The 288358-nt window shown below is 38.9% G+C and overlaps 2 protein-coding genes across 10 annotated transcripts; one reads left to right on the top strand and one right to left on the bottom strand.

The window, feature by feature from the left end:
- The first annotated feature begins 25481 nt into the window (after nucleotides 1-25481).
- ZNF236 (zinc finger protein 236) lies at nucleotides 25482-79537 on the top strand. 7 transcript variants are annotated; one of them, XM_060774961.2, is made up of 33 exons: nucleotides 25482-25536; nucleotides 30688-30823; nucleotides 31435-31599; nucleotides 32328-32506; nucleotides 34341-34465; nucleotides 35346-35518; nucleotides 36599-36736; nucleotides 38482-38553; nucleotides 40411-40575; nucleotides 42612-42843; nucleotides 44331-44603; nucleotides 45357-45560; nucleotides 47319-47463; nucleotides 48281-48541; nucleotides 49493-49743; nucleotides 51015-51116; nucleotides 52087-52238; nucleotides 53317-53417; nucleotides 54506-54657; nucleotides 55358-55570; nucleotides 55901-56171; nucleotides 58156-58259; nucleotides 58674-59039; nucleotides 60157-60302; nucleotides 61860-62103; nucleotides 62344-62523; nucleotides 63290-63448; nucleotides 64328-64506; nucleotides 67596-67727; nucleotides 73164-73337; nucleotides 74512-74641; nucleotides 75665-75841; nucleotides 77771-79536. In XM_060774961.2, the coding sequence occupies exons 2-33, from the start codon at nucleotides 30797-30799 to the stop codon at nucleotides 77893-77895; spliced, it is 5517 nt and encodes a 1838-aa protein (XP_060630944.2). In that variant the 5' UTR covers nucleotides 25482-25536; nucleotides 30688-30796; the 3' UTR covers nucleotides 77896-79536. The 7 variants fall into 7 exon arrangements, with proteins under 7 accessions (XP_060630944.2, XP_060630942.2, XP_060630945.2 ...); XM_060774959.2 differs by having other exon boundaries at nucleotides 25488-25590; XM_060774962.2 differs by having other exon boundaries at nucleotides 25488-25590; nucleotides 42612-42837.
- A 5882-nt stretch (nucleotides 79538-85419) lies between these two features.
- On the bottom strand, nucleotides 85420-229980 carry MBP (myelin basic protein). 3 transcript variants are annotated; one of them, XM_060774956.2, is made up of 10 exons: nucleotides 229528-229977; nucleotides 185473-185542; nucleotides 167694-167787; nucleotides 122528-122958; nucleotides 104349-104480; nucleotides 101292-101402; nucleotides 98126-98161; nucleotides 94810-94842; nucleotides 91382-91489; nucleotides 85420-87190 (listed from the first exon to the last, which is right to left on the bottom strand). In XM_060774956.2, the coding sequence occupies exons 2-10, from the start codon at nucleotides 185518-185520 to the stop codon at nucleotides 87134-87136; spliced, it is 1050 nt and encodes a 349-aa protein (XP_060630939.2). In that variant the 5' UTR covers nucleotides 185521-185542; nucleotides 229528-229977; the 3' UTR covers nucleotides 85420-87133. The 3 variants fall into 3 exon arrangements, with proteins under 3 accessions (XP_060630939.2, XP_060630940.2, XP_060630941.2); XM_060774957.2 differs by lacking the exon at nucleotides 91382-91489 and having other exon boundaries at nucleotides 229528-229980; XM_060774958.2 differs by lacking the exon at nucleotides 104349-104480 and having other exon boundaries at nucleotides 229528-229970.
- Nucleotides 229981-288358: the final 58378 nt, after the last annotated feature.

A 288358-nucleotide genomic window follows, 5' to 3' on the forward strand; every position in this document is an offset into this window, starting at 1 on the left:
TGACATGTAAATCATCTCAATTTCATCTGAGAAGCAAGATAGTTATTTTTTCCAGATGGCAACAAATTACTGGCACCCACCTATAAATCTATCACAAAAAATATCTTTGTGCTATACTTATTTCTTATCATACTGAACAACTTGAAACCTGATGTCTTTAGATGTCTTTAGATGTCAGTGTTGAAGGAAGACATGGCTGTCAGCTATTTGCCTTATGCAAATGAAATAAAGAGAATAGATGCAAATCTTGTTCTTGTGTTGTGTTTTAATTTTTAGTTACTTTCTTTTCTTTGATTTTATGTTTACTAAGGATTATATCCATCAAATCATAATAAAATAAGAAATGCATGTATGCCAACAACAAACTACAACAACAACACTGACAACAGGCAAAACCATAAAAGAGAAGAGAAGAAAGACATGGGAAAAGAAAAACAAAAAAGAAACAAAAAGGAAAAGGAAAGAAGAAAGAAAGGAGACTTCCTATTTTTCTACTAGCAAAGCAATTTTTTTTAAATAAAATATGTAAACTGGCATTTTATACAATTAGTGATGTGCTAAATGGCACGTAATCTGTTCTGTTTTCATTCTGTTTTCATGTGTCTCCTCCTTCTGTTTTTAGGAAGTTTCTTCTTGAAATGCAAATGGAACCCAGGGTTCCAACTTATAAAAATCTGAACATGCCCTCCCCTTAAATATACCCGTATCTTCCCAAAAAGAGAATGTGTGGCACCCGAAATTCAAAACAAAAACAGAATGTATGAGTGACTTTACACATCCTTCAGTTTGTTTTCACTGTGAGGAAGAACTAGTTTTCAAAACCCACAAAAATATTTTATTTCCACTCTTTCTCAAAATATATATGAAGTGACTCACACGCTTCTTTAAAGTTATCTGGTTCTTTTATGAGAAGATTAACTTGATTTTGGTTTCTGTTCCTTTATATGCTAGCTTCCCCATATCATTAGTATATTTATGAGCCAAATGGCATGCTTCAGAAAAGTTTTCTTTCTTGTATATTCTATATCTGTGAAAATATATCAGCAATTAGGCTCTTGTAGGTCCATAGCGGTGAGCAGAAGAGCGATATAGCTCTAGATGTTTGAGTAATGTATTTATTTATTTCATGTCCAAAGCATTGCATAAATAAATATAAAACTGATAAAATAGAGGTAGCACATTCAGCTAAATAATTTTAGACCACAAACGGGCAACATTGACCACATTGTCTGTAGCTTTAAACAATTCTTCCTCTGTGCATGAGGCAGGGCATTGTGGGCAAGCATACAGATGTGGAGTTGTTTGTTCTGCTCCATAATCGCACAATGTGGAGGGTTCTTCTAGATAGTGCCATTTTGTCAGATTGGCTTTTGATCTACCCACTCCACTTCTGAGTCTGTTCAGGAACTTCTGAGTTGCCCATTCTTGATTTGACCTAAGGGGCAGATCTTCATGGGGGCCATCCATTTGGGGTTTTCTGATTTTAGCTGCCCAGAGGGTTAACAGCTGTTACTGGGGGAATATAAAGAGGCGTGATGGTTCTCATGAAGCTTTTCCTTGATTTGAGTCTACTGAGAGGAGTAATTTGTGCTAGCTCACCAAATATTTTTGACAATTGTTTAGCAATTCCTACCCTAAATGACACTGAAATGACAATGGTGGCAAGAAATTGATTTTTCTAAGGAAAAATGCTGAGCCCTATTTAATTTTGGTGTATCTTCATATCAGGTGCTGAATCTCAGGGTTCTATGGAAGGAAGGGAGGAAGATCCCTTTAACTGTGTATTTCTCTATAAATTTAATGTATTGTTCACTATCTTTATGAAAGGCGTGCACACAAGCACACACACATGCCAACAAGACAAAACTTTTGGGCATCTTATAAAGCGAAAACACCATAAATTAGGGACTAATTCTATAAGGGACAAGCTTTCTGGTCCTCAAATAAAGGACATTGCTTAAAATAAGAGACATTAGGCAATTCTAATATAAGGGAACCAGAAATCAAATTTATCTTAGCATCAACTACAAGCTCCTCTGTATTTTGGTCACCTGCATCAATCATTTCCATTCATTCAGAATCTACCATCTTCAGACTTTAAATAACAGAGCCATATTATGAGCATTGTCCTAAACTAATTTTCTACATAAGAATGGAATTCTTTCTCTGTGTGTCAAAAACAGAAGCTGGCAGTTGCATATGAGATCTTGCCACAAAAGTAGCATATATAAAAATACAGTATAATGAAGTTTTAAAACAATTTGTCTGCTTATTTGATTGTTACCACGTTGCTTGAAAACAGTTAGATGATACATTGGGGGATGATACTAAAATATCGGCTAGGTGTTAGAGACAAAATTCACATTGGGGGCATCAATGGCACCCTAATTACTTTTCCATGCATATAGAATACTGTGTTTGGCAGCCCATCTGGAGAAGTATAATCTCCCTAGGGCAATTGAGCCTGATGTGTAGCATGAGGAATGTTTGAGCAAAGAGACATGCATTCACCCTCCAGAGCAGTTAAAACTAAGTGAAGAATCATGAACAACAGTTAAGTATTTCCCTAAGCAATGCTGTGTTCAAAAGTACTTGTTTTAGACCAAGATGCATATATAAAGCTGTTCTCTTCCTGGTAGAATTGCCTTGTGCATTATCTTCTTCTCATTTTCTTTTCACAAAAATGCAATTTCTAATGAAAAGAATATACCCCTTCCTTCCTCCCTTCCTCACATTTTATTTTGAAGGATTGTTGGTTTGCAGGGATTTAAAAAAAAAACTAGTCAAAACAGTGTACATGGGGGGGAAAGCGCTTGAAAACAATGCCTTGGAAAAGAAGAAAGATGTTTAATGGAACATATGTCTGTGCTATTAGTAGCTCAAGTAGGAATTTAGGGCTTGTTGAATCTTAAGTGTGCATAAATATTCTCTGAGTCAGCTCTACAGAGTAAAATTCCTGGCTGGAGAAGTCAGAGCCCGTGCTGTCAAGAGCTTCGCCCATGGTTGCGTGAAACAAATGCTGTTGTTGTATATTTGAGGCCTTTTGAAACTAAAACAGTGGACGTGTTGCATTCATAATGATTTAGCAGAAGGTGGGTTACAGTGAATTTCATAACATTGTTTTTCTAGGCCCTATACATCTTTTTAAAGATAAACTTTCTATAAAAGTCTGTCTACATTGCATAATACAGATCTTCAATTGCAGTGCAAAGATTTATTGTCTTTAACAACTATCTAAAGAAACACAAGCTCTTGCAATCTAACGCCTTGAGTTTTTGCTAGGTTTTGTCAATTGTGTTGCCTTTTCATCCACTTGTTCTATTTCTTTTGTACTGTTTGTATAAATCGAAAGAGGCTGTTTATGGCAACTTTTTGGATTTGTAATAGGTCTCTTGAAGCTTTTTTAAAAGACTGGATTATAATTTTCCGAGGTGTCCTATGGTCTGAACAACATTTTTCCTCACTCTGGATTTTAATTTTATTTTTTTTAATTAAAAAAAACCCGCCCAGGTAGAGTTATAGTACAAAATTACTATTTCATTGATGCACTAGAGCTCAGTAATTCCTAAAACATTAAAAAGAAAGGATATATTGTTTCAGTACATCTGAGAATTAAAAAGAAACTGACTTGAAGGCAGGAATAAAACCGTGTGGATGGCACCAGGAACTGCTAAAAAAATTAACATGGGACAAATGAAATATAATTTGGATATTTTAGAAAATCCTGTCAGTTAAAGCAACAAATAATGCAATCTCCCAATACTTTTACTTCACTTGATGGTGCCCTTAGTAGGATCAAATAAATTCTAGACCCCAAATGAAGAGTGTTTCGAGTTAAGAGCTGTCACTTCACCCAGGTTTTGCTTTGACATAAGAGCAGTGTTTTTAGTTAAGAGCTAGCACCAGAGAGAGTACTAGATCAAGAGGGGGAGAGAGTACTGGTGCTTAGGACTTAAAGGGAGCAGCACCTGTGCCTCATACTTTTGTCCACTTTCAGAGATCGCTGTTTGTTTTGCTCTTGTCTGCTTTGAGGAACAGTTGACTTTGTGTTGTTTTTATTCCTGGTATGTTTGGCATCATGAAGAGAGGGAGAGAGAGGGAGCAAGAGAGGGAAGGAGACTGGAATAAGTACAGTATGAAGAAAATGGTGCTTCTGTCTCTTTACTTTGTACTTTGTACTTTGCCACAACGTTGTGTTTCTACCATTTTAAAGTTGATCTTTCTTTTTGATTGTTCCATGTGAATGTGCATTTATACATTATTTGTTATTTACAAAGTACATTTTCTTATTTTAAAACATGTAAAAAATGGGGGAATGTTTTGGGGGCCTGGAACAAATTAATAACATTTCAATGCACTTCAATTGGAAATTTGCTTTCAGATAAGAGCAGTTTGAGTTAAGAGTTAAACTCTTAAGTCAAGATATCACTGTATATATTCAAAAAATATCTCAATGAATCAATTCAAAATGTAAAGAAATACGAGAGGTCAGTTCAAGGATGTTCAATGTTGGTTTTGAGAAAGGAAAAAAAGGCCTTTTTATAGATTTTTAGAATGAATAGCTGTTCCGTAGATAGTTATTTCATATCCATAGACTTTGATGTAATTTGTTACCTGATGTTTATATTTGTACAGAATATTTTAGAAAACAGTTTAATGGAATCCTGGGGTTTGTATTTTGGTGTGGGTTTAAATACCCGAAGAGCACAAGATCCGGCCTGATTTTTGGTAAATAAGCAAAGTCAGCCCTGGTTAATACTTGGATAGGAGATCACCCATGGATACCAAGAAATAAATGGCAAACCCGTCTATAAGTGTGCCATGAGATTAATGGGGTTGCCATCAGTTGTGACAGGTGATGCTTTAGATAGCTAATGCTACTTATGCTGTCTTTAAAATCCCCATGTTGCAAATTTCCCCTATCCCTTTATTCCATTTTCCTTATTCACTCTACTTCTGGCATCATATGTCATCCTCTCACTTATACCTCAATGTCCTCCTTACATCTCTCTCCAGCCAATTCAGAATGAAAAGACTGACAGGTCAGAGGTTCAAATCTAGGGAGAGTGTAGATGAGCTCCCTCTGTCAGCTCTAGCTCCCCATGTGGGGACATGAGACAAGCCTCTCACAAGGATGGTGAAACATCAAACATCTGGGTGTTCCCTGGGCAACGTCTTTGCCAATGGTCAGTTCTCTCACAGCAGAATTGACTTACCGTTTCTCAAGTCATTCCTGACACGAAAAAAATGGCTAGTTTTATTTTTTCTTTAAAAATCAAAGAAATTAATTGAGGTATTCATATAGTAACTTAAAAATCAAAAAGGTGTGCCCCTGAATAGTTCCCAATGTCTGAATGCAGCCCTCTGGCCCTGCTGCAGTAGCCCAACCATGTTATAATATAGTGTAGTTACGTTCACTACTGGGGAAAGCCATTAACTAGAATTAATTCATTCATAAGAAGCCACTTCTCCCCTTCTCCCTCCCTCTCTTACACACACAAATACACATTCATTGTTTAGCCTAGTTGAAAATCGAATATTACCACACAAAGGGGAAAGCTTTTCTGCTTTTTTTTAAAGTTAAAAATATTACCTGGCCAATAACATTACCCTATGGCTTGATAGCAATATAAAATGATTAAGCATTTTCTAAAAGGATGCATATGAGTTTTCTATCTGACTGGGGGAAAATAGGTTGCAGCTCAGTGTGATGATTAAAGAATGCTGCTGAGTTGTTTAAATGTCAGTATTTATAATGTAAAAGCCCAAAGCACCAGAGATATGGCAGCCCTCCTAACACCGCTGTGCTATAAATTAATGAAATACAGTACATCTCAGGTTCATTTTTAAAGGGGGGGGGGGGGCTCATCCTCTTCCGTTATTTGTCTCATCGATATTTTGCTGTTGAAAACCTTGGCTTTCATGCTGATACAAGCAGTTCATTCCAAAGGCAAGGTTTCTTCAAGGAAACCTTTAACAAATAACCCTAAAGCACCAAAGCGTACCATTTATGTTTACTTGTTAGTCAAGCTGGCATTGCTAAATGCACCTGGTGGTTCGATAGGCTGCTATATTTCAGTCATTTCCACTTTGTGGGAAAACGGATGAACTTGTGAAAGATAGGCAAAAGGAAGCTCAGGAAGTCGACGCTTAGATGCAGTGAATACTGAAGCAATTTGCTTCTGAAAATGATGAGCACGAACGTCTCTAATATTTCCTGGAACAGCTTCAGAAGTCAGAAAATCAGCATTTCCATATGTAAGGAAATGCTCCTTTGAAATGCTGACCTTGTTTGTATACAAGAAATGAAAACAGGAAGGCACGGCTAAGTTTAAGGTAAATGTACATGATTATTCTTGTTTGTGGTGATGATGTAGCCTACATCCTATCGGAAATAATCACAGCTCTAATATGACTTTATGAGCATTAATCCAGTCTTGTGTTTACACAGTCCACTAAATGTGCACATCAGAAAAGACAAATTATGGCAAGATCCATTCTCGACACTTACTGTTATTATCTGGTTTATCTTTACTTTGCATATATTATTCATTGTATTTATTTATGTTGTAAGTCACCCTGAGTCCTTTCGGGGAGATGGGGTGGGGTATAAAGAATTATTATTATTATTATTATTATTATTATTATTAGCTCATTAGATGGGCAAAACCCTCTTATAGTGCTGAGGCTTATTAAATATGGTTTTCTGTGGCTGAGCAGATGGCAAATACTGGAAGGCATATGTTCTCTATCAGAAACTAGAGCTGATGTGGTCTATCCAATGCAATTTTCTGAATCAGCACCCCAAATAACCAAACCAAATCTAAAGTTGAACAAAAACTGATTCGTAACCTGTTGATACTAACGTTGGAGAGTAGTCCCTGGTCAAAGTGGTCCCTGGTCAAAAAAAAGGTTGGGAGCCATTGCTCTAGCAGCATCCACTGCTCTATGCTGTTATATAATCATAACAGATCCTGCTGCGTTGCAGGATCATTGAAAACATGCCCTCTCTCCCCAACCAGAACTATTCCAGTAATAACCACCTTTATGTCTCATAGCTTTTCCTTCTGTGGATGAGCCTCAACAATTCCCAAGGACATTTCTAGCAGAGCAATTCCAGACTACTTCTGATGGCGATGACTTCCTTAATATGTTTAAAACTCTCTTTTGATTTCTGTTTTTTTTCCCTTGTTGTTTGTTGTTATATCATCATAACATTATACAACGTCATACTGTCACATTGTTTTGTCATTATAGCCCTACTACAGTGACCATTTCTTTTTTTAAAAAAAAATACCAAACATGAAGTGAGGCGTCAAGTATGAGAATCAGTAATGGATTTAAAAAAAAGAATAACACAGTATCAAGAGTGGTGTGATAAAGCACAAAGACTAAGTTTTTAGTATGGGTTTTCTATTTTCTTTCTCAGATGCAATGATGGACTCAACAGCAAAGCCACAGCTATATTTGTAATTATATGGTTTAGGTGTAATGGGACTCATTGTGATCCCATTTGTGACTCTGGTCCCAAACTTTCAATGAGTTGGGTAATGTTATTTAGGTCTGTAAAGGAGCTCTATATTGAGGTGATGGAGCAATATATTCTGTTTATTGCAGTTTAGTTCCCTCAAAGTAAAATCCTTTCTTATGAGTTTTCTGTTACATGTATATTGGTGAGGACCCATACATTCATATATGTAGAGTGACAAAGAATCAATACCTTAGCCACAGTGGATGTGGAATCAGTATACAGCAGCATTTCACTCAAAGTCAGACCAGAAGCTATCAAAAATACTACTCTCAATGGAGCTACAGGACATCTCAGAACCAAACCCAATCACATTATAGCTACAATTACTACATTTTAAAGAATACGTTTAAATTAATGCCTGTAGGTACTCACTTAGTACCACAGTATGCAAACATCTTACTGGCTGACTTTGATCAATATTCCCTAGCTCATTCACCAAGAAACATTTCCTTTTCCTGAGGTAGATGATATTGTTATCATTTCAACTCATGGAAAAGAATCACTTAAGATTTTTTTTTTGTCAGAATTTCAGCAAATTCCTGAACCTGAAATAATCTAAAGATGTTTTGAATAGCATTGTAAACTACTCCTCACTCGTTCCAGTTTAAACAGAATTAAGTCCTAGCCTATAGGCTTCTTGGTAGATGCAAAATTTCTGAAGCAGAACATTGTAAGTCATAATTGTGGAACAGGCAGTCTCTCTGCTTCATATAATTCAAACTATAGAAAAATGTGATAACATGTGAGTTGCTTTAATTTTCATTGTTATGGACAAAAGGAAGAAGTTGTCATATGTATGTCACAGAAATGTCATTGAGTTGTTATTCGGCACTTTCTTTAGCAAGAAGAGGGATATTGCTAAGTGAGGACCTTGTCAAGAAGTTGCAAGCAGCAATCTACCATCTAACATCCACTGATGACTTTTTACTATGTAAGTCCATCTCCTTATTTGTGAAGATTGAACTACCGATTTGCAGTGCATCTATACTACAGAGGTATAAGAAATCGATCTGAATTCCTCTGCCATACTTTTTCCTGTGGAATCCTGCATTATTATTATTTGCCTCCTAATAAACAAACTGTACAACATTTGATTCTACTTCCTTTCCCTCCATAGCTCCCCAAAACTGGCCATCAATTAGCCAAATCTGAAACCAGATATGATGCCACATAATTTCCAAATCTGCAAAAAGATGGCAATATGGCTTGTTGAGATATGTGGGGGAAAGCTAATTTTTTTTCCAGAGCATTATTTGTCTTACAATAAAGAAGTTGGACATAGTTGTTACAAGACCAACCCTAACTTTGTGCAGAATGAGGCAGGTGCTTGTGGTAGCAGAAGTCAAGGAGCTATGTAGTAGTGATACTTGTTTGTTGCTGGCCTGGTCTGGATGAACAGGCAAGCTGACTGACTTAGTACCCTTTATTGGGAACAGCATCTGATGAAGCAAGCAGCATGAGAGGTAAGTAATTCAATGAATTTATGTTAGCAAATATCATTTATGTATATTTATTTTGCCCCTTTGCCCACAATTATGGCAGAAGGTGCCATTCAACATCAGTTTTGAAGTAAGATCCATCCACCAGTCTATTTAGCGTCTGTACAAGGAAAAGATAATAAATAATAATAAATAAAAAGCTTTATTTATATTATGCCCCCTCTCCCCTCAAGGATTTTGGCAGCTTAGAACACACCATACTGTTTTGTTTTTGTTTTTTTAATCTCAGACAATAAAATGTTTTGGGTTAACCATAGCCATTGAAATAATATAGTGTCTCTACCAAAAATTAAAAAGAATACAGTTGTGTACTTTGGCCAATATTTTCTCTAGAAACTGACATTTAAAAAATCCCAACTAACTGTTGAGACCCTGAATTACAGACAACCATTGATTATTGTTTGAATAATGCTATTCACAGTTAATAAGGCTGTCAGTGCTCTTAAACATAAATATTTGTCTTGTCAAGTAACATTCATAATCCACACATCATTTTGGGGGGCTAGAGAGATAAATGCCAATGGTTTTGTTGTTGAAGGACTGCAAAGGAAATCTAGCGATCAATAATGTTACCATTCCCTTATTAACTGTTGAAATGCAAAATGCAGAAAACAGTGCATGTGAATTTCTCTTGGCTCACACTGATTTCCTCAGAAAACAAAAGATATATTGCTTAAAAACATGCCTGACAGTTGTTATTACTCCATTCGCAATTACACTATTTCCCTTGGGATCATGTTGTCCAAACATCAAAAGAAAATAATGGATTGCATACAAGTGACATTTTTGATGAGCTAGATATAGCCTACAGAGATTGTAGCTCTCACTTCTAGAATCATAATTACAATCAATCAATGACCACCAGGGCCATTCCCAAACATATTGCTCTCTGAGGTGAACAGCAAGATGGTATTCCATGCTACTTCATGTCAACAGTCCGGTTGGACTGGCAGCTGAATCTTTTTCTTGAACACCACTGATAGGGTGGCATCTGGCCTCCATCCCACAAAAAGACATGCCATCCAGTATACAGCATTCCTCCGTAAAATCACAATGCTCTCTCCCAGCAATTGCTCAACACTCCCTAGTGGTAATACCAGCCATAACAAGTACAATACATATGGTAGGAGACTTAGATTTTTCTACTCTTGATAGGCTTCATGTGCAGTTCAAAGCCCCGTATGCCCCTTCTCCTCTATTCCTCTATGTGACAATTGATGGACTTGAGGCATGTCATGCCTGTTGGTCATTGAGACAAGGAGAATGGGAGAGTATAGTAAGAGTTACCATCTGCCGGGACCCAGCCATGTTTGGCACTGCTGAATGATCGGGACTCCTTCCTGCCTCCACAGCGGCTGGGAACTGGAGGGGTTGGGATGGTGGTTTAAATCATCCTGTCGCTTATCTAGCATTCACTACTCTAGATCAGCCCTGGAATAAGTGGTGAGTGTAGATCCATCCCTAATACCTCATGCAAGGATGTAACAAACCAATACAGGCATATAGAGGAAAGTTGAATTCCAGATGGGTAATTTTCAATCAAGGAAGCCATGGCCCAGATTCTGTAGGGCCTGAGCAGGGCTGTTGATGATAGGGTGACTTGGAGATCTCTCACTCATAGGCTCACCATAAGTTGATGTTGTCTTGGAGGCAGTTAAATACAAACCCCTGTTGTGATTCAGAATATCGGAGGGAAGAGGTCTTGCAAAAGACCTCTTCCTGATATAGATGAAAAGGGCTAGAAATTATTTTAGGTCAGTACAGACACCTGCACTTTTGTACTCTCCTCGTGCATGTCAAATGCAAGGTCCATGGGGCAAATCTAGCTCACTGCATGATTTTATGTGGCCCACGAGGCTTTCAGTGCCAGGGCTACATAGTTACATTTATACAGCCTTGCAACTACAAACAGCCCTTTGAATAAGGCTGATGTGGCCCTTGATGAAAATTTGTTTGACACCCCTGTTCCACATCATGAGATTGTTGCTATTGGGATTGTCCTGCTGATAACTTGCACTTCAAAATTTTCCAGTATACCATTGCTGATGAATTGTAAAAGGCGAATGCTTGAATGCTTGAAATAAACCCAACATGGCCATGGTAAAATCTCTTTTCGACTGCCTCCTTTTGTAGCTAACAAAGTTTAAGGGACATTACAAGCAATTGTGGCTGAATCCTTGTCTTGCTCTAGAGTACACAGACTTGCAGCAGGTATTTGAATGCTAGTGCTTAGAAAAGTCTTTTTAAAAAACCCTTTTTGGAGTACAGCTCCTAGAATTTCAAAGATAAAACAGGGTATTCTGAATGTTGTTATTGAAAAAGATAATTTTCCAAGCTTTGATTAAATTTCATCTTTTTCTTCTCCTATTCAATTACAATGACTTCTTCTCGTTGTATTATTCCACCATCTGATGCACTTCAGGCGCATCTTTCCCAATGAAGAGTAGTCATTTTCAGCTGTCGCTTGGGTGGTGGTAAAGTTTGCTCGTCTTCAGTGGGTCTAGTGAGGCTTCAACACCCTCCTTTACCATTGCCTTCTTCACCTTCATTGTGTTGGACATAATGGGACAAAAGCGGGCTAAGAGTTCAGCCTGGGAAGCATGCTGTCAAGAGGCTCTAGGATTTATTTAGCAGTCTCTTTTGAGTGGGTTGTGTTGCATCTGCCAAGTGGTGGCCTGAAGGCTAAACTTAAATGAACTGTGACTAAGAGCTGGTGACATTGCCCATTCCCTCTATGTGTGTCACTTCTGCACAGGATTTATAGCCAGTCTTTCCCCTAGATCCTCTATTAATTTCCACATTTTATCTAGGATTTGTTGGGGGTAATATTATGCACCTTGTTTAAGTGCATTTGAGATGCGGCTCTGGGATCTCATACTGGTATCTACCACCTGGTGTCTACCTAATGTTCAGGCATCACCTTGTTTTGGCACCATATAGCTTTCCCTCAAAGCCAAGGATCAAAAACCCCTTTGGTGGGTAACTCTATGCATTTTTGTATTTGTGTATGTTTGTGCATGCACAAACTTGTCTGTGGGATTATGGAATTCTAGTTTAAAAGTAAATTTCCAAAGGAATGGTATGCATATGCACACAGACATGCATAATAATAATAATAATAATAATAATAATAATAATAATAATAGAAACAACTGGAAAACATGACACGATATGAGGATTTAAAGATTGAACTGCAAAGACTCTGGCACAAGCCAGTTGAGGTGGTCCCAGTGGTGACCGGCACACTGGGTGCAGTGCCTAAAGACCTTGGCCTGCACTTAAACACAATCAGCGCTGACAAAATTACCATCTGCCAGCTGCAGAAGGCCACCTTACTGGGATCTGCACGCATTATTCGCCGATACATCACACAGTCCTAGACACTTGGGAAGTGTCAGACATGTGATCCAATACAACAGCCAGCAGAGTGTCTGCTATGGACTCATCTTGTTGTGTTTGAAATAATAATGATAATAAACTGTATTTGTATCTAGCTCCCTCTCCCCGAAGGGACTCTGAGTGGCTCTCAACAATATAAAACTAACAAAATACATGATAATACACATATAAACAATTCAAAAATTAAATAAACAATAACACAAAATATATGAAATATAGAACATGGTATGCAATATCATCATCCAACCATGAATAAAATAAAGTTCATAATACTTACGCAATGATATCTTTGCATACAAACATCTGAAGCATGGAATTTCCCGATGGCTTGGGGTGAGGAGAATGCAAGATCCTGAACTCATTAGATAGCCTGAAAAACACAAGACAGGTGCACTGAGTTTCTTCAAGAAACCTGTTCCCAGGCAATTAATGAACAGCTAAAGGGTTATCAAGGGAACTCCAGTGTTATGGGAGGGCTGGAAATCCCTTTGGATGGACATATACTGCAGTTAGTCTGAAGGTCAAAGTAAAAGTGGCTAGCATTTGGAATTTGGATACTAAGGGAACCAAAGGTACTTTTAAGGCTAGAATTAGGTAAATTGAGCGTACAATGTATTTTGTTATTTTAGGGATCCATTCTAGAGGATTCTCTTTGAGTGTAAATAAGCAAATTCTACAAAGGGACCTTATAATGTAAAGACACTATACATTACAACTCTTTTCCATAGGGAAAAGAGGACAATTTAACAATGAGCTTCAATCAGAGTAATTATAACAAAGTTCCTTAGGCTGCATTTAGAACAGTGGTTCTTAACCTGTGGGTCTCCAGATGTTTTGGCCTTCAACTCCCAGAAATCCTAACTGGTAAACTGGCTGGGGTTTCTAGGAGTTGTAGGCCTAAACACCTGGGGACCCACAGGTTGAGAACCACTAATTTAGAAGGAACTCTAGTGGCTGCTTCTGCTTCATAGGCTATGGTTTATTATACTATTTGCTATGCTTGGTTGTTGTTTTTTGTTTAAAAAAAGAATGTTTGTCCCGTGTACGTATGGATGGTAGGGGTAGAAGTAGGTGAGCTTTGTTGCCTTGAAAAGTGGACTATAAATATCTAGATCAGTGTGTCTCAAACTCTGGTCCTCCAAATGTTTTGGACATTCCCAGAAATCCCAGCTAGTTTACCAGCTGTTAGTAATTGTGTGAGCTGAAGTCTTTAAATATACAAACACAAACTTTTAAAAACATAATTTTAATTAATGCCTAGAAATACCAAAGGAAAACAATGACTGAAAAAGAACATTGATACATTTATTTTCAACTATTAGTTCAAACAGCAGATGTTATTTCATTTTTCTTTTGTTTCCTCCTCATCACAATTGTTCATCAACTATTAATGTTATGAAAGTTAAGAACGAGCATCGAGACTGGTGATTTATTTGCGTTTTTCTATTGAATGTTGACTATTGCGGAAGTTACCAGTTGCTTTTAGCAACATTTTCTGCATGAAACTTTTCTAGCAGTTGGATGCCACCTCCTGGGAAACGAAAAAAGTGCATGTACTTCTAATCATGAAAAGGTACTTAAGCAGTGTCTTGATATTTTGAGCTTTTATTCTATGTGAAACTTCTATGAAATGTACGACAGTTAAGTGCCTATTATGAACAGTGCATTTTTGAAAAAGCTACCTGGCATTTAACAACAGCAAACAATCCTTTTTCTTCCAATGTTTCACTAATTTCTTTCTTCCAACATATCCCATGGTAGTAATGATTTGAGGACCATCAAATAATTGCTTTTCTGTCATTCACAATGTAACAGTTTCAGAAGCTTTCTTTAACCATGAAGAGCATAAAGGAATTTTTACACAATTAGCAGTAAGCAGATCTAAGGTTTCTCTCCAGGTTTTTTCTGGGCCTCAGGAAGATAGCAGCTCACCTTCTTTGTGCCCAGAGAAGGGAAAGAAACACACCACCGGCAAGCACACTTGACAACGGCATGTTTCTCTCCCTGGGTCTTTTCTGGGTCTCAGGAAGGCAGTGGGCCACATTCCCCTGGGCCCAGAGGAGGGAGGCAAACACACCTCTGCTAAATGTTTTCCAGGGAGTGCTTGGCAGAGGTGTATCTCAGCCCTCCTCTCAGCCTGAGGATGCAGTGGACCACTGTGTCTACATATTGAAGGGGACACTGAAGCAGCAGGGGGCCAGGACAAAGAGCCCAAAGGGCTGCGTCTGGCCCTCGGGCCAGGGTTTGCTCATGTCTGCTCGAGAGAGGTGCTTCAGTCCAATTGCTTTGCTGCTCGCTCTCAGCTTCAACTTTTGGCTTGGCTTAATCTCTTTCTAGCATTGAATCTTTTTTATTTTCCTTTATTTTTTGGATTCTTTATTTAGTGGGACTGGAAGTGCAGGTGGGTTTATGTGTGGCGCTTGTGGGTGTGCTTTCCTTTTGGGTGGCTCTGGGCTTTGAGTCATCCTTTAGCCTCCACTAAAGCTTTTAGCTTCTTCTCTTATCTCTCCTCCTTCCCTTTTTCAAAAGGTAGTACTTTAAAAGATTATTGTTATTAATAATTATAGGAATTCTAGCAAACAGCAAAGCCTCATTCTCAGAAAAACTACCTACCTCGTACCTACCTAATAATTTCTGGATCATACATAAGTGTTTTTCTAATAAGAGGACATGCTGCTTGCTTACTTGTAAGTGATGGGCTGCTGTCCTCTTCCAGTATGTTGTGAGAACAAGAAATGCAAATTGCAAAAGGTTTTGGAAGAAAATGCTTGGGGTTTTTTTATTAGTAAAGAAAGTGTTATAGAGGGCTGTGTGTGAAAGTCCATCTTTAACATTTGGTAGGAAAGAATGGTGTCCTGCTGCTGCTCCTGGAGAAATTGCAGGATGGGGCCAGTGGGGATACCTTTTTGGGAATTTTTAAAAGATTTTGTTGCAATCCAGGTTAGGAAAAAAGCCCTCTGACTTTAAAACACACCACACGATGAGTGAAGAAACAAATCCTCTTTTATTGAAGCTTAGTAAATAGCCAGTAAAAATAAATGTTTGTAAGTAAATAAGAAGGTTCCAAAAAGTAGTAAGTCAGTAAAATGCAGTAACACAAAGCAATGTCCACACAATATATAAAAGCAGTTCCAAGGCAGAGTTTATCCAGGCAGGAATCAACAGGAAGCAAAGACAATCCAAAAGGCTAAAATTCTCCACACGAACAAGACCCCGTGAACAGGATTTCCATGGCACATGAACTTGATTTCCAAACAATGCCTGACCTAACAGGTTTTCCCTTGAAGCAAACCTTATACCCTAAGACCCAGAAATTGGTTTCACTTTCCCCCACACTTGCTCCTAATCTACAAAGGCTTTTGGACTGACGTAAACACTGAGTTTGCTGTTGATCTTGGCTGATCTCCAGCCACCTATCCTTCAACTCCCTATCTGGCTGGTCATTAAAATTTCCAGGTGTCAAGATTGTTTTCCAAACCTAAATCTTGAGAGCTCACAGAAAGAGGGAATTAAACCATCATCCCTAGGCTCAGCAAGAATATTCTCATGAGAAACTGCCCTTTGCATTGGGGCCTCTCTGTCATTTTCTGTATGAAAATCATTGACCAGACCATCTTGCACCTCAGCCTCAGCACCATCATTACTGTCATCATAAGAATAATGATCCTGGAATACAAACACAGGCTGATTCTCAACAGATTTTATTTCTAGAAAGAAAAAAAATCCTAAAGATGGGTGTGTGTGTGACACAAACATTATGAAACTTGGTGGGTCAGCAATAGTAGATGTGTCCTCCAAGTGTGGCCATTTTCATCCTGGTAGTTCTAAAAATGATGGGAAGGGGAGCCCGTGAAGTCCCCTGCATTGTTGTCAATGGGCCGGATCAAGCCGCATTTTGGGCTGCGGACTCAAAACAGCTATTTGGGCAACCACCCATTTTTGGGAGGGTCACAATAATGGATCCCGGTCCCCCCAAAATCCAGAAAGCAGAAATGGCTCGAGATTGAGCCGAAATGCACAGACCGAGTAAATGTGCTCTTTCTCCTTACAATCTATTGCTTTTAGATGCTATAGGGGAAAATAAGTGCTTTATATTATGCAGGGAAGTATGTATGTGCATTTACAGACATATGCATAAAAAGTCATTGAGCAGATCACAAAAGAGGAATAATTTTGTTTCTGAGGCAAAGAAGGGCTTTTAAATCTCTGAACTGGTTGATTGAATTGAAAATTAGTGCAACCCCCCCCCCTCCCCATGTAATCTGGTTTATACGGGCCAGTTTAAACTGTACGAACACATTGAATGCATTGTCAAAGGCCATGAAAGCCTTCGACAATGTATGAACACAGTTGCTTTAAATATATATTTCTGTCGATAAATTCCATCCTATACCCTAACATTCTAGTCTGAAGTTGTATTTCAGCATCCTTCTTTGAGATTTTTTAAATCTGGAAGATGAGAATAAATATTTTAAATAAATAACATTGCATGCGGAGTGCTGAGTAACAATTTCTAGTTCTATGCAAATAGGATTAAAGGGCAGGACTTTGAGAGATGTTTTAATCTTTGTAAGTATGTTTTGAGAACTGAGTACTGTATGCACTTACAGGAATCGAAGTTTTCCTACAAATAGTCCCGAGCTTTATTATCTGAAATAATTTTTGTAACAAAAACCTACAGAAAAGAAAATTGGGAAAAGCAGCCTTCAGGGGAAGAAATGACAGATATAATGAAACAGCTCTTTATTGACATGGAGGAAAGTAAACAGCTAGCAAGAAAAAACTGTATGTATGAAAATGGGAAGCCCTATTGTTTATTCAGAGGTATGAAAAGAAATAGGTCAGTTAGTTTGTTTCCATGGTGACTATTATTGAAATAAGACAAACTGACATCAAAGCTGATTTATTTTTCTGTTCGCCCCTTCCTCTTAAAATCATTTTCATTTGAGATCTTTACTGGATACAAACACAGTCTTTGCGTGAGCATTCAAATAAAAGGTTTCTTGTTTCTTATTAAAACGAAGAATGTATGGCTCATTAAAACAGTTCAAGTTTTATGAACCAATAATATTCTCAGTTTACTCCAAAATCATTAATACAGACTGCACAAAAGAAAGCTTGAAAGCTTTCCTTTATATGAATACAAATATAAGGCCCAATTTAGGTCTGTGGCTTGTTAAATGCACGTTATTTGTTTGGCTAAATAAAATGAGACTTGCACCCTATGCTTTTGGAGTTGTTCACTCTAGTTGCTAAATACTAGCTCCCATGAGGAGGGGGAAACTTAATCCCAGATTAGACTAATGAGCCAAATATTAGCTCACTCGGCACATACAGCGAACACTTTGAAGCCAGGAAATCCCAGGAATAATTGTTTTTCTTTCCTACTGTTTTTACTTAACAAATCTTAAGGCACCTCACGTCTGATTTTAGACAATCAGCATTTTTATAGACACAGAAAAAAAAATACTATGGCAATGTTTTCAGGGATGATTGGAATTAGCCTAATTTTTAATTTAATTTTCGAAATGACATAGTGTCTTGACCTCTTCCGCGTACACAAAATGAAGGTTATTCCATTGGCATTATGCAATGCAACAGATATATGTCTGTGTGATATGTGATGTCTTTGTATGATGTGTGATGTTGTTTTATGTGATGTGTTTAATAATGTTTAATGTTTTATCAGGGGAGGGTCAATTTTGATGTTTTATACTGTTTTTTATCGATGGCATTGAATTGCCGCCAATACTGTGTACTGCCCTGAGTCCCCTTCAGGGTTGAGATGGACGGTATACAAATACTGCAAATAAATAATAAATAAAATAATAATCATATGAAGATAAATGGTAGAGATTAATGGTCTTGAAATGTATTTAACTCTTTTGAAAGTTAAAGGGTTTTGTGGAGTCACATAGAGTTTTTGGTGTCTTCAAAATCCATAAATAACACCGGCCGTGTTTTCTTTGAGATCTTTTTGCTTTGCTGAGCTTTGGGCACTTTTTCTATTCATCAGTAGTTCAGCCAGTGTACTTGCGGCTGATGACATCAGCACAGCCCCATTAAGTGAATTACAGCCTTGTCTTCTCTCCAGAGCCATCCCTAATCCTGTGCCCTACGTTTCCTGAATAGACTAAAATAGAAAATTACTGGTTGATGCCTACATCCTTTCAATTCATAGGCGATGTGAGGTTGCTGCATGTATTATATTGTTGTTCAACTACTGGATCTTGGATCCTTACACCTTCCCCTTTTCCAAAGAAGATGGAAGAATCCATCATTTAATTAATGATGAGCAAAAGCACAAGAGAAGTATGATAAACATTTAATTCTACTGACATAAAGAGGCCAACATCTTATCTGTATATCCCCCCAGGTTCCCAAAGCTCTCCTTGAAGAAGCTCTTAAGATCTCCACTGATACAACAGCTAGGATAATCTGCATTTCCCACCTCTTTTTGTTATTTGCAGTCCTTCTATCATTAAAATTTTAAAAAAGAAAAAGAAAACTTGGAATAGAGAATGGAACAGCTTAAAGGGAGGAATGTGTAGATCTAAAGAAAGGCTAGAAAGGACAATCTGATCTGGACAGTTCAGTTCCTGGTACAGATTGAGACGTCAGTTTAAAATGTCTCTAGAAAAGGAATGGATAATTGTCAAAAATAAATAATTTTAAGAATGTTAATTTTAGATAAGGAATTCCAAGACTTCCTTCTCTTTGTAGATTCCAGGTTGGGTGCCTACTAGAAGGTCTACTGCCAGGAAGGACAGACGAACTCATCACCAACTAGGATTGTAAATTCCAGTAAAGAAAGGAGATGTTTTTGTTGTATGCCTTCAAGTTATTTGGCAACTCTAATACGAACCTTTCACAGGGCTTGCTTGGAAAGATTACTTCAGAGAATATTTGTCATTGTCTTCCTCTGTGGCTGGAAGAGTGTGAGGCATCCAAGGTCACCCAATGGATTTTGATGGCTGAGCAGGGATTTCAGCCCTAGTCTCCAAGAGTTCTAGTCCAACTGTCCAATGATTAAACAACATTATCTCTTATCATTTCTTAATTATTAATTAATTAACTACATAGTCTGACTCTCAGCATGAGAAATATCTTGGTGACATTGTGTATGTGTAGCATCTGGACAAATTGTAAACTGCAGATTGTATGTGGCTCCTGGAGGTACCTTTGTGTCCCACTCCCCTCAGTAAAAATAGTTTTGCTTTCCTCCAGAATGCTGCCAAATGCATTTAGAGTAGAGGGTAAACAATTTTTGCAAAAAATAAAAAATAAAAAAACATTGCTCTCCAAATGCTTTAAAGTGTACAGTACATTCGAGTCTCACTTATCCAGCCTTCATTCATCCAATGTCCTATATTATCCAAGGCAGTCTGCCTCCCACCCGAATCCACAGCTGTTTCAATACATTCAATGTTTTGGTGCTAAATTTGTAAAAACAGTAATTACTACATAATATTACTGTGTATTGAACTGCTTTTTCTGTCGATTTGTTGTAAAATATTATGTTTTAGTGCTTAATTTGTAAAATCATAATGTAATTTGATGTTTAATACGCTTTTCCTTAATCTCTCCTTATTATCCAACATTTTTGCTTATCCAACGTTCTGCTGGCCTGTCCGCCTGCCTTCCCAAGAGATTTGGAGGATTTTTTTTGAGGCAACGCTAATGGAATTGTTCCAGGAGTTGAGTGTGACATCTGTAGACAGTCCACATTTCACAGGCGTATAGCAGGATTAGGAGGAAAATTGCTTTATAAACAAGCACCTTGGTATCGGAAAACACAAGAATGGCCATCAGACTGGAAAAAATCAACTTATATCCCCATACCAAAAAAGGGAAATGCGAAAGACTGCTCAAACTTCCGTACAGTGGCCCTTATTTCTCATGCCAGTAAGGTAATGCTCAAGATCCTGCAAGGAAGACTCCAGCAATACATGGAGCGAGAGTTGCCAGATGTTCAAGCTGGGTTTAGAAAAGGCAGAGGAACAAGAGACCAGATTGCCAATATCCGCTGGATAATGGAGAAAGGTAGGGAGTTTCAGAAAAACATCTATTTCTGCTTCATTGACTACTCTAAAGCCTTTGACTGTGTGGATCATAATAAATTGTGGCAAGTTCTTAGTGGGATGGGCATACCAAGCCACCTTGTCTCTCTCCTGAGGAATCTGTACAAGGACCAAGTAGCAACAGTAAGAACTGACCACGGAACAACAGACTGGTTCAAGATTGGGAAAGGCGTACGGCAAGGCTGCATCCTCTCACCCAACCTTTTTAACTTGTATGCAGAACACATCATGCGATGTGCGGGGATGGATGAATGCAAAGCTGGGGTGAAAATTGCTGGAAGAAACATTAACAACCTCAGATATGCAGATGACACCACTCTGATGGCCGAAAGCGAGGAGGAGCTGAGGAGCCTTCTAATCAAGGTGAAAGACGAAAGCGCAAAAGCCGGGTTGCAGCTAAACGTCAAAAAAACCAAGATTATGGCAACAAGAATGATTGACAACTGGAAAATAGAGGGAGAAACCGTGGAGGCCGTGACAGACTTTGTATTTCTAGGTGCAAAGATTACTGCAGATGCAGACTGTAGCCAGGAAATCAGAAGATGCTTACTTCTTGGGAGGAGAGCAATGTCCAATCTCGATAAAATAGTAAAGAGTAGAGACATCAGACTGGCAACAAAGATCCGCCTAGTCAAAGCCATGGTATTCCCTGTAGTAACCTACGGATGTGAGAGCTGGACCTTAGGGAAGGCTGAGCGAAGGAAGATCGATGCTTTTGAGCTGTGGTGTTGGAGGAAAGTTCTGAGTGCCTTGGACTGCGAGAAGATCCAACCAGTCCATCCTCCAGGAAATAAAGCCCGACTGCTCACTGGAGGGAAGGATACTAGAGACAAAGTTGAAGTACTTTGGCCACATCATGAGGAGACAGGAAAGCCTAGAGAAGACAATTATGCTGGGGAAAGTGGAAGGCAAAAGGAAGAGGGGCCGACCAAGGGCAAGATGGATGGATGGCATCCTTGAAGTGACTGGACTGACCTTGAGGGAGCTGGGGGTGGTGACGGCCGACAGGGAGCTCTGGCGTGGGCTGGTCCATGAGGTCATGAAGAGTCGGAGACGACTGAACGAATGAACAACAACAAACAACAACACCTTGGTATCTCTCCGGATGTCCCAGTTCTGAAGCACTCTCTGCTTCATTCAGAAAATGCTGCACTTGCAGGGCTCAGGAGGTGTTGTATTTTGGCGTCAATGCTAACCTTTGTCAACATTTTCTAATGTTACACCATTAAGCTGTATTTCTGGAATTACAGAGGGATTGGCCGGTAACTGCTGGAAGAGCACTTTGGTTTTCTCAGTGTTCAGTGACAGGTCGAGCTTCTCGTATGTTTCTGCAAAGGTGTTTCGAGTGGTTTGTAGGTCTTCTTCTGAATTTGTACAGACTACATTGTCATTGACATATGGAGTTCTATAACAGATGTTGTTGTGACCTTGGTTTTGACTTTCAGTCTGCTGAGGTTAAATAGCTTGCCATCTGTCTAATAGATGATTTCCACTCTGGTGGGAAGCTTCCCATCAACAAAATGAAGTATCATAGTGATGAAGATGGAAAATAAGGTTGGGACAATAACACATCCCTGTTTGACATCTGATTCCACCTTTAATGAGTCACTATAGAATCTTTTTAAAAGATTGGGAACTGTTAAATGTCTATTTGGAAAATCTAAAAATACCAACAACTGGCGTCTTAAATTGAATAAAGGACATTGAACTGACAAAGGACTAAAGTTGATGGAAAGTATCTTCCAGCATTATTGAGAACACAAGGTGGAGTTGCCTTACTTACTTGGAAGTAAACACGATTAAACTCATTGAAACTCACTTAGAATAAGCATCGATATGACCTATGCATATGCACTCTCCTAAGAAATATGGTAAGGTGTACTGAATACAGTAACGACTGCAATTGTTTCACCTTTCAAAATTGTATAACAAACTAAAGCATACTGCCCATACCGTTATTATATATACAGTAGGCAGATTTAGTTATGCCAACAACTCGTCACAGTAATGTTTTGATCAGTACCTTTAAGAACTGAATTTTAATGTGTGTTTGTAGAATTTTTATGTGGTATTTGTGTGTTTTTAACTGTGCTGTGACCCGCCTTGAACCATGGGAAGAAGCAGGTAAGAAATAAAATTATTATTATTAATAACCTTTTTTATTTTATGTGTCATGGGGAAAAGAAAAATGCCAGGTTTTTGTTAGGTATGAAAACTTGTCAGCGAGCAAATACCACACATCTTATTATAATATTATGCAACATTAATTGGCTGCATGGATTGATCATTCAATCGAATAGGAAAGCATTCTGGATGAGGACTGCTAAGGGAAGAGATTCCTTTGTGTAACTCAGGGTCCTTCCAGACAGGCCCTATATGCCAGACCTGATCCCAGTTTTCTGTTTATCGCAGATTATCTGGCAGTGCGGACTAACCTGGTTTAAAACAGAAACTTGTGGTCAGATCCTGCTATATAGGGCCTGTCTGGAAGGGCCCCTCAGCAAATCAAAATTGTGTTGGTTGCGCTTTCTTAATCAGGCCATTTCAGAGGGTGCATCTACACTGGAGACTTAATGCAGTTCGACATAATTTTAATAGCGATGGCTCCATGCAATGGAATCCTGGAAGGGGTAGTTCCTTTAGTATTGCCGACTTAGGGCCCTTCCAGACATGCCCAATATTCTAGGATCTGATCCCAGGTTTTCTGTTTTAAACTGGTTTATATGAGTCCTCACTGCCAGATAATCTGGGATAAATAGAAAAACTGGGATCAGATCCTGGGATAAAGGGCCTGTTTTCTGGAAGGGCTCTTTCACGCAGCCCTATATCCCAGAATATCAAGGCAGGAAATCCCACATTATCTGAGTGTGGACTCAGATAATAGTCCAGCTCAAAGCGAATATTGTGGGATTTTCTGCCTTGATATTCTGGGACACAGAATAATAGAATCATAGAGTTAGAAGAGACCTCATGGGCCATCCAGTTCAACCCCCTGCCAAGAAGCAGGAAAATTGCATTCAAAGCACCCCTGACAGATGGCCATCCAGCCTCTGCTTAAAGGCCTCCAAAGAAGGAGTCTCCACCACACTCTGGGGCAGAGAGTTCCACTGCTGAACAGCTCTCAGAGTCAGAAAGTTCTTCCTAATGTTCAGATGGAATCTCCTCTCTTGTAGTTTGAAGCCATTGTTCCGTGTCCTAGTCCCCAGAGCAGCAGAAAACAAGCTTGCTCCCTCCTCCCTATGACTTCCCCTCACATACTTATACATGGCTATCATGTCTCCTCTCAGCCTTCTCTTCTTCATGCTAAATATGCCCAACTCTTTAAGCCACTCTTTATAGGGCTTCTCCAGACTCTTGAGGAGCAGCTTAAAGAGCTGGGAATGTTTAGCTGTTTAGGGCTGTTTGGAAGGGCCCTCAGTCCTGATGCCTAACCAAACTACAAGTCCCAGGATCCTATAGCACTGGGTCATGGAAGTTAAAAGTGATGCCAAACTGCATCCATTATACAGTGTATGCAGCCCATATGGAACCCATGAGGTCTCCATGGGCCCTTCCACACAGCCATATAACCCAGAATATTAAGGCAGAAAATCCCACAATATCTACTTTGAACTGGGTTATCTGAGTCCACACTGCCGTATATTCCACCTTAAATCAGATAATGTGGGGTTTTATTCAGCTGTGTGGAAGGGGTGTCTAAGGGCCCTTCCAGACAGGCCCTATATCCCAGGATTCCTGTTTATCCCATATTATCTCACAGTTTAAAGCAGAAAACCTGGGATAAAGAGCCTGTCTGGAAGGGCCCTGAGGCCCCTTCCACACAACTGGAAAAAAAAAAATCAAAGTTCTGCTTTGACCTGGAATATATGATAAGAGTCGAGAGCAGTATGTGTGAAAAAGATCTTGGGAGTTCTCGTGGACAACAAGTTAAACATGAGCCAGCAACGTGATGTGGCGGCAAAAAAAAGCCAATGGGATTTTGGCCTGCATCAATAGGAACATAGTGTCTAGATCCAGGGAAGTAATGCTACCCCTCTATTCCGCTTTGGTTAGACCACACCTGGAATATTGTGTCCAATTCTGGGCACCACAATTGAAGAGAGATATTGACAAGCTGGAATGTGTCCAGAGGAGGGCAACTAAAATGATCAAGGGTCTGGAAAACAAGCCCTATGAGGAGCGGCTTAAGGAGCTGGGCATGTTTAGCCTGAAAAAGAGAAGGCTGACAGGAGCCATGATAGCCATGTATAAATATGTGAGAGGAAGCCACAGGAAGGAGGGAGCAAGCATGTTTTCTGCTTCCCTGGAGACTAGGAAGCGGAACAATGGCTTCGAACTACAAGAGAGGAGATTCCATCTGAACATGTGGAAGAACTTCCTGACTGTGAGAGCCGTTCAGCAGTGGAACTCTCTGCCCCTGAGTGTGGTGGAGGCTCCTTCTTTGGAAGCTTTTAAACAGAGGCTGGATGGCTGGATTTGAATGCAATATTCCTGCATCTTGCCAGGGGGTTGGACTGGATGGCCCATGAAGTCTCTTCCAACTCTATTATTCTATATGGCCGTGTGGACTCAGATAACCCAATTCAGAGCAGACATTGTGGGATTTTCTGCCTTGATATTCTGGGTTATATGGCTGTGTGGAAGGACCCTTTCAGTGGTTCTTAACCTGTGGCTCCCCATGTGTTTTGACCTACAACTCCCAGAAATCCCAGCCAGTTTACCAGCTGTTAGGATTCCTGGGAGTCTGAAAGCCAAAACATGTGAGGACCCAAAGGTTGAGAACTACTGAGTTTCATGCACATTACGGTCCACTTTCCAAGCTGGCGTCAAAGGGGAACCCACGTTCTCATGTCCTTCTCGCCTCTCCTCGGTGACTGGGCCTCTTTCCGCCTCTTCGCCGCGCCCACAGCCTGGCGGAGGGGCAGAGCCTTCCCGCCCGACGCCGTGTCACGTGGCCGCTCCTGGCCCCTCCCCTCCTCCTCCGAGTCCGTCCCCGTCTTCCGCCCTCCCAGCCGCGCTTCCGGCGGTAGGTACTGTCCGTCCCCTCTTCCTTCCTCCGCCGCCAACCGCGCTTCCGGCGGTAGGTAGAAAAATCTTTATTTGATGGGAAACGTTCCTGGGGGGAGGGCCGGCCGGCGGGTGGCTCGCGAGGGGAGCTGAGGAAGGTGGCGGTTGTGTGGATGCGCCCTCCAAACAGATGGAGTAAACAATAACACGACCCGGGGGAAGGGAAGGAAGGGAGCGCCCCACTCGTCGCGGCTCCCCCCTGAGGCGCTGCTCTTGGGGAACCGCTGAGGAGGCAAGCAGGCAGGCAAGCAGGCTGTCTGTCTGTCTCCCTCCTCGGGTGAGGCGCCTGGCTTCCAAGCCAAGGAGGGGAGGCAGCCTCAGCAGGCCTGCCCTTCCTCGCCAGCAGCCCAGGGATTGGTTGACAGAGTGGACAGCGAAGCTCCTGAAAGCGATGTAAACCTGCCCAAGGTGGGAACCCACAACCCACTGACTCCCCATCCCTTTCAGGATACAGTTGGAACATCCCATATAGGAAATGTTTGGGGTCAGGACTGTTTGAGATTTTGGAATACTTTGCCTATATACACCAGGCATGGGCAAACTTCGGACCTCCAGGTGGACTTCAACTCCTACAATTCCTAACAGCCTACCGGCTGTATTTGAAGTGACATCTTCTGAACAGACAGCAAAACAAAGGGTGCTAACCTTTCCCTATGCTATCAGAACGCACACACACAGGGACGGCTCCACCCATTACGCAAAGTAAGCATTTACAGTATACTTGATTTTGCCCAGGGGCGCTCTTGAGGCGCTCTTGGGGGAAAATAGACTTTGACATATGCGAGTTGTATTTACTGGGATGTATAGTTCACCTACAATCAAAGAGCATTTTGAACTCCACCAATGATGGAACTGAACCAAATATGGCACACAGAATTCCCACGACAAACAGAAAATATATATCAGTGATTGGTTGGGGGGGGGGGGGCAAAATACTGTTTGCTCACCGTTGAAAATTGCCTGGGGCCGCCCGTGCACACACACACATATACTTGGCTGGAGCAAGACTTAAAAAAATATACCTGTTCTGACTTATACACATTCAATTTAAGATTGAACCTACAGAATGTATCTTGTGTGTAACTTGGGGACTGCCTCTGGTGGCGCAGTGGGTTAAAATCCTGTGCTGGCAGGACTGAAGACTGACAGGTCGCAGGTTCAAATCCGGGGAGAGGCTGATGAGCTCCCTCTGTCGACTCCAGCTCCTCATGCGGTGACATGAGAGAAGCCTCCCACAAGGATGATAAAAACATCAAATCATCTGGGCGTCCCCTGGGCAATGTCCTTGCAGACAGCCAATTCTCTCACAGCAGAAGCAACTTGCAGTTTCTCAAATCACTCCTGCCATGACAAAAAACAAACAAACAAAAAACTTGGGGACTGCCTGTAATATAGAATCATAGAATTGGAAGAGACCTCATGGGCCATCCAGTCCAATCCCCTTCCAAGAAGTAGGAAAATTGTCGAAGGCTTTCATGGCTGGAATCACTAAGTTCTTGTGGGTTTTTTCGGGCTATATGGCCATGTTCTAGAGGCATTTCTCCTAGGAAATGCCTCTGTTTATCAAGCCTCTGTTTAAAAGCTCCCAAAGAAGGAGCCTCCACCACACTCTGGGGCAGAGAGTTCCACTGCTGAATGGCTCTCACAGTCAGGAAGTTCTTCCTAATATTTAGATGGAATCTCCTTTCTTGTAGTTTGAAGCCATTGTCCGCATCCTAGTCTCCAGGGCAGCCGAAGACAATATGTTTTCTCTATAAATCTCTAGGTCGTCCAAAACGACTCTTATCAGCCTCATCAGACTTGAGCGGTGGTTCTCACCTTTGGGTCTCCAGATGTTTTGGACTTCAGCTCCCATAGTTCCTAATAGCTGGTAAACTGGCTGGGATTTCTGGGAGTTAAAGTCCAAAACACCTGGAGGCCCAAAGGTTGGGAAGCATTGTGCTAGAGCATGGATCCAGTTTAAATGTGATTTCTGCCTCCTGAAGAAATCTGGGTTTTGTAGTTAAGTGAGACCCAGGACCTGTCTCGCTGAGCAGTTTTAAGGCCCTCCCTTTAAAATACAAACCCCCAGAATTCTGCAGGAGACAAAAACTGGATTTAAAGCGTCCCCATATTCTAGTGTGATGAGGTCCCACGGTCAACTTTTACAGAGGACTAGACATTTCTTGAGAAATGTTTGCTCCAGCCTAAAAAATGAAAAGGAGTTTTCTTTCATCTTTGCTTTTTCCACTTTCACGTGCGTTCTGTACCCCTAATCCTCCCTCCAAATGGAAAGTCTACTGTATTATGTACAGAGTTCCCTTAGTGGAGCATCTCATGCAAATCTGAGTTTGAGAGCATGCCATAGTGTATGAAAGAGATGAAAATGGGCAAAGCAGAAATAATGAGCATGTGTTTCTGAACTTACTACATATATTCATTCTGAAATTCCATGAGCCAGGTTTCTTATTCCATCCTCAGCAAATTGCTAGTGCCTGAATGATCAAGGCAGGTGGGCTCATGCACACACCGAAAACCAGCAGCTTTTCTTGTTCCTCCCAATGCAGGCATGGGCCAGTTGACTGTTAGGAATTGTGGGAGCTGATGTCTAAAACACCCGGAGGGCCAAAGTTTGCACATGCCTGTGATACACAATGAGATATCTTGGAGAGGAGAACCAACCCCAAATACAGAATTTACATTTCATACAGCTTTATACAAGTTGAGGGTCCCATGCCTGTGCCTCTTCGGGTTTTGAAATACCCATATTTGCATAAAGAGTTATCTTGGAGATGCAAACTTGTGTAAACCAAGTGTAAACCTGAAACCCACATATGTTTCGTATACATATCCTCTGGCTTTATACAGATTGAGTATCCCTTACATGAAATGTTTGGGACCAGAGATTTTCCACATTTTGATTTTCCCTCCCAGATTTTGAAAGATTTACATGTACTTAATGAGATTGCTTGGAGATGGGATCCACATCTAAATACAAAAGTCGTGATTCATATATATGGCCTCTAGCTTCATACGAGTGATTATAGCATAGTTTAAATTCAAAAGCCATTTCTTGTTTCATACACATGACCTCTGGCTTTATGCAAGTTGAGTTTTATTCCTTCAATGAAATGGTTGGGACCAGAAATGTTCCGTATTTTGATTTTCTTTCAGGTTTTGGGATATTTGCATATACATGAAATATCTTTGAGATGAGATGCAAGTCTAAATAAAAAAAATTCTGACTGATGGTAGCTTTATGCACACTATTTTTAGCAATTTTGTCCATGAAATAAAGTTTGTGAATATTGAATAGTCAGAAAACAAATGTGTCACTGTGTTAGCCATCCATGTGGACCATTTTGGATTTTCAATACCGAATAAGGGATGCTCAATTTCTATTTGGATGAGAGATCATACAGACCCCACCCACATGGCATCTCTAATCCCAAACAGGGATGAGAAGCAGAAGTGTTCCATATTTTGTTTTTTCACTTCCAGTCTTAAGCATTTCAGATAAGAGATATCTGTAGTTGTCTCTGAACATGTTCTTTTAAGAACTTCCGCTTAAAAGCAGTTCTTTCCCCCCGCTTAGTGTAGTTAGCACAGCACAGTTCTCATTGTTTTTCTCCCCTCATTCCAGCCCCAATGTAATTGCTGGTAAGGTCACATTTTTCAGTTACGTGCTTAGTGGTAGTTCACCTATTCTTCTGTTTCCAAGATGGAGGAACAAAGGTAAGAAAGTAAAACTGGACTGGTACTATTGGATTGGAAGAAACATGCCTCTGACTCTTCCTTCATGCCACTGTAGAAATTGTTGAACTGAAACTTCCATCAACAGCATTGCCAGTCATGGTGGACAATAGGAGCTGCAGTCCAGTAAAGGCAAACCTCCTCTGAACAAATCTTGCCAAATCTTGTGATAGATGGGTTGCCATAAATGAGACATGACTTGAAGGCACACAACAGCAGCAACTTTGTGGGCAGCTAAGAAGGTTTATAGATATACAGTGGCAAGGGCTTGTGTTCAAAATTCCATCACTATCACTATCAGCATCTTTGGTAAATATCCTTCTAAATTATGTTGGATTGCATCTGCCATCATTCCTCAAGTCCACTTTATTACTTATGGTCTAAATCAGTGGTTCTCAACCTGGGGTCCCCAGATGTTTTTGGCCCCCAAGTCCCAGAAATCCTAACAGCTGGTAAACTGGCTAGGATTTCTGGGAGTTGTAGGCCAAAAACATCTGGGGACCCCAGGTTGAGAACCATTGGTCTAAATGAAGGGAAAACAATGTGGCCACTACATGTTCTTGGACTACATGTTCCAGCATTCTTCACTTGAGTATGCTGACTAGGGCTGCTAGACTTACAGTCTGAAAACATTAGAAGAGCCACACAATTCCAAACCTTTGCAGTGAATATAAAATTAATAACTACATCACATTCATTTCAATGTAGTTTAGTTAGAACTAATGTAAGATTATCACAATGTGTTGGGAATTCATAGCTGAGAGTTACTACTTCTCTTGTGAATATTTTAAACTTGAATAGTTGGTATCACGTTATATTTTAAATTTCATCAATGTGCCAGATAATTGAGGATGTGTTCACACTCTAGAATGAATTCAGTTTGACACCGTTTAAGCTGCCATGGCTCAATGCTATGGAATCATGGAAGTTGTAATTTTACAATTTAATTTCTCTGCCAGAGTGCTATAATCTCGGCAAACTACAAATCCCAGGATTCCATTACATCGACATAGTGCTGTTAAACTGAATTAATTCTACAATGTGGATGCACCCTGACTTGCTCTTGAGAAAGCATACTTCTCCAGATGAGCTGCCAAATACAGTGTTTTATATGAATGTAAAAGTGACAAATTAAGCATTTTTAAGTAAGGAAATAAGTATTGTATATACCAGTATTTTACAATATAATTCAATTTTCCATCATGTCAAAACTTTCGGGGAGATCTACATCTCTTGAAATCATGTGTGTGAGAGAACCACATATTTAACGGTAAAGGCATAACAATATGCATATGTATCATCTTGATACTTTGAAATCAACATGTATCATTTGGGACAAATACATCTCAATCAAAAATCTTTGATACTTATTTTGTAGATGGTGCTCTAACACTGAACAGAGAGAACAATAACCCTATCCAACAAGAACTCATACGTGTAGAAGTTGTTTTCTGTTGTCGTTAAAAGACACACACTTTCAACGCCACATGAGGGATCATGAGCAAAATGACAAGGTATGTATCTCAGTAACTTTGTAACAGAATAATTACAGTAGAAGATTTGCCCAAATCTCTTGTTCATTTCCATATGTATCAAATTTCAGAATTTGCTTGGGAAATTATATTTTGAGAAGGCTATAATACATATATTTATCTTCTGTCTCTGGCCTCATGTCTCTGTAAAATAGTGGATAGCTCCTATTTTGTGTGTATATCCATGTTTCCAACCCAATATTCATTAGTTATACCTTGCATGATTCACTGCATATATACATGTATTGATGAGACTATGGAACACTACTGTGGAAGCTAAAACATTGTTCAGAAAATGTTGTCGACTTTGGAAATAAATTCATTGTTTATAGAACAGTATTGTAGTCCTACAAATGTAATAAGTAAGTAAAATCTGTATTGTAATTAAAAATCTGGAATTATTGGAAGAGAACAATATTTTAGAAGGAAACATTCCAGGTTTGCCATTCTGTCTTAAAGCCAAAATGTGTCAATCACAGTTCCAATTCCAGAAATACCCAAGGACAGTGCATTGGCAGAAAAGCTTCATATGATAGAGCAAAGAATTTCCCTTCTCATTGGAAGTGTTAAACCAGTCACCTGTTTTGTTTTAGCCTCATCGATGTGACCAGTGTCCAATGTCATTTAATGTTGAATTCAACCTCACACTGCATAAATGCACCCACAATGGAGAAGATCCTACTTGTCCTGTATGCAACAAAAAATTTTCCAGAGTGGCAAGTCTTAAAGCCCATATTATGCTTCATGAAAAGGAAGAGGTAATTGTATTTAATTTTAAATAACCTATAGGTCATATAGGTTTGAAGAGATTGTTTTTCCAGTGTTTTCAGATTCTTTCTTCAGTTCTGTGAAAATACTGTTTGCATGAAAATGAAAGTTTGACAGTTGGGATGGGGTGGGGGCTGCTCCTCCTTGTGAAGACACATGTAATTCTCTCTTGTTATTCTCTCCCCCCCCCCCCCCATTTTAAAGAGTGGTAGAATAAATATGTTACTCATTAGAATACATGTTATGCATGTTTGAAATTTGCATCAGAATAGGAAGCGACCCCAAGTGTTTGCTCTGGCCCTAGAAACAGATGAGCTCTGGAGATTCAGAGAAGCATCCATAACTTTTTAAAACAGTATAAGATCATATTAAGGCATCATGTGGACATTATGAATTTCATTCACAAATGAACCAATTTATTTGGCCTATCTAAATGAACCCTAATTAAGCCAATAATTGTATTTTTGTAGAAAACAAAGCAAGTCATAATTTAGTATTCTGAAGTAGCACCAGATTATGAAATACTACATTCACTATATCCAATACAGAGAGCTATTTGGATTCAGACAGGTTTAAGATATGCCCATAAGTATGGCTTTTATATTGGTATTCCTTGTTATATTTAAAAAGGCATATATCCATGCCTTTATACATAAAAATTAAATACATTTACTGCAGTGGCAGTAAAGAATCAAACAACTTTCTGTTCTGTTCACAGAATCTTATCTGTTCAGAATGTGGTGATGAATTTACTTTGCATAGCCAGTTGGTGCTGCATATGGAAGAACACCGTCAAGAGTTGTCTGGAAGCAAAACCCATACCTGTAAAACCTGTAAGAAAGAGGTTGAAACTTCGTCTCAGCTAAGAGAGCATATGAAAACACATTACAAAATAAGGTGAGGATTTCGGTAGATTTAAATATTCACACAAGTGGGTTGAGAGCTCTGAAAAATGCTTGCCATTTTCAAAAACATATTGGGATAATTTTAAACAGGTATGAGCAAATTTAGATTTCACACTTAAATTGGGTAGTGTTATTATGTGACATAGTCTTCTGCCTTGGCAGAGTTCTTGGCAATCATCACAATTAAGATTAAAGTTGGCATGATTATATGAAGATTCTTCTCCATTTACTCATGTGACTTTCTGTAATGTTGGTTGAATTATATCTGTCTCAAGCAATTTGCTTTTCAAATAGTTGGTTTGGGGTTTCCACTGAAGTTAGTTTAACGGTAAACTCAAGAAAGAAAGTTTCCAACACAAGTCTATTTTATTTCAGATATGGTACGTAAAACACATGTTGAGACAGCATTCCAGTTTGTGTGATTGAGGTTCAGCATAAGTCCCTTTTCTTGATTCACTTTGCATGTCTGCCTGAGGTTCAGCATAAGTCCCTTCTCTAGTAGTAATACCCTTGAAACAGATAATAGCAATGCTGAATCCATATACCCAATATCTTGTTTCATGTACTCTATCTTCAACTTATAGTTTCTTCTTCTGTGTGTATGAAAATTGGCTCCGAGTCCATTTTATACTTCCATGAAGTTTTTCTGTGTCAGCATTTCTGTCTTGAGCTGAATCACACCCCATGCATTTCAGCAGAAGCTCCATCTTTATTAAAGACATAGTTTTGATTCATCATATGAATTTTAATTTTCTAATCTTCTGATCTCTTGATTCACTTTGCATATTTTTTTTCATACACATCTGTAGCAAGTGTTGATGTAATTCTCTAGTGAGAAAGAAGGGAGAATGTTTCTTTTAAGTTGATGTCTACCATCTGGAATTTACATCGACATTTGATTAAATTTGTGCATTTAAAAGTCTACTCCTTGATTAGTTAGGGATCCTTTCTAATTGATGAGAATTTTGGTTTTTTACTGCTCATATTTCAATCCACATAATCCCCAGTGTCGCAGTGGGTTAAACCCTTGTGCCAGTAGGACTGCTGACAAAAAGGTCGGCAGTTCAAATCCAGGGAGTGGGGTGAGCTCCCACCTGTCAGCTCCAACTTTGCATGGGGGAACATGAAAAAACCTCCCACAGGATGGTAAAACATCTGAGCATCCCCTGGGCAACAGATAGCCAATTCTCTTACACCAGAAGCGACTTGCAGTTTCTCAAGTCACTCCTGCTTTCTGCCTTTCTGGTGTGCTATGTCTGCACTGTTGAGTGCATTATGTTTGAGGACAAATCCATTTTTTAATGTGTATCATGAAGCCCCCAGTGGCACAGTGGGTTAAAGCAGTAAGCTGCTGAACTTGCTGACCAAAAGGTTGCAGGTTCGAATCTGGGGAGTGGCGTGAGCTCCTGCTGTTAGCCCCAGTCTCTGCCAACCTAGCAGTTTGAAAAAATGCAAATGTGAGTAGATCAATAGGTACCACTTCGGCAGGAAGGTAATGGCGCTCCATGCAGTCATGCTGGCCACATTACCTTGGAGGTGTCTATGGGCAATGCTGGCTTTTTGGCTTAGAAATGGGGATAAGCACCAAACCCCAGAGTCAGTCATGACTGGACTTAATGTCAGGGGAGAACCTTTTCCTTTTACCTACCTTCAAAATTGAGGTGCACATTACATTTGATGACTCATTATACTCAAGTAAATATGGGTATTTCTATCTGCGGTTCTTGATAAATCCAAAAACTATTTAAGATGATATACATTATATGAGGTGATGACTGAAAACCAAAATTTGTAGTAACATTTCAATGTTTCATATGTATCCACAGGGTATCAAATACAAGGTCATACAACAGAAATATTGACAGAAGTGGGTTTACATATTCTTGTCCACATTGCGGAAAGACTTTTCAGAAACCTAGCCAATTAACACGACACGTACGAATACACACAGGTAAAATGAATAAACCCAAAGACAGTTTGCTGGTGCTATGCCACTCTTAGGAGTTTTATACTGGGATTTCAGGTTGCAATGATATACTACAATGTCATACTAGGAGCTAATACTTTCATTTTGAATATCCGAATATATTGTTTTTGCTAGCTGTGATAGAAGTCATTCAGTAATATCTAGGACAGAGCTTTCCAAATTGTGTTGTGACATACTAGTATGTTGACTGCAGTGTCTAGATGTGTCATGCAAAGAAAAGAAAAACTTCTCAGTTTATGTAATATAAGCAATAAATCATATTTAAAATGCATAAATGAAGCTTTTATTAGATATGCTGTATCCATTATTACATTTCATTATTACAATTTATGCATGTGCCTGTATCCCTTCTAAGGGGTTAGTTTAACCTTGTTTGCTAGTAAAATTGAACTACTGTATTGCCAAATGATGCATGTCTAGAAAGTGTGACAGTGACATGAAATGTTTGGAAAGTTCTGGTCTAGAAAGTAGAAACATTTTCTTTCTATGTGTGTGTCAGTGTGTGTATGAGCTCAATTGTAATCTCTAAATAATATTCCACATAGTCTCTTGTTGATACTCAAAATGTGTTGCATTTACTCTATTGTGATCTTCTAGAAAATGAGTGGCTTAATTGTGACAGCTCTATATAAATTGCTGAAATTTAATGAATCACAAAACACATAGCTTTGTAATATAAAATATATCAGTGAAATTCAAAACCTTAATACTTTAATAACTTTTCTCAATTTTGCACCCCAACACCAATTAAATATATTTTTATAGAGAGAGAAAACGGGGGAGTTCATTGTTTCTATATTGGCTCTTACTATAAAGAACTTTTCTTTGTGTTCAAACTTTTTAGGCGAAAGGCCATTTAAATGTAGTGAATGTGGAAAAGCATTTAATCAGAAGGGAGCTTTACAAACCCATATGATTAAACACACTGGTGAAAAACCCCATGCCTGTGCCTTTTGCCCCGCAGCCTTTTCACAGAAAGGCAATCTTCAGTCACATGTTCAGAGAGTACATTCAGAAGTAAGTAAAGACTTCATTTCTGGGACAACATATTTTCTGTCAATAAGTATTTCCACATCTTGTGAATAATTCATATTATGGTCTAATGACAGATGGGATAAAGGCTATTTTCTTGGGGAAATCAAACAAATCTTATACAGCAATTTCATAGTTGGAATAAAGGGACTTTTTGTCTAAATTAAGTTTTGGTTAGTTTATCTTTATCCATTTTATTACTGTCTATAGTGGGTAATTTAAAACCAGAACAGCCTTCTTGGATTGAAGCAGAAGGGAGAAATAAGACTTGATTGTGAGCAATGTACTGACAGTTTCTCATTTTCTCTTGTATTGTGGTAGTGTGAAATGAGGAAGGACTACTATGGGAAGTCTGAATTGCAAACTATAATCAAGGGTTTGATGAATGGCCCGATTTTATAATTCTATAAGCAGCTTGAAAAATGAGTTATTTCTGATTTGGGAGATGTAGCTTGCCTTATTTTCTGAGCTAGTTTGACATGAACTGGGGTAAAGCACTCACTACTACTACTTAAATATAGAAAGTTTCATAAAGTCCTAGAATTATAGAGCTGAAATAGACAAAGGCCCCTTCTACGCTGTCATATAATCCAGGTTATCAAAGCAGATAATCCACACTATCTGCTTTGAACTGGATTATATGAGTCTACACTGCCATATAATCTAGTTCAAAACAGATAATCTGAATTTTGTATGACAGTGTAGAAGGGGCTGAAAAGGACTGCCCAGTCCAGTATATAGTCAAAAGAGTCCCTACCGATGGTTATGGTCATATTTGCATTTGTGATGTACCTCTTTTTGTATATCATACCATTATGGTCCCTAGGGGCACCAGCTCACTAGCTCAGCATTTTTCTATATGTTTTGTTCTTAATAACAGCATTCTAATTTATTTAGATCCCGTTTTTGAACAAAAAATACCCCTTTGTTAAGACCTTTTTGCCATTGCAATTTTGGCTCTTTGGCTGCAAAATAAAATTGTGTAATTAAGTTGGTTTTGAATGCAATGTTATAGATTTAAAATAAAAAGTATTAAAACTGAACATCTCTCTCTTGTTCTTAAAGGTGAAGAATGGTCCTACATATAACTGTACAGAGTGCAGTTGCATCTTCAAAAGCTTAGGCAGCTTAAATACTCATATCAGCAAGATGCATATGAGTAGCACACAGAACATAGCAAGCTCTGCCACAGAAACATCAACGGTAACGTTTTTCACTCTTATTTTTTTCTTCGAGGAAATTGGTGTATTGTTGTTTTCTTGTATATTGTTTCTCCCCCCACTTTCCCTGTGAGAGAGATTGAAATTGATATTGATATTGAGACCTACAATCTCTACTTTATCTTGTTGTGTACTGTACGCCTTTCTGAATTATGCCGTACCTAAGATGAACTTATCACAGGGTTTCCTGGCAAGATTTATTCAGCTGGGATTTACTTTTGCCTTCCTCTGAGAATGTGATTTTCCCAAGGAGGGTTTACATGTCCAAGAAGAGATTCTAACCTTAGCCTCCAGAGTCACAGTCCAAGGCTCAAATCAGTATGCCATGGTGGCTCAATCTATTTTAACTTGGTAGAGCAAAATTCACTATCCATTTATTTCCTCAGTCCTGTTGATATGATTGACTTGATGAGAACTTTCTTTTCCTTGCCTCTTTTCCTTTTATTTTGATCATACCTTGCGAAATACATCTCTCTCATCAGATTCCATATTTTTAAAAGATGCTCTGGCACCATCAGTGTCTGGTCTGTAGTGAGATGAGGATGGATGGTCAGAAAAATGTCAGAAGCACTCGTCTGAGTGTACACATGGGCATTTTCTTTCTGGTTGCTTCTCTCTATCTCTCGCTTTGTGATTGTTTTACACTTTCACTCTCTTTTCTCCTCCTTTATTTCTTTCCCATTCATTGTTCTGTGTTGACTGGTACATTTTATCCATTCATATACTTGAGGAAGTGAAGGGAAGTTGCATTGCCAAAATATTTCCTTTTTACATTTTTTTGCAATCTGAACAACTCTTGTTGAAGCAAACATCTTAGAAAATGATTCCACATTTGATCAAACATTGTGACATAGCAGCTATTCTGGGATGTCAAGAGAGAGCAAGCCTCATGATGGGTAGAACTTGTAATTGCTAAAACCTAGAAAATGGCACAAATGCCCTTTCTGTTGGTGATACAGTGACAGAAAATCACAACAACAGTGTACTATGGGTAACTGACTATTGTTTTATGAAAAAGAGAGTTAGCTTCCCCACATTCTTTTAGCAGGTGGTATGTAATGTGGCATATTATGGACACTGATGATCTCTATGTTACCAAAAAAGGAAGTTTTCAGTGAAATCATTTTTTAAAAAACTGGCAGATAATGTTGTGCATAAAACAGTTGCCCAGGTGTGTTCTTAATGCATTTGGGAATGCCTTTTAAGATTATGTTGGGATACTTTGAGCCCCCAGATTCTACTGATTGTAAAATTTTCTTCTAGTGGAGGATAAAAATGTTATTTTGTTCTACTATTCTTGTAGTCTATCCTTTTGAAAATCTAGGGGCCGCAGTGATGCAGTGGGTTAAACTGCTAAGCTGCAGAACTTGAAGGTCAGTGGTTTGAATCCGCAGGACCGGGTGAGCTCCTGTTGCTAGTGCCAACTTCTGTCAACCTAGCAGTTCGAAAACATGCAAATGTGAATAGGTACCGCTTCTGCGGGAAGGTAACAGCATGCTGGCCACATGACCTAGGAGGCGTTTATGGACAATGCCAGCTCTTTGGCTTAGAAATGGAAATGAGCATCACCCCTCAGAGTCAGACTCGACTAGACTTAATGTCAAGGGGAAACTTTTACCTTTATAATCTAAAATTATATATCTTCTAATATTGATGCTGGTTTATCTTTATATGAGCCTTCTGTAATTAGCTCTACCACATCTTATACTTCTGTGTTTTTCTCTGTAGGATAGTGTGGCTCAGCCTCTGACATTATCAACAGTTAATTTGCTTCAGCCTGTTGATAATAAATGGAAGAATGTGAGTATTTTAATTCTTAATTTGCTGCAGTCTGCTATTGACATAGTATGAACATATGCAACTTTCCACGTCTTTGTATTGTGTTAAGGAGATATTATTTTAGAGATACCTTAGAAACATTTATGTTGGATTTGCTCGTTTGAGATTCTATTGCAGTCATCCAGTGAAAGCAACTTTTTTCAGCTTCTGGGACCAATGGATAAGAGTTGCCTTATCCAATATTTAGGATACTCAGAGAGTGAGTCTATACATAGGATAATTAAGAGGTGATTAATATGCCCAATTGTGATCATGCTGGTTTACTTGGAATGCAGTGAACACCAGTCCAATATAGCAGCCAGAGCTAGTAAAAGATGAGCTTCATGTAGTTGAGCAAAGGTTATGTGAAATATGTACATGAGTGTGAGAGAATGTTTCTAGTATTTGACACACAAGCATAATGATGCTCAAAGAGAGAGACTGAAAAAGCTTTGGTAATACAGAGCAGTGCACTGTAATTATTATATCTGGCTTTCAGGTTCTAGTAGGTTGGTATATTGATATATGGATAATTCCAGATAATTTATATACCAAAAATGATATTGTTTTTCAGACTAGAAATCTCCATAGCTTGAGAAATTAAGTTTCATTGTTGGGGGTGAAAGATTTGCTTGAATTCTGCTAAAATGCAAATTGAGACTATTCCATCCTTGAAATGAGCTTTTATCAATATAAAGTGAAGGCTTTTAGGGTTTATGAGCTGCAGGTGGAAGCAGAGAAAAGTTACAAAAGTTGCTTTCGCCGGTGCAATGAGTGTTGGATACTGGTATTTATGCCAAATGTTCATTATTTTTGTAAGCTATATTTTATAATAAATAATAATAATAACGTTATTTTTATATCTCGTCACCATCTCCCCAAAGGGACTCGGGGCGGCTTCCATGGGGACCAAGTTCAGCATAAACATGGATTACAAGCTAAAACACAATTAAGACCATAATAACATATAAACAATATAATTGAAACAATTAAAACCAGAAGAGTAAAAACATCATTAAAATTCATCAATCAACATCAAACAACCAGTAACCAGGAAATGATGGGCATGATCAGATTCGAGAGGACAGGGCAAGGACTTATGCAAAATGCAGACTATAGGGCCTGGGCTGGGAGTAAAGTGCTGAAAAACCAAGTCAGTAAATTTGGGCTGGACAGACCTGATCAGGGACTTAAATCATCATTCAAAGGCACACTGGAACATTCAGGTTTTCAAGTCTTTATGGAAGGTTGACAGAGTGGAGGCTAATCTAATCTTCTTGGGGAGGGAGTTCCAGAGCCAGGGGGCCACCACCGAAAAGGTCCTCTCTCTTGCCCTCACCAACCATGTTTGTGATGGTGGGAGTGAGAGAAGGGCTTCCTTGGCAGATCTTAGAGTCTGCACCGGTTCATAGGGGTCGATACGGTCATGAAGATAAGCAGGACCTGAAGCATTTAGGGCTTTGTATGTAATAACCTTCATTTTGAATTGGGTCCGGAAACTTATTCTGATACTTTAAAGAAGGATAACAATTTCAATTTGTATGATGAGCAACTCAGGTTTTTATCATATATATTTGGGGGGTATGTCACATTAAATTCACTAAGCATAATATATGCTGTATGACTTGAGTACTTACGTTTGGAAACAATGTTTGGTTATGAAATAATGAGTCTCTCAGGGAACAAAGTCATCTATTAATTTTGAAATACTGTAAATAAAGGAGTTATTGCCAAAGAAAACCAATTTAATGTAAAAGAAATTAGCAATTACATTCCAAGTATTTCATTCCTTTATAAGTGATACCTGTATATTCATGGCAATGTTTCTTTTATCTATAGACAGAAAATCCAGTAACCTCAATTTCAGGACATCAAGGTCAGCAGTCCGTCACTGATGTTATTCAACAGCTTCTTGAATTGTCAGAGCCAGTGGAAAATAATCAGTCCCAGCCTCCTAGTCAACAACTCAGTATGGCTGTGAGCATCAACAGAGATATTTTACAGGTAAAATAACCTATTTTAGACATATTGCCTTTGAGCATAAAGTGCTCTAAGATTTCAGTGAGGAAAGCCAAACAATACTCTAGGATTTTCAACATTAATGGATGGGCCAGTTAATTATTTTCTCTTTTGTATTTCCCAAATTGCTACTAATTTCAGAGTTTCTTGACTATTTTACCACTTAATGTAGCAGCTTTTCTAATACCTGTGCTCTCTTCAGAAGGGAAAATACTAAATACAAATCAAGGGCAGATTGCCTTTGACTGCTTTCTGCCTTAGCCAAGTCTGTGGTTGCCTTTCAAGGTGCTGTACTTGAGAGATTTGCCTATGTATCTAAAAGCCCTCTAGGGTCAAACATCCTTGTCAAAAAGGTAATAGCAAGTTGTCATTGTGCAGTACTTCCTGTGTTATTATCTTAAAGTTCAATATGAAAAAAATAAGAAAATAGAAATGCACAATAAATGCACAGTTAGCCCTCCACTTTAGCCAGTGTTTGGTGGCACAAAATCCCCAAGAAAGTGAATGGCGATGAACAAAAAAACAAAAACAAAACATTTTTATATCTGAGAGGACATTTGTGTAGGAATTTCTAGATATTTCAGCATATCTCTGTGGTCAACTTCCACTTGTAAAACATGTTACCCATTCAGAATGCTTGCCAATTCCACTTGCACTATATAGCTGCCACGATACATATTAAAGAAACACCGGTGCCAGCCATTTTTAATATAACTGTATTTTAAACTATTTTGAGGATATTTGTTGTTATTTATGTTTTAGTTAATTATGTCTTACCGACTATTCTGTTATATTTTTATCACAATGCTTAATCCTTTATTGTAAACTTACTGTTATTGTGCTCTGTCGTGTATTTTGATATGTTTTGATACGTTTTGTACTCACTTATGCATTGAATGTCTGCCTTTTTATGTGTAAACCACCCTGATTCCCATCAGGGAGAGAGGGCGATATAGAAATAAAGATTATTACTATTACTATTATTATTGTTGTAAAATATTCAGATTAATTTTAAACTGCCTTGATCTATAATTGGGCAATATATTTGTGAGAACCAAATCAAAATGCCATAAAGGTATGCAAAGCTTTTATATTTATCTGCAAAAACATTATTATTATTATTATTATTATTATAACTTTATTTGTACCCCGCTAGCATCTCCCAAGGGATTCGATGCGGCTTACACAGGCCGAAGCCCCAAAACACAATACAACAATACAATACCTAAAGCAAATTAAAAACAGTTAAGCAGGAAAACAATAACAGTAACAATACAACAAGACACTATTAAAACTGGGCCGGCCGCAGTAGGGGTACAGGATTAAAAGTGCTGATGTGGCGGGAGGAATGTAGGATTATAATATAAGTGCTGTGTGCAGTGTGCAGTGATCTTGGTTCTACTAAGGTGCTTCTAGGATTTGGTGCTGGAGGTTCCTAATCTGAAAAGGCACATCGGAACAGCCAGGTTTTCAATTTCTTTCTGAAGACTGCCAATGTAGGGGCTTGTCTGAGATCTTTCGGGAGGGCGTTCCAGAGTCGGGGGGCCACCACAGAAAAGGCCCTGTCTCGCGTCCCCACCAAGCGCGCTTGCGACGTGGCCGGGATCACGAGCAGGGCCTCTCCAGATGACCGGAGTGAGCGTGTGGGTTCGTAGACAGCGATACAGTCACGCAGGTAGGGTGGTCCCAAACCATTCAGGGCTTTGTAGGTAAGCACCTGCACCTTAAATTGGGCTTCTCGGCCTTTTGGCTAAGATCAAGTGTAGTATCAAAAACATGTGTATATTTGTGGCATTTTTCTTGGCCTTGATGAATACACTGCCCAGATGGGTTTTTGGTTTTGTTGTCATTGTTTTTCTTTTCGTTCTTATTCAAGTAGACTCTTGAAGATTAAGTTGATCCAAATAATATTTTCTTGAAAGGTTGTTTTTGTTATATACTTTTGCCTAATTTTTAAAGTAAGGCTAATTGGAAGCATTCATGAATCTTGCTCTTAGTTTAATTCATTATGTTTGTCTTAGCAAGCCTTGGAAAATAGCGGGCTCTCTTCAATCCCCGTTTCAGCGAATGCTGACAGGAGTGAAAGTAAGACTTCTCCAACTCAGGATGAAAATGCAGTTGCTCAGAATCTATCAAACCATCAGATCGTCTCTGGTAACACAGAACGTGTTAAGGAGCAAGAAAATCCAGATAAAGTGGATAAAAAAGAAAAAAGGATTCTGAAGAAAAAGTCTCAATTTTTACCTGGTAATAGTAAAATTATTCACACTATACAGCACTGTTTTTAATTTCTCCTGTAGTTGCTTGTTGCCATTTAGTAATGCAGAGATTAGATGTTCTCTCTGTTCACTAAGAATCGAGTTACTGGTATTTTGAGAAAAAAGACTGGAATTAGCTTAGAATAACATTTTCTACTTCCTCTTTAGATGCCAACTCTTCTGCCTTGGTAATGGTTGTGAAATTTGAAAATATCCAGCTAGCTCTGTAGAAAGTAATCAGTCGCAGAAACTATTGAGAAACTAATCGATTTTTAAAAAAATGACAGATCTAGGAATTGTCAGGGCCTTCATGGAGCCTTGAGGGCTTTAAAATAGGTTCCCATGGGATTTACCTTCCCATTCTGGCATATGTTAAATGCTCTAAAGTAGTGTAGTAGAATCAGTTGTGAAACTTTCCTGACAGGAGAAATTCTGTGATTTATAGGAACTAGAGACGTAGCAGCTGCATTCTTGCTCAGTGTAAGAAATACTTGTTTGTTCAAATAGGGTTTACTCTGGACAGTGAGGAATTGAGTATAGGTTCAATATCATGAAAAGGTTCAATATCATGAAAATTTTAACTTTTAAAACATATCACTGTTATGTAGGTAATTTGTATCTTCTGTGCCACAGCAATCTATTGTTGGGATTACAACTGACTTCATATTCTTTACACATGCGAACAAAAAAAATCTCGGTGTCTTGTTTTTTAGGCCTGTTCTTGGGTTTATTTTGGGGAGCTAATTCATAAAATTGCACTGGATAGATTTTTACTAAGATAAGGTTAAGGATTTTCTATGGGCTGGCAGATGGCAACTTGTAGATGCCATATTTTCTGTGTCACAAAAATACAGCTGGTAAGGAAAACTGTTTCCTTTTTTGGAATCAGCAGGTAAAATATACCCAGAACCAAGTTTAACATTTCAGGCACCAAAATGTATGCTAGCCAATGTTATGTTTAAATCTAAGGTAGGAGGTAACTGAGGTGAAATTGGGTTGCTGTGAGTTTTCCGGGCTGTATGGCCATGTTCCATTCTTTCCTGCTATTTTGCCCACATTATGGCAGGAATCCTCAGAGGTTGAGAGGTCTATTGGAAACTAGGCAAGTGAGGTTTATATATCTGTGGAATAACCAGGGTGGGAGAAATCACTCTTGTCTGCTTGAGGAAAGTGTGAATTTTGCATTTGGCACGCCTTGATTAGCATTTAATGGTCTTGCAACTTCAAAGCCTGGCTGGTTGCTGCCTGGAAGAATCCTTTGTTTGGAGCTGTTAGCTGGCCCTCATTGATTCTTGTCTGGAATTCCCCTGCTTTTTGAATGTTTGAATGTTTATTTACTGTCCTGAATTGGGGTAAAATTGCCAGGTTTCTTCACTGTCTCTTGTTTCAAATTGTGATTTTTCTTGCTTGAGACTGTTGTACTAATAGGATTTTATGCTTACAGAATGTTATTACAGTATCTATTCCAAAATTATATTTCAGGTTCCATACGTGAAGAGAATGGAATACGGTGGCACATTTGCCCATACTGCAATAAAGAATTTAAAAAACCCAGTGATTTGGTCCGGCACATTCGTATTCACACACATGAGAAGCCATTTAAATGTCCGCAGTGTTTCAGGGCTTTTGCTGTGAAGAGCACCCTCACCGCACACATAAAAACACACACCGGTATTAAGGCTTTCAAGTGTCAGTACTGTATGAAGTGCTTTTCTACCTCAGGAAGTTTAAAAGTGCATATTCGGTTACATACAGGTAGGATTTCACAATTATAGTTTCAATATTGCATGCTGATTTAGGAACAAGAAAATGTAAGTTAAAGTTACTGAAATATGTAATGCCTTACTCAGGATGCAAAGTTCTGCGCACTTCCAGGGGCAGATAGTGAGCCAAACTGAAGATAATAGAAGGTCAACAAGAAAGAGAAAGAAACAAAGAAAAGAAAGAAAGAAAGAAAGAAAGAAACCATTGAAAATGTGAATATCAGTAATATTAGAGGCAAAGTGAAGCAGCATAAAACTGAAAAACTAGAGCTGTGCAGAATGGGTATTTGAGGTTTCATAAATTTGAACTATGGGCTGTGTGCAGAGGAAAGAGGATGGGTTTCCTCACCATACATTGGTTTTGCTCCTTTTTTGCTAATGGTTATATACTAAAATACATCTTAAAGAATTGAGAACACAACTCATGTTCCCCAGACTCCCATGATAGAGCTGTGCTTGCTTCTTTTACACTGAGGCCAGGGCAGTGGCAGTTGGGATGGGTGGAGGGCCTTTCATCCACATCTGGGAATAGTCATGATGAAATATGTGAATAAAAGATAAGAACAAGGAAATATGTGAATCCATATGTTTATGTGATTTTAAATTTGTTTAGAATTGCTTAGATCTGGAACTTTTCTCAAGTTATGTGTGGAGATCTTCATAGGACAGAATTTCTAAATGAGTTCCTTTTTGTGTATTTTTTTAATTATGGAGAACTAAATAATGAACATGTTCATATTTTTAGGAATTAGGCCTTTTGCTTGCCCACACTGTGATAAAAAGTTCCGAACTTCAGGTCACAGAAAGACGCACATTGCCTCTCACTTTAAACACACCGAACTAAGAAAAATGAGACATCAGCGTAAACCTGCAAAAATCCGAATAGGGAAGACCAGTGTTCCAGTACCTGATATTCCTTTACAAGAACCTATCCTCATTACTGATTTAGGTAAATCACATACAATATGCAAAGAAATGGTTGAAAAAATATTTTAAATTATATTTGTGGTGTCTTAATAGGTGTGCTTGATTAGGTGTGCTTGCTTTTTCATAGTCATATCGTTTGATCCATCCGTCCAGTAGCAAAGTACTTTGGATAGATATAGATGGTAATGCAAAGTCATGACCTATGAATGTCAGTGATAGCACAAATTCAGTATGTGGTCTTATACACATAATAAAGTTCTCGTTAAGTCTGCCAGAATGCAGTGGATAAATGCATTGAATTTCGTGATGAGATGTATATTTCTATGTATACAGGCAACCCCCAAGTTATGAACAAGATCAGTTTTGCAGGTTTGTTCTTAAGTTTAATTTTTGTGTAAGTCTGAACAGGTACATTTTTAAGTGTAACTCCAGCCAAATATATAGATATAGATGTATAGCTTTGGATACTGGATAGCATAGGGAAGGGTGAACACCTCTGTGGTGTTTGTTTTGCTGTCTGTGCCCCTGTTCAGAAGATTTCACCTCAATCCTGTCTCTGAGATAATTGGATTTTGAAAAAATTGGCTTGTTGTGGAAACATGGATTGGTGATTAAGCTTCACTGGATACACCTTTTCTCTATGATAACTCTTTCAGGAGTGGGTTTTCCTTCTTGGGGGTGGAATTCCCTCACTTCCTGTTGTCTCACCCCTATTTGTAACTATGAGTCATTTGTAAGTTGGATGTTTCTAACTTGTGGGCTGCCTCTGTATTATAAATAGATGAACAATTCTAGGACTTTAGAATTTCATATGAGGTAGTGTATGTGAGGAAAAAAAGACACAAGATGATGCTTAGAACTTGAACCATTAACCATTCAAGAAATTATGATTAACACTTACTGTGCCTAACAGTTATTTGATGTTTTAAGTTACCACAGTTAAGTGTTAATCATGATTTCTCTCATCTTTAACATAGTAAAATAATAGTTTCTGTTGGGCACAATTTAACTCATCCACTGTTCCCAAAGTGTTTTCCTGAAATAGACAAAGAAGGAATTTCTGAGTCTTAGGATTAAGTGGTTAAGATATTACCATCCGGGCATATACTGTGGAGTTAATGGCCTGTTCAGGTTGGATTGGCTATATGGTGGATATCGTGCTGATGCAGTAAAATTTCTTTTCCTTTAATGCAATTAATCTAGATTCTGAAACTCCACTATATGGCTGTGTAGATGGAGCCAAAGAAGATCTCCCAGCCTCCTTGAGCTACTTAATTATGGAGCAGCTAAAAAGCCACAAAAGCTTTGCTCCATGTTTCATCAGTTGGTCATATTGTATGGACTCTTTTCTCCCCTGTTTGTTTCTCTCTCAGCAAATCAGAGTTATGATCTAGAGTTTATTTCTCTTGTTCATGTGGAAGGAGTAAACCAGAAAAGTGAAGCTATCCACTTTAAGACCATATATTTCACCAACAAGAGAGCAAAATTCTTGTTTTCTTTTGCTGCTTTTCCCCAAGCAGAAGCAATCAGATGCTCATTCAAGACAAGTTGGGATTTTCATGTCATGTAATGATACCAGAGGCTTTAAATGTGTGTGTGTGTGTGTGTGTGTGTTTGGTAAGAATTTTCTGTGCATTAAGTAATGGCATGTTTATAAGAGAAATTAATTACGATGTTTGGAGCAGGAATGTGCTACGCATTGTTACGTTTTTAAGAACTGTCTTGGAACTTTCTGAATTGGTAGCTATTGTTCCATCCTTTTCTTTCTCTCTCTCATTAGGTCTTATCCAGCCAATCTCAAGGAATAGCCAGTTCTTCCAAAATTATTTCAATAACAATTTTGTGAATGAAGCAGACAGGCCATACAAATGTTATTACTGTCACAGAGCTTACAAAAAATCATGCCATCTTAAGCAACATATCCGGTAAATTCTAGCAAAAAAAAATGTAAAAACAGTGAATAATTCCTTCTTTGTCTAGTCACACCTTGCTTTAAGTTGTTTTGCTATACCTATTCACTATTTCATTAGTTTTCAAACTCACACAACTTCCAGTGGAAATGGTTCTTCAAGAAATACTGTTGTAATGTTCCGTCTGATTCTGAATCACTTTAAAGATTATGCTGAAGTACTGTGTCGCTTATGGCTGCCCAGCAATATAATAAATACAGAGTTGGGGCTCAGGATGATTTAGATTCTAGTCAAAATTTCAGGCTGTACTGGAGCTCAGTTTACTCATACTGGGATATCACATGCCTTCCCAGGTTAAGATACATATCCAATTTCATTTAGGATCCTTGTGTGTTTGTGATTTACATGTAGAATAATTGTAACACAAATGCCCCCTCCCCCAAATTATTCTTTGCTATTTGCAATGAAACTCCTCTTTTAACTCTGTAACCCTCACTGCAAAAGTGCAGTTTTTTAGGAAGCAATAACTTCCAAGGATGGAGAGGAGTATGTGAAGTGAGTCCAAAGAGTGCTAAATATGCTGACTGGACATGCCTGTAGATGGTTTGAAAAGGAAGCAAGAGAGAAAGACCATGGGTTGAAGTATCGGGAATAGTGAATGTGAAAATGCTGTGTTGCTACAATGTGTTGTGTTCCTACTTGTAAATTTGTATTATTCAGTCAGTTATTAATGGCAAAATTTTTGGACAATATAACAGATTCCCTGGTAGATATTTACTTTTTCTTCTGTCATCCTTTTATTTCCTTTTGTGTTTGTTTCTTTGCTTTGAAGATCACATACTGGTGAGAAACCATTCAAATGTTCCCAGTGTGGAAGAGGCTTTGTGTCTGCTGGAGTACTGAAAGCTCATATTCGAACCCACACTGGATTGAAAGCTTTTAAGTGTCTCATATGCAATGGTGCTTTCACAACTGGTGGGAGTCTGCGGAGGCATATGGGTATCCATAATGACCTTCGACCATATATGTGTCCATATTGTCAAAAAACCTTCAAAACCTCATTAAACTGCAAAAAACACATGAAAACACACAGGTATGTGTTATTTAATATTCCAAACCTTTTCCCCAGGATTCATTACATGAGTGTTTTACTTATGGCAGGCTTTGATTAAAAGAGTCACCACACTCAGTTGGGAACTCTAAACAAATCTGTCAATGAGTTCAAAGTCAGTCTTTGGATATTAGAACATTAATGGCAGCAACCTGATAGTGTTCCAACTGATAAAAACTGCTGAAAAAAGAAAAAGCATTGGACTTGAAAAAAGTTACTAGAGAAATGCTGTAAAGTTTTTGAATTTTACTACTTAAACTCTGGTTTCCCATGGCTGAAATGAATCCCTATCCTCATTTCTGCCAATAGCTCAGGTAGTCATGATGTTACAGAGTGTTCATAAGCATTCAGGTTGATAGAGGGCCTCAGAGATTGACCTAATTGTTGCAAGAAGGGCAAATTCTTCTGTTGCCTTGCATTGTTGTTGTTGTTGTTCGTGGTGTCCATTCTAGTCATTTTTTGACTTATGGAGACAACAACTGGAACTTATGGTGTTTTCTCAGCAAGACCTGTTCAGATGAGATTTTCCATTGCCTTCATCTGAGGCTAAAAGCCTCACCACACTAGAGAATGAATCCACTTTGAATCTGGTTGCTGCCTCCTCCAGAATTCTGGGGTTTGTAGTTTAGGGAGGAGTCTTTAACAGCCTCGTTAAACTACAAACCTCAGAATTCTTCAGGAGGCAAACCCGGATTTAAAATGGATTCATTCTCTAGTGTGATGAAGTGCTAAGAGAATGTGACTTGCCCAAGGTCACCACTTACATTTCGATGGCCAAGTGGGGATTCAGACTATGGACTGGTGAAATCCTAATCCAACACTCAAACCATTATATCCTATATTGCTTGGGTTTTAGATACGTAAAATTAAAGCAGGTCCTGGGTTCATCTCATGTCTTGACAGTGCAAGAGACATCTTTCCCTCCTCTTTCAGGTATGAGCTTGCACAACAGCTGCAGCAGCATCAACAGGCTGCTTCAATTGATGATACAACAGTAGATCAACAGAGCATTCATGTTTCCACTCAGATGCAAGTGGAGATTGAAAGTGAAGACCTACAGCAAGATGAAGGAGCCACAACAGACCAAGAAGCTATTTTAGACTTAGACCAGCAGCAAGTTGTAGACACAGAAGAACCTGAACTGAGGCCACAACTGGCTGAGCAACCATTAGGTCAAGATGAAGGTAAATATTCAAATCATGCACAGTCTATAGGTTTTGGGATTTCCCACCGAGTTCCATTAAAATTAGTAAAGTTTAAGATTGTCAAAGCTATGTTGCCTTCTTGATTTCAGTGTTGTTTAAATGTCAGTAGTCTGTGTGCAGTCAATAGTAAAGAAGTCAGTTTAAAGAGAAATTGGTTCATCAACACAAATTCTATATAAAATGTAAGCTTTATGTTAATGTATGTCCGAAAGCACTCTGCCTTGTTAATCTATTAGCAATTGAGCAGAAGAATCCAGAATTTGTTCTGTACTTCCCCCACACCTCACTCCCAGCTTGTTAAATTGCAAAATACTAGACTTTTGGGTGACTGTAAGCAGGAAGAATAGGAAGAGCTACAGTCTTTACTTGACTCTTGAGTATAAAGGCAGAAAGCTGACTTTTGAGTGTAAAAGCAGAAGGAGTTGGAAATATTCAAGGAACCCGATGTGAAAAAGAGACTGCAACTCAGAATGTATTATGAAAAAAGTTTTATTCTACAAATAAACTTAGTGTGTTTTAGCCTCTGGTAGTGCAATGGGTTAAACCCTTGTGCTGGCAGGACTAAAGACTGACAGGTCGGAGGTTCGAATCCGAGTAGAGTGCAGATGAGCTCCCTCTGTCAGCTCCAGCTCCCCATGCGGAGGCATGAGAGAATCCTCCCACAAGGATGGTAAAGCATCCAGGCGTCCTTGCAGACAATCAATTCTTTCATTCCAGAATATTTCTAGGCTTTTTTTTCGTGTCAGGAGCGACTTGAGGAACTGCAAGTCGCTCCTGAAACGAAAAAAAAGCCTAGAAATATTTGAATGGCCCTCTTTAAGGGCTGTTAGAAAGGAGGAAAGACAGTACATACATATTAATAATTATAAGTGAGGCTTAGACCAAAGTGTTACAAAGGTTAAGTATATACTCATGCTTGGTATTAATTTCCATATAAAATAAACTCAAGAAGAAGTACTATATTTATTTATTTATTTATTTGCTGTGTTTGTATACTGCCTTTTTCAGCCCGCAGGCTACTTAAGGCGGTTTATACTGAATGAGGTAAAATTGCTAAGATATGAAATGATGCTATATACTTACATAGCAATCTGAAGCCCTAGAAAGGTATTTTAAAGTGTTGCATTACCAATCATGTTTTTAAAATTGTTCTTTAAATCCTTTTTTTCAGATTTATTAAATTAATTTTATTTATTGCAATTTATGAACTATTTCATTTGCCTTCTATGCCCTTATATTTCTAATTTCAGACAGATTTGTGACATCCCAGCATACGCTCCAAGAGAATATAAATCAGTTTGAACAGCAAGCAATAGCACAGCAATCATTTGATCAGCAAGTTTTATCGCAAGGTTGGTAAAAATATAAATATACATTTATATTGCTGTGACATTGACATATAGGCGTACAGTGGTTGCCATCCTATAAAGTCACTTGTGTGGTGTGTGTGTTTTGCTGTCTGTACCCCGGTTCAGGAGACTTCACCTCGTTTTCTTTGCCTGTGAGAATTGGATTTTGAAAAAAAATGGCTTGTTGGGGGAAAAAAAACAGAGCTAAAGCTTCAGTTGAGACACCTTTTCCCCATGATAACTCTTTCTGGAGTGAATTTCCCTTTCTAGGGGCAGATGTATCTCCCTTCATGTTGTCTCACGCCCATTCCTAACTATGAGTCGTTTGTCAGTTGAATGTTTGTAACTCGGGGAGTGCCAGTATATGTCTGTGATGCCAATGTAAAGAAAGAGAGTTGGGTCAACTTCTTAGACGCATGCATGCATTAAATAAATTTAGAATTTGAATGGCTTCAGAACTTCAAGTGTGTTCTGGGGAGAACATTCTTAAAAAGGCAGATCAAGGGTAAGTGGTCTTACTCTGGATATTTAATAAATACCTAGAATTTTTATACTTTTGTCACTTTCTTCCAGATGAAGAGGAAAGAGTAACTTCCCTAAGTTACTGATACTTTCTTAGTTATTAGGTGTTGCTGAACCTGCTGAAATGCTACAAGATGACTACAGCAATATCACATTTTATGAATTCCAGAAAACTGTTGTTCTGCTCACATAGTACTAGTGTCAAGACTTCTCCAACTCTGCATTTCACGGAGGAGGGGAATTTTAGAGTGTACTACAGCTGCAAAGGACTGCACAGCTTGTGCCAATCGTAGATATCTGTTAGAGATGTGGGAGACATTTTTTTAGATCCCTGCTACTTGAGAAAAAGTGGTACTCTTAAGTGAAGCTCTTAAATTTTGCAGAAAATATATGGCAAGTCTCAAATCTCATGGATAAAAATATAAAGGCTTCTTGATTTTTCTTGTGACAGGTTTTACAGTTAATGATGGCTACAGCCAGACAAATCAGTTTCCTGCAGTACAGCAGCTCCAGGATTCAAGCACACTTGAATCCCAAGCTCTGTCAACAAGTTACCATCAACCAAATCTTCTTCAGGTTCCTGCACCAGATGCCATTAATGTAGTAAGTATTCACTTACTGTAAAAGTTTTAATACACTGTTTTTTCTTATATGTAAATTATTTTGCTTTGTGAAAGGCATACTTTTTTCTGTTACTACCTGAGAAAGGATTTTGCAACTTCCTCAGTGGAAGTTAGTCTTGCTTGTTGAATAGTTTCTATGTTGCCTTTGGACATATCTTCCTGGCCCTTTAAAAAACAAAACAACAGCATGATAAATTACAAAATTTGCAGCATTTGACTGCACTACACTAAATACTCTGAAGTAAAAACATTGAGGCCAGACAGAAGATGTCTTAGGTTGCCTCCCATCTTATCTCAGATCAGAAGATGTGGGTGGGGAAACTGGAGGAATCTCTCCAAATGTAACTGAGTACATGGAACCATTGGTGAAGTATGTGTTGTTTCCTTAGACATTGGGATCCTAGGCTGTATATGCCTTTATTGGGGAGCAGTAACACTTTGAATTCTGCTTGGAAAGTCATAAATGGCACCATCTACACAGCCATTATAATACATATTGGACTGTATTATGTGATCAGTGTAGATGCATATGATCCAGTTTTACTGCATTGATCTGGATTATATGACTCTATGCTGATCATATAATGCAGTTCAATCTGCATTATAATGGCCACATAGATGGGGCGAGCGTTAACAAAGGATGGCCTAACAGTTGGTTCCAGTCAGCTGACTAGCAACTGTATTTTGGATCAGTTGCAGTTTCCAAGCAGCTTTGAGAAGAACAGCATACACAATTCATTTCAGTAGACCATCCTACATTTTACCAGAACCTTGATGTGAGCAAGCTCTTTTGGTCTGAGAAAAAACTATGCTAATAATACAGAATTAGTATTTGGATAGAAAATTGTGGCTGAACAGCAGTGTTAAAAATTACGTGTCGCTCATTATTGTGACACATCTAATAAGTTAAATGGGTCCCATTTGCTACCTGTGAACAGAACCATGAAATTTAAGCACCATTTTCTATGCAGTCCAGTTTGCTCTATCTTTATAAATATTTAGATAATCTAGTATTTAATGTTGACCTCATAAATATAAGACTATTGGTTGATTCCTAGACTACCCGCCTAATTCACGACCAGTCCAATGACCTTGAGTTGCATACTGAACGCTCCCAGTTTCTGGAAGACAATGAAGATCAAAGCAAGCGTTCTTACAGGTCTGTCGAGCTTCATGGTCAATGTTTATCCACAGGAAACTATCATGGCCTTGAAGATCTCAGTAGGGTTTATTTGCCTTAGAATTAGAAGAAAGGCAAGCTGATGAGGATTTTTGTTTTGATCTAATGCACTGGAAGTTGTAATGCTAACAAGCATTCCTAAGGCCAAAATGAGATGTTACCTTCGTTTTCTAAAAGCAAAATGAGTCTGATAACAAGACACGTATTGACTAGGTGTAGAAATGGCTATTCTTTAGTAAAGGTAAAGGTTTCCCTTGACATTAAGTCTAGTCGTGTCCGACTCTGAGGGGTGATGCTCATCTCCATTTCTAAGCCAAAGAGCCAGCATTGTCCGTAGATGCCTCCAGGTTATGTGGCTGGCATGAGTGCATGGAGTGGCTTTATTCCTTACTCAGTTGACCTGTTTTGAACTTTTGATTTCTAACTTTTTTGGTCTTCTGACTTTCTGCCATTCAAAGACCTAGATCTGCTACTTTTAGCAGTAGATTTAAAAGTAATTCCGTGAAGGAGAAAAGAATAGTCTATTGTCAAAGGCTTTCATGGCCAGAATCACTGGGTTGTTGTGAGTTTTCTGGGCTGTATGGCCACATTCCAGTAGCATTCTCTCTGACGTTTTGCCTGCATCTATGGCGAAATGTCAGGAGAGAGTGCTTTTGGAACATGGCCCTACAGCCCAGAAAACTCACAACAACCCAAGGAATAGTCTGTTTTGAATGGCCAAGTGGCTAATAAAAGCACTGGAAGACATAATGTAGGAAGCTGTTTTTATTTATAGTATTGCACTTATATCATACTGCATGAAGGATTTTCCAGTTAGATGTGAGACATGACTCGTAAAGTCTATATTAGACTTAATATAAAGATATTTTTGTATAAGCAGATGACTATATTGTCAATCCATTTGTAAAATATTTATTTGTCACTGGGAAACGTTTAAAACAAAATGCAGTTTAGTGATACAGTTTTTACTACCCCTATATCAGAAGCAGTAACAAAACCTTGCACTTTTTTGCAAAGTAATCATAAAATCTCTACTGTTTTATTCAGAATTATTTTTCTTTCAATAGGTGTGAGTATTGTAATAAGGGTTTCAAGAAATCCAGCCACTTGAAGCAGCATGTACGATCGCACACTGGGGAGAAGCCTTATAAATGCCAATTGTGTGGCCGAGGATTCGTGTCTTCTGGAGTTCTTAAATCTCACGAGAAGACACATACAGGTGATAAAACATTGGTAATACTTGTTTTTTTTCTGAAATAGAATTTCAGCCTTATAATATTTCTGTATCCTAGACTTTCTTACTTGAATGTAATAGTGCTTTGGTTGCTTTGCTGGATAATACTGTATAGTTCCTAGTATCTGTTTTGAACAATATTCAACGTAAAGTTTTTGAAGACCCTGAAGCAAAAATCAGGAAAAGGAAATATCTGGTCTTTGGGCCCAATTTGATTCATGTAGGGTTGGAATCCCACTTAGCTGTCACGCCTGCCCCCACTTCTGAATCTGCCAATACTGGTGGGGGACCATTTTGTTTTTCTTACCCTCTTAAATGAGTAAATAAACTGTGGGTTCCCACCCCAAGTGGGGTTGCCTTAGCTCCGTGTTAGGGTCACAAAAAATTGGCAGCAGTAAAAGGTTTCTGAACACCACCCATTTATGCAAATCTACTAGCAACAACATGCAGTATTTACAGTGGACTCTGCAGAAAATACTTCAGCTGCACTCCACAAAAAAGGAAAATAAGTCTGTTTAGCAAGCCTTACAAATGCTGAATTATTATCAGTAAATGTTTGCTCTTTATACCTATTTCATATACTTAGGTTATTTAAAAAGGCAGGATTGCATGTTGAAAAGGTTTTAGAAGCCCTCATCTACACCACCAAAAATCTGTATTTTTTCATTCACTTTTCTTCCTTCAGGAGTTAAAGCATTTAGTTGTAGCATTTGCAACACATATTTCACTACAAATGGAAGTCTTACTAGACACATGGCAACACATATGAGCGTCAAACCATACAAGTGCCCATTTTGTGATGAAAGTTTCAGAACGACAGTTCACTGCAAGAAGCACATGAAAAAGCATCAAACTGCGTCTTCATCAGCAACTTCAGCTGGAGAATCGGCAGGAGGAGGTGAGCAATGCTTGCTGGGTAGACTCTAATAATAAATTTTCTTAGATGGGTATTTGTCATCATAATAAGATTATTTATCTTCAGCATTAGCTATGTTGTGAATATGGGAAGTAGATATAAACTATGTTGTCTTTGTGGATGGATGGAACATGTGAAGTGTCTTTGAGAACCTAAATATTTCTCATTTCAACATTGAAATATTTGTGTGCTTTTAAAATCATTTTAAAATAATGACTTCAAAAAATAAATATTGAAGATGTTTGTTTGCTGTGCTCAACAGGCTTCTAGTAGTACTCCATGAAATAAAATGCTATCTTTTTAAATATGCAGAAGAAGAAGATGAAAACTCTGAAAGGTCTGCTTCTAGAAAATCTAGGCCTGGTGTCATCACTTTCACAGAGGAAGAAACAGCTGAACTTGCAAAAATCAGACCTCAAGAAAGTGCAACTGTCTCAGAAAAGGTTCTTGTCCAGTCTGCTGCAGAAAAAGACCGAATTAGTGAAATCAAAGACAAACAAGCAGAAATGGAAGCTGAGCCAAAGTATGCCAATTGTTGTACTTATTGCCCCAAAAGCTTTAAAAAACCTAGTGACTTAGTAAGGTAAGATGTTCTATCCAAATCTGAAGAATTCATGTGAAGTATGTTATTTTTATAGCTCAGTTTAGGTCATAATGGACAGAATCTGAAGAACCATGTAGCTGTATGCTTGTAGCTTATTGTTTGAATATCCTCTAGCCTAAATGATTGGAACCAGAAATGTTTTATATATTGGATATTTTTGGATTTTGGAATACTTGCATATACATAATGAGATCTATGAAGCATGAATTGGTGTTTCATATATACCTCAATTCTAAACACCAAATTAATTTATATCTCATATAAATAGCTTGAAGATAATTTTATACACAGAATTTTAATAATTTTGTGCAGAAACAAAGTTTGTGTATGTTGAACTATCAGAGAGCAAAGGTGTTACTATTTCAGCCATCCATATGGGCAATTTTAGAATATTTAATATTTTGAAATTCTGGAAAAGAGATACTTAACTTTTGAAAGGTATCCAGAGTTCCTTATGAGTACCTAAGGGTCTTGTAGATAGTTCTTCTCCATGGAAATTGATGGCTTGCTTCCACAGGAGGCCTCACATTAATCAAGTATGAGCACAGTCAGCTGAGATTTATTTATTTATTTATTTACCATATTTGTACCCTGCCTTCTCATCCCCGAAGAGGACTCAGAGCAGCCTTACAATAGGCAACAATTTGATGCCTCATCAAACAAAGAATAATAAAATCAACATATATAACAAAACTTAAAAATTAGAAAAGCAGTATAAACATTAAAAGCAACTATTAAAACCACACAGTCCGAAATCATAGTCAAGGTCATTCCAGTCATGATTGCACATATTCCATCTTCTCTTATTGCACTGCGGTTCTACCCAAAGACTTGGTCCCAGAGCCATGTCTTCAGAAGGTCAGGGGGGGGGGGCTAACCTGATTTCACTGGGGAGGGAGTTCCATAGCAGAGGGGCCACAACTGAGAAGGCCCTGTCTCTCATCCCCACTAATTGCACCTGCGAAAGAGGTAGAACTGAGAGCAGGGCCTCCCCAGATGATCTTAATCTGTCTCTCTTTCTTTCTGTCACAATTGCACTCACATCCCTAGTGATTATGAAGTTTGTGACATTACCAAATCTCTAGTTTGACAGTTAAGTTGTTATGTTGTGGATTGGATGTTCCTATTTTTTTTAGTGTCATCTGCAGGAAGCAGAGAACATAAGCATAATAATTTTGCAGTGTCTGAAAATGAATTAGTTTTTTTATTATCAGCATCTTCTATTTTATATCTCTTGCTATGTTAAAGTTTGGGGGTTTTTTTGGTCGTGTCAGGAGCGACTTGAGAAACTGCAAGTCTCTTCTGGTGTGAGAGAATTAGCCGTCTGCAAGGACGTTGCCTAGGGGACCCCCAGATGATTTGATATTTTTATCATCCTTGAGGGAGGCTTCTCTCATGTCCCCGCATGAGGAGATGGAGCTGATAGAGGGAGCTCATCTGCCTCTCCCCGGATTTGAACCTGCGACCTGTCGGTCTTCAGTCCTGCCAGCACAGGGGTTTAAACCTATGTTAAAGTAATATAATAGCGTTAATTCTTTGCATTGCATCTGCTTGTTGCATTGCTGGGAGATCAGAGGCCCCTTTCATGCCTCCCAGATTTGCTGTGGTTGGATGGAGGACCCTCCAGAGCAGAATTGGGGGATAAAGAAAGGAAGAGAAGTCTAGTTTAATGAATAGGAGATAATGGATACAAAGTCTGATGCTGTTTGCAAGAGGCTTATTTATAAAACATAACATACCTTACACTTGAAAGTCTGCCTGGAAAATTGAAAACATTTTCACCGTTGTTGCTTTTTGTTGCTGGTATGGGTGTATGTTTTAGTTTGCACAGGAATGTACACTTTGCTTCTTTACAATTTTAAAGCTTTGCTTTTTTAAAAGTTTGCAAGACACTGTAATTGGGATGTTTGGTTTCTTTAAATTCAGAAAACCTATAGTAACTGAATAACTTTTTTTTTGTTAGGCATGTGCGTATCCACACAGGAGAAAAACCTTTCAAATGTGATGAATGTGGAAAGAGTTTTACTGTAAAATCCACTCTCGATTGTCATGTAAAAACACACACGGGTATGTAAAATTGTCTGCACACCCATCTTTGTCACATAAGGAATAAAAGAAGGAAAAAATAAATCATGTAATAGTACAGTACTTGAATTTTTTTTCTCATCATTTTACAAGACTGTTTAAGATTTAATTATTTAATACAACAGTTTACTTTCAGTTCCCTTTTATAACATTGTGAAACAAAAATCTGTAATGGGTTTTAAAAATATATTTTATTGTCATCTGGTGATTTCTGTAGTAAGAGGGTGGGGAAAAAGCACAGGAGGCAGGTGCCAATTTACTCCTTATTTTCGTCAATCATTTTGAAGAGTGGTCTCTTCCAAGCAAGCTTTCAATCAAGTGCTGTGAGTACTGGGAATCCTCTAGTGATAACTGGAAAAATATAACTCAGTGTTATTCTGTTTGTTTAACCTCCAGGTCAGAAACTCTTCAGTTGCCATGTATGCAGCAATTCATTTTCTACAAAAGGTAGCCTGAAAGTACATATGCGCCTACATACTGGAGCAAAACCATTCAAATGTCCTCACTGTGACTTAAGGTTTCGAACTTCTGGACGCAGGAAGACACATATACAATGCCATTTTAAACCAGAGGCCAAGAAGGTCAGGAAGTCTGTGTCTCGTACACCAACAGAGGGACTGCAGCCAGTAAATCTTCTGAATTCATCCTCAGCTGACCCTAATGTTTTCATCATGAATAACTCTGTTCTGACAGGCCAGTTTGATCAGAATTTGCTTCAGCAAGGTCTTGTTGGTCAGGCTATTCTTCCTGCTTCTATGTCAGGTAAAAAAGGTTGCTTTTTATTTAGGGTTCAGAATATAGAAATATATGTCATCTGAGGAAGACATGGCCTATGTGTCAAAGAAGAGATCCTATGTCAGATAGTCTCTTGCAGCTACTTCTTATGGGAATAGTTTCTTTTAGTGGGAGGAAAGGGAACATTTTCAGCTGAAAATAGCCTAGGAGAAGAATATTTTCTTTTAAAAATTCTTCTAGATTCCTGAAGTATGGAATTCATGATGTGGGTGACATCAAATCTGTTTTGAGCCTTCTAAGAAGGGACTGTGTTATGGGATTTATGGAGTCTTTTGAATATTGATTCTCCTATTACCCAGTTGCAGTTTCTAGGCCAAATTTTAAGATCATAGTTAGTCCTGTTGCTTGTGTTTTGACATGAGAAAGGAGGTTTGCCACTGCTTGCATTGAATTAGAAGATGTTCAGTGTTGCTTCTGTGATTATTAGCATTTTTGTCATACTGTCAAAAAGATAATCAACAAGTTTAGAATAATTAATAATTTCAAATCATCAATTACATAAGAATAGCAATAAATGGAAGTCATAAATACAAATAAATCAATTGCAAAATTATTGAAAACTGTAAGTTCCAACAGATTAATTGAATGAAGTCTGCAGTAACAAGAGGCTAATACAGGCTTTTATGACATACTCATTTGCAGACATGATATCAACGTAAGTGTTCAGATTTTTAATAAAGGCATGAGGTTAGACTTGGAAGATTATAAAGTATTTAATCTGTAGCACACTGGTCTAGAATCATTATTTTATCTGTGGTACCAACTATTGTTTTATTAAAGATATCTACTATCTGTCTATACACAATGTAATCCTATTTTGCATATTTATTTAAAAGTAAGCGCCACTGTTCACTGGAATAAATTGCCAAGTGGATTTTGAATTGCAACACCAATGTGAGTTTGTTAACTGTTTAACCAAGGATCATTACAATAAAGTTTACTGATTTGATGATTAAGAAATAGAACATTGTATGTATGATTATAGGATTTTTTTTTAGCCAAAAATATCTAGATATTGTTAGCATATCTCCTTGAAAAAACAATAAGAAAAATAAGTTTAGAATATCATTTTTCTCTTTAATAGCTGGAGGCGATTTAACTGTATCCTTAACAGATGGTAGTTTGGCAACTCTTGAAGGAATACAGTTGCAGCTTGCTGCCAATTTGGTTGGACCAAATGTTCAAATTTCTGGAATAGATCCTACCACCATTAACAACATTACGTTACAGGTGAGTTTATCCTCTGTTATTTTTTATAAACAATTCATAAATTAGTTCTTAATAGAGAAATGTCCCTATTTCTACAAGATCTTTGTCTTCATTTTAAAATCTGTCACTTAATGAGTAAACAATACATGTATGATATTTTCCCCCTTTTGTCCCCTGCAAGTATTGAGTAGTAGTTATGTGAAAATTTGATGTGTACTTATTCATAATAGTTAGAACCAAACTTTTTTGTAGGTACCAAAGGATTTGCCTTTACACCAGATAAAACTGCATGCTCCTATTGTTTGATTTTATTTTGTTTTCAATTTGGGCAAAGATTGTATTTAAGGGAGATGTTGACAGGCTGGAATGTGTCCAGAGAAGGGCGACTGAAATGACCAATGCTCTGGAGAACAAGCCCTATGAGGGGCAGTTTAAAGAACTGGGCATGTTTAGCCTGCAGAAGAGAAGACATGACAGCCTGTATAAATATATGAGGGGAAGTCAAAGGGAGGAGGGATCAGGCTTGTTTTCTGTTGCCCTGGAGACTAGGATGAGGAGCAGTGGCTTCAAACTACAGGAAAGGAGATTCCACCTGAACATTAGGAAGAACTTCCTGACTGTGAGAGCTGTTCAGCAGTGGAACCCCCTGCCCTGGAGTGTGACAGAGGCTCCTTTGTTAGAGGCTTTTATAAAGAGGCTGGATGGCCATCTGTTGGGTGTGCTTTGAATGTGATTTTCCTGCTTCTTGTCAGGGGGTTGGACTAGATGGCCCACAAGAGCCTTCCAACTTTATGGTTCTATGATTCCCCAACCAATTTTTTTTCCATTTATTATCAATTTGAAAGAAAACTAAAGGGGTCTTAGTATAACCTCTTTATACTCTTCTCATAGTTCCCATTGCAGCATATATTTTCAGTATGTGCACCCTATGGTGACAGGTCAGGAGTAACCCAACATTCATTAAACACCATTCACTTATCAAGAGTAGTCTCCATAGAAGATAGAACTTCAACTAATAGGTCTTGTTATTGCTCTTGCTAAAACAAAACTGAGAGCCAGCAACTCTCCAGCTGAAGCAGCTATTCAGAAGAGTATCCAGCACAATGTACTGGTCTGAGGGTTAAACTAGGACTTTTTTTTTTTTGTCAGGAGCAACCGCTCCTGTTGTGAGAGAATTGGCCGTCTGCAAGGACGTTGCCCAGGGGACGCCTGGATGATTTTTGATGTTTTATCATCCTTGTGGGAGGCTTCTCTCATGTCCCCGCATGAGGAGCTGGAGCTAATAAAGGGAGCTCATCCGCCTCTCCCCGGATTCGAACCTGCGACCTATCGGTCTTCAGTCCTGCCGGCACAGTGCTTTAACCCACTGCGCCACCGGGGGCTCCAAACTAGGACTCTGGGACACCAGGATTCAGATGCCCACTCGGCCATGGAAACCTACTGGGCTTCATTGAGCAAGTAACATTCTTTCAGCCTCAGAGAAAGACAATGGTAAACCCTGTATGAACAAATCTTGGCAATAAAATCCTGCAGCATGTGAATTGTATAATAACGTGTTGTATGGTTCTTTCTTTTCAGATCGATCCCAGTCTTTTACAGCAAACATTGCAACAGGGTAATGTACTTGCCCAGCAGCTAACTGGGGATCCCAGTTTGGCCTCTCAGAACACCTCCCTCCAGACAGTAGACAGTTCTGTGCCTGCAAATGTGGTCATACAACCTTTGTCAGGCCTATCCTTACAGCCTACTGTTACCTCTTCATCTAATATAACAATAGGATCTATGTCTGAGCAGGAATCTGTATTGACTACTAGTGCTGCTGGTAAGTAAAATAAAGAAATGTTCCCTTGCAGTTGGATAACGTTTCATTAACTCAACAGTTTGAAAAGAAATGATTGCTACTTAAATTAAATTATAATTTTAATAATAATTATCATGATGCACTTATACTGGTTTGCATATACTACATATTTCTATTTGCAAAGATTTATAAAACTTTTTTATTTCCTGTCATGTATCAACATAGTACTGACATTTTTTATTTCTCCTTTCCAATGTTTAGGATCACAGGATCTTTCGCAAGTCATGACTTCACAGGGTATGGTATCAACCTCAAATGGTCAGCATGAGATTACACTGACAATAAATAATTCAAGCTTGAGTCAGGTTTTAGCTCATGCCTCTAGTTCAACAACTTCAAATTCATCAGGAACACCCCAAGAAATTACTCTTACCATATCTGGCAAGTATATTGTTTTCCACTTATCGCAAAACTTCTCAGTTTTATCCACATATTCTCTGTCTCAGAAACATAAAAAAACTTCTCTTTCTCCCAGAAATTGACATTTGCAAGAAGAAAACTATTAAGCTTTGAATATAAAATTATGACTTAAAATTTTCTAGATAAGATTTTTGCACCCCTATTTTTCCCATTATTTTTAGCACAGTGTCTGTGCAATGATGCCCATTTGACATTAAGAGCATATAGTAGTGACTGAATTATTTAAACCAGTGACTCTTAAACTGTGGTGCTCAGGCACCAGGAGGCAGTGATGTCCTCATAGGGGATCTGCGAAGACTTGAAGAAATTTCTTGGAGGAAAGGCGGCAAGCAGGGCAATCTGTTGCTGCTGTTACGTGACCCAGTCAGGTCTGGTAGACAGAGATATTGGTGGAAACTGCCTGGTGGTCATTCCACTCACAACTTTGCTGAAAACCTATACATTAAGATTTGAAGCACTTTAGAGTTTTAAAATTGTAGTTAAGTCTGGGTAGCCTGTGGCAGCAAAAATATTTAAATGAGGTGCAGAAATAGTTAAGAACCATTGATTTAAACTTCTATGTCACATGGGTCCATAATAGACAAGTTGCCTATATTCCCACTGAAGACCATTTCCTTAGTATTATGTTTTCATAGTAGTACAGCTATTTTATGCTCTTGAAAGCATAAGAGGAATGCATAAATACACACAGATGAGCATCTGCTTATCAATTCTATTTTCCTTGTAGGGCAAGACCTTATTCAACATAATTCTTCTGGAAGTAATGAACTAAATGGGAATTTGCGATTGGCAGCACCAACTATCAGTACTCGGTCAACAGGTACTACATTAACTATAAGTAATGATCATCTGCTCTCTCAAAGCCCAACACTGAACAGTACTTCAGGTAGGTAACTGGACTCAAATAATATCTTCATGTCTTATATCAATCCTACTCTGCCATTTCAATGTATTCTATTATTTTTGTTTTATTTTTCCATTAAAATTACATTAGTGTGTTTCCCCAGAATATCTCCTCATACTATTTCAAGGACACCGTGTGCTATGTGTTGTATAGTATTTCAGAAGAAGGAACTGGCAAAACCTCATTTGAGTCTTACTTGTTTAAGAAAGCCTATGAAATTCATAGAGTGACCATAAGTCATGCACATGCACACGTTACAATATTATTACAGGCTTTGAGCAAATTACATTAATAGTAATTGGTAAATATGCTAGATAAATGAGCATGATAAATGGGTTACATAGAGGTTTTTCAGGTTAAATATTGCACAACCCTTATCTGAAAATATGTAATATTCAAAAATCTGCAATTGCCCACATAGGCCACTTACTCAGTGACACCTTTGCTTTCTAATGGTTCAGTATCCACCAACTTAGTTTCATTCACAAAATTATTCAAAAATATTTATGAAATTGCATTGAGGCTATATGTATAAGAAACCTAAATGCATTTGTTAAACTTGGGTTCAGTCTCCATGATATATGCAAATACATATATGCAAATACATGTATTCTCAAATTCCAAATAATCATCATCATCATCATAATCATCTGAAATTTTGGTCCCATGCATTTCAGTTAAGGGATATTTAATTTGTATTGAATATTATAAAGACTCTGCTAAAATTGACAACATGGAAACATGCTTGTGTGCAAGCTATCCATAGGCTACAAAATATCTTGAAACAACTTAATAAATGTAGAAATCCACTGCTAGATATGATAATACATTTAGACTTTAATGATACTCTACCATTTACAGAACTTAATACTTCAAGTGGGAACCTTCCTTCAACGCCACCCCTGTCACAGCCTCCTCAGAATTTAGTAATGTCATCACCAGGAGTAGCAGGAGATGGTAGTGTCACATTGACTTTGGCTGAAACTCAGAGTATGTTATCTGCTGGTCTTGATGCCGTAACACTTAACATCACATCACAGGTTTGTATCATTTGCTGGAAAAAATGTTCTGTTCTGTTAATTATATTTCAAAACTTGAGAACATGAGTGTGAATATACCTATGATTAGGAATTATTTTGCCATCAAAGATAAGTATGTCTCTGTCCTGTAAAAGTATTGTATTGAACCTGCTTGCCTTGTGATGTTTCATCGCCTATCTCCCTTAACACTGGCATTTAATGATAAGGTTGTACAATTAACCTTATTGGAGGGCTTCAAACTGTGTCTGAGCAGATCTTTCCCACTGTTCAGTTGCTCAGTTCTGAAATAAAAGCACAGCTTCTTCTCATATCTGATCTCAGAGTTACATCCCTTCTTGGCAGAAAATTAACACAGGCCATCATGTTACTATTATGCACAATGTCATAGCTCCCTCTATCTCTGTAAAGTGTGCTTGACTTAAATCAGTTTATGTCACAAGTAATATAAAGGACTAAGTAAAAGAACTCTGGTTCTATAGAGATTGTTCTTGAATAAAAATGACTTCAGCCTGACCACATTTACGAATTAGTCCAACTGAGTTCAATAGGACTTGTATTTGAATAGTGAATTTGAAATGCATAGTGAAGAGCATGGACACAGATTTTCAAGTTCAACATTACCATGTTCAGAAACCAGCTTGGATGAACTAGTTAATTTTGTATTGGGAATCTTAGAATCATGGAAGAGACCTCATGAGCCATCCAGTATAACCCCCATTGTGAACTGCCCTGAGTCCCCTTCGGGGACAAATAAATAATAAATAAATAAGAAGCAAGAAAATCGCATTCAAAGCATCCCTGACAGTTGGCCATGCATCTGCTTAAAAGCCTCCAAAGAAGGAAACTCCACCACACTTTGGGGCAAAGAGTTCCACTGCTGAACAGTTTCTCACTATCAGGAAGTTCTTTCTCATGTTCAGGTGAAATCTCCTTTCCTGGAGTTTGAAGCCATTGTTCTGCGTCCTAGTCTCCGGGGCAGCAGAAAACAAGATTGCCACCTTCTCCTTATTACTTCCCCTCACATATTTATACATGGCCATCATGTCTCCTCTCAGTCCCTTGTAGATTCTTTGAGATTTTCATTACTCAGTACAAGTAATGGTGAAAATTATGCTCTAGTTTTCAAAACAGTGACTTCGACTCGGACGTCTTCACGTGATTGTTAATGCTATAATTAGCAGGCAGTCTTTCTCCCTGCCTCTTGCAAGAATATTTCATGGCTATTCCTCATCCAGTCCACCCTCACCAATAATATCTTGACCATTCAGATGCACCATAGAGTTTGATACATTACCATCCTTTATGCCATCTTTATACTGAAGATCTTTAAAAAGAAATGGCTATTCTGTTGTAAAAGAAAGCAATCCCTTCATCATATGGATAATGACTTTTTCTTCTGGCATTTCACAGTCCCAGTATGGGATAGTGGACTTAGCCTTATTATCAATCTCACAGTACAAGTCCAAGAAGATCAGAATGGTTCCTTGGGATTGTACTTCATCCGGGGGGGGGGGGGGGGATTTACTCATGTTTATAGACCTCAATGGCATCTACTTCCATTTTGCCATTTGACTAAATCGCCATTCTGTGACAGTCTTAGCAACTTTTTGCAGAAGCTTTGTGCAGGGCGATTTCACTATTAGATCTGTATAGCGATCACGTGCATCTTAACCTCCCATTACCATCTTGAAAACAGAGCCAAAAGCGATGTTTTGTTCTGCTGTACAGTTCTTTGCACTGTTCTGGCTTGATCTCCAGTAAGCTAGTTCACTGGTTGCCTACGTGTGAAGAGTCTAGACACCAAAAAGGAGAATTGCTTGCTTACCCGTAGCTATGATGCCTTGAATGACCATCTCTGAACTCACAGCCTGCCCTCCTCCCCATTTTTCTGTTCCCATTTTAATGTCTTCATTGCATGATAGACAGGGAACTCAGGAAAAGATGCTGAAGCATACATAAATATGTGTTGTGAGAGACAAGAGTAGGCTATTATTATTATTATTATTATTATTATTATTATTATTATCACAACCACTCTGCTTTATCTCTCCCAAAGGAGACTCAAAAGTCTTTCACCAAAACTCTACTCTTTCCAATTCATGCTTTCACTTTTCATAACCATATGTAACATGGTGTGATAAATGTAGTGCTGTTAGCTATTTTGAGTCTCTTTTTAGACCGAAAAAACAGGATATAAATGAGTGAACTAATAGTTCTAGTAGATTGTTGGAGGTCCCCTATTTTCTTGTAATTTTCCAGGGTAATTGAAATTGATATATTGACGCCCATGTATCTCAGTAAATGTTGCGTTTAACTTCGCAAAAATATTATTGCATTTACATTTTTTAAATATGTGTGAGACCCGGAATGTTCGAAAAATTGCATTTTTTGAGAGAAAGTGTTTTGTAAAGCAGAAGAAAGAGCTGTTTGGAATTATATTAAGATACAGGGTTTTTTTGGTTTTTACTTCACATGCTTTTCAATTGCTTCTACAACATTTTAGTTGTAGATAATTGACTGATTTCAGTAATATGGATTCTTTATTATTTTAGAAATGGAGTAGAGGTTGGGGAAGATCAATTATTGAGACTGCTAATGTCAAAATCCCCTTAGCCTAATTCATTCCACTGGAACTACTCTTGAGTAAGTGGTTTGAGTTTTGCAATTTAACCTTTAAATTCTCCCACTCTGAGGGACCAGCAAAAAGCAAGACATATTTTCAAAATACCAGAGAATTAGGATTTGGGTGAAGAATGGATTGGGTGGTGTATAATTTGTTGGATCTGTATCAATGTGGCTCATTTAATTAATAAGCAACACCATGATTTCCTTCTAATGATATGTTAGTGCTGAAATTTGAGCTTACGCCATTCACTATCATTAAAATAAATTTAATTAAGCTCTTTGTTGGCAATTTTTTGATTCAATTCATTTTAATTGATTATTCTTATTTAATTTGTATCACTTGCCTGAACCCAAGTTGTATCATATGTCATGTGTCATAAATCATGTTCAGGTTTATATTCCTTGACTAAATATGGCAGTGACATTTTACTCAAAATGATGTATTTAAAAATATCTTTTGGCAGGGCCAGCAATTCCCTGCTTTACTCACAGACTCTAGTCTTTCTGGACAGAACAGTACCAGCTCACAGCAAGTTATACTAGTGAGTCATACTCCGCATTCAATAACTGGAAATCAGGATGAATTAGCGTATCAGGTAAATGACTTTTATAGACCTATCTTGCATTAAGACACAACACATGCTCAGTGTGTATCCTGTAATTCGTAAGAGGGAGTCATTGATATATCCTCATTGCCTTTATCCTTCCAGGAGAAAATCAAGACAGTGCTGTAAAGGAAAAGCAGCATTTTCTTTTTGACACTATTTCATTATTCTTTTGTATATATTAATGAGATTGACAAACTAAATTTATGCATATCTACTTAAATATGAGTTTTGTTGAACTCAATGGAACTCAACTTGCTGGTAAATATATGCAGGTTGTAGGTTTAGGCTGCAGACATTTTTTTAAAATCTAGAAACAATAAGCATAGAACTCTACTAGACATTACTTTTAAGTAGACTTAGAATAGATCAGCAATAATAGTGATAAAATCATAAGTTTTTTTCTTTCAGCATTCAATAAATATATTCTTGTTGAATCTGAGGTTATCTGGTAGATGTTGATGATCTGTCCACAAATACAGTAAGGAGTGGGAGGAAAGAATTCCTTCAGTTTCTTAGCAACTTCCTTTGTTTCCAATAGTTATTCCATTGTACCTCTTCACATCATAGGGATTTTGTTTTTCTTATGTTTATTGCGTTGTTGCTTATATAAAGTCTTATATATTAGTTTCCATAACTTCTTACCCCTATGATAGACTGACTACATGTTAGCAAACTTGTAGCCATTTCTAGTATCTTTATTTTGCTATTTTCATGAAAACATTCTTATCTATTCCCCCTATCCTACTCATTCTTTACTCTTTTCCTGATTTGGTTTGTAGCCAACTCCATCTGAGCACATCCATTGTTCTTCCTGAATTTCATAAGCTTCTTTAAACTTCTGTCAGTTAAGCCTGTTTTTCAGTTTCACATCTCTTGAAGAACTTCCCCTTTTCTTCTTTGCTTGGCATCCCCATTTTCCTGCATCCACAATGACTAATCAATCATTGTTGCACAAAGAGTCTTACCTGATGATTTTTTTTAAATTTTTGTTTTGGTGGTTAATGTCTCTTTCAATCTGGATTTACTTCAGTCAGGCAACAGATAATATGTAGCATTTCTTCTTTGCTATAGAATAGTGCAATTAATTTATATATAAATGATATATATTATACATATATATTGTATATATAATCATAATTCATTATGATTGAATATATTTGGGAATACTGCTGTAGCAAGAAACTGTTACCAAGTTTAAGGGTTTAAGGCTGGAGCTTTGAGCTACGGTGCTTGAATTGCCTCTGGTCTTTGCTCACAGAGTGGGAGTACTCAGAAAGATGGATTGATGGAGACATAAGTCTTAGGAAAATTATCAGGTAAGAACATTTCTGTATTCAAAGGCTCGCTAACATCTGGAAAGCATTTGTCTTTTTAACCTTCATCTATCCACCCAGTTTCACATTTTTTCATTTGGACAGAGTATGTGAGGGTGATTCTTGGAGAGTGGCAGGAGAATGTTCTGTTCTCCCATGTGAACCAGAAATCAGGCCCAAATGTAGATTAATCTAGAAGGTGGAATATCCAAGTTTCCAGATGGTTTATGCCTTGAGAGCATGTTGGAAGACTGATTCTGGCCTGGGTATTTTTTTTTTTTTTACAAGCAGCCTATAGTTTTGCAATACAGATTGAGCATCCCTTGTCTGGTATTCCAAAACACTACAAAATTCAAAATTGTCCACATTGGTGGTTGAGACAGTAACACCTTTGTTTTCAATGTACACATATTTTGTTTCACGCATAAAATTATTGCAAATATTGTGTATAAAATTACCTTCATAGCATATGTATAAGATAAATATGAAACATAAATGGATTTTGTATTTATATTTTGTTCCCATCTCCAAGGTATCTAAAATAAATATGTAACACTTCTGGTCCCAAGCATTTTAAATGAGGGATACTCACCTGTATAAATACAGCTCTGTTGGAGCGATAGAGTCTTTTCTATAATTTGCTCAGTGAGTGGTTTTTGTCAGCTGGGGCTTACAATAACTTCTCATGTTCCTGTCAAGAGCTACAGCTCTCCAAGGATATGGAATCCTTTGCCAGAAAATAGCAACTTAGCAATTATGGTAATTTTGTCAAGAATGCTATCTAATTTATAAGAGGCTACATTTAGTTATCAATACAAATGTGGAGCTTGTCTCAAAAGATGCCAAGTCCATCTCAACATATTTTACAAGAATTTGAAAAAAAACATAGTGAGGATATGCATCCTTTTGCTATAAAATGCAATTTTCTAAGCCCTGTACTGAAGTGATTGGATACATTTTGATCTGTACATAATATTGTACTTTTTAACCAACAATGTCATGCCACCTTTAACTCATTTTTCATTTTTTTAAAGAAATTGGTACTTTTTGGAAACAAACTCCCCAAATGATCTTGAATGTTTATTCTTGTTCACATAGACCTTCCTTTAAACTCCCCTGCATGTCAATAAGCTTCCATTTCTGTTTTTATTTGAAGACATAAATTGCTGTATTTGAATGCATGAAAACTACAAGTTTGGTGTAAACCAGGGGTCCCCAAACTTTTTGAACAGAGGGCCAGGTCACAGACCCTCAAACTGTTGGAGGGCCAGATTATAATTTGAAAAAAACATTAATGAATTCCTATGCACGCTACATATATCTTATTTGTAGTGCAAAAATACTTAAAAACAATGCAATAATTAAAATGAAAAACAATTTTATCAAATATAAACTTATTAGTATTTCAATGAGAAGTGTGGGCCTGCTTTTGGCTGATGAGATAAGATTGTTGTTGTTGTTGTTGTGTGCTTTCAAGTCGTTTCAGATTTAGGTTGACCCTGAGCGAGGACCGGGTAAATGACCTTGGAGGGCCGTATCCGGCCCCTGGGCCTTAGTTTGAGGACCTCTGGTGTAAACCATAAACAGATACTTAACTCCTTGTCTAATTTTTGGAATAAAGTCGATGGGAGTGTGAAATCTCAAAGTAGGCCATTTTTATACATGCCTGATCATGTGGCAGTTATCTTTGAGTACATTCAGAAATAAATGTGGTTCCCAGTAATCCTTTCATCATCATTAGAAAATAGTTTGGTAGGATTTAAGATGGAAATCAAGGTGTGAGGATGCAAATTGACTGAAGTCCTAAGCATTGATCTAGGTTTAATTTCATTCTTTCACTTTTCTTGTATTCTCTCAAAACTAAATCCAAGGCATTTTGTAATACAGATCAAGTCTCTCTTGTCAGGAAATCCAAAATCCTTTCCCCTTCCTTCCCTGCTACTTTGCTAAAACATCAGAAAGTGTGCTGACAGTCAGGGAAGTATATTAGGATATCTGCTTTTTACAGAGGTTTATATAAACAGAGTCCTTCCTCCCTTCTCCTTCTTCTCTTTTCCCCATTAGTGCTTATTGAATCCTTTGTGGAAGCATAAAACTCTTAGTGGCTGAAATTTCAACCAAATAAGTTGGTTGATACCCAAGTTGGTGGCACTCGATAGATTGCAAGTTTTACATTTATCAGTAGGGGTGTGATGATTACAAAATGGAACATATTTTCCAGTGGAATCTAAAAGCAGTGAAATTCTTCCCAGAATTTCCCATGCTATGAGATCAATGAATGCAATGAGATGAATGCAAGGCTGGGGTAAAAATTGCTGGAAGAAACATTAACAACCTTAGGTATGCAGATGATACCACTTTGATGGCCGAAAGCGAGGAGGGGCTGAAGAGCCTTCACCATCAAGGTGAAAGAAGAAAGCACAAAAGCTGGGTTGCAGCTAAACATAAAAAAAACCAAGATTATGGCAACCGGACTGATTGATAACTGGCAAATAGAGGGAGAAAACGTGGAGGCAGTGACAGACCTTGTATTTCTAGGTGCAAAGATTATTGCAGATTCAGACTGCAGCCAAGAAATCAGGAGATACTTACTTCTTGGGAGGAGAGCAATGACCAATCTCGATAAAATAGTGAAGGATAGAGACATCACACTGACAACAAAGATCCACATAGTTAAAGCAATGATATTTCCCATAGTCACCTACGGATGTGAGAGCTGAACAATAGGGAAGGCTGAGCAAAAGAAGATAGATGCTTTTGAACTGTGGTGTTGGAGGAAAGTTCTGAGAGTGTCTTGGACCGCCAGAAGATCCAACCAGTCCATACTTCAGGAAATAAAGCCTGACTGCTCATTGGAGGGAAGGATATTATAAGCCAAGATGAAGTACTTTAGCCACATCATGAGAAGAAAGGAAAGCTTAGAGAAGACAATTATGCTGGGAAAAATGGAAGGAAAAAGGAAGAGGGGCCGACCAAGGATGGATGGATGGGATCCTTGAAATGACTGGATTGACCTTGAAGGAGCTGGGGGAGGTAACAGCCGACAGGGAGCTCTGGCGTGGGCTGGTCCATGGGGTCACGAAGAGTCGGAAACGACTGAATGAATGAACAACAACATGAGATCAAATCTTTGACTGTGTTTTAGGAAATCTTTTGTCTACTTAAATATAAAAAAGGCCACTAGGAAAGAGGGTGGGTCAATTTATCTCCTTCGAAGATGAATATTGGCAAAAATTGTGAATATTAATAATTCATGATGGTTACAATCTTATATACTACAGACAAGCAGGGCCAAGGTCTCCCACATTTTAGCACATTTTGTAGTCAGATGGCTTCTAAGGCAGTTACTTAATAGGGCCTCAGCTAACAATCTGACGTTGTAGTGTTCTCAAAAGGCATGCTGCTGCTACAGTACATCCTGAAGAACTGAATTCATTCCTGCCATTGACAAAGAAGAAGGAAGTGTCTTACTTTTCCCTTACAGTCAATGTCTAAACATATTCTGATCTTTGCTTACTGTTAACACCAGCACGGTTGTACATGGGTGTTGTGGGACCAAGGGAAACCTACTTTGTGTGTGTTTTGCTTTTTCTTTGTTAGTTGCTCCAGGTTTTTTGCTATTTTTCATAGTTTTTAAACTGACATATCTCCCTGGGTAGGGAGAGGAACATTTCCTAAGATAACTGACAAATTGTCCCTCTCTTGTCCATGTGGGAAGAATATTCTCAAAAGCAGAATAACTTCCTGCCACTCACTGGCACAAAAAAATATAACAGGTACATTTCTTAGCTTTGATTAAAAATGTGTTTCCTTGCTCTCTTACCACTTTTAAAATAAGATGAAGTGGTTTTTAAATTAAAGAAACACATGTTTTAAAAGATTAGACTGCCTCATAATAACAAGTGTTTAAAAGATTAGAGCGTCTTAAAATAAGTCCCTTATATTATTGAAGAGCTTGACTAAATGTTGCATCGCATATCTCAGTACCTATGTCCAGTAATTATACATTTTCCCAAACATGATTACTTCACCTTAAATGGATTAATAGTTTCAAGAATTTCAGGTAGATTTGCTTCTCACCATTGTTTGTATATATTTAATTATTTTGCAGGTGAGTGAGGTTTCTCCAAAAAAAGAGGCCCCCGTGCATCAATGTTTTGAATGTAACCAAACATTTTCTTCAGCTGCAATGCTATTGCAACATAGCAAAGAGGTCCATGGAAAGGAAAGAATCCATGTTTGTCATATTTGTAATAAAGCATTCAAGCGAGCAACACACCTTAAGGTATGTGAGATAGTTAACATACTACTGTTATGAAAAATTGCGCCGTGGATACAACATTATTATTCATCTTAATTATGAAGCTCTGCTCTATCCAAATTAGTATCTTTTCTATAAAATCAATTTTGTGATAACTCTAAATTGTCTGGTGAAGCTAGAAAATTCATAGAGAAACTCATATTTCTTGGGCCCCTTCCACACATCTGCTTTGAACTTGAATATATGGCAGTGTGGACTCAGATAATTCAGTTCAAAGCAGATATAATGGGATTTTCTTCCTTTTCTGGGTTATATGGCAGTGTGGCTGTGTCTCCTTGGTCATGAGCAAGTAAAACCATGGCATGAGTTCTGTGGTTATTGGAACCTTCCTGCAATACTGTACTGGGATTCCGTATAACTGTTCATACCTAGCACATAGATGGGCAGGATTTTTCTTCTGCAGGGAACTCTTCCAAGGGGGCAGGAAGGACTAGTTATCAGGTAGTTTTTAAGCCTTTCAAAACGATCTGGTTATTTCTACCTTTTTGTGTAAGAAGACATCTAGAATTATATTTCTTAGGAATACTTTGACTGTTTAATCTTTTCAGTGTGCTTAGTGTGCTTGTTGCTGTGCTGTTCTTTTACTCAATATTGCAGAAGCCTGCCTGTGTTTTATTGTGAGAATTATCTTAGTATTTAATCCTCAAGTGTAAAACGAGGACTAAAGGTTCTTAATGATTCACATAATTAGTTCAGATGCAAAGAGTATTGAAACCAATCTCCAAGAAGCTTTTCCAACAGCTTCCTGAAATTTTTGATTTTTCCAAATTTCTTAAGTCTAGTACCTGGTCCAGAGTTGATATATCTTGGAATAGTATTTGTTTTTTTATTCCCACCTTTCCTACAGCATAGAATTCAAGGCAAATTGTGAGGTTCTTTCCAAGAAAGTTCTGGAATTTTATGCTCTGATGTTTTTTTCTGAAAAGAGCAAAGTTGTTCAGAAAATAATTATTGATTGTTTTATTCATGCTTTATGATGGTTTTTGTACAAAACGTTTTCTTTCTTAAGGGGGATTTACTGCTAACCTCATGCCATGTTGATTTCACAAAATGATTGACTATTATTTAGTACTCATCTTGAACTACATCTCATATGTAAAGTCAAATGTTTGAACGTCCTCTTCTGTTGTTTTATTAGGAACATATGCTGACGCATCAGGCTGGACCATCAGTAAGTTCCCAAAAGCCAAGAGTATTTAAATGTGATACCTGTGAAAAAGCCTTTGCTAAGCCAAGTCAACTGGAAAGACATAGCCGTATTCACACAGGTAACAAATTAGCAATACAATTGATTAGCTGTGATTGAGATTATAACGTAAATCATAAATGGTAAATGGGAGATAATGCTTTCTTACATGAATAGGACTGTTTAATTTTTAAGGCCATGTAGATCGATCTTAACACCATTTTTGCTCTTTTGATATGATTGAAGAATTACCAGATCATTGTGGTCTGTGCCTATTGCTCAATCTTACATCTTAGAACTGAAATGTACAGTTATAATTGTTTTTGACTACTCAAGTGCAAGTGTCATGTTCCAGTGGAAGGTAGAAATGCTCCTAACGGGTTTGAGTTTTCCTGTAAGTTAGTGATAAGTTTATTTATAAAATAAAACCTAAACAGGTACTATTGAGTGGAAATAATCACCTGCTATCAAGGAGTGGAAAGAATATTTCAGAATATTCCAAAAATAATAAAAAAACATGTTTTCTGAGTGTTAAGAAACCCTGATGAGAAAAATCTTGAACTCTTTGCACAATTGGCAAAATTTGCATATAGTTATTTTGTGTAGTAAACAGGAAATATTTTTTTATTGTGGAAATTATATTTCAACACAAAACTTGCCTTTTTTGCAGAAAATGCTGCAATTGAGAATTTATTCTGTGCAAAATTCACATGTGGCTGATTGACATAGAAGACAGCATTTTCTTTAGAAAAACAATCAGCATTTTCTGCATACAGGTATTATTTTCCATTAAAAAGGTGTTTCTGCACAAATATCCATGTGCAAATTTTGTGCAGAAATGCAATTGGCTTTAGAAATTGTATGGTTTTTGAAATTTCATAAAAATATTATTTTGATAAACTTAGATTACTTCAAGAAGCAACTTAGTAAAGAATTACATCCCTACTTATGTTCCTTCAAACAGTGGTGCGACAAAACTATGCCTTTTGGTCTGTGCTTCATCAGATCCGCAAAGGGGTCTGTGGCCCAGAAAAAGGTTAAACTCAATCGAAATAGCGTTAATCCGCTTGATAAAACCCTCACAGTTATTGTTCATGTGCTACAGGTGAACGACCATTCCAATGTGCACTGTGTGAAAAAGCTTTTAACCAGAAGAGTGCACTGCAAGTTCACATGAAAAAACACACAGGAGAAAGACCATACAAATGTGATTATTGTGCAATGGGATTCACACAGAAAAGCAATATGAAGCTTCATATGAGGCGAGCCCACAGCTATTCGGGTATGTAATATTAGCTATGTGAATTATATTTATTTACCTTTTATTATTTTAAACTAGTATTTAGAACACTTTGGAGTTTAATCCAGCACTTTTGTTTAGAGCACCATGTTCCCAAGGCTCATTATTTCCAATACTCTTGCCTTGAATTGTACTCGTTTTTCTACTTCTTTGAGTTCAATCAAACTCTCAGTATCTGGGGCAGAGTGGGGAGCCTATGGCTATCCAGATATTATTAAACTCCTATTCCAGCTTGGCTAGTGACAAAAAGTAATGGAATTCTGCATGGATTAAATAGTAATTTCTTCTGCTCATCATATTCTACAGCATAGTTTGTGGGCTGTCAGTTAATCGTGTTTTTAACAGGAAAACAGATGTTACAGTTATACTTCTGAGGCTGGGAACAGCAAATATAAATTATATGTTTTTCCATCTTTTGACTGGGGGGGGGCAGATGTGAGGAACACATATAAAAACTAAGTAATTAATAAGCAGATATAGGGTTATCATATGTCATTTTTCTGGACATGTCCTCTTTTTCAGAAGTAAAATTTCTGCTTGTATTTCTATTGTATTATTAAATATCACTAATTGTTATACAGTGAAAGGTAGCAATATTTCTAATAGCAGTTGTCATAGCCTATGTATCATAGATATTTAAAATGACTTGTCGTAGAGAACTAGTAGTTTAAAGTACATATAATCAGTCAGAGAATGTGTCCTCATATGTGTTTCAAAATATGGTAACCTCAAGCAAACATGCAATAAGGCAGGTATGCATTATTTCTAATCCCAGATACATTATATACCACTAATTCAAAGCATATATTTGTGATATTTAGACAGGGAAATACTATTAACCTTATTTGGGATAACATAACATTTGACATTTATGGATTATTATTATTATTATCACCATCTTTATTTATATCCTGCTTTTCTCCCCGTGGGGAGATGGATTCTGATGAAAACATTTTTGCCTTTTAGAAATCTAAATCAGTGTAAAAGCCTTCCTATATCATTAATCAATCATGAGAGAGCATTGTCTGTGACATTTTCTTCTACAGCCATCTCTAATTGTAATGCTGCCTTTCTAGTGGAAAACTTAATTTATATTTTTAGCAGCATGTAGAAACAAGGGTTTGCAAATGGTATTTTTTCCTGACAACAACTTCTACAATCCACTAGCCAGCATTGATAGTAATGATATCAAAGTGAAAAGGAAAAGAAAAAAAATACTTACCCTTTCAGACATATTAAAAAAAATTTATCTTGTCTTGGGAGGTGGGGTGAAGAGTATAGTTGGACAGGCAGTTTCTAAACCAAATATTTATGTATTTTTTTCCTTTATAAATAATTGCATAAATATACTGTTTTTTAACAAAAGTTCCACATGACGCTTCCAACAAAAGTAAAAAAGAGTTGTATACAGGAATAAAACCTAATGTACCATTAACCTAGATTATAGAACCAATATACTAAAACTCCAGGAACAACACTATCCAGCACTTGTTGGACTTCAGAAATATCCAGAAAATTTATATTCTCCTGAATATGGGCTTTTGTCTTTGGAAGGAATGAAAACAACAGAAAGGAGCTTCTTTCCACTACTTCCAATAGCAGAAGCCAATGGCTGGTGTCAAAAGGCATTTCCCTTGCTGATTCCAAAATTCTAAATCTATCTCTTTCTCATACACAACTCCTTTGCTATACATCTTTGTTTTGGGCTTGGGGAAGATGGAGCAGCAACGATTGCCCTTGGCAAGCACCTCCCCAACCCAGAAAGAATAGTCACCTTTGGAGGCGGATCCTGTGAATAATGAAATCTGTCGATGTCAAATACACAAATGTTGTGAGATGATGGCATTTCTGTACTTGCAACAGATCCTGTGCTCTACCTCTTAGCATTATTTCTCTTTCTTATTATGCTAGGCACGGTACAAGATTCCATCAGTCACGAGGGACAGGACAATGAAGACATTAATCGCACACTGAAGTTGGAAGAAGTTGTCCAAGAATCTTCAAATGAATGGCAGAGCATAACCAATATTTTTTGATGATTACTAATGTGAAAGCTTGAAATGCTTTCAGGACTAGATTTTTTTTCTACAAATAGACATCTGTGCATTTTTACAATTAAAACATAACATTGAAAATAATAAGACAATATAGCTTTTTAAATATTACAGAAACACCGAAAGAACAAATATTTTGTAAGCTTGTACAGTATTGTAGAAACACCAGATAACCTTTACTATATTGTCTATGATCAATGATCTCAGGTACATTGAAGTTGTTCATGTTTTGAATCCAGCATAAGTGTATGCAATTAAAAAAAAAAACCAACCCAAATACACCCAGCTATTCATATCAGTGAAGTGTGATTAGATGGTAGGCCACGTGGAAGTTCTGCCAATCATGAGGGATATCTTAGCCTTTTGAAATATCTCAACATTTACTAGATGAAGTGCAGAATTAAGGTTGTAAGGCACACAATAGCCAGCATCCAAAATGTTTACTACATTCATAGAAGCTTCTTCCATAAGTGGAATCAGAGAAAGAAAGTCCTCCCATACTCTTTTGGCCTACACCCAATGCCCTATAAATCTGCTCTGGAAGAAATTTGTTCATTGGGGAGGCCCTTTATTCCCAGAATACAGCTGCTATTGCAAACATCACATTGGATTTAGACTGGTTTTTGGCATTGGTGTTGCTGACATGTCAAACAGATGGAAAAATATTCATTATGTTGAGTGACTGTTACTAGTTATAATGGCTCACTTCATGTTCAGCTTCAAATTCAGCAATAATTATTCAAACAAAAAATGGCTAACAGCAACAGATGTTCCTTTTTCTGAACAGCAGATACATATATCTGTATAGGTCATATAGTTAACACACTTCAACCAGATATCTATAAGAACCATAAGCCATATAGAAAAGTTGTTAGGACTTACAAAACTTTGTGTTGGATTGACCACAAATAGACCAAGCTGCACCACAAATTGTATCAGCTCCCATAGGTTGGTCTCTCTTGCAGAAAGCCCCAAATTAATAAAATCTCATTTTTGATTGTCATTCAACCCAAGAGATTTTAATTTTTTTTAAAAAAAAAACTACCTAGGCTTTTTAGGATTATTCTGAAAAGTCCTTTCTCCTCAGAAGTTATATTCATATCAGAAAGGAAACCTGCACTGGAATAAAGCATATGTTCTGTTTTAGACATTCCAAAGACAGAAGAATCTTGCTTGATTTTACTTTGATTTAAGAAATATTTATATGTTATATATATGTGTGTATGTATATATATACAAATATTTAAGCCTCTGTGTGGCTGACGAGTATATTTTGTAAATAATAATCTGGGTTACAGGAAGCGTTCCAAAAGTTTTCAACTTTAGATGAATGCTTCAAAATCAGTATTGATTCATTTTATTGTAATGTAGACATGTTACAACTTTCTGAAAATAATTGCTTTTTATTTTCCCCCATTTCCCGAAAAAAGCTATATGTACATATAATTTATATTTTGTGTATTATAAAACTAGTAATTTCTATTTCCTGAAGGGGAAAAATCACTGCTTTTGATAGGACATCTCATAATTGTTTTGTTAATTATGGACATATGTATATAAGTAATATAGCTGATGACTTGAAAATGACACTTTTGTTATGTGGAAATATTTAAGTCAGACATATGTTAAATAATATTAATTTTTTTCCAAACTTGGTTTTGTGTCGGATACATTTTTCATTTTTGAAGTGTTAATTGAATTAATAGATGGAGAGAGAAAAATCTTAAGTGATATGGCTGGTGTAGAACAGTGAAAGTGCTTGGTCTTGAGTCTGTAGGTTTTGGTAGCATGGACATCCTAAGTTATGCTGTTTGCACCATTTTTTTCTATATCTGTTGCACCATTAGATATCTGTCCTTGTACCCAACCTTGCCTCCTTACAACAGACTGTAAGGTAAGGTTTCTTAATTGGATCTGATTATAGTTTTCAGTTGTGGTGTGTAGCTCAGAATATTTTTAAATACCTTTTTGCCAAACAGTATCCTGTTGGTTTTCAACAGAACAATATGGATCTTCTTTTTGAATTCAAATAATGTAGAATACAAAAAACATGTCTATATTTGCCATAAACTTCACTTTCTCAGAACTGCAGTAGAATTATTTCTACTTGTATTGGCACAGCATGCTGAATTCATGCATTTGCGGTTTTTATTTGATATGCAATGTTTTGGAATTTGTTCCAACTCATGTTCTCCATAATTTCTCTGCTCAACATGAGCTCTTGAGAACTGACTAGTCTCCCTCCCAAACACACACACTGCAAGCATAAGACATAAAAATATGTTTTCTGTTGGAGTTGAGAAGTGTGTACAAAATTGTATTTCTGCTTTAATCAAACTGAGTAAGAAGGAATTTCCGTCCATGTTTCTTATTTTGAATCACAATTAAGTTCTTCCTCTGTCCCCTTAAAGACCTGATACAAATTATCTCTCTCCACGGTTTCTCTTACAGTTTTTTTTCAAAGTAGCCATTTTCTTTTTTAACCCTACCCATTTACTGGGTCTTCTGCCTCTTTCCTAAGACCTTTTTTGTTTAAAAGAAAAATAGAGTGGTTTCAAAAAGCAAAGGCATCCCAACGTAGGGACAGAAGCTGAAGTTCTAGCAGCATGTGGAGGTGCCACTGCTGTAGTCTTGCCCTCCTTGCTTCTGAATGAAGTGAGTTGGATTATTTGGCAGTCCTCCATAGTACAGCTGTGATAGCCATTCAAGACACCAGAGGACAGTAGAGGGCAGTTAAAGTGCTTCAAAAACTCACCTGTCTCAGCAGAAATGCCTTTCTGCACAATGTTAACCGTGGATATACATTCTTCCTGTTTTAAGAATAGACTGTACAGTGCCCCAACCCCCAATGTAGAGGGGCAGTTTATTCAAAACCTGAATAATATTACAAAATAGCTTCACAAATGGATAGTGCTCCTATAAAAAGTCCCAAGTGCCCATCCTCCTCAACTTCAGTTTCCATTGTTGTTGTTGTTGTTGTTGTTGTTGACCTTATACCCACCTTTCTCCCCATGGGGACTCACGGCAGCCAACAATGCCACACTTTGGTCATAGTTTTAAAAAGCATAATACAATTTAAAAAAATACAATGTAGGCAATAGTTAAAAACATTTCAAAAATACACTTAAAATAGCCTTTAAAACTCACATCCCCCCCATATCACCCACATTTCCGCAGCGGCATTCCCTTTATTTCTGCTGGCATAGATAGGTAGGTAGGTAGGTAGGTAGGTAGATAGATAGATTAAATGAAAGTTGCTGTCATGAGTAGTAATTGCTTTCTCTGTCTGGGTAAGGGAAGGTGTAGTGGGAGAACGCAGCTGCAGAGCATTGGGCTTTCACTGCCAGTTCTGGCCCTAACTGCCTCACTAAGTGTGTGAAGCCATGGCCCCATACCACCAAACATCACAACACATCACTCAGGACAGTGGCTATCTGCTTGCATGGCACCCTATTCTGACATCAACAGAGCTGCCTTCATGACCAGGAGCTTGCATGGAACTGTGTGATTGGAGGGGGTGGCAGCAGCTGCAACACAGGGATTATCCTTCGTTCTTTGTGCTATTGACCACAGCTAAACAATGATGTCACCTATGCCCAGACTAGACAGTGAATGTCCTGATGTAATTATGTTTGAATGTTTTTTTCACCCTTTTTTTTACAAATAAGGTTTTGTTATTATTTTATTATCCGACTAAATCAGATCCGATTTAGCTTTCCAGATTGTTCAAAGCCATGGATTACTCCTTAATTTCCACAAATTTCGACGCTTTCCTTCTCTACTACAGCCTCATGTATATTGAAGTAACCCCATCCCCACCCCATTATGTTGTCCCTTTATGTTGTCTCAACAAGCCAAGCCGTGATGTAGACTTAGGTAGATGGTCCATCAGGAAGGGCTAAGAAGCTCCTCAACTCACTGACTCCATCCCCCCAAATCCATGTCATTTGATTTCAGATTTTGGTGGAAAGAGAAAGCCCATCATGAATACTAGTAATAGACAACTTTGACAGGTCCATGCACCAGTTTTGTTTCTTTCAAACCTGTCAGGAGCTATATCAACATCTCCCCCCAACAAAATCAAGTGACTAGAAGTGTGCTTCTATTTTAATGCTCCCTCCATCAGAAGCCCTCTCCTTGTTGGAATAAAACAAGGGGAAAAGAGGACATATGTTTTGCTTTGATGGTGGATGATGGCTTTCCTGAGCTAGGAGCATAATTCCTTTAGTTACTCATTATTTAAGGGGGGGGGGGTATTGCAAAACAGGCAGCCTATTAGCCAGCCATGCTGAATCCCAGAGTGGCCAAAGTGTAGATCCTCAATGCTATTGCTTTGTTATTTTAGTTTTGCCTGCAAACCAGGCAAACCAAAATTGATCTTCAAAGTGGCATTTTCCCCAACCCTGCAAAAAAACCAACTTGAAACCAAAAATGAAAAAAGGAAAGACAATCTGTCAAAATGATAACCAGAAGTGATATCACGTCTGCCACATTAAAACAATGTGTGGCATTCTAGAGGAAAGCTTCCCACCTCACCCACAGTTCCCCACACTCCTGTATCCACTTAAAACTTAAAAGGTAAGTAACAAGTTTTTGTTTTTTTGCTTCATGTTGTGCCTTGGATTACGGGTGGTTTATTTGTTGCTAAATTTAGCAGCTAGCACAATCCTAAGAAGTAAAAGATTAAAGAACTGAACTATGAGAAGAAACATTTCTGGTCATTCTCTCATTGCCTTCCTCTCAAATTGTGTTTGATTGAGCCTCCTCCTGCAGATGGTAACATTTGAAACATTTTCCTCAAAAAGTGTCTGCTAGTTGTTCTGTTTTACCAAGTGTTTTTCTTTCTTTTTCACAGCCTTTGCTACTGCCATTGGTTTGGCCAGTGTTAAGCTCTGTTGAACAACAGACAGGCAGTATAAGAATCATCATATACTGAAGGGAGTGAAAGTGTTCTACAAAGCTGTGTGTCTAATGCACAACTTAGAATTTGGAAAGCATGTGATAAATTAGATTGGTTGTTAATTTTCTTTTTTTAACTCCTCTTAAATGGGAAATAAGTTTTTTTATTACAGAACATTTTATTTGTTGGCATGACAGATCTGGTACCATAGATCCTGTCATGGGGTTGCTGTGTTCAGAACAGAAAAAATCCCCCCCCCCCCAACACACACTTCTTATTTTACTTCTTATTTTAACAGTCTTATTTTAATCCATTATCTATTAATTCTCCCTTTTCCACATGCTCATTGCACACCCCCTTATCTTTCCCTTTTGACCTGCCACCTCATAGCACATACCATATTCAGCCTGTCCCGGGTCTGCATTATGGTCTATTATATATGTTGGCTCTTTCTGTGGTTCTTCTTCCCACTGGCCTGCCTGCATCTCATAATACCTCTCTTTTTCTTTCTTTCTCCCAAAATATATGTTCTCTTGGTTTCTAAAGATCCAGTGAATTTAGGATTGCAACTTGGAATGTTGTTTGTTTTTAAGGGAACTTGTTACATTAGATCATCCAACAGGCCATTATTTGTTTTTTTATGGTCTTTGTCATTCACACAAATGGGGTTTATTATGCCTGTGGTGCATCATTAGGAACCTCCTGGTGTTTATGTGATAGCTCCTCCTCTCTAGATCCATGTAATCAGGTTGATTCCTGTTCAATCCATCTGCTTCCTAGGCACCATAGCAGCTGTCAAGGAACTAGGAGAACAGGACATGTGTGGAAGAAGAGTAGGCGTTGTATGAGTTCACAGTTGATGGCAGGAGGTAAGCAACCTATCCTTTTCTCTTGTGGTCTCTGTGACTCACACAAATGGGATACAAGCAAGTTACTCCCAAGTTACTATATATTGGTTTGGATGGGGAGATGGGAAAACACATCTCCATTCCTCCTACACTTGAAAAATGCCCTGACTGTGAAGTAATCTATGATATAAGAAGCTTGAGCAAAAAGAACTCACAGGAATGTAGGATTGCTACCTTTTGATGACTGGAATATATTTTCTCTTGGGAAAGAAATTCTTTGGCACTTCCAGCCACTGCAAATAATTTCTCTTTTCTGATCAGTATCTTTCTATATTGATTAAATTCAAAACATTAGTTCTACCTGAAACAAACCCAAAGAAATTGAGACTTTGATTGTGACTAACATGCCTAATTCATTTCATTAGAACACAACTGTACCCTACTGGCTGCTCCTGCCTTTGCTGTTAAATTGTCATGAGTGTTGCTCCAGCACCAGCTTATGTGCCTACAGGGTTGCTGCACAAAAGAGGTGTTGTATACCTTGTTCTGTGATGACCCTGAATGAAACATATGTAGGTATGAACAGAAGTTAGGAAGAATATGGGTATCACATCAGATAGCTTGAGATGCTCTGCTGTACAAAACAGTATTGTGGATTTTTTTCATAAGAATATAGAAATTTCATAAGGTTTTATAGGTAACTGATAGCCTGTCTATAGTGGAATTGGCACTATTATATTAGTTTTCAGTTGTCACTGTGTAACTAAAATGTGTGAGGAGAATAAACCAATAGTGGTAATCCCAACTGGTCAATATATTTCCTAGTATTCAAAGTAACTGATAGCAATGGAAGGTAAAGGGATAAGGAGTGTTAAACATCTCATATAATATTGTTGAATCTAATTTAGTGAAATTTTAACATAACAGAGAGGCCTATCTTTGCAATCTACAATCCAGACTTTGAGTACGTAATAGAACATTTGTGGCAAACGTGAGTGTTGAGATGACAAGAGCTTAAATTATGAGAGTTTAGAGCAGCTACTGAAGACAAAAATCACGTTAAATCCATCAGAAGTCGAGGGGGTGATGGGGAAAACTTGTACTTCATGTCTACTTTTCACACTGACATGAACTCTTGTCTTCAGACTGCAGGTGGGAGTTTAGATCATCAAATGCGTCTTTGTGAAAGCAAGAACAAAAGCCACCCACTAGCACGTCAGGTGACAACACAACCCTTCTCTGTCACATAGGAGATTCTTTGTGAACAGAGCCAGAGAAGAAGAATTGTACGTTCTTTCTCTGTTCTCATTGCTATGGATTATTTCTGTTTTGATGCTATTGGAAAGTGAGTTTTTAGAACCAACTCTTTTACCAGTTCCAAGACTGCCTTGACCAAATGTTCCAGAGGGTTAGTCCCTGGAAAGAGAATATGAGTGACTTGTTCTGATACATGATGTTTGCTTCTCATGGCTTGGAATAACCAAACATGTGGAATGATGCTTACAATTCAATGTGGAATATATTTACAAGCCCTACATTTTGAACCGTTCTGTAAATTTACACAATGTACTTTGACTCTCTCCAGGAATATCAACATTTTCTGTGGCAAGCAAAGAGGGAAAAAAATCTTCAAATGTTCATTTCCTAGTTTCTTGCTATGAATATATGAAATATTCTGAAATGTTCATTATCTAATTTATATATAATAGAGTGATAAAGTAAATCCTTTGTATGAACCCTTTAAAAAAATTCTGCACATTTCATTAAAAGTTGAGTATTTTATTTCAATATTGATTTTTATGAGTTGTTTTCATACATTTTTAAGAACAATACACTTAAATGAAACTCACTATTATGTTGTGGAATACACAACTGGGTGAGGCTACACATAGAAAAATACACATAGCCAATGACATTTGGAAAGAAGTTGTAATAGGTGTGTGCTTCAAAGTTTTGGTATTCTGTTTTGTTTAGTTCCTGGGTTTTTCTACCCTCTCATCTTTCATTGCTGCATATTAAATATGTTGCTCGAAAACTATGGTAGATTAAAGTGATCTATCAGTAACAATAACCACATCCACTACATGTCAGTTGGCATTAACACAGATAACTCCATATATCTAATAGCCCGGCTAAAGGCAGGTGCCAACTTAGTCTTAACTCTACCATCTACAACATGTAAATAAGCTGAAATAAAACATTGCATGAGTAAAGAAAGGTCATTTAGAGACAGAATAGGTTGAATATTATAAAACAGTGCAATTCAGAAGAGCATTCTTCATCATGTAGATGGGTAAACCCATTTCCACATGTGTATACCATAACGTATGTGCGAACCATTAAAATCTACTTCTAGTTCATTAGTTTTAATGTATGTTATCTGCAGTGCAACAGCACCGTTGGCTCTGATGCATTGCATGGTCATCTCTGCTGTGCTAACACAACACATCTAGAAACGTTAACTTCATATGTGCAGTTACTATCTGAAACCTCCTTACCAAAGGGCTTTCTATCATTAAGAAATTAGACTATATTTAATTAAGCTGCAAAAAATTCCTTACTTTGCAGCAAGTGCCTGTATGGAGCTGCAGGGACACCCATGGTTCACCTGGCCAGGACTAGGTTCTCCTTCTTTGGGATTACCCCTCAATTTGTGTTGAGTCTAATTCAAGTTTGATATCCTGCTTCCTCTCTCCCAGCCACTCTTAATTCCTAATCGGATGGGCATGACGAGCAATTAGTTTTGCACAGGAACCTCCCTTAAGAGCACATGTCTCTTTGTTACCATTGCTCGGTCTCATTGAAACTGTAACAGCTGCCTTCTCCCATGTCTCAACATACCTTGTACTCACAATTTAATGTACCTTTCCATGACTGCCTACTCCAGTTAAGAAAAATAAATAAAAAATTGTGAGAGAACGGGGTATGAAAGAAAAATGAAAACTAAATGATAACAAATCAAAACCAAAACAAAACCGTTGGATAAACAGTCCTTGCAACTTCTGCACGTTTTTATTGTTATTACAGTTTACAGCAGAGATCTCAAAGTTCATTAATGGAAACACTAATTTAGACCACGGTATGTCTTTTATGTTGTTATTTAAAGTTTAGTGAAAAAGAAATATGAAAGGGACTTAATATTGGATGAGCTTGAAAATTAAGGCCCTATATTCTTTTGGAACACCTTGAACAAGAGTGAATAATATGGGGAATTCTGTTACTTTCCCTAAAGTAAGGCTGACAGCAAGTAAAAGCATTGTTGCAAATTGAGGGTTGTTTGTTTGTTTGTTTTTTGCTTTTGTTCATCTTTTGCCAATACAATTTTGTGGACGTCAACTGCATGCACAACTCATCTGACTTTAACAAATAGATTGTGTTTCTATCTAGGGAATTCTTCAATTGGATATTAGATCTTTAAGGCAGCCTATGTTATGAAGCAGAGAACGTAGCCCTTCAGTGATCCCTTAGAGCTTCAACGCCTAGCAACGGGAGAGCCAGACCGGGAACCAGGTCGGGAACCAGAGCTTCCCTTTGGAAAGAAAAAGAAAAGAACATGATTACAATGGACATTTTTGTTAGAGGTACAATACTTGTGTGCAATAATAAACACCATTATTCCATTGATTCAGGTAATCATACATAACTGCTGTCCAGTCTTCAATTGCACTTTGCATCTCAATCAAAAAATAAATGCAGAATATATATATATATATATATATATATATATATATATATATATATATACACACACACACACACACACACACACACACACACACACAATAATAATGATGATGATAACTCAGATGGGCCTTTTGCTGGAATCTGAAACAAACTCCATTTAAAGCGAGTGAAGGATACATATTAGCAATATGTACTTGCCTGTGTCCCAGATTTCTTTCATATGTGTTCTACATTGTATATACTTTTCCTTTTGAAAACGTTGTGTGTATGTGTGTGTGTATGTATGTGTATATATATATATATGTGTGTGTGTGTGTGTGTGTATGTATATATGTGTGTGTGTATATATATATAATATGCAAGCCCACTGAGTTTATTTTAATGAAATGTCAAGTAAGTAGGACTTGCTAGTGTGTTCTACAGCAAATCTTTTATTCAATGAACTAGAGTCTAGTTGCTGAAGCATTAATTATTTCTAATTGATTCTTTTCACAGTTGCTGGAGAAGCCAGACAAATGGAGATCATTAAAAACAAAAACAAAACCCCCAAAAAGAATAAATAAATGTGTTAGCTTATTTAAATATGATTAGCACCAGCATCCATCTACAGCATCCGCCATTTTGGGTTCAGCAAATGGTGAATGCTAAATTCTTTAATTAGCGAGACTAATCTAAATTCTGCATTTTCCTAGTTTATACTGTGCCTCCATTAAAAAAAGTAGTCAGCTTGCCAATCCTGCATTTCAAAACTTCAGCTGCACTGATTCTATTCTAGGTGCCTTTGGCAGGGATTGTAGGGAAAGGACAAGGACACAATCAAGGCACAAGTAGATGTGATGTTGCAGTAGTTCTATTGTAAATGGCAAGGATAGGAACTGTTATCGGTAAAAATTTGCAAGACTGCTTCCTTTTCAATTATTTATTTAATGGCTCTTGTTTTCAGATATTTCCCTCCACAGTTCCTGTCTAGAATATAGTTCTCATTAAAAGTAAGAATTCCCTCTAGTCTTCTATAGCGATTCTATAAACAGAAGGCAGGGGACCATACTGTTGCAGATGGTTTTAGACAGGAATGCAGCACACATTTTCAGGAGTTTCGAGGTGTCAGGTTGATGGATTTAAAAATCACCAGACCCATGTATCCTCAGGGGATACTTTTCCAGACTTCACATGAATATGCAGAACTTAGGATAATAGTGAACCTTATTGAAATGAAGGACCTCTGGCCCAAGGTCACAATGGAGGACCCAAAAATGTTTAGAAAGGGCATGTTTTGTCAGATGTGCATAAATGAAACAGCAAATGCGGGGGTTGTCCTGTATCTCTCTGGTGGTTTTTTTTTCTTTTTTGCCTATTTATTTATTATTTAATTATGACATTTCTACCTCGACTTTCTCAACCCCGGAAGGGACTCAAGGCAGCTTTACACTCAGGCAACTATTCAATGCACTTCATGATTTATTCTTTAATACTTTTGGCCCTTTCCATTTTGGGTTGTGTGACGATATTTTGATGATACAGTTGGCAAGCATTGCGTTATCTCCTTTTAATGTTTGCAGTCTGATCTGCTACTGAGCCACAGCATTACTTAGTTTCATCTATCTGGGTAGGCAGAGGATTGTAATTGTATTTAATGGACTATTAATTATGTCTTATGAACCATTGATTTTCTATATTATTGTAGACATTTAAGATTTATGACTTGTCATAGAATTTTTTCTTTAATTAGCTGTTGTTGAAGACTTTTTAAAGAAAATGCTGGGTAATGGAGAAGTAATGGGCAACAGTGATATAAAGTTATTATCCATTCATTATAGAAAATAAACTTGTGTGTTTGCAAATGTTTATCGAAGGGTATTGGGAACAATGGGTGAAAGCACAATAATGTCTGTCAGGGGGGAGTGATGGACTAATATGATGTTGTTCTAATGACTTACAAATTTAATGGTCAGCTCTAATAGCTTACAAATTAAAATTGTGGTTAATTTAATAGCCATTTTCCCAGAAATACCAAAGTTGCATGAAAACAAACTTTTGGAAATAATGCTTAAGTATGGATTTTGATGAGAGCAAGTGATTCAAAAACAAAAGAATGGATAATAATCATTAGGAGTAAGGTGGAACAGTTAAACGTACTTTAAAGTAGCCCTGTTTATGCCACATTATAATTCAAAAAATAAAATTAGTGTATACCATAATTAATTCTGCTCCCCATGTATCAGACAATTATTTACAAAATACCCCATTAAATCTAGATGGCTGGCAAAGCAAGGTACTTTAATTGGCAAAGCTTATTACTGTAGCTTGTTATTCTAATTTTTGGCTGACTTTAAGTTCATGCATACTTAATGACTTGTGTTTGGGGTTAGCCAAACAACAAAACTTAGATTTTGTAAAATTTTGACTTAAGAGCAACTTCTTGTTTCTTCTGAGAATTAGAAAGCTTGTTAATACCACTTTCCTATTTACAAAATTATGCTGTAATTTTTAAAAAAATGAAATGGCAATGGTCATATGAATTTCTGAACTGTGAAAAACCTTCCCATTGCAACATCACAATTTGAAGAATCACACTGGCTTCATGACTAGCTCAAGATGTGGCCTGCTATGTTCAAACAATATACTTTATTTGCCCTGGAGAATGGGATATAATGATGTCCATGCCCATGGACACAGAATGTGCATGCCCATGGAAACAAGACATTTTCTCCCCAATTCATTTTCTCCCCAGCTTTGAAATCAGCAAGGGATAAATTATCACATTTTGTCTATCTAACAATAACAATATACTGCATTTGCCCTGATTAAATGGCATATGGTTAAATGGTGTATATATTTATATTGCTTTTAGAGGGAAAATAGCTTTTAAAACTGTTATTTATTCATGTTCTTATTAGTATGTATTTTAATTGTATGTAGTGATAATTGATTATTGCTGTTTTTTGTCTATTGTCTATATTATTTCCTGTATCTGATGACTGTTGTAAGCCACCCTGAGTTCCTTCGTGGAGAAGGGGCAGAGTATAAAGATAATAATAATAATAATAATAATAATAATAATAATAATAATAATAATAACAACAACAACAACAATAATAATATCTAGATTGTTGATTATATTCTTTCTTTTTTCATTTATAGTACTGGTGTATTTACTCCTGCTCTGTATGAATTTTAATCAAGGGCTATAATTTCCTTTGAGTTAAACCAGTATATATTTTCATAATAATTTCACAAATTTCTAAGAAGACGTAACAATTGCTGGAAATAGTATTTTGGTATGCAATTTCCTACACGGCTTAAAATAAAGTGACAGATCTATCACTGTAAATATGCAGGAAATCAAATCAAATATAACTTTGGTCTAGAGTTGTTGTTTTATAACAAATACACCTGTATTTAATCATTGCTTGGGAGTGAGTTCATCTACACCTCCCATATGACTGGAGTCTTCAAACTAGCAATTGCTTTATAGATAGATAGCTGTTTTATAAACATGAGGACTAAATTTGCAGATGAAAAGAAATATTTCTTCAAATCAGTTATCTTATATTTGAGTCTTCTTATTCATGTGTCACATTGCCCACTTCCCAGGTGAATTTTATTTAATAAAAATAAACTTCTTCAAATTGCTCACTTGTGAGATGCCATCATTGGATTGCAGATACTGGATTGTAGGCATTGGTTATAATATTGGTTATAAACTTTTCTTTAATGTAGATCAGGCAGGGGCAAACTACGGTCCTCCAGGTGTTTTGGACATCAACTGCCACAATTCCTAACAACCGGTGAGAGTTGGAGTCCAAAACACCTGAAGGGCCAAAGTTTGCCCATGCCTGATGTCGATAGTGCAAGGTAAATAGATAGATAGACATTTGGTATATAGTATCGTATGTCCCAACTGTTCTACAGACTTGCTATCCTTTGAACAATTTAAGTCCCTTTTTGATACAATTGTTTGAGGTTTTTTCTCATTTATTTTGCTTTCTCGAATAGTTTGTTGTTGTAATAATTTTTAATTTTCTCCCCACATTACCAGTTTAAAGATTTTAGACAATGTTCCCTGGGCATCATATCCCTTCTGTCCCTTTTGACCGCCAAAGAATTTGCCGCTCCCATAGCCAGGCTTGTGAGTTTCACCACCCTGTAAAAGAGAAATTGCAAATACCTCTGGTGTGTCATTTGAATGCATTACTTTAGAATATGAAAATGGGGGTAAAATTTTCTTAAAACAAGCACATAAAATAACAGGGCTGTGATAATCTACCAACTGATCTAGAAGCAAGACCCAGTCAGTATGACTACGTATGGGACTTTCGTCCAAAGAAGCAATGATAAAATAAAAGGATTGTCATGGTTAACAGTATGATATTTAATAGGAAAGCTGAAAATGTGAACACAAGGTCACTGAGAAGGAACATGTACTTACATATCAGCATTATCCCCTTGTTGGAAAGCATTGTTAAAAATGAGGAAAGGTCGATGAAAGTTATTGCATAACTGTTTGAAAGAAACTGGTAGACTTAGCAGAACTTGGCTGAGCAACTGTGAAAAGGCACTTTAATTTAAATTCAGAACTGACAAATAAAATATGCAGCATCCATGGATGCTTATGAAAACTGATTCAACACATTGCACTACAAGCAGAATGCCCCTTTTAAAAAATTAAACCACTGCATTTTATCTTGGGCACAGCATTAATTTTGAAGGATAAAAGATCACTGTGGAATCCATACCTGCCCAGTTTGCTCAGGTTGCCATGTGCTTACCGCTACCTAATATATGGTGGAAATGAGTTGGAACTGTACTGAGACCACTCAAGCGTTTAACTGAAGCAATAAAGCGATTGGCAATGATCTTTTATGGCCTAGCAAAATGTCTTGCTGATGATGGACACTGCCATTGTGTCCTTGCTGTAAATTTAATCTAACATCACTCTGTGAGCTTTCATTTTGTTTATGACTTCCATGCACTTGTTTTAAATCTGTTATACCCTAGCTATATTTCATAAAGTACCAACAGTTCTACTTGTACTTTGCAAGAGTGACAAACACAGATTCCTTAAGCAGTGGGAAGACTGTTGAAAATATGATTAAGCAACAGGTTTTGCCCAGCTATGGTTTTACATTCATTGGCTTTGCTTCCAAAAGGTTACCAAATTCCAAAACAAAATAAGATTAAAAAATGTGTTATAGGTGTCAGCTCATTGTTGGCTAGGAATAGAATATTATGTATGGATCAAAATTATCAAAATTTGTCAAACCACTTTGATAAAGGGATTATAAAATTGCATTTTATAGCAAAAGAACGCATGTCCTCAGCAGGTTTTTTTCCCAAGTCTAGCAAAATTTGTTCAGGCCGTGCTGGTACCTTTTGGAAAAAAGCTCCACAGTTGTGAATTCTGATGGAAATAACTTTACCAGTAGGCATTTAAAAAATCACATTGGTTCAATATGAACCAAAAAAAACCCACACCCCACCTTACAATTACTATCAATACCCAATATTGGAGTGTTGTGTGGTTTCTTTAAATGTGATTTACCTGCTTCTTTGCAGGAGGTTGGACATGAGGTGTCTTCCAGCTCTATGTTTCTGGGCTATATGGCCGTGTTTTGGCAGCATTTTCTCCTGATGTTTCACTTGCTTCTGTGGCTGGCATCTTTTGAGGATGGCAACCATAGAGGCAGGTGAAACGTCAGGAGAAAATGCTGTTAGAACACGGCCATGCAGCCTAGAAACCACAAAACACTCCAGTGATTCTGGCTGTGAAAGACTTCATAGAATCATAGACTCATTGAGTTGGAAAACACCTCATATGCCATCCAGTCAACCCCCTTGCCAAGAAGCAGGAAAATCGCACAATGTAATACCTAATATTTATCCAAACACTATTATTATGCTTTGATAAGGTAAGTGTCAATATTCTGTTAGAGAACAGCTTTAAAATGTAGGATTGTTCTTTTGTCTCCCAGCCATATCTTGTCCTGTCAACTATTCTTTTGGAGTGACACTGAGCCATCTTGACATGTACTTTGTCCAGAAGATGCCTTTAACCCTTTGTTTATTGACAGTCCTTTCCTCCTCAGATAATCAAGGCCAACTAGTTTCTGGTTGTGAGGTTTTTACATCATTATCTATTAACATTAATTAGTACAAGGGATACAAAAATATGGGTATTTGCATCCTTGATTTAAAAGGGAGGGGAAGAAAAGAAAATCTTTTCACTTTGGAACTTGGTTGGGGAACTTTTGTTTGCACAAAAAGGTATATAGTTTTCCAGCACAGAAACCAACATTCTTTGAGTTCTTTTTCATTGGAGAAAGTTTAGCTCTTCATACAGTAGAGTACAGTAGAGTCTCCCTTATCCAACCTTCATTCATCCAATGTTCTGTATTATCAAATGCAGTCTGCCTCCCGCCCATATCTACAGCTGTTTCAAACCATGGTCTCCAGAGTCATCGTTGGATGTTCAAACCACAACAATGCTGTGGCTCTCTATAAAAATAGTAATACAGTAGAATCTCACTTATCCAACCTTCACTCATCCAACGTTCTGTCTGCCTCCCAACAGGATCCACAGTTGTTTCAATACATAGCGATGTTTTGGTGCTAAATTCGTAAATACAGTAATTACTACATAACGTTACCATGTATTGAACTGCTTTTTCTTCCAATTTGTTGTAAAACATGATGTTTTGGTGCTTAATTTGTAAAATCATAATGTAATTTGATGTTTAATAGGCTTTTCCTTGATTCCTCCTTATTATCCAACATTTTTGCTTATCTATCATTCTGCCGGCTCATTTATGTTGGATAAGCGAGGCTCTACTGTATTTCTTTTAACATTTACACTCTTCAATGTTCTGATGCATTACAGCATTCTAATAGTTAATGAAATCAAATAGCTTTCTGCACAGTGGTTTCATTTATATAATTCAGCCTACCATGAAGAATAAAAAGTTGTCTTTTTCTCCTCCATTTCAACATATGGCCATGCTAAATAGCTAAATGGTCACGTTATACTACAATAAAATGTGAAATATATATACCGTATCGAATAGCGTATATTTTGGCTCTGTACAGGTGGTCTTGTATGTAATGTATTTTTTTTCAAGCAACTCACCCTTTAAAAAAAATATCATCCCAATTTCACAAAACACAAAAAATCAGTAGAACCTCTAAGTAGCCTTAAAGGAACCATGCAGTAAAGTTGCTTGGGTCTGAAGTAAACAGGTTTTTAATGACACTGGAAGTCCAATGAACTTTTGGATTAAAGCAAGCAATGAAACCATGAATGTAAAGACATTGTTTTAGAGCTGGGTATAGATAAAAAAAAGCAAAGAAGCAATAGTCATAAACACAAATGGCAGTATTTGGCTAAAAAGGCAAAACAGCTGGGGAATAAATGCTATTTGGGTCATGGAAAAATAAATGGTTGCAAGTGAAAGCATTTTCGTCACTTACCCAGCTAAACCTGCTGAAGGGCGATCCTCTCCCCTGCACATATAAGAAACAGAAACAGTGACATGGTGACCACCGTGGGACCAAATTGCACTGAAATTGTAGAGGAGAAGAATCCTCAGCAGAAGAGGGTTCCTTTGTTGACTAGGATCCAAGTTTCAAAAATAAAAAGAGAGACAGGTACTACCATTTTGAGGTGGTATAATGCTACAGTGGGCCCTTGAGATCCACTGGGATTGTATTCTAGAAGCCCGTATGGATACCAAACATCCATGGATGCTGAAGACCCCTTATGTACAATGTGGCATATATAAAATAGCAAAATCATAGTTTGCTTTGGAAATTTTAAAATATATATTTTCAAACCGTGAATGGTTGAAAGTAGATGCAGAATCTGTGGATATGGAGAGACAACTCTACTTCAAAATGTAATGCAGCGGTTCAAGTGTTTGAGTGGGATTTGGAAAACTCATATTTCAGTTCCCAAATCATACAACTCATTGGGTGATTTTGGCCCAGTTACTTTCGTTCAACCTTTTCTACTTTTTAGAACAAAAGAGGGGAGGTGACAAACCATGAGCTCAGTGGAGGAAATGAAGAAGACCACAAGACCACCTGTAATTCCATTGTTTTGTGTCTTCAAGACGTTTCTAACCTACAGAGTCCCTACCTATCACAGGGTTTTCTTGGCAAGATTTATTCTGAGTGAGTTTACTATTGCTTTTCTCAGAAGCTGAGAGAGAGGGACATACCAAAGCTCATCCAGTGTGCTTCCATGGTCAAGCAGGAGATTGGAAGCCTGGTCTGCATAGCTGTTCTCCAATGCTTAATCCACTACATCACACTGGATCTATTAATTATTTAAATATAACTAATAAATTGTAATCAAGTCTTGGATGTTCATCTTAAAACACATCTTCTTGTGAGAAGTTGCTTAAAAGTGACTAGGGAACTAAATCCTCAGAGAATTATAGGTTTTTAATTGCTGATTTAGGGTAAAAAATACATGTTCAGTCACTATTAGTTTCATGCAATTTGATTTGGATATTAAGATATGCATCTGTAAAAAAGGAAAATAAATTCAAATAATTATATATTGTAAGTGTTGTAAATTTCATGAATTTTATCTAATTGTTTAGGAAAGAACTGCAGCTGAGAACTAGTTCAAAACCAGTCTTCCCATCAACATTTTAGAGCACTTCTGAAGTACTCATCTGATTGAGACTTTGTACCTGTTTGTATTCTGCCGTTTCCCATAACATGTAACAAATGCAACAAATACAATGAGAAGAACTGACTGATATGTTTGGAGCTTTGGTTCTCTAGATTCAGCAGTGTTCATTAAAGTAAGGCACGACTGGTGAAAACTAATACAAATGAATCATTTGGATCCTAGGAAAAACCATTGCTTTATATCACAAAATGTGGTGATAAAGAAGGCTACCGCTGAAGTTGAGTCCTGATGAGACAAAAATCTGTGGGTCATTGGGACCAAGGTCTGGGAATCGTGTTGCTTACTTCTTCTGGGTGATGTTACACTTTCTTTAAAGAAACAGCTACAACACTGGAAGATGCTTCTGGATCTAGATCTCCATCTATCACTGGGTGACCTCAGTCCATTAACTTCTTTAATTGATATGTTAACTCCATCTATTGACACATACCCTTTCAACTGTGATTCATGCACTGATGACATTATAGACTATCATAATGCATGTTTTGTTGGGCTGACCTTGGTGCCTGATTTGGAAGCTGTAGTTAGTGCAGCAACTGGAATGCTCAGTAGATCATTGGGATGAAATAATTGTACTGTCTTCCTATTAGGCATCAAACTATATCTGTGGTTATCTTGTTGACATACTGATTTATGAATCCCTTATTACATATATACCTTCTTCCATATGTGTGGCCAGTTGAACCTCACTGCTCCATAACAGGAATGTTGTTTCCTAACTTTACAAATTTTTCAGTAGTGCCACTTACCATTTGGAATACTCTGCCCTACTGACTTTCAAGGGGAAGAAAGAGTGTCGGGTTTTTAAATTCCACTTAGAATCATATTTATTTTCACATTCCTTTCTTGCCCAGCAATGATAGTTTCCCTTGCTCCATCTGTATGATGTATAAACATGCAAAATGTGGGTATAATATAAATTTAGGTTCTCAGAGTTGGAGAAATGAGCTATGCCACAATGATCTTTGACTGAAGGAGGAGGGGGAATGTGAAGAAGCAATGCAGGCAGCAACCTGCTGAGAAGTTGTCCTTGGAAGTTGAGCAGAGACTCAAAAGCAGTAAAAGAAAAAGTAGAACAAGTCTCTCTAATCTGGGGATGTCAAAAGCTGTTTATAAATTGGGAACGTAGTTTTTAGCATTTGGTATCAAGCAATTGTGGCCTCTTACAGATGACCTTTGCCATTATTTCTTATTTTTGGAAATAATCCTCAATATGAAAGGATGTCAGATGACAGCATTATGTTTAGGGGTGCCCTCTTTTTGAAGAGCTGTCCTATCTGAGTCTGGTTTAAAGATAACAGTAGGAAGACAGTGTAGTTGGGATCTTGAAATTGCCCATCAATAGCACCTAGGGCCCTTCCCTCCCACACAGCCCTATATCCAAGCATATCAAGGCAGAAATGTGGGGTTGTATTCAGCTGTGTGGAAGGGGCCCTAAAGTGTAGATCAGTGGTTCTAAACTTGTGGGTTGCCAGATGTTTTGGCCTCCAACTCCCAGAAATCCTAACAGCTGTTAAACTGGCTGAGATTTCTGGGAGTTGTAGGCCAAAACACCTGTGGACCTACAGGTTGAGAACCACTAGTGTAGACTAAGGAGGCATACAGGTCACTCTCTCTTAATTGATCAAGATGTTGATCAAGATGTTCTGCACTCCTCTTTAATTGATAGTGATCATATCTCAATAGATAGAATCATATCTCAATAGATAGAATCATAGAAAGAAAGAAAGACAGAAAGAAAGGAAAAAATGTGCATTTTTTATTTCTTGGGGTAATGTATCTCTAGCTACTCTCATAATGTTCAGCAGACCAGATGAAGAAAAACATCAAAGCTTTACCCTCCTTTTAGTTTGAAGCCAGAGGAAATCTCACTGAGAAAATGAACAACCACTCAGCCAGAAGAGAAAGACCTTAATGCTGATCAACATGCAGCTGCTTTGAAACAGCAATATGTATAGAAAAAAGTGTTATATAGCAGTATTCGGGGGGAAAGGAAGTATTGGTAATTCTAAGTAAGGAGGCCATTGCTCAGTACAATTGGGGCCTCTAACATGAATCCATGACAAATGTTTACATGACACTTACCTTTGCCTGCATGGGGGGAGTTGACCTGGGTGACACCTAAAGAGGAAATTAGGAATTAGAATCTCTCTTCAGAATGTATTATTCTAAACAGCATTGCATTCCAGAGAGCCTGTTCCTTTTTTGAGGATATTCTGTTTTCTAGTGCCTCCCACTCAATTTTAGCAGTTAAGCAATATTCTGTCTCCACTGAGCATGTTCAGTCCTTATTGGGGATGATTGGTTCTCCCCCACCGCAAGGCGTTTTGTCCTCTTCTATTTTCTACTGTACATTTTCAGCCCTTATGTAGGTATTACTACCCTATAAAATCCCATGATTATCACTGAATTTATAACCAGATTCTATACATGTGAGTTGAATTGAGCTTATTCTTAAGTAAGAGCAGAAGGGATGTCATTTAATGTAGTGATGTGCTGCAGGGTTCTACAGAATTCAATGTTCACAAAGAAATCAAACACTGGAATCCTTTGAAGGCTTCTAGGGTTGTCCTCCTGTGTGAGTATAATACTATTTTGCTATATATGTGATCATACATGCTGGACACTAGAAATTAAGTGACTGATGGTGATGATGCCCTAAAAATTAGAAAGGTTTTTTAAACTAAACTTTTTTTTGTCTCAGATTTCATTAAGAATGCCTCTTTGTTCTTTAAATATATTCTGAAAGACATTCCAGCACCTTTCTTGAGGAAATGATCTTATTGGATTCTAATGTGATCTGTAAACCCTGTTAAGATTTCTCAGAATGAAAATGATTATCATCTGTATGATTCTCCTTATTCATAGAGCCCTTTTGATATGTCAGCCCAGACTACTGTATATTCTACTTCCCAGAAGAATGTTGTTAAGCAGATTCCTCCCATTTTATTCCAGATCTGATGGGTAAATTTATTACAGAACTTAGTTTTGTAGCCCAGTTTATTAGATCCTCAGAAAAGAACTGGATGCAGGGAGAACTATGTTATCAGCCTTACATCATATTCTCTTTCCTTTGATGGTGTGTAGCAAAACAAAACATATGAGATATTTTCTTTCCACTTGGTTTGGTTTCCTTGGCATATGCAGGTAGAAACCAATTAAGTAGAGCAAGACATGAAAATAGGAAGACAATATATATTTTCGTTCAATGCATGTGACTGAGGAAAGCGGAATCAGAGACATGATGTTGGCTGCTTTCAGCAGTTATGTAATGCCTTTTAAAAGTAGCCTAAGACAGGACATTGTGAGCTTAAAATGTACTGTCTAAGACTACATTTTAAAATGTTCTTTATTAGTTGGATTTTCTGCTCTTCCACTTTTCAGATGCTCAAGAGGTGGCAGGGGAATGATCTGATATGAATAGCAAAATTTTCAGACAACTCCCTGCTTATGTAGCTCTTTACCCTGGCTTATGGGATGAGCCTGAGGGATTTACAACACAGTTCACAAACTAGAAACAGTTTATCAGACGTTTAAAACATTCAGGAGGAAATCTTTTAATAGGGCTGTCAAAAATTGAAGGCAGCTTGACAAACAAGGGAGTCTCTCAGCATTTACAGAGTCTCTGGTAAATTTACATTTTTTACAGCTCAGTATTTCAAACACAGTTTATATCTTTTGACTATGCAATCTTTGTGGACAAAAAGGTCTCTCAACTTTTCCCACATTGTGAGCAACAACTTACCTTCATCCTATATAAATTCTCAGGGAAATTCATATAAATGTTCATGTCGGTAATGTTTACTGTAGAGCTGATGTGAAAAGAGATTTAACCAGAATACATTATCTCAATGTGTATGTTTCTTTTCTTTAGTAATGTTTTATGGAATGGAGCCAAGTGTTTCCCTTTCCAAACATTCCTTGTTTAGTGTCATATTATATTTGCTTTTCAATTTCAGAAATAGGGGGCTGGGGTTGTTGCATTTTCTGCCTATAATTCCAGAATAACTTGGATAGTTTTGGATATCACGAAATTTAGGTCTTTTCTCCCTACATAATTTGAGCACTTTAGGTCCACTTTAATAGCAATGGCAACATCTTATGAAATCCTGGGGGCTGTAGTTTGGCGAGGCCCCAGACAGTCTCTCTGGCCGAGAATTCTCAATCCTTCTCCCTAAATTGCATTTTTTCGCTTGCTTCTGTTAGTATTAAAGCAGGCCAATTTTAAAAACAGGAGACTTTCTTCTACTCCTGAAAAATCAATTCTCAAATGCACAATCATAACTGGTTTCTATTTTTTCCTTCCCACTTTTGCTTGTTTGGGAAATGTCTTTTAAAAAATAATCTTTAAAAGTAAAAGCTATTTTATAAACCTAACACGGGAAACCAAAAGCACAATATTAAATTCAAAGCAGACAAAGGCAACAGATTGGTTTCTTTAAAGGTGGGTTGGAAATAGACGACACTGTAAACCAAACAAGTTTTTAAAGTCCTGTAATTGAAACTGCATGATTTATTGACCAGCCTTATAGACAGGAGTTCAGTACAACTTTCTCCCAAGTTGCCTTAATAACAGTATTGGCTCTGGTCTAGTTCCAACATGTCCTCCAACAGTTCACAGATTAAAATCAGCGCACATCTGAACGAACAAGATCAGAATGTGGTCAAGGAGGCCAAAGGTGTTAAAAAGGAACACAAAAGTTTTAGCGGGGCTATCCCTGGCCAACTAAGAAAACCAAAATCCTTTCCTTCTCCACTCTTTCTGCTCAATACAAATTTGCAGTTTCAACTCAGCTAGCAGCAATCAAAGTAAGCTGAGGACAAAGAGGAAAAGGAATAGAGGAGACAAGCTAGCATTGGGAAAGTACCTGAAAAAATGGGTAGAGAGATAAGTACATTTTTCTAGCCAAACTAGGACAGTTGGTGCCGTGAGACTCTAATATTCATATAAGATCCACCCTCATAAGTCTTGGAGGAGATGGATCCAGATATTCCCTTAAGATAGTAGAAGTAATCCTTCCATTAAAGAGAATACAACAGGTTATGCAAAGTATATTTGTACATCTGTTTATTTGTATAGGGGATTGTGGATTTTTCAAAAAGAAATGGCATACACAATATTTGTTTACCCTGTCAGTATTCTATTCTGCTGTATAACTGACCTTTGGGTGTTATTAGATAAGTATTGTATTTTTTTAAAGGAGGGGATTTCCTTTCAGCCCAAAATGACTAAAGTGGAAGGCAAACTTACAATGCTCTTGAAGAAGTGGACTACTGGGTTGTCATCCACATAATGTCCACGCTGAGACCTTTGGTGAGGCAGAGAACTTACGTGGCTAGCTCTGGCAGCATGGTGATAGTCCTGAAACACAGGATAAGTTATATTTGTAGATCAATATGCAACCTGAAAGAGAGAGAAAAACATGCTCCCCTTTGGAAAGCCAATCCGAATCAATCACATTATTCTTAAATAAAGAGGAGATGAAAGGAAATGGAAAGAGATATTGGATACAGAAGAGCATAGAAACCTAATAGATCAGACCGAAGGGCTCATCCAGTCCAGCATAGTCTCCCAGCAGTGGCCAGCCAAATGCTAGCAGGAAGCCCAGATGCAGGGCACAAAGGCAATCATTTTCTACCTTGTATTCAGAGGTATACTGCTCCTGAATATGGATATTCCATTTTCAGCTGTTGTGGCTAAGGGCCAATAATCAACCTATTCATTGCATGCAATCTTCTGTGTTCTGCTTTTGCCACAAATATAATTTCTTGGCAGTAAAATATTTTATGGTTAATATATCTGATGAAACATTACATTTGCAGAGACCAGTGTTTTCCTTATGCATGAACATCTATCCTATCACCACTTCTCCTTGAAATCCCTAGTCTTTTTGCACAGCACCTTCAAAACATGGGCATGGGCATTCTGTTATTAATTGTTGATCATAAAATATGAAGCTGAGTCAGACCCTAGGTCAGTCCAGTCTGCTCTGACTGACCATGGCCCTTTGAAATCTTGCAACCAAAGATAGATCCTTCTTGGGTGTAGATGTTGAAAACCCAGGTCTATCTGTAAATCATGTAACATTGTTGTTGACCTCAGTATGCACTTATCTTTTGGTAAATAAAAAGGAGATGTTGAACGGAGGTCTTTGTTTTTGACAGTCCCCAGTTGGTCAATAATTTAAATATTTAGGATGTGGAACTATTTGCATGAGATTAGGCTACTCTTTCCTTTGCAACTGGGGGTGGATACAGAAAGCCATTTAGCATGGGATGGCTTCTTTGTAACCTCACCACACTTTATAGCCATATGAAGAACAGCTTACTGATGTTCAACTGTGGATGCAGAAAATTCTTTTTTTTAGAAGACTACAAATTGGACCATATGCTATCAAGAGGAGGTTCCAGTTCTACTATACCTCCCTGAACACACCAATCTTGTCTGATTTTGGAAACTAAGCAGCGCCTGGTTAGTATTTGGATGGAAGACCACCAGGAAATACCAGGGATCTCCAGGTATGGCTAGGAAAGACTCCTGACAAAATACTGGAGAGCCGCTGCCAGTCAGTGTTGACAATACTGGGCTAGATGGACCAATGGTCTGACTCAGTATCAGGCAGCTTTCAATGTTCCTATTTTTGTTAACAAATTGCCAGCTTGTGGTAAATGATAATCTGTATCCACCAAGAGTCTTAGGAGGGATGTTGGAATAAGAGATGAAAATAAAGCAAAAAGCAAACAAAACATTGGACCAAGTCGTACTACAAATCTAGATGCTTTCAAGTTACATAGAAAAAAAATCTTTAGGCATTAATGCTTTAAAGTATGTAATTTTTTAAAATAAAATGAATTATGAAGTTATGCGCTATGGCTGATGTTAACTGAGTGAGGTGGAATGTTCTTTATCCCAAATGTATCTAGATAAAAATTGGCCTACTGGGTTACAAATATTTCCAGACAGGCTTAGCTAATTCCCCCACATAACCAGTTAGCAGAAAGGTCAACAAGACACATAGACAATGTTCAGCTAGGAAAGAATGACATAATGGCCTCCAGTGTCAAAGGACCTTTATACTTCAGAGAAAAGTAGGTGAAACAAAAGAGATTGGCCACTATGACCAGAATTATGTTGCAGCTTTGAACTCTCATAACTGTTGTTACATAAACAGTTTTGGTTTTCAGAGGTTGTGCAAGGGCGATGTTCTATTTAAGGTTGCACAAACCCTGTTACCTCAAATGGTTGCTCTGTCTAGGAGCTACTCTAAATGTGGCCCTTAATGGTGGATGGGGAATTGGGTCAACTGGGCAAGTGGAGAGTAGTACTGCTCATCATGCAGTTGATTGCACAGAGGTTTTATTTGATAACTTCAGTTAACCTATATTGACATAATATTATGCTGTGCAACCCGTGAACAGACTCTTAGCTCAGATTAACAGGAGATAATTAATTGGAAAATATGTTGATTCAAGAGCAGGGCCACTTTGTTGTTCTCAAAGTGCTTTTATGTAGCATACTCCATTATGTTTCACTCTGGTCTGTTTCATCCCTCCTTCCTGGTTTGTCTTTTCCATTTTAAATGCCAGTCAGCATTATATGGTTGTTGAACATGCTCAGTCTTATTGGGCGGTTTCACCTCTATCTATCTATCTATCTATCTATCTATCTTATCTATCTATCTTTGGATTTCAGCAAAATCAGTATTTGAGTCTGTTGATAACTCCCATATATATGTATGTGAAGATGTGCCATTTATCTCGACACAAGTGATGGCGCTCATGTTTGAATTTTGGACATGGGTAGGAGAAATACTATAGTATGGAATGGTCCTGTTGACCGTTTCAGCCAGCCAGTCATGCTTCTTTCCCCCTTTCCAACCATCAGTCATTTTTCATGGCTTCTTGTCTTGTTCTGTCCCCATTGGGCTGTTCTTGTTTGCCCAACATACCAACTAAGGTTCTCCAAAAAGGATTTTTCATTTTCTCCAACTTCTGGGTACATCACAAGCCTGTGGATATCTCCCTCTTTTATATAGATAATACCATTCTATCTACATAGGAGCCATGACTTAAAGGACAGAGGTTACTATTAGTAGGTATGTATGATGATGAATCAGTTCAAATCATATTTGATCCATTACATGGTAGATGAACAATATAGTATGATGCTCTTTTAATGTAAGGTCCCCTTTCTAAAGGTGACTAAGAGCACATTGCAGAACAAGTTAAATGTGTTAAAGTGTGTTGGATATTCTTAGCTCGCATGTTGTAATGTTTGTATTTGTAACTAATTTTGCCCTCTATATACCTGAGACTTAGCTACTTTTCCATTCCACCTGAAGAAGTTTAACTTGCAAGCTGTGTAACTTGAAAGCTCCCAGCGTCCTAGACCAAGGGAAGTCTTGTGACTGCTCTCATGCCTTTCAAAGGTACTGTGAGACTAGGTAAAATAAGGTTTAATGAGCACTATATTTAATATATGTAATTCAATCTCATGCTCTTGTTGTTAGCAGCAAAAACAGACATTTACTTAACATTTGTTCCAAAATAGTCTAAAACAAAAGTTGAGCACAATGTCTGAATTTCTCATGTTTTCTTCCAGCTGCTTGGCATTCAATATACAGAGTGTATCAAAAAATGGACCCAATTTGAAATTACTATTTCTCTCTAACCATAAACCACTAATGAATGAAATTCTTACCACTTGAAAGGGTGGGGCATAGAGTTTCAAATATTACCACTAGATGCCTCTCCCAGCACACAAACAGTCTCTAGCCTCAGTTATTTGCAGGACTGAGACCCAGCAACATAAGGTCTAATGAGATATTCTCAATTTGCATTTATTTTATAGATTTGTTTCTGGCTCAAAATGGTTACTAAAACTTGATAACTCATTAACCCATTTGCAATGTTTCGTGTAACTGTAACATGTTGCTATCATGAAATATACTGCTTTGAAATTGCATCCATCATTTCGAAACACTCTGTATTAACTACAACTGGGGACAGTAATATTTAAATAAAACCGGTGCTTCTCAGGCTATTTCATGTTGGGGACTGACACCCCTTCCCCAATGTGTAATGATACCATATTTAGCTCATCAGATATTACTCATTTTTCTTTTTTCCCCCCCTGGAAACCAGCCAATTTTTCATGGATTGGCACTGGTCCACTTTGAATGGTGCTGCATACAGAGACTATTTGCCAAGAAGTTGGATATGCCATAATATAGTTGTGTATTTTTGTCCATTTTTGTAGAGCTTTATCTGTTCATTTATTAACCTTTAAATTAAATTAAATTTATTAACCTTTAAAGATCAAATTGCCTTGCCACATTTTTCATAATTTGTAAGAAAGATAAATCTGGGAGAGAATGAATCAATACAATTAAAAATAAAGCCTATTGCTAAGTGGTACCCTTTGACTCACACAAAGTTTCAGAACTGCATGAACATAAAAATCTGGCTCCACAACATCTCTACCAATATCTAATATAGACAATTTCCCATTGAATATTTGATTATACATGCATTGTACACATGATCTGTATGTAAATTCCAGTCTCATTTGAGGCCTATATTTTAATTAATGGAGGACCTGAACCATGTGAACTACTCCAGGAATGCTTGCCATCGTATTCCCATTGCTACTTGTTTTGAAAGCAGAGAAATTAATAGACTTAGTTGATGCCATAGCTGTCTGAGATTCCCCCTCAACTAGCACTCCAAGGAGTAACAATTGTTTTACTCATTGTCACAACTTGGAGATAGCTTAAGTTTTAAACCAAAAGTGCTTTACCATCAGGCTCAGAAACATCAAAATAAACCAAATTGGTAATGTGATGTGTGGCTGTGTAAGAAAAACATCATGTATGCTTGTCCACTATGCCCTGCCTCATGTACAGAGGAAGAATTGTTGGAGGCTATAGACAAAGCTATTGCTGTTGCCCGTTTTTGGTCAAAAGATATTTAGCTGCCTGCGCTCCTTCTATTCTTATGAGTTTATACTAATTTATGCAATGCTTTTGATACAAAATGAAAATAAAAACCTGAAGATCAATTTGGTGGCTATTCAAAACCAGGATGCTCAGAGCAGTGTGTGCTAAAACATTTACAGACCTACAGATCACTGAAATAGACCTTTTAGGCACATTGTTATTGTTAGAGGTGAATAAGGAAAGAAAAGGAATTGCCATACACCTGTATGCTTGAGACCTGTCAATGAAAGAAATACAGTCTGGGATGCAGCAAATAATTACAATCTTTCCTAAATCCTGACAGTTGAAGAGGCCTAGAGAGACTAGCTTACTGACAGGCACCTATTGCTGGGTAATGAGTTCCCATGTGAAGTTCCAGATAAAGTAGATCTATTCCAATTTATTTCAGACTTCTAGGATTACTTCTGCAGCTGAAGGTCCAATTAGAGTATTCCTTTCCTATCTTTTTCATATCAAGGATCCTTTCTAAAAGCATCATCCTAAAAGCCTTCTTAAAGGATAACAGAGACCTTGCTGTGATTGTGGCAGGAGTAGGCAATCGAGGGAAGGCGGAATTAGCCCCTATGGGATCTGGTAGACCTCCCCTGCTGCATGCTCCAGGACCATGAATTTTCCTCCATTTTTCTAGAGATCATAGGAGCTATCTTTGGCATATATTTAATAATAATAATAATAATAAGAAGAAGAAGAAGAAGAAGAAGAAGAAGAAGAAGAAGAAGGCAATCCCAGGCGACAGCAGGATTGAAGAGAAACAACTGGAAAAGCTGACACGATATGAGGATTTAAAGATCAAATTGCAAAGACTCTGGCACAAGCCAGTCAAAGTGGTCCCAGTGGTGATCGGCACACTGGGTGTAGTGCCTAAAGACTTTGGCCTGTACTTAAACACAATTGCTGTTGGCAAAATTACCATCTGCCAGCTGCAAAAGGCCACCTTACTGGGATTTGCATGCATTATTTTCCAATACATCACACAGTCCTAGACACTTGGGGAAGTGTCCGACGTGTGATCCAGTTCAACAGCCAGCAGAGTGTCTGCTGTGGATTCATCTTGTGGTGTTTCAAATAATAATAACAACTTTATTCTTATATCCCACCACCATCTCTCTGAAGGGACTTGGGGCAGCTTACAGATGGCACAAAGTGCCTAAAAGGAAACATAAAAGTGAACACAATATAAAATACAATAAAATAAGACACGAGCACATATCAAAACATCAATTCAGACTCAATCAAGCTGCAATCCTCTAACTGTGGTGGTAGATTACTGGCACCTTCCTGTTTGCTCTAAGATGAGTATACACTTAAAAAACAAACAAAAAGTTTTTATCTAGTTGGTTTACCTAGTGAGCACATGCATACTGGCAAGGCCAACCTTGGTGCTTGTGGTCCATACTGTCCCTATCCCTGGATAATAGAATTTCGTGGAAAAGAGTTGTCTTGGGCCATGTAACCTGTGGACTATTGTTTTAAAACCAAGTTTCAGATTTACTGTGGTAGTTGTGCTTATTTTTTTAACCCTAATGGAAATAGAATGCGTTAATCTATTTTTACTTGTATCTTGCCACCCCCAAATCTCCATGAAAACAACTTCTGCCATAATTCAGCGGAAATGGGGCATCCCTAGCTCTGGTAACTAAGCAACAAGAATTACCAAGGCAACCAGTCAGGCTCAGGTGGATGAAAGCTGGGAGGTAAGAGGAAATGAGTGGTGAGGTGAATTCAAATTCAAGAGCTATTGTAAAATGGTATTCATTAAGCTAAATGGAGAGATCCCTAGAGAGAGGAAGAAAATAGGTGCCACAAACCTTTGTTGTTTTTCTTAGTACCTTCTTTCCACCCATGTCGTAGAACAAGAGTCCTACAGCTATCTCTCTCTCTTTGAGAACTGGTAAGTAAGCTTGGGATTTAAAAAAAGATTGTTCTTATTTTGTTGGATGGAGTCCGTAATTTTGTGAAAAATAACCTGTAGCTGTTTTCCAGGGAGGACACATGTCTGAACAGACAAGCAAGCATGCAAAAAAATGATTTGCTTTTGAAACACACAGTTTCTGTGGCTTAGTTCTCTAATATGGCTTGAAATTTTCCACCCTTAATTTATATCGACACTTACCAATAAGGCACAGCCTTCCATTTGAGCAGAAGACCTGAGATTGTGCTTGTACAGAAGAGAGAACCTGCTTTTTAAACAAATAGCCTACCATATAACATGCATCTACCAATTTGAAATTATTATTTCTCTGTAACCATAAACCACTCATGAATGACCCATGCTTTTGTACTGACCTTCCCAAGAGTACGTTTTTCTAACCCCCCCTATTTTGTTATATTTTGTTCCACTTTCCTCCAAAGAGCTCAGAGTGGTGTTTATGGATCTTCCCCTTCCCGTTTTAACTCACTATATTTTAAAAGACCCATTTTCGATCATGCCAAAGACATATCTAGGCTAATATTCTGTTCCCACAGTAGGTAGTCCCATTGGCCTTGGCAGCCCACCAGCAAAAGTTGAGTACAATGACATCTTCCATCTTGTGTTCCTCATCAACTCATAGAGGTGCACTGCCTCTGATACCAAGGTGCCATAAAGCCATTCTACTTAGAAGTTATCTATTATTCCATCTCCATAAATGTATTCAACCAGTCTTTGTTCACACTATCCTAAATCATTAGGTTACCAGTAACTTGTCTACCTCGCTACTTAGCTCCCACCTCCAGATTGCTTATGAATAAGCTAAAACACACTGGATTCAGTAAAGTTCTCTGAAGGACCCCAATAGCTGCACTGTAAGAATGGACAATTTCTCTGTTTTCTGTTCTTTAGCCAGTTTTCAATCCATAAGACATTTTCTCCTCTTATTCCATGATTGCTAAGGTAGCTGGGGAGTTATGGGATCCTTTGGTAAATGTCAGATCCTTTGAAAGGCCAAGATAACTACTAGAGGATCACTTCTGTTTATTGATATTTTCAAAGAAGTCTAAAAGGTTAGTGAGACAAAACTTACCTTTGCAGAAGCCATGTTGACTCTCTTTCAGCAGGGTTTGCCTTTCTGTATGGTTGATAATTTTATCCTTTATAACACTTTCCACCAATTTACCTGTAAGGTCGATCAGGCTGAGAGAGAATGGCGCAAAGTCATCTAATGAACTTCACAGCTCAATGGGGACTGGAACTGGCATATCACCAGTCTAACAGTTTCACCACCACAGCTATCAAAATGAGTTTTTGCAATGGCAAATGAACAATATCCAAATAATAGAAGACAGGATTGCAATTAGTCAGTATTTTCTGTTTGTGTACTTCCAGAGACACCCCAAGTAAACACCTTCTGGTCAAATGAAATTTAGTATAATGCCAAGTTTCTAACTTTGTTTGTGGTTTTTCTATACATTATATCTGTATTCTCAATTTGCTTCTGGCATGATAAATAATAAATAAATTTGTGTACAATAACAAAGATAGACATTTAGAATCTCCCTTTCCATTTTCATAAAGGAACCATGTGGATTAGAAGACTCTACATGATCCAACCTAGCAGAGTCCTGAGGTTAAAAAGCCTGCAATAACCTTGACCATTGGGGCTGATGAGAAAAGAAATCCAGAACATAAGAAGAATACATTTTAGTAAGAGCTTTGAACTTTCCCCTTTCCATCACTTTGATGTTCATGTTTACATTTCACTGCAGATTCTTCAGGAAAGAGGTTAGAACCTTTTGGTATAATTCATCAGTCAAGGACTGAGAACTGGTACACAGTAGGATTTTATAGTAGCTTCCCCAAAATCATCAACACACCCATATTAAATTCAGAAGTAAAGCTTCTGGACTTTTCAGCAAGTAATTATGTTATTGTTCTATCTCTATGCTTCTACACACAAAAGATGGCTTTGTTCAGTCCACCTGTGGAGGATGCCCGAAAACCTTTTCTTCTACCATTAACCAGTGTGTAATTAAGTATTTCTATAATGACATTCTGCAGTACAATGATCTGCATATGGGGAAACCTGAAACAGCAGCATATCCATAATTCAAAATAAATAACCGGGTCTCTTTCACATGACAGCAATACTATTATGATTCCATTGTAACTGTCTTGGCAACATTCTATAGAATTTTGAGATTTGCCCTTTAAGGATGGCTATTTAAAATTCTCAGGCAGAGAGCTATAGTGCTTAAGCTGCAAATCCAAAGATTGCATAGGATACAGCCAGGGAAGTTAAGGTGGAATCATAGTGCCACCTTATCTCATGAATTGGCTAAGAACTATGAGCTTTCGGAAAGTGAAATTCTTCTAAGAGGAAAGAATATGTAACCACCACTTCTTTATACTGTCCTCTAGCAACCAGGAATAATGAAATTGACTTCTGAAATGAGAATGGTCTCCTTTCTCATTTCAGCAGTCAATATAGTATATATAGGTATTGAACAGTACTCTTTTGTAAATACTGCTATTAAAACTATTGCATCCCAAGTGCACAGCTACAGACTGTAAGAGGTTAGCATTTCCATACTTGGAAGTATACATTTTACAGTGGGTCAGAACAGAAATGGTGATTTTGTAAAGAATCTCCATGACTACTTTTCAAGGAAATAACAAGAGTTAGTCTGACTTCTAGAATGGTCTTGTTCTGCTAGAGTACTTAAAATGCATTTATTAATAGGAGAAATTTGATTTTTTTTTGCAGAAATAAACCAACACTGATTTCTGTGGAACATATTTGCAAATGGCATGCACAGGAAGTGCAGGATAGTCTTAATATTTCTTTTAAAATTATGTATTGACTTCTCCTTACACATTTGAATGAAGGCTCTGGTCTGCCACTCTAACCACTATCCCAGGGCCAAGGAACAGGTAGATAGATGTCCACATGATCTTTAATGGTAACATCCATCAGCCATAATCAGCATAACTAATGGCAATGGATGCTGGGAGCTACCATCTGATGAATGATGTTTCCTATCCTTGAACTCTACCATTCTGTTATCAAATCTAGGGATACTATTCCCTCAAATAGATTATTCTTCCTTTACTTTTGACTTTTTTGTCCTTACTGATGTTATGTTCTTTAATTCTTCTGTTATCTCCAGTAGTCATAATTAGCAGTGAGAGCAAATAAAGAAAGAAGCATCTAAAAGTAAGAGAATTAACAGCATTGGAACAAAGCTTACAGGAGATGACAAAGTTTCAGAAAGCCATTAGTATTTTTTTATTGTTGTTTGAAACATATTGAGTTTTCACATCATTGCTACATTATAAAAATATCCATGAATTCCCTTTCTAACACTAACCACATGAAATCAATTCTTAATTATTACTTTATTCTTGATCATTGAACGTGAACCCAGGAAACATGAACTCTCATTGAAGGAAAGATGACTGAAGCTATTATACTTTGGGCATCATGATGTGACTCACTGGAAAAGATTATAGTGCTTGGTATTGTGGAAAGCAGTAACAGAACAAAACTGTGCTAGATGTGGATTGCTTCAGTCATGTCCCTGAGTTTTCAAGATCTCAGCAGGGCAGGTGTTGACCTGAGGCTCTCTCATTCATAAGGCTGCCATAAATCAAAATTGATTGGATGGCAAATAATAACATTTCTTCAGGATGTCTCACTATTTTGGGTTTACATTAAACCTGTGCACTTGTATGTGCATGATACTGCTGCACTTACCTATTACATAGGCATATACCATTGTGGTTATATGCACATTGTTTACTCCAGACTGGAATCTACTGTAAATTTGAGTAACATACATATCAGACAGCATCAACATATCCAAATGTCACTATTGTGCATGGTTTGAGAATTTCTAGTATACAGGCATTGTTTCCTGTTTTCTCAGGTTGGGGGGTAGTTTTTGCTTTTTGGCATTTGTCTTTCAGGTTTTACTTTTTCCAATCTCTGGATATAACCATGTTTGGGATACAGTTAACCTACACCTATCTATAAGGAAACTGCATGCATATCTGTGGTGGGTGTATTTAGTTTTAATGTTTGTAAGATCTCACTTCACTGTTAACTAGTTGGGAATGTTGTCCTGTCCATCTGCTAGGGTTATATACCCTGATCAAAAGTCTCTTTGTTAGTCTGAATACTTTTTATTCTGAAATTCATTGTCATTGTAATGACTGGTTCTTACTTCCGTTTATTGGTTGAGTGAAGATGTTCATAGGTGAATAGAATACATGCAGAGTGTTTCTATATATAGGTCACTGACCTAAATGTATTCTTCTGTCTTTATTAATTACCCCTTTTAATAGTTATCCTGCCATAAACCGAGAGCTCTCAGGGTGAAATCTCAGGCAGTAAAACTATATCACATAATGAAAAAGACAATATGAGACAGTTTTAAATGTCATAAGCAATCTAAAGGAGTCAACAACCCAGTTGGTCAAATCATGGTCACTGGATCCCAAACATTTCAATGAAGAGCCAAGTTTAATTTGACACCAAAATAAAGTAGCAATCAAGCCTCGGAGGAGAAAACATTGTTCAGGTGGTGGTGGTGGTGGTGGGGGGGGGGGTGCAGTGGAGAAGGATCTGAAATTATGATGACATGAATCTTCCCTATCTATTATATTCTTGGACAAATTGCTTCCTGGCTTCATTAAAAATGGGATTGTTAAATAAATCAGCAATATTCTAACTCTGCATTTGTTTTTATAGGCAGATATAATCCTATGTATCATGCCGGCCACATGACTTATGGACAACGCTGGCTCTTCGGCTTAGAAATGGAGATGAGCACCACACCCCAGAGTCGGACATGAATGGATTTAGTGTCAGAGGAAAACCTTTACCTTTACCTTACAAATTAAAATACTCCAAATTCTAAACTTTTGCATATTTTGATATTATCAGAGCATATGTCTTTTTACTCATAATATGGACAGATATTGGAAGGATATTGAAAAATCAGATTTAATATTTCTAGTGACTTTTATTGTGAACTTGAAGAAGCACCTAAAGGTGCTCTGAATAAAATAAATTATACCAAGGTGAAATAATTTCAAATAAAACTAACTATCAAGTAGCCATTTCATAATTATTGAACCAGGCATACAGTTTAGTAAAGTGCTTCATGTGTGCATTAGCACACCACACAATGAGCCAGTTGCAGTGGTTTACAGGGAAGTGACAGCCAAATCATAGCAGCAATCTATAAGTAACGCCAGCTTTTATTACTACTTGTTAGTACTTAAATCACTATTTCAAAACTGACATGACTTATTGGATAGAAATAGGTGATACAGTAAATATACCAGGTCCAGGCCTTTCATTTTCTATTCCACATGAGCAGTAACATTTTATGATGAAATAATCTTCCCTACCATCCCTCTCTGTATGTATATGCAGTTGATCATGTAGGTTATATAACAACAAACCTCCCTTTCCTGCACTTATGCTCTCCTATTCCTGTTATTTCTTTTCTTGCATTGGTTATGGATAAGTATTGTGTTTAAAGATTATTTCTTTAGCACAGCATGCATGCTTCAGATGGGGGAACACCCGTGAGCCCTTTGGGAAAACACACAGCTCAAATCTCACTTATCAGATATTTGTTAGGGAAGAAGTGGGAGACCTAATCATGCTGTGACTTTTTTGAAGCAGAGAGAAAAGGCTACTCATTATTCAGCTAAGAATATGCTAAGTGCTTGCATCAATCATAAGCATTAGTTTGGTCCTTGAAGTGACAATTCAGAAAACAGACTGATTTGGATTATACTGATTTGAAGGGTTTCTAGTTCATTTCCTCCTCCGAATCATCATGCCTCCCATGGATAATTCATGGAAGTCAACAACAAGCTCAGGCATAGGAAATTAATCTAATCTAGCATTCTGCTTTTCACACGGACATCATGTTGCTCCCTAAGGGTGGACATGAAGGCAGTCTCATTACAACAGCTTGCATTGAAGGACATGATGTCTCCTTGAGCCTGAAGTTTCTATAAAACCATAATGTACAGTACCACTGGCTGAACTGCTAACCTGAAGGTCGGTGGTTCAAATCTGTGAGATGGGGTGAGCTCCCGTCTGTCAGCTCCAGGTACCCAGCCAGGGACAAGACAGAAGCCTCTCACGTGATAGTAACATATCTGGGCATCCCCTGGGAATGTCTCTGCAGATGGCCAATTCTTTCACACCAGAAACAACGTACAGTTTCTCAAGGCACTTCAGACATGATTTTAAAAAATCCTAATAACAGTAGTATCTTTAACTGTGGTGCTTTCTGGACTAAAGTTTCATGTCTTCTTTGAAACACTGCAATAAGAATTTGCTTCAATTTTTCTGAGAGAGATTAATATAAATTTAATTTTCATTCCATGTGGGGGCAAGAGAAACACTCTCAGTTCCATATCTTTATTAGCTGGATATGTATCTATGTAACATTAAAGGTAATGAAAGCTCACACAGAGTAAGACCAAATCCAATTAAAGATACCTTAAAATTTAGTAACTTAATCTGCTCTTTTTGGGCTATTAAAGATCTAGATTCAATTACTAGTCACAATTAAAGAAGATCTATTTAAATAAGTGGGATTTATGTAAGCAGCGGCTTACCATTTAGTAACTGATTCACTTGGAATTGGCAAATGAATTAGGTCTGAGTTTAAACAAATTTATGCCCCCTGGCATTGAATTTTTCTCCCCTCAAGCTTCAAAGATACATATTTTCCCCAGAAAGCTGATTAACTCTTGTGCCGCAGCTAAAATAAATCTTTCAGAATCCATCTTGGTTAATTCTTTGGCAGATTGGGGAATAATTTTTATGCTTATCATGTTTTGAAGAATTATCAAGTCAGTTAGCACTGCACTTAGTGGGAAGATTAAGTATGTTCTTAACTCTCCCACTGATATCAACATTTCAGATGGATTACAAAAAAAAAAAAAAATAGAGTAATGGTGGGGAATATATTTTATCATCACGTTCCTGGTGGAGTCCAAGGTTCATGTTGGGCTGACACATCCTGAAAATACACACTTTTGCTTTTTTTAAACTCTTTCTGCCACTTGTTCCCCCTCTTTCATGCTCTTCCTCTTTACCTATAAGCCGATGTGCAGAAAGCTGTCATCCAGTTGAGATCTCTCACTGTCGAAGGAAGCTGGGGTTCAGACATATCCGTCCATGTTCTACATTTTAGGAGTCAAATTTTGTTTGTTTCTAATCAACACTCAGAACTCAGTTTCAACCAGGAAGGAAATTCCATAGTTCCACTTATTTCAGTTAGTCTAACATACATTAAGTATATTTAGGAGCTGGAGTAGTTTTCAATGACATAATACAGTCTGAGGAAAATCTTCTCAGTAGCAATCCCAATACAACAGATGGTTGTATCAGGCATATAGGTTTGAACGTTTCTGTGGTTGTTTCACATCTTTTAATAACCTTCCTTCTTACAATAAAGATATTCTGACAACCATCAATCCACATCTCTATTAATACTCTTCTCAGATTCACATTGAACTTATATGCCTCTCTCTTGAATATGGCCATCATGCTTTTATTAGATGTTCTTAACTATTTTACAGTTTTGTTTCCTCCCATTTGCCATCCCTCCATAGTCCACACTGCACACGCTTGATGAACAATTCAATTGTGTCCTTATCAGCAAAGTACAATGTGAAAACTTATTATATTTAGGTTAAGATGTTAAATAAGTAGTACGCAATGTGCAGTGAGAAAGCTATTTAATAAATTTGTTATTAACGTTCAAGCATAGACAAAGATCAGACACTAAAATGAAGTTATTTTACAGACTCCAGAAATCTAGTACCATCAATTATATATTTTACAGCACTGTGATTTATACACCTGTAGTACAGAAACAGTAGGTAAGATTATCCTAGTCACAATAAAAACTCGAAGAAGAAAATGATCACAGTACATACATTTCCTTCGGACTCACCATAAACACACTGAAAGACACTTTTAAGTGTGAAAAATAGCAGTGATCTCCTCAAATGTTTTGCATGCAAAACATGTCATATTTAACAGTGCAGCCTGCCTTTGGATAATTTAATCTCAGTGTATCAAACTAAGCCTGTGGTGAACACTTTGTGATTAAATCAAGATGTCTCTAATTTCCCATTTCATCCAAACAAGAAAACTATGGCGATAAGCTTGAGAATCTTAAAGCAAATTCAAACCATGGTATGAAGTTGATAATAATCATAGATGTATAAATACTTTCTGGTTTATTCATTTTCCAAAGAAAGGAGAAAAGGGGCGGCCAAAGATTTTTATTTTTATTTTTCTGCTGAATAGGAAGATATGGTCTTTCAAATGTCACCTGCATTATTCAGAAATGTTTAATTCCTATTGAGAGTGATTCAGAACACTTACATAGAAATAACATTGCTGCCTGAACCACTGCGCTACCACTTGATTTGTGATTGTAACAGTACTTTAGAATGTGAAGTTTATGGCTAGTCTTCTGCTGGTGTCTTATGTTAGTTGCTGCACGTTTTCCAGGGTTGCACACTGTGATGGTGATGAAATGACCTAACTTCCCAGCTCTGTGCAATTTATGACTCTGGCATAATACGTCCTCCTTTGTGACTGCTGTACCCATTACGGGTTTCCTTCTCCTGACGCTGCTGCCATAGTGCACCAAGAGGACTGCCCATTAGTTTCCTTTATTAGCTATGTCAATTAACCTTTTCCAAATGTCTTGCTTTGTATGTGTTTGTTTTCTTTGTCCCCTCCATCAATCCTCAGGCAGAGAATATGTAGAAGCAGCAATATCTCTGCTGAAAGACATTGAAAGTTTGAAAAAAGTTTGCTAATTTTATAGTAATGTGTGGCTTGTGAGCTGTAATATTAAAACTGCAATGGGTTCACTTGTTCAAAGTCTGGCATTTCATTGAAGTCTGTCTTTTTCGAGCTCAGCAGAGCCTACAGTGATAAATACAAAATGTACCTTCCATTCCTTCCAGGGAAAAAGTGCTAAAGAAAAGTGCTAAAGAAAATTATTTTTAAAAGCTCTAACTTGAGCACGACTTCTCCGCACTAGTACTTGTAATTCTTTGCTCTCTGTAATTCTCCTACTCCCATTTTTCTTGTGTCTAACTTGAGCACGACTTCTCCACACCAGTACTTGTAATTTTTTACTCTTTGTAATTCTCCTACTCCCATTTTTCTCGTGTCTGACACTTTAAATCCCCATATTAAAACACATCAATCAGTTGAGCTACAGCCTTAGTAACCACAAGGTTGGAAATTGATTTATCAAGTGAAGAAATTCAACAGCTAACCTAAGTATTGGATTCTATAGCCCACATTCTCTTTGAAAGCTTTATAATACTATCCCAGGTACATTTATGCAGAAGTAAGCCCCTCTTTCTTTCATGTACCTTACAAGGAAAGGGTCCACAGGCTATAGACTTATACACAAGGCAAGATCTGTTTAACAGTTTTATTTACAAGTGGAAACAGAACTGAGTAATTGACCTGCTATTACTTTCTGTGTGGAAACAGATTGCATATGAAGCCAAGAATAAATGAACAAATGATTTGGACAGAAAAACAAATGTGTTCTGTCCTATCTTGACAGCACACAGAGGAAGAAAAATGGAGAATAATGTGAAACTGTAGGAACCAGCTTTTGCTGAGGGCAAAACAATAGCGAGTGAGAACTCAGGAATACGATGCAGTCACACCTTGCTTGGGTTGTCAATAGGCATGCATTTTTGGTCCATCACAGGCTCCCAACTGTCTTGAGATGTCTCCTAATACATTTGACTAACCCTATGTGAAATGTATTTCTAAGAAATGAGTCCAGATTGTGTTCATTAATATATAATTTGAAGGGCTATACCAACAGCTGCATCAATGCATTGGACCAAACAATAAACAAGCAAACAAGTTTTGTAGAAGTATCACAGTGATATTTTACCTAGTTATAGTAGTAGAAACGTTTAGGACCATCAGGTAAATTGGGCCAAGGGTTAAATATATAACTTTTTAAAATGATTGATATGGAAATACCAGAAAATAATGATCCTAATGTACACAAATAGCACCCCACTAATAAGCATAAAATATTCTTAGTTGTTTGATGCACACAGGACAAAGCAATGAGGTATTTGACATACTTGTGGAATTTAATTTAATAAGGAAAATACCTGTTGAACTCCAATGTATCTACAGCATGTCATAGGGGTATTGGTGCAGGCCTAATTGTAAATACTCAGTAAAAAAATCAAAATTGTTATTGGCTGAATTTAGCTAAGTGGAGTTGACCCAATGAATAAATGGAATACACAAAAACAGGGGCTAAAATCACATTCGTTTGATGGGATGACTTCAGCTGAGAATAACAACTGAACCGAGCTGTGTTTTGCACTACATTAAATATATACTCTAATTTGCTAACCTTATAATCATGCTTGATTTACATGAGTTTGAAAATATTCAAATTTATAGTAATTGATTTCCATGTATGCTTTCAAGCTTCAAAATGTAAAATTATTAAATATTATATAGTCATCTGAATGAGAGAACAGGTAAGAGTTCGCTTGCTTGTTGCTAATATGGATGGTCAATGCTCCCTTGTTCAGAGCATCCTTCACAAAGGATGCCCTCAAGAGCATCCTTTGTAAAGTGTACATTTTAGCTGAAAGAGATCTTGTAGAGGTAAGCTATCAAATGAAACTGTAAAAACTATACAACACTAGAGAGCTGATGACCAAATATGGGAAAACAGGTAATTTTTTTTGTTGCCACAGAGGAGCGACAATATGCCCATATATTCATATTTGGACAGTTAATTTTTCTTTACCCGTTCTTCATGTATCAGGGCAACTGGGAACCTGCTACTGAAGGAACGAGGAGGAGGAGGCAGGAACAAAATAAGTATTCTTCTCATTTCCCTTCCTCCTCGTTGCTTAAAACAAAGGACAATGTTACTCACACATGTATCTTTCATCCATGGATGTTAGTAAGAAAGGAATATGCCTCCACAAGGAATTCATAAAGCTCTCTGAATGTCAGCACATTCTTTGGACAAAGGGGTATTTGTATCTTCTGCATTCTGACACTTATTCGTGTGGGCAGATCAGATATAAAAACGAGGGTTGCAATACTTGGGGAAAAAGATTGGGACGCGACCCTGCCCATCATCCTAGCTCAAGTTACTTGAACGCTAGAGCTCTGAGAAACCTTAGCAACTAACACTAGCCTAAGGTTCTGCCATGTTACATGACCAAACAAGCCCCTTTCAGAATGAAGTTTGGAGAAGCTACTTATTTGGACAGAACTCCCAGAATCCCCCAGCTAGCATGCTAGCTGTGTGGGTTAAAAATGTGTGTGTGAGTGTTTTTGTTTTTTGTTTTTTAAAAAACCAAGCTAAACAAAGGGAAGACTGTTAGCAGCATATTTTGCTTAATTGTGATTCTGATTTTCAGAAATATTACTCTTTGGCAGAATTAATATTAAATATTAAATATTACACTGCAGAATTAATGCAATTTAATACCACTGTCTGTGATGGCTCAGTGCTACAGAAACATGAGAGCTGTAGTTGTATTAGATCTTTAGCTTTCACTGCCAAAGCACATAGGCACCTCTCTAAGCTACAAACCCCAGTATTTCACAGCATTGAGAAATGGCAGCTGAGGAGTTATCCAACTGCATTAATTCTACAGTGTAGACTGGACCTCTTGAGTGAATAAGGCATTATGTTTTCCACAGGATTTATTTTTCATTTGTTTCTACTTTTTCTGTATGCTTTCAAAGAACATCAATGTTCATTGATGAACATTAAATACAATTACAGCTTTGTCCTTAAATACAGCAAATAAAATGTTCTCTCTATATTTCCAAGTACTTCAACATATTCATAACTAACAGCAATCTTTTTCTGATATCCACAATGTCCAAGACTATAACTTTATGCTAACATTGTTCTGTTTTCTGAAAAACACGCATGCACACTTAGCATTACGAAATGTTCATGGCACTTATTGAATTAATTTCCAGCATTGAATGTCTCCTGGGATTGATTCCTAGGATATATTTTTCTTTCAGTACCAGTGTTTTCATTTCTAAGAACCATATTGGTGTAGTAATACACTGTCAGTTTCTATCCACTATGTCTAAACTATTTCCGAGTCAGCATTTCAAAGCCGAGGTTTTGTTTTATGCCAGCACTTGGAATTGTTCATTATTATTTTTTATTCTTTAGGCACTGGGTTGTAGGTTATAGATTTAAAGGTACCAATAAACGCAGTAAAGATCAACAATACAATAAATCAGCATCACAAAACAATATTTCCTATGAAAGTATGTATCTATACACATATCCACCTCAAAAGGTAAACAGATTTCACAATGATTGCTAAATTCAGACATCCAGTCTGAAACAGATTTAGTTCACAATCATCAAAAGTTTGAAATGAAGGTTTTAGAATCATTGTGTGTTCTAAATATTGCATGACAGCTTATTGTGGGTGTAGATTTTTCTCTATTCGTATATTTTTCTTCCATGTCTATGTGAAATAGCTGCCTTTGTGCTCATTGACCATGCTTGTTAGTTTTGTGAATTTATAATCTTTCAGTCTAACATGAAGCAGGAGCTGAGATGGTCAAATAAGATGGGCAACTCTGTTTTGATACAAGCAGTTTTAGAGTTCCCCAGAAATGGATCCTACAAAGAGAATTTTAGAACTGTACCCGATCCTTTCCATACACCTAGGCCCCACCTACATTGCCATATAATCCAGTTTCTAAATTCAGATTATCTGTTTTGAACTAGATTATATGGCAGTGTAGACTCAAATAATCAACTTCAAAGCAGATAATCTGGATTCAGAAACTGGATTATATGGCAATGTAGACCCAAGTTTAGCTGTTTTTTTAGATGTTTCATTTTCTTTTAAACTGTTGAGTGATAAGACTGGAGACTGCAGCAGATCTACATTTTAATGTTGATGCGGTCAATAGACTATTCAATAAACTTTGCTTACATTACATTCACAAAGTGAGTATTGAATTGTTGACTTCCAGCTCCTTAACTATTGCTATTGCCAGCCAAGAATTACTGTTTAAGATTAGCTGTGCAGTAAGCTTCATATTCTCTGATCACAGGAGTAAACATACAAAATTCAGCTGCACTGGAATGTCTTGAAGGTTTATTAACTACAAAAACAGGAAAAATGAATTGAACCTACAGACAGTTGTGAACTGAGTTCTTGATCATGCAGAAAGACACATTCCAGCTTGGGCAAACAGAATCAAGTGCTAATGCACTGTCCCTCATAGGGTGAACTTTGCCCAATAGTGGAAAAAATGCTATGAAGTCCATCGCCACTTATTACAATAGTTTTTCTTGTGAAAACATAGTATATTGACTGTGTTAGCTACATAACTAGCTATGATTCTCCATGTTTCAGTCAAGTGTCTTTCCTAGAGCTACTGGGGAGTATGCAAAGCATATGCTTTCCCATAGAGTCATGGCACTTCCCTAGAAATACCCCAGCCACTACTATGGCAAAGTTTGCAAAACTTCAACAGTATTTGCCAGATGCAAAAGGTACATATAAAAATATAAAATGTAACAGCCAGTAGCCAAATGGTTTCAAAACACTGGTGATGTACACAAGGGAGCAGGTGAAGGAATTGGTGTCCTCAAATATCAGTATCTTCTCTCTGCTTCATTGTGATCTCATAAGAGAAACTTTACACAATATTGTGTGTGTGTATATATATGCATTACTTTTGCGAGTGACATACCACAAAAAATGCTAAAAGGTAGTTTCTTAGCTTAAAACACAAAATACTTGTCAATTCCAAAGACACTGCAATGCATTTCAAACAGATGCAATTCAACCATGTCACAGCTTCCACCTTCCTCTGTTTTGTTTCTCTTATTAGAAAAGGAAACAAAAATATCAGGACTGACCAGCCATCCCCCAATTTCACCATATTTCATGTTAGTTTCACATCACAGCCTGGCATTACAGAATATCAACAAGAATCAAAACAGATATAAAACTAAAAGACATTCAACTAAATCCAGTGTCTATAAAGCTATCACAGAGCAGATGTAAACAATTGTCTTTCTAAGATTCTCCCCACTTCAGATTTTCAGAAACATTGTATGGGAAACATTCATCACGAGAAAAGGAAAGATTTCCTCACCACATACAAAGCAGTTCATACAACTAATAAACAATAAACCTCCCCAGTAGAGCCATGCCACAGTTACAACCAGTTACAACCTTATAATTATCCCATTGTCCAGATGAAAAAAAAAAGAAGAACAGTTACACATTCTTATTACTGGGTAGAGTTGTCATAATATTGTCTAGTAAGGTATTATTTTTAAATGTCTTAGTAACCAAATCTTAAAAGCAAATATCATCCTGATGGCTAAGTCAACTCTTGCTCTTTGGAGGTTATACAGTTCTCTTGATTTTCTCCCACCCTGCCTTTTACAATTCTTGGCTGTATCGAAGCTATTCTGTTCTCTTTTCCTCTGAGCTCACCTTGCCCCTCCTGGGAACATGTTTGTCACCTCCAAAGAATCTGCCCAGTGAGTCAAGTAGACCTGGTTCCCTGTATCTTCTTGGGGAGCCATGTCTAGCATGGTCTATGATACTTGCACTTGCAAGTTTGGATCCATGCCGAAAAGACGAGCGTTTCTGTGAAGCCATCAAATCCGAATTCTCAGAAGCAGCTGCTGCACTGTCTTCCGGAATGGTCTGCAGCTCATCTGATTCAGAAGGCCGGTCTTTGAAGGTGTTGTCTTCTCTCCCTGGGGCATCTCGGGAAAAGAGGCGGACCAAATGGGGGCGGCCAGTTGTGTCAGCTGGGTTGGCCTCCTTCCAGGCATTCTTTGGGTCTGCTGTGTCCTTGGAGTCTGTCACCGCTGTGCTCTTAGTGGAGGTCCCATTGTTCTGGTTCACATCTGCCTCTCCTGCAAACAACAAGGATGAGATATGAATACAGGCCTGTGAAAAACAGAGTGCTAGAACAATGCTGCTTTCTTCCCCTTGCCTTGAGCTGGGAGCTTCACACAAAGTCCATAGTTTATGTGCTGTCAAAGCAGAACTGCCTTCCACCAGTTCCAATATAGCCATACAAATTTCACCAGAATTAAATATATCTTGAAAGAAGGGTAGTCAGGTTATTTCTGGTGTGTGTTTTTACTAAATGGAATGTGGATAAAGCTGATGAGGTAATAATAAGGTAAAACACCCTTTAGTAGGAGTCTATTATAACAAATTGCCACTGATTTATAATCTAAAATTGAGAAAGAACTGCTTTACATACAAATGTGTTCTCTATATAGCTTTATTCTAGTTCCAAACATGACAAGTTAGCAAAATCTTACAAAGTCTTTTTGCACTCCCTATTCTAATTCACTTTTTCTGTTGATATTGGATGTGATTGGGGGAATAACTACATGGTCAGGGGGCATTTCAGTGGGCCTCCAATTTGCTTAATGATTTTTTTAAAAAAAGTTAAATTAGTTGGATGCTCTGCTTTAAAACAGAAAATGAGCTTTCTGAAAATGAGCTTTGCATTTGATTATAGAACATGAATTTGAGTGGTAAACCATGTTTTGCTATCCTTAAAAATTAATCTTAATACATCTACACAGAATTACATTCCTTTATGAATTTCCAACTGTCATCACCCAACTAGCCCCTACCCTAAAAAAAAAAACCAACAAAAAACTGAATCACTTTGCCATGTAGCAAAACCAGCATGCAAAACTTTAGCCAATTAAGCAAACAACTCTCTCTTGTATGTTCTGATGTGCCCAGTCACCAATACCTGTTCTGTGCATACATCCACATCACCACCTGAGGATTTTTTTACACTGGCCCCAATCTCCATATCCACCATGTATGGGTGACGAGCTATCTCCACAATGATCCGTTCAATGTTGTGAAGACCATAAGATCAGACAAATTTTATGGAAGCCTCTGAATGATCAAATCTTCTACACTCTTCTATTTACTGTGTTTGCTTGCTTCTTTTCTTTGGATGTGTTATGTGATTTCAGCTCTGCAATAACCTCAGGTTCAGGGCCCCAGTGTGCCAAGCTCCAAAGACTGAATACAATATGGATGGGTTGAAGGCAAAAGGAACAGGGGCATTTATTCACCTTGGCCTAAGCAGATGTCAGCAATGTCTGTGCTCCAAAGACTGTCATACAAGCAAATTGCAAATATACAGATTTATTTATAGCACTTTAATAGTGATTTGAAACAAAGGACTTTGCCACTCTAGATGCTGATTGGTCCAGACTGAGGCTGGCTAGAATGTGCTGGCTGGTTGGATGAGAAATGCCATCCACCATTGTTATTGATTGGCTTGCTGGTTTGATAGGAATTTTAATAAACTGTTGTTGCTCAATTGGAAGTCTTGGGGCTGTTTTCTTGGTTCACCCACGGAAGGGTGGGGGAGGAAAAGAATGCAGGCAGGGCCTGTATTAATGGGGCTGACAGCTCCATGCCTGCCTACCTGGGTGACACAATGGGTTTCTGCTGGCCAAACAATGGGTCACAAGGATTCATGACACAGCATTCATGAATTCCTAGGGTGGGGTGAGGGGTCTGATTGGGTGATTGGGATCAGGAAGTGTTTCTTGGGATAAGGTTTGATAATATATTGGGGGAAATCCCATGGCTCTTCTTAAGCCCATAATGAAACTTCCAGGGTAGTGTGAAGGGATTATGTTCCTTCTTGGATTAAATGATTGGATATTCTCTGTAGCGTATATGAGTTCATTTGGAAGTTGCCTGGAACAAGGATAAATATCATTTGTGGTCTCTGCTTCAGAGCCATGGGTTTGGGGATCTATTTGTTTCTAGTGTTTTCATAAAAGATGCATAAACTCTATTTCTAAATGCTCTACTGAAGTTTTAAGTTTTTGCAATGCTAGACATTTGAGGACAAAATGAAAATTTCATTGGGGCAGATTTTTTATTTGGGAGAGCAATTTTTTTTCAGCCCACCCCATATCCTGGAATCAACATAAATGTGTTTGTCACTGTTCCTAGGGATCAAAGTGGGTATAATCTAAATTAAAAATTAAAATGTTCTCCTCACCCTCCCTCCTCCCATCTCCTGGTACATCATTTCCTCACACTAGGAGGGCATGAGGAGGAACATTATGGTGGCCAGGTAAGTTTTACTTACCTTTTACAGGGAAATTTGGGGTTTGGGGGAGGGTGTGAGTGCCTTTTTGGTTTTTGGGGCTCTTGGAGCCTGGAAAAAGCAAGATGGCTCTGGGGATTGGGCTCAGGAATTGAGTGATGCAGTCATCAAATGGTAAGACTGGAATCTTACCCTAAGATCCGGATCTTCCCAGGTGTTTAACTAATTTGGAACCCTGGTTTATTCCCAATTAATTTGTTGTTTGGGTGCTTCCAGTAAAACTGATACAGGTCTCAGTTTTTGGGCCTGTCTGGATGTGTCTTTGGATTCCATGTTGTTGTCCCCAAATAACTTTTAGCGAGGTCTACAATTCTCAGAAGCCTCCAGTCAGCACAACCACAGCTATGTGTTTGAGGCATTTTCCAAGTCCCAAGTTTTGAAGAAGAAAGTTTTGAAGATCATGTTAGGGGCTGCTTTGGTTTTATATGTTTTTATTGATTTAATCTGAATTGTTTTTAATAGTAATTATGTTTAATACTATTTTAATATTTGTATATTTTAAATGTATTGTAATGCTTTTAATGTTAGTTGCTTTGAGTTTTTTATGGAGAGAAAAAGTGAGATATAAATAATAATAATAGTAGTAGTAGTAGTAGTAGTAACATTTTCCTTTTTCTGCACAGATATGTGTATAGTTCTGTATGGAGAGCCCCCTGCAGCCTTGCCATGTTACTGTCATATTGTCTACAACTGACTGAAGTAAGAACCTATAAATTGGTCACTGGAGGTTGAGTTTTCCTTCATTTTAATTTGTGTTGCGGCATTTTATAGCACAAAGTCCATCTGTTCTAGCAGACTGGTTCCAGCTATAACCAATCTAATGCCCCTGAAAGCATAACAGCAGAATTATGAAGATAATGACCTTCTCCTTTTGATTTAATCCATTTAATGAACATGCTATTCTATTTAACTGTCATAGTTATTTTTTTTTGTTAAGTGGCATCAAATGGACTTTGCTATATATCAACTCTATGAACGAAAGACCTCCAGGTTTCCCTATAATCAACACTCTTGCTCAGGTTTTGCAGACTTAGGATTTTATCTTCTTGGAATGAAGACATCTGCAATGAGGTACTCCTATTTTCTTACCAAGTATTGTTGGCTCTTTTGGTGAGTCATGCCTTCCTAGCCTGATAGACACAGTTCCTTTACTTGCTGGCCTCCCCTTTCCACTGAGTCCATCAACACAGCGTTCCATTCCGCTAGTGTGTGACAGGATTCCTATCTTAAGTGTTCAATTACTTCAACATTTCACAGATGAAAATGGGGACACATATGTCCAAAGAACATCAGATTGTGGTAAAGATGGCAAATAATATTATGCAGACTATCATTCAAACTAGGAGAGTCTGTGGCAGTTTACTTTTGCATGAGCTTACTGGAAAGGGCAACATTCTGCTCCAACCTCTACTCTCTCCACTGCTGAGTTAACAGAATAAAAACTGATTTAGCACTTTGTGCTCGGTTTGCAGTAACTGAAGTAAGCGAAGAACAAAGGGGAAAGTAGGAGGAGCAGAGAGAAAATGAAACATTACAAAGGCAGGCGGAGAACTGAGATGAAAGAGGATTAACTGGGTCTGTCCTTGCCAAATTGAGACAGTCAGGGGCTGCCAATACTTACATAACCCCCCTAGATTTTAGTGGTAAACCCATTGAATCAATAACATGTATACATGTGTTAATTCAACATTCAGCTATTGATTCAGTTGGTGTATGCTAATTGGGATTTAACCAACAGAATTCAGCATGCTTGTCATGTCCCCTTAGAACTATTTCTTTTTTAAAATAAATGAACTTTATTTACTTGTAATATTGTGCCATGTCTAAAAAAAAAAGCAGCCTAGGCACTGTAAGGATGTTTTAACAGTGCTGCCATTATTCTGAGGAAAATAACATAACATTTAACGGACAGGTTTTTGACAGGCTGAGTACAGCATCAATTGATTTCAAAATAGGGAAGACCTCTGCATTTTGAATCTTTGGCATTTATTGCATAAAGCTGCCCTCCTGCAGCATTCAGGTGATCCCAGAAATTTAACAGGATATGGTCACCCATCTTACCACACTATCACAGTTGTTTAATTGTGATATTTCAATGTGTCATGGCCAGCAGTTTTTCTGACCTGGCCTGGCTACTGTTGTGGGCTTTGAAGGGGTTAATCTGACCTCCCCCCCCCCCCAAGAAATGTTCATGGGCTTTAGGCATTATCTGTGAGGGCTTGCTGAAATGACCAGCAGCTTAGAATCTCTAGATCAGCATTTCTCAACCTGGGGAGTTGGGACCCCTCGAGGGGTTTAAGGGGTGTCAGAGAGTCACTGAAGACCATCAGAAAACACAGTATTTTCTCTTGGTCATGGGAGTTCGGTGTGGGAAGTTTGGTCCAGTTCTATAATTGGTGGGTTCCAGAATGTTTTTTGATTATAGGTGAACTAAAAATCCCAGCAACTAAAACTCCCATTTTCTCCAAACCTTTCCAGTGTTCACATTTGGGCATACTGAGTATTTATGCCAAGTCTGGTCCATATCCATCATTGTTTGAGTCCACAGTGCTCTCTGGAGGTAGGTGAACTACAACTCCAAAACTCAAGGTCAATGCCCACCAAACCCTTCCAGTATTTTCTGTTGGTCATAGGAGTTCTGTATGCCAAGTTTGGTTTAATTCAATCACTGATGGGGTTCCGAATGCTCTTTGACTGTTGGTGAATTATACATCTCAGAAACTACAACTCCCAAATGACAAAATCAACCCTCCAACCCCACCAGTATTCAAATTTGGGTGTATCGGGTATTTGTGCCAAATTTGGTCTGGAAGAGATAGCTCTTTGGTAGTGGATAATGTCATATTTTGGTACTCTTGTCCTGGGTCTTGGCTCTGGTTTAGGATTTTGCACCCTAACTCCCTGCAATCCTGTTTTGGATTTTGCTATCCCTGTAACCCTGCTTTGGACCCTGTTATATCCTGAAACCTGGAATCTCAATTGTGGACTAACTTCCTGGCTTCGACTATTGGCTTAGACTTCAGTTTGACTCCTGAACATCTGGCTTGACTTTTGAACTCTGATTGTGGTTTGTAGTCTTGAATTCTGGAAGAGCCCAGGAACACAACATACTGCTCCGTGAGACCCACAGCCAGATTTTCTATTGGAAAAGGAACTTCACCCTCCTATATTTTGTTGCTGCATTTTTCCCTCAATTATTTTTGTTAAGAGTAATTTTGCAATTTCTGGGAGATGGAGTGGGGAAGAAGGGGACAGCTGATCTATACCACTCCCTATACCCCCCCCACCCCCCCCCCCCCCCATGGCAGCTATCAGAAGGCTTCAGAAGTCAAAGCCAATGTTTATTGACACCATTTCTGCTATTTTTCTTGACTTCAGCATTTTTTTTTTTTTTGCTGACTGGCTGATAAACTGTAAGATGTCAAGTGTTAATAACTTGAAATCCTGCGAAAATTTTGTTAAGAAGTTTTGAAAGTGCAGCTAGCTCAGATACTAATGCCTACATAGGATTTTGTGAACAACTAACACAATATAAGAGATGTTATTCCTTAACACTGGCTAGATTCTATGCCATAATACACATTCATAAGGGGGGGGGGGGGGGAGAACAATAGATATATTGTATTTAATTAAATGCATTAACAAAACACCAGAGCATCTGCATACTAATATTTTTACAACAGTTGCGCTTTGTGTCCGTGAATGCATTTATTTGTGGGCAACAATGGAAAGCATTTGTGCCACAAAAGTAGCTTCTCCTAATACTAGTTAGAACATCTTATGCCTTTCTTTAGCCAAGAAAATGTGCATTGAGAGTTTTTATTCTCAATGCCTCTGTTTTAAAGGTATGGAAGAATAGATATATTTTGAGTTTGGATTTGTCTTTGGAAGTAAATGTGAAAATAAAATGCAAAACCCTTGCTCAAGTGAAATTCTATTGAATTTCTTAAATTTCCTCTTCTATACAAATTCAATTGTCAACACTGGCCCACCACATTAGAAATCTTGAAAAACACTGGATTAGGGTGCTAGAGCTATACTTAAACTAGGTTCTTATGCTACACACAGCCTCAAATTGACAATGTGCTTTCAAGCATCGCTTTTTATTTTACAAAAAGGAAAATTAGCCATGTCCGTTTTCTAATTTTTTTTTGTCGTGTCAGGAGCAACCTCTAAAATTGAACATAAGGAAAAATCTAACTGCAAATTAACTAGCATGCATGACATTTGGTTTTCAGACTCACTAGAGTTTTTCAACGAGAAAAAATGTTATGGCTTTTATGAATACATAGTCTGCTCTGTGGCCATATATCGATCCTGGAAATTCATAGCCATTATTGTAGGGAAAAGGGACATGGACATTATTTTAGAGCATTCATATGCTAAGTTTGCAAATTTAATTTCCATTAAAATTTTAATTCATACTATTTTCTAAATGTAATTTATAGTTTCCATGTTCCATCCAATACTAGATTCAACCCTAGAATAATTGCAAAACTGAAACCTATCACTAAAATCTACTTAACTATTAATTGTGTTGTCCTTGCTTTATCTTTGTATTACTTATGGAACATGGAACACTCCAAAAAGGTTTGTTCTTGTGGCTTGGAGTGACTCCAGACAGTGCCAAAACATGGAGTTAAAAGGAAGGGTGAAAAAAAAAAGGGACCTGATAGCAAGTTCCCAGACAGACATGCGGATCCTGGGCTTTATTCCCCTACCATCCTCACTGGCCTCCCTTCTGTGTCTCAGAATAAAATGGAGAATGAATGGGGACATACGGCGGAAGATTTTTTTAAAAATATGGTTATGTGCTGATCTGTATATATGTCTACCCCCACCTTGTCAAAAGGGATAGTGACCACAGGGATTGACTGCAGAACCCTGCGCATATCTTAATGTAATAAATACAAGTATATTTCCATGTGCGCATATAAATTTCGATTCATAATAGAATGATTTCTCTCTTCCCTAATTAAAGTTTATTAAAGTTCTGTTTAATATTATACAGTGTAAAATAAAGAGTTACAGAGAGTTCAAATAGCTCTTCATTTGTACTTCCTTTAAATCACCTGTGCGTCCCGTTTGACAGTCCAATCAGCTGATCAGCTGTTTTGGGCTTTTTAAGAGGGACATCAGTTGAAGCAGTCGCCATAAAATGTCATGGATTTTACAACTCCAAGAATATTTAACATACACAAATAATTGTTACAAAGCAGCTCTACCTTTCAGATATTTCTGTGCAATGAACATGTCCCAAGTTATGTCAGACTTCTGCAAGCAAGAAGGAATTTGAGGGAGCAATGGTATTTGTGAGACTTCATTTTTTATACTTTCTATTCACATATGGTGTTAAGATTATGACTGTCTTTTCAAATTTTGATTGGAATTTGGAAGTAGTTATTGTAGAGAGGAGCATGGAGTGCTATTGGGTATGCAAATACTCATATGAATTTGATTGTACATTTCCATGTATGCTCAGTTGCATGATGATGCCATTCAACACAAGAGTGTCACACCATAATTTATGATCTAATCTGCACGTGAGATTTGTACCATGCAACTCCACCGTAGGATCTGGACTGTTGTTGCCTATTACAAAATATATATGCCTATTTCTCTCTCCCCCCCCCTTTTCCCTGCTTTTCTACTTTTCTGATGGGAAAATTACACATACTTAAGTATCAGAGGGTGTATTGATTTTATAAGACATGTTCACTAATTTCCTTACACAAAATTAAGACATTTATATTTATGAATTTCATAACTATGCCATATAATGCTTCTAACTAAACTGGAAATGAAAAAAAAATTGTTGCCAAAGTAGTAAAATAAATTTGAGTTTGATATGAAAATAAGTGCTGCATATATTTCAATTTTCTCCAAGCTTTGCATTTCTAGCTAGCTTGATTTTTTTAAGAAGAAAGGAAAAACATTGCAGAAACCAAGCCAAATCCAGAGTTTTGAAGTATGTGCCATCTATATGAGGATAACACTCATATCTACTACTCTTTCCCACCCCAATCCAAGGCAGCAATTCTGATTCTAAATCAGTTTATCATTAACATTGAGGGAAATTTAGCTGGACATGAAAAATCCATGTAGAAAGGGCTACTTAATGAGTTTGAGAGATCTACATACAAGATGGCATCCACCTATACTCACAATAGTCATTAATTTCTTTAGGCAAATCTACATTGACCTCTTATCCTGGGGCTCATCTGGTATGACTTTGGCTGGATCAGCATCAGGATGGTTTACACAGCCACTCCAGCTTCTGTGGAGGTGGGATGGAGTCCTCACCATCTAGAGGTACTGTAACAAGTTCAGCACAGCTGGATTGCCACCCTTACCATTTCTTCACATTCTTTATGTCATGGCCTCTGGATGCGACATGGGTCCTGCCGATCAGTCAGTGTCTTCAGTGATGTTGGCTGAGGTGATAGGGAGGGAGAGAAATTGCTCCCTCCTCTCCCTCTTCCTTCCCCAAATGCCCCATCGAACATCACTGCAGGCAACAACCAACTGGCAGAACCTAATGGTATGTTGTGTGCAGATACTGCAGTGACATGGAAAATAAGAGTACCGTTCTGTATCACCGGGCTGCCTGAGCCAGCAAACATGAGATGGCTGTGTAAACATTTGTGACCAGTAGAACGTCTTAACTGGCCCAACTGCTTACATGTGCCTAAAGTTTCAGGATACTCTAAAATCTGGGAAATTTGGAGCAATTCGTGTATTTGGTTAATACAGATCAAGGTCACACAAAGGTGGTCTTGCACTGCATTAGCCTGTACCAATTCCATGCATACTTTGGCTGTTTTGAGTGACCTTCGCATTAAGTGGTCAATACAGATATGCCCTTTTATCCAAGTAATGTGGATGATCTACCATCAAAACATATTCTGTTCTATAAAAATGGATATTTAGGTTGAAATATTCCATGCATTAATGTTAGTTCAGGATCTGTTTTAAAAAGGCACCATATTTATTGAAATCTAATAGTCACCTTATTTGGCTAAATTACACAGCTAAAACTGAGGTGCGTATTAGATTTGATGGCATGTTAGAATCATGTGTGTAAACCTATCTGCCCCCATCTATCAGACCAAGGCTGGCAAATTCACCAGCGCAGGCAAATTCATGAATGAGGCCTTAGCTGGAAAGCTGTTGCTCCTCCATTAGGGGCCTGGCTTCCCCTTGCCTATTGGCTGTTCCAAGGGAAGCAGCAGAACAGCTGACAGGCAAGGGGAAGGGGATTGACAGCAAATCTCCTTTTTTTGTAATGTGCACCTTCAAAATCAAGGTGTGCATTATAATCGATGGGGCATTATATTCAGGTAAATATGGGAAATTAATAGCAATGTAGTTATGAGGGTAATTAATTTCATTTCCAGTTGAGTGCAAATCTGATAGCTGCCATAATGTCTACATATAAATATAAAGTCTACATATAAATATAAAAGCCAGTAGGCTTGAATTATTAATGCTTCTTTATGCACCTAGCCAACCAATAAATGCAATCTATATGTGACAGAAGTATAATTGTGCTAAATTTCTACAGCAAGATGAACCACATTCTGCATTTGTTGGTGTTGTCTTCAATTCAAACTATCTGATATAATACCGGTGAAAAATCAGATTCCATTAGGATTAAACTTCAATGTGAATAAACATTCAGGAAAATAAGAAGTTAGGAAAATCAAATAGTATTTGACATGTCTGGTTTGCAGATCTCGCAGGTAATTTTCAATCCTCTAGATTTTCACATTGTGAGGCAGAATATATTGCCAGTGGCTTGCAGAGACAAGGCAGAACAATGGCTCTCAAGTGGAATTCTTCAGTGTAGGCCTGGTCTGCAGCACATCCTCCTTATTTTCTAATGGCTTCTGGCATGGATAGAGATTACTTGGGGTCACAGGGGAGAAGGAGCAGAAAACAAAAGCCTGTGGTTGTTGCTAGTGGGACTTGCTATGGCAGAAATTTGGAATGTATGAAAAGCATGTGGCAACCATCCATACTATCCCACAGAGAACTAAAAAAAAATCCATCAAAGCCTTTGAAACAAATGAATTCTATCAAGACACCCACCTCTTTGAAACAGAAACAATCCTTTGTGTGTTTAGAACATATCGTTTTGAGTTCACATATATAGTTGTTTTTACAACAGCAGGCACTGACAGTCCTATAATAAAGTACATGTGGAGGTGGGGGATGTTTTCTGTAGATGTTTCTCTCTTTTGATATCACAGAAAACTGAAGGAACCAAAAACTTTCATTAGGAAAAGAAGACTTCTTTTGGCAAGAGATTTTAACTACCCCATTGGCACCAGATTTTATCTGATCTTGGAAGCTAAGCAGGAACAATTAGGCTTAGCATTTGTATGGGAGACGAACAGTGAACAACTGGTAACGTAGAAAAGAACTGGTAAAACCACCTATGAGTATTCCTTGCCTAAGAAAACCCTATAAAATTCATGGGGTCATCATAAGTCAACAGACCGCTTAAAAAGTGTATGGAAGGTAAGTAATGGCAATTATGCCCTGCTCTTAATTCAACTTATTCCAGTTTTGTAATGGAAGTTATAATTATGCAGTTACTTTTCAGGTATTCTAATCTCTTTATAGGATGACATGCAACTGGGTCCAAAATGGATTTTCTTCTTTTATTCCCTCCTCTTGTCACACAATCACATCAAACACTGTATTCATAAATCTCTCGTGTAACATACATCCAGGCACATAAAAGAACATCAGAGTTCCTGTACTTACGATATAGTTCATAAGACTAGAAAAATTAGGCTTGTCTACACTGACCCCAAATCCTGTATTGGATGAGAAGGTGAATCTGGATGTCCAGAAAAAGTCTAGGACCTTTTGGTCCATAATGAAGGGTAAAACGGATTACATTACAGTAGAGTCTCACTTTTCCAACATAAACGGGCCGGCAGAACGTTGGATAAATGAAAATGTTGGATAATAAGGAGGGATTAAGGAAAAACCTATTAAACGACAAATTCCATTATGATTTTACAAATTAAGCACCAAAACATCAAAAAGCAGTTAAATGCACGGTAACGTTATGTAGTAATTACTGTATTTATGAATTCAGCACCAAAACATCACAATGCATTGAAACAGCTGTGGATCCGGGCAGGAGGCAGACTGCATTGGATAATACAGAACGTTGGATGAGTGAAGGTTGGATAAACGGAACTCTACGGTACGTGAAATCCTGGAATGCTTTGGAGTTTCAGTGACACTCCAGAGAAGTCCTATACTTTAGAGTGAGTGTGGACAACTGGACCGGCTCTAATCCAAAGTGGTTTGCTCTTCACATGGCCTGCTGCCGCCACCCCTTTTCTTGATGCTTGGCAACTCATGTTGCTCTCCCGTCACATGACAGATGGCCATGAACCTCTGCTGTTATTGTATATATTGCAAAATTGAAAATCCATTTCTGTTATCAAAGTAGTTTCACGTTAAGCTGCCTGTTTGTCTTTCTTACAAACAGGATCAACATACCCAATAACGTTTTTGCCATTAGGGCATTACTTTCATTTTCAGACTCTTTTGCACACTTGAATATGTGAGGAACAAACAAGTGGTGCTTTCTTTAACCCAAATGAAAAGTGAAGATGAAAGAGAGATGTAACATTGGGGCACTCCATGACTGTTATGGAAATATGTTCAGTTTTGGCTGCTGTTGTATTATGTCAAACTAGAGTATCTCTTGGTTTTATTCATAATTGTAAAAAGTAAAATTGGTCTTCAAGCAAGATATTTGATGTAAGAAAGCACATAGCAAAATACAGTCTTTCAGTTTAATACATATTCCTGAAAGCTAATGGGAAGTGTCTTTGGTGGCAATAAAATAGGACTAGTGCATGATTTTTTAAATTAAAAAAAAAAACCAAACCCCTAAACATTAGGGCTACATTTCATAAACAATTCATACTCAATATACCTATATAATTGATAGTATAGGGAATTCTGAGAAATATTTTTCAGAGCCCTTCCACACAGCCATATAACAGAATATCAAGGCAGAAAATCCCACAATATCTGCTTTGACTTGGGTTACCTGAGTCCACACTGCCATATATCCCAGTTCAAAGCAGAAAATGTGGGATTTTATTCAGCTGTGTGGAAAGGGCCCCAATCCTGAGTTACTGGGCAGCAGTAACATCAAAAGACAGGGACTATTCTCCTGTTGATCAAAATGCAGCTGATGGATGTTCTCATGCCATTCCTATAAGTGTAAGGGGAAATTATGACTAAGAATCTGTTTCTGGTTGTTACACCAGGGTTTACTCAATTCTGTGGAATGGGAACATTAGTCAGCTGCATCCTGATCAATAGTGTCCATTTCCCCATAAGTCAGGATTGGAGAGTTGATAGGCTGCAAACATTATTTGGCTACATAATTTAATGTAATTTAACTAAGCTAAGTAGATGATTGAGAATACTAGCCAACATAAACTAGATTATGCTATTTCTAGGCGTCCCTAAAAGTAGAAAAAGAAACATTTTCAGACATCATGTGTTAGATGGGAGGATTTCCTCTTGGCCATACTGGGTGGAACATTTAGAGAGCTGTAGTCTAAAAAGTATATTTCATGAACTTTCCCTACAGTTGTGCACCACTGCTGAGGAAGCTATGAGTGGCAAAACCCTGGAAATGTAACTTTCGTTAGTGTTCTTCTTCAGAAACCCGCTTGGCACAGTTCCCTGGGAAATAGTTTTGTAACTGAAGGGTCCACAGAAAATTGTCCTGCTTGAAAAGGACATGCAAGCATGTTTTCTGCAATAAGGAAAATGGGAAGGGTGGGGGGCTGTTTGTACGGAGCAAGCCTGTACATTTGTGGAACATTTCCTTAACTGTGACTTCAAAGCTGAGTAAATTAGTTTGTGGCAAGGAAAACACTGGCAGAGAGCTGAAATCTCCTCTGGCAGGCCCTTCAGGACTCCTATTATGCCTTCTTACATGTCCCTAAATACCCTCTTGGCAGGACCACAAGAAGCGGAGCACTATAAATGTCCAATCTGTTTGGGGTCCTATTGACTATTGTGTAGGGGAAAGGGCAAGATAATTTGCACTGGGCCTTGGACAGCTTTTCAAAACCTCTTTGTTGGCAAACTCCATAATCAACCAGGTCCACACAGCTTGGGAGCACAGTTTTCTCAAAAACTTAATGTGTATAGAGAAAATTTCACAGCAATGACCACTCCTCCTCACAACAGAGTGCTCTAGAAATACAATTATCCCAGTAATGGGAATTCACATATTCCAAATTAGAGTACATCTGAAAGCATTGCCAACCCCAGAAAGGGAGTGTATGAATTATATTAAATAACACCACCTGTCCAACTAATCCTCTACAGTCAACACTGGCTGGCAACTCCCTCTCCCTGCCCCCCCCCCCAACAAGAAAGTCCTATAAAGATCAACAACAACAACACATTTCCATAATATCTCACTTTATGAATGATAGGAACCTTGAAAACACATCTTAGGCATGGAGAGTTTGGGGTGAATGGAGTTGGAAGCATTCAGGGATTCATTAGCTATTGCTGTTTATTTTTAAACCAAGCAGGCATTTTAGAACCAGTTTCTTCTTTGGGAAATTGTTGTGTCCAAATGACAGTCTCTTTCTTTTGTTTTCCTTTTCTTTTTCAAAGACATAGGTGGAGTACTGTTGTAGCACTAATGTGATATATGATGGCATAGGCAAAAAGAAAATAAAAGATCATGCAATTTCTTGTTGCCATTTTGAAGAGGAAATGGAGCAAAACCTGGTTGGGGTTTCTCCCCCCCCCCCCACACACACATTTGGAGCTCTTTGGATGAAACACTGGAAGATGTTTTCACTGAAAACTATACCACTTTTGAAAATGCTCAGGCATCAGTGGGAAAATTATGGAGGTCTTTAGGGGCTGCAAAAGCAGAGTCCATGCTCTAATAATAATAATAATAATAATAATAATAATAATAATAATACTTTATTTTTGTGCCCTGCCTCCATCTCCCGGAAGGGACTTAGGGCAGCTTACATAGGGCATAATGTGCCTAAACCAACGCAATACAATACAATACAAAATAAAACCAATAGCATATTAAACAATAATTTAAGCTCCAAAACAATGCCTAGTAACCTATGGTGAGAACTGTCATAAAACATGGCCAACTGTAGGCAGGAACAAGGGAATAGGATAGTGCAAGTTGTAGCAAATAAACTAGGGCATGGGAAGAAATTGCAGTGCTGTGTCATTAATTGTGGACCATTGGGACTAGACATTCTCAAAGGCTTGTCCAAATATTCAAGTCTTCAACTCCTTCCAGAAGGAGGACAGTATGGGGGCCTGTCTAATCTCTCTAGGGAGGGTGCTCCAAAACCAGGGGGGCACCACCAAGAAGGCCACTCCAGGCTAAAGTCATTTGTACTTTCTTTGAGGATGATAAAACACAATTTTAGAGTTACAAAGCTACCTCTGTGTCTTCTTTTCCCCAACCTGTTGATATGATTAATATAAAATTCTTCTGATTTATTTTTTTCCACTCCAACTCTCCCTGGGCCCTGCGCAGGGAGGAAGGTGGGATATAAATATGATAAATACGCTAGTTACCTAACTTGCATGAAAATGCACCTTGAGTTTCCAACAGAATTTCACATCTTGCTAGAAGCACTCTTAGTTCCAACCTGATTAAATACAGTAGCAAGTAACTGGCAATAGAAATTTCCAGAGCTTGTCATGGTGTGTAACATTTGCATACATTAATTTTGACGTGTTTGTTTGACTTTAACTGAATCAGTGTATTTCCATGAATTTATATAAGTTCATTTTCATCTTGTTTGTTTTACTTTAATTAACTTTCTATACAAATGAGTTCACATGGGATGCATAGTTGAAATGGTTTACATTTTTTTTAAAAAAAGAAACAAATTATCCCCTAGGTTATACTGGATCACAATTGCTTTTTCCTCCTAACCAGCTGATTTTCAGTTCCTCTTCCTCTCTCAATATGCTGATTCTATCAGAAGCTTTTTAAAGACCCAGTGTATATCATTCATTCATATATATATATATATATATATATATATATATATATATATATCCAAAACGGAAAATTATAACATTGTTCACACACCCCTCTCTCTCTCACACACACTAAAAGGACATTTCTGGAGATTTTCCCCTAGAAAGTCCCAAATCAACCTACACAAATTTTACAGGAATCGAAATAAAAATATGCTGATGATATGCATCTTTTTCTATAAAATGTCATTTCCCAAACCTTGTATGTTTTGATAGTTTTGATCTCTGCATAATATCTTATTCCTAGCTAGCAATAAACTGCCCAATAACTTGTTCTTCATTTGTTTTATTTCGTACTTTTTAAAAACAAACTCCACATTTTGAAACCATCTTTTAGTGAACGCACAATAAAATCAAAGGGAGAAAATAGCCTTGGGAAAGATAAATCCCTGCAATTTCAATGGGTCTATTCCAACAATTATTAAGCTTGGATGTGAATTAAGGTTTAAATTACAAATCAAGCATGCATAATACAGTAAAACTAGAAAAGATAATAATGATTTTTAATGTATTAATTAAAACACCACACACCCACATGTTGGAATTGTTAAATCCACAGCTGGTACCCTGGTAAGACATGCATACGACTGTGGGTGGTTCCAGACAGCCCTTTATCCCAAAAGCATCTGTGTTTAAAAAAGTGGATGTTTTGGGGAGAGCGTCCACACCCACCCCAGAAAGCATGCGCTTTCTGGGGTGGGTATCCAGACGTTCTCTCGGGACTAGCCGGAGGCCCTACCCCCTCTCCCTAAGCCCCCTTAGAAAAGTAATAGAAACTGACGTGATCTTCATTAGGAGCCTCGGCAACCTCTCCTGGATTTTCCTCCCCCACTCTCATTTCTATGCACCAAGAGAGCTTGCCAAGGCTTCAAATGGAGATCACGTATGTTTCTATTACTTTTCTAAGGGATCTGGGAGCTTGGGGTGGGTATTCACAAAGTTTACTGGGCTTATTTAGCCTGGTAAACTGTGGGAATACTGTCTGGATTGCAGTATTCTGAAATCCAGACCCGGAAATAGTGGCTTTATTCCGCGTCTTCCAAGAAGACACAGAATAAATCCACGAACAAATTAATTTGCTACAAACCAGATTTTTCCTGGTTTGTAGCGAATTAATGTGGGACTGTCCAGAATGTTGTCTGGACAGCCCCTCCTTTATTGCGGGGGTTCCCGCAATAAAAGCCCTTTCTGGATGGGCCCTACGGTTTTTTGTGATTGCAGAAGTCAGAAGAACTTGCAACACTATGCATTTTTTCCTGCTGTCCTTTAACTAAACCCTCATTAAACTGTCATTATTGCCAGTCAGGAAGTCCTTGAAAGTGATATTGATGTTGTGCATCTGACTACAAGCACAAAATGAAATGCTTCTCAAGAGCTAGCATTACATGGTCCTGTCATATTGGGGTGGGGGGAGTATGAAAAGGATGGGGAGACAGAAAATGTGTCATAATTCTGCTTGGAGGAAGGCTATACTGCCTTGATGCTGGATCTCAGTTCATATCTATAATTTTAGGTAGAATCATTAAACATTAAATTATTTCATCTTGTCAAAACTCTACTCTCTTGTAGCCTAGCATTTCCAATAATACCATTCAGCCTGAAATACTTTTAAAATATTTTCTTCCCCCCCCCCCCCCCAACAAAACACTTTCTTTGCACTGGAGACTTCGGTGTGACTCAATGCTAGATGAAGAACAATGGTGGCTAATGGTATAGAATGGCAACAGTGATCGATGGAGCTTCACACAATATCAGCTTTTCAGTCTGAGCATTCTGGAGTGAAAAACTGCATGCACAGTACCAAGCTTTGTACCAGTTAGTGGGAGTTACTGCTATTTAAACCCTCCCCCACCCCTTTTAGAAAAAAAATGCAGCGAGCTTTTCAAATATGTATAGTATTCTTCAGTATAGCATTGTACAAACAAGGCAAACAAAAAGAAAGATGTGGGCTTTCCTAGAACAAAACTACAGGAGGGATAATAAAGAAACGGCTTCCAATGTTCCATAGTTTGAAAAATGCCTCCTGAACTCTAATGGGTTTTTCTTCCCCTTGTAGATATTTCAGATGGCTAAATAAATCAACATTCTGCATAATTTTGATATGTTAAAAAACTTTAACATTCTTCTTAGGCAGAACTGGGATAAATTACATTTTGGATTAAAAGCTTCACTTTGGCAGATGAGAGCTGTAGTTCAAAAAGAAACTTTTTCAAGGTTTATCCAGTTGGACCTAGATAGTTTCCACTGAAATAAATGTCACTAAAGAATATTCCCTAGGTCCACCTGCATGATTCTGGAGGGCCTAGAAATGCTACAGATGTAGGCATTTTCAAGTAGGATTTGTTATTATTTATGGTTTCACATTTCAGGAATGTTTTCCTTCCACAGATAAGGGGGTTAAACTGTATTTTAATGGATATCTGAATACATGATTCTGTGTAATTGTTAATTAAGTTATTGGTCATCTTTTCTTTCTGACTTACACTGGTATGGCATGCTAGTTTCACAGTGATGACTGGTAGTTCCTGTTGGAACATGCAAGGAATTAGTGAGTGTGTGTGTGTCAACTGTAAAATAAGATACATGAAGCTCATTGGTTGGGCCAAGCCCAGGGAGATGGCCAAGCTTGGGATTTTTGGATACCTTTACAATTTTGTTCAGGTTTGAGCTATGTGTTGGGGGTTGCAAATGTAAATAAACAGAAGCTTTACCACAGTTTCTGAATCAAGATATACCCTGCAGTATAATAAAGTGTCACCCAGGCTTGTGTAACAAGTAACACTATCTTTACTTCAGTTCAACAGGGCAACAATATATACAGCGGCCTCTCTGAATTCACACAAAGAATAGAGGGAATAAAACAGTCCTTATAAAACAATCTTTAAAATATGCTTCATGTCTTAGAAATAATCAGGCTTCAGAGAGTTGGCAGCCATTTCCTTCCTGGCTGTTTTCAGTCAGCATTCTCTTCCCTTTCCGAAGTGAAGGTGGCAGTTAAAACCGTTTGTCTCAGCAGCAAGCCAGAGACAGCAGCCAATCAGAACTCTGGCTCCTGGCATACTCAGCCAATTGGCTCCTGACACATGTCTTTTCAATCAACTCACCACATCATGGTGTCTCTTTAGAAATCCTCACTCTATGTAGGTGCTCACAGAGAGAAGAAAAAAGACAAAGAGAGACAGAGTTTGACGTGTACTTCTGCTTCATGAGCTGCTGAAGAAGTTAATCCACATGGACTAAGAAAGACAATTTTAAACCTCTCATAAAAGGACATTATGTGAGTTGATGCAACTGATCACAGTGTACATATGATGTTCTGGGTTTATGAAAAGTAAACTACTTATTCTTTATTGTTCACCTTTTAGCATATTTTCTTTCTCTGGCAAGGCAGATCAAATGTGAACTACACGTGGTTTATTTTACATTACGCCACAGTGAATCCATTCTAGGATTCATTTAGCTTTAAAAAGCTAGCAAAAGTGCTAGTCCCCTTTGGAAATATTGCTTAGCACTTTGGACAGTTCTTTAAAGCCCGGTAAAATCTGGGTTCACTGAATCAGTGACATATGATCCACCAGTTTTAAACATTGTGCAGGGAGATATCTCATACCTTTCTTCTTATCCATAATCATTCCCTCAGCATTACAAATACAGCCAGACGACTTGTCTAAAGTGGCATCCATGGTGGAAAACTAAAATCCTTCCATCTCTTGTAAGGATTCTGACTTCACAATTGTTATTTAAGTTTGAAAAAGTAATCTGTGAAGTGCACTTATTTCACATTTCATCTAATCCGGCCTTTAATGGGACGATTTTTCAGTCTTTATTGTAGCGTTTCCCCATTACATTAGCATATATTGCATGGTTTTTTATGCAGTTTTATCTTTAAGGACTCAATGCATAAATTTACCAAATATCATTTTTATGAAAATGAGTATAATGCATAAGATGTATAGTATTCCTCATGCAAAATAGCTTGGAGTATGAATGGTCTACTATTCTCTAGAAGACATTGCTAAAGAAAGCCATTGCTTAAGAGGAAATCCAAGATACTCATAAATGTGGGTGCACTATCTTTTGTCTAAGCTTTCTCACTATTGCAAAACAGTATGGCAGATTTTGTAGTGGAATGAACAGTAACAGATTGCTATTGACAGCCCTGGAAAGATTAGTACTACAAGTTTTATGGACCCAGTACTATGCATTGCAGATGAGGCAGACTGGAATTACTTTGTTATCTCTACACCTGTGTTCAATCACTGAATGACCAGAGGACCTCACTACCTCTGAGGATGCTTGCCATAGATGCAGGCGAAACGTCAGGAGAAATGCCTCTAGAACATGGCTCTATAGCCCAAAAAAACCCACAAGAACCTAGTGATTCCAGCCATGAAAGCCTTTGACAATACAGAGCTACATAATGTTTAAAATTTCTGTATACAAAGATGTGTATGCTAAAAAAGGTTACAATTCTTTCTTATGCAAAATTGCTTATCAAGATGCAAAGTAAAATGTATATATTAAAACAGGGCTGCAGACGCTCTGGAGCTGCTGATACGGCTGTATTTTACAACATTTTGGTCCTCCACAGTTCTGCACAGCAGTGCTGTTTAGTGAACAATAAATAACCATTTTATCACTTTTGTTCTTTTAAAACCAGATTAAGGCTATTTTGACTTGGGAGATGCCTTGAAAAAAAAAAACTAGAGGGGTCCAATTTTTCTCCCTAGTCTTTTTTAACCAACAATCTCAATTTTAATTATATTAGGAGAAATTTACTGAAATTGGAAAATAATGTTCGTGTTTTCTAAAAAGAAATCAAGATAGTAAACATTATTGAATGAAAAATAACTTAAAGAGATTACAGATGTGATCACATTAGGATTATAAAACAGAGACTTTCATCTTCCGATGGCCTGGTTTGCTCCTACAGAATTCTGGGAAATGTAGCTCAGGGTGGGGGCTTTGGAATTCTCAGGGGTCCTCAGCGTCCCTAAACTACATTTCCCAGAATTCTGCAGGAGAAAATCAGGAGATTGCAAAGTGGGGATATCCGCTTTATAATGCTAATGCGATATCAACCGGAAGAAATGGGGGTGAGGACAAAACTGAGGAGCACTAGTTATACTTTATGACAAAATGCACCATATTTCCTTCCCTGAGTTTGGGAAAATTGATTTTTGGACCACATGGCGGTTAAGGAATGAATGGAGCTATATCTAAATTAGTGGTCCTCCAGGTGTTTTGGATTTCAGCTCCCAATATTCCTAACAGTTGGTAAACTGGCTAGGATTTCTGGGAGTTGAAGTTGAAAACAACTCGAAGGCCAAAAGTTGGGAACCATTGGTCTAAAGCAGTAACTTTTGTGAGCTCTAATTCTTCTCCAAAATCTATTAGAGCTATGAGCAATCCAACGGCCATGCAAGGTCCAAGCAATGCATTTCACAAAACCAGCATAAACACCTCCATTGTTCTCAAACTAATCCCACACCATATAACCACTTCAAATGCCCTCATTCTATTAGTCCATATAACCCACAAGCTTTATGTGGTGGACACAGTTGTTTTCAATGGTGCAAGCAGAATTCTACCCCACCCTTGCTACCAGATATCCTGTAAAGACCTTTGCGTTCAACCAGAGATGCTTTGTATGCAAAGCACATGCTTGATTGTTGGCTTGTTTGGGCAGAAAAGGTAGAATATCTGCAATTTAACCGTTCAAATGTTTTAGAAATCTCTGCACAGGAGAAGGAAAAAAAGCAGAATGGCTTTTTCTTTTACATGTTTTCTTTTATGCATATAAACTCATTTGACTTTCATTGGGAACTCAAGTTAAGTAAATAGAGAAGGAGAGCAAGCTGTTATGGCATACTTTGATTTATATTATAAATAAAATGAAATGGAGGAGAGGGTTTGCCTTGCATTTATTCATAGTTGGCAAAGTGCTGAAACCACTGCAATGAATACAAGTTTTATTTCAGTGCTTTTACTCATTTGGAGAGAAAATAGTTATATACTAAAAATGTGAAATAGAAGGCTTGTAATTCGTCCTGCCCAGCTTGATTTAGTTTAATATTACTAACTCATCCTGGAACTAAGATGATTACAACACAAATAGCCTGTCCCGGATTGCTACAGAGCAAAGAGCTTGAATATAGAATGACAACATTTATGGGAAATAGAAAGACAAAAAAGTCAAACAAGATACAGAGGGTCACTGTGAGCACCATACATATGTTTAACTCAATCACAGGCAGAGGAGGAATAGAAGCCTTTCTCTTTAGAGTGTAGAGCTTCTGTCTACAAAGAGAAGTACACACACAACCAAAATCTTCTGCCATATCTCATCAAGCTTTTGTACTTCTAAGCACATTTTTCCCATCGCACGGTGAGCCACCCAGCAGGGAGAAATTCGCTTAAAGCTCTAAAAAGCTGTGAAGTCCATCAGGGAGGGGACAGCTCTTGTCTTCCCACTTCTTTGAATGTGAATAGGGTGAAGAGTTGCTTGCCCTGATCTGTGGGCAGGAGAAGGGTGTAATGAACGATTGCAGCCATGACCCATATTTAAACTTTACATTTAACTCAGAACAGGAATTCACAATGCCATTTTCTATAACTTTCTATAACTACAACATTTTCCCCAATAATAAACCTATTTCCATGCTTATCAACCCCATTTTCGAATCTCCAATTCTATTTGTTTATGAAAACCAAACAGGCTGCACCCAGTTGCTACAGTACTTCCAATTCTAGTAGACCTACTAAATCATTTGCTAAATGGTAAATCAAAATTAAAATTAACCCCACCAATTCAATGACTCTAATCTAGCTGTGGCTAGTATTTATTTGCGACATTTCCACCCCGCCTTTCTCAACCCCGGAGGGGACTCAAGGGCGGCTTAACAACATAGGCAACTCTTCGGTGTCATTAAAAACAATGTAAAATTAAAATAAACATTTAAAATATAAAACATTGAAAATTATTTAAACCAATATCACTACTGTTAAATCATGCTGTTCATAATCATAATCTGGGCCGTTCCAGTAGTCCTTACACATAAGGACTGATTAAGAGAATTAAGAGTAACTGATTAAGAAAATAATCTCAAATCAGGAAATATCCAGATTAAATTTTTTTTTAAGGATGCATCAATTCCCCCTTTTTCTATTCATTTTACTAACTTAAGTAGCAAGTAGAGTAGAAAGAATGTTTGAAAATATTTAGCAAATGGCTGACAAAACATCTTTATTAAGTTTCAAGGAATGTGAACAAGGAGAACCCTGGCTTGAAGAGAAGTTTAACATATTTTGTTTTTTTGTGAGTTTTTTGGAGGGTGAGTTGGGAGGGGGTTTGCATAGAAAACAGAATTTACTGTACTGGAGACAGCATTTTATGCAGATACAATAAATGGGAACATTTTATACAAAAATACTATCTGTGAATAGTTTTGAAAGATCTTCAGTTTTTGAAAACTTTATTGAAATAGAAAGGAATTATGCTAAAATTATTCAGTTTCCTTTGGAAACAAAATTAGTGAAGAATTTTATCCCTAGTACCAAGGAAACGGCATGTACAAATTTTGATCTGGAACTTTTTGGCTGATAGAGCTACCAGAAGTGCCAGTTACTACTGGCTTTGATTCAATAATAATATGCTTGATAAGAGCAGTGATTTCTAAGCACAATCGTTGTTAGGGCTTCACAACCATAACACAAGATAAGTTGATTCACCACAAAATCCTTTAAAATAGTATGTACTACTCTTCATAGAAAAATAAGTTAAGAGGATCTATAGTTCATTTTTAAGCCCTAAGCATCTATATATATAAATTTGTTAGGGGCATCCAACGAGGAAACAAAACTCAAAAATCCCCCAACGAAACTTAACCAAAATTCCCATGCCCATAACACAACCCACAAGGTACAAACATATCTACTCAAAATGAAAAACAACACAACAACACACTCACAAAACGGCAAAACAACAAAACTCAAAAATCCCCCAACGAAACTTAACCAAAATTCCCATGCCCATAACACAACCCATAAGGTACAAACATATCTACTCAAAATGAAAAACAACACAACACACTCACAAAACGGCAAAAGAATAAAACTAAAAAAAAAAAAACCAACGAAACTTAACCAAAATTCCCATGCTCATAACACAACCCACAAGGTACAAACATATCTACTCAAAATGAAAAACAACACAACAACACACTCAAAATGGCAAAAAAACAAAACTCAAAAACCCCCCAACGAAACTTAACCAAAATTCCCATGCCCATAACACAACCCACAACGCACATGCCCTTCCGGCCAACGTTCCCTCTGCGGAAACCATGCCCACTCCAAGCCCTGCCGTGCCGCTTCCCGCACACACACAAACCCCTGCCGCACATACACACACAACCCCACACTCCATCACTCCCCCCGCCGCCGCACACACACACACAACCCCACTCCCCCCGCTGCCGCACACACACACGCAACCCCACACTCCATCACTTCCCCCGCTGCCGCACGCACACACGCAACCCCACTCCCCCCGCCGCCGCACACACACACGAAACCCCACGCTCCATCACTACCCCCCGCCGACGCACACACACACGCAACCCCACGCTCCATCACTCCCCCACCCCAATCTTACCTCCTTTTACTTCACGCCACCTCCAAACCCCACCCCGCCCCTTCCCGCCCTGTCAAAATCTAGGAAAGATAGGAAGGAAGGAAAGAAGGAAGAAAGAGAAAGGGAGGTAAAGAAAAAGGGGGAAGGAAGGAAAGTTAGAGTAAGAAGGAAGAAGAAAAGGAAAGAAAAGGAAAGATGGAAGGAAAGAAAAGAGAGACAGCAGAAAAGAAAGAAAAAGGGGGAAGGAAGGAAAGAGATAGAGAAAGAAGAAGAGAAGGAAAGATGGGAGGGAAGGAAGGAAGGAAGGAGGGAAAGAAGGAGAGAAAGAGGGAAGATTGGCCACAGCAACACGTGGCGGGTAAAGGTTGTTATTTCTATTATTATTATTATTATTATTATTATTATTATTATTATTATTATTATGCTATTGTTCCTATGAGACCCTTTTAGGGGGAATGGGAGAGGTGTCAGGTCCCAGAGGCAATGCATTGCATTATTGTTATTGTTATGATGGTGGTAAAATAAAAGGAAATAAAAAGTGAAAGAAGGAAGCAAACAGGGAGGGAAGAAAGGCAAAGGAAGAAAGGGGGAGGGAATGAAGGAAAGAGAGAAGGATGAAACCAAGTAGTGAAAGAAAGAAAGAGGTAGAGAAGGAAGAAAGGAGAGAAAGGGGGAGGAAAAGGGGGAAGGAATAGGTAGGTACCTCTCTTTCATAATAGTCCAGATATCTACCTCAACTTTGATAAGTTTTACTATAGGCCACAGCAACGCGTGGCAGGGCACAGCTAGTTCTATATACAAACACACTTCATTGATTAGCATGCACTCCAACAGATGCCTTCACTATTACCTTTGTTACATTTGCTGCATCAAATGAAGCAAACTTTAGTCTGCAAGTGCATTTATTAATCTCTATACTGGTACTAATCTCTTCATTATGAAGCTGGGATTACCTTAGTCCAATGAAGTTCAGATTGTAATATATTTGTCTTTAAGGTGATAAAAGTGTCCTACACAAGACTAACAAGACCACTTGTCTAGATAACTTAATTAGAACTGTATGGTTATACCCTTCTATCTGAAACTCAGCTCAGTAAACTTATATTAATTCATGACTACAGAGATTAGCACATGATTGTACAGTATGATTCTCATTGTATTTACTACAGCTGCTTCATCCTGGCATAAATTTTAGCAGTCCATTAGTAATGGTACAGAAAACTGCTTTCTAAGATTTATACAAGTGTAAAATTGAAGGTGTTAATGCTATCATGGCTGGTTCACACATGAATCTCCATAGATTTGTAACTGACATGTGTGACTGATCAATTACAGGTTATTGGCAGATCATGACTATCATGTCAGATGCACTGATTTTCAGCAAACTCAATGCACGTTTTCAGCTGCGAGTCATCAAATGATGAGGAATCAATCAAGTGATGTTCAGGTAGGTGTGAAACAGCCTTTAGCAAAGACCCGACAATTGATTTTTCCTTAAGAATACAGATCAGCTGCTCTTTTCCGAGAACAACTGGGCTCCCCCATACAGAGAAAGTCATATGATATTTACCTGGCACTGACAGAGGGCAATAGGATAACTGGGACAAAGAGTTATGACATTTATTTATTTATTTACTGTATTTCTACCCCGCTCCATCTCGCCCCGGAGGAGACATGATGAAAAACTAGTCCACAGTATGTGGGAGAGTTGATGCAATGCATGATTGATGACATATGGGCCCTTAGTTGACCCCAAACTGACCTTGTAAACTCACTTTGCTAGTGATCCTTAGCTGCGTTTTCTAAGATCTACAGAGACACTCGCTGGAACACCTCAGCAAGCGAGAGTCCAAAAGTGGCAGGCTCAAACCCAGACCCCAACCAATGGCTGATACCCTGGGCACACAGAGCACTGGGCGACTTGGAAGGCGCTGAACAGACTGCGCTCTGGCACCACGAGATGCAGAGCCAACCTTCAGAAATGGGGCTACAAAGTGGAATCTTCGACATGCGAGTGTGGAGAGGAGCAAACCACTGACCACCTGCTGCAATGCAACCTGAGCCCTGCCACATGCACAATGGAGGACCTTCTTGCAGCAATACCAGAAGCACTCCAAGTGGCCAGATACTGGTCAAAGGACATTTAATGAACTACCAAACTCACAAATTTTGTATTTTGTCTGTTTGTTTGCTTTGTTCTGTTAGAAATGTAATATAATTGACTGCTAACAGTTCAGGGACTTACAATGTTTAACAACTTAAAGAACAGATCATTCCACAAATGTTTTGACATCTCATCAGTTGTGCAAGGAAACATCTAAGACCTCCCAGTGCAAATCTTGACAGGTGGCATCAGCCATTCATTGCACTTGGAATCCCAGGTCTCGGTGGTGACCAGGGGTGCATTTGCACAGTTAAAACTTTTTTAACTTAAAAAAAAAACTTTTAAAAATTGTTAAACTTTAAAACTTTTTTAAAACTTTAAAACTTTTTTAAAAAGTTTTTTAATTTGCCAGCCATGCCCATACCTTGGGAAGTCTGACTTGGCCATAGTAGTCCACGCTCTGGTTACATCCTGTATAGACTACTGCAACACACTCTACTGGAGTTGCCTTTGAAGACTGTTGGGAAGCTTCAAATGGTCCAGCAGGCAGCAGCCAGGTTGCTAACGGGAGCAGCACTCAGGGAGGAAACAACTCCTCTGTTGCGCCAGCTCCACTAGCTGCCAGTTTGCTACCAATCACAATTCAAAGTGCTGGCTTTAGCCTATAAAGCTCTAAATGGTTCTGGTCCAGCTTATTTGTCTGAATGTATCTCTCGTTATGAACCATCTAGGACTTTAAGAACATCTGGGGAGGCCCTGCTCTTGGTCCCACCTCCTTTGCAGGTGCGTCTGGTGGGGACAAGAGACAGGGCCTTCTCAGTGGTGGCCCCTTGGCTGTGGAACTACTTCCCTAGGGATATTAAATTGTCCCCCTTCCTCCTGATATTTTGTAAAAAAAAAAGTCAAAATCTGGCTCTTTGAACAAGCTTTCACAAATGCAGCATAATAGGTAAATATGGAGCTGTGGAATGGCTTAGACTATGCAAATGGAAAATGAGTTTAGTAAAAGGAGCTGATGATGTATGTTTTTAATTGTTTTTTGTATGGTTTTATATTATATTATAAATGTTTTTAAAGTGTATTTTATGTCTGCTGGGGCATCAAATTGCTGCCAACTTGTAAGCCGCCTTGAGTCGCTTTCAGGCTGAGAAAGGCGGGATATAAATACTGTAAATAAATAAATAAATGTACCATCTGAGGAGGTGGCAGTCATCTGACATACATTTCCATTCAAAGATCAGTTTTTTTTTTCAAGAGCAGCCTGTTTCTTCTGTTCCTCTTCAGTGCCAATGGAAAAGAGACTTGTGAAATCATTTGTGTCATTCTGGAAGGTGATTGCTCAAATCATCCTTATAATTTGTTTTTATTTTAAAGTTCCCTAAGGGCTAGACATGAAAGGTTAATGCAGCATATGTTAACCTCTAGGTTGAGATGTATGCAGGCATTCCAGTGTAACAAAAATAAAAAGCGCATTCCGCTCCAGAAGCAAATAGGACACAATGACCTTGGTGAGAATTGACAGGAGTGAATGAAAAGGAGAAAGTGGCTTCTTCTTCACACCAATTGCTGAGAAAGCTGCTTTCCTGACAATTCCTGTGGAAGGGCAATGTAGTGGAAGAGTGAACTAGTGGAAGAGTGAGGCTAGGAGAGGGTAAAACCTGTAATCTGCTTTCTACTAAGAACCTTGAGAAGGCAGAAAAAAGTAGATGGAACATCTGCACACAGAGATGTAGTCAACTCAGGAATAGCAATTGCAATAGGGAAATATTTGGGATTGCAGTGGGGCCGAAGAGGCTTTATTCTCTTCTAATCCTTTGCAATCCTTAGGCTACTGAGATTTGTTCTTCTCTACTGTGACTGAGTATAGATACATATTTCCTGTTACATGAGAGACAGATATTTAGCGCATGAGAGGCTGTTCATTTTATGACTCTTTTTAATACAATTCCAATTCCAAATATTGGAAATGTGTAAGTGGGAAAATGATAAAGTTAGGAAATACTTAATTCCTCTTATCCTTTGGGACTTAAACTCTTCTTTGTTAAATTAGCAAGTGTACCCATCTCAGCCCATAATGGAGCTGCTTGCTGTTATTATGTTCTCAGTTATTTCTCTGAATCTCCAATTTCATTCAGGGGGGACAAGGCATGGCACAAAACTGTGCTATTGCCAAAAACAAATTAAGAGGATTGTGCAGCCAGCCATCTGTAAGAAGGATTAAAAAGTCTAGTTTGATTCTTTTTTCAGAAATAATCTGGAAGTTTGATTAACATCTCATGGTGACTCCAATTTATTCTTTACAATGAAGAATTTTTCATTCCAATATGAGCATGTTACAATGGCTCAGATATATTTGAATTGCAGAGCATATAACAATATATGTTACTGAATTCCAATAGTGCTGTGTACAGGTGGGGATGTGCTTTTCCGAAGAAAGCAGAACATATGGAAAACATGATATGAATTTTTAAAGGAGTTTAAGGCCACAGGGAGATGAATGTGCTTCCTCCCCTCTTTTTTGTCTCCTAAAAATGAAATGCCAATTGATTAGGGAAATGTTACACACTGACAGGTTTAAGAGCATAAGAGCTGCCTTACTTTGAATTGTGCCTGTAATCCACTTGGCTCAAAATCATTGAGTCCTGACTGGACCCTTGTATTCCTGGGTGGTCTTAGAATTAAATCTTGGAAAGGTCCAACTCTCCCTAGCCTTTCAAACAAGAGACAATTAGGTATGCTTAGATCATTTGGATGTCTTGTAATTTATTTATTTATTATTTATTTAATTTATATACTGCTTTTCTCTACCCCGGATCTGCATGCCAGATCTGTAGACTCATCCAGGATTAAATCATGGATGATTGATGTTTTTCCATTCATCCTTAATCAACAGCAGCACCCTTAATCTGGAGGGACCCCCATGCTGGTGATCCAGCTTTACCAAACCAAAAGACTGATACTGATACTCTCTTCCATTCCCTAGGCTGAATTGATGGACTCCCTTTCCCGTATCTCCCTCTCCCCATTTTTACACCTATAGGGACCCTTTAGTTAGTGGAACTTCCCCCTCCCTCCAAAATACTCATCCCCCCTCTTGGTTATAGGCCCAGTAGTGGCCGTTGCACAAGAACCTGTTTTTTGATATATCCCTCTCTTCCCGCCCTCAAAAATAACACTTTCTTTCCCCCACCTCCCAGGCCTTGAATATCAAAATACTATTAAGCCCTCCAGTTGTCTTCACCACCATCCCTTCACACTTTGCAATTGTTCTTAAAGTGCACTGTGCAATAAGTGGGGATGCATCTGGATGGTCAAGGCTTAAAATAAAGTCTCTGGGGATAAGGCAGTTCAGATGGCAATTCAGAAAGTGTAGTAGGCTCACAGTCAAAGTGCTCGTAAGTAGTGTTCTTAAGGCCACACACCTCATATTGTTCATAGCAGCATTCTGGATGGAAAATAAAATTTGAATCTGAAGGCCCCCCCCCCCCATTATGATCTTAAGTTGTCCCCCACTGTAATGACTATTCTGCCTTATATTATTGGGTGCTTTATTGTTGGGCTTCCTTTATTCAATAAAGACCAGCAATATAAGACTGGATGAAAAGGGTGACAAGCAATATTCTTTAAATTCATTAAGCCCATACACTTAAGAGATGCTTCTAAGAAGACGAATCACTTGCTTCCAGATGAATAGAAGTAGAAAACAAGGTGACCTTATGAGTGATCATCACATCTCACCCTTCAGGCAGAAAATCGATTTTGTAACTTACAGCAATTTGAAAAAAATCAGAGCAATCTGCTCTTTAAAAAAGTGCTTATGAAAAAAGGACGAGTATAAAGAAAGTTATTTGCAACTTGACTGAAAAAAAAATACAAGATTTTCCATTTAAATACAGGGTGTTTTGAAATGATGGACCCTATTTCAAAGCAGTATATTTCACAATGGCAACATGTTACAATTACACAAAAAGTTACAAATGGTTTAATGAGTTATCAAGTCTTGCAAATGCCAAAACGTTATTGAAACACACATTGCACTGCAATTACAGATTCAGTCTTGCTGAACCATACAACATAAAATGCCTTATGTTGCCGGGTCACCATCTTGCAAATGACTGAGACTAGGGGCTGTCTGTGAGCTGGGAGAGGAATCTGGTGGTAATCATTTGAAACTCTATGGACAATATCACATTATTGCAGGTTATTACCTATAAAGCCTTATACGCTTTGAGTCCAACCTATCTTCGCGACTGCATCTCCTTCTATGAACTGGCACGGGTTCTAAGAACTGCCGGTCCCACTACTGTCCCAAGTATGGTTTGTGAGGACAAGAGGGAGGGCTCAGTGGTAGCTCTGGAATGCTCTCCCTAGAGAGATAAGTTTAGCCTCCACTCTCCAAGCCTTTCGGGCTAGCTTAAAAACATGGCTCTTTAGACAGGTCTTTGACTTTGTGTAAAGTATGGTCAGATTGAGAATTCAGTGATTGTTTCTACTCCAGCACTTTGGTTTGTTAATTGTAGATAGCCAGTTTTATTCACAGATTCTACTGCATTTTAATAATTTTACAATTTTATCAGATGGAGTTTTATGTGTGTTCACGTTTTTGATTTATATTGTTGTTTTATAACCTCATGTATCATTATTTTATGTGCAGCACTTTGAAGTGCTTTTGTGAGCTGCCCTGAGTCCATTCAGGGAGATAGTGGTGGGGCATAAATAAGCTTGCTAGAGTTCTAAAGTACAGGTCTGTGTTTCCGTATTGCCCTGTTTGCTCCTGCAGAGTTCTGGAAAATGTAGTTTAGGGCCTTTGGAATTCTCAGCCACGGAGGTCCTTGGCTTCCCCAAACTACATTTCCCAGAATTCTGCAGGAGCAAAAGAAGTGAGAGAAATCTACTCCTAGGAAGGAAAATTCACTCCTGAAAGAGTTATTATCATGGGGGGAATAGGTGTCTCCTCTGAAGCTTGATCACCAGTCTTTTTTTTTCAAAATCCAAGTCTCACAGGACAGAAAGTGAAGTGAAATAATCTGAAAAGGGCACAGGCAGTAAAACAAACACTACATGGGTGTTAACCCTTCCCTATGCTATCCAAAGCGCGCGCTCTCTCTCTCTCACTCTCTCTTTATTTATACCCCGCCTTTATTTTATACCCCGCCACCATCTCCCCAAGGGGAATTGGGGCGGCTTACATGTGGCCAAGCCCAACAAAATACATCACTAAAAACAACAAAGCAAGCAAGCAAGTAAAACACAATACAAATATCATAAATAACATATAAACAATTACACATAAGAGATTTAAAACACTGGGCAGGGCCGGATGTAGTAGATTAAAATTTTTAAATACTGGGCATGACAACAGTAGGATATCTAAACTGGGGGTTTTAGAGGGTAATGTAGGGAAATCAATGCAACGGGTAGATAAAGTGCTTCAGAGGACATATTGCAGAAAATTGGTCAAATCAGGGTATTATTTCCTTTATTCAGGGAAGGCACACTGGAACAGCCACATTTTCAAGCTCCTCCTAAAGACTGCCAATGTACACACACAAACACACACGCACACACATTTGGATGAAGCTACACTTCAAAAATATACCTGTTCTGACTTACATACAAATTCAACTTAAGAAGAAACCTACAGAATCTTGTTTGTAACTTGGGGACTGCCTGAATAGTAATAAAACACTTGCAGAGAGAAAACTACTCAGCATGTCAGTACCCAAAAGCTGAACCAGTTTGGGAGGGGACTAATTTTCAATCATGGCTACAACAGAAGATCTTTGATAGAGTCTCTGGTGAGCTGTGCATTTAGAAAAGCCCTGATAAAACAAGCATTTCATTGGAGCTATAAAAGGGATGAGAAGAGCATAGGGAAGGCACTAGAGAGCAAGCCTCCAGTGAATGCGAGTGAAATAAAGGAAAGCATTATCAAGGATCCGCTGTGATACTTGCAAGGAACTGCCGTCTTGTCACCACCAGGATGTTTCCACACAAGTACCAGTGTACGAAGACTGAAATAGTAGTCCTTTTCACCTCTTTTCCCCCACTTATAAGTTAACACCCCACTCTTTCATACCCATGATGCTAATTTCTAACATGTATATCTTATATCCAACTTCTCTTTTGGTATATGCTCTCAGCACTGAATGGGCTTCAATGTTCTTTTAAATGATTTCAGGTTTCCTCAAGTGGGTTTGATTTTGAAATATGTTTTCAGTTGTCTGGGAACAAGGAATATAAATTAAAAATTAATACCACAAAAGTGCCAAATGTCATCTGCCGAAACTGATGAATTGCACACAGCCTAAACCAAAGACCCCATCCCTATCCCGGAATAATACAGATTCAAATCTTCTCTTCAAACCCTGTGTTTATCAGCACTTTGAAAAATGTCAGTCCTAACACACAGAATATTCCCTCCAAGAAGCTCTGAGTTTATACATAAATCCTTGACTTTCTCCTTATTATGGCACTAAACCAAACAATCTGGCATGACTCAGTACCATTAAATTCAGAGAAAGGTATAATTCATTGCTCTGCATGGCTTCTATTGGGTTCAGTCCCAATTGCTTGTGTATAAGACTGCACTCTTACACCCAACTAATTTTGGCATTATGCTTTTCCCTGTTAAATTTCCGTTTTTTCTCCCATAGGTTGCAAACATGAAATAAATTCCTGGCAGACAACAGAAAGTGCTGGTAGAATGAATAAGGATAAACAGGAGAGAAATCTGTGTTTATGATTTATTGCACTGGTGGGCAACTGTGGCAATTCCTGGAGCCAATTTTCTTTTGTCTGGGGCCATTTGGGAGCCTCACAGATGGCAAAACAGCAAACAAAAACAAAACACAAATTAGCTGGACTTCTGGCTTTGGAAAATAGGCTTTTTTTGATGGGATCTCTTTCTTTGTGTGAAATGTAGAAAGGAATCTTCTGCAACTCATTAAAAAGATGAATGGTGGCTTCTTGGAGGCTTCCAGGAGAGGTTGTTGTGAGCTGATGAAAAAGTAAGCATGACCTTGTGGCATTTTGGACTCCTGGATGTCTTTCTCAAAGCCTTATCTTTGTGACGGGAAGCTGCATACAGCACAGGTTTGCCCCATAGCTTTCCCACAAGCCTGAAAATAAGCCAAAAACAAAACTGGAGGCCTCACAATCTCTGAGGATGCCTGCCTATTATGATTGTGACTGGTGTACTACTGTTTGTAGTGGCTTTGTGCCAATTCCACCTGCAACTTGGGTTTTTCAGGAGCACTCCTGGTGCCAAACCTGTTTCTAAGATAGGATCCAACTGCTAGATTCCTCTGAACAAAGTGTTGTTTAATCAATTAAAACTTGTTATTACAGTCCAAAGACCCAAGTAGCAACAAGCTTTTGTTGTTGTCAAAGTGTTGTTATGTGCAAATTAGAATCATAGAATCATAAAAGTGGGAAGAGACTACAAATTCTATCCAATCCAACCCCCTGCCATGCAGGAAGACATACTTAAAGTAGTCCAAACAGATTGACATCCAATCTCAGCTTAAAAAGAAACATCAAGAGAAGACCTCGCCATGCTCTTAGGCATCATATTCCACTGCCAAACAGCTCTAACCATCAGGATGTTCTTCCTAATGTCTAGAAATCTCTTTTCATGCAATTTCAATTCATTGCTCCATTTACTAACCTCTAGAGCACCAAAAAACAAGCTTTCCTGCTACTCAATATGATATCTTTTCAAATATTTAAACATGGCTATCATATCCTCTCTCAGTTTTCTTTTCTCCAAGCTAAACATACTCAGCTCTCTAAGACACTTCTCATAGAGCTTGGCTTTCAAACATTTGATTGCTTTGTTCATCCTTCTCTGAACAAATTCTAGCTTGCAATATCCTTCTTGAATTGTGGATTGTTCAACTTTCTTTTTGACAGAGGGAGTTTGCTATTGCTTTCCTCCAAGTTTATGGAAGGATATTTTTCTATCCTTTTGTCTGTCCAGTAATTAAATCCCATTCCTGCAAAATTTAGAATAGTTATTCTAAGGCTACCTGATGTGAAGGCCTGGTAAATGCTGTATTTTCTCTCTCGATGAATCATATTTCTTCTAAGTGGCTACAAGTAACATGAAACTCTACAGGGAATGGAGGGTAATGGTTTGTTGGTCAACGCTGAACTGCACGTCAACCTTAGCCACTCCCAAACCAAGAAAGTGATTGGAAGACCACCTCTGGTTTTGAAATTGGTCTTCTGTTGTTAAACACTGGAAGAAGGACTTTGCAACCTATTTAAAAGGTAAACTGTTACTTGTCTGTGTATGTAATCATTGTGCTATCAGTACTGAATTCTGATGTCCAAAACCACAAAAAGTGGCCATGGTGTCAATCCAACTTATGCCATTGTAATTCACCAACAGGGTGCCAATTTATTATGAATACTTGTATCTAATAATTTGATAACTAGTTGCCTACTGACAATATATAACGTTTTGTATGAATTTATATGAGGTCTGTGCATTTTAGACTTGTGTCATAACAATAATGAAACTGACATTTATTAAGAGACACTGCCTGAGAGCTATACATGAAATGGGGCCTATTACCTAAGTAACTTTGCACAGAACACTTTCCAAAGTGCTCTTTGGATTATGCACACTGCTAACTATGCATTTGGTTAGTGTCAGTAATAGCACCCCTAAGCTTCACACCTTTAAATAAATGAAAACAGAGGAGGATTGTGCTGTGATAATGATACCAATCTCTCGCTGCTCTCTTACCAGAATGAGCTTTGTGCCCGTTTGTCACCATTTGGCATTAATGCTGTGGCTTGTTCTCAAGGAACAATTATGTATACAACTGAGAGGAGAAGCTGCCCAGCAAGTAGATCACTGTGAACTGCTGTAACCTCATAGCTTTCATCTACTGCATGGCAGCTCCCTAGAGCCCACCAATAAGATTTAATCAGGTGAGCTGCTGTATACTCGCTTACTCTCATTTATGCTCATTTTTCTCACCTTGTTGATCATTGCTTCAGAAAGGCAATAATTGTTTCATTGTACACAAATAACTTCAACACTTATTGTAATTTGGCTGAATTGTGTCTATCGGTGGCATTTTTATTATCAGCTGCTATTCTGTTGGTTGTTGCTTTATTATTATTACTATTATATTGACTGCAAGAATAAATCACTGTTTTTTTAAAAATATCTGTCTTGCTAAGCCATTGCTGGTATACTGAAACTAACTGGAATTTCACCAGAACTTCATCTCCCCATTAACCATTCAGCATACATTTTTCATATAATAATAATATTTTTCTACATTTCTCTTCAAAGCTTCCATAGGTGTGATACATATGCTTTATTTGTAATATAATTTGCAAATAACATTGGGTCATTATTTTGATGTCCATTTCTTCTGAATTCAGTCAGTACAACCAAACTTGCCTAAAAATCTTCCTTCACTTTACTTATATTCCTAAACTTCCTTTGTCACCACCCAAATATCAATAAGTTAGAATTATAGAATCATAGAGTTGAAGAGACCAGAAGGGATATCCAGTCCAGTTGGCTTCCATGTGGAAAAAATCCTCCCAACAGATGACCACACAACCTCTGCAGAAAAACCCCCAGAGAAGGGACTCGCTGCACTCTGATGCAGCGTATTCCACTGTTGAACAGCATTTACCCTCAGAAAGTTTTGGTGGTATCTATTTTTCCTGTAGTTTGAACCAGTTGCTCCATGTCCAAGTTTCTGGAGCAGCAGAAGACAAGCTTCATGCCCATTAAACATTTTAAATACAGCTATCACACTATCTTTTAATCTCTTAAGTCATGCTCATGTTCAGAAACCTTGTAAGCAACCTGTTCTAACTTAATGAACTCTGATGAACATGAGCAGCATATTGATACACTGAGGTCAATTGCTCCTGTTTCTGCTACTATGCCTTAATTTCACTAAAAGAAAAAAAATCAGAACCATTTGACTTCCTGTCTTTACTTATTATGAAACATAAGGGCATAGCTTGAGGTCACTAGAAGCTATATGTAGTGGCAAATACATGCTTTGTCAATCTCATCACATGAAAAGCAAAGCAAAGTTGGAACAAAGTGCAAATGTAGGATCAAGAAGTGAACTATTTCCTAAGATTACATTTTTTCTCTATAGGGAGTGGAGCAGGCTATGAAGTATTCTCACCTCTGTCTAGGAAAGGGAAGCTTCAACACAATATTTGTTGTATTATACTAATAGGTGGTGTACAAATTTTGAAATTAGAACATAAGGGGTAGGCAATTTTTCCATATATTTTATACATTTGAAGCCTTCTCAATGTTGACATTTTATTTAATAAAAGAGGTTATTTGTCAAACATTTAAACAAATCCACAAAGCCTCAGGAGAGTGGTTTACTCTCAGGCCTTCAACAAGAACTTGAACAGCAGATGCCAACAGATTGATTTCCCGTGTTAACATGGATTTCCATGATAACATGGAAAATCACTGTTGTCAACTCTCATTGTATACAGAACACGATAAGAACCAAGAACTGTTCCTGCTTAAATACCAGTATTTACTAGTCCCTCTGCTCATATGATGTGTACATAAAATATATGTTTGGTATTTGTTATTACTGAAGAAGAAGTAATGAAAGGGACTAGCTCTTAGTTAAGTCTTCCAATTTTATCTCACAGTTTTATTTTTCTTCTTCTTTTGCCGCCTGTCAAGTTTAGAAAACCACTGGCCTACAAACTGTCATTACAAAAAGTTGGTGTCATGAGGCGTGGATCATGTTTTAACTTGGAGGAGCTGATTCAGTCTTTGTTGCTGATAATGGGTATGACTGGAACAAATGTATTTTACTGTTAGTAGTCAACAAAGATATGTCAAAGTACTAAATAAAAGCATCTACTGATGCGTAAAGGAAAAACAAGATTATTATCCCAATACAATTTTCTTTTCCTTTGCACCATCTTGTTTCAGACATAAATCTTTGGAGACAAATGCCATTTCCCTCTTATTCTGTTTAATGTACAATGTTGGAAGTCACTTTTTAAAATAACCTTTCATGTGGCATGAAGACTCAAGAGTTTTCCACAGTATTTGTGACTTTATAGCTTTGGATTTTTATATACTAGTGTTTGCTCCCTGAAGCGAAACAGAACGAAATTTATATTGTTGAGTCAAGCACATGACAAGGAGACAGAAATATCAGCACAAACAGGTAGGTGTTGCCAGAGTCTAGGCTAAGGCTGGAAGCTGTGCATTGTCAGAAAGGAACAATTTCAGTAGTCTAAACTGCACTGGGTATAAAATAATATTTAGAACCAGCGTTCTATCATCATGTCACAGATAATACTACGATTATGATGATTATATTGATGTTGATGAACATTTATATAGCATCATCAGTGTAAACAGCTCTTTACAAGCAAAAGAACAATCAAACAATTCTTTGCTCTCAGGCTTACAATCTAATTAAGACAGAACACAAAAAGAAAAAGAATGGCAGTGTGAGATAATAAGCCCTTTATAGTGCAATCTTATAAATGTCAAGTTCAATGGGTTAAAAGCCAATGAATTAAATGATATTTACTCTTGGGTAAGAATGCGTAGGATAGTAAACTACCTCCAGATGTGTTTTGTTTTTCCAGGTCCTTTCTACACTGCCATATAATCCAGAATATCAAGACAGGTAATCCACATTATGTGCTTTGAACTGGATTATCTAAATCTACACTGCCATATAATCCAGTTCAAAGCAGCTAATCTGGATTTTATACAACTGTGTGGAAGAGAGCAAGAGGCAGGATGGGAGATGTGATCCACTCTGGGACCCCATCTACACTGGCATATAAAATCCAGATTATCTCTTTTGAAGTAGAGATAATGTGGATTATCTAGATTATCTGCTTTGATAATCCAGATTATATGGCAGTGTAGAAGGGGCCTGGGAGCGGATTTTATGATTTCTTAGTTCAAAACCAAGATTTGTGCATATCAGATTTTGAAACATAGCAGGACAACATCCACTACCCTTCGTGCTCAAATGAAGCTAACTAATTATAGAATAGTTCCTTTTCATTTTGATTTGGATCTAATATAGAAAAGCGAGTGCAATGAAGCTCCTTCATGTAAACAGGATCCTTGACGGCATGATCGACACAGCATGCAGAAATGGCTCTCTTCATTGCATCACTTTGCCTTTATTTATTTATTTACTTTTCTTCATCCCACCGTTCTTCCCATGGGGACTCAAGGCAACTAACAATAACAATTTGCCTTGAACAGTAATGACAACAGCAAAAGCAAAGTGGCCTCAATAGTCTACATCAGGGATCCTCAAACTAAGGTCTGGGGCCCTCCAAGGTTATTTACCCAGCCCTTGCTCAAGGTCAATTTAAGTCTGAAACGACTTGAAAGCACACAACAACAATCCTATCCCATCAGCCAAAAGCAGGACCACATTTCCCATTTAAATACTAATTTTATATTTTAACAATTGTTCTTCATTTTAATTATTGTATTGTTTTAAAGTGTTTTTTGCACTACAAATAAGATATGTGCAGTGTGCATAGGACTTCATTCGTGTTTTTTAAAAAAATTATAATCCGGCCCTCCAACAGTTTGAGGGATTGTGACCTGACCCTCTGTTTAAAAAGTTTGATGACCCCTCGTCTAAATTGTAGGGAAATTAGCTATGTATATTCATAGATAATATACTCATCATCTTGCCAAATTTTCATTCTGAAACCATAACTAGGACCTCGTCTTAGCACAATGCTAGCACAATGATATCAAAATTATAGCTAGTAGTCATGGTCCCAAAATTTGTCCCATTCATTTCATTTGTCCATTTCGTTTCATCCATTTGGATGGCACAAAACGGAAACGAAAAATGCAATCACAAGGTTTTCTTGGCAATAGTTGTTCTGAGAGACTAAAGTCTCTCTCACAACCTTAGTCTCTCAGAATTCTAGTCACATACTCAAAACCATTACACCACTTTGACAATAAAATGAAGCCACACACTAGCAAATTATTATTACTTTATTTATACCCCACCCCCTCTCCCCGATAGGACTCAGGGCGGCTTAAAACAATTATTTTCAACAATCAGATATTGAAAATAATATAGGCAATAGACAAAGAACAATAACCAATTATCAATACATCCAATTAAAAACATACTAATAAAACATTAATAAATAATAGTTTAAAAGCTATAAAGAGGTGAGTGTAATTCTTGATGCATATGAACTGCAAATATATACAAGCTGTCTTATCCTGGCTACCTCAGAGAGAAACTTTGCAACAGCCAAGGTCACATGGGGGAAATTTGTCAGCTTTTTTTTTCTTTTTCATGTCAGGAATGACTTGATAAACTGAATGTTGTTTCTGATGTGAGAGAATTGGCTGTCTGCAAGGACATTGTCCAGGGGACACCCAGATGTTTTTTAAAATGTTTTTACCATCCTTGTGGGAGACTTCTCTCATGTCCCCACATGAAACTGGAACTGATAGAGGGAGCTCATCTGCGCTCTCCCCGGGTTGTATTCGAACTGGCAACCTTCAGGTCAGCAACCCAACCTTCAAGTCATCAGTCCTGCCGAGACAAGGGTTTAACCCACTGCACCATTGGGGGCTCCTATTGTCAGCTAATAAAAACTTTACTTGGAATTGGGCAGCTGTACTGGGTAGGTTGCTCAGTAGTGGGTTAATAATATTTAGCTGAGCTTGCTTGTAAAAACTGCAGGACAATAAGATGTGATATACACATTCAACATCCTGGTTATTACATGGCCAAAGTCTTGCATTGTATTGGTGTTCTCTTGCTGGTCATATAGAATTCTTACTCGTGGTTTAAATCTCCCTTTGGTTTTTCATATCTCACGTTCTACTTTTTTGTTATAATTTTTCGTTTCTTTACATTTGATATTATAGAAACTCTCCTTGTATCTGTGTCCAATTAGGTGAACTTCTGCATTCAGGTTTGCAGTTCTATTTCTATCACTTCGTATTATTGCTTCTCACCTGGCCCTAATTGTTTGAAGAAGTTAATGTGTCATCCAATGAATGTGTTTTTGCATTTTCCCCTGCCAATGTCCCTGGCCTTGGTCCAGAATTCTGGCTTTCATTTAATTAGGCTTAATAGTGCAAATATAGTTTGTACTCAGTGTTTAAATTCTATAGGGATATTCTTCCGGATGTATTTCGGCATGATGATTGATTCAGTGTTAACTTTACTCTATTTTTTGATATTGACAATTCATGGTCTATGTTACAATCTGCTCCTTCTATTGGCAAGCAGAATGGATTTTTTCTATCTTCTGCTTTTAATTCTGTTTGATTTTTATATTGGTCATCAAGTGACTTGCACATATTCAAAGCTCTTATTTGTTGACTGAAGAATATGTTTGCAGTGTAAAAAAATTGCCCTTGACCTAAGGGAAAATTCTCAAATAATGTTTGTTTCTGTTCTGTTATCAACTTTTGGATTCTAATCACCTGTGATTATCAATGTGTCTTGTTTCAGTGTGGGATCAATTTCTGCTTGGACTCCAGATAAGAATCTTTCAATTTCTTCCTCTTCTTCTTCTTAGATGGAGCACAAACCATTCCCTGAAGTTTTATTGGCATTTTTCACTCAAATTTTGCATTGTAACCTCCTACTGCTTTGGCTATATCTTGGCTCACTATTAATGCCACTCCATTTCATCTTAGAATTTCATTTCCTGGGTAAAAAAAACCCTGCAATTATATGCTTGAACATGTTCAATTCCTGATCACTTTGCCTTGCTTACAGTATTGTAATGTTTATATGTGTCTTTTTTTCTATGTCTGCTGCAGTGGTGCAGCAGGTTAAACCACTTAGCTGCAGAACTTGTTGACTGGAAGGTTAGTGGTTTGAATCCATGGGACGTGATGAGCTCCCATAGTTAGCCCCAGCTTCTGCCAACCTAGCAGTTTGAAAACATGCAAATATGAGTGTGCCTTCCCAGAATAAGGAAACTCCCAGCAATATGTCCTCTAAATGCACTTTATTATTGATCTAGGAGTGTCTGCATGCCCATCCCTCTCTGAAAACTCTATCCTAGTCATATTTCACCTGTTCATGCTCAGCATTATTTTTAAATTTTAATTATTACATTTGGCCCAGCCATAGGTTTTTAAACGTCGTTGTGTTACTGTTAATGTTTATTGCTTATTTTCTGTTATGAGTTTTATTTTTATTGTTTTGTATTACTTGTTGTTATTGTTTTATTATTGATGTATTGTGGGCTCGGCCTCATCTAAGCTGCACCAAGTCCCTTGGGGAGATGGTAGCGGGGTACAAATAAATAAATAAATAAATAAATAATAATTATAGATCAATAGGCACCGCTTCAGCAGGAAGATAACAGTGTTCCATGCAGTCATGTTGGCCACATGACCCAGTGCTGGCTCTTCAGTTTAGAAATGGAGATGAACACCACCCCCCATTTTCTGACACAACTAAACTTAATGTCAAAGGAAACCTTTACCTTTACCTTTACCATACCATATTACTCAAGTCTAAAATACACCTCTTTCGGCTAAATTATTTCTCTAAAACCTGGGTGCTTCTTAGTCTCAATGGCACATTAGAATCATGCACGTACTGCTTTACCATGTCTCCAGCTAATGGAATTGGTGGTTGTGGCATCTCCGACCACCAAACATCTGGGATTCCTGGTGCCCAAGCCACCTTCAGAACACATGAGGAGATCCCACTTCCGCCGTCCACCCACCCACATTGCTCCCCTTTATCTGTTACCAACTCGAGTCAGGACCCATACAACCTAAAAAGCACCATCTCTTTGGGTTTGGAAGGCTCTGCTCCAAGAAGGATGCAGCGTTCCTTTCCTTCTTCCTCTCCTTCCCCTTCCTTTAGTGATGTGGAGGGAAGAATGGAGGAGGAGGAGGTGGAAGCTTGCTCGAGGATGGCTACCTCCCTCCCTTGAGCTCAAGTAAGGCAGTGTTGTTTCCCTGGGATCTTCGGCACATCCAAGGCGACCTCCTCCCCTGCCCATGCTGCTGAACTTGCCATCCTTTTGTTGAGCCCTTTGTTGGTAATTGCTGGTAATGCGGTAAAGAAAGACAGTCCAATAATGAGCTCAACAGGAGGATGGCAGGCCCAGTGGTTCCTGCCTTCTCAGCAAAAGCCTGTCTGACCTGAGAGGCCCAACAGTAGCAGATCTACCATCAGCACAGCCTCCTGTCTCACAGGAAATGCTATTTTGCCAACATGGAAAGGTAAGGCTTTGGTGGGGGATTAAAGCATATTACACATTAATTTTAAGATAAATAAACATAAAGTGGTCTGCAGTGTTTTTCAATTTTGGAAAAAATAATTCGAAAGCAAGGTGCATGGAGACTTCACTTGTTTTACCTAAGAAATCATCTTGTGATGGCTTACAGAATTTTACATCTGGAAGCCTTTATAAGACACATTCTTTCATTTGTTTTTCTCTTGTTTTTCCTATAAACCCTTTCTAACTCACTGAGATTCTGGGAAGGAGACTCTGTGGGCTGCAAAATAACCTCAGTGTGGTATGTATGGCCCACCAGTCACAATTCCTACCTCTGGTGAACAGTATCCTCATTGCTGAGCAAGGGATTATTTGTTATGAGGTTTCACATAACTAAAAGGTTACACACGCAAGCGGAAGTTCCTAAGTAGAGGGTACCTGCATGTATGTGTTAATCCACAGGGGAGCATGAAGTGACCTTTATGTTGCATTTGACAATTGTACATTGTAGTCTAAAATATTTTTATGCACTAAAAAGCTGTGAAAATACCTCTAGCTTCTGTAAATATGTAGCAGATTAGCATTGTACACAAATAAACAAATTCCTACATATGTAGCTTTTTACCACTCCCATAGTGTGTGACCCTTTGTAAATTTTAACTTACTTGTGAGTAAATTCAAATAACCAGTGTAGTAGAAAACCTATTTCTGAATAACTGTACGCAGGGTTAGGGTGTAGGTCCTGCTACAGAAAATTTAGACCTATGTTTTCCCCTTTTGTCCAGTTCTATTATACTTAGGAAAGTTATCCATTGCTTCATCAATAGATTTCAATCACATCATTACTGAAAATAAATTAATTAAATTTCCTTAAATGTTATGTTATAAATGCATTTAGGGCCATCCATATAATTCCCATATAGCAAAATATCTAACTACTTTCTATGTGTGAAAGCCTTTTAGTATATGAAAGATATATGAGAAGAATAACAGTTAAATAACAAGAAGCCTCAAACTGAAAGTTTGTGTGAGATTTAAATAAAAAGTTTCAATTAATCTTATACTTTGAAAGCAAATTTAACTTTGAACTAAAAGTTATCCAGTATAGTTGTTACTGCCAAAACCTGTATGTTCCCTTCTCTTCTCGCCCAGTAATACTTGTGGCGCAACATGACAATGCTACAATTTTGTCTGAGACCAGTTCACTTTCACTGGCCTCCATGAGCAAGAGTGGAAAAGCCTGTTTAGCAATGATGTAACAGTATGTATTTTGTAAGTGGTTTAATGGGGGAAATGAAAATGGTAGCTAATAAACAAAAGATTGTAGCTAGATAGAGGTGGGAAAACTCCAGTCCCTCTCTGCTCTATTCAACATTGCCACTGGTAAAGAACTGTACAAGCTCTCAATCAAAACATCAATGAGTCAAGACTCGACCACACTCACACCTATGACATGCATTTTGTACTTGTCTTGTACCTGAGGTGGGAAAAAGTAACTCCAAGGTGGGGGATATACAATTTCATATTATCACGTCTAAATGTAGTATTTAATGGTATATAGTAAGGAAAGCAAAACAAAGCAAAGCAAAAAAGAAAAATAGACATTTGTAGAAAATACTACATTTATGGCAGAAGATGCTAATTTTGTTCATACTTGGAACTGCCCCTAAATCTGACAATAATCTTCACAATTTATGACTTTTTCTATGCAAAATTTGCATATTGTGGATGTTTGACTTTAGAACCAGCATTGTCTATATAGGAAATAGCATTTTCTGTGCAGAAAATGTTGTCTACTGCACAAAAATACTGCTTTCTATACAAATATACCATATGTATGTATGCACACCAATTGTGCAAAGAACAAGTCTCCAGCTACAGTATTTTCCGTACACACAATATTTTTCCACAGGAATATTATTTCATGTGCAGAAAATACTGTTTTTGACATAAAAATATATGCTATGAATTTTGCAAAGTAGAAATCCCAAACTAAATATTCTTGAATGACTACACCTTTTTGACAACTGTTCAATCAAGAAGAAAACTGCTTAAAAGACTCACCACTCCCTTCAAACATACAATTAGCAAAGAATTGCACACCTGCTTCATATGAGGGAAGCATTTTGGTTGAAAAAAAATCAGATCCATACTTATTTTCCATGCAATTAGAATACTCCATGCCTAAATACAAAAAACTACAGCTATTGTGGTCTAATTTCCCCATTCATTTAATGAAGCATTGTTTAAAATATGGAAGCTTAGAATGGCAAGCCTAGTGATTTAGGCATCTTCTACAAAGCAATTATAATTAAGCCTGCAAGAAATATGCGAGTGGGTGTCTAATTCTTAAGAGTTGGAGAGTATGAAGCATGAAATCTCTAATCCTTGGGACACATACCAAAAACTTCATTGTCTTCTGAGGGTTCGTGAGTTAGCTGGGCTTCTTTGGAGGTTGCTTTATTTTCATCTTCCTCCCCTTTTGTGTCAGGATTCTGCAAAGATACAACACACGCCTTAGTTCACAAGGTATCCAAAGGAAACATTTTATCAACCACAAACATAGTGCTTTAGGCAGCCTTTAATTTATATGAAAAAGCTGCTTTGAAGTCTGATCCATAATTCCAGGTATGTGAGATAGGAAAAAATGCTCCTACTCCAAAAATGGATCTATATTACTTCAAAGACATAAGAGAAAAGTTGAATATCCTTTTGTGCAGTAGAAGTGTTGAATCCTGGCTTACGTGTTTCTTTCCTGTGTGTTATTGAAAGAGATGGAATGAACTGTGTGGCATTTCTCCTGCATTGTTATGACAGGCAGAGAGGAAAATATCTTGACATAGGCTGATCAGACATCTTGAAGACTAAACTCCTGGGTGCCAACATTCCTGAAATACAGATGCATAAAGCTTTTTCTTCTAGGTTATGGATGCTGATATTTACTGCAATACACACATGTCCTAGGATAACTCTAACACTGCATGACAGCTAAGGATCCAACTTTACTGAGCATTCAACAAAGAACAAAAGTGTATCCATGTGAAACCTGCTGCCTATAGTATATTTCATGTGCTTCTTATACATCTTGTCATATTTGACAAACATTCTGACATACTTTAAGCACAGCATTCAAATTAAAGTGCACTGCTAGTCTTAAATCCATGGAACTGATATACAATCCAAACAAAGTTGTTGTACTTCATTATCCAGGTCAAGGTGTTCCTCCACTGAAACCACGGATGGGGACCTTTTGCAAATCATTTTTTTTTTGCCAGAAAAAAAATGGTGCATAGGAATTAAGATAGCTAGTGAGCTCAAAATAAACATAGCTCCTTTGCTCACCTCAATTAAAGTTAGCAAACCGTTGTGAATATATTCTATATCTAGATGCAGCATTTGGGCCAGTGGCTGTATTTTCAGCTATGGAACTGACAGTCTCGCTCTGATCCAGCAAATTTTATTTCCCAGTGTCCCAAGATGCCCTACACTCCATTGCTCATATTGTGCTGAGAAAGTACATGCCCCTCATTACAATCTTTTAATGACACAGAGAAATTCTTGGCATGTTGATGCTGCATTTTAATGACAGTCTGTACATTTCATAGTTATGGCTTCCTAATTCCCACTAAAGTTCAAATATTACAGATTTTAATACAAAACGAAACTGTGAATCTCACCACATATAGTTATGTACCTTTTTATAATTAGTTGATAACTACTGGTACTCCTGCCTTCTATTACACTTCCAGACTGAATTTGTGAAATCCTAACTCTGCATTTCAAATAAAATTTAAATACTGAAGCAGCATTTTAAATCATGGGCTTATTATTTACACTGTTTTAAATCTGTTAGATTGCTTTTATTGTGTACCATCCTAAGACCAGTGGGTAAAAGTGTAGCAAATAAATGCATAAATTTAATGCATAGTTTTAAAGATGTGAATGAGCTTAAGGGTCACAATTTTTCGAGGTGTGGGTGAATCTGGAGGTGGTGGTAATTAAAATACTAAAAAACATGTTAGCTTCTTACAAGTAATAGAAGTTAACATATATTCACATTTATTAAAAATCATTCTTCATTACATATTAATTTCATTAACATTTAATTCATTATGTTTTACTCATTATTAACAAAAATCCTCCACTCATACTTGAGTAATAATTATTACATTTATATTTACATTCAAGTGATGATTAAATGCACTTGAACTGAATTTAATTAATATGATCCTGACTGAAATGTTGGCAAAGCATAAATCTCTGCACATATATGCACACGCCCACTTAATGTGCTACACAATTATTTGGTCTAAATACATGATATGCACCAGATCCTGTCTCATATTGGATGCTAAGAAAGGCCAGCTCTGATTTGTATTTGGATGGGATGAATGAAAATCAGGTGCTGTAGGCCACTGCTTTTTAAACTGTGGGTCTCAACCCCAAATGGGATTCTCTTAGGTCAATATTAGGGTTGCAAAAAAGTTTCTGAATATCACCTAGACATTCACATGATTCTTTTAGCAACAATATGCAGTGTTTACAGCGGATTCTGCAGAACATGCTTCAGCTGTACTCCACAAAAAGGAAAATCAACTTGTTTAGGAACCCTTGCAAATGATTATTTATTATCAGTAAATGTTTAATTTTATACCTATTTCAAATACCTATATACATGAAATAGCATACAAATTATAAGGTAAAAAGGGGTCACAAGTGCAAAAAATTCAAGAAGTCTGCTACATGCTATCTTTCAGAGTACACAACAAAGAAAACCCTTCATGAGATTGTCGTAAGTCAACAGGCAACATGAAAGAGCATATATACACATCTTCCATCACAACTTTGCATGCTACAAACCATACCAAAATATGTATTCATATGATCATCTACTCATGTATGAGTTACTAAAGAGATAGATCTCACTGCTATACTGTTCATACTTTTTGTTTTAAAAAGAGCTCCAACAAACTACAAAACAGAAGTCATGCTTCCCTCTATGGTAGCTGAAAACGGTTTCCGTGAAGCAATAGAGTGGGTCTGGCTGCCATGATTAAATGTTTCAGTACAGGTTGAGCTTCCCTTAATTGAAATACTTGGAACCAGAGATTTGAGATTTCTGATTTTTTTCTATTTTCAGAATACCCGTATTTGTATATACATGCATTGTGAGATAACTTGGAAATGAAACCCAATTTGGGATCCAGTTCTAAACATGAAATTCACTGATATTTCACAGACATCTAATACACATAACCTGAAGGTAATTTTATACACAATATTTTGAGTGAATATATTTTTGAGAGTGAAACAAAGTTTGTGTACACTGAACTACCAGGAAGCAGAGGTGCCTCTATTTCATCCAGCTAGGTGGTCAATCTTAGATTTTGGAGTATTTCACACTCTGGAATCACAGGCAAAGTATGTTCAACCTGTAGTAGAAATATAGGTCCTTTTTTAAAAGAATCCACACTCTGCTTTAATGTATTTTAATCTTCTTACAGGCAATTCCACACAAGTCACAAAATCTGTACTGGTCCTGGTGGTGACTACATTGCCTCTGTCCTGGAATTGTGGTGCAATGTTCATCAGTTGGCTCCACTGGAAGGTCATTCTTATGTGGGCTCTCCTTGTTTGCAATGACTGCCAATAGCATGATTGTCATAGAAAATTGCTCCCACATGATCATGGATCCACTTTATTGTGTTAAATCTTAAGATTTGGTTTCATGAGGCAAGACTGGACAAATTGCATTATAAGTACATATGAAAATATGTGCTTGCATGCCACCTGTCTGACTCACACAGAAAACGTGACAAAAGAATTTACCCTAGTTTCGTAAAATGTGGACACAACATATTTACCCATATTTCAATCATACTCAAAAAAGAATGGACTTTCTAATGTGTTACATGTGCAGATGCAGAGGAGGGTGTTGTCTATTGCATTAATTTGTTTTGAAAACTAAATGACAAATTTGATTTAAAAATTTCTGGATGTTAATGCTCAGTAGCAGCCTTACTCATAATCACATGCTTTGGTTCTTCCACATAAAACAAGAATGAAATGCTTTGTCCCTGAAATGAATCAAAGCATCCTTAAGCTATTTTGGTCTCTGTGGTGTTCTGTTTTCCTGAGCCGTGGAAGTCTCTTACAAGAATGTCTTTAGTGCTTCTCAGATGTTGTAGTGCTCTCTTGTGTCTAGTTCAATAGCTGCAGTTTTCAGGATTAAGATATCTGTGAAATGGAATTATTTGTCACCAGAGAGAGGAATAAGAGTTGCTTTTGAATATAAATAATTGAACATAGGATAACTAAACAGCTGAACTTCCTTCTAAGTAGTTTTTAGCATTGAATGATGTTTCCAGGACCTTTTGGAAATCTATGTTTCCCGGGCACAAATGTAGGATGGTATCGACAAGTGAAGAGCAATAGCAACTTCACTAAAATGGTGGATAATAGTGGCATACAATAAATGTGGTGGGCAAACTGTAATAGGATATATACATTAGACAAAGCAAGAGACTCAAACATGGTTTTATTGCTTGGAGCTATCATTAAAATATTAAAAACAAATTTTACTATGACAGTAAGGTTATATCTAGTGACCATGAATAAATGGGCTTTTAAAAAGCCAGAAAAACAGTCTTCATAAAATAATTTGGAAGGAGCCAACACAAGCATGAAAATTCCTGTGCATCCATGTAAATGTATGTTTTGACCTGACACCGAACAGTTAATATTGACAGTGCCAGTAGCATCTCTGTGGAAAGGTCATACTCAATCCGGGTGCCATCACAGAAGATGCTATCTCTTCTTCCAGATACTTAATGAATATACACTTACAAGATATCACTACAAAGCTCACAAGAATCTTGGCTTTGGCAATCTGTCTGGAAAAAATCTGTCTTAAAACCAAATATCCAGACAATCTTCCTGCATTACTGTAGAACAAACACTGAAAGCTTTCTAAAGTTGCTGATATATATTCTTATAAAAAACAGAATTAGCCTTAATGATAGTACAATGGCAGCTGGGGAGGCAAATCTACTCCAAGTTTTAAAGTAGACTTTAAAGGAGCTCTCCAAGGTGCTGAAGTCTAATTCAAAATAGGGTCAGCATGTTGGAGAGCTCACTGAAAGCTAGCCAGAAACTGGAATGGTTTCTCTTAGATCACAATGTAGACTGAAACTTTGGCCTTGTATGGGACACGAAGGCTAGGAGATTCTGGGAACTGTAATCTAAAACAAAACAAAAAAACCCTTTCCAAGCTCTATTAATTAATGAATTGTTCCCTGTGCTTTTCATAAAAAACATTTTCATACACATCTAGCGATCTTTCAAACCTTCTGAGTGTCACACATTGAGCACTTCCAGGTTATTTCCTAAATTCTCAATCTACATTGTGATCTGGGGGGTTTCCCACACTATTCATAAAGCTATTTGTTCTGTCAGCTGATCTATAGCAATAAAAGCATTGGCATTGTTCGTAAAGCTGTTTGTCCTATCAGCCCATCTCTACCCATAAAAGTATCTGCCATCTGAACTCATTTTATACTTGTACAGGATGACTAGCTATTCAGTTTAAAATGCAATAGAGTTTGCTGGCTGGAGGATTCTGGGAATGGTTATCTTAAAAGTAATGTTTCCAAACTCTGGTAATTACCTGGCTTACAGATTTCTATCTTGTGTTATTGCACAAAATCAAGCAAATACAACAATTTTTCCAACACAAGCCACCTGCATTCCATTTGATGACTAAGTCATGCTGCCTTACATTTCTTTATTGCAGCTTTGGGATTTCAAGGCTCACAAATGAAAGCAGATAAAGCTATTCAGTCTGGAGCCATGAAGATGAAGGTTTAAATGTTACATCTCTATCTCAAAGAAGATACATTAAAGGAGGGGATGATTACTTGGGCCTCTGTTGTCTTTCCTCTTCAGTATGTAACTGTTTTCATCTGCCTTTTATAAATGTATAATCACAGTTTGAGTCAATGTGTTATATTTTATTCAATTCATTTGATTTTTAAATAATGTTTTAGTATGTTTTGAAATGACATACCTGCATAAAAGTATTGTACATGTTGAAAACATTGTTCAAGCTGGAATTACAATAGACTTAATATTGTTACAGCTAGTAAGCAATGAGAAAAGTAATCAAATGCGAATGTGTTAAAAATACATTCACAATCTGTATTCTCAAATCATTTCTGACATGATAAATAAATAAAATCCACTAAATAGAGGCTATTTTCCCAAATGCAAGATTGTTTTACTTCAGCATTAGCTTCTGAACCCTGACCAATCCTAGTCCCAAAGCCATAAGCCTGTTTATTCCAGAAACATGAATGTTTGACTTCTGCAAGATGTAAACAACTGCCCTGAGCCTTTAGTCGATTGAAATTTTCTGGGACAGAGCAATGAAACACGAAATCCTTCATCTCAGATTTCTGTAAAGCTGTTGAAAAAGAAACAAACAATATGACATGAAAATTGGAAATGACCACTGTTTTTGCAGTAAGGTTTATGTGTCCTGATTGTTGTTGTTGTGTGATTTATGGTGACACCATCATAGGTTTTACTTGGCAAAGAGTCTCCAGAAATAATTGCCTTAATCTTAAGGTGAAAGAGAGTGACTTGCACATGGAGTTCTGTGGCCAAGGATTCAAAACCTATTCTGTTGGACTGTGATTCAACTTTAATTGACATGGTTCCATTCAACAAAGTCATGGGATTTGTTGTTCAGGGAACGATACTTAGAATTCTCAGCCAGGGGCTTACAGTTTCTCCCCAAACTAGAAATCCCAGGATTTCATAAAATGCAGCTATAGCAGTTAAAGTGGAAAACAGTGCTTTACTGTGTGAAATGAAAAGCCATATACTAGATAAGAGGATATTTCAGAATCTCATTTCATTGCAAAAGCTATATAAGAAGCGAGTAGAATGTGGCTTGCAGAATACATGTATGTGCATGTGCGTGCACGCACGTGTGTGTGTATATATATATATAGATATAGATATAAAATATTTATTTGAAAGTTATTTTACAATTACACAAAATGTTTTCAAATAATAATAATAATATTTGTAACCCATGTTGAGCCACAGGGAGAGGTGGGTAAGAAATAAAATTATTATTATTATTATTATTATTATTATTATTATTATTATTGTCATACTGTATGTCAGTAAAAATAGTAATTTTATATCTTACCCACCTCTCCCTGTGGCTCAAGGCAGGTTACAACGCAATTAAAAAAACACAGACATTGCAAAAATTCTCCAAATATGCATATTTCTATAGAAGATCCACATTAAAACTGCATTTCTATGAAATCAAAATTTCAAGTATATGAAAACAACTAAAAATAACCAACCAACCAACAAAATCCCCACATCCCTACACCCCACGGACACAAACACCCTCAAATGCTGTATCACTCTTAGGTATCTCTTTTCCTTCTACCATTCCCCATCAAAATAGTGACAGGAAATGACAAGTCTTCGTGCTTAATTAACTGTGGGCATAACTGTGGATAATGTTATTTACTTGTCAGCTCCATAATCAAAGCAGACTAGGAGAGGACTGTGGACAATGTTATTTACTTGTGGACAATGTTATTTACTTGTCTGCTCCATAGCCAAAGCAGACTAGGAGATGACTAAGATAGGAAAAATATTCTTTTGCATTTCTGAGCCAAAATGGCAAGTGGGAATTAGTGGGCATGCTACCTGAGGGATTATGGGATTTTAGCCCAAAAGGTAACTTTTCCAACCAATTTTGCACTAAATGCTGCAATGCTTATAACTGGTGACAGGAATACACATACACACATACACACATACACACATACATACATACACACACACACACACACACATATATTATCCCCACAGCTGACTTTCTTTCTGAAGCTGCTCTGTCCCACACTACTTACATATGCAGATGCTTTATATCAGTGTTTCTCAAACTCTGTTTCCTCCAGGTGTTTTGGATTTCAGCTCCCAGAAATCCCAGCCAGTTTACCAGCTGTTAGAAATTGTATGCATTGAAGCCCAAAACATCTGGAGGACAGAGTTTGAGAAACACTTCTTTATGTCATTTATTGGACAGTATGACTGGCAAAGAGCACTGGGCAAAGGGTTGGAGGGTATGAATAGGTTTCTGCTGTCCTCTCAGATTTTCCAGACTGGTGCATGAGAGACCAATGTGAGAAATGCTGTCATGCTGTTATTCCATCATACATGCATATGGAATAACATCTAGCTGACAAAAATGTGTAATGAACCTTATGTTTATAATTCTGCAAAAAGAGTGGATTGAAAGAAACTATTGAGAGGGAAGAAAAAATGTTTACAGTTATAACACTTTTCAAGAGCACTCACAGAAGTCATGAGAGCAAATCAGCAGTACATGAAGTGGAACACTTAAATGATTTTTATACTACTAAAGAACATATCTACACAAAGGTTAGGGGTGTATCTTGGGGAAGGTATAATTAGGGCATTGCTTCCCCAAATAAGAATTCTTCCCCTCACAATGTTTTTTCCTTCAGTTTTCAAATTTCTAGCATTGTAGACAGGGAGGCATTGAAAACTGTTCACACTTAGAACTCTGTTTACTGAGTTTGCATTTCTTTGGTAGCTTTATCTACCTGCTTTCTTTGGCTGCCCAGATTTTAATTCCAAATACTCAACTGAAGTTTTAAGGTACTGCAAAGTTTGAAATTTGGAAACTGAAGAAAAATTGTATTGTGGGGTAAAATTATTGGGGGGGGGGGGTGAGGCCCTCATTTTGCCCCCCTCCCCAACCTTATCTCTGAATCTCCTTGGGGAGATTGGATGGGTTATAAATAAAGTATTACTATCATCATCAGCATCATCATCATCTCCCCTTGCACTTTGGTCAGGCATCAGCACTCTTTCACACAATAGGCTAAAGAATTTGTAAAACTACAACTCTCACAATGTCATAGCATTGTAGCATGGTATTTAAAATGGTGGAAGGCGGTATTAATTCTGCAACATAGATGTATCCTCATTCACATTTTTTTTCACTATTTGTGAAAAGTGTTCCACAATTTCTACCAGGCTTTATGAAAATGTAGCAGTAAAAGCAAGTACAGTGTTCCCTCACTTATCGCATATCTTTAATCAATGTGAAATGTTAACAGAATAAGAAAGCAAAAGAAACCCAATTGCCCTAGCAACATGTAATATGTGCTTTTTAATAGAACACTTCCTAGAAGGGATTCATTGGCCATATTTGATATCCCTTCTGCTCACCATTTGCCCACCATTTGCTCCACTGCATCTGGTGAAGGTGAACTCTGGTGCTACATTAGCATCTTAATGGCTTTTAGGTAAAAGTGTAGTTCCTGAAATTTCCATGCTCACACTATGCTAGCCTGCCAAGTTATCCAATTTGAGGATTGGATAGCTTGGCAGGATAGCAGATGATAACATGAAAGAATAACCAAAAGGAAAGTTGAGAAGCGTGAGGTCTTAAATGTAACCTGACTGGGATTCCTAACAGTCCTAGTCAGCATAAACAATTGTGAAAGACTTTGGGAGTTGCATTCTAACAACATCTGGAGGCCTGCATGTGAATTATTTATATAAATTTGAAAAGCATTAATAAGAAATGAGTTAATAAAAACCAGCACAATGTGACTAGCAAAATATCACATCCGTTGCAACAGTTCATAAACAGAAATTGCAAAGTTTGCATAACATTAAGATGACCTCAGAGAGTACAGTAGGAAGAACAGTCCATATCACATGGCCTCTCTAATGACAGTTTCAGATAAATGTCTATGAATTCAAGTCAAGACATTGATAGAACAAGGAAATGACTCACCCAAATACCATATCAAGGAGTGCCTTCCACTCCCAGGTGACAGTTGATTCATCTGTGGAAACAGACATTCCTGTTCTGTGTAAACAATCCACATGCTTGCACCAAGCTGGGGCATAGATTTGTATCAAATTCATTTGTCTGCCAGTGTTATATGTCTAGCAAGGAATGAAACTGCTCTCATGCCATAATGATTAGAGAGCAATCTGGATAATGTCTAAGAAACGAAGAGGAAGATTTAATAACACCTTATGATTAAAGGGTAGTTGTATCCTTTTCAATTGGGGTTGGGCATTCCAGTTCTTTATAGTTCTATCCACTCTTTTCCTTACAAATCTATCAGAAAGACTAATGATCTATTTTTCACACAATTCCTCTGTCATCTGGGGATAGATCCTTGAAATGTATGATATTCCAGATTCTTATTGTTATGCTATTTCTCATTTTCTGTTATGACACTCAACAACAAAGTTGAGGTGACAACAACCATCATGTCTACAAACATGAGGAACAGAAATAAAAAGGTACAGCTAATTTTCAAGAATGCAAGAAAAGTCATTTTTTAAAACTGTTATTTTTTTCTTTCAATTGAATTTTATGGCATAACAAAAGCGACGGAAAAACGTTTATATTTATACTTCTTCATAGAGGGGGGCTATCTCTCAGTCTCATTAACATCAAGGTACAGCAGCAAGATGTTGGGGATTTCTCAGAGGATGAGGGGGATGATGGGTTTCCCACTGAGGAATCTGTGTATGATCAGAGTGAATTGCAGGCTTTAGAGAAGTGCCAGCAGTTGTAATTGAGACAGAGGATGTTAGGGATTCCAATGTTTGTTTCTTAACAATTGGGAAAAAGTCTGTTTCTCTTGGGAACTGACCTTCAGCAGCAGATGGGGAGTTTTTCCCAGATTAGGTCTCCATATGGAGGGAGTGAACGACAGGGTAATTTGGCATTCAGAAAAATTCCATGAGAAGTTCTTGAGACCCAGGTGTCAAAGGCATAACACCTCATGGCTTCTTGGTCAGGCCTGAGCTTAAATTAAGTGATGTTTACTTTGTCTCTCCAGAGCAGACAACATTGCCATAGATTCAAGTTCCTGTTTCAGTTCTCAAGCTCATGATTCAAATCTCCTGTGTCCTATGTTCCTGTAAGAGTTTTGCCTGGGAAAAGTTTCTGTTTTCATGCTTATGGATTTATGCCTATGATCTTGACTTCCTGGGTTCCATGTACTTTGCTATTTTGGACTACTGAACCTTGTATATATGGAGCACTGCTATTTTATAGCACCTTTTCTACTGCTGTTTGGGAAATGCCCTTTTTATTTTATTTTATTTTATTTACATGCTTTTCTAACTGCTGTAGTTAGAAACTACTGGAATCTGGTGTTGTGATGGGTGAAAGGGTGCCCCAAGGCTGGAGTGCAAAAAAATTCTTTCTTTCTTTTCTTTTCTTTACAAAAAAACATTTTGTGTTCTGAGAAATTCTGATGAGAAGAATTGTGCAATTCAGAACTTACTCTGGGTAACATTTGCATGTGGTTGTTTTGTGCATAGAACACTTTTTTTCAGTGCAGAAAACAGCATTTTCCATGAAGAAAACAGTCTATGTACAGAAATAAATACATTATATTATTTTCTGCACAGATAGAACTGTCTCTTGTCCAGAAAATGATGTAATTGGGGACTTTTTCAGTACTAGATTGTCACATTGTGGATCTGCAATTATTCATTTTTTCTCTTATAAAAATGAATGGTTACATTAACTGAAGGCATGTCGGGGAGAACAGGGTGCATGCTTGCTATATGTTGTTCCAAAGTCTAAGAATTATTCTTTCGAAGGCAGTATGGTTTTTTAAAAACATATTTCCTCAAATATCATTAATCAAGTTACGCTCATTAGGCCTGCTGGGTAACAGCCTGACAAAGAAAATACCTAAAACTGTGAGAAATCTATTTAATATCCAACCCTTCATTTATCATGTAATCTAAATGAAGAATGTATTTCTAACACACTCTTTCATTAGATTTTAACACATTTTAAACCAGGGTTAAGTGATCATATGGAGATTATTTGAACTGCCCCAAACATTAAAAAATGAAGCGAGAAGGAAAGAAATCCATTCCTGGTTTAGAAAAAAAAAATTGGAGGGCAATAAATTATATGAAAAGCAATTCTCCATTTTTAGGAAAGACATGGTCCAGAGTGGTCTTCAAAATAAGCAAGGGGTGCATTTTACCCATTACCACACTCTGCCCCTTGCTTAATTGGTCTCCAGATGAGAACACAGAATTTCTTGCTTGTTTCTTTCTGAACTGAACATCTGGGTAATTTACAATCAAGTAATAATGGGTTCTTGGTATGAGCTGGGGTTTGGATACTAAAATCCACAGATGGTCAAGTCCCATTATATACAATGGTATAGCAAAATGGTATCCCTTATATAAAATGACAAAATCAAAGTTTGCCCTTTGGGGGAAAATGTTGAATATTTTAAACCTATAGATTGGTGAATCTATGGATTCAGAATCCATCAAAACAGAAGACCAATTGTAGTTAGAAAACTAAATTAAGAGACTACTTCATTTGGATGGCAATGGAGGTGAATCTTGCAATTCTGACATCTATATCACATTTTAAAGAAAGATAAGATCTTGTCAAACGGAAAACAATCAGAAGATATATATTTTCCTCTGATAGGCTAGGGAATTTTAATGTTATTGATACACTTTTAGTGGAAGACAGAACTGGTATGGTATAAATGGTTTCATTGTTGGACTAGGACCAGGATGTGAATCCCGTCTCAGACATGAACCCTCTGAGTGCCCTTGAAGAAGTTACATTTTCTCTCAACCTCCACTGGATAAATCTGCTCAGGAAAATCCCATGACATGTCCACCCATAGGGCTGTCTTAAGTAAAACGTGACTTGAAAGTACACAACACAATACTTGATATGCAGCTCTACACTTGCTTTGCAAAACAATTCCCTCATATTTCAATTAGTACATTAATACAAGAATGTTGTGTTCAGTGTTCTCATGTGAAAAAAAAATCAATTACATGAACTACCAATTGCACATTATGTGTAAGTATGTCCTAATATAGTGCCAGATTTTAACCCATATTAAGAAAAACAATGGTTAGGTGTTGAGGTTACTAAGGACCTCAAAAACAATACCCACAATAGAAAAAACACTTAAAATTTTTGACATAATGTATTTAAAAGTTTTGACATAATGTATATTTACTGATTAATGCCATTATCCCCCTCATGCTTAATAATGTTTCAGTTTGAGCATTCGTAAATGACCCATTAATATCCCATGACCAGAAGATAAGAAAAAAATTGGTATGAATTGTTTTGGAAAATGGATTGAGTTGCATAAACTCGATATATAGGCTGTTGAAGATGGGACAGAAGTGAATTTCCTGCATGGGGATGTTTAAAAGTTTTTTTTGTTTTTTTTTTAAAAGCACAGAGTATACACTCTTTCCTGCGGTTAGGTAAACTGCTTTAGATAGTACTGGATTAAACTGTCTACAGGTTTCCCAGGCCACTTGTCTTTGGCTCATATTGTACAAGTAAAAAAAAACAAACCTTAATAAACCTGTTTGATGTGTGAGCTAATGGTGGTTGAAGCACACTTCTCTTCCAACATGTTAAGTGGGTTTTTAAAAATTTGAAGAGTCCTTATCGAAGTGAAAAATATTTAGTGTTTAGCTGGCAAACAGAAGTGGCACTGACAAATCAGTGAACTATTTTCTTTGTTCCCCATAGAGGCACTCTCAGATAATTAGACTTAACTACTGGGCTTTCACTAAGGTTAGCTGTGTGGCATGCTTACTACTATAGTTTATTTCAGCGATCACTTCAAGAAGACCACTCTTAAAAAGCAAATATGAGAGGTCATCACTGTGACTTCCTCAATCTTGATAAAAGTAAAATTCCTTCATGTAATTTTCAGTTAGTGATTGCATCAAGCAGACATACTTCTGGGTTGCTGTGTGCTTTCTGGGCTATATAGCCATGTTCCAGAACCATTCTCTCCTGATGTTTCACTCACATCTATGGCAGGCATCCTCAGAGGCTGTGAGGTCATTGGAAAACTCACCGCAACTCAGTGATTCCAGCCATGAAAATCTGAGGTCTCCGTAGGCATGGATTTCCAGATGCACCAGAAGCAGCCACAAAATATATCAGAATAAGAAATATTGCTGTCAGAAATGGGCCACATAGACACGCTATTGCCTAAATGACTAAGTGTTATCAATTTGGTTTAGAATTGTTTTAAATATTGTTGTCTCAATGTTTGGGAAAGTGAATAGAAACAAGCTGCACGCTCAATAAGTTGCTAGCTGCATTTCTGGACCAAGTCAGAAACTATAAAATGTTTATAAAATGTCTTCAACATTATGTTCCTAAGCTTTTTTACTAGCCTATGCTAAAGTATCACATATCATGAAGGCAACCATTCCTTTCAGACCTCAAACCAGTTCAAAGGAAAAATGGTTAAAATATCTGGCATCTGTGGAAAAGAACCAATTCTGTCACTTTGCTTACCTCTGATGTATATCACTCCTAGACTTTACCATTTTGGAATGAAGATGGAAGACTCTATATCTGAATGATCTCTTACACAAAATGCTCAGATTATGTTTAAATATATAAGCTGTCTGACACGGAGAAGAACAAGATGGAAAACTCTCCTTGTAGTTTTACCTTTCCACATCCATTAACCCAGTGGTTTTTAACCTGTGGGCTGCAGATCACCAGTGGGCTGCGAGGATGAAAATCTGGTCCATGAGCCTCCTTCCTCTTCATTTATTTTATTTTATTTCCGCTCCTTTTGTGCCACCTGCCACTTTTTCCCTGACACTGACCATGGCATATGTTCTGGTTCAGAAACAGAGCTGATGTGGTCTATCTGAAACAACACCCCAAAACAAATCTAAAGTTGACCAAAAACTGATTTGTAACCCTTTTGGCACTAATGTTGGAGAGTGGTCTCTGGACAAAGTGGTCCCTGGTCAAATGGTCCCTGGTTAAAAAAAGGTTGGGAAGCACTGCATTAACCAGACCATTGGTGGGGTGGGGTGGAAGTTCTAATCTGGGGAGTCTTCTCTTTGGCTCATTTCTTAGTAGAATGTCATTATTAATATTTACCTGCTTGAATTTTCCTTGGACTGTATGTCCAGCCAAAAGAGCAAGGCAGATCTTGCTTTAATAGCAATTAAGGAACTAGCAAACCACCTCTGAGCACTTTTTTTTACCTTTTTTATATTTATTATTACTGTAAACAGAAGTAGAATGATACAGTTCTCAATAACAATCCTGCACGGTTAAATAGAAGAAACAGTTAATGATATTCCACTTAAATTTTCTCTTGATTTGATATGTCCTATTTTTTTTTAACCTTACCAGTTCTACACTTATCTCTGATTTGTGTCCTTCAGTTTTTCTCCCCACCCTCTGGGAAAAGTTGTATCCTAAGTTCAAGTGTTGCTTTAACTGAATGCTCTTTACCTAAGAATGGCCTATAAAATTCATAGGGTCACCATACGTCAACACACAACTTGAAGACATACACATATAGGCACACATATACAGCATTTAAGGAGAGACAGAATGGTACAGTGGTTTAAATGCTGGACTAGGAATCTAGGAAACCGGGGGGGGGGGGGTCTCCACTCAACCATGGATGACCTTGGACAAATCAGCCACAGAAGAAAGCTATGACAAATCTCTGCTGAATAAACCTTGCTAAGAAAACTCTATGACAAAGGTGCCATAGGTCAGTCAGCATGACAGTCCGTAGGAATAATAAGCAAGCAAACGAATGGATCATTCTCAATCTATGTTTTTGATCTGGCACCACACTGTTGTTATTTTATAGAAATTATTTCCTGTACTAATTCTTAAGAAGTACAGCACTGAACCAGAAGTAGAAGAACTCTAATGCAGACATATCTTTATACTGGGCTCACTTTATTCAGATCAAAAGGTTGGGCAAATGATATGGCAAGTGAATTTAAAGGAAAAGAGGCCTTACAGGGGAAAGGAAATCAAGTTATCATCAAATTCTGGTATCCCTGCAAGGCAATTTATGCACATAGATTGTGTGAGGCATCACCAAGCTAGTTTGCTGCTTTTGAATGCAGTGGATGTTGTTGACCTATCACCTGTGTGGGACAAGTCAAAATCTGACCAGGAAATAGGAAGATAGCAACTTAATATATTGGGTTGTCTGTCCGTACAATACTGAAAGATGAATGCAGGAAAATATTTCTCCCTCTTATGTTTTCCACTATCTCAGTGTTGTAGCCTTAAACCACAATAGCACTGTTACTTCCTGTTTTGCAATAACATTTCTTTTTGTCTTCTCTAATTTTTTTTCTTTTGGTACAGTTACAAAACTGGCTGAGAGGAAGCTATCAAATGTACAACTGCTGTGAGAAAAACACTTTGTCTTCCTCCACACTTCACAGAGTTGCCTACATAACACATACAGACATCAGAATGGGTACAACACAGGACATTTTTCACATTTTATATAAAGAACCAATACTGCCTTCATACAGTTTTATACCATGAAATTTCATCAATGAGTAATAACATAATGCATATTCATGCACCTGTAATTATTTCTTATGGGGTTTTTTGTGATTTTTAAAATGTTATCCTATATTTTACTTTGTGACATTGTGATTTCAATTATAAACTTCCCTAAGTGATATATGTGTGTTCAGAAAGCATGGTAGAAATTTGACCTATACACAAATATGAGATTTCTGTATGAAAACCAATGCATGCAGTAGGGATGGTCAACTTTTGTTTGTGTTTCTTTAGGGAAAAGGTAGTTTTTATAGAATCAGTTTGCATCTTTCTAATACATGGTTGCTCAATGCGGCATTTAATGCTAATCGCTGTGCCCTTTGTGTGATGTCAATGCCTGAAAAAAATCGAAGGTAATAAATAAAGACAAAGAACACATCCATATTGTAGAATCTAAGTAGTTTGGACCATATTAACTATCATGGCTCAATGTTACGAGATCATGGGAGTTGTAGCTTTATAAGGTAGTTAGCTTTCTCTGTCAAAGAGTGGACAAAGTGGTGTCAAACTGCTTTGTTTCTACAGTAGATGCACCCAGAGATAGCTACTGCAGATCTCTTTGTTACGTTTTAATTATGTTTTTATGATGTTGTTATATGTATTTTTATTGTGTCATATTTTAACTTTGTCTGACTGGGCTTAGTCCCCATTTAAGCTGTGCCGAGTTCCCCCCGGGGTGATGGTGGCGGGATACAAAAATAAAGTTGTTGTTGTTGTTGTTGTTGTTATTATTATTATTATTATTATTGAACCTCTCATTAGGAAACCTCTGTTTGTGGAAATGCTAAGAGAAGAAATATGTTGATTAGCCTATCAAGTATAGGCAGATAAATAAATACTGTATCAAAAATGTACACCCTGAAACCAAATGAAAAGAATGATTCTGAGGAACGTAAATTGCCTTGAATACAGCAGATTAGGAGGACTCATACATTTCTGAATCAAGGCACTGGATCTCTTCAAAGGACTGAATCCAAATTCAGTTAGTCATACCCTATGTCTCAATGTAATCAACAGAACACGTTGGCAGGTTGGATCCAACCTAGTATGTCTAATGCTCATCTGTGAACATTTGTTCCCTTTCCAGTAAAGAATTATTTCGTTCTGAACACTGAGCTCTCAAAAACATCACATGCGAGTGAAGAGGCTGTGTTCTGCAATAGATGGAAATATCTGGGAAAACCAGACAGACAACTTATTCACCTTTGAAGGAGAAAAAAAGTTAAAGAAGTAAAACACTCAAAACTGAAACCTGCCTCAAGCCCCTTTTTTGCTTGTCTTAAATAAAATCAGTGCTATGGTTGGCATCATTCAATTACTATAACAAACCCCTCAAAATGAGCGTTGATAGTGGATATTAAAGTAATCAAACGGACGGTGTATGGGAGAGTTGCCCATACATGAACAACGAGAAGGACATATAATACTGACTTTCCATTGCCCACCATGAGGGGTTTTTTTGGAAATTGAAGTCGATCTGGTGTTTAATTTTAATCAAATCAGGTGGCAAGTCAAATATAATATTTAAAATTGTGCACTGCTTACTCCTGATTCCATTAATCCCCCTACATGTATGATATAGAGGCCTTTGAAATGTGCTGAATCAAAAGGACAAAACTGGCCAACCATGAACTTCAATAGCAACCAAACTCTCAGCAACCTGTTGTTCTTTAAGACTATTTTTAAGCAAAGTCGTTCCACTTACCTTTAATTTCTCAGTACTATGATCTCGTTTTCCAGTCTGGTTCCCCATGGCAATTCAATTTCTTCCAGAACTACAAAAATATAAAACAAATGTAGTCAGCAAAATCACAATGGTTCTAGAGTCAAGCAGTTTGCCACCATCTCCTAAATTCTACTCTATATGAATGAATGAATGAATGAATGAATGACATGGCCTATATGAAATGCCCTGTGAAAGGACAGTTGCTCTGCAGAAGAATACATTCTGCATTGGTTTATCTCTGATGTCTCCCAAGTGAATTGAAAAATCTTCTGGCTTGGAACTCTGGAAAGTTGCCCCTGATCAGTTTGGACAATATTGAATTACATGTTCCAATGATCTCACTTGGTATAAGACAGCTCCTATATTTCCATGTACAACAATATGTATTAATGGTAACCAATGTAAATGGTAGCACTTAAATTCAATTTAAATTAGAGACATATTTATTTATTTATTTACTATATTCGTATACCGCCCTTCTCAGCCCGCAGGCAACTCAAGGCGATTTACAGAGGCAACAATTCAATGCCCACAATACCATAAAATACGATTAAAACATTAACATATAATACAAAACCATAGCAAGATCAATAAAAACATATAACAGTTTGTTACATTTTCCTATGTCTGTTACACTGCATTTGCAAACCCTTGCTCAAAAAGCCAAGTCTTGACTTTTTTCAGAATGTTAAAAGGGAGGGGGCTGATCTGATATTCCTAAGGAGGGCAAGGCCAAGGGGCCACCACTGAGATGACGCTGTATCTCGTCCCTGCCAGACATACTTGTGACAAAGGCAGGATCGAGAGCAGGGCCTCCCTAGATGATCTTAAAGTCCTATTTAATTCTTACTTATTTTGCAAGAATGTAATGCCCTACTTTTTCAAAGACAGAATATTAATAAGCAAGATTTAGACCAGTGGTTCTCAAGCTGTGGGTTCCCAGGTATTTTGGCCTACAAACTCCCAGAAATCCCAGCCAGTTTACCAGCTGTTAGAATTTCTGGAACTTGAAGGCCAAAACATCTGGGGACCCACAGGTTGAGAGCCACTGATCTTGACACATGGGGAACCTCGCTAAAAATGTGGGTTTCTTTCCCAAACATTTAAAAAAAAAAACAGAAGTAACTGGAAATTCATAACCATTTTTGAGAAACAAAGCAGTCAAACCCCCACTCTGGATGAATCGATAATCTAGAATTAATGCCGTTTGACACCACTTCTGCATGGCTCAATGCTATGGAATCATGGGAGATCAGGTTTTCCAAGGTATTAAGCCTTCTTTACCAAAACTACAACTCTTGGGATTCCACAGTTTTGAGCCATGGCAGTTAAAGTGTCAAACTGCAGTAATTCTACAGTGGAGATGCACCTCTTCACATGAAAGCAAAAGTCTGTGCCTTTTTTTCCAGAGAGAACTAGGAAGGATTTCCATTAGTAATAGGTTTCCATATTTGGCTGGCAGTGGTGGAAATGAATGACTAAGAGACTCATGGATATTCTCAAAGTCAAGGTGCCCAAGACCGATCAAGATATTTTAGGCAGACAATTGCATAGGCTTGGCTGTGAAAAATAGAATAATTTTAAATCAAAGAACAAGCAATTTGCAGTTTTTGGCTTTTATGCCCTCCTATTAGCTGCTTAGTATATGGTCATTTAAAATTGTTCATCTTTAAGTTCAATATGTTTCACTATCCTTTAAAAAAAGCTTTAGTTCCAAATCTGTATACGCTCTGGCAAAACAAAACAGCAGCAAGAATGTCAAAATCTGCCAACTTGGCAGCAGCTTGAAGTCACATGTATTTATTGTGGGTAGTGAAACATATGGTGAGCATATTTTGAAGAGCCAAAATTTATTTGGATGTCACAACAACACGGAATAGCGTCAAAAGATTCTATTGAATATTATGGCTTACAAATCTCAAGTGTATAAGGCACATAGATTTCAGTTATTACTGACAATAATTTTGCCCATAGGGGAATAAACAGATCCCTCCCCCCAAAATAAAGAAAATTGGTGTGCCTTGGTGACAAAACCACAATCACCATGTGTACTATCTGATATTTTGGTAGTTTTCAACCTTGAAATGAGAAGGGAAGGGAAGATGGGCTATTGATAGTTTCTGCCACTTTAAAAAGTCTCTCAAAATTTTAAGTTGAAGGAAGATAAGGAATACACAGGCAGTGGTCTATCCAAGAATAGATTGGGTATCCCTTATTTGGAATTCCAAAAACCCAAATACTCTAAAATCCAAAACTGTCCACATGGGTGGCTGAGACAGTGACCCCCTTTGCTTTCTGATGGTTCAGTGTACAGAAACGCATCAGGCACAATATTATTAAAAATATTGCATGTAAAATTACCTTCTGGACTATGTGTGAAGGATGCATATGAAACATAAATGCATCATGTGTTTAGACTTGGGTCTTATCCACAATATATCTCATTATGTACATATATGCTTTAAATGCTGATATAATTTCTCTTGGTGAATGCAAGTTGAGTATCCCTTATCCAAAATGCACTGGACCAGAAGTGTTTCAAATGTTGGAATATCTTCATTGGCATATACATACATACATACATACATACATACATACATACATACAAGCTTTGGATAGCATAGGGAAGGGTTAGCATCCCTGTGGTGTTTGTTTTGTTGTCTGTGTCCCTGTTCAGAAAATTTCACCTCACCTCCTGTCCCTATGATAATTGGATTTTGAAAAATCTGGCTTGTTGTGGAAACAAGGATTGGTGAGAAAGCTTCAGTGGAGATACCTTTTCCCCATGATAATTCTTTCAGGAGTGAATTTCCCTTCCTAGGGGTAGATTTCTCTCAATTCCTATTGTCTCAGCCCCATTCACTCCCCAGAGATATTAGGCAAGCCCCCACGCTGGCAATCTTCAAGAGGAACCTGAAAACCTGGTTATTCCAATGTGCCTTCAATGATTGAATGTAAGACACTCCCTGACCAAACTCTACATAAAATGACCTCAGAAGCACTTTATTTTATGGTTCGTGCAATTGAATCCTTCCTCATCCTCGGATCCCCCTTCCTGACAATTTTTGCACTGCCCTATCTCCCAGTGTTTTAAATTTTAAAATTTTAGATTTTATCCTTGAATTTGGCCCCACCCAGTGAAATTCCCTTGTGTTTCATTGTTTGATTTATATTGCTGTGTCATCGATTATATTGGTTTTGCATTTTATGTATTTTATTTTCTCATTTTGTTATGTTTTTGTGTAATATTGTGTTTGTTGTACTGATGGGCGTGGCCTCATGTAAGCCACCCTGAGTCCCCCTGGGGGGATGGAGCGGGATATAAATAAAGATGATGATGATGATGATGATTATTATTATTATTATCATCATCATTATTATTAACAAGGAGTCATTTGTAAGTCAGATGTTCGCAACTTGGGGACTGCCTGTATTTTGTTTCCTCTTTCTCTGTTCTGATGGCTTTGTAACAATTCCTACAACTGAAGGCCACCCATTAGTCAACATCTATGATTTTGCCCCAGGTACTATGCTAAGAATCACAATATAACGTTTAAATGGCAGTAACAACCAGGTAGATGATCCTCTGAGGCAGCATTGGTGCTTTCTCCTTTATGCGAAATAACCCTTAACCTATCCATTTGTCATATCAAAACCCACCATTTTAGCCTTCAAACCTTTCAAATACAACTTATACAAGCATATACACAGTATCTTGCAAGTGCAGGACTTGGCCAGGACAAATAGAAGGCAATAGCCCAATTCTAATCATATATTTTCGTGTCAGAAGCGACTTGAGAAACTGCAAGTCACTTCTGGATTGAGAGAATTGGCCGTCTGCAAGGATGTTATCCAGGGGACGGCCACATATTTTATCATCCTGTGGGATGCTTCTCTCATGTCCCCACATGGGAAGCAGGAACTGACAGATGAAAGCTCAGCCCGTCTTATGGATTTGAACTGCTGACCTCAGGTCACCAGTTCAGCTGGTACAAGGGTTTAACCCATTGCACCACCGTGGCTCTTCAGGATTAAGTTCCTTTGACTATGACAAAACAGACTACTAAGTCAATATTATAAGGGAAGCAGTCTTAGGCTACAAAACCAATTTGAGTTACATGGTTTACACTTTATACTCCTAAGAATTCTGTTAAAATCAGCCATACTGTTTTATTTTTTTTAATGCTGTAAGGAAGACAACAAACTAGAAATTAAACAGGTAAGCTCCATAAGTTAGATCCTATTCATCTGATAACACTGGTTGTTAACTGGAAAGTAACTGAACAGCATAATTTTGACTACTTTAATGAGAAGTTATGTTTTTTTCCTGAGAAGGAAAATTTAATCAGAAATGAAATCCAGGCTGACTATCCCTTATCCAAAATGCTCGGGACCAGAAGTGTTTTGGATTTCAGATTTAATGACTGATTCATTTTGAAATACCTGTGTGTGTGTGTGTGTAAAATTCTGGATAAGGGATACTCAAACTGTATTAATTTAAATTTCTCTCTCTTTTTAAGATCCATTCATAACCTTTTTTAACAATGTGTACCTAAAATGCAATTTGTGAATTTAAGATCTATATATAAACCAAGGATTCAAGCAAGTAAAGATGGGAGGATCCTTTGGCAAATTGTTTTGCAGCTGTGTTGATGGGAACAAAATGCACTAAAGATTCTTGAAGGTTTCCAGCGATACTTGCATTGGCTTCCTCAAATGACAAATCCCACAAAAGCAGACAGTAGAATTACTTATAATTAATTTTTAATAGTAAATGCCATCATACCGCAAGTTAACTGAGAGCATTAGTGAGTTCTCTGAATTCCATTCATCCTCAGACTGTGACTGCTGAATACTAGTGTGGCTGATTAATATAATTTACCCCACTAATACATGACAAACCCCTTCTGGAAGTTAGCAGACAAGAAATAATAAAGATCAATCAAGAGCAGTTAACTCCCACTCTTTATAGGATACAGGAGTGCTATTAAAACATCAATAATTTGAAAACAACTGGCAGCACATGAAAAACCATGCCATTTTTACTGACATTTAACTACTTCCAGTAATTTTTTTAAAAGGTTATGCTCTCCACAGTGAATGAAAAATGCTGACTCTCTGAAATGCAAGGGAATCCCAAGAGAAAATGGCTGTCACAAGCTAAAGCGTTTTTGAAAGTAACTGAGATGAAATAAAGGGCAGAAAATGATGTCTTTTTAAAATGCTGAAGAAAGACAAACAGATCAAAAACAGTCACAGGCTGCTAGTGTCTTCCATGTCAGAGGAGCTATCCATTTGCTAGAAGTTTTATCTCAAAGTTTAAAGAAACTATTCAAGGTGCTCACCTCTATCCCCACACTCCTTTAAGGTTTGGACTAAAAATCAGAATACTGTATATACTCAAGTATAAGCTTAGTTTTTCAGCCCCTTTTTAGGCTGAAAAACTCCCCCTTGGCTTATACTCGAGTCAATGTTATTTATTATTTACTCTGTTGTTGTTATTGTTATTATATTTACTATTATTATTATTATTACATTTATCATTTTACTCTATTATTATTGGCAGGAAACGTAAGCACATTTACATTGAAGAAGGTTAAAACCACGGTTTAATCAGAGATGGACAGTCTTATATTAAATTATGGTTTTATGTAAATATTCAAAAAATGTAAACTACTGATGCCTCAATTAATGTAATTTTATTGGTATCTATTTTTATTTTGAAATTTACCAGTAGCTGCTGCATTTCCCAGCCTTGGCTTATACTCAAGTCAATCCGTTTCCCCAGTTTTTAGTGGTAAAATTAGTTGCCTTGGCTTATATTTGGGTCGAATATATATGGTACATGGAAACTACCAGCTGACTCTGTGAAAAGAATGCAAAATGGAAACAGAGGGCTCATCTACACAGGCCAAATAACTCAGGGTGGGGATGAATGCACCATGGTATCTATAGACATATGGAGTCGATTCACCACCGCCCCAACCCTATGCCAGGTAAAGCCATTCAATGCACATCAGCCAAAGTTGGTCCACATTTGCCAAAGTTGGGAGATATCACAGAGCTTCCCCAAAGCTCCTGAGCTTCCTTGCACTTTGGGGAAGTTTAAACAGTTGGACCATTTTCTGTTCAGAGTTGGCCATCACTGTTTACACAGCCTTCCTGCTTTGCCTGGGCTTCGTTTCCTGAGAACAAGGTGTGGCAGTTAGCTTCATCGTCTTGTTGCCATTGTTTCACTGGCCACTGAGACCCAAAGTGGCCCTAATTATTACTTTTTGCCTTTGCCAATTCAAAGTACTAATATGACTCAGAAGGGAAGGAAGGAAGTGATCCTTTCTCTCTCTCCACCCCCGCCCCCCCAGGTTGTGTTGGTACTTTGGGAAGCATTGGCAAAGGTGACAAGCAATGACCAGGAAAACTGTGAAGCTATGACAACACTATAACACTATGATGGCAACAAGACAGAAATGGTAAGGATGGCTACTCAGCAGTGCCAAACCAGATTAATCTCCACTGAATGGTGTGGGCTCCTTCTCCCACCACCACCACAGCGAAGCAGAGCAAGCCAGTACAGACATCCTCCCAGTATCACAGAAGCATGGAAGCTGGCAATGTTAATCCAGAGCACTCCAATCTGGATTAGTCTTGGGCCATATGGCTTTTGTTGATTTGCTCTAAATTTGTTTTTCAATATGGCAAAGTCATCTGTTTTTCAATATGGCAAAGTCATCTGTTCCCACCGATTGTTTTTTTTTTTCACTGAAGCAAGTTTTGAGGTGATGATAAACCTTGGAGTTTCATTTGGTGAACCAGGAAAACCCCAATTCAAATCTTGGCTGAAAGAGTTCACTTTCAGCAAGCTCTCCTTCTACTGTATCTACCTCAGTCCCCACATTTCCAATTGCAAGAATACAGTCATCCTTCCACATTTATGGGACAAGCATTCATGGATTGCATTATTCATGGATTGCTATAATTGCTACAGCCTCTTCTGCGGCTTCCCTACTCATGAGCAATAAATAAATAAATATCGCTTTAGGTATTTCTAAGTTCTTTAGCAGGATCCTAGGGTTAACTTTCCTCAGCAGTTAGTCATGGAATGATACCCAGCTCCAACTGTCTCAGCTACAAATTCCTAGAATATTGTTCTCTCAAGTTAAAAAAGACAGTGGACATATATATATATATATATATATATATATATATACTTTTGTAGGGGTTGTGTGTCCCTAACTCCTGTGAATATGGAGGGCTGACTGTGAATATGGAGCCTTTCTTTAACACTGTTAGTTCTAATGAACAGTGAGAATATGTCTGTAAACTACTTTAGCACTTGAAATGCTAAGAAAAATATATCTCAAGATATCTGGATGAATATTACCCATTCATTAAAACAATCTTGGCTCTCCTTATTCACACATATTTTCAAATAAAAATATGTGCAAATAAGGAAAGCCAAGATTATTTCAGATAGAAATATGTGTGAGAAATGAATAGCGAAAGAGAACATTGCAGAATATATTCATGTTTTCATCCAAGAAACCACAGCTGGGTATGAGACAGTCAATCAGAACACTGACTCTTTCCAAAATCATCTTGAAAAGAATAGGCCCATTAGTTATTTCCACGCTAATATGCAAGTCAGCTACAAGTCTATTTATTTCTAAGATAACTAATAAGCCTTTTTTATTTCACACCAGTTACCCTTTTATTCTATTTTATCTGCACAATATACTGTTGGAGGTTTAAATAAATCCTAAAACAAGAAAAGGGAATTTAATTTTTCAATAATACCGTTTCCATTAAACTGAAAATCCATTATTTTATTATTGAGTGGGACACTATTCCAATGAAATTGAATGCCAGATATATAAAGACTTAGGCCCCTTCCACACTGCCATATACTTCAGTTCAAAACAGATAATCTGGATTTTACATGGCAGTGTAGAAGGGGCCTAAATGTTACATTTCTCATTGGGTTGTAAGCAGACAGCCAAACATGAAACAGACATGCACAGAAACATGCATAGGGTGCAGAACAAACATAGCCTAGAGTGAAGAATTGTAGCAAAGCTCTTTATTACCTTTTTTCTTTCCTTGGGCAGCACATACAGAGAGATTTGAACTGACTACTTTGCAAATTACTACTTGGCCATGGTTGCCGATAACCAATGAAACCATTTTGGATTTTAGTCTGAACTTCAAAACGATGAACCTTAAAGTCAAGAAGGGTTTATCTGTTTGAACAGATTTGTCTCTCTATCATAATTGTCACCAGCCAATGCCATCATTGCTACCTGATGTTGGTCATCAAGTAATAAACATACACATGGAAATTAGTCTTAAAAACCGATAAAACTTCAATCATGAATTCATGCCAGTATACCTTTGCAGTTTCCCAGCCTCTTGCAAAAAGCTAATAACATATATAATATGGTCCACTCAACCATGGATCCAAAAATATCTCACCCAGAAGTGCTTGGGAGCCTCTTTAGTCCTCCAGTGTAATAATATGATATGCTTCCAGCCCAAGTATAATTGAAATAATAGGGTTTGCTACTGTCCATGGTTTCAGGTATTCACAATGAGTTTTGGGATGTATCCTGTATGGCAATGACGGTGGACTGCCCAAACTGGTGTGTGTGTGTGTGTGTGTGTGTGTGTGTGTGTGTGTTGGGCACTTGGGGATGGCGAGTGGGGGGGGAGAAGCAGTGGGGAGGCGATGGGTGAACAAGAGGGAAAGTGAGTGGGGTGGAGTAGGTGACGACTCATGTGCGAGGAGAGAGGGAGCTGCATGCCCCTTCTGGCACACATGCCTTTTTTCCCCCACCACTGCCACAACTATGGATACACGTGTTGTGCTGTATTGCTATATTGGTATGGAGCAATAAGCTAGTTAAGGAACATCAATTATCTTTCAATAAAGATAATTGCTAATCAAACAAATATATTCAGATTGATATTTGTTCAGATTTAGCAGATGTTGTAGTCTTTGCTTCAACTAACACTTTCCAAACCACAAATATTTCCTATGATTGCATAATGCATTGTTTTATAAATATATTACTCCTGTTTCTAGATGGTACCTGCAGAACAATTCCTTTCAAAACTGAGAAAGCTATATCTCTGTACTGCAGAATTGCCATTCCTTCCCTCCCCCCACATACTAATTGGAAAGTCACTGTCTTTCAGACTAAGCCACTGCACATGGATACTATATGGTGAAACTGTCACCTTTGAACTTTTAGAGTCTGGGGAGAAGTCAAAGAAAAATATTTGGCAGACAATGTTGACAGAGTACTAGACTTCAGCTGCAGAAGTTTGGTTTTAAATCCCCACTCAGCCACAAGTAAATGAAACAGTTTTTAAGAAAGCCACTCTCTTCATCTTTTGCTCCACCTTGAAGAAAAAAATTGCAAAGACAGATGGGCTAGTATGGAGTAAGACTAGAACATTTGCATAAGTTTGAGAGGAATAGTGACTACAATCTAGTCTGAAAAACAGTGACTTTCCAATTAGTATGTGGGGAATAATAGAGCCAAGCTCACTTCCTCATCCCCATTTGTCAGGATTCCACAGGTTAAAGGTTTCTCAAGAAAACCTCACGTGAAGAGTTGACCATCTCAATGATTTCATAATGAGACAACTACAGTATCCACTTTGGGTAAGTTCCTAGACTGAAATGAGGACTTTTAGTCCAAGAATATCACAGAGTTGAAATGAAAGATCTAGGGCCCTTTCACACAGCCATGCAAGTCAGAATATCAAGGCATATAATCTGCAATATCTATTTTGAACTGGGTTATCTGAGTCCACACTGCCATATAATCCAGTTCAAAGCAGATCATGTGAGATTTTATACATCTGTGTCGAAGAGTCCCTAGAAAATATCTACAGAGGACATACATAGTGGTCAAAAGTTTTACAGGTAAAAGTCAACATGCAGAATCTCCTATGACAAAAAGACAACCAACTCTTTGATGCTATCTATGGGGATTCTACTTACTTCTTTTCTTCCGTATTAACTGAAAGGAGATATTGCCACAACCTCCCAAGACTGCCAGTGAAATAAAACAATTACCTCAGAAATCTGCAAGGTTTGCTATAAAATCCAAACCAAGCAAAAAGCAAGCATCTCAAAGTATTTAAACACACAAGTCTAAAAATGCACATAACTCATTTTAGTGAATGCAGGCAATGCACACAAAACTGCATATATAGAAAAAACATTGTATACAAATTCACAGAGAAAAAAAAATGTAAAAACAAAAACCAAACCATAGGTGAACTTCTGTATACAAGCAACACAATACAGAAATGGTAACAGAGTTAGAACATAGTCAGGGAAACTCGCAAGCCAATGAATGACAATTTTTTATATTCCAGAGACGTATGTTCTAGAGTGGAGTATGTAGTGCATTTGTGTACAAAAACATGCTGTCATTATGATAACTTAAACCTTGGTTTCCCAGGAAATAACCACTTTGCAGTTAACTCTGTTTATTCACTGTGAATTTATCACTAAACAAATATTTTCTTAATTATTTATTCATATATGAGTTGGTAGGCACTTTAAATGTTTCTATTTGTTTTTACATAGTGTTCTTGTGCAATAATTTATCACATTTGTTATGGAATAATAATTACACTAAATGATTTTTAAATGGATTTTTATAAAAATATCAGACTAGCAGAAACCATACCAATTCCTGTTTGCAGCATTGAGTGAGAACATTAATTGCTTGGTATTTATGCAAAGCCACATATCCTTGATGCACTTCCTTTTTTGCAGTGTGATTCAGATAAGCCATTTAGTTCCATCCGGCTTATGCCAAAAACATGAGGAACTGAAGTTTTTGTTTTGACTGAAGCTTTTCAAATGGGTTTTCACTGAATCCCTTAAAATGTAAAATCTGTCAAATTTTAATTTAGCCCTACCAACCGGTAACACATGAAGTGAAGTTGAAAACATTTCTTTCTCACATTTGTGGCATTTTAGACAATGCCATTTAGCAGAAACTGTGTGTTGAAATAATTGGATAATAAAACACAACTTTGGATTGAAATCATTTTACATTTTGACTTACAGAAAGGCCACCAATACCACTGACTTCATTTTAGCTTGCCAAAGATATTCCAAATATACTGGAATTAAAGGTTATCTGACAGGCTTGTATATAAGAGAGGAATTTGACTATTTACAGCCAGGCCCGAAGAACAGCTCTTTAGTAGAATGTATCATTTTGATTTCTGTCAGGTTTACTGTGTCTGAGGATGTTTTGAAAGTTACACTGATGGATTTGACTCAACTCGTAGGAGTTGAGAATTGGAGAAATGGCTCATAGACTGACTGCTACTTCCTCGTTTTGATCAAAACAGCTTAGTAATGCAGTTCAGCACACAAATATTTGCAGAGAAGCAAGAGAAGTGGAACATAATTTGGAAAGAGTATGCAATTTAAACCTGTTCCCTCTTTTAAGTACTGGCTAGGATCCAAGATCTGTTTGGAAGATTTAGTGCTGAAATACTTAGCATAAAGTTTTAAACCTATCAAATATTGGTTAGTACCTGTACACTATACTGGTACGAGTAGAGCTATTGGGTCAGCATGGTGTAGTGGTTTGAATGTTGAATTGTTACTCTAGAAATCAAGCTCTGAATTCCTACTCAGCCATGAAAACCCACTGAGGGATCTTGAGCAAATCACGTTCGCTCAATCTTAGAAAAAGGCAACGGCAAATATCTGAACAAACCTTGCCAATAAAACCTTATGACGTGTTCACCTTAGGATCATCGTGAGTTGAAAATGACTTGAAGGCAAACAACAAGAAAAAAGTACACTACCCTGGGGTATTGATATAGCTAAAACCAAGCATTGAAATCATGTGACTTCCAGTTGTTTGACTAGAAGTACCAGCAATCTTAGCTAGCAACACAAATGGTGATAATGGCTAGGAGCTGCAATCTGGAGGGCCACTATTGTTCACTTCCTGGCAAAATCTGACAGTTTTACTGAAATGCTTTCTTTATATAACATGTTTCTGACATTCGGTCTTTTTTTTCTTCTTTTTTTGTGTGTGCTAATTTTGGTCAAGATTCTGCATTAGGAAATACACAGGTCTTATTTAGCTACATAGCTATGGATCTCATCAAACAGCTGCTAGGTTTTGTTTCCATTTGCTTAGGGATTGGAACCCCGTGGGAATCTCGCAGAGATCATCACATTATCTAAGTGAACTTCAAGTGGAACTCTTGGAACTGGAGCCATGGAACTGGAGCCAAGCAGCCATCTTCAGGAGTAGGGTGTTACCTGACTCCAAGCACCAGAAAGTGGGAAAAAGGCATTGTAAAACAGACTCTAAATCCAACTTGTAGTTCCAACTAGATTAGATTATAAATGCAATACATACTGCAGAATTCTAGCAGTTTGATGCCACTTTAACTACCATAGCACCATCCTGCAGAATCCTTGATTTGTGCTTTGTTGTGGCACCAGTGCTCTCTGACAGGAAAGGACAAATATGTCACAAAACTACAAATCCCAGAATTCCAGTAGCATTGAGCCATAGCAGCTGATGGGGTGTCAAACTGCTAGAATTCTACAGCCAACTGCTGAGTAGGAAATCACCACTTATCCAAACTGTAAATTACAAATGTGTAAATATCACTGTTTTAATGGATCTCATTTAGTAAGAATAAGAGGTTGACATTAGTCAAGAGATACCATCTAAAAAGCTCTCTAAACATGTGGATAAACATCTGTATCTGGGACCTGACTATTGCTCCGAATTGGCAGCAAGGAGAAGGACAATACATTACATAAATTGAAAATAATTGAAATAAATTGAAAATAAAATTAGGAATGAAAATTTTAAAACACAGGAAAACCACCTCAGGCCCATGTTTATTTTCTCAAATGGTTTCTGGAACTGATAAATGTTTTACTCCAAGCAGCAGACATTTTGTTCATCAATGAACTAAATAAATTAAGCTGTAATCAAATTAGGGGTAGGGGAAAATTCATAATTATGATAGTAATGCCCAGAAACATGAACATAACATCTATTGCTCCTGTATCTTGGGACACTAGATCTTTTCCAACTGAAATGGACGTCATGCCCATTTCCATGATACATGCACTAAGTGTGTGACCTTATGCAATCTGTAACTAGAATATGAAGAGCAGCTATCGGAAGATTATGCGATCTTATTTTTTTTCAAGCACAACATGTCATGTCTGACATTAAGCCAGAGCTCTGGAGGATCATGCTTCATATGCCAGCTGGCACGGCTAGTCTGCATTGTTCTCCATCTGGATCTAGCAATTTTCTCCCTCTCCTCCTGACAATTTTCTCTACCTTATGTAATTTGCATAGGCTGGTGCAGAACTCATCAGAAGGCTTACTATCCACCAGCTTATTTCTGGGACTCTGAGTGGGATTTATGGCCCTATACTGACAGATTTGTTTATCTCTTAGAGAAAAGTTCTGTTAACATGATTTTTTAAAAAAATCAAAGCCAGGCAAACAACAAACAAGAAGTGGATTTTTCCCCCATGTGTTTTCCAGAGATGATTTCTCAGAACCTGGGAAATAGACTATGACTTCCATAATCTTTCAGTCAACATGGCCGGGGAATTCTAGCAGATGTAACAAAAAAGGAACCATTTCAAGCTCTGCATAATGTGAACTTAACCTAACTTCAGGAGTTGCTTTGAAAATAAATAGAAAAGAACTGATCTCTTCTACAAAAGAAGATGCACATTTTTTTCCTTGTCTCGGGTCTCAAGGTCACATTCTCCTAATAACAAACACAAGTGCAATTCTCCATAGGCTTGCACATATATTTTTGTTGTTGTGGAGGCTGATATTCCCATTTTTCCTCTGCAAAGATGAACCCACACGAACACACATTCCACTGAGAAGTGTCTTGATTATGTTCCCATAACCAGACATCACCCACAGAGATTTCCAGAGGTTTACGAGGATCTTGACAGAAGATCATCTCAAGGTGCTTCCAGATTGCATGCAAATGTGTGCCGAAGTGGGTTTAAAATACCCACTTTGGTGCACATTTAAGTCTCCAGCCATACCCCCAAAAGGGGCTTCCTGAGTGGGGTGGCTACCCAGGCACCAGAAATCCCCACAAAACTACTGGGATGGCACTCAGGCGCCCCCTCCCAAACCCACAAACTACCCTAAAAACACAGGGCACTTCCAGACAGCACAAATATGTGGGCAAAAATGGGTTAAAGGAACCAATTTCCGCCCAAATTGGACTCCTTACAGCCCACTCCAAATCCCAAAGGAAGGCCAAGGGGCATGTTTAGCATGTTTAGCCTGAAGAAGAGAAGGCTGAGAGGAGATATGATAGCCATGTATAAACATGTTTAGCCTGAAGAAGAGAAGGCTGAGAGGAGATATGATAGCCATGTATAAATATGTGAGAGGAAGCCACAGGGAGGAGGGAGCAAGCTTGTTTTCTGCTTCCTTGGAGACTAGGACGCGGAACAATGGCTTCAAACTACAAGAGAGGAGATTCCATCTGAACATTAGGAAGAACTTCCTGACTGTGAGAGCCGTTCAGCAGTGGAACTCTCTGCCTCGGAGTGTGGTGGAGGCTCCTTCTTTGGAAGCTTTTAAGCAGAGGCTGGATGGCCATTTGTCAGGGGTGATTTGAATGCAATATTCCTGCTTCTTGGCAGGGGGTTGGACTGGATGGCCCTTGAGGTCTCTTCCAACTCTTTGATTCTATGATTCTATGATTCTATGATTCTATGAAAGCGCTCCCCCCCCCCAATCTTCTGACGTATCACTGCTACATGCCAGGAGGACCCTAGGATCATCTTAATGGTTACCCAGAAAGTTTTTACAGGTTTTTAGAATAGCTTTTAGGGATTTGGGGGGGAGGGTAGGACCATCTCATAACTTTGGGCTCCAGGCACCCAAAAATTCAAGATGACAATAGGGACTCAACCCCGGGTGTTCCGCTTGGTCCTGGAAATACCTGAGGGCGAGTCCCAACAAGCCCAATAGCCCATGGGAGGGGAATGGTGCCTGAGGAGATGGGAGGGGAAATGAGGGATTTCTCCTCAGACATCATTTTGGCAAGGAAGTAGAACTTTGCAATCATGCCCCATTCTTGCCAGCCACTTAGAATCATAGGCTCATAGCCACAGATTTTAAAGGTGTGTTGTGTGTTGTGCTATTGTTAATGTTTATGCTATCTGTGTATGTGATTTATTTTAATTGCTTGTATTGTTGTTATTGCTTGTATTGATGTATTGTGGGCTTGGCCTCATGTAAGCCGCACTGAGTCCCTTGGGGAGATGGTAGCGGGGTATAAATAAAGTATTATTGTTGTTGTTGTTGTTGTTGTTGTTGTTGTTATTATTATTATTATTATTATTATTATTATTATTGGGTTGGAAGAGGCCTCATGGGCCATCCAGCCCAACCCCCTGCCAAGAAGCAGGAAAATTGCATTCAAAGCCTCCAAAGGGGGAGCCTCCATCACACTCCAGGGCAGAGAGTTCCACTGCTGAACAGCTCTCACAGTCAGGAAGTTCTTCCTAATGTTCAGATGGAATCGCCTTTCCTGTAGTTTGAAGCCATTGTTCCACATCCTAGTCTCCAGGGCAGCAGAAAACAAGCTTGCTCCCTCCTCCCTGTGACTTCCCCTCACATAGTTATACATGGCCATCGTGTCTCCTCTCAGCCTTCTCTTCTTCAGGCTAAACATGCCCAGCCCTTTAAGCTGCTCCTCATAGGACTTGTTCTCCAGACCTTTCATCCTCTGGGCACATTCCAGCTTGTCAACATCTCCCTTAAATTGTGGTGCCCTACTTTTAAGTAAGTTTTAGGGTGTAAATTTGGGGTTAGGGGATGGAATAGATAGGATAGAAAGGGGCCATGAGCATAAAAAGTTTAAGAAACTCTTGTCTAGACAATTTGCGAGTACCATGAAACCAGGTTTCACCATTTTTCTACTTTTATATTCAAGAAACATCAAGAGCGTTTTTTTCCAACAACAGGAAATAAATGTAATTCTTTTCTGTTGGTTGCCTAGGATATATTTGAAGTAGGTAGAACATAATTATCAGGTTGGAGTGCAGCCAAGTAATCATATTAACACCTTTCTGAGAATAGAAGTGTCATACTTATGTCTACACTATGCTGTATTTCAGGTCGTTTTTAAAAAAAATTAAAGACAGTAGCCTTTTCATCCCTGGTATTTAGCTTTAAACAAGATAGTTATAGTCAGGCATTAGCCTTTTACACTATTAACATATTTGTCTTTTGCATTAAAAGCAGAAGGCCAATCGGAAAGTGTTCCAACTTCACCATTGAAAAAGGACCAGATAATGTACCAGTGACTTGAGTATCTTATATGTACAAATAAATAGTGATAATATTCATGCATACACAGATTAGTATACAGAAACTCATGCAACAATCACAAACAATTCTCTAAAAATGTTTTATCCAGGAGTGTGAAAATCTATTTTTCTGAGATACAACTTTCTAGGAGTTATAGTAGTAGAAGAATTAAATTAAAAGTGTTAGGTGGTATACTTCTCATAACAGATAGCTTAAAAAAGAGAAAAATCATGAAATATTCAGATCAGTATTCTTACCCTTGGGTTTATTGAATGATAAACTACATTCACTATATTCATGGGTTTTCAGAGCCCAACCTGTAATGTAAAAATCTAAATAAAACATAAATTCACCCTTATGCATAAAAAGCTCAGGCACAGCAATCTTGCAAGCAGAATTTACTCTCATGGATTTATTTTACTCACAAGGCCCCCAGGTGAAGTTTAAAAATCCAAACATCATTCAGACTGCCTTTACTTACACAATTTAGTCACTATCCTCTGGACACATTCCAGCTTGTCAACATCTCCAAATACATATAGATCCAAGTACAAAAACAAGTTGCAAAAGTTAAACTGTCATGGGAACAAAAGTGCAGATATTTCTAAGAGTGTTTATAGAAGTATGTAGAAGAAAACCATTTGTAGAAGTCTCATGACCTACAGCAGGGATAGGTAGAATGCAAGAATCTGCATGTTCTTGGCCCGTAGTTCTCAGCATCCTTAGCCAACATGACGATTGCTGGGAGTTCCATCCCAGCAGCATCGTGAAGGCCAACATAAGATATGTATTAACACAGAATGAGAAGAACAAGATGCTGTGGATATGCAGTACGAATTTATAGATACTATCTGTATTTGCCTCCTTACCTTCCAAAAGGAATGATATAATGCTCACTGAGGAACCTAAACCTGCCAAGAGTCTTAAATCTCTAGTAGTCCTACTGCTGTTTCATGTCATTCTTATTAAATATTGCTTGCCTTGTTCAATGAAACTGTCAAGACAGAGAGATGAAAGGGGGGAATTCTGGTAAAAACAATCCTGATGAATATCCGAAGAGAACATCATTCTATCTGCTTTTTCAAGCCATAGTCTTAACTGGTACTGGTTCTGCAACACACTACCTCTCGAAAAACTGGGGAATTAAATACTAGCATTGTGCATATTTATGTGTACTTGTAGAGTCTCATGGGAATTGATAATAATATAAAAATAGTTTCTGGAATCAATCTATGCTGTCTTATATCAAAACCTCTTTGAAACTCAAGGGGAATTTGAAATACGTCTTCTTAGACTAAGGACCTCATCAAATTGAAGTCCAATTTGTGGGCAATAGTGAGGGGATTCAACAATACAGTGTGGCAATTCTGGTGGGCAGTGTGGGAACCCATGGCATCATGCCCCACATTCCCCTTACCCATCCATGGGGGAAGCATTGCCACCCAGCTTCCTCCCCCGCTCCCCCATACACACATTGTCCCATTTTTTCCTATGAGAACATGGGAAGCCTCCCGTGTTCTTTGTGAATCGTCCTAGGAAGTTTGGAGGATGCTGGAAGGACAAAGCTCTGCCAGAAGTAGCTGTGCATTGTCTGATGCCATATGGCAGGCTCCGTCCTCCCAGCGTCCTCCAAGCATCCTAGGATGCTAAAAATCTCTAATGTGATGAGGTCCTAAAACACCTAAAGCTGGCACAGGTAGTTTTTTTAAGCTATTGAAAAGTTCCTAAAAGCAGCAATAGAATGTATAAAACACTGGCTGGCAACTGCTGGCCAGAGCAGAGCGCAAGACCAAAAGGATGTTGTGATGTCTATCACTGGAACATCCACCCCTATCTTGATGTCCACTACTTCACAATCAGCTTTCTTATAAAAGGAAGTTTTGCTACATGCTTCTGCAAATTCTTCTGTGTACCCAAATTTATTTAGTAAGAATCATTCACAAATTTTAAAACTCCATGCCAACCTTAGATCTATTCCATGGAATGGATGGAAATCTGTGGAAATGGGAAGGAATTAGTAATTATATATGTAATTCTCGCCAACTGAAAAATAATAGTTGAGCTAAGCCAAAGGGCTATTGAAGACATCTGAACTGGTAACCTGAATTAGCCACAAGACTGCCATATGTTAATCCCTATTTTAAAGTAAATCCTTTATTTCTCTGGATTGATTTCCACTGCTCTGGTTAACTGAGGGCACTTCCAGACATGGTTTAAAGCCGGAAACTGGTTTTAAAACACCACTTTGATGTGAGTTTAAATTTACCCCCCCCCCCAAAAGCAGGCTTTCCCAGTGGGATGTCCCCATGCCATCCCAGTAACTACTGGGATGGCATGGGGCCACCTGAAAACCCTCCCAAGAAGCCCTTAAAAGAAGAAACAATCTACCCAGCTGCCATTAAGATACTCCCGGATTTCTCCTGGTGCATAGAAATGATGCACCAGGAGGTGGGGGGCAAGAAGGAAAATCACTCCTCCTCCTCCTCCCCCCCACCTCCTGGCACAACATTTCTACACACCAGGAAGACTCCAGGAGTACCATAATGGGAACAGGGTAAGTTATATCTTCTTTTAAGGGCTGTTTGGGCGGGGTTGGGGGGGGGATGACCTTGGTTTTCTAGGCCCATAGAACCTGAAAAACTGAGAGGGCTGTGTGGATTAGGATCATGTAAAGGCAGCAGGAGGGTGAAAAAAGATAATGACAAGAAATCTGCTTGTGTGCACATTCAGATATAATCCACATAATCTGCTTTTAACTGGATTAAGAGTCCACACTGCCAGATAATCCCATTCAAAACAGATAATCTGGATTTTATATGGCACTGTAAAGGGGGGGCCTAGGTACCTGATTCCAATTCCAAACCATTCTTTGTATCACAAAGAATGGTATGACATTGAACATGCAGTTAAACTGCATGATCATCTTTTAAGTTTTTGAAGCAGTAGATCAAGTAGGGAAGACACTCCCTTTCTCCATTTTGGAATGGGAATTCACAGGCCACCACTGAATTTTTGTGTAGATAGGATGGGGAGAAGAAAGCCATCTATAGAACTTTGAGACAATAAAGGAAAGACAGTAAGAAATAAACAAACCACAGATACAGATGGCTCTCTGGACACAGATTCAATCATCCACAACTTGAAAATATTAGGAAAAATCCAAAAAAATGCAAATCTTGTTTTTGCCATTTTATTACACTGAACATAGCGGGTAGGGCAGTTCTAGAACCAAACCCCAATTGATACCTGGGGCCCACCCAGCAGATAACAATGCTCCATTGCACTTTAGTTTATAACTAAACTACGAACCCACAGAATCTCTTCGTTCATCTGGAGAGGCCCTGCTCTCGCTCCCGCCCCCTTCACAGGTGCAATTGGTGGGGACGAGGGAGAGAGCCTTCTCTATGGTGCCCCCCCCCCCCAACTCTGGAACTCTCTACCTAAAGATATCAGACAAGCCCCCACTTTGGCAGTCTTTAAGAGGAGCTTGAAAACGTGGCTGTTCCAGTGTGCCTTCCCTGAATGAAGGAAATAATGCTCGATCTGACAAATGTCCTTCTATATGCCCTCTAAAGCACTTTATCTACCCATATCACTCTTTAAAACCCCAATGCCTAGACATACCCTGCTCTGTACATGCCCAGGGTTTTAAAATTTTAACCTACATCTGGCCCTGCCATAATGTTTTCAAATCTTTTGTGTGTTATTGCTTCTATGTTCAACTGTATTATTTATATTGTTTTATTTGCTTGCTTATTTGTTGATATATTGTTGTATTTGTATTTGATGGGCTTGGCCTCATGTAAGCCGTCCCGAGTCCCTTCGGGGAGGTGGTGGCGAGGTATAAATAAATAAATAAATAAATAAATAAATAATTATAATAACTTCTGATTAGGTTTTGTACAGTATTGTCAATCTTATTTGGAAAAAGGAAGGAGCAAGAAAAATTAGTAGTCACAATATTTTTTGTTGTCCTTTAGGAGACTACAAACTTCCTTGGTAATCTTCTGTTCTCTGTCCCTTTGGTTAAGACTGAGGTCATCTTGCTCAGCACTGCATTTGTCATACTAGTGATTCTGCAAAGGATATAGAACTGAGTAGAGACACATTCACCATCTCTGCATCTGGTACTCAGAAATATACGACTGCTAAACAAAAAAGAAGCCCTTCAACCATTAGGGATTAATAACCATTGATAGACTTCAAAAAAAGAGCATCTAAGAGCTGAGCAATACGTCTGGTGATGAATTTTATGGTAATTATCCACATCACGAAAGAAGTACTTCCTTTATCTTGAAGTAATGACAAGTAGTTTAATTGGCTTTAGTATTGTACTGGAGAAAATAGTTCACTAGTCATAAATTTCAATGTGTGATCTTTTATAAACCTCTGCCACCTCAATAATAATTTGTTCCAGGAACTACTTTTTTGTTCTACAATTCTCAGAATCTTTCAGATTGGGTGTTCACTGACCATGATGCTTGGAAAATTCTGGAAATTGAAGTTCAAAAGATAGTATCTACAAACTCTTGTAGTTTCTCTCCTGAATACAAAGGTTACTGATAGCTGATTAATAATCAAATAATTTGATTTTCTTCTTCTATGACAAGTGATACTTTTTCTATGTTTTTGGCTACCACTTGAAGGCATTACCATGACTTACCATTCAACTGCATTATAATGCAGTCTCAAATTGTGTACTATGGTAATAGAGCTCCAGTATTAGGTTTACCTAACAGACTAAATGGTATGAGATTCAACACAAAAGGAAATAATACTTCAGAATCAAGTTATGGACCTTTTCACACAGGGCATTTTTGTCCCGTTTTGCCACTTTTATGCACGACTTGGAAGGGCCTGCTGTGTGCCATCACATGATGCTCAGTAGGCCCACTTACATTCTTCCTGAAGTGGGGTGGAAGCACCCAAAGGTGCATCCTCCACCACTATGGGGAAGAAAGTGTTGTTTGAGTAGCTCTGATGGAAAGGAGGAGGGAGGCATGTGGGATGCCACAAGCTGCCTTGCATGCCTTTCCTTTAGCAGCACAACAGCATGGCCCAAAAGTGTCATGTGAAGAGGTGGTAAGTCACTTGATTTGGAATATTAATTGAGGACAAAACTCCCTAATACCTAGTAATCAAGTTAGTGAAATGTTAACTCCAATAAGTTCTATCAGATGTAACTCAAGAAACCACCTTCTCAATTACTGGGCAAAGAGGACTGAACGTGCCATTATGTCTTGGTTGTGATCCTCCATTAAAGGTGGAATCAGGTGTCAAACAGGGATGTGTTATTGACCCAACTTTATTTTCCATCTTCATTGTTATAATACCTCATCTTGTTGATGGGAAGCTCCCACCGGAGTGGAAATCATCTATCGGACAGATGGCTAGCTATTTAACCTCAGCAGACTGAAAGCCAAAACCAAGGTCACAACAACATCTGTTATAGAACTCCAATATGCTGATGATAATGTCATCTGTGTGCATTCAGAAGACCTGCAAGCCACTCTAAACACCTTTGCAGAAGCATACGAGAAGCTCAGCTTCTCATTTAACATCGAGAAAACCAAAGTGCTCTTCCAGCAGTCATCAGGCAATCCCTCTCCAATGGCAGAAATACAGCTTTATGGTGTAACATTAGAAAACGTTGACCATTTCTGCAAATTCGGCAGCCACCTCTCCACAAAAGTTAACATTGACACTGAAATACAACGCTGCCTGAGCTCTGTGAGTGCAGCATTTTTCTGAATGAAGGAGAGAGTGTTTGAGGACTGGGACATCCACAGGGAAACCAAGGTGCTTGTTTATAAAGCCACTGTCCTCCTAACCGTGCTATAAGCCCGTTAAACGTGGACTGTCTACAGACGTCATATGCAACTCCTGGAACGATTCCATCAGGACTGCTTCCGAAAAAATCCTGCAAATCTCTTGGGAAGACAGGCGGACAAATGCCAGTGTGCTGGAAGAAGCAAATACCACCAGCATTGAAGCAATGCTCCGCCGCCATCAACCCCACCGGACTGGCCACATTGTCTGAATGCCTGATCACCATCTCCCAAAGCAGCTACTCTACTCTGAACTCAAGAATGGGAAACGTAATGTTGGTGGACAGGAAAAGAGATTTAAAGATGGGCTTAAAGCCAACCTTAAAAATTGTGGCATAGACACCGAGAAGTGGGAAGCCCTGGCCCTTGAGTGCTCTAACTGGAGGTCAGATGTGACCAGCAGTGCTGTGAAATTCGAAGAGGCATGAACAGAGGGCGAAAGAAAGAAATGTTCCAAGAGGAAGGCACATAAAGCCAACCCTGACCAGGACAGCCTTCCACCTGGAAACTGGTATCCTCACTGCGGGAGAAGATGCGGATCAAGAATAGGGCTCCACATACACCTACGGACCCACCGCCAAGTCATCACATCCAGAAGACAATAATCCTCGAGCTACAAGGGATCGCCTAAGTAAGTAAGTAAGTAAAGGTCCTCCATAGAAATCTGATTGCGCATTGAAGGAACTAAATGCAGGATCAGACAAATCCAATGCAGCATGACACTTCGTAAATACTATGGCTGCTTGTTTGTAGTTTTGTAGGTGAAAAGCAGAATCTCAAAAGAAAGAAAATACATTTACAAAGCACACTAGAAGTCTTTGTTAAAAACCAAGCAACAGATTTGGAATTATCTCATCTTAAAGTTGGTACAGACATCTGAATACTTTAGACCTACTACACATGAAGGCTTTTCCTTCTAGTTATAATCTACAGGCTCTTTATTTAACTAAGCAGTCTGCTGTTTGGCATCAGGGTAATTTCATTGTCAATGTGACCAGACATTTTAATTTACATTAATAGAAGACACATGCTAAAAGTAATAAGCAGGCACATGTTACCGTTAAATTTAATTGAAGATGGAATAGATTCACTTATATCTTTTCTTCAGCCCACGCTCAAAAGAAAGATTTTTATTAAGCAGATGGGCTCATAGTATCAGAGTTTGAAAAACCTCAGTGAAGGAGGCTAAACCTGAATTTCCATTAAAATAACAGTTCTATTCTGCGTGACTGTCATGCCTCCATCCTAATGAATAATGTAATTTGTACTTTAGTGAAAGGTTATGGAGTTCAGTGCCAAAGTGCTCTAGTGCATGGCACTAAACAGTTTCCAAAATGCCCCATGGAAAAGGATTGAAATGTACATCAGTGTGCCTTAGGAGCTGTAGTTCAAAGCAGTATACCCAGACTACATCCACACTGCAGACTGATAGCAACTTGACACCACATTAAATGTCACAGATAAGTAAAATGGGATTCTGGAATTTGTAGTTTTGTGCAATATTTGTCCTTCTCTGTCAGAAAGTTTTGGTGACACACCAATCTATACATCCCAGGATTCCATAAACTGGAGCCATGGTGGCTAAAGTATTGTCTAAGTGTTATCTAACTGCTATAAGTGTGAAGTGTATATAGTGTCTCAGGGACTTTATCCCAACCACAACCACCCCATTTTAAAACAGTTATAATCCATAAAGGCGATGGAGCCCATCCCACGATGCAGGGGGGCTTCCTGTCTCTGCCTGTCACATACCGTAATGTAAACAGTCTCACAAAAGGGAGGGGGGAGAAGATGATTTGAGATCATCTCAGGAGCTTATGATCTGTGATATTCAATTTCTAAAGTACCAAAAACATGTGGGATAGGAGCTGTCCGAATCGGCTGCATTGAATCGAATAGTATACGGCAAATGGGCTGTCCTGTGGGTGATTTCCTAATCAGCAGTGAGTCCCCGGTACTCAGCTATAATGCGGTCGTTTGATCATTTTTAGTAAAAAATATCGCAAATTTGTTAGATTGATATTTTTCTTTGCCTTTAATGATGTTGAAGTTCAACACATTTTTTAAAGGATAAGGATGAAAATGTATAGTAACGGATAAACCAGAAAATTCAGACAATATATGATAAGTTATGAATACAGAACATAATTATTTTCAAAGCTACAGGACTAAATGCCACACAAGGGAAAAGGTCCTTAGAACTCCCTAAGGGAGAACTCTAAATACATCATTGAACCACATATGCCAGGATTACTTTAAGAAGGAGCTATGGTATCAAACCGATATTACTCTGTAGTGCAGATACCCCTTTCAAAAATTTCTCTTAAACAATGATTTCATAGAAACAAGGGTTACAGAAAATCTAGAATATATTCTTGAACATAAATGATAAAAAATATGAATGGCGGGTTTTGATTCATGTACCACAAGTGGAAGTCCTGTTCAGTCTTGAGGTGCCTAAGGTTTCTGCTGCTAGACTTAGGCCCCTTCCACACAGCTGTATAAAATCCTACAGTATCTGCTTTGAACTGGATTATATGGCATTTTTGTGTCAGCAGCAACTTGAGAAACTGCTAGTTGCTTCTGATGTGACAGAATTGGCGATGACGTTGCCCAGGGGACGCCTGGATGTTTTGATGCTTTACCACCCTTTGTGGGACCCTTCTCTCCTGTCCCCACATGGGGAGCTGGAGGTGACAGAGGGAGCTCAACCTGCCCTCCCTGGATTCAAACTGCTGACCTGTCAGCCAGCAGTCCTGCTGGCATAAGGGTTTAAACCACTGAGCCACCAGGGGCTCAGATAAACCAGTTCAAAGCAGATATTGTGGATATCGGCTTTGATATTCTGAGTTATATGGCTTTGTGGAAGGGCCCTTGAAAACTCAAGGAGCAGAATCACAAAATGGTGAAAGCTGGTGGTATTTATTTCATAATCTCTGCAAGTGCAGAAGGCCAGGCTCTAATTATATATATGGCCTGTCAATACCAGGTCGAACCACTGAATAGAATGAAGTAATTTGGGATATCACAGGGAAACAAAATTTTAACTGAGTACTAATTGTTGTATTTTTTTTACCAGTGGGAAAAAGAGTATGGGATTTTTCTTACCCAGTTGCCAAATAACCAGACTGGCCTTGGGTACTATGTACTTTGACCTAAGAGACTGCTATTTGCTGCTATGTCTTGGGAAACAGAATATATGGTGTCATTCGAGGTAGCGGCATTTATGTGTCACAGAAAAATAGATGATCCATCCCACCTTTACTCTCATTGGCCTCTTGATTTTTATATTATTCTCCATTCTATTTTTAGTACTAACTGCAACATCCAATTTAGAGAATGAGCAGGGATATGGATTATATCCTGATTGACAGAAAGGTTGTTTGTATTCAAATGAACACATCAAAAATAAATTTATTTATCTTTATTTATACCCCTTCTTTTCTCCCCGTGGGCATTCAAAGCGGCTCACACTCCACACTAGGGAAGTTTAAAAGGTGAAATACAAAAGTTAAAAAAGTAATTTAAAAAGCAACTAAACATTGTGGTAAATGTAGTAAAAACAAAATTAAATACAGTAAATATACTAAAATGGCATTTAAAACTCAAATTGACTCCATTCCCCTGGCCTGGGTTACGAATTTCTTGGTAAACGGTTACATAGTAACCCTTGTACAAGATAACAGGCCAGCGTTCAGTTTATTAACAGCCTCCAGAAAGGACCAACTTCCCATGCCAGAAATGTTTTCTTTTCTGTCAGAAAGTGCTGCTCAGTGAAAACTCAAAGATTGATACCTTTCCAACAAAATGAAAGACAGGAATTGATTCTGAATCTGTTTAGATTTGAGACTCCTTCTCATTAGATATGTTTGTTAAAGTTTGCTGAAGTCTTGGCATGCCTCTGGCCCAAAGCAAATTTATGTTGCTTGGTCGTGAACATGGGAGGCAGAGGCTTCAAGGGGCATATGCAGAATTATCCATTTATGATGCAAGAGAGAGAGAAAAAAAGAAGGATGGGGAAGGAAGATGATTCAGTGTATGGCCAGAGTGCTCACATGCCAAACAAAAGCGAGGAACTGAAGAGAAATCTGTGCCACACAAAGTAGATCTATTTTTGAACACGGGAAACTGCTTTGTTGGTTCATCCAACCCAATATTCTCTGTTCTGATTCGCTGAAGATATCCAGGTTTTCAAAGGGGTTTCTTGCCTTTGCCTAGTTGGAGAGCTCTGGTATTATCTGGTAGACTTAGCTTCTGAAATGTATGTATGTAAGTATGTATGTATTTATTTCAGAAGCTAAGCAGGGTTAGACCTGTTTAATAATGGCAAAATATCATCCTATCTGAAATGAAATGATGGCAAAATATCATAATATCTGATACAAACAAGTTCAGATATGACGGTATTTTGATGCAGGAGCAAATGTTATACAATGGACCCTGATATCCACTGGGTTTTGGCAATGGATACCAAAATCCATGATTGCTTAGGTCCCATTATATACAATGGAATAGTAAAATGACACCCCTTCTATGAAATGGCAAACGCAGTGTTTTCAAAAAATCAAGACATGGATGGATAATCCCTGGATATGGAGAGCAGACTGTGATCCTTTTAGCTCTCTATGTGCACTTCCAGACAGCACAAAAATCCAGGTTTTAAATGGGGGTTTAAAAATCACAGGACCTGACTACAGGTTACCACACAGACCTGTCAATCCTGAGATTGGGTTGCCCGCCATTTTCACAGGCTTCCTAATTCTCATTTGGGATATGCCAGACTATCTTTTTAATTTCTCTCTTATTATCATGAAAATAAGATTGTGATCATATACATACACCATGTTTGTCAGATCACCATTCAGAGCTGATGTGGAGAAGCTAGTATCAAAAGTGTACTTCAGTGATAAAGGCTGAAGGTTGTCTTGTTCTTTCCAAGATAATCCAAAGTGCCTATGGATTAGGTACCCAAAAGGATACAGATCTAGTCTAATAAAAGACTGTCTTTCTTCTTTTTTTTAATGTCAGGAGCAACTGCTTGAGTAACTGCTGTCTGCAAGGACATTGCCCAGGGGATGCCCAGATATTTTACCATCCTATGTTAGGCTTCTCTCATGTCCCCGCATGAGAAGTTGGATGGGAGCTCACCCCACTCCCCGGATTCGAACCGCCGACCTTTCAATCAGCAGTCCTGCCAGTACAAGGATATAACCTGGTTATTTAAAGCATTCATGAAAGGGGGTCTCTGCATGGGACGTCCACAGAAAGTAGTATTCATTATCTTCTTTTATGATAATATGATCACTCAAATTTACTGGTAGATATCTCAGATATTTCAGTGAAATAAAAGCCAGAATACCTTTAAAATCATGCCAGGCAGACGTTTAGTTTTGCATTTCTCCTTTTTCTTCATCCACAAAGAACACACCCAATACAAGCTAGCAAACAGCCATGTTAAGAACACTTTCCCTCAGGCAAATATATTGCAAGCTGTTACATATCCATAGACCTCTATTCAAAAAGCCAAGTGTTTTACTCCCACAAATATGAGAGTATAAGATATGATCTAATCTTTAAAAGCAAACACGGGAGAACAGGTGTGTGTCATTTTGCTTGTATATGGGAAAATGCATGGTAGGACACTCCAAGAGACACATCAGAGACTTTTTTTCTTATTTTGCTTTCCTTTCAATATGCAGTGATTCCTAAGTACAGTTATTATACAAATGTGCACAATGTGGAGAGCATAGCATTCATTAAGCTGCCAAATTAAACAAAGGAGCAGCAGTGGCAACAACAATCAAAATGTCAATTAATCTTGGCAGTGGTGACAACATGTGGAGGGACACAAATGTGCTGTCTATCACTTTGAAAGAAGCAGAAGGTGAAGCATAATTAAAAATGGGCAAGGTGAGTCAGCATGGTGCGGTGGTATTAGTGCTGGACTTTGACTCTGGAGACCAGGGTTCAACCCCAATCCCCGCTCAGCCATGAAAAAAAAACCCACCGGGGCCCCTTCTACACTGTCATAAAATCTAGATTAGAAAAGCAGATAATCCATTTTATCACTTTCAACTGGATTATATGAGTCTACAGAGCCAACAACAAGAAACCGATGTACTCTGATTTCAAGGTAGTTACTTATCAGTTTTCTGCATTTCATAGCTCCATAAAGCTTTTCAAGGACACTGTCTCCCAGGAACAACTTCTCTTATATTATGTCAGGATTCCTAAGAAAACTCACTCAAAAAGACATTTTTCAGTATATAATACATACAATGATATTGCTTTTCATGTGTGACCATTACTCATACTTGTATTTGGGTGTGAGTTCCAGGCTAAGACATTATGAAAAGGTATAGAAATGTAGAAAACTGAATCAACTCCTGACAATGATGTATGATGAATTTTGTCAAGTTTGTTTATGGGAGGAAAATGCTGTAAGGTAAAGGAACCCGTCTAATGGGTATCCAGTTCTCACTCACTTGCTAACTACTTGAGAATACCTTTCTCTATTTTCCCCCCATGAAAATATAATGAAAACTTGTTTCTTCTTTGGGTCTTGTCTCAGTCAAGCCCTCTTCAGTCTTGCATATCTGCACATACACATAACTTTTGTCCACAATAACCTCTTCTCATCTGTTATTCTCCTATTCCCTCTCTCTTTCTGCTTCTCTGGCATGTTTCCTTTCCTTCCTCACATACTTATTAAAATATCCATCCTTGCCTCGCACACCCTAAATCTAAATTTAGACAGCTTCTTGGGTCAGAAGTCTGTTTTCTTGTTATTCAGTTAAGCATAGCAGCTTATCATCATCTTTACCAATAAAGGACTTAGCAGGTCCAGTACTGATCAGATTATAAAGGAATGGGGTCATCCCAGAATGGAGTATTGGGGAGTGTGTGTGTACGGTATAAAAAGGATACTTGATTGCAAAAGGGAAAAGAAAAACATGTTGTTGGCTCCAAATAGCAAAAATAGCCTGTCTAATCTACACATTTCCAGATATCTGCAGCTGTTCGAAATCTCTTGTCTTCCGTATATTGTGGGAAAATGCACAGTAATCTAAGAATCCAGAGGTTGTAAATTAACAACATATGTAACTCTCTGCTTAAGCACCAGTTCAATGCATTTTAGGGTCTATGTAAAAAGGTACATTTAAAAAAAAAGGAGTATGGGGGAGTTAGCTTGTTTGGTCCTCTAACAATTCATATTATCTTTGAGGAAAGCTTATGGTTAGGAAACCAGAATCATTCCTTGCTTGGTGCTAAAGAGAAAGAAGAACACTATTTTCATTTCCCACTCTTATTTCCCACTTTATTTAGCTCTGATCTAAATAAAGTGATCTCAGGACAAGTGTTAATTCATCTTGAGATTTTAATTTCTTCTACAATGCAAGGAGCAACAGAAAACAACGTTGTGCCCATGAAGCAGAGTGTGACTGTTGTATTTTGCTTGTTAGCCCACAAAGCCCCAAAGCTTAAACTGAACCAAACAAAAGGCCAATACATATTTGGCCAAGAAAATCAACAGTTCCATTAGCTAACTCAGCTACTGACCTGAATACAAAAAATATGCAATAGATGCCAAAAATGGAAGGGACTGAAAGATGAAATATTGGACCTCTATGATACAAGCATGAGCAGAAATGTAACTAAAAACCCTTACAATGTTTATATCTGTAGATCAGATGTGTTGTATTTAAACATTGTGAATTAGGCTACAATCCTACATTCACTTCTCTGGCAATGTCTCCTATTGAACTCTATGGGATCATGTCTAATTACTTTTGGATTTCATGATTAACTGTGTACTATTTTATTAAGCACAGTTTAGTCACTAGACATGCCCTATCTGCCTTGTACAAGGCAAAATCTTGCTAAAGGCCTATGCTAAGAACCTTTCTGTCGATAGACATGTTTCATTATCAGCTTCTCTATGAATCTAACAGTCAAAGTCAACAAATGAAAATAACATATCATTGTACATGAAATCATCTGAACTATTTGATCCAAGGAGTGCTCTCTAGAAAAATGATTTCAAGGAAATTCCTACCGCTACAGTTTGTAAACAGGATCACTGAATTTTATTTTGTGAAGAACTTTTACAGGCACAAAAGAATCTAATACTCTGTACCCTTCTGAACCATACAATATCTAATTCAAAGTAGGGTGGAAATAATCAGTGTTGAAATGGCAATATTAATTTTTCAGGAATAACATTTTAATGAGCTCAATTTTTCAATGAGTTTTCTTGCCCAAATAAATATCATTCCAAGTGAGAATTGGTCTTATTGACAACTTGAAAAAACACAACATAAGCTGTCAGTTCCCTGGGAGCAATTGCAGCAAAAAGAAAAATGGGTTCCCCTAAAACTGTGGAGACCAAAATCCACTGATAGTGGTGATTATTTTGATCCTACACTCGCCACAGAATAAAACTCCTTGCAGAGTACACCTCTCAACAAAGAATAGTTGTGAGTATTATATTATCTTTGTTTCACAGATTGTATATTTCTCTATGTATGGTTTATAATTCTTGCTACAATGTACCTTTAGCCACTATCTATGTCCCCTTAGGATCCACCCCACCAGAAGACTGTTGGTGAATTTCTCACCTTAAAAGTTGAGCTTGTTTTTGATAATTTGAGTAAGTAGATTGTCTGTATAAATTCTTACAAACTTGTTATAACAAATTGTCCAATAGTAATTGTGTTATTCATGATATGTGTTATTTGTAGACCCAACCGCCTGACGAAGACTCTTGTGAGTCGAAACCGGTAGCAGGTTGGAGTCAATTCATGTAACTACTGGAGTCTACTCACATGTAATAAAGAAAGGACATTTTCTCAAATGAAGACTTTGCTTTATACTTCAAGAGAAGAAGCAATTGTTTCTACTTATGTGTATGTGGCAGTTTTTGATATGTGTATTTGTAATATATACATTGAGTTAATTTAGTTATTTTCATATCACCACTATCAGTGGATTTTGGTCTCCACAGCAATTGCAGCAAAGCCCTTCTGGCCACTAGCCTCTTACTAAGACTAAATGGGATAAACAGACTATAATTCTTATGCTCCAACAAGCAGCTTCTGTCAACAGAAAATAACATAGATCTGAAAGCCACTAAGTCTGTGAATTAACATCATGACCTTATTTCTATTACATTTTAGGAAACAGCTGGCCCCAGGCGATGGGAGAAGAAATGGATGGTGCAAGGTAGAGAGGGCCTCGATGGCACAATGGATTAAACCCTTGTGCTGCTGAACTGCTGACCTGAAGGTTGGGATTTCAGGACAGGGTGAGCTCCCGCTGTTAGCCCAGCTCCTGCCAACCTAGCAGTTCGAAAACATGAAATGTGAGTAAATCAATAGGTACCACTTTAGTGGGAAAGTCATAAAATGCTCCAAGCAGTCATACCGGTCACATGGTCAGGAGGTGATGGCGCAGGCTCCTCAGCTTGGAAATGGAGAACAGAATCTCTGCAGAACCAGAGATGAGCATCGGTCTCGGAAATGAACTGAAAAGCCTCTGCCTCTGTTTGTGTGTCTCACTGTATTGTAACAAGACATGGAATGTTTGTTGGTATCTGTTTACACTATATTCTGCTCTGAGTCCCCACAAGGAGAATGGTGGAATATAAGTATTGTTGTTGTTACCTTTTGCCTAGGGGTACTAGTTACAACTCAATTTCTCAATACCATCTATTTTAAATAACCTCTTATTGGAATCAAGAAGAACTTTCATTCCTAACAAAAAAAAAAACCATACAAAAATCATTCAAAAAAGCATACACAAAATCCATGATGGCATGGATTTATGGCAAAATGTTTGTTTTTCCCTCCTATGGTTCCCATTTGAAATTGACTCTTCTATATTAGCTATTCATTTCTAAACACACACACCATGTGTACATCTAGTTTGGCTCTGAACGGTAGGAAGGAACAAATACTCAGGGATCAACTGAAAGCACGACTACATGTTTAGCAACATAGTATCAGATGCTGTAAGCTCTATTCAGAGGAAGTTCGTGGAAATCCTGTGAGAAGGTCACAAAAAATCAGAGTAAGCTTGAAAGATAGCAACAACAGAATACAGAAAAGGGAATATCACCCCATTATCCCAAGGTGACAGATCCATTTCAGAACCCTTAGTGTAATATGAGTTTTACTTAATATCTGGACCGTTTGCCCTCACCCCCAGCCAACATGTTGCTCAAAGCCAAAAATTCTATCTGATTGACATTCAGAATATTCCCCAACACTACTGCTGTGACTGCCCTGTGGAGGAAAGAGTAGCTGAAGGGAAGACTCACATGTTGGGGCATAGTCCGCCTGCACTGAGCTGAAAGCAGCTGTCTTTCCAGGTGCCAAATCCAGTAGGAAGACTGGCTGTGCAGTCACGCACCTCAATCTGCTAAAAAAAGGAATCTATCTCCCTTCTCTGCAGAGAAAAGCAACTGAAGCCTGGCTCTATTATGCTCCCCAGATAAAGGGATAACCCCCTTTCTCTGAGTAGAGAAGTGATTGAAATCTGCCTGCATTTATCTTCCCTAAGACAGGAGTCAATCTTCTTTCTCAGTAGACAGAAATATAGCTGGGCTTTGGCAACCTCTTTCTATCAAGATCCCATTTTCAGAAGACAGAAGAACAACTGGACTTTCATCACTTCTTTCAGCAAAGGATGGATACAACCCCCTTTGTGGCAGAGGAAGACAGATAACTTTGCACAGCTGGGCTTCCCATCAGATTTGGTATTCTGGAAAGGAGGATGCTTTCAGGAGTCATCACTGGCAGCCTGATTCCCTGGTGGCCTCACCACTGTCCACAAAGGAGATTTTCACAAAGAACTAAAACCATGTAACATGAATTCATGAGATATGCTGGCATACTGTAATTCTATTTCTCCTACCTTTCTTGGAAAGCTGCTTCAGCTATTAGAGCTTTGAAACCCACAGCAAAAGATGCGGCGCTTTACTTCTGTATGGCAGATCTGTAGCAGCATATTACAGTCTTCACAGCAATGCCTAGAGAAACAATATCTCCTCACGTGTGCTCATCTTCTCCGCTGTAATTTTGGCAAGCCATTGCCATTTTTACTCATACTGGCAGCAGACATCATTAGAGGTGTACTATGTTGGTGTTAGTCATTAATGTTAACTCAAAAGATATGCATGTCATTGGAACACTGTTTCAAAGAGGAGATCCATGTAGTAAACAATCTCCAGCCCAGCAAAAAGGTATCAGTACAGACAAGCTTCAGTGCTAATTTTCTCTTCATGACTTCCCTATCACTCATTCAAGCATTGTTCAAGTACTTGAAAGATAACAATTAAGACTCCTCTTTAACACAGATGTCGTAGGACTCATGACTCCTAAGAGCTGTGATGGGGCATTCATTCATCACTAGTAATCATTATTCACTGCCTTGAGGCTACTTCAGAATTCAAGCTGAAGTGGTCACTTGTGTGTCTGTGTGTGTGTGACTCACACACACACACACACGTGTGTGTGACAGTCACTCATGCAGACTGTGTGTGTGAGACAGTCATTAATGCAGCAATGCCAATCAATATATCATACAGGCAACAAGTATGCTCTGTTACCTCATAGTCCTCTGTGAGTCACAATACTTCTCTAAGACCTGCTGCAGGTATATTATTCAGGTGGCTGGTGATGCCTTAATGTTGCATGGATTACTGTTATTGCATCTTTCCTTTTTTTCAGCGCACATCTAAATGGAAACTTAACCTCAAAGTGTGTGTGTGTGGGGGGGGGGGGGGGGATCAGCACCATGGTGTTTACATGACCTTGAGATTCCCTAGCAAACCTGTCCTTTGGGCCCATGTAAACAGTTGGATTAGTTCAAAGATGAACTGGCTACCACTATTTACATAACCATTGTATATTCCCCAGGCTCAGGCGGGCCATGGACGCAGGACGGCACTTATTGTTCCCCTCCTGTTCTCATTGTAGTGGCAACCAGCAGGTACAAAATGGTTGGTGGCTCTCATTCATCACCTGGAGTGATGGAGGTCAGGGTGCAAAGGTGATCAGAGAAGGGAAATAAGGAAAAAGGGAGGCAATTTCTCCACCACCACCTCTCCACTCCCCTGTGTCACTCTGGCACCTCTGTCAATGTCACTCCAGGTGAAGAGTGATGGCCACCAGCCATTCTGCACCTGGTGGTCGCCACTACAGTGAGAGCAGGAAAGAGAAGGCAAGGGTGGCTGATCAGCCCTGTGACTCTCTGTCTGTGGAGAATTAGGGATTCAAGCAGTTAAAAATACACAGCTTAAAACAACCACACACAAGAAATTAAAAATGCAATTAGGTTACCTCAGAATTAAAACCTGTTAAAAAAACATAAGCCATTAAAAATAAAGAATACACTATGAAATGCCGTACATTACAAAAGCTCATTCTCCCTAAACAGTTACTCTTGCCAAAACCATATCTTCACTAGCTTGCAGGAACACAGTAAGGAGGATGCCAAACCAGTCCCTCTAAAATGGTATCCCAGAGCCTGAGAACAACCTGTCCTGTATTCTCACCAGATGTACCTGTGAGGGCTGTTGTTGTTATGTGCCTTCAGGTCTTTTTTTGGCTTCTGGCAACATTACGGAGGCCATGATGCTAAAAAGGCACTCTAAACCCCATCTGCCTGGCAGCAAAGTCCTAGTCAGGTTTCCTAAATCAATAAAATGTACAATTTCTCCCATTACCATTCTTTATATAGAAGCCTTTTATATTCTAGCTATGAGCAGGAAAGTAGATGTGTATCTGGACCATAAGAGGTCAACTGGAACTGCTTAAAAAGTTGTTAGCCTTGAGACTGTTTCAAATACACCCCCAGCAGCATGGAGGCTGCTTCAAACTCAATGCTCATAGCATCTGCTTATTGGAGTAATTTGCCCTCAGTCACAAACTGTGGAGAAAAAGCTTTCCATCACTACAGTAGCAAGTCTTTGCTGCTTAACAACACTGACTGGTAGAAGAGATGCTGACGATTTCCAGGGATGTTATCACAAGGCTTTGTCCATCTCATGGGTGGGGAGGATAGAGAATTAACCTGGGTTTCATAACACACAACCACAGAGCTATGTTTGAATCCAAGGGTGCTTCCAGACAGCACTAAATCACGGGTTTTAAATGGGCAAAAAATCTCAGGAGTTCAGAAGAGGTCCACATGCAGAGCTGTTGGTCCCAGGATTTCTGCCTCTGTTGTCCAGACTTTATGTTTTGTTGTGAGATTTAGAGGCTCCCAAGATGGTTACCATGGGATTTCTGCTGAAAACTTTGGCAGTTTTTTTAAACCCTCAAGATACGGATATATGGATATGCGGAGATCCGGATATGCAAAACACTGCAAAAGTTCAGTTCTTTGTCCTGGCCAAGGAAATTGTGCCCTTCACATGTTTCATAAGTATCTCCACACAAAGTTTACAGGGTAGGACCACGTCTGCCCAAGTCAGCACTGCACAATCAAACAGGAAAACACACTTTCAAGCCAGGAACAGAACTTTGTTATTATTGACACTTTTTAGAGCCTGGCTGCCTGGCCATCTGTCCAAACAGATTTGGTTTTGTGCTTGTGGCATCAAAGAGGGTGCTGTTCCTGGTTTATATATGATTGTTCCTGATTGCTCATCTTGTGAAAAGATATACAACATTGACTAGGGGGCCACCACTTTGTCCTGGCACAAAACGTTTTTGCCTTCTACCCAAGTGTCACCTTCTTTTTAGGAACTATCCAATCAAGAACAAACATCTAAAACCCGAGAACAAACCCAGATAAAAATCCTGTGATTTCCGATTGCATGGACATGCAGACATGTGAAATCCACATATTTGGCTCAAAACCATGGTATTCCCATACTTGGAAATCTCATGTCTTTTGCCTTTTGCAGTGATTGCTTCTGCATTTACAGGGAAAGGTGTCCAGCCACCCTCCTATTTGCTGCGGAAACTCCTGGGATAAAGATATTGTCTGGACGGGCCCCAAATTGCAGATTAACAATTTGGCTTCAGAACTGTTGTTGCTGTGTGCTTTAAAGTCATTTCTGATTACACTGTTATGTTTCTAGAAGCAAAAGTAGATACATTAAATCTTATAGGTTTACCTTACAACCTTGTGATCTTCCAGAGAGACAAACAGATAACCAATTTTAATGGCTACATGATTAAAATGATCTACAACAGTGCTACTCAAAGTGGTGGTCCCTGAACAGGTCCATGTGACATTGGCTTCTGATCTGTGTAGAGTTTCTAGGACCTCTTCAATACAGTTGAATATAATCCCACGTTATCTGCTTTGAACTGGAATATGTGGCAGTGTGGACTCAGGGCCCTTCCACACAGAAAATCCCACAATATCTGCTTTGAACTTACCTATCTGAGTCCACACTGCCATATATCCCACTTCAAAGCAGATATTGAGGGATTTTCTGCCTTGATAATCTGGATTATATGACTGTGGGCCCTTTCACACAGCCATATATCCTAGAATATCAAGGCGGGAAATCTCACATTATCTGAGTGTGGACTCGGATAACCTAGTTCAAAGCAGATATTGTGGGATTTTCTGACTTGATATTCTGGGATATAGGGCTGTGTGGAAGGGTCGTAGGGAAGAAAAAATTGTATCCCACAAGGACAAATATCATACAGGTGTATCATACGGGGGTGGGGAGGGGCACAACACCAATTCTTCATATTGATAACCTAAGAAGAGCTGATCCACAACTTTTTATAGCTTCCGCAATGGCATTTATTTGTTTGTTTGTTTATTTATTTATTTTCTGTAGTATTTATATGACCACATGGCAGGGTAGTGGAGGTTACAAGAAGTGAAGTCTTATTATTCCAAAATCTGAGTAAGCAGGCAAAGACTATGTGGTTATTTCAGTGACATATGCTTGCCATAATTATGATGTGAATGCTCCACAAACTTTGCTCTCATTCTGTGGTTTTGAAAAGCAATTAAACTATCTGATTTTGAGCAAAGCATTGGGTGAAACCACATATATTTATAACCAAGATTTATTAGACTAGCAGTAATAGATTTCAGAAGTCACCTTAGGCCTGCAAAAGGAAGTCCCACAGGGTCAATCCAGACATGACCTTTATTGCGGTATCTCCTACAATAAAGGAGGGGCTGTCCAGACAACATTCTAGACAGTCCTGAATTAATTCGCTACAAACCAGGAAAACCCTGGTTTGTAGCAAATTAATTAGATAGTGGGTTTATTCCATGCCTTCCTGGAAGTTGCAGGATAAACCCACTATTTCCGGTTCTATACTGGGAATACTATATACTAGTATTCCCAGTATACTGGGCTAAATAAGCCCGGTAAACTGTGGGAATATCCACCCCCCTCCCCACAAGCCACCAGACCCCTTAGAAAAGTAATAAAAATTTACACAGCCTCCATTACAAGCCTTGGTTGGTTCTCCCGGCGCGTAGAAATAACGTGCCAGGAGAGCCCGGGGGGGCGGGGGGGAGGAAAATCGCTTCCCTTCCCCTGGCATGTCATTTCTACATGCCAAGAGAGTCGGCAGAGGCTTGTAATGGAGGCCACGTAAGGTCTGGGGGCTTGAGGGGAGGGGGGTAGGGCCTCTCAGGCCCCCAGGAAAATCCACGTTTTTTAAACGTGGATTCTCCTGAGATAGAGGCCTGTCTGGATCCAGCCACAGAGGCCCCTTCCACACAACTGAATAAAATCCCACAATATCTGCTTTGAACTGGGATAAATGACAGTGTGGACTCAGATTTGAAGCAGATATTGTGGGTTATTCAGCCTTTACATTCTGGGTTATATGGCTGTGTGGAAAGGCCCCAAGTTAAATGAACACTTACTCCCTTGTAAATAGCTATAAAACTGTGGCCTACGTTCCTCACACTGTGGTAAGAATATTTTAATCATCTTGGAGCAAAATGTCAAGCAATATTTTACACTTTGATTTCTATCACTGTCATGAATTGGCCTTTCAGTTTTAGAAGTGCAATGTGCCAAGCAAGTACTGCAGGCTTCCAGCTACAAGATTATTACCATTTCAAAAACATAGTAAAATGGATGGAAAGGTATCATGTTTTCCAAACTGTCTTTTATTTTGTAAACATTTCACAAAACAGCATGGCAACAGCAAGCCAAATATGAAACACTCTTACCACAACTACTTCCCTCTTTAAATTATTTGTATCTCGCCAGAAAGCTTACAAATAGAAACTCAACAACATTCAGATACTCTGAAAAAAATAATTGGTTAAATGGCTCAAATATTCTCAGTGAAGTAGCACTATAGTCTGCCTTGGGATCTAACATAACAGCTGTGTTCATTTTTAATGCCGCTAACATGTGCAGGAGGTAGAAAATGCATGTGTTTTGAAGCATGATGATTTATTTAATTCTATCTCATTCTGTTCCATTTTATTTTAAGTTATATGCAAACATCTGAAATGTACAGGATCCCACCCTATGCTCTGGATATATGGGCCCAAGCTCCTCTGTGCAGAAAACAATTTCCGAAATGAGCTGGCTTGACTACATATTACAATTGTCAGGAAGTAGCTCGGCAAAGGCCAAGCCAAGCAATTAAACAGTCCATGTGGTTCCGTGTTACTCCGTGCAGAGAATAATTTCATAAATGAGTTGGCCTGACTGTTATGCCCTTCAGCGAGGATGACAAACCAGCCTTGGCAACAACCATGGAATTTGTTCCCAAGTGAAGACAGGTAGCCTATAACGTTCAATTGAAACATGAGCAAAATGCTTCATTGTGGCTCAAGCGTCCAAAGTGTTTCCTCTATCTCTTAAAGGAACCTTTGTCCTGTCCTCACATACTACCCTACATACTCAAGTACAAGTTTAGAGATTTGTATCACAAAATCAATCCAAAAATGTGGGTAAACACAGGTTAATGTGAGTATTGTACCTTAATTCTAAATTGCACCCCATTCTTTGGGTGAAGTGATGGAATTGAAGGGTTTAGCCTTTTCCAAAAGAAGCTGAAAGAAGCACCAACTTCTCTACTTTCTCTAACATCATGCTGCTTGTGGCCTGGGCAGGAAAGTGGTGGCACTATCTCTCCATGGAATGATCTCAGCTTATCCATGGGTCACATTAATATCCATAATTTTTGCTCCAAAGTCTGTTCTCTACTTATACATAAGTATATATTATACTACACAGGGGATGATGAAAGGTAAAATCCCACAACATCAGGATGACCACTGCATTGTCCATTCCTAGTTCAAGGGCTTCAGCTATAAAACCATACAATCACCACCATTTCTTTTCAAATATTTTGGTTGAATTATGTCACAAACAGAACAGACATAATTCCACAACTCTCAAGACTGGATTAACTTAGCTTGGTTGAGGTGAAGAGTATATACGCTCTTAATTTTCACAGAATACTTTTGGGGCTAACCTTAAAGGGCTTCCATTGGTTAGTTCCAACGAGAGTAGACCCATTTAATAAACTGTGCAATGATGAATCAATCAAATTTAAGGCTAACATTACAATTTAGGCCAGTATTTTCTATTTTTCAGGACAAAGGTATCAACCTCTAGCTGTTATGTGTCTCTCAAATATGGAGTACCTTCATGCTGCTTCCAACTTATGGTGACCCTAAGGTGAAGCTATCATGGGTGTTCTGGGGCACAGAGTGCATGGTTATCAAAGGCAGTGCACTACCATCTAGAACAGTGGTTTCCAAACTGTGGTCCATGGACCACCAGTGGTCACAAGAACTAAAATATGGTCTGTGGCCTCACCATTACTACACCGTTGCAATGAGAGTGATTGGTCTTGCAAAACCCTCTTATAGTGCCAAGGTTTATTACATATGGTTTTCTGTGTGTGAGCAGATGGCAACTGCTGGATGGCATATGTTCTGTATTAGAAACTAGAGCTGATGTGTTCTATCCAATGTAATTTTCTGAATCAGCACCCAAATAATCAAACCGTATCTAAAGTTGACCAAAAACTGATTCATAACCCTTTTGGTACTAATGTTGAAGAGTGGTCCATGGTCAATGTGGTCCCTGGTCAAGTGGCTCCTGGTTAAAAAAAGTTTTTTTCCTTCCTTCCCTCCCTCCCTCCCTCTTTCTTCTCTTCTCTTTCTCTCTTTATCTTTCTTTCTCTTTTTCTTTCTTCTCTTCACATACCCATTCCCCCTCTAATATTCCCCACAACTTTTCCGTAGTTATTTTTATGTATTATCACTATGAAAACTCAATAAAATTTATACACACACACACACACACACACACACACACACAAAAGAAAGTTTGGGAACCACTGGTCTAGAATATGAATCCTTGCCTTGAAATTAGGGCATTTGTTCAAAGTCACCCAATGGGTTTCCATGAACCCTTGTGTGATAGTTCATGGCTCAAACCACTAAATCACACTAGGAGCATATCTGCGCTGACCAAGCAATGCTGGATGAAAGCAGTAGGAGATGAAGTGAATGTGCAGCTGATCACACATAAAGCACAGAAACTGGGTCAAAGACCGGGCAGAGCTTAAACAGACCAGAGAGCTCAGTTCAGAATGGTTCCAGGATCTGCAGTATATACGATTTCATAGCCATAGAGGATTTATGCTTCCCCTCCAACCAAAACAAAGTTCCCACCTTAACATACGTGTAGAGCAGTGGAATATCCGTGCCTTTATTGGTTTCACCTTGCAATGTGGTTTACAACTACATGTGCTGATACACATTATGGGGCCTATATAAGAGCATCCTGCAATTTTGTTCGTCCTAGTTTAAGACACGTCAGCTGAATGCCTTATTTTTAAAAATGTCTTCAATCCATGTAACGTGGTCAATGCTGAGGTACCCTTGTTCTTAAAAAAGCTCCATGCATGACTTGGCCACGAAAACAGCACCAGATTGGAATCTGGGCCTCTGTCCATCAATCTTCCCTCTCTTCACTTTTCTTCACTGCCACTGAAGTATCTGAAACATATTCTCAGGGCCCTTCTACACAGCCATATAACCCAGAATACCAAGGCAGATGATCCACCATATCTGCTTTGAATTGGGTTATCAGAGTCTACATTCTCAAATATTCCAGTTCAAAGCAGATAATGGGATTTTATTCAGGTGTGTGTTAGGAACCCCAGAGGAGGCAATGCAACACAAACCTCTCAGGGAGGCCTCTGGGAAAGGCCTTCGTTCTGATTCTCAGGTGTGAGAGGAAACACATGACAACCCCTCACCTTGGGTAGGTAGGAGCCTGTGGTGGCACAATGGATTAAAGACTTGTGTCGACAGGACTGCTGAATCCAAGGAGAGCGGGTTGAGCTCCCTATAGTCAGCTCCAGCTCCCCATGTGGGACATGAGAGCAGCCTCCCACAATGATGGTAAAATTTCAAACATCTGGGTCTCCCCGGGCAACATCTCACACCAGAAGCAACATGGAGTTTCTCAAGTTGGTCCTGACACACACACAAAATGGGGATAGGTGGGCATGATTGGCCCTCACAATGGCCATCTATAGGGGGTACTTAGAGTATGTGTTTCAGTGTGGCGGGGATTTGGCTGAATGGTCCTTGTGATTTCTTCGAAATCTAAGGGCCCCTTCAGATTATCAATGCAGATAATCTGCATCATCTGCTTGAAACTGGATTATATGAGTCTACATTGCCATATAATCAATTTCAAAGCAGATAATCTGGATTTTATATGGCAGTGTAGAAGGGGCCCAAGGCTGCTTTGAACTGAATTATATGGCAATGTAGACTCATACAATCCAGTTCACAGCAGTTAATCTGCTTTGATCATCTGGATTATATGGTAGTGTCAATCCAGCCAAAAATTTGATAATTCTATGAACTCTAGTCCAGTGATTCTCTAGGCCCTTCCACACAGCCCTATATCTCAGAATATAAAAGCAGAAAACCACACAGTATCTGTTTTGAACTGGGATATCTGGGTCCACACTGCCATATATTCCAGTTCAATGCGAAAAATGTGGGGTTATATTTAGCTGTCTGGAAGAAGCCTCAGGGCCCTTCCACACAGAAATGTAATGCAGAATATCAAGGCAGAAAATCCTACAATATCTGCTTTGGAAAAGGGCCCCTTCCACACAGCTGAATAAAATCCCACATTATCTGCTTTGAACTGGAATATATGGTAGTGTGGACTCAGATAACCCAGTATAAAACAGATACAGTGGGATTTTCTGCCTTGATATTCTGGGATATAGGGCTGTGTGGAAGGGCCCCGGGTTATCTGAGTCCACACTGACGTATATTCCAGTTCAAAGCAGATAATGTGTGATTTTCTGCCTTGATGTTCTGGGTTATATGGCTGTGTGGAAGGGTCCTAAGCCTTTTCTTCACCATGGACTACCTTTTGTGGCCACGGGCCACCAAGAGCGAACTCAGGATTGGATGCACTAAGCTGCATCAAACAATTACTTCCATGTTCTCATGAAGGTCCCTCACATTTAGAGAGCAGGGGATACACTTCAAGCTTGTGAATGCAGACACAATTACTAGAATATCTGGATTATAATGATTTCACAGCAAAAAAAAAAATCATACCATGTCTTCAATCTTTGGCTGACCCCCTTGAGGATATTGCAGACCTCCAAGGTTGTGGAGCCCAGGTTGAGAACTACTGCCAGGGCCTTTCTACACAGCCCTATATCCCGGGATATCAAAATCCCACAATATCTGCTTTGAACTGGGTTATCTAAGGTCCACACTCAGATAATGTGGGATTTTTTGCCATGATATCCTGGGATATAGGGCTGTGTGGAAGGGCCCGCAGACTATCCATCCAGGGTGGAGGACAACCACCATCAATGGCAGAGGTGGGAAAATAGGGCTGATAAACATTGCCATTAGCCTCCCCCCCCCCCCAGTTTCTTGTTGCATTGTTTTGTTTCTGGTCAATACATAAACATACTACAGAAGAATCAATCAGTCCAATGTGCTCTCCTTCTCTACCTGTGCCCCAACCAGCCATTCCTCTCTTCTCTATCCCTCGCCAGGTTCTCAAGCTTCCTCTCCCTCTTTCTCCCTTTAAAGTCACCAGACCCAGTCTCTCTCTCTCTCTCTCTCTCTCTCTCTCTCTCTCTCTCTCTCTCTCATGGCCCTTCTGCACAGTCCTATATCCCAGAATATCAAGGCAAAAATCCCACATTATCTGAGTGTGAACTCAGGGCCCTTCCACACAGCCCTATATACCAGAATATCAAGACAAAAAAAATTCCACAATATCTGCTTTGAACTGGGTACACACTCAGAGAAATGTGGGATTTTCTGCCTTGATATTCTGGGATATAGGGCTGTGTGGAAGGGCCCTGAATTCACACTCAGATGTGGGATTTTCTGCCTTGATATTCTGGAATATAGGGTTGTGTGGAAGGGCTCTGAGTTCACACTCAGATGTGGGATTTTCTGCCTTGATATTCTGGAATATAAGGCTGTGTGGAAGGGCCCCGAGTCCACACTCAGATAAATGTGGGATTTTCTGCCTTGATATTCTGGGATATAGGGCTGTATGGAAGGGCCCTGAGCTCACACTCAGATATTGTGGGATTTTCTGCCTTGATATTCTGAGATAAAGGGCTGTGTGGAAGGGCCCTGAGTTCACACTCAGATAATGTGGGATTTTCTGCCTTGATATTCTGGGATATAGGGCTGTGTGGGAGGCCCCGCAGATAACCCAGTTCAAAGCAGACCTTGTGGGATTTTCTGCCTTGATAGCCCCCAGTGACAGGGAAAAGGGAGCCCTGGTGGGAGACAAAGCTTTGGAGAAGACCAAGAAGAATCAAGCCCAATAGCCACTCACTCACCTAAGGTGTCCTTCGCCTCTTCTTCTATGGGTTGCGCCGTGGAGGGGAGATCCGAGGCGAAGATAGGGCAAGGCCTGCGGGTGGAGACCGAAGGGACCCCCACCCAGCCGAGGAAGGCGATTGTGAGCGGGGAGGTCCCTCTCTTTGGGGGCTCACCGAGCTATCTCTCGCCAATGACAGGCGCGGGAAGCGCTGCTGGCTCCTGCTGCTCGCCTTTCCCCGCCTTCTTCCTCCACGCAAGGGTCGCCCAAAGCTGGTGTTTAGGGGGAAATCGAGCGCGCCTTGTAGCCAAAGCAAGCCTTCTGGTCCCTTTCCTGCCAGATACGGAGAGCAGGTTGTGGGGAGGGGGAGGCTGTTGCTTGCTCTTCCGCCGACGCCTCGCCCCTCCCGATGCACCTTCGCCCGGGCGCCGCCCGCTCGAGAAGAACCAGGAAGGACGGCGCGAATGGCAACCCGAGGAGGAGGAGGAGGGAGAGCAAGTAGAAAGAGGAGGGAGGCAGGGAGCACAGCCCTCCCCTCCCCGGATCCAGGGACTTCCCCGTCTTCTCATTGCCAGCATTCCTCAACCTGCCAGGTGGAGCCTCTTTCCCTCGCTGCTGCTTTTGCCTTCCGGGCTCTCCAGTCCCGCATCCCCACTTTCGGTTTGGCCCAGCGGGGAGAGCGGGTAAGGGGCTCCAGATGTTGCCGACTTCCATCCCCAGAATCCCCCACTGTTGACCAAACGGCCGAGGCTTCTGGGAGTCGAAGTCCAATCCACCTGGAGAGCCAAAGGGCGAGGTTAGAGGACAGGGTCAGGCACCTCTCTTTACCTCTTTCGCTCAAGGGTCCCGGATGGAGCCCGGACTTAGGACTCGGATGAGCCCCCGCTCCGCCATGGAAAGCCCAGTTTGGGTGAGTCACAGGCAGGAAACTCTGCCATAGGGTCACTTTAGGGTCGCTCTTAGTCAGAGACGCCTGGAAGGCACACGGAAACAAAGAGCTCCTTTCTTTGATAATAACAATAAAAAAAAAATCTTTGGGTTGCTGTGAGCTTTCCAGGCTGTATGGCCATGTTTCAGAAGCATCCCCTCCTGACGTTTCGCCCACATCTATGACAGACATCCTCAGAACGTGTGATGTCTGTTGGAAACTAGGCAAGTGAGATTTATATACTCGTTGTCCGAGTAGGATAGTCTTCCAGGGTCAGTGTCCCAGCAGTGGGGCCATAGGTGACTGTGGAGCCCTATTCTTGATCTGCATCTTCTCCCACAGTGAGGGCATTGGCTTCCAGGTGGAAGGCGGTCTCGATTGGGGTTGGCTTGACGCACCTGCCTCTTGGCACGTTTCTCTCTTTCGCCCTCCATTCCTGCCTCTTCAAATTCTACAGCACTGCTAGTTACAGTTGACCTCCAGCTGGAGCGCTCAAGGGCCAGGGCTTCCAAGTTCTCAGTGTCTATGGCAGAGTTTTTAAGGCTGGCCTTGAGCCAATCTTTAAATTTCTTTTCCTGTCCACCAACATTCAGTATTCCATTCTTGAGTTCAGAGTAGAGCAACTGCTTTGGGAGATGGTGATCAGGCATCCAGACAACATGACCAGTCCAGCAGAGTTGATGGCAGAGGACCATCGTTTCAATGTTGGTGGTCTTTGCTTCTTCCAGCATGGTGACATTTGTCTGCCTGTCTTCCCAAGAGATTTGCATGATTTTTCGGAGGCAACACTGATGGAATCATTCCAGGAGTTGCATGTGACATCTGTAGACAGTCCACCTCTCACAGGCATATAGCAGCATTGGGAGGACAATAGCTTTATAAACAAATACCTTGGTACGCCTGTGGATATCGTGGTCCTTAAGCACTCTCTGCTTCATTCGGAAAAAAGTTGCACTCACAGAGCTCAGGCGGTGTTTTATGTCAGTGTCAATGTTGACTTTGGTGAAGAGAAGTGGCTACCAAGGTAGCGGAAATAGTCAACATTTTTTAATGTTACACCATTTCTGGCATTGGAGAGGGATTGGCTGGTGACTGCTGGAAGAGCACTTTGGTTTTCTCAATGTTCAATGACAGGCCGAGCTTCTCGTATGGTCCTGTGAAGGTGTTTAGAGTGGCTTGAGGTTTATATATCCATGGAATGTCCAGGGCGGGAGAAATATCTCTTGTCTGTTTGAGGCAAGTGTGAATGTTGCAGTTGGCAACCTTGATGAACATTTAACGGTCTTGCAGCTTCAAAGCCTGGCTGGTTGCTGCCTGGGGGATCCTTTGTTGGGAGGTGTTAACTGGCCCTGATTTTTTCCTGTCTGGAATTCTCCTGTTTTTTGAGTGTTGCTCTTTCTTTACCGTTCTGATTTTAGAGGTTTTTTAAATACTGGTAGCCAAATTTTGTTCATTTTCATAGTTTCCTCCTTTTTGTTGAAATTGTAAACATGCTTGTGGATTTCAATGGCTTCTCTGTGTAGTCTGACATGGTAGTTGTTAGAGTGGCCCAGCACTTCTGTGTTCTCACATAATATGTTGTGTCCAGGTTGGTTCATCAAGTGCTCTGCTATGGCTGACTTCTCTGGTTGAGTTAGTCTGCAGTGCCTTTCATGTTCCTTGATTCATGCTTAGTAACCAGGTTTTGAAGCTGCAAGGCCATTCAATGCTAATCAAGGTGACCAATTGCAACTTTTACACTTGCTTCCAACAGAGTTCTTTCTCTCATCCTGGGCATTCCACAGATATATAAACCCCACTTGCCTTGTTTCTAACAGACCTCACAACCTCTGAGGATGTCTGTCATAGATGTGGGTGAAACGTCAGGAGAGAATGCTTCTGGAACATAGCAATACAGTCTGGAAAACTCACAGCAATCCAATTAAAGGACATTTTATGGTCAGATATATCTACAATCCTTATATCTAAATTCAAAGTCCAATCTCCTGACTAAACAGAACAAGCTGCAGCCTTCCAGATGTAACTGTATCACAACTCCCATCAGTTCTAGTTCTTGATGAGGAACATCGAAATTGTAGTCCAGCATCTGGAAGGCCACATAAAATGGCATGGTGGGCTGGATCTGACCCACTGGCCTTGGGTTTGACACATTTTCTCCCATCTCATTTGTGAAGTAAGGAAAGCATTACAGCTTTCCTTGGTGACCCTATGGTGAATCTATCCAGAGGTTTTTTTTTTTAGCAAGAGTTGCTTTTGCCTTCCTCCGAGGTTGAGAGTGTGTGACTTGCTCAAGGTGGCTTTCCATGGCTGACATGAATTTGAATCCTGATCTCCAGAGTTATAGTCCAACACTTAATCACTACACCACACATCTTAAAGGATAGTCTGACCCTTGTGTGTGTGAATGCAGGTTGGCTGTGGTTCTGTGGTGACCCCATAGGTTTTTCTTAGGCAAGGTATACTCAGAGTTGATTTTGCCAGGCCCTTCTCCTCAAATAGAGACTGTAGCACCTGGTTATTCATTGGTGGTCTCCCATTAAACTTCTGCAGTGGGTAAACTGCTGAACTGCTAAACTTGCTGACCGAAAGGTTGCAGGTTCAAATCCAGAGAGTGGCGTGAGCTTTCGCTGTCAGCCCCAGCTTCTGTCAACCTAGCAGTTCGAAAACATGCAAATGTGAGTAGATCAATAGGTATTGCTCCAGTGGGAAGGTATCATCATGCCTTGCAGTCATGTTGGCCACATGACCTTGGAGGTGTCTACAGACAACGTCGGCTCTTCAGCTTAGAAATGTAGATGATAGGCCTGGGCGGTTTCATTCGTTAATTTTGTAATTCGTTAAATATTCGTTAATTTTAGCAATTACAAAACGATTACAAAACTTATTTTTAAACCCGGAAGCGTTTTTAAATATCGAAACGGCATGCGCCAAAAAATTTTGTATTTCCGTCCATTTCGGAAATACGTAAGATGGCTTGGCTAGATGCTTGCTGGGAGCTCTCCTCTCTCTCCTCTCCTTAGCCAGTCAGAGCCTGAAAGAGGAGGAGGAGGAGGAGGAGGAGAGGGCGGGGAAGGCGCCGGCTGAGCAAGCGAGCGAGAGGGCGAGCGACCCTCAGCGGGAAGGCGGCCCGTCCCTCCTTCCTCACCTTTGCGGTGGGTGTGCTTCATTCTCCCGAGAAGGAGAGGGCGGGGAAGGCGCCGGCTGAGCAAGCGAGCGAGAGGGCGAGCGACCCTCAGCGGGAAGGCGGCCCGTCCCTCCTTCCTCACCTTTGCGGTGGGTGTGCTTCGTTCTCCCAATTCCTTAGCGGAGGGCTGTGCTTCGTTCTCCCAATTCCTTAGCGGAGGGCTGTGCTTCGTTCTCCCAATTCCTTAGCGGAGGGCTGGGCTAGATGGCCTTTGGGGAGCCCTTCTCCCAATTTCGCATTGCTTCGGAGGAGCCGGGCCCGACTCGGCGTCAGCGCTTGAGGGCCCGCCAGAGTGAGTGCCTGCCTTCCCTCCTTAATAATAATTTCTCCTCCCTATTCTACTAAATTAATAATTAAATTAAAAAATATTGAAAAAATATTGAAAAAATATTGAAAAAATATTGAAAAAATATTGAAAAAATATTGAAAAAATATTGAAAAAAAAGGGCGCCATCTTTACAAAATGTTTTGTAAATATTAACGAAATTTCGTAAATACCGAACTTTTTTAAGGGAAAATTTTGTAATTATTTTAAATATCGAAACAAAAAAACCCCCCAAATACAAATCGATTTTAGAAACAAATTTTTGCGTTGTTACCCAGGCCTAGTAGATGAGCACCAACCCCCAGATTTGGACATGACTGGACTTAATGTCAGGGGAGAACCTTTTCCTTTACTAGGCTCTCTTGATAAGCAATTTCTCCAATCTGCTCAATATGTAGAATGGAAATGACACTGGCAAAGAGTCCATAGATTTCTTTGGCTTATCGATTCCAGCCCACCAAAGTGATTCCAACCAATTGTTTGCCCAACCTATTTTAAAAGCAGGTCATAATCCAAACTTAGGGGTGGATTGGAATTCTCCTGGGTATTGTTTCTGATCTCATCACTTGTCTACCTGTCAGGAAGAGAGGTTTTGATTGCATAACACTATGTAATACAAATTTTGTTTCTGGGTTATAAATGCCATTCCCTAATTGGTTCTATCTTTAAAAACATGGCAAAAAGTTTATTAAACTGCAAAAACTTTTTTTGCAGGACAATCTGCAGCACATTTTGCTATAGATTTTTGATGAATATCTCATAGTCTCAGTCAATTCAACATAGTTTGTGGAAGCCACAAAAACAAAGTTTCTGGAGTATAATAACTGTTTCAAAGTGAGTACCACAAAGTTAAACAGGAAATAACACTTTCAAACCAGGAACAGATAATTTTTTGAATGTTCTTACATAGTGTAATTTATGCTGAGCCCATAATCCAGTCTGTTGTCTCAAGTGTGTTAGCCCACTTAGTATATATATTGGAAGGAGTGTGATCTTAAAATAACAACAATAATAATACTTTTATTTCTTACCCACCTCTCCTGACACCTCAAGGCGACATATAGCATCATTAAAACACATAGATTAAAGTTGGGCAGAAGAGGAGAAGGTGCTTCAGGACGAGTGACTGGAGAGAGAGGTCCTTCAGGTCCAGGATGCTCAGATGTTTTACCATCCTGTAGGAGGCTTCTCTCATGTCTTTGCATGAGAAGCTGGAGCTGACAGATGGAAGCTCACCCAGCTTCCTGGATTTGAACCGCAGACCTTTCAGTCAGCAGTCCTGTTGGCACAAGGGTTTAACCCATTTACCATCAGGGGCTCCTTGGAACAAAGATAAAAACACATTAAAATCATGCATGGCAGTGACGTCTCCATTTAAAATTCATAGCTTATTTTTTCTCCTATCATCCAAATTCTGTTTATTGCAGAATGTCTGCTGAACAGTCATGAGCAATTCTTCAGAGTCCCCTTGTCTACAAGAAGATGACACACATGCTCAGCAGCTATCACTGTTCAGTACATCTGGCATACCAAGAGTCATTTCCTCCTTTGCTTCCTTCCTGTTACTTGCAGAATTGCATACTGTTGTTTGAATGTCTTGAAAGAAAACCCCATCTGTACCATGTTTTCTTTGGTAGTTAATGCCTTGATCTAAGGGACTGAAAGCCTTCAAAGAAATGCTTGCTTTTACTACCAATTTTCAAAAACTGGAAGGTAGAGATAGTTGTAACACAGCAGCAAAGAGTACTCACTTCTGTCTGAAAAATATCTATTTGCAAAGACCGGGTGCACCAAAATTGCTAATGACGTCCAGATCTTTCTTGCTTTCAGCTGATCCTGGAATGAAGGTGGCTTCTATTAATATGGATCGGGTGGGATGGGTGAAGGTGAATAAAAAGAAGCCCCATCCAGATAAAATAAAGCTGATAATAATGGATGTGATCTAGGTAGGATCACATTCCTTAAACACATATCCTGCAACTTTTCACAGAGGGAAATCAGGACGTGTGTGGAAAGTAACACTGAAGGGTGGTCATGAGGGCAAAAGTTCTCAATGCAGAAGGGGATTTGGTATAGAAAACCTGCAGCATTTTGTTTTTGTCAGGGTCCACAGGGAAGGACAACATCCCACGCTACTCCTATCACCACACTAACTGTTGCAAATTAATTTTGCATCTTAAATTCAGATTGCACCAGTTGAACCAGAGGATTAATCATTATGGTGCCTGTCAAATCAAGGCTTTGGAGAATTTTGCAACTAATGAAAAAGTGGAAGCTGAAAAAAAAAGACTGGAATACAGCCTTTAAAATCTAGCAGCACATAGTTTGCCAGGGATGGATGTTCCTAGATATGATATCACATCTGTATTTTGAAGGTTGCATCCCAGTCTTTCGATATAGTTCCTCAAGTTGTGGTGACCCCCAACCATAAAATTATTTTCGTTGCTACTTCATAACTAAATTTGCTACTGTTATGAATCGTAATGTAAATACCTGATATGCAATATGTATTTTCATTCACTGGACCAAATTTGGCACAAATACCCAATTTGCCCAAATTTGAATACTGGTGGGGTTGGTGGTTGGGGTGTTATTGATTTTGTCATTTGGGAGTTATAGTTGCTGGGATTTATGGTTCACCTACAATCAAAGAGCATTCTGAACTTCACCAACAATGGAATTGAACCAAACTTGGCACACAGAACTTCCATGACCAAAGAAAACTGGAAGGGTCTGGTGGGCATTGATCTTGAGTTTTGAAGTTGTAGTTCACCTACATCCAGAGAACAGTGTGGACTCAAACAATGACAGATCTGGACCAAACTTTGCACGTATACTCAAAATGCCAAATGTGAACACTGATGGAGTTTGGGGGAAATGCATAATGACATCTGGGAGTTGTAGTTGCTGGGATTTATAGTTTACCTACAATCAAGGAGAATTCTGTACCCCACCAATGATAGAATTGGACCAAACATCCCACACAGGACCCCCATGCCTTGAAGGGACTTGCTAGCGTGAACCTCCCTCCAACCTAATACACTCTCCCTCACCTGCACATGCGCACCACACAGCCATGTGCTAAGCACATCTTCCCTCCCTGCATGGAATCTCAGAAACAGCCCTCCCCTTGGCTGAGAGGCTGGCCAATCACAGCGGAGGAGGGCTTTTGGTGGGCGGATTTGCTGTCTGTTTCCAAAAAGGAAAAGAAGGACAGATGGAGAGATATTCTGCCTTCTCTGCCAAAGGGGTTCCTAAGACCATCAGAAATATGTGTTTTCTGATGGTTTCTGGTGACCCCTCCGAAACCCTCTCATGACCCCCCCCTGGGGTCCCGACCCCCAGGTTTTGAAACGCTGGTCTAAATACTCTCTGATAATGGAAGCTGAGCAGAGTTTGGCCTCATTAGTACTTGGAAGACAGATTGCCATAGAATATTAGATGTTCTTATTCAGACAGGCTTTTAAAGCAGAATGTTTTAAAAGAATGAGCCTGTGAGTGCTGTATAGTGTGTTAATTATTTTAACAGTTTTTACTTAATTAATGTGATTTTAGCTGGTTTGTTTAATAATTTATAGAATGGTTTAATTCTATTTTAATATTTGTATTTTCCAGGTTGTAAATTGTATTTTTTTAGTTTTTGAGCTGCTTTGGGTCTCATTCAAGAGAGAAAAGCATGGTTTAAATAAAATTAAAAAAATATTATTGTTAATAATAATAACAACAATGCTCTAAGCTATTTTAAGAGAAAGGCAATGTGAAACTACCTATTAACTACTTGTTGGCGCAATGGGTCAAACCCTTGTGCCAGCAGAACTGCTGACGGAAAGGTTGGCAGTTCAAATCTTGGGTGAGCTTCTGTCTGTCAACTCCAGCTTCTCGCACAGGGACATGAGCGAAGCTTCCCACAGGATGGTAACACATCTGGGCATTCCCTGGGCAACGTCCTTGCAGATGGCCAATTCTCTCACACCAGAAGCAACTTGCAGTTTCTCAAGTCATGCCTGACACATACACACACACACAAACAACTACTCCTTGTCACAAAAAAGGCCTAGGAAATTCAAGGAACTACCTAGATTCAACAGACAACTTGAAGGGTACTATTTACTTCAACAATGCCTAGAGCAGTGGTTCTCAACCTGTGGGTCTCCAGGTGTTTTGGCCTACAACTCCCAGAAATCCCAGCCAGTTTACCAGCTGTTGGGATTTCTGGGAATTGAAGGCCAAAACATCTGGGGACCCACAGGTTGAGACCCACTGGACTAGAGCATAGCGGTCTCTTTCCACCCTCATACATTCATTACCTTCAACAACAAAAAGTGTTTTGCAGTAATGGCTTAAAAAGTATATCAATTTCCCCATAATCCTGAGCCCCGTTTTCAATATCCGGTGAACTATTTTTTTTAATGCATGGCAGTCAGTCCCCTTCTGAGGTAATCTGATCCATCATATCTCTTATAGTCTGAGGCAATAGAAAATAATTCTGCCCAGTTATGCGAATGGTAAACCTTTAAATATTTTGAGATCTTTGTATCAACACTTAATGTTCTTCTCTTTAAAAAAATAATTTGCATCAACAGCAAAGCCTCAGGTAGTGAATTCCATATGTTAATTAGATACACGATGACAGGTATGTGATCTGATCTGATGAATCCATTGCCAATATATTTAACTAGTTAATCCTATATTCAAGTATTATAAGCTTTATCTAGTTTTTGGACAAACTAAGAATGCAGGATGTAAAAAAATGCTTATTTTGCTTTGAGATTAACAACCATGGTGTGTCGACTGTAAAGAGATTAAAGATTTGGGGAAATCAGTGTTTAAGATCATAGTCTTCCTTTTATGCTCCTTTTGATTATTGCCAGAAAATAGGATAGTGCCCCCAAAATGAGACCTCTGTTGATCAAATAAAGCTCTAAGATTTGGAAGATAAAAGCAACTCCTACTTCACAAAGACTTCCTTGCCTCCTGTGACTGTTTGCATACCATATAAGAGGGAGATGTAGGTTTTATTCCTGAACTTTAAGTCTTTGCAACATATGACTTACCCAATCTCTCAACCAAATAAATTGGGAAGCAGCAGTGTTATTGGTTACACACAAAAACAAATTGCTAATAAAACACACAAATGATATCTATGATATCACTGAAAAACATATTTATTTATTTACTTCATTTATACCCCACCTTTCTCCCCTCAGGGGACTCAAGGTGATTTACAACTCCAGTGCAATGCAACACTAGCAAAATCAACAGTAAAACAATAACATACCCCACCCCCCACTAAAACAGCTAATGATTATGCAATAAACCATTAAAACAGTAAACAGATTAAAACATATAAAGTGGATAGTTCCATTCATTCAAGATCCATGTTCATAATCTGTATTCAAACCCTGTCAAAGCCAATAGTCACTTATTCTTCAAACTCTTGTGTGCAAAGACATGACTTTCACTTTTTTCTAAAAGTTAGAAGGGATGAGGCCTGCCTAATGTCACTGGGGAGGGAGTTCCACAGCCGAGGGGCCACCACTGAGAAGGCTCTGTCTCTCATCCTCACTAATTGCACTTGCGAAGAGGGTGGGACCAAGAGCAGGGGTTCCCCAGACAATCTTAAATATTCTAGTAGACTCATGCGAGGAGATATATTTGGACAGGCAAGTTGGACCAGAACCATTTAGGGCATTTTAGGCCAAGATTAGCACTTTAAATTGGGCTCAGTAGCTAATCGGCAGCCAGTGGAGTTGACGCAAGAGGGGAGAGGTATGCTCCCTGTACGCAGCTCCCGTTAGAAATCTGGCTGCCACCCACTGGACTAATTAAAACTTCCTGTCTGTCTTCAAAGGCAACCCCATGTAGAGCACGTTGCAGTAATGCATGTAAGATGTAACAAGAGCATGGTCCACTGTGGCCAAGTCTGTCTTCCCAGGGTATGGGCGCAACTGGCACAAAAGTTTTAATTGTGCAAAAGCTCCCCTGGCCACTGCTGAAACCTGGGGCTCCAGGCTCAGTGCTGAATTCAGGATCACTTCCAAGCTGTTAACCTGCATCTTCAGGGGGAGTGCAATCCTGTCCAAGACAGGTTGTAACCCTATCTCTTGTTTGGCCTTTTGACTGACCGGGAGTACCTCTGACTTGTCTGGATTCAATTTCAATTTGTTCATCCTCATACAGACCATCACTGCTGCCAAGCACCGGTTCAGGACCTGAACAGCCTCCTTAGATGCAGATGAAAAGGAGTAGTACAGTTGGGTGTCATCTGTGTACAGATGGCATCAAACTCCAAAACTCTGGATGATCTCTTCCAGTAGCTTCATGTATATGTTAAACAATATGGGGGGGGGGGGAGTATTGAATCCTGCAGGACTCCACAAGTCAATGGCTGCGGAGCTGAGCAGGTGTTCCCCAGGAAACCATTCTGAGATCGACCCTCTAAGAAGGACTGTAGTCACTGCAAAACAGTGCCCCCAAGGCCCATTCCAATGAGGCATCTCAGAAGGATACCGTGGTCCATAGTATTGAAGGCTGCTGAGAGGTCTAAGAGAAGCAACAAAGATACACTCCCCCTGTCCAGTTCCCTACACAGATCATCCACTCTGTTTCAGTTCTATTTCCTGGCCTAAAGCAGACTGCGATAGATCTCGAAAATCAGACTTGCAAAATTATGACCCTTGCTTAGGAGAAATCTCCATTTTTGTCACATCTTAAATATCCTAAAGGCATCAGATCCTTTCTGATACTGGAAGCTAAGCAGAGTTAGCTTTCATTTGTATGTGGATGGAAGGCCACCAGTAAATAGCAGATGCATTATGTTATATTTCAAAGTTGGTAAAACTAAGTATTCCAACTTTATGAAATTCTTTGCCATAAGTCAATAAGTGATTTGAAAGTGCACACACAAAAACAAAGACATGTAAATGACGGTACTGTTACAGGATGTGGAAAAATAAGTCTGGAATCCACTTTGTTTCTCCAAATTCCACTTTTTATTGTTCCAAACATTGCTTTCATTGTAAGGTTTTCGTCTCACCACAGAACTTGTAAATATATAAATTTCCAAAGCAAGGAAATTTATTTAGGTAGGTGCAAAGTTGGTTCTTTCAGCAAGAATCTCAGTTCTAGTGAATGTTCAGACGCAAGATAAAGTACTGGTGTTGACCTTAAAAACCCTATACAATTTGGATCTCTACTGCCAGAAAGACAGAACGACTTTAATCTAACCTCATCCTTACTTGTGTGTGTGTGTGACTTTGAGACAGCTGCCGACATATGGCAACTAGATGAATTTTGTAGGGTTTTGTTCGGCAAGGAATACTCAGCCTTTTCAATATACTGCCTTATTATTTAATAGGCAAATGTTGGTATACATAAACAACTGCAAGCATATATGACTGAGCCAACAGCTATTGCTAAATGTCAGGGAGGCCAATTCCTTTCTAAAAAGCTTCCCAACCAAGCAAACAGCTTGTATGCATGTGGATACATGTGAGTTCTATTTATAGAAAAGAAAAGGCAAGGGTTACGACATCCTCTGTGCAACATCACATTCTGCATTCATTTTGAACTCCATTTCAGTTTTTAAAAAACAATATTAAGCAAATGGTAATCCCAACATGTCAAGTTTAGTGCTAAGAGATTTGCAATATCTATCTGTTTAGAAGAGCATTGTGCTATTCACAAGATGAGTAAAAGACACTGGCTCTTCAGATGTTTTGGACCCAATAGTCCCATCCAAGATAGCAAATAGCAAGGCATGATTGGAGCTGTAGTTCAAACACTTGACCTTTTTTCTGCATCCACTTATAAGCAACTGGATGCATTGATGGCTTGATTGGCTGAAAAATATGTGGCCATTCTATTTCATTCTGCTATCATTGCACATTAGTGTTTTCTACTGGTGTTAGTTTAAATTAAAAACATACCCAAAATAATGTGCTCTGCATCCCTCCACCATTAATGGTATTCTTATATTTGGCAACACCAATGAGAGAGAAAGAAACTAGGATACAGCTTCTCCCCTATAGGTGCCAATTAGGGCTGTCCAACCACGGAAAAATTTGTTTCTAAACTCGATTCGTTTTTAGGGTTTTTTTTGCGTTTCGTTATTTAAAAGAATTCCGAACTTTTCCTTAAAAAAAGTTCGATATTTACGAAATTTCGTAAATTACAAAACAATTACGAAACAATTATGAAACAATTACGAATCGATTCGTTAATGGTGGACGCTAAAAAACCTCCAAATGGGACAGGGGGAACTTCTGAAGCTTCCTTCTCCCTCTGTTGTTGACTGTTGGTGTGATATTTATAATTTTTTTCACTGATTAAACAAACAACAACTATAAAACTTGCCCCAGACATGCGGAAATAATAACGAAACGATTTCAAAACGATAACAAAACGAATACAAAACGAATTCGAAACAATTATGAAACGAATTTAAAAATTCGTTTCGTTTTTTAGTTGCTCCTGAATGGTTCGTTATCGCTTCGTTATAAAAAAAATAACAAATTTTTAACGAATTACGAAATTACAAAACGAAACCGCCCAGCCGTAGCGCCAATGTATCTAAACACCACTGATCCAAATAATCAAATTGAATACAAAGTTGGGACTCTACCCGGAAGTGGCCTTTTCATGTAAAGGTGAATAGGACTACAGCATCAAATAGCTGTAGTTCCCAAAACCCTTCACTTTAATTTCAATATGAATATCTGTAATATATTGTGATATCTGTAATAGACATGTGCACAAAATTCATTTCTACCATTTCTTTCGTGTCTTCCAATTCTTCGTAAGCAGGAAATGGGAAGACCCCTCATCACATGAAAATCTACATCCAAACTTGCCTTCTTGCCTTGGAAAGAGAGTGTATGTGTAGTGGGATGTGCAGGCAGGCAAGCCCAGAGCTCGGCTGCAGGCGCTCTCTGGGCCTGCCTGCATGCCCTGTATAACGTGATATGGGGATTTATTTAGGAGGGAACCTCTATCAGGCTGAAAGGATCCCCCTTTCTTTGGAGATCTCACTGCTGCCTCACCAAAAATGTAAAGAGAAGGAGGATTTATTCTAACAATCCCTATGCTGAACCACCAAAAGTAAAATGATTATTAAATAAATTCAATGAACTGTTTGGAGGCTGCTGAGACTTTGCCCCCAACACACTGTCTTCTGAAATACAGTTCTGTAATCACTGGCACCCACCACACTTAAAGGAATATTAAGCTTCTGGTTTGGCAAGAGGTTTGAAGTAAGCTGTGTTGTGCTGTATTTGCACTCAGGGCTGCCACCATTTCTAAAAAAAATTCTTCTTTAATCTACTCTGCTTCATTAATCTACTATGGAACGATTTCACATAGAGGCACTCTAGAGACAGTTGTAGTTTAACAAGGAACAAAGTTGTTTATTTGAGAGACTTTGACAAGACAGGCACTTAAGTTTAACGATTGCAATAATGAGTAAAGTGTATGGTTTCTTCAAAGAACAGTTCAAGGCTTAGTTTCAAAAAACTCTCCACTCCCTCACAAGAATCTAGCAGTCTTCCCTCTGACTAGACTTTCTTGAACTCCTTTCCTTTGGATCTGTCTATTCTCTAGGCTAGCTATTCTCCCTAATAGCTATCTATCTACACTAACTGACCAACTCCTGGCTTCACCAACTCTTCTTCTTCTAACACTCCCAAAACCTAACTCTTCAGACACCAGTTCCTGACTGAGCTGTCAGATTTTTAAAACGCGCCTACTTCCAGGCTTTTTTCTCTTTCCTACAGCTAAGCTCCACCCACTCTCTCCCAGCCAATTACACAGCTTCCCACATTCCCTCTAGGCTGCTCCTAAGCTCTGCTGCCTCTAGGAACTGGGTGCTCTAAGATGTCTGCCTCCATTCACCATCTCTTTAAAATGGCTGCTGAATTCCTGGGCCTACTTCCTGGGTTTACCCTGGTCTAGAAAGGTAGGAAATTCATCACACCCTGCCACACACACTCTCTTTCCAAAGAGAGGGCATGTGTGGCAGGGCGTGCAGGCAGGGACAGAAAGCGCCTGTGCCTGCCAGTTCCTACAGCCAAGCACCTCTTACTCTAGAGTTGAAACAGCAGGTACAAGGTAAGAACACACTGCAGGAAGGGGAGCCAGTGGATAGGAAGCCCCCCACCCCAATAATGGCCCAATTTTTGGGCCCTGAATCAAAAGAATTGAAAACAACCCTCCCAATTTTGGGAGGCTTACAAAAAATGGCACACAAAAAGGGACAAGGTTTTCCCTGGATGCACATGTCTAATCTGTAATGCTTGGAGCGTGCTGCTGAGTACAAAGATACTGAAAATCTTAAAATAGAGAACAGATTTGCTTTGAGATGAGATGAGCCAAAGTCTCCATAGGAAGCCAGTACCTAGTCATCAAGTTCTTTAAATAAGATGTCATTTATGTAAAAGCTAGGTTGGAATTGTATGTGTTTTGTTTCCATGCTCAGGGAAAACAGTGTAAGATAAACAAAGCAAAATAAGAGTCTGAAGTCATTATATTTGGGATTATACTTTTAAATCCTTCTTCCCTGGGAGAGCAACACCATATTTGAAATTGGTACTTTTCAAATCCAAGATTCATCATGTTCCTTTTTTCCGATATGAGCAGCAAAACCAAATAAAAAATTATAATTTCCCAAGATACACTGTGATTGGTTCTGATTATGGAATTTTACTTGTCCAAAAAGGAGATTTTGATTAAATATTAAGAAGAACATCCTAACAGTAAGAGCTATTGGATAGATGGATGGATTGCCCATGAGGGTGTTGAGTCCTTTAATCAAGATTTAAAAGCAGTGTGAATGGCCACATCTCAGGTGTAGCTTCAGTTGTTGATTTCCTGCATCATTAGAGATTGGACGAGATGTTCCTTTGATTTCTTTCAAAACTACAATTCTATGATCTTTCCAAATATGAAAGGTACAGCATAGCTGGTCTCAAGTAAACACCCTAAGGCTGAAAAAGATGGAAGCGAGATGAAAAAAGAGTACAAACTACCTCCCATTCAGAATCGTGAGTCATCTGTAATTAATTGACTGCAGTGTGCATTGGGGTCATTATTTTCTGGCATTTTGAAAGCAAAAGCATTTTGGAGTGCAACTAGAAGATAGATAGCTAGGTTAATTACAATACCCCAAACTGAGAAAAATGAAAAATCAAGTACCTTACTTTCAGAGACCAGTACAATCACAGCACAGCAAGTTGCATTGTTGTGCTGAAACTTGACTTTTTTTGATATTTCATTTGTTGAGAGCTACAACTTTCTCCCCTTGGTGGTTTTTTTTCTCTCTATATAAAACTATCTGTGGCTGTGTTCAGAGACAGCTCTAAATTATGGTTTTAACCAGAGCTGGCTAAAACCATCATTGTTCAAGCACCATTAGAGGCAATTGCCTCTGATGGTGCTTGAGCAATGATGGCAATTTTCTGGCTGTTTTCCACAGCCATGAGATGAGGCCGTGTATGCTACTCAGTCTTGTCACCAGCTGCATCTACATTCCTTAATGCAATCTGACCACTTTTAATGGCTATTGTGCAATACTATGGACCCCTGGGGGTTGTAGTTTTACAAGGACTTTAGCCTTTTTTGCCAGAATGCCCATCCAGACAGGTCCATAGCCCTGTCTGGGTTTTTACTGCAGGAGGTCAAATGACACCTTCTGTAAAAATGAATTAATTTGGAATAAACCAAATTATTTTGAATTAATTTGATACCCCATTAGATCTGGGCCCTCTTAAAAAACTTGGGTGTAATGGGGTATTGGGCCTGTGGGGACTCACTTCCAGGTAGACCTGGGACTACAGAGGGGTGAGTCCCCATTGTCATCCTGAACCTTTTGGGCTCCTGGAGCCCAAAGGTCTGGAATGGCATCCACCCCTTCCCCCCAGCCCCTCGTTTACCCCTAAAAATTAAATAAACCTTACCTGGCCACCATAATTTTCCTCCTCACACCCTCCCCTCTCCAGGCCCATCATTTCCTTGTGCCGGAAGGGCATGAGGAGGAAAGTTATGGCAGCCAGGTATGTTTTACTTAATTTTTAAGGGTAAATTTTAGGGGCTTTGGGGAGGCTACATGCCATCTCAATTTTAATCAGGATGACATGTAGTCACTCTCACCCCCACCCCCGGGAAAGCCCATGTTTTTTTGGGGGAGTGGGGATGCAAATCTGTGCCAAAATGTTCATTTTTTTTCAAACTATAGTCTGGTCCCCCAATAGGCTGCGGGGCTATGAACTGGCCCTCGTCTTTAAAAGTTTGGACACTCCTGCCTTAGATAAACTAACAACACTTACAAACTACACTAAAAATCCGCTTCGTTTCATAGTGGAATCATAACCCTGCAAGGTGACTAGATTATTAATTGAATTGTATTTCAGTATTAGTGATTGAGGTGGGGGGGGGGGGGGATGATAGTTTGAAAAAAAATGGAACACATTCCTAGGCACACTGCAAATGTTTTATTTGTAGTGCAAAAAGCCCCCCAAAACAAAACATGAAAGAACAATCTAATATATAAAGGGATGAACAATTTTAACTGCCGGGCTCTCCACTATTCTTCCCAAGGGATGAACTGCAGCAAAGGGCAGCCTTTTTGGAAAATGCAGGATGGTGACACAGGGAAGACGGTCGGGTGGTGAAGGGAAAGGAAGGGAAAATGTTGTGGGGGGGGGACAGACACAAGGGGCCACTGGGATGGGATGTCTGAGGCTGGGGCCACCCAAGGAAAAGGTGATGCTTAATCAGGGTGAAGGGCCTGCCATTTCCAGGGTCCTGATTCCCAAGAAGAATGCAAGGAAGAAATAGAGAAAGGAAGTAAAGGAAGGGAGAGAGGAAGAAAAAAGCAAGAGAGGGATGTCCGAAGAGAGAGGGCTGGTGGAAATTTGAACAGGGGCTGCATTTGGCTCCAGGCCAGACATTGGACATTCCTGGTCTAAGAGGTGATGCTGACTTGAACTAGCTGGTAAAATAAATATAAATATGATAAATAACAGTTATTTGTATCTATGCTCTAACCCAGCCATCTGCTTGATTCCTTTTCACCCAAACACACACAGTTCAACTATAAGTAATATGTTTATTAAGAAAAAAGTATATAATAGAAAATGCAGTTTCAGAAAGGAATAGAAAATAATCCAAAAGTCATTCCAAAATCAGCAGGCTAAGCAATCACAAAGGTACAATCAAAAACCAGACTGTAAAAGCATTTTCAAAGTTATCTCCATAAACTTGATATTATTGAGTGTAACCAATAGCAGTGACAAACTCTGTATATCAATCCAAAATCCCAAAAGAAAAAAAAAACCCTGTAATCCAGGGGTTTCAACACTTAAACCAAAACTATAATCCAAAGTCTTGAAAAGTAGAACCAAGAATTGTAATCCAATCAAGAGGCATTAATCTTAAACAGGAAGGCAAGATACATTACCTGTGTCCAGATCCTCTTAACTCAGAGCTCCCAACACAGGCAGCTTGACCTATGAAAATCCAGCATTGATCTCCCACTGCACATGATCACAAAATGCTTAAGAGTTCTAAATCTTGTATTGTCAAAGGCTTTCATGGCCGGAATCAGTGTTTTGTTGTAGGTTTTTTCGGGCTATATGGCCATGTTCTAGAGGCATTATCTCCTGACGTTTTGCCTGCATCTATGGCAAACATCCTCAGAGGTATAATATTCCTGACTTCCGGTGGATATGGCGACGGGATAGCCTCGTCGAGAGGGAGCTCCCGACGAGGACCAGCGTTGTGGTGGCTAGGTAGAGCTAAAAAGCTCCCCCCTTTGCCGGATTGAGTGCAAAGGTGTCGTGAACCCCAAGGACGCTTGAGACCCCAAAGATTTCTCCTCCCTCAAGGAGGAGAAGTCGAGAGGGCCCGAGCGGGAAGGGGAAGCGAGCCACCCCGCAAGGATCAAGCCACGAGGCTTGTCTAACCGCCGCCAAAACCACTCCAAAATAGAAGAAGAGGAAGACAGAAGAAACCCCGGCTGGGGAAAGGAAAAGAAAGACCCCAACCCCAGGTAACGGGAAGGTGTTCCCAAATTAATAACATTTGAAGGAAGGGAGGAACGGAGGGAAGAGAAAGACAAGGAAGGCTGAAGAAGGAACAAATAATAAGAATAAGAACAAAGAATAAAGAATCAGAGAACAAGGATAATCAAGGAATATAAATTATATATAGGTGATTTGATATTTTGGGCAATTGGATTAAATTGGATAAGTGGAAATTTGGCGAAAATAGATCAAATTAATGGAAAATAAGCTGATCTATGGAAATTAATCTTTATATATACTATAATTTACTATAAAAGAAGCAAGGAGGATAAAGAGCCCCTCACGCAATCCTAGTGGAGACGGAAGAAATAAAGATAAACAATACCGACCTTGACGCCATTATTGTTGAGTCTACTCCAGCCTTCTCTATAAACAATCTGGCTGCATGAAGCAAAGGAAGTGACGGAACAGGAACAGGAAGGCAGGAGACTTTGGAGGACTAAGAAAGAGAGAGGAAGCAAGAGGGGTTGGAAAGGAGTGAAGGAGGAAGTGACGGGGCGGAAGGAGAGCTGGCGCCATTTTGGATCATAGAGAAAAAACGCTATAGACCGGCAGAGAAGGAATTTGTGCATTTGGAAGACAGGGAGAATTGGAGGAGCAAAGAAGTGGCGGCGCAAGTACAAGAGTCATAAATAGAAGTGACGGAGAGGAGATACGAGGACGAGAAGAAGACGACGACGGACAAGGAAGAGAAGAAGACGGCGACGGACCAGGAAGAGAAGAAGACGACATCGGACCAGGAAGAGAAGTAGACGAAAGTTACTATAAAAGTTACTATAATAGGGAGGAGAACTGGATGATAAATAACCATTGAAGGAAGAAACATAAAGAGAAACAGATAAGTAAAGGACTAATTCAAAATTTCGGTGCTCCCAAGTGGAGGAAAAGAGCTTGTGCTTCTTATCAGCAATTTTATATTTGTGGTAAATTGATAATAATAGTCAATATACTATTACATGAAATTGATCTTAGACAATATAGTGTCATATCCTTTTTAAAAGGGCGGAAATTATAAATAAAATAAATAAAATTAATTAAAATTAGGGAAAGTATTAGATTTCAAATTTCAGTGGGCAAATATATAATGAGTGAATGAATTAATTTTATAATTTGTTAATAATTGAATAATTGAAGATTTTTAAGAAGTAAGAAGTAAGAAATTGATTTATATCACTATTGGTTACGAAATTAATTTAAATTGATGGACCTCTGCTTTGAAAATCAATATCATAACTGATAATAGATGTAATTAGAATAAAGATCTTTGGGAAATAAGAGGCAATTGGGAAATGACAACTCCAGGTAAAGCAGAGTCAAGAAGAGGATCATTGGATATAAATCCCAAAATGGATAACCTTCTAAAAGAGATTAAAAAGATATCAGAGAAACAAGATGCGTTGAAAATAGAATTGAAGGAGGAAATGAAGACTAAACATGAGGAGTATTATAAGAAACAAGAAGGAATAATTACTAAAATGACAGAAGAATTTAAAGTAATGAAAACAGAAATTAAAGAGGAATTTGGACAGATAAGGAAAGATATAACACAGCTGGATGGAGAAGTAAAGGAATTGAAAGCCTCTAAAGAGAAAATAGAAGGAACGCAAAAGGAGATGACACAAAAAATAAAAGGATTAGACAGACAAAGGGAAAAAATAGAACTAGAACAAGAAAGATTACTGCAAATGCAAATGGATTTTCAATTGAGACTCAGAAATATAATGGAAGATGACAAAGAAGACATAAGATTATTGATAATCAAAATTCTGGCAGATTGCTTGGAATGTGAGGGGGACGAATTAGAACAGGAAGTGGACCAAGTGTACAGGATATCATCATTTTATTCTAGAAGAAATAAGACAGACAGAGACGTGATAGTGAAATTTACAAGAAAGAAGGTACGAGATGATGTGCTCTATAATAATAATAAAAAACCAATCTTCTACAAAGGAAAGAAAGTTGCGGTTCTGAAGGAATTCCCACAGGCAACCTTAGCAAGAAGAAGAAAATATTTTTTCTTAACAGAAGAACTGAAGAAAAGAATGATAAGGTTCAGGTGGGAAAGAAAAGAAGGGATAATGGTGACATACAAGGAAGAAAGATATTGGTTGACAACGGAACACAAGGCTAAGACTTTTTATGAAAAACTTATGAAAGAGAAGGAAGGAGATGAAGAGCAAGGAGAAGAGAAAGAAGAAGAAGAATCAGGAGAAGAAGAAGAGGAAGAGGAAGTAGAGGTAGAGGAAGGTGAAGAAAGAAGATTATCTACACCAAGGAAAGGAGTAAAGGCAAAAAAGGCAAGATATAAATCACCAAAGGACTATGGCTTTTTAGGAAAAGAACCAAAACCACAGAGAATGACACCACGGAAAAAGGAAGAAAAAGGAGGTCAGAGTTCGGAACAATCGGCAACTGAAACAATGGAATTGGCTTTTGGCGACACAGGATTGGGACTAGATAAGGATAAATAAAATGATGGAGAGACAAATAAAATGTATTACAAATAATATTAACGGTATGAATTCCCCCCAAAAACGGAAGAGAGTATGGAGGAGTCTGAAGAAACAGAATTTTGATGTAATAATGTTACAGGAAACGCACATTTGTGATAAACATGTGGCACACCTTCCGAATAAAAAATTAGGAAAGGAATATTATTCGGCCTATGAAAAAAAGAAAAGAGGAGTGGTTACGTATATAAAGGACTCAATAGATTCAGAATTGGCATTTAGAGATACAGAAGGAAGATGTGTGGCAGTGAAAATAATAATTGGAGATTCTAAAATATTGGTATGTAATATATATGCCCCCAATGGACCGAAGAGAAAATTTGCTGAATTCTTAAATACTAAGTTAAAAGAAACAGATTTTGATGAGCTGATTTTGGCAGGAGATTTTAATGGGGTCGTCGATTGTCAGATAGACAAAAGTTTGAAGAAAAAGAAGCTTAAGGGAGGGAAACTCCCCCAGAAATTCATGGACTTACAAAAAGACTTCGATCTTGAAGATGTATGGAGAATTAGAAATAAAGATAAAAGAGATTTTACCTTCTTCTCGAACAGACATCAATCCTGGTCTAGAATTGATATGGTTTGGATTACTAAGAACCTCTCTACTAAAGTGAAAGAGATCAATATTCTGCCACGAGACCTATCAGATCACTGCCCTCTGGAAATGGTCGTAAATCAAAAAAACTATCATAGAAAATGGAGATTAAACGAGAACTTAATAAAAACGGAAGATGACAAAGAATATTTCAAGAAGTTAATCCAGGACTATCTACAAACAAATAGATTAGACTCAATGGAGCCACGAGTGGTTTGGGATGCCTTTAAGGCAGTTATGAGAGGGCACTTTATTCAACAAGGAGCAAGAAGAAATAGAGAGAGAAATAAAAGAATAAATGAGCTGAGGGCAGAAATAGCAGCAAAAGAAATGGAGTTAAAGAAAAACCCATCTAAACGAATAGAGAAACAATTGGGGACATTGAAACAGGAAAAAAATTATGTGGAGTTGGAATTCCAATCAAGACAGATGAAATTTCTAAAGCAACAGGCTTTTGAAAATGCTAACAAACCGGGTAAATGGTTGGCAAACCAGGTTAGAAAAAAGAGGCAAATCAACCATATTGCTAAAATAAGTATCAAGGACAAGGACTTGAAAACAGACAAAGAAATTTTGGAAGAGTTTCGGACTTTTTATACACAATTATATACAAAGGAGGACATAAAGAAAGAGGATATTATGGAATATATTGGACAAATGAAACTGGATAAAATAACAGATGAAGAGAGAGAAGAATTGAATAAAGAAATAACAGAAGAGGAAATTGAGAAAGCTATAAGTAAAATGAATGCAGACAAAGCTCCGGGACCGGATGGGTTTACGGCAGGATTTTACAAAACGTTTAAACAGCAGTTGATACCCATTTTTAAAGTTATAGCGAATGAAGCCTTAAAACATCGAAAGGTTCCAGACTCCTGGAAGGAGGCAGAAATAACTGTGATACATAAAGAAGGATCATTGGAAAATGATATTAAAAATTATAGGCCGATCTCCTTGTTAAATACGGACTATAAATTGTTCGCAAATATTATGGCCACAAGATTAAAATCTTTTTTAAGTAAGTGGATTGGAGAAGAACAAACAGGTTTTCTTCCAAATAGACATATGAAAGAAAACATACGCAACGTTCTAGACCTTTTGGAATATTATGAGACCAACCATCAGAAAGAATTTGCCCTTTTGTCAATAGACGCTGAGAAAGCATTTGATAATTTGAATTGGGATTTCTTCAAGATTTTGATACAAGAGTTGGACATGGGAGAGAAATTCAATAATGCAATTAATGCTATTTATGAATTTCAAAAAGCTAAGGTAAAAGTGAATGGGCAAGTGACACAAGAATTTGAAATTACGAAAGGTACGAGACAAGGTTGTCCACTCTCCCCATTAATTTTTGTTATGGCGGTGGAGATCCTGATGAAGAAAATTAGAGAAGATGAAAAGATTAAAGGAGCAAAAATCGGCAAATTTGAATATAAAATACGAGCGTTTGCAGATGACTTGATAGGTACAATTGAAAACCCGGAGAAAAACTTACAAAGTTGGATAAACAAAATAGAAGATTTTGGAAAGGTGGCAGGCTTTAAGATGAATATGAAGAAAACTAAACTTTTATTTAAGAATGTGAATAAGGAGAAACAAATAAAGATCCAACAACAGGTTGGAATAGAAGGTGTTAAGAAAATTAGATATCTAGGAGTCTGGATCACAGCTAGAAATGGACAACTTTTAAAGAATAACTATGAATTAGTTTGGAAGAAGGTCCAAAAGGATTTGCAGAACTGGGACCGGCTGAAACTATCTCTTCTGGGTAGAATATCTCTGATAAAAATGAATGTATTACCAAAACTTATGTTCTTGTTCCAGAATATACCGATAATAAGAAGTCAAACTCTGTTCAAACAGTGGAAGAAAGATTTAATGAAATTTGTTTGGAAAGGAAAAAGACCAAGAATTAATTACATGAACTTAATAGATAAGAAAACAAGAGGAGGATTGGGATTTCCCGATCTGAAGACTTATCACGAGGCCTGTGCACTGTCCTGGATTAGGGACTGGATGACTTTAGATAAAGAGAAGTGCTTAAACTTAGAAGGTTATGACTTAAGAGTGGGATGGCACGCATATATATGGTATAATAGAGAGATGAAGGAGAAAAATTTCGGCAACCATTTTGTGCGAGCCTCCCTATTACGGACATGGATTAGGTACAAAACTTTTTTTTATAAAACAACACCACTATGGATTTCAGCAATGGAGGCGCATCAAAGAAGATTACTAGGATGGAGGACATGGCCAAGATATAAGGATATACTGGTGAAAGGGACAACAGAGATGAAATCATTTGAACAATTAAGGACCTTATTTAGCAATATAACTTGGTTAAACTACCTACAAATTAAAGAATATTTTAAACAAGATCAAAAAATAGGTTTTGATTGGAATGAGAATACATGGGACAGAATACTAAAAACACAAAGGAAAACGGTTACAATATTATATAATAAACTGCTCCAGTGGATGACAGAAACAGAACAGGTGAAAACCTCTATGATTAAATGGGCGGAAAATATAAGAAGGCCCATCCACTTTGGGGAATGGGAAAGGATATGGAATAAAAAATTGAAATATACATATGCTATGGACTTAAAAGAAAATTGGTATAAAATGTTTTATAGGTGGTACTTGACCCCGAGTAGATTGAGTCATATGTATCAAAATGTATCAGATAAGTGCTGGAAATGTAGTGAGCAAGTAGGCACTTTTTACCACATGTGGTGGACATGTAAAGAAACAACAAAGTTCTGGTCTATTATACATGAGGAGCTACAAAAAATATTAAAGAAATGCTTTAAGAAGAAACCTGAATATTATCTTTTGGGATTTACAGACGATGACTGTAAATTGGATGAGAATGAAGATAAATTATTTACCTATTGCACAACGGCGGCTAGGATGGTTTTTGCCAAATACTGGAAGAATAGTGAGGTTCCGAGTATTGAAGACTGGTGGAAGAAAATTAAAGAAATAAGAGATATGGACGAATTAACTTTTTTGTTGAGAAGAAATGAAGGAAAAGTTTTGAGGAGGACAGATTGGTCCCTGATATATGATTATGAAAAGAATGTTGAAAAAACAATGGGATGAGAATTGATATTAAGGTGAAGAAATATCTTGAAAAGACCCTGAGGTTGGAGTGGAAGTCATTTTAGAATAGTTTGAGTAGTTGTATTGTATGTATTAGATGTTAGTTAGATATGGTGGGTTTTTGTTTCTTTTTTGTGTGTACCTTTCCCTTTCCTACTGTTCTATCTTCTTGTTTTTTGTTAGCCCTCTTTCCTTGTGTGGATTGTGAAAAACTTAATAAAAATTATTTTAAAAAAAAAAAAGGTATAATATTCCTGAATGAGCACTTTATTAAAAGTAAGATTATGCAAGTGATATTGAATTATCCACATCTTTATCATTTTTACACCCTTTTCATAAAAGTACAGGTTGAGTATATCATATTCGAACTGCTTGGAATCAGAAGTGTTCTGTATTCCATATTTTGTTTTGATTTTAAAATACAGGTAGAATATCTCTTTTCCTAAAGGCTTGGGATCAAAGAATTTCCATCTTTCCCATTCCCCCCCCCCCCCCAGGGTTTTGGAATGCTTAATAAGTTATCTTATTATTTATTTATTTATTTATTAGCTGCACTTATTAACCGCCATTCTCAGCCCAAAAGGGCGACTCTTGGCGGTGTACAGTACACATAAAAGACAATTACAAAAGGCAATTTCAACAACATCTAAACTAACAACACTTACAAACTACACTAAAAATCCGCTTCGTCTCATAGTGGAATCATAACCCATCTCATATTCCTTGTTCCGTTCCGATTCTTCATTACCGTAATGTAAGCACTTAATTAAATGCCCTCTCGAACAGCCATGTCTTAAGGCTTTTCCGAAAGGACATGAGGGAGGGCGCCTGTCTGATGTGTGCAGGGAGGGTGTTCCACAGCCGGGGGGCCACCACCGAGAAGGCCCTCTCCCTCGTCCCCGCCAGCCGTGCCTGTGAGGCAGGCGGGATCGAGAGAAGGGCCTCCCCAGACGATCTCAAGGTCCTCGTGGGCTCGTAGGCCAAGATGCGGTCCGAAAGGTATTTTGGGCCGGAACCGTTTAGGGCTTTGTAGGCCAAAACCAGCACCTTGAATTGGGTCCGGTAGCAAATCGGCAGCCAGTGGAGCTGGGACAACAGGGGCGTTGTGTGCTCCCTGCCACCCGCTCCAGTTAGTAACATGGCTGCCGCGCGCTGAACCAGCTGAAGCTTCCGGGCCGTCTTCAAGGGCAGCCCCACGTAGAGAGCGTTGCAGTAGTCCAAACGGGATGTGACAAGAGCGTGTACCACCGTGGCCAAGTCAGACTTCCCGAGATACGGGCGCAGCTGGCGCACGAGCCTAAGCTGTGCAAATGCTCCCCTGGTCACCGCCGAAACCTGGGGCTCCAGGCTCAGCGACGAATCCAGGGTCACACCCAAGCTGCGAACCTGCGCCTTCAAGGGGAGTGCGACCCCGTCCAGCACAGGCTGTAACCCTATATCCCGTTCGGCCTTGCGACTGACCAGGAGTACCTCTGTCTTGTCTGGATTTAGTTTCAGTTTGTTCGCCCTCATCCAGACCGTTACAGCGGCCAGGCACCGGTTCAGGACCTCGACAGCCTCCTTAGTAGCGGGTGGGAAGGAGTGACAGAGTTGGACATCATCTGCGTACAGATGACACCTCACCCCGAAACTCCGGATGATCTCACCCAGCGGCTTCATGTAGATATTAAACAGCATGGGGGACAGTATGGAACCCTGTGGCACCCCACAAGTCAAAGGTTGTGGTGTGGAACAGGAGTCCCCCAATGACACCTTCTGGGTGCGACCCTCCAGAAATGACTGGAGCCACTGCAAAGCAATGCCCCCAAGACCCATTTCCGCAAGGCGCCCCAGAAGGATACCGTGGTCGACGGTATCGAAGGCCGCTGAGAGGTCCAGGAGCACCAACAGGGACACACTCCCCCTGTCTAGCTCCCGGCGCAGATCATCCACTAAGGCGACCAAGACCGTCTCGGTACCATGCCCCGGTCTGAAACCAGACTGTGCCGGATCCAGATAATCAGTGTCTCTCAAGAATACCTGGAGTTGTGAAGCCACCACGCTTTCCATGACTTTGCCCAAAAAGGGGAGATTGGAAACAGGCCGAAAGTTGTCCAATTTAGTGGGGTCCAGTGATGGCTTCTTCAACAGCGGCTTTATAATAGCCTGTTTTAGGCTCGCTGGAATCTTGCCTTCCCGAAGGGAGGCATTCACCACCACTGTTACCCACTCAGCCAATCCCCCTCTGGCCTCCCTTAGAAGCCAGGATGGGCAGGGGTCTAGGATGGACGTGGTGGGCCTCATTCCTCCAAGTATCTTGTCCACATCCTCGGGTTTCACAAACTGAAAAGAATCCATCAAAATAGGACAAGCAGGTGCTCTTGTTACATTCTCGGAGACTGCATCTAACGCGGCGTCCAGCCCAGAACGGATCAAGGCGACTTTGTCTGCAAAGAACCGAGCAAATGCTTCACAGCGCGCGACCGAATTGTCAGGGCTCCCATCTGCAGTGATGGGAGTTAAAAGACCTCTGACAATCCAGAACAGCTCCGCCGGACGGTTCTTTGCAGACGCAATAGTGGCCGCAAAGAAAGATTTCTTTGCGGCCTTTATTGCCGCGGCATATGCCCTAAGAAAGGACACAAACCGTGTTCGGTTTGACTCGCTCGGATCCGAACGCCACACGCTCTCTAGTTCCCTCTTCCTTCGCTTCATCACTGCCAGCTCCTCAGTAAACCAAGGGGCTGGTTTAGCTCGGCTACTTGAGAGGGGACGTTCCGGAGCAATCATGTCAATAGCCCTGGCCATCTCCCCATTCCAGAGAGCCACCAAGGCTTCGACATGGTCACCTACCGAGGTGGCGGGAAAATCCCCAAGAGCCGTCAAGAATCCATTCGGATCCATCAGCCTCCTGGGGCGGACCATCTTAATAGGTCCTCCACCTTTGCGGAGGTTAGGGGGTGCAGTGAGCCTAAATCTGATCAGGAAGTGGTCGGTCCATGGCAACGGAGAGATGGACAACTCCTCCACACCGCCACCCTGTTCCCATCCCTGGCAGAAAACCAAATCCAATGTGTGTCCAGCACAGTGGGTGGGGCCAGATATTTGTTGGGACAGCCCCATGGTTGCCATGGCAGACATGAAGTCCTGAGCCGCACCTGTGAGGGTCGCCTCGGCATGGACGTTGAAGTCTCCCAGCACAAGGAGCTGTTGAGACTTCAACGCCAGGCCCGAGACCACCCCCACTAGCTCAGGTAGGGAGACTGTAGTGCAGCGAGGTGGACGGTACACTAACAGAATCCCTATTCCGTCCCGGTCACCCACCCTCAGGTAGACGCTTTCAAAATTTGCGGTCTGCGGGATGGGGCACCTGGTCAGATGGATGGAATCTCTATAGACCACTGCGACCCCGCCTCCCCGCCCTTCGGATCTCGGTTGGTGCTGCACGGAGAAACCCGGAGGACAAAGCTGGGTCAGATTTACTCCTCCAGCTTCATCCAACCAGGTCTCCGTGATGTACGCCAGATCTGCCCGCTCGTCCAGGATTAGGTCCTGGATCCAGGTCGTTTTACCGTTGACAGATCTGGAGTTCAACAGCACCACCTTTAGTCCAGAGGGTCCGCTCACCTGGTTACACCAATTTACCTTAGGAGACCGAGTTGGAATTGTTAATGTTTTAGATAAATGGTCCGAATTAGGCCGAATTTGAGGTCTCCTTTTCCCGCATCTCCTCCTTCCCACCACGACCTCTATGGGGGCCCCTCGGCTAGCGGAACACCTCCCTTCCTCCATGCCGCAGTTCATGACCAGGGTCTTATTCTCTATTCCAACAGATGTTTGAGAAGTTGGCGTTTTTTCTTGCCAGTTGTTTTGGTCTCCTTTATCCCCCCTCCCCTCCTCATTGTTCTTCACCGGCTCCAGCCCTCCTCCTCCCCTGCTCCTTCCACCAATCAATAGTGTCAGGGACAGAATACATAGGAGGGTGGGGGACCACATGGATGAAAACAACACACTTCGGTAGCTGGTAGATACAGGTAGTAAACATTCAACCGAGAGCAAGGTGGTCCCTAGAGTGCTGGGGTTTTAAGTGCAGCAGTCATAACAGGTAGCAAATTTCCACGGCTACAAGAGTAGTTCTTAAGGTGCAGGTTTTAAAGTGCATCAGGGTATTAAAGTGCAATAAGCCAAAACTTAGCCCTCAATGTTACTAAAGTGCAGCAGGAGGACACGGGTAAGGTAAAGGGCAAATCAGTCGGCAATGGAGGCAGGCGCCTTTAAAGTGCTATGTAAAGATCTTATTCCCACATTAGCAGCAAGTATGGAGGAACTATAACATGCGATATCCACAATATGTAAACACGCTAATCAAAGATTGACAATTGGCAAAGCGTTATGATTCAGATGTAAACTGGACGATTGGTGTCAGTTAGCGGATGGGTTTCCGGAGGTGTCGACACGGCGGTGGTCAGCACAGTTGGTCTAACAGTTAATCTACACAATAACAATCAGCACAAAGAGGGTCAGCACAGAGATGGTCAGCACAAAGGTCTACACAGTGTTGGTGGGCCCAAATGGTGGAAAGGATTGTGGGCCAGAGTCCAGCTCTACTGGCTCCTACGGGCTCCTACGATGTAATAGCCCGCTCAGCAGGAGCCTGAGGGGGCAGAAGCCCAGCAACCAGGATGGGACCACGATGGAGGGAGTCCTGCGAGTGGGAGCAACAAGCAGTGCTGGCTCAGCAGCAGCGTCCTGTGCGGCTAGATGGAGAGATTACACAGCCGCGGCCTAGCTAGGGCAGCGCTCAATGGCGCTGCCAGCCCCCAGTGAAACCAAACAGCTCACCTCAGAGCCTCCTCGCTCAGAGCCTCGCCGCTTTGCCCCGAAGGGGGGGCGAGCCAGCCGCTCAGATGGTCCCAGCTCTGCAGCAGCGGCAGTCACTCACGGAGCGGCAGTGGCGGCCCTCGAGGTGGTTCGGGCCTCTATGGCGGCGACAGCCCCGGCGACGGCTAGGCCTCTTTAGAGGCGGCGGCGGCTTCAGCGAAGGCCCCTGCAGCGGTGATGGTGGTCTTGTCCCGAGCTGCCCCAGCGGGATCTTGGAAATGAGACCCAAATATAAACACAAAATTAATTTGTTTCATAGGTATCATATCCACATAGACTGAAAATAATTTCATACTCAATATTTTAAATAATTTTATGCATGAAACAATGTTTGTGTACATTGAAACCCTGAGCCATGAGAAAGCCACCCAAATTTGGATTTCAGAGTATTTCAGACTCTGGAATTGTGGATAAGGGATACTCAAGCTTATGCCAGTCTGACTATTAATCCTTTCCATAGACTATGCTATATTGCTTTTTATATAAATTCCACAATACATTATTTATATCAAATAAAAATCATTCAAAGAATGGCTTCCCCAGACTACTGTGAATATGTGCCAGTGTCTATAGCTACAGGGCATACAAGTTGGGAATGGCATACTGCTCAAGTATTCTCTCTCATCCTCCCACTTTACTATTTTGTCCTCAACTTACATCACTTGCAGAAAACTGAGTTCAAAATACAAATGTAGTTTTCAGTCAGTTATATTACCAGGGAGAAGATGAGAGAGGGAAGCAGAATCTAGACTCCAGTTAAAGCAAAGTGTTGCATCTTCTTCTACCTTGTGCATCCTTCCTCATTAATACCTTTGGTTACCTTATACACTTTCTATTGTTCCGTCACGTCTGTGAAACGTTTGAAAATATGGAAAAACATTTTTTTGTCTCTTCTCTCTTTTCCCTTCCCGTTTTTCTTTATCCTATGTGTTTCTATGCTGGAATATTTTGGCCCATAAGACATTAGGGACTTTGTCACATGAAAGTGATATACTAGCACAGTAGCAGGACCATTACCTTTGGAGACGGTATTGCATGATGTTGTATCATATCCACTGCTGGTCTGCCATCTATCTATTTATTTATTTACTTTATCTTCATCCTGCCATTATCACAATGAAAAGACTCAAGGTGGCTAATTGATAGGCAAAGCCTGTTAGTAGCACCTGATTGTGCCATGATCCCATGACTTATCTGGTGCAATAAGTCCAGGCACTTCTGTTATTATTTATTTATTTATTTAAAACTTTTCTATACTGTTCTTCTCTTACCTCCATAGATGGACTCAGGACGGTTCACAGCAAGGATTCAGTGCTAACAAATAAAACCATTTAAACATCATACATAACAATGGATAAAAATACAATAAAATAACAGACATACATATAAAACCAGTTCGCCAAGTTAGAAAACAACGTCCGTCTCAATTCGCACTTTGTGGTCAATACAGTAATCAGTTACTGGTCTCCGTCATCATTCTGGGAATGCCTTGTTCCATAGCCATGATTTCACCTGTTTCCTAAAGGCCAGGAGGGAGGTGGCAGATCTGATTTCATTTGGGAGAGAGTTTCATAGCCGGGGGGGGCACCACAGAGAAGGCCCTGTCTCTCATTTCCACCAGATATGCTTGCGAAGGTGGCGGGTCCAAGAGCAGGGCCTCTCCAGAAGATCTTAACACCCTTGATGGCTTGTAGGGGAGAATACGTCCGGATAGGTAAACTGTTACAGTATTATCTATGCTCCCTTCGATGGGAATGTTTATATTTTTTTCTACTCAGCCCTTTACAATGGTAAAATATTAAAATAAAACAAAACAAAGAAGGGGAAGCAGTCTGCTGAAAGAGCGGAGTTATGCTGCCCACTTGGAAGAGCAGTTTTGCACAGCCAAGTCTTTGCAACTGCATAATGCTAGCAGTTGTGTGATATCTCCTGTCATAATGATGATCCCCATTGTGGGGACACTTCAAGATAACAGCAATGACAGGCTTGCATGCTGTGAGATATATGCATGTTGCCTTTGTTTTAAATTGAGGTTTGTTTGTTGTTGTTGTTTTAAAAAAATTCACATTTTGTATATTGCATCAAGTAAAGTAACCTTTTAAAGCAGACTGATATGTTCAAAACCAAATTAATTACTTATTTTAGGGATTAGCTGCATAAACAGCAACCCATCCAGCACAAGGTTGGACTATTGACTTTCATATGTCCCAGACAGAGTGATAAAAAGGCAAAGGAGCAATAACAACTAAATAATGACAGTATTAATTTATGTTCATCTGTTTTTATCTCGGTTTTTCAAGAAACATATGCAGAGGACTCCTGAATTAAGAAACAGTAGTTTCATTTCCTTTAAAAAAAAGAAAAAAAGATCGCTGTGAGTTTACTACACTCCAGATTACAAGAATGCAATCAGCCAACCTCTTGGAAGTAATTACTTCAAAACAGTAGTTCTGTTTAGAAAATGTATAAACATTAGAGTGGAAGTTTATAACTGAAGTATTTAATGATTCAACTAGAAAATTCAGCTGGGTCATTTCACTCTGCCCTTTCCCTTTTCTGCAATGAGCTTGTGTTTGTGTTCAATAAAGGCATGCTAATCTGATTTTTTTTTAAAATGGACATTGTTCCCCTATGGGTTTTTCAAAACAACCCTACAGTCCTATGTGTCCTTTCCCATCTGGCTATGGGTGCATCTTCACTGATACATTTAATGTGAAGGTGGGGAGGGGGTGAATTCATGTTGTAGTTGTTGCCCAGTCCATGGACATAATGTGATCTCAAGCTGTGTTAACAGAGGCTACATGATACTCCAGAGATTCCTCAAAATTGCAACTTTGGGCTTCCTATTTGGAAAGCACCCACTATTGGTTACATTCCCTCTCTGCTTTTCTCAATTCCCCCTTTTTCCTTTCCCCTCTCTTGCATTGTCACACTGTTTTGGATATCATCACTCCAGGCTCCTAGTGTTATTTTTGTGCCCAGTGACCACTGCAAATGGCTGATTGGTGGAGGAAAGCTAAGGGTCACACCCAAGTGGTGCCAAACTGATTCTGATGCTGCTCAGCCATGCAGCTGCCATTCAGCAACCTGTCTGGCTTGGGCCTCGCTAGCTCCCAAGCTCAATTAGGTGTGCAGTGTAGCCTCTGGCAATGCTCTGGTAATGCTGTTTCTGATCTGTCAAGATACACACTATGATATTTTTAATGTGACTGCAGCAATATAATCATAGTAAGTTAGTAGTTTCTGCTGGTGAAATAAATCTTGATTTCTTGGGGTCCAAGAGTGATTAAATACACAGGTTGCTAAATATATATTTTGGAAATTAATTGTTGTTCTTGTTGTTGCTATCAAGTGCCTATGGTGAACCTATCACATGGTTTTCTTGGCAAAAGGTTCTCAAAGTGGCTGAGTGGGGGTTCAAACCTTGATTTCCAAAGTATTATCCAACTGTCAAACAGCCACATGTTTGGTCTCTCAAGTGCATGGAAATATACATGAATTTTATGAATTTTCACAGGGTTTTCTCAGACATGAAATACTCAGCATTGGTTTGCCATGACTTTCCTTTAAATATATATTCCATGGAAATGCTGTGGCCTTCCCAAGGACATACCCAGGAGCAAGCACAGAATTTTAGAGTTGGATAGGAGATGATAAATACATCAAATTTTACAAGATAATAAAACAGGTTGAGCTGAACAGAGAAGATACTTGCAAAACATATGGCTGGCTGCCAAAATTGGTAATAGCATAGTGATGCTGTTCAAAGCAATTGAGAAGTGCAATTTATCAGAAGCAATGCATCAGAAATAGTTAATGTAAAGAACTTATGTGTACGCACATACAAAGTAGCTGGGTTTATTTTTCATGTAGTTTCACAGGAATCGATGATGTGTAAGCTGTTAACATGGAAAATCTCTTGTACAAGCAATTGCAAATCAGCTTATCGACCTCATCAGATGGGCTAAAATCAGCAGCATACATCAGTTCCTCTACATTTGTCCCACAGAGCCTGTTGGCTTCTATCCCATGATGTAGAGTTACTTCTGGCAGGGCTCTATGGTACATATGGATAGGAACCTATGTATGCTACCACGGCAGCAACATGGGAAGCTTCCCCTGTTGCATTAGCAACAGTGGGGGGAAGACAGGTGGAACATGCTTCTCCCTGTTGGGGTTTAGGGTAAGTTGGGCAGTGTAAGGTGTGGGGTAACAGGTTCCCCCTGCCAGGCACCACCAGATTCACCACAATCTGTGGCAATTCCAGCAGCCAATGTGATAACGTTGAAAGTCTTGTATGTTGAATGACTGTCCACACTCAAAACCATTATTCTCAGCCAAAAAAAGCTTAGCAAACTCTTCTTAACTCACATTACATTTGGACATCATTAATTGGACAGATCTATATACAAAACCTTATATTTCATGAAAATGCCCTTGTAACAAACAATACGAGGCATGAAAAACGACACTATCTTTTAAGCACATAGACAACAGATGCCAAGGAGGCTGTTACAACGTTGGGATACAGAAAGCGAGTAGCCTGCTGGATTGTGTGGGAATTTCCACTTGCTTTGGATGGGATTGAGCTTCCAAGGGAGTTGCTTGGAGGTAGGCTTTGGAAACATGCAGTGGTCCTTGGAAGGGAGGTGGAAGAAATAGCCAGAGTCCATCTTTGCCCATATTGGTCAAGCATGCCACCTGCATTCATTCTTGTGAAAGAAAGATCTGATCACATTGATGTGTGTCTTAATTGTTTCAAATTTATATTACGGTAATATGCTATACATGGGGGCACCCCCCTAAGGTAGAGCCTCCCAAACAGTTCATGTTGATGACACACTTTTTAGACATACATCATTTTGCAGCACAGTAATTCATTTTACTAGCAAATTGGAGGTTAAACCAAACCCTAATAAGAGATACAGACACATACTAACGAAATGTATGGGGACACAATATATCTCATGAAAGCCTTTCATAGATAGATAGATAGATAGATAGATAGATAGATAGATAGATAGATAGATAGATAGATAGATAGATAGTGATTTATTGCATATTTCACATAGGCTCAGAGGTTTATTGTTAAGTTTGTGCAACCATGCTGCAGCTGATACTCTAACCTGTCACAAAACACAGTTTGGGAAGTTCTGCTCTAAAGTTCAAAAACTACACAAGAGTATAGCCTTGCATTTGGGTCACAATTCCACTGTCAGCCGTATTATCTTGATATTGGAGTGATTTCATTGTTGTCGTGTCTCTTTGGTGGGAGGCATCATTCAAATAGCTGGTTTTGTTCTGCGAAGACATAAATAGTTCAGGTCATTTAAAACACTCCAAAAACCTGTCCTCTTTCATGTAAATCTGGCTTTAAAATATCATTTGGGTCAGCTTCTAACCTCCAGCCTGCAGTAGGATTGATATAGCTGGGGTGAACTGGGAGTCCAACAACATCGACCCTGATTTAGGACATTACAGTGGAAGATGTTGCCTTCAATATTTGGGCAGGTGCATCCACTTCTGATGTTGATTAGATCTTTGAAATCTGTTTGAATTTCTGCATCTACTCTATATGTTCTGAATCAGCATCCTATATAAGTTCTTTAAAATTCAGGTTTAAACCCAGAACACATTCACCACTACTCGGCTTTCACTCATCCACTGCAAAATTCATTTGGGAATATCCTGTAGAATGGGTAGATCTGTTTGTTGTATACCTATTAGGTAAACAGTGTGGGAGCTGCAAAGGTTCAAACCAGATAGCAATATTTTTCTGTGACAGCAAGACAAAGATGGCCGTGTTTCAGTTTTCCCTCTGTAGACTTCAGGACTGTAGCTTGCTCTGAACTTGGATTCAAATTAAGTCTTGTTACCCTGTCAATAACACAAAATAGGCTGCTGAGGTTTATTAAATTATTCAAGAGTACCTTAATAATTCAAGAGCAAATATGGACAATCAGGGTTGTTCATTTTCCTGGCTTGTATCAACTTCTTAGTATATATTCCAAACAAGAAGTGAAAGAAACAAGCCTCGGGTAAGAAAAGAAAACACAAGGCTTTAGTTATTGAATATGGAGGGGAGCATGAAACAACCGGGACTGTGCACAATGGTTTGCATGAAGACTATGTTGATTTAAGATCCATTGAAACCAAAAGTACTAATTAATTATCATTTATGTCCCCTTGATTTATGTCTATCTTAAGTATCCACTAGACTGAGGCACAGGAAGTTTGTTCAGTGGCTTCCCAATGAGAGTCCACTCTCCTTCCACCAACAAGTGAGTGGCCTGCAATGCTCAGAACAGAAACCAAACAGCCCTCCTTTGCTCAAGTGGGCTCTTAAGCCCATAACAATACTGAATAATGGTATGTATTATTGAAGTCCTAATGGAATACACTATTTCCCATCTGAAGTACATTAAAGAATGTATCTTCCTGTGATGGGGATGCAGGATTTTATGGGAAAACCCTTGTGACCATGTCTCTTTCAGCAAGTGAGGAAGAGATATCAAAGCCACTAATTATAATGTCAAATTGCACTATGAAGGTTATTTAAAATCATGTTGAACAGATTTTTAAATTGCTTTTCTATGAAATCCAGCAGTTTTCTTGAAGATTGTTTTGGAATACATAAACAGGGCAAAATTCTAGCACCTCTTTTTGATGCACACAGCTTACAGGAGTAAATGATGCCCCCTGGTGACTCTGTTTGATGCAGTATTTTTCCTAATTCTACTGCATTATGTGTGCATGCCTTCATGTCCCCTGTGGACTTAAAATGAACTTGCATTAGTACCAACTTAATAGAATATTCATAATTTTTAAATGTCAGAGAATACTCCAAGGAATCTGATGTCAATATGTTTAATTGTTTGTCTTATCCAATAACATTTTATGATTACGCAATACAGTCACCCCTTCATAGTTTCTGGAATTAGGGGCACAGAGTTCCCAGAATAAAGGAAAAAACATGAATTAAAAATTGCCTTTTTAAAACTTGAAAATTTCTCTAGTAATCTCTAGGTTCTCCAGCATTACTCTATGGTTAACCTCCAGCAGAAGATGATTATATATGGAAGAACAACAGATCCCCAGAGAAAACATTTTAGTTACATCCAAGAGGTCTTAAGGGGCTTGGTGGGGGATGGGGGCGAAATAGACATTTGCCCCCAATTCGTGGCATAAATAGCTCAGGAAAATACAGACATTGAGGTATACGCAAGGCATCCCTTAAGGGTGGGGGTCATTGTGCAACAAACACTCACCTAGAGGTCATCAAATGGGTGAGGGGACATCATTTGGCACAGAAATAAGAGAGGCTGATATCAATAATTTGACACAGGCTTCTCCAGACTTTTACCTTCAGGTTGCCCGGTTGGGGATCCAGGGCACACAGATATTACATACTAAATAGCCGAGGACGCTGCCTCGGTTAGCCACCAAGTTCCTAGACACATAGTTTAGTTCAGTTAAAGTTAAATAGGTAACATTTAATAAAGTTGCCCAAATTTGAATCCATACCATGGTTGTCTGTCTCGTTATTTCAGGGGTTAAGGGGCAAAAGAATATAACATCAAAATAACATTATAATGTGTAATAGAAAGAGTTTCAGAACATTCTAATTGCTTTCCATTTGTGCTTCCCTTGAACCACTTGTGTGTCCATGTGACAGCCCGATCAGCTGATCAGCTGTTTTTGGACTTTTAAAAAGCACACGTGCATTGGAGCAGTGTATAAAGGGGGGAGGGAAGGAAAGCACATGTTTTGCATGACTGTTGAGATATATAGTAATTCAAATGTGCACATTTTTAGCCAGAATCAGATTATAAGCACACCTTTTTAACATGTGTTTTTTACCTCCTAACCCAATCCCTTCTGCACTTTCACTAAAATCATTTAGCCACCGTCCCTTTTAACCTGGTCATTTCTAGGTTTTACAGCATGTGTAGAAGGGGCCTAAAAGAAAGCTCTGTGAAGCCTTGAACCTGGCTTGCTCAAAATCTGATCTATCACTATAAACTCTGTAAGACATCTCATTCTTTTAAAATATTTAATCTTAAAATATTTGTAATATATATGCATGTGTAACATGTGTGAGCAAGGGAAAGCAGGTGAAAAAAGACAGAGGGGGCAGATGAAGGCTATATACTGAGATTCTGGAAGCAGGTAAATCTTAATACTAGTGAGAAGAAAGCTAACCATGGGTCTAATTTGAATCACACAAATATTCATCTATTACCCAAGTGATTATTCTAAACAAAAGAGATGGGGAATTTTAATCACTTATCTCTAATCTAATGTGAACCATAGGACTTTATCACATTATCCTGTTCTTCTGCTATAGTTGTGTCACCGCTGATAGTGGATACATACATACCTTGTTGAGCACCTTCAATATTGCATCTGTCTTCAGTAGTGCAATTGTGCCCTTAAACATTCAATGATCCTGCAACTGCACTTCCCTAAGTCCTTAGAGCCCCACCTTACTGTATGAATCAATTAAAAGGAAAGCAGCCACTTTAGAAATAGTGAAGGGAAAGAGGGAGAGGAGGAGACTCCTACCTCCTAATATCACTTTATTGCAGACAGGCTGTCACAGAAGGAAAAGACACCCACTGAACAAAGTTACATGACCGGAATGTTGCCAGATTGGAAGCTATTGATGGATTTTAGTTCTTGATAGCTAGGAATGGGAGAATTATGGGGAGGGATGCAAACTGGAAGTGAGATGCATATGGTGTTATGTGTTAGACACCGTCAGCAAAGGTGATGGATCAGCTGTAATGCCAGTTTGCTTGCCTCATGAGATCATAGAATCATAGAATCAAAGAGTTGGAAGAGACCTCATGGGCCATCCAGTCCAACCCCCTGCCAAGAAGCAGGAATATTGCATTCAAATCACCCCTGACAAATGGCCATCCAGCCTCTGCTTAAAAGCTTCCAAAGAAGGAGCCTCCACCACACTCTGGGGCAGAGAGTTCCACTGCTGAACAGCTCTCACAGTCCATAGAGTGCCATCCAATTTGATAGAAGTAATAAGGTTACCCTGGTGCCGGGACATGGCTCAGAATTTCAAACTGAACTCAAATGTGTCCAATGGCCTGGGTCTCTTCTTCTCCCTATTCTCAGAGGATTTGATTTGGGTATTCAGGTCTTGTACAGACATGCTCATAGGAAGGTTTGCCAAGATTTTGCATTGCCTGTTTCAAATTCCTCTCCTGAAGTTGCTAGAGTTCACTTCAAAATTGCTCTTACAAGAAAAGCTTAACCTTTTGGCCACAAATATTGATCTGATAGAAAATTAATTTCCGGTATGTTTGAAGCTTCAAGCAGTAGAGTTAGTGTTCTACTTGGTGTCATAAACTGGTCAGTCTTTTTTCCATCCCTATCTTTTGCTTTTGACAAAACAATAGCAGTAAGATCAATAGTGGGAAAGAAAAATTTAAAAATCCTCCAAATATCATAAGATGCCAAAGTTATAAAGCATGGTGTAACAGTGTAGATAAACTGATTGATCTCTATTGGCTATTTCTGGAGCCTGCAAAATACTTATCTAAATGAGGGATTCTGTGGGCTGTCGTTCCAAAGGTATCTTTTCCAGGCTATAGACATAGCTTTGCGAAATGCTAACTTAGACTCTATCTACACTGCCATATAACCCAGTTTGAATTGCATTGTAATAGTCAGTGTAGACTCATATAAGGTAGATTACACTACACTGAATTGGATTATATGAGTCTATGCTGCCATATAGTCCAGTTCAATGCAGTTAGTCTGCATTCTCAGACTGGATTATATGGATATAACTGTGTGGCTTTGGCTTTGGGGCATCCTCAACTGGAGTCTTAAGAGGATGTAACAGGGCAACCCCTTTATTTCTTTGCATTTATGTCCCATTCATATATATAACAAAGAGTGGTATGGAATCTTGGGAATTGTAGTTTTGCAAGCTCTTTAACATTTTTGGCCAAATGGAGTGGTTGAGGGATTAGAGGACATCCAACCCCAAATTGGGAAACAAGTTGTCCAGGAATACCTGGCTGCTTTAAATGGGTTCATGTCCCCAGGGCCAGATCAACTACACCCAAGAGTATTGAAGGAACTAGCGGAAGTCATCTCAGAACCATTGGCAGTCACCTTTAAGAGTTCTTGGAGAACGGGAGAAGTCCCAGTAGATTGGAGAAGGGCAAATGTGGTCCCAATCTTCAAGAAGGGAAAAAAAGATGACCCAAACAATTACCGTCCAGTCAACCTCCCGTTGATACCAGGCAAGATCCTGGAAAAGATTGTTAAGGAAGTGGTCTGCAAACACTTAGAAAGGTATGCAATCATTGCTAATAGTTAACATGGATTTATCAGAAACAAGTCATGCTAGACTAATCTGATCTCTTTTTTCGATAGAGTTACAAGCTGGGTAGATGCAGGGAATGCCATGGATGTAGCGTATCTGGATGTCAGTAAGACCTTTGACAAGGTCCCCCATGACCTTCTGGTAAACAAACTAGTCTAATGGGGGCTAGGCAGAACTATGGTTAGGTGGATCTGTAATTGGTTGAGTGGACAAACCCAGAGGGTGTTCACCAATGCTTCCTCTTCATCCTGGAAAGAAGTGACGAGTGGAGTGCCGCAGGGTTCCGTCCTGGGCCTGGTCCTGTTCAACATCTGTATTAATGATTTAGATGAAGGGTTAGAAGGCATGATCATCAAGTTCACAGGTGACACCAAATTGGGAGGGATGGCCAATACTCCAGAAGACAGGAGCAGAATTCAAAACGATCTTAACAGATTAGAGAGGTGGGCCAAAACTAACAAAATGAAGTTTAACAGGGATAAATGCAAGATACTCCACTTAGGCAGAAAAAAATAAAAAACAAAGATACAGAATGGGGGATGCATGGCTCGAGAGCAGTACATGTGAAAACAAGTTAAACATGAGCCAACAATGTCATGTGGCAGCAAAGAAAAAAAAAACTAATGGGATTTTGGCCTGCATCAATAGGAGTATAGTGTCTAGATCCAGGGATGTCATGTTCTCCCTCTATTCTGCCTTGGTTAGACCACACCTGGAATATTGTGTCCAATTCCGGGCACCACAATTGCAGAGAGATATTGACAAGTTGAAATGTGTCCAGAGGAGGGCAAGTAAAATGATCAAGGGTCTAGAGAACAAGCCCTTTGAGGAGCGGCTTAAAGAGCTGGGCATGTTTAGTCTGAAGAAGAGAAGGCTGAGAGGAGACATTATAGCCATGTATAAGTATGTGAGAGGAAGTCATAGGGAGGAGGGAGCAAGCTTGTTTTCTGCTGCTCTGGAGGTTAGGACGTGGAACAATGGCTTCAAATTACAAGAGATTCCATCTGAACATTAGGAAGAACTTCCTGACAGTGAGAGCTGTTCAGCAGAGGAACTCTCCTCCCTGGAGTGTGGTGAAGGCTCCTTCTTTGAAGGCTTTTAAACAGAGGCTGGATGGCCATCTGTTGGGGGTGCTTTGAATGCAATTTTCCTGCTTCTTGGCTGGGGATTGGATGGCCCATGAGGTCTCTTCCAACTCTATGATTCTATGAAATAGTGCTGCCTCACAAATCTACATTTTCTATGATTGAAAATCAATGAGCCATGGCAGTTAAAGTGATGCGAAACTACATTAATTCTATAATGTAGATGCACCCACAGATCCATATTAATGTCAACAGGTTCCCTTCCATCCCAGGCTAGATCTACACTGCTACACAATGCAGTTTCAGAATGCAAAATGTACTGCATTGAACTGGATTACATGAGTCAACACTGCCATATAATCCACTTCAGTGTAGTTAATCTGTGTTCTGAAACTGTATCATATGGAGGTTTTGAATAGATGATTTTAATGTGGGAAAACTGATTTTAATGTTTATGTAAATTTATAGTTTATTTATGTTCAGGAAACTGAAAAGTTGTGATTCTGTTTCTTCACTGATTGTTTCCACTGCTTAATGACCCGGCACAGAGAAGAGTTAAAAAATACTGAAAAGAAAGAGCATTTTGCAATTCTGTGCCAGAAAGTGGATTAGCAGTTAGTAGCCATGAAAACAAGTTGTCCTGAACTTTGCACATTCAATTAATGTAGAAATTAAAATGCATGGTGAACACTCATTTGTGATTGTACAGAAGATAGCAATGCCACTTCTTGATTTAAAATAACCCCCACACGCAAGTAATTCCCTTATCTTTTTTTTTTCAAGATCCCCCAGTGCATATTGATAATGCATCTTAAAAACAGAGCACATCTCGAGCTGGCTCAGATGTGCTTGTGCCAACATAATATTTCCTGAAGTTTCTTCACTTGTATATTGCTTCTTTTTCAAAAAATCATTTTTATTGATAACACACAAATAAAATATTTACAATATGATAAAAAAAACCTTTTGATACCTGCAGTAGAATCTCGCTTATCCAACATTTGCTCATGCCCATCCAACGTTCTGTATTATCCAACACAGTCTGCCTCCCGACCGGATCCCAACTGTGGATCCATTGCAATGTTTTGGTGCTAAATTCATAAGTAATTATTACATAACGTTACCATGAATTGAACTGCTTTTTCTGTCGATTTGTTGTAAAACATGATGTTTTGGTGCTTAATTTGTAAAATCTTAATGTAAATTGATGTTTAATAGACTTTTCCTTAATCCCTCCTTATTAGCCAACATTTTCGCTTATTTGCTGGCCTGTTTATGTTGGATAAGTGAGACACTACTGTATATAGATATCTATATAAATAGAATTGAAATTTGAAAGCACAAATGGGGAAAAGAAATCAAAATGAAACAGAGAAAAAGAAAAAAAGAGAGGAAGAGAAGAGAGAAAAGAAAAAAGTGTGTGTGTGTGTGTGTGTAGATAGATAGACTTCCATCTACTTCATGGTGTTGTATAAACCTTTCATAGTTCTTACCATTTTAATAATGTCTCTTCCTTGTGTCCCATTTGTTATACCTTCTTGTTTACATTATTAATTTCATACTTTTGCTTTTCAGATAGTCCTTAATCAGTTGCCAATCTGTTTAGGTTTTTGGTCTTCCTTGATTTATTGTTGTCAAATATGTCAGTCTGTCTATATGCATAATTTCAATTATTTTCCGAATCAATTGGTCAATCAAGGGTAATTCTTTAGATTTCTAATTTCTAGCATAGATTATCCCTGCTGCTGTTACTAAATTATTGAACAATATCTCTTTATTTTTTTCATTTTCTATATCCAGCATTCCCAGAAGGAATTATTTTGGTTCCATTTTAATCTTTACATGTAGCATTTTCTGTATTCTATTATGAATTTCTCCCCAGTACTTCTTGGCATTTTCACACATCCACTACGGGTGGAAGAATGTGTCCGTCCGTTCCCCACATTTCCAACATTTGTTTGATGCATTTTTGTAACAATTTGCAAGTTTTTGTGGAGTTACATCACTTCTATAACAATATAGACAAGCAATCTTAGAGTGTAAAATAGTGGCATAAACTTCATAGCCATGGTGCAAAAGGGAAAATGTCATGTGATGAGAAGAGAAAAACACAAATTTCAATGATCAAGAGCTAGGCATGTAGTGGGTGGGGGGGGGGGGCTCGGGGGGCTTCAGCCCCCCCCCCGAAATTTTCATGGTGGTTCGCGAAAAGGCCTTAATGGTGCATTATTTAAACTGTTATGTTTATTCATATCATGATCTGATCACCATACTCAATATATCCCATATGCATGGGGGTATTGGGGTAATGATACAAAAGGTTTGCTAGGCTAGACCCTCTTTCACTCAGACTCAGCCCCCCCCCCGAAACTCATCCCCCCCCGAAACCCCCCCTGAAAAAAAATTCACCCCCCCCCCCCGAAACGAAATCCTGGCTACGGGCCTGTCAAGAGCCATGCCAAGCACACAAATGAAGCATCATGATTCCATTGTTATCTGCCATGGCTACATCCTCTGGAATCCTGGGATTTAAAATTCAGTTAATCAACAATACAATACAATAAGCCTTTATTGGCATAACATGGCAGAGAGTATAAAACACAGTACACGTAATAGAAAAGGGGCTTCTCATTTGCTACACATTCAGTTTGCAGACTTCATTCAGGAAGCTTGCCACTGAAAGGCAGCAGCTAAAGTCCTGGCAATTTAAAAGCAAAATCACTTTGTCAGAATCGCTGCGGTTATTCATTGAATCTATGGCTTGTGTTAGCAGACTGGATCTTAGCTCCTGGTAGAGTGGACAGTGCAGGAGAATATGCGGTATGGAGTCTAGCTGTCCTGTGCTACAGCGGCAAACCCTCTTGTCGCTCGGAAGGCCGTTGAGTCTTCCTCTGTGGAGCGGCGATGGCATGATGTTAAATCTAGCCAGCATGTAGGCTCTTCTGTAAGAGGGGTTGGTGAGCTCTGTGATGTAAAAGGCTGGATTTCCCTGTGTGTATGGAATTGCCATGTTAATGGGTGAGCAGGATTTGTTAGCCAAGCTCAACAGTTGGTTGTGGTCCCTTTCTAGCAGCCTCCTTTTGATGAGGGTAAAAATCTCGGAGAAAGATAGTAGGGTCAGGAAATCGCTGTCGTAGCCCAATTCCCCGATCTTTGCTAGGACAGTTGAGCACCATTTGGAGTGGTGGAGTTCGCTCAAGGTGAGTTGAGTCAGAGAGTCGCTGGGACTTTGATAGTGTATAGATAGCCAGAATTTAATGACGATTAGCCAGATAGTAGCCTCAATAGAATAATGCCCAGATTCAAGGCAAAGAACTGCATATATTCAGTTAATCATTAGAGCTCTCTGGTGAAGATTTTAAAATATTTCTCCCTAAAATGCAGGTCTTATTATTCCAGCTGAAGCAACGACAACCTCCCTCTTAACAAATCATACCAAGAAAACCCCATGATAGTTCCATATTCATGTTCCCATCAGTGGAAACAACTTGAAGGCAACAATAACAACAATAAAAGATTTTCAAATAACATATAGCTCTTAAACATGGTAAGAGCTATTAAGGGAGAAGAGTATTGACTGTCAATTCCAACCAAGCCAAAAGAATAGGCCTTTGTTCCTCATCTTGTTCTGTTGTTCCACTAGGTGGGATGGCTCTTAATGAATATTCTGGCAGAGGAGAAGCCAAATGGGACTTTGTTCTAATTGTGCTGGGACCTGAAAAATACAGGTTATCCCCAACAGCAATGTACTCATTAATGGATGGAATAATGACTCATAAATGTTGACTTCCAAGGTTTTTATGTGTGTCAGGAGTGTCTTGAGAAACTGCAAGTTGCTTCTGGTGTGAGAGAACTGGGCATCTGTGTCAGGAGTGACTAGAGAAACTGCAAGTTGCTTCTGGTGTGAGAGAATTGGGCATTTGCAAGGACGTTGCCCAGGGAACACCCAGATGTTTTTGATTTTTACCATCCTTGTGGGAGGCTTTTCTCATGCCCCCATATGGGCAGCTGGAGCTGACAAAGATTCTTCAGATCTTCGGTCCTGCTGGCACAAGGGTTTGACCCATTGCGCCACCGGTGGCTCCTGACTTCCAGGTTGCCATTGATCCAATGAGTCTTGGCCTAACAATTGGATTTGGGATCAGTGCAGCAGGCATAGACAAAGAATTCTCCAAGCAGCTAAATAAATTGCTTCCTCCCAGTGGGTTGAAATATTATAGACATGGCTTGGGTATGCAACTACTCAGCTACCTTTAGCACCCTCCATAATATTTACACCAATGTGACCAATGTGGCAGATCTGAGGGCCAGGTTTTTTTTGCCCCTTCAGCCCTTTGGGTGCTGAACACACTGTCAAAAATGCCCCAAAAGTTGTGGAATGTGGGTGTGGCTGACTTGCCTTTTCATTTTAACATTAAACAGTGCATCTCCAAAAGTGTGTGTCCACTTTTCTCTTGTTTTTGCTTTTCAAATACGCTCAGTAAAGCCTTCTGGAAACAACTGATCTTCCCTTTGCCTGAGCTACACATGACTGCAACAAGATTGTTTAGAGTAGAATCCCATTCTTACTAAGTTCAAGTTTTATTGTATTGTTTAGTGCAGAGGTATTGCTACAATACTAAAATTCTGTTTTTCAGCTCTCATTCACCATCCTCCCAATCTTCCGGCCAGACAGAGGATGAAAAGGAATAGTGGGAGCTGGCGAGTATAAAAGAATGTGTAAAAAGGAACTTCTTTGTCAAAGGCTTTGTTAACCAAGGAATGCCTATATATTAAAAAAGAGTTTCTTCTCAAATACACCTAATGATGTGAGCTGGAATCTAAGGAGACATGTACCAAATAAATGAATTAGCCTTTAAGAAAGGGTTGGGAGTCACCTGGCACCACCACAAGTTGTCTGGCTGCAGTTGCCATAAGCATTTGCCAACAGAGCCAATGGTAAAGAATAATAACATTGGATTGCAACAGCATCTCTGTGGGGATTCTGACCTCTGCTGTAATGTCTGCTCTCCTTGGAATTATTTGCATTTGTCCATTTAGGTCATTTTCACTTGTCAGTTTATCCCAGTTTATTGTCCCATCAATGAAATTAGCCCACCCACCTCATCTGTTTTATGTAGCTAACCTTCTATACAAAAAGACATGGTTTGGTTTTTCTTCTGCATCCATAGAAATGTCTGGGAAACTACGGGCAAAATTTCTGCATGATATTTTAGCATCATTTATTTTCAGAAGTCAATAGTCTGTTGGATGCTGGAAAGAGAACTAAATTATAAGCTTTCAAGAATTTTAATCAACAGTCAGTCACATTCTTAGCTAGTGGAACTAAACTGGGAAAGAGAAAAACTTTCATTCCTGGCAAAAAGGAGGATACTTTTCAGGTAGCAAAAGAACTTGAAATGAAGACTATTATTTTTGTTTTTTTATTACTGTATGGCTAACCACTAATTGATTATGAATAATTGCTTTTGGAGTCTTTTAACAGAAGGATTTAATTACAAAACTTTTTTTTTTTTACAGACCAAGGCTGCAGTCTGTGTATATTCTTCACCAGAACTAGGATTTATCTCAGGACATATTATAATCTCCTTTAGATGTTCTATAACAGGGGTGAGCATCATGTAGCCCTCCAGAACTTGCTATGTTACAAATCCTGGCAGCCTTAGCTGGAATAGCCAATGGGAAGGCATGTCAGGAATTTTAGCCCAGGAACCTCTTGAGAGCTGCATGATTCCTTGCAAAACTAGACTCAATTATATTCAATGAGACTCATAGAGGTTATGACTAACTGTTCCCATTCATGCCAATGACTTTTTTTCTGGTTGGAACTAACAATGGGTTTAGCTCCCAATTGATGCACTGATATACGGTGGGCACTTGGTGTCCTCTGGGATCTGGTTACAGGACCCTCTCTTGGAAATCAAAATCCAAGGATGTTCAATTATACAATGGTGTACTAAAATGTTGTCACTTATATAAAATGGCAAAATCAATCTTTTCTTTTTTATATTTTCAAGCTATGGGTGGTCAAATCCATGAATACTGGGGAAGACAGCTGCAAATTCAATTATAGTTCAAACATAAGGTGGGATATTAAAAATATTGTATGGTAGTGAAGAAAACTGGAAGTAGTGAATTTATCCCACAGTTTCCAAAAAGGTGCGGAATAAATCCACTATCTAATTAATTCACCACAAACCAGGGTTTTCCTGGTTTGTGGCAAATTAATTGCAGGCTGGCCAGAATGTCATCTGGATAGCCCCCTTTTTGTTGCGGAAGTTACCACAATAAATGGCTGTCTAGAATGATCCACCCTGGGATTTTCTTCCTTGATATTCCGCCTTGATATTCTGGGATATAAAGCTCTGTGGAAGGGCCCCTAGTTTCTAGGGCAAATAAGAATTGTGAAAAGCCCTAATTCTGGTGTTGCTACTGTCTCCTTTCTGTTAATGCAAGTGTGTGTGTGTGTGTGTGTGTGTTGCTGAAAGGAGAAGCTTGCAGTGTGCATTATAACTAAGAGACACCAGCATTCTTACTTCCTTTGTGTGGCTATCTTCATTCCTTTAAAGCTCTTCATATCTCTGTAATGTCTGTATCAAAATTATCATGCCCTTCTTTGAAATTACTCTTGGCCACAGTTTATTCTTCTGCTTTATTAAAGCATTTTTCAGCTGTCTTTTACCACGGGATGAAACAAGCAACATGTCTGCTTGTAACTCAAATTGTAAAAAGAATGTGTAAAGATTTTGTGCAGAGAGAAAATCAACCAATCTCTCTTTTATGAATCCATAGACACTGGGAGATGCTTGAATTATTGCAGGAGGATTATGAAGTAGAGAAAAAGCAGTGCAACAATGACCATAAAGCTGAAGGGGGACACATAAACCTTCATACCTCAGTACCAATGTAACTACCAATGAGAGAAAGAAAAAGAAAACTTTGGTAAAGTTAAACATTCAACATGATGCCTAACATTAAAAGATAATCATTATTTGTTCCAGGTTGAGTTATTTGGCATTTTGAAACACACTATCTGTGGGTCAGTGTCTGGGAAATTAATGTAAATGAACAGTCCCTGAACAACATTAAGATTGCTAAAATGATGCCATACTAATTCAAAAGCATAAAGTTCATTCGAAGCCCTTTCTGCAATCACACAGGAGGAAAAAATGAACAGCACCTGAACTTCTTACTGTTCAGACTGTGGGCATGTTGTGACCTTCATAAGTTACTCATCCAAAGATCTGATTTGGGGAAAGAAGAAAGTTGTAACATGAGCTGTTTCGTTTTTTAAGGGATCAAAATTGGGGGAGAAAAATCCAGCCTCAGAAACGTGCCATAAATCAAATTGGAGGTAGAAATGAGGGTAGGAATAAGAGAAATTGTGTACCTGTTTATGTGTCAAGTATAATGAACTATAATCAATCCCATTATATACCACAGATTGTTTTCCCAATTGTCTAATTATGTAGAACAGAGATGGGCAAAAAGGGTTATATCTTTTTTCTTTCTTTTTCTTTCTTTCTCTCTGGCCATCCCCAAGATACCCTGCTACTTCAAAATCAACTGCTACTGCTATTCACACCATTAAAAGATTCCTTAAAAGATTTGTCTTATGGTTTCAGCTGCTGCTGAATTTGGGGCACCAATGGAGGCAGTGACACTACAGATCTCAATATATTATTTAATGTATTTCATTATGATGATGGATTTACATTATGTGGTGCCCCGGTTTGGCCCATAAGGAGAGGCAGATAATAAATAAAAAGCTATTGTATTATTATCATTATCATCGTCATTCTGAACATGTCCTTCAAACACAGTGCTTTAATTCAGCATTCCTTGGACTGGTAAACATTTGACCAAAACTCCCACTATCATTTGGCCATTGCGTCACTGTTTTTCAAACTGCAGAATGATCCCCAGTCATAAACACTACAGTTTTCTCATCAATGGGTTGGAGAATCCAGTCTGGATTTTCTTCTGAACTTTAAAAAATTTACCCAAGGTGCTTGACTAATTTTTATAGAAGGTTTTGATACCTTCTGTAAAGCAGAATGGATTCACAGCCCCAATTGCATGAAAATTACCAGCTACTTCTGAGAGGAGAACAATAAGATATAGTTGAAACTTTTGGAACCTTTTTTCTACCAACCTAGAAGTGAAAGTAGTACATAGTCTGTTTCCTTCACTAAATAGCTAGCATAGGGCCCTTCCACACAGCCATATGACCCAGAATATTAAGGCAGATGATCCACAATATGTGCTTTGAATTGGGTTATGTGAGTCCAAACTGCCATATTTTCCAGTTCAATGTGGATTTTATACAGCTGTGTAGAATTAATAATAATAATAATAATAATAATAATAATAATAATAATAATCCTTTATTTGTACCCCACTACCATCTCCTGAAGGACTCGGTGTGGCTTAGAAGACCACCAAATATCCCAAAACAGACTGAGAATATGACCTAGAAGGGGGTGGGGGTGGGTATTGTTCTATAAATCCAGCTGAAGTTCAGATAGTTGCCACAATGCCAAGCTAAAGTTCTTCTTGTCTTGAATAGCAGATATGATGCATATATGTGATAATCATAGAGACTACATGGGAGCAAAAGGTCATAGACTCTTCTCCATATGCCATGGCCTATTCCAACCCCATTGCCCACTGCTATTATAGAAAAATAAAAAGCTAAAGATTAGATTTCAGTTGGCTGAGGATCTGTCATTGTAAACAGTGGGTTCAAAATGCAGGAAAAACACTTGAAGAAAATTCAATTAAAGTATGCAAAAATAAGCACCCTGTGTATTCGTAACAGCAGCAATTGGTGATATAACTGCTATTGCAAATTGTTCTTGGGCTTAGTTTGCATACTGTAATAGAATTGTCTCAAAGTAATTTCATGGCCATTTGACCCCATTATTTGCCATACTTCTTCCCTTTTATTTTCCTCTTGTTACCTGCTGTTATGTTCTACAAAGTCAGCTTAGATTTATGACAATTCAATGAAGAAGAGACCTTCAGCAATCTCAGGACTGTGGTTTCCTGGACTGATTCAATCCATCTGTAATACAGTCTCCCTCTTTTCCTACTACCTTCAACTTTTCCTGACCATCCAGTAAACTTTTTCTGGCCATCCTGGACTGTGGACCTCAGATGGCTTCTAGGTTCCATTTCCATGCACTGCAGAAACAGTGCCCCATAGAGCACTGATATAAAGGCACTTCCAATGGGACTCCATGGAGCTTTATTTCTTCAGTGTATGGAAAGGAATCCTAGCAGCCATGTTCAGGAGTTGAGTGGTACCCAACTCCAGGCGGCAGAAAATGAGGGAAAGGCGAGATAAGCACATGGGATGGTTGGCCATCCCAAAAGACAGGGAAAACAGAATCAGGTAAAAATGTTCCCTCTGCTTTTCCCCACCTATTTTTATGTGACACATTGGCAGACAACAGCTGAGACAGCAGTGTATCAATGACACACAGTTTGGAAAGCTCTGTCTTAGAGGATGGCTGGAAATTCCAAGGCCTTCCAGCTTTTGTTGGGCTCCAGTTACGATAAGTTCCAACCAACCTTGTTAAAGGTTAGTTGTGGTTTCTCAATATATGAAAAACCATCCAATTCAAAAATCCTATTGCAACCAGCAGTTTAACTCTAATTTTAATCCCACTTAGTAAAAAATACATTGAAATGAAGGCAACTTGTTAGTCATGACTAACTCAGATTCCATTCATTTCCATGGATGTATGGAAAGTAGGACTAAATTTGGATTGAATCCCTTGCTCATGATGACTGTTTTTGTCAAGTTCAACAAGGACCACTTATATAATTTTTCCTGCTTCTGTTCTAGAAAATGTATGGAAGGTATTGCAAACAGGGATGAAGCACATGGTATAAAAAGAAGCACCTGGCAGTGGTGAATCTTTTCAGACTTCCCCTGTGCTCAGAAGAGAGATACAGCTAAACAATAAACTCATGTTTTACAAATGCAGCATCATAGAATCATAGAATCATAGAATCATAGAATCAAAGAGTTGGAAGAGACCTCATGGGCCATCCAGTCCAACCCCCTGCCAAGAAGCAGGAATATTGCATTCAAATCACCCCTGACAAATGGCCATCCAGCCTCTGCTTAAAAGCTTCCAAAGAAGGAGCCTCCACCACACTCCGGAGCAGAGAGTTCCACTGCTGAACGGCTCTCACAGTCAGGAAGTTCTTCCTAATGTTCAGATGGAATCTCCTCTCTTGTAGTTTGAAGCCATTGTTCCGCGTCCTAGTTTCCAAGGAAGCAGAAAACAAGCTTGCTCCCTCCTCCCTGTGACTTTCTCTCACATATTTATACATGGCTATCATATCTCCTCTCAGCCTTCTCTTCTTCAGGCTAAACATGCCCAGTTCCCTAAGCCGCTCCTCATAGGGCTTGTTCTCCAGACCCTTGATCATTTTAGTCGCCCTCCTCTGGACACATTCCAGCTTGTCAATATCTCTCTTGAATTGTGGTGCCCAGAATTGGACACAATATTCCAGATGTGGTCTAACCAAAGCAGAATAGAGGGGTAGCATGACTTCCTTAGATCTAGACACTATGCTCCTATTGATGCAGGCCAAAATCCCATTGGCTTTTTTTGCCACCACATCACATTGTTGGCTCATGTTTAACTTGTTGTCCACGAGGACTCCAAGATCTTTTTCACATGTACTGCTCTCGAGCCAGGCGTCACCCATTCTGTATCTTTGCATTTCATTTTTTCTGCCAAAGTGGAGTATCTTGCATTTGTCACTGTTGAACTTCATTTTGTTAGTTTTGGCCCATCTCTCTAATCTGTCAAGATCGTTTTGAATTCTGCTCCTGTCCTCTGGAGTATTGGCTATCCCTCCCAATTTGGTGTCGTCTGCAAACTTGATGATCATGCCTTCTAGCCCTTCATCTAAGTCATTAATAAAGATGTTGAACAGGACCGGGCCCAGGACGGAACCCTGAGGCACTCCACTTGTCACTTCTTTCCAAGATGAAGAGGAAGCATTAGTGAGCACTCTCTGTGTTCGTCCACTTAACCAATTACAGATCCACCTCACCGCAGTTTTGCCTAACCCACATTGGACTAGTTTCCTTGCCAGAAGGTCATGGGGGACCTTGTCGAAGGCCTTACTGAAATCCAGGTACGCTACATCCACGGCATTCCCCGCATCTACCCAGCTTGTAGCTCTATCGAAGAAAGAGATCAGATTAGTCTGGCATGACTTGTTTTTGATAAATCCATGTTGACTATTAGCGATGACTGCATTTGTTTCTAAGTGTTTGCAGACCGCTTCCTTAACAATCTTTTCCAGAATCTTGCCCGGTATCGACGTGAGGCTGACCGGACGGTAGTTGTTTGGGTCATCCTTTTTTCCCTTCTTGAAGATTGGGACCACATTGGCCCTCCTCCAATCTGCTGGAACTTCTCCCGTTCTCCAAGAACTCTCAAAGATGGTTGCCAATGGTTCCGAAATGACTTCCGCTAGTTCCTTCAATACTCTGGGGTGTAGTTGATCTGGCCCTGGGGACTTGAACTCATTAAGAGCGGCCAGGTATTCCTGGACGACTTCTTTCCCAATTAGGGGTTGGATGTCCTCCAATCCCTCATCCACTCCATCTTGCTGAGGTTGAGGACTCTCTTTTTGTGAGAAGACCGAGGCAAAGAAGGCATTAAGTAGTTCTGCCTTTTCCCTATCCCCTGTCAGCATTGCCCCATCTTCTCCTCGAAGAGGTCCTATCGCCTCCTTGTTTTTCCTTTTTCTACTGACATAAGAATAGAAGCCCTTTTTATTGTTTTTAATGTCCCTGGCAAGTCTGAGCTCGTTTTTTGCTTTGGCTTTGCGGACCTTTTCCCTACAGGTGTTGGCTATTTGTTTGAATTCTTCTTTGGTGATTTCTCCCTTTTTCCACTTCTTGTGCATGTCTCTTTTGTGTCTTAGCACAGTTAGAAGTTCTTTGGACATCCATTCTGGCTTCTTTGCACTTGTCCTATTTTTTCTCTTTGTTGGCACGGTTTGCAATTGCGCCTTGAGTATTTCACTCTTGAGAAATTCCCATCCATCCGTAACTCCCTTGTCTTTTAGTATCTGTGTCCACGGAATGCTGCTCAGCGTTTCCTTCATTTTTTGGAAATCAGCTCTCCTAAAGTCCAAAATGCGGGTTTGATTTGTCTTAGTTTCGGCCTTCCTTTGTACCTCAAATTGCAGGAGCACATGGTCACTTGCCCCTAAGGATCCTACCACTTTGACCGCATCGATCAGGTCCTCCGCATTTGTTAGGATGAGATCAAGAGTAGCCAATCCCCTTGTTGCCTCTTCTACCTTCTGGACCATGAAATTGTCTGCAAGGCAAGCGAGGAATTTGTTGGACCTTGTACTCTTGGCCGAGTTTGTTTTCCAGCAAATATCGGGATAGTTGAAATCGCCCATGACTACTACATCTCTTCTCTGTGCCTGTTTGGTCAACTGTTGGCAGAAGACTTCATCAAGTTCTTCCTCCTGGCTTGGGGGTCTGTAGTAGACGCCTACAACGACATCTTTTTGAGTCCCAGTTCCCTAGATTCTTATCCAGATGATTTCAAGCTGGTTTCCCAGATTGCTGTCTTGAATTTCTTCTGCAGCATAAGAGTTTTTGACATATAAGGCTACTCCGCCTCCTCTCCCCTTTGTTCGGTTTCTGTGAAAGAGGTTATACCCCTCGATATCTACATTCCAGCGATAGGAGTCATCCCACCAGGTTTCAGTGATGGCTATGACATCATATTTGTGGTGTTGTGCTAGAAGTTGGAGTTTGTCTTGTTTATTTCCCATGCTCTGTGCATTAGTGTAAAGACATGTGAGCCCCTGGTATCTTCCCTTGAGCTGTTTAATTGGGATTATTGTGCTTTTGGTACTTGGTCCTTGTTGTGTTTGTGCAGCCCTCCGTTTAGCCTTCTGGCGATTCCCAGACATTATGGGTAAAGTAGTGTTCGCAAGGCTGTTGTCCCCCTCCCCCGGTGGACCTAGTTTAAAGTGCGTCTAATGAGGTTTGCGAGTCTGTGAGCAAAAAGGTGTTTTTCTACTTGTGTGAGATGCACCCCATCCCTTGCCAGTAGGCCATCCTCCTGGAATAGCAGGCCATGGTCGAGGAAGCCAAAGCGTTCCTCCTGACACCATTTTCTAAGCCAGTCATTGACCTGTACTATTTTTCTGGCTCTTGTGGGTCCGTGTCTTACAACAGGGAGGAGGGATGAAAAGACCACCTGTACATTACATTCTTTTAGCATTGCTCCTAGAGCTCGAAAATCATTTGTGATCTTTTGAAACGTATGCCTTGCAGTATCATTGGTTCCTACATGAATCAACATGAATCAACATGAGGGGAGGACGGTGATAGGGCTTGAGGAGCCTGGTGAGCCTCTGAGTGATATGGTGTATTTTTGCCCCCGGTAGGCAGCATATTTCTCGAGCCATCCCATCTGGTCTGGAAATGACAGCTTCCGTTCCTCTAAGGAGGGAATCGCCTACTACCAAGACCTGTTTACTTTCAGGAATGACAGGGCCCCTTTTGTGCAATGTAGTGTGTAGGTCTCCAGAAAAGTGATCCTGTTGGTGTGAATTGTGTAGGTGAAAAGTGTTAGAATCATAGAATCATAGAATCAAAGAGTTGGAAGAGACCTCATGGGTCATCCAGTCCAACCCCCTGCCAAGAAGCAGGAATATTGCATTCAAATCACCCCTGACAAATGGCCATCCAGCCTCTGCTTAAAAGCTTCCAAAGAAGGAGCCTCCACCACACTCCGGGGCAGAGAGTTCCACTGCTGAACGGCTCTCACAGTCAGGAAGTTCTTCCTAATGTTCAGATGGAATCTCCTCTCTTGTAGTTTGAAGCCATTGTTCCGCGTCCTAGTTTCCAAGGAAGCAGAAAACAAGCTTGCTCCCTCCTCCCTGTGGCTTCCTCTCACATATTTATACACATATTTATACACATATTTATGTTGTCCTCCTCCTCAACATCCCCGGTGCATTCGTCAAGGACAATCCATTGAGATTCGTCCAAGAGCCTATGGTTCTCCTGTATGTGTTCCTGTTGCTCCTGGTCTATGGTTGGGGATGGTACACCTGCACGATTGTGCAAGTGTGAATGTTGTGAAGTGTTGTCCCAGTCAGGGCTAACCCCTGCACACTGATCAAAAGAAAGGAGGGATTTTTTTTACTGACAAAAATGTTACTGTAAATGCTAATTTCTACTTTCAATGAACTTTTCCATATTGTTTGTAAATCAAGGCTCACAGTCATCCAGTAATATATCCTTTAATCAAACAAAGTCACTTTGTCAGCTAAACTTACATCAGTTTTAGTCAGTGATCTTCAATCAATATATTATTTTAGTTCTCATACCTTTTAAGAAATTATTTGCTTCTAGTTATGTTTTGGTGACAAGGTACACAAACACATACCATGACTTCCTATAACCTACTGCATTTTATTAATTTTTTTCCTGAATTCCAGCAAGGAATACTGCTTTCAGAAAATCAGTGAAAGCAATCACCACTATCATCAGAACTCATTTTTGTACCTCTAAAGCACAACAACAGGTTAAATGCAAAAGAAAAGACCAGTTTTGATGGAAAGTGCATTTTCACATTATGAAATTACAGCACTATGATTCCACTTTAACTGTCTTGGTGTCATCCTATGGAATATTAGGATTTATGGTTTAGAATTGTTTTGGTTGAGAATTTAGAAATCTCAGCCAAACAGCTTAGTGCCCCACCAAATTACAAAGTCCAGGATCCCATAGATTATAACTGTCACAACAGAAAAGGAAGCACAGTGAATAGAATGAAGGGGATCATTGTGTCAATCAATACTACTACATTCTGAAGAGTTGATGTAAGGATACACTCCAAGAGCACAGAATACAACTCCATTAAAGCCTTACAATGGCAGGCATCCCATCAATGGTTGAATGGCAACTTAACCTGCAGATAAACCCAACTGAGTCAATGGTCCTACTCTAGTTAAATCTAGTGGCAACATTTAGACTAATACATGTTGACCATTTCCAAGCTGGTGTGTTTGTTCCATTTTCCACTAGCTCCACCACCTCCTCCATACCTCAGTCTGTGGGACTTTTTGAGCTAGATCATGGGTTCTCCATTTATTTCCCCACTTTCTGAGGGTGTGGAAGTCTTGAGGTAGAGGGAAAGAAAATCAAAACACATGGAAGCTTGTTAGACTCAGGAAAAAAAAAGTCCATCCATGACTCACAATTCCAAGTTTTCTGTCAGTTAATAGGACTCACAGGGCTGAATCCTAATGGTAGTTGCAACTAGAACAGACCTATTGGACCAATCACTGAATAACTTTCATTCATTGGAGACATCAATATAGTACAAGTGAAGCTTAGATCCCAATTGCAATTTGAGTTCATTAAAACAGGTGAATGTGATGTTAGCAAGATCAAGCCACAGCTGGGTTACCATCTTCTCATGAATTCAGCCTTGGAGATCTTCTATCTATAGCAGTGGTTCTCAACCTGGGGTCCCCAGATGTTTTTGGCCTTCAACTCCCAGAAATCCCAGCCAGTTTACCAGCTGTTAGGCTTTCTGGGAGTTGAAGGCCAAAAACATCTGGGGACCCCAGGCTGAGAACCACTGATCTATAGGGTTGCCAGAAGGCAAGGCTGACTTGATGGTAAACAACAAGAATCACAACAATGCACCAAAATTATTCCAACCTAAATGAATATTAAGAGCAGCATTCACATTCCTAGTCATGAAGAACAGGTATATGCAGCACCCTACACTGATGGACAGCTGAAACGAAACAGAATAATTTTGTAACTAATTAAGCTGTGTTAATTAATGAGCTACATCTAAAAGGCCCAGGAGCATTTCCACCCACACAAAGAAATGTTTATTATGTCTTGACTGGGAGCAGAGGTTTTCTTGCCTTACCATCATTATCCATTAAATTGATGATTCCCTTGAGGAAGAAAACAATAGACAAGTAGAACAAAGTCTAGAAGTACAAAAAGTTCAGAGATCACCTAAGGGCCCTTCCACACAGCTATATAACCCAGAATATCAAGGCAGAAAATCCCACAATATCTGCTTTGAACTGAGTTTTCTGAGTCCACACTGCCATATATCCCAGTTCAAAGCAGATAATGTGGGATTTTAGTCAGCTGTGTGGAAGAGGCCTTAGTCTTTTGTGCATATTTTCTTGCTGCAAGATTTATTTTGTGGAGCCCCTGCTAATCTTGCATGTCAAAGTTCACAATCTACCATGAATGTAAGTTTCTGCTATAACCTACTGGACTTTCCTTGGAGTATGGATTAGCGGGTAAAAAAGAGAGCCAAGATAATAACAAATGTTTAGTGACATGAGGAAAGGGGTCACCACTGAGTTTCAGTAGAAGAGTAGCAGAGGCACGTAAGGAAAGGTAACTTTCAGTGATAGAAGGGGTGTATTGGTCTCCATGAGAGCTTGACAGAATACTCTACCATTGTTTTCCGATTGCTGGATTTTGCAAATAGTCTAAGGAGTGATGGAAAAACAAATCCCAATTGTTGGATTTCTTTTTCCACCATTCCTTGGGCCCATATTTGATATTTCAAGCTTGAAATGCATTTTAGGCTTGAAAATTAAAAGGTCAGGGAAAAGATCCACAATGTCACATACCATGCTTGCCACGCTCAGGGCCCTTCTACACAGCCATATAATCCAGAATATCAAGGAAGATAATTCACATTTTCTACTTGAACTGGATTATTTGAGTCAACACTGCCATATAATCCACACCAAAGCAGATAATCTGGATTTTATTCAGCGGTGTAGAAGGGGCCTCAGTATCCAGGCAGTCTCATGATGATTTCTTTATGTTAATGGCTGAGAGCTGCTTTGGGTTAAAGTTTGTGACATTTAGGCCCTAAAATATAAATAATGAGCTCAGGAAATATTAAATTTGAAGCAGAAAGCTCAGTGTAATGTAAAATGTACTAAGAGCACAAAGACAGGCTCATTCTAGGCAGAATGGCAACTAACCTATAAACAAGATAGAATGATCAGTTTGACTTGTTTGATAAGAAACCCATAGCAGGTGCCACAGTAGAAGACAATGGCTGATGCAATCTGATGGAAGTTTACGCATACCTAAAATGTTACATTCCTTCCAAGAATTCAATTTGAGGAGAAAGGGGTGTTTATGTGAAAGACCACAGGCCATTCTTATCTCATTGACCAGATATGTTATCTGATTAGCAAGTGGAGAAGAGGTATAGGTGAGGAGAACAGAGACCACCTTTGACCTACAAGCTGCTGATAAACAAAAACCTAGACCCTGTTTGTCAAACAGGAGGTTAGCAAACACTCTGAGTCCAAACCACAGAGGTAACAACAGTAGGGAATAACACCAGGGAAGTTGATAATCCATTCCAAGTGAATTATATGGCAGTGTTGACTCTGCTGATTGCAACAGAGTCAAGAATTAATCCAAAATACAAATGCCAGAGTCCAAGAGATAGTCCACAATCCAGAGATCACCACTCCAGAGATCACCAACAGCCGAGATCGCACTAAAGTTGCTGTCAGTAACAAGGTACCACCCTTGAGCACCTTTTATGCTAGCTTCTCAGGTGTTGCCTACACCTATTGATAGCTCATTCTCTGCTAACCTGGAAGACCTTCGAAATTAACCCTTCTTCCTTCATGAAAAGGCCGTGTGATTAAGTCTTTAGTCTAAAACACTAACAGAGTTTGTTCATTATCCTACAGAGATCGGAATACTTGCTTTTAATTCTGTCTAGATTTTACCACAAG

The sequence above is a fragment of the Anolis sagrei genome, chromosome 4 (assembly GCF_037176765.1).
Source record: "Anolis sagrei isolate rAnoSag1 chromosome 4, rAnoSag1.mat, whole genome shotgun sequence".
In the NCBI taxonomy this organism is placed as follows: Eukaryota; Metazoa; Chordata; class Lepidosauria; order Squamata; family Dactyloidae; genus Anolis; species Anolis sagrei.

Coding starts and splice junctions, on each gene's coding strand:
- ZNF236 (XM_060774961.2), top strand. CDS start 30,797: ATGAGGGATCATGAGCAAAATGACAAG. Junction 42,844..44,330: donor TCAATTTTTACCTGGTAATA/GTAAAATTATTC, acceptor ATTATATTTCAG/GTTCCATACGTGAAGAGAAT. Junction 60,303..61,859: donor TTAACAACATTACGTTACAG/GTGAGTTTATCC, acceptor CTTTCTTTTCAG/ATCGATCCCAGTCTTTTACA.
- MBP (XM_060774956.2), bottom strand. CDS start 185,520: ATGGGGAACCAGACTGGAAAACGAGATCATAGTACTGAGAAATTAAAG. Junction 98,162..101,291: donor TCCACTTCTTCAAGAGCATT/GTAAGTTTGCCT, acceptor TTTCCTCTTTAG/GTGTCACCCAGGTCAACTCC. Junction 87,191..91,381: donor TGTCTAAAATCTTTAAACTG/GTAATGTGGGGA, acceptor TTCTTTCCAAAG/GGAAGCTCTGGTTCCCGACC.